This window comes from Centropristis striata, chromosome 3, assembly GCF_030273125.1.
Source record: "Centropristis striata isolate RG_2023a ecotype Rhode Island chromosome 3, C.striata_1.0, whole genome shotgun sequence".
NCBI classification, from domain to species: Eukaryota; Metazoa; Chordata; class Actinopteri; order Perciformes; family Serranidae; genus Centropristis; species Centropristis striata.
The window spans coordinates 39,238,803-39,472,574 of NC_081519.1; the positions used below are offsets into that span (position 1 = coordinate 39,238,803).

The 233,772-nt window shown below is 38.2% G+C and overlaps 7 protein-coding genes across 13 annotated transcripts; 4 read left to right on the plus strand and 3 right to left on the minus strand.

The window, feature by feature from the left end:
• Positions 1-1,214: 1,214 nt before the first annotated feature.
• dctn2 (dynactin 2 (p50)) lies at positions 1,215-16,124 on the minus strand. Its single transcript, XM_059329858.1, has 14 exons — positions 15,881-16,124; positions 15,487-15,555; positions 11,956-12,052; positions 10,870-10,931; positions 10,594-10,692; positions 9,121-9,281; positions 8,313-8,466; positions 7,996-8,061; positions 7,700-7,738; positions 7,383-7,460; positions 6,417-6,488; positions 5,157-5,259; positions 3,971-4,062; positions 1,215-2,078 (listed from the first exon to the last, which is right to left on the minus strand). Exons 1-14 carry the CDS (start codon positions 15,914-15,916, stop codon positions 1,992-1,994), a joined length of 1,215 nt encoding a protein of 404 aa, XP_059185841.1. The 5' UTR covers positions 15,917-16,124; the 3' UTR covers positions 1,215-1,991.
• A 1,935-nt stretch (positions 16,125-18,059) lies between these two features.
• On the plus strand, positions 18,060-111,414 carry kif5ab (kinesin family member 5A, b). Of its 2 annotated transcripts, none has more exons than XM_059329365.1 (29): positions 18,060-18,604; positions 43,775-43,862; positions 46,492-46,565; positions 46,910-47,014; positions 47,417-47,465; positions 50,382-50,437; positions 52,674-52,761; positions 52,995-53,119; positions 55,065-55,169; positions 57,851-57,999; positions 60,378-60,526; positions 65,110-65,312; positions 67,384-67,452; positions 68,682-68,888; positions 74,114-74,260; positions 77,523-77,711; positions 78,261-78,378; positions 81,094-81,155; positions 84,117-84,226; positions 86,683-86,784; positions 87,324-87,384; positions 87,498-87,569; positions 88,526-88,630; positions 92,331-92,547; positions 96,786-97,101; positions 99,247-99,311; positions 103,518-103,545; positions 104,460-104,572; positions 106,941-111,414. In XM_059329365.1, exons 1-28 carry the CDS (start codon positions 18,476-18,478, stop codon positions 104,557-104,559), a joined length of 3,288 nt encoding a protein of 1,095 aa, XP_059185348.1. In that variant the 5' UTR covers positions 18,060-18,475; the 3' UTR covers positions 104,560-104,572; positions 106,941-111,414. The 2 variants fall into 2 exon arrangements, with proteins under 2 accessions (XP_059185348.1, XP_059185349.1); XM_059329366.1 differs by having other exon boundaries at positions 104,490-104,572.
• A 3,961-nt stretch (positions 111,415-115,375) lies between these two features.
• soat2 (sterol O-acyltransferase 2) lies at positions 115,376-134,603 on the plus strand. 2 transcript variants are annotated; one of them, XM_059327970.1, is made up of 16 exons: positions 115,376-115,531; positions 118,262-118,381; positions 119,584-119,642; positions 119,781-119,920; positions 120,042-120,095; positions 121,125-121,232; positions 121,932-122,214; positions 124,708-124,783; positions 125,634-125,718; positions 126,347-126,392; positions 126,669-126,798; positions 128,237-128,334; positions 130,909-131,007; positions 131,253-131,388; positions 131,977-132,122; positions 133,539-134,603. In XM_059327970.1, the coding sequence occupies exons 2-16, from the start codon at positions 118,303-118,305 to the stop codon at positions 133,593-133,595; spliced, it is 1,596 nt and encodes a 531-aa protein (XP_059183953.1). In that variant the 5' UTR covers positions 115,376-115,531; positions 118,262-118,302; the 3' UTR covers positions 133,596-134,603. The 2 variants fall into 2 exon arrangements, with proteins under 2 accessions (XP_059183953.1, XP_059183961.1); XM_059327978.1 differs by having other exon boundaries at positions 119,590-119,642.
• A 2,022-nt stretch (positions 134,604-136,625) lies between these two features.
• igsf8 (immunoglobulin superfamily, member 8) lies at positions 136,626-160,007 on the minus strand. 2 transcript variants are annotated; one of them, XM_059329758.1, is made up of 8 exons: positions 159,866-160,007; positions 159,548-159,684; positions 154,658-155,038; positions 151,540-152,001; positions 148,343-148,521; positions 144,773-145,025; positions 142,689-143,144; positions 136,626-139,318 (listed from the first exon to the last, which is right to left on the minus strand). In XM_059329758.1, the coding sequence occupies exons 2-8, from the start codon at positions 159,600-159,602 to the stop codon at positions 139,191-139,193; spliced, it is 1,914 nt and encodes a 637-aa protein (XP_059185741.1). In that variant the 5' UTR covers positions 159,603-159,684; positions 159,866-160,007; the 3' UTR covers positions 136,626-139,190. The 2 variants fall into 2 exon arrangements, with proteins under 2 accessions (XP_059185741.1, XP_059185740.1); XM_059329757.1 differs by having other exon boundaries at positions 159,548-159,680; positions 159,866-159,954.
• Positions 160,008-191,421: 31,414 nt separating this feature from the next.
• sp7 (Sp7 transcription factor) lies at positions 191,422-194,307 on the plus strand. Of its 2 annotated transcripts, none has more exons than XM_059328473.1 (2): positions 191,422-191,457; positions 192,955-194,307. In XM_059328473.1, the coding sequence occupies exons 1-2, from the start codon at positions 191,422-191,424 to the stop codon at positions 194,305-194,307; spliced, it is 1,389 nt and encodes a 462-aa protein (XP_059184456.1). The 2 variants fall into 2 exon arrangements, with proteins under 2 accessions (XP_059184456.1, XP_059184457.1); XM_059328474.1 differs by having other exon boundaries at positions 191,422-191,442.
• Positions 194,308-204,809: 10,502 nt separating this feature from the next.
• tarbp2 (TAR (HIV) RNA binding protein 2) lies at positions 204,810-213,296 on the plus strand. Of its 3 annotated transcripts, none has more exons than XM_059328478.1 (7): positions 204,810-205,044; positions 207,429-207,743; positions 207,927-207,996; positions 208,105-208,246; positions 208,614-208,741; positions 209,317-209,512; positions 211,287-213,296. In XM_059328478.1, exons 2-7 carry the CDS (start codon positions 207,439-207,441, stop codon positions 211,442-211,444), a joined length of 999 nt encoding a protein of 332 aa, XP_059184461.1. In that variant the 5' UTR covers positions 204,810-205,044; positions 207,429-207,438; the 3' UTR covers positions 211,445-213,296. The 3 variants fall into 3 exon arrangements, with proteins under 3 accessions (XP_059184461.1, XP_059184459.1, XP_059184460.1); XM_059328476.1 differs by lacking the exon at positions 204,810-205,044 and adding an exon at positions 205,644-205,851; XM_059328477.1 differs by lacking the exon at positions 204,810-205,044 and adding an exon at positions 205,644-205,851 and having other exon boundaries at positions 208,129-208,246.
• On the minus strand, positions 213,296-226,263 carry tespa1 (thymocyte expressed, positive selection associated 1). The gene is made up of 11 exons (XM_059328861.1): positions 226,082-226,263; positions 224,920-224,962; positions 223,277-223,317; positions 222,724-222,777; positions 220,145-220,184; positions 219,774-219,821; positions 218,963-219,058; positions 218,394-218,602; positions 216,609-217,717; positions 215,868-215,955; positions 213,296-214,153 (listed from the first exon to the last, which is right to left on the minus strand). The coding sequence occupies exons 1-11, from the start codon at positions 226,224-226,226 to the stop codon at positions 214,065-214,067; spliced, it is 1,962 nt and encodes a 653-aa protein (XP_059184844.1). The 5' UTR covers positions 226,227-226,263; the 3' UTR covers positions 213,296-214,064.
• Between the last annotated feature and the right edge of the window lie 7,509 nt (positions 226,264-233,772).

Sequence of the window (233,772 nt, forward strand, 5' to 3'; positions counted from 1 at the left end):
ACAGACACTAAAGGTCTACAGCTGGAAATGAGCCGGAGATTTTACGGTTCAGTTGGCCCCTTAAAGCTCTTGGCCATCTCAAGATTTCAAATATTTCTGAATGTAAATTTTCCACTCTAGAGTGTGAAAATGAGTCAGAGTAACTGACTTGTAATAAAAGTCCCCAGTTAGTCAAGTATGTCGAGTTACTCATGCATTGTTAGTAGTTTAAGGGCAAATAGGTTTTACTTCAGATTTGATGGGGTGGAAATATGTTAAACTATGGAGGTATGACTTACAATAATACATAAATAAATAAATAAATAAATATGCAAATGAAAGGACACAATTAACAAAAAATAGGATAAATAAGATTAGGAATCGGGCTAAACCATTTGTGAGATAGAAGAGGATATCAAAGAAATATCTGACAAAAACAAAAGCCTATATGTTTTAAGTATTCCCTGAACCAAACATACTTTTATTATACATTTTTATTTTTATTATCATTATTGTCTAGAGTTTGGGATAGGATGGGCTATCAGGGATATATAGTATAGTAGCTTTTATGAAGTTGTTTGGTATTTCTTTTTTTCTGAGGAGCAACTATCATAAAATTTCCAAGCAGTATATTAAAAATAAAGCATGGCAGAATAAATTGTACTTACGGAGTCTGTTTGGTAGTTGAATAACAGCTACAATGCCAGTTTGACCTTCTTTTTTTTTAAACATGCTATGCTGCCACCTAGTGTTCATAAATGAGCATAACAACTCCTTATAATAAACAAACCACAAAGGATATTTTTCTTTTAAGGTTTTGAATACAAAATGAATAGAATTATATCAAGGGAAAAGTGATTTTCAACATGTGTAACCCTTTATGAAATGTGTTTTACATGGTCAAGTATCATAGCTTTGTTTTGAAATACCAGCAGCTTATGACTCATTACTAGCAGAAACCCGTATTTGTGCCCTATGTAACCTTGCATCATCCACTATATCTATGACAAGCTTTTGTTCAGGCAACTGGTGAGGCTTGTCCACATGCTCTGTAAATTGGGTGAAAATGACTTTAACTTGTTCCAATGAGTTTAGTAATATGGTGTCATTAATACATAGTTTTTTTATTTTTTTTATTTTCCATTCAATTAAAACAAGTATGAAGTGGGCAGCTATGTGTGAGATTAGGTTATTATTAAAAAGTGATTTTTATCTACTGAAATAAAGACTCAAGCTTATCGCACTTTGTTTTATTGATCTGGTTCCATGACCACAGATGAACAATACAGTTGACTTGTAGGCAATGACAAAGCAGATTAAACGTTTGTCTGTGGTGTCTGGTCTCAGTCATAATAATATAGTTACAAGCGACCGAGCGTGAAGAAACAATAAGGTACACAGGCATATTTACAAGCTTTCCTTCCGTGACTTGGCCCTGACACTTGCACAAACGTGCTCCCGCTACAACACTAGAAGACAACAGATCTTGATTTTTTTTTTTTTCTACACCATTGACAACATCATTAATGTGTCATCCATCAACCCGACATTACTGAGATCCATTTCATTTGACCGAAGTAAACCGTACAAATCTATAATAGAGCAAGGGTTTGAAAGGAATGGAGAAATGTCTTATCTTTAATACTAATAATTATAAAAACAATCGAGTCTAAAAGTCATTAAGCTTAACAGGGGACTGCAATCAGTGGCTTGTATAGAATAGACAAATGTGTTTCTGTTGATATCAGTTTGATGCAAGAGAAAGGAAGAGGAAAGGAGGGTGGACAAGAACATTTGGTCTCCTCTTTTGTGTTTTTTTTTTGTTATTCCATCCTTACCAACTTTCTAACATTCCACTTAGTGAAAAAAGGCAGAGGCGAAGTAGAGAGCAAGAGAGGGATGGCCAGAAAGGACAGAGTTACACCCCATTCCCCCCTCTGTGCTCTCTAAACAGCTCATATTTGTCCATGTTCGACACTCTTCTCCTGGACCGCTCCAAAGTCTGCCACCGTTTATTTGGAGAGCTTCTTCATCCTCTGATCTAGCGCAGAAAAGTTCTCTTCTACAGCCACCAGATTTTCCTTCATTGTCTGTTGGACCTGAGAGAGGAAGAAGAGGGGAAACGGCAAGTTAAATAAGGGTGAAAGAGAAGAGATAAAGATGCAGGGAGGGAAAGAGTGAATTGGAATAGGCAACATTCACAAAGGCAGTAAGAGACAAAGAGCTTCATGGAAATCAAAAGGTGCTCACAGGAAGGAACAGTTAATTTGAACATGGTACTTTGTACTTAAATCCCTGAGATTGGTACTTATATGCTGACCGAATGCATCTTGTTTGGAGCATTAACTATGTGATTAATGTTCTCAAACCCATTTTATCTGTATTTCTGTATTCACCTTATAACTGTATTAAAGCAATTTGATAATTCCATCTTGGGCTCTCAGAAACAGTGACATCATAAACATTTCATGGACTAAGCAACAGAAAAAATTAAACACGTTGACTGCTAATAACTATTCCAAGTTGACACCAGACTTAATATATTTACGTAACCCTGTCACGGATGTGTGATTTCACACAGAATTAAAACTCACTTAACTCAAAGAGCTCTTGGAGTTTTGGAGTAGCAAACCCCAACAAGAACATTTTTTGCCATATAAATTAAAGTGAAAAATGATTTGTGTCTGCCCCGTGACAGGGATCCACTCATAAATGTAATGGGTTCTTCCTTGGCCCAAGCTCAACCCTTCCACCAAGTTTCATGAAAATCAGGCCAGTAGTTTTCACAAAATCCTGCTGAAAAATAAACAAACCAAACCAAAAGCGTAACCTCCTTGGTGAAGGTCACTACTGAAAATGCTACCGACAGCCATCATTATCTGGCCATGTTGTTCCAGGAGGCTACAAATGAAATTATGTTTTCTGAGAAACTTTTCACTTTCTGTGAAAGTATGTCAACATCAGATTAAATAACCCTATAAAAGCCAAAGGACACTTCATTTCAGAACACAACACAAAAGTATGACAGCAACTTTAAAACAACCTTTCCTGACTTTAGAAAAAATAGATAAATCAAAGCTTTACTTAACAAGACACTGTTTTGTCCATCTAACCTGATTTGAACTGTGAGAGCACAGGTTGAGTATTAACTGAGGCTCTAGATAGACTCTGTCGTCATAATGTGTAGCTGCGTTTGCTTACATTCTTTCTTTTGGCTTGTCTATTCACATACAAAGAGGTTATTGTCAAGTGGTTGTGCAAGTTATCTTATAATAAATCCAACAATTTCAATCTGTATAAAAGCTTCTGTAGACAAGAAAGTTCACAAAGTTTTTAAGTTAAATATGCACGGTTGTTTGACTATAGAAAGTGATTTGCTCCTGTGATATGATAGCAATTGTTTCATTGTTACCTCTGGCAAGGAGATATATTGTAATATTTTCAGCTTGCTGTGTCTGCTGGTCAGCAGGATTACAGAAAAACTACGGCCCAGATTTTGATGAACCCTAATGGAAGGGGATATCATTGGCTGTAATGGTGGATACAGACATGGATTTTGTACCCGTATGATTTTATCAGCTAAGACGACTCGTGCAGTCACAGTACGAGTCGAGCAGTACGGTAGAGAGGAGAGATGGACAGACGTGTAGTGAGAGCGCACTGGGAGTAAGAATATTAATCAATTAATTACTTAATTAATTAATATGTTTTACTGTAGACATCTTCATATGCCAATTCAGTAGACATCGCCCAAAGCTCAGACTAATGTTAACTGGGAAAATGTACTTGAACCGCCCCTTGAGTCAGAATGTTAACATTATGAGATGAGCATGCCTCGTCTCAGGTTCCCTTCCAGTTTTTTGTGTGGAGCCACATGTGTGACAAGCATTTCTACTGGCCTCAATAACTCCAATTCTCCTATTGTTGTAGGAGCTCACACACATTGTGAACATTGAACACAGTTCAGTGTTAAATTGATTCATGTTCCTACCTGTGTTAGCAGAGTGTTATTGTCCTTCAGCGAGTTGTTGATCATCTGCTGAGTGGTGTCCAGGTGGGTCAGCAGCTGGCCAAACTGCATGGCTGCAAGACATTGGGGTTGGATGGAATTTAATCAGAAGGAAAGAGTGAAGAGAGAGGAAGAAAAAAGCATTAAGTATCAGTTCTCTAATTTCCAAATTTGGGATAAAAAAAAAAAAAAGACAATGGTGTCTTTGCTCTCAGCCACAGTGAACGGAAGTAAAGACAAATTAAACTGATGAATGACTTGAAAGAGTAAAAATAGTTTTATTCTAATTGTTTGCCTTCATCAGGAAATAAAGATCAGGAGAGAAAAATAAAATCAGTGCAGCTAAACCCCCATTGAGCTGCAGACTGTGACAGATCGCTGCAAAGAGAGTCTGGATGATAAATGACCTCTTTCGGCTCTCAGAAATGAATTATCAATATAATCTATTAATGCCAAGGTTCTGCTTTCATGTGCTAAATAATAAAAAGATGATAATGTGATATATAATATCATGCATCTCTTTCTCCCTGAGGGGGTGTTTAACAGTATTGCTAGATTTAGTCTAATTCTATTACCATTTTGAATCTTCCTTTCAGTGATTTTTTGCCCTTTGTTATAATAGAATGGCATGGTTTAGGCTAATTCCATTATCCGTTTGAATCCCATTTTCGCTTAGTTTTCATCTTTTGTCTCGCACCCAGACATCCCCATTGCACATGCAAATCTTTCAGGCCGAGCATTACTTCCCGGCACAGATGCCGTCTGAAACGTGATCCGGGTTCACACCCTGTTATGTTCTGTACCTACACATTTTGAATCTTTAATGCCACTCCCCACCCCCCACTAACCTACATACGTCTCTCCTTGAACTCTCATGGGTGTCATTTCAAGGTTCTTCTCCCCTCACATAAAAGAATAGAACATAAATTATCAAAGTTTTCATTGTTATGATCATTACTGGGGTGAAATGTGCCCCTAGAGCAATACCATTACAGTATTTTCAATATGAACCAATTACTCAACACCACTACATTCACATAATGTTATCGGCTAAAGTGGCAATCTCAACAAATAATATAATGTCTTATGGCTTAGAGAGCTATGTGAGGACACATTGCAAATCTTGGTTTGCCACCTTGTAAACCCAGTATCAGTTTGTGTGTTTTACCTTGCTCATGCAACTCCTTGACAGCAACAAGCCTCTGCACCACCTGAGGCACAGAAGTGGACATGGCATCCCACTTCTGCACCACGTCATAAAGCTGCGACACCTGACAGGTAAACACATACACGCACATTTAATACCAAGATAAAAACCCGCAGCTAAAATTACATTACATGACATATAGTCATTCAGCAGATGCTTTTATCCAAAGCGAATTACAGACAAAAGGTGTAAATAAACATGTAGTTTACCTTGATTGTTTCCCAAGGTCACACATTTGATCTTAGTTTTCTGATGCAATAATTACTGTACTGTAAAGGCACCTGCATTTATTATTCTAATAAACAGTATAACACCATGCTGTGGTACCAAATGCTTGAACTACTGCTCACACTGCTTGAGATTTGACCTTTCCAATTCCAGAGCTACCCCTACATCTTTGGTCTTGGAGAGGTCATAAGGATAAACAGGGAAATAAACCTTGAATAAATAAATATATATATATATATATATTCAAGGTTTAAATGGATCAGTTATTATCAGGGTTTTTCTTTTTTCCTGCAAGCCAAATCAAAGAATAAAGTTACTTCCCTCACAATTTACTGGGATTTCTAAATGTATAGAAGGGACACAGGTAGATGTATACACACAGATATATATGTGTGAAACAGATATTTTGTACTTCCTGTGAATATAATCCAATTAATCTAATTTGTAAACATGTTTCTAAGAAAAGCAGATATAGTTACATTTGCAATAACCTTAAATCAAAAGTATCAAAAATAAAAATAAACCACCTTGCATGACTTTCATTCACCATAATTAACAGACACTGCCCTCTGCTGGCTCTTTAAGTGTACAGCACTTTAAATGACACAAAAGACTGAGCCTGGAAATTAGGCAGATCTCAAAGCTGAATCCAACAAGAAAACAAGAACAAAACGTTTATTTTATTACTGACTCAACATTAACAGACGATCAGAAAGCCTGGTGATAAAACTTTTGTTTGGCTATGGCAGCTGTTTAAATTACTCCATTCAAATTAAACTTTAATGTACTCTTAAGTCTGGCTGGCTGCCAGGCACTGTATTGTACTTGTGAATATTTTCCTAATTAATATCTTATCAGAACATAAGACTGAACTGTTATGATTGTAGGAATCTTCCAGCGGAGTTTTGCATCTTTTAAATGCTTTGTAGCTTTGTGTGAAACTGAGTTAACTACTGCACTGTTTGCATTGATGGATGTGCAGGAATTACAAACCTTGTTTTGTGTCTCAGCGTCCTCAATCGCTGCCTTGTGTTTAGCGATCTCATTCATCTTCCCGAGGACACTCTAAACAGGAGAGACACACAGTAATTTATTCATTTTGTGTGAGAGGTACCGTTTTAGAGGCATTTCGATGCATTACAGAAAGAAAAGACAAGCATTGATTAGATTCATGTCAATATTGCAGTAAATTGACAGTTTCTCATGGTGGGTAACACAACCATGAGCAGATCTGGCACATTTTGAAAGTTAAGAAAATACATTTTCAAAAGTATTCATCAATATTTCACCACAAAGCAAATGGAGTGCAAACTCTCTTCTCGAGTTTCAATAACTAAACGTGTGCAGGCAGATTGAAATGGAATTACAATATGGTCATAACTGAGGTCCAAAGTGGAAAAGAAATAAACATTTAAAAAACCTTTATATATAACGCATTACATCAGAGGGGTCAAACTGATCCACGAAAGCAGGTTTTCATTCCAACCAAGCAGGAGCACATCTGACGAAACTCATTAAATCTCCTGAACTTTTGTTCATGTGGGGTGCTGCTTGGGTGAAACAAAATTTAATCTGCATCAGTGTTCTTGAAGTGTTGATGTAATAAAAGTTTATTTAATAAAAAGGTATGAAAAATCAAGGTTTATACCGAACCATGGATTGGAGAATCAATGCAGCAATAGTATCTCATTTTTTAAATAAACTTTTGATTTGCTCGGCTAGCTGTTGCACCTGATTGGTCCATTTCAACCAATTTCTGTACTAAACATCAGTAGAGGGACCATCAAGCTTTTCACTGAGCTCTCAGTAAAACAGAAACATATTTATTTTAGAAATCAAAGTTTCAAGAGGAAACATGATGTATCAATAACAATGACATCAAAGTGCAAGTGTCATTCCTATCAAACGCCTCCATTTCCCCCTGAGCTCTGTGCTGTATGCCGTGCATGGATTAGTCACCTGCAGTCTGGCCTCCACTTGATCCAGAGTAGCTGAGTCCAGAGCGCTGACCCTCGCCTGCAGGAGCTCAATGGTGTCCTTAAATAAATAAATAAATACATAAATAAAGAGCACACACATACACACAAGTTGAGCACAAAACTTTGTGTTCTTGCTCTTACTGCTGGCGCAGCAACAATAAACAAACTTGGAGGAACTGATGTCATTCATCTTTGAAGTATGACCCAGTTCTCTGGCTGCACATCAGTTACACAGAGTTATGAATACAGACACAAACTTCATGCAGTGTGTTCCAAAAGAAGTCGCTGACTTCTTACCATCAAACTGCCTCCTTGTACACCAGCACTCAGAGGTCCCTGCAACATAAACACAAAGAGAGAAAAAATAAATTACACCAAGAAACAAAGAAGCCACCCCCATAATTTACATAAATCAAGTCTAAGTGTATTTCAGCTTTAATTGGTGGATGTTACACAGCAACAGGAGCATGAAAATTCAACTGGTGTGAGAGTGAAAGAGAGAAGGAGATAAGCAGAATTACTGTGAATGAAAGAGAAAAGCATTAGAGAGAATATGTGTGCGTGAAAAGACTGTTTTGTGAGTCTGTGTGTACCTGCTTGTCTGATCCTGTGCCAACTGCCATCTCCAGCTCAGCAAGACGCTTCTCCAGTTCCGCCATCTACGGGGACAAAACAAGACAACACATGGCTGGCAGTGACAATTGCATCCCACAAGACGCGCACACACAAACGCCCACACACGCACCTTCCTGCCTTTTGTCCCGTTTATTTGCCATCAAATATTCTGACATTGCTCTCACGAGAATGAAAAAACAAAAACAAGTCTAGCAGATCAACACTTGCTCATTTCACGAGTGCATTCATCCCAGACACTTGACTCCTCTTCCCTCCGCCTCCCTTTCCACTTTACCTTGGCAGACTCGTTGAATTTTTCCTGCTCTGGTCGGCTGTGCAGCTCGTAGAGTACAACTCCATCTGGGCCCTTAGCTGATGCCGTCGGCTTGCTGTCTCCTGCAGAGCTGCCACGGCTGCCCTTGGCCGCTTCCAGCTGGGTGAGCAGACGCCTGCGGAAGGGAAAGAAAAAGGAGACACAAAAGGATTATGTGTTCAATATTGTTATCAGCTCCAAGTGTTGGCCTTGTTACCAATCTTGCTATCAAGCTCTGTTGTAAACTACAAGGTCGAGGTAAACTTGGATCTTTCCAGAGCAGTTTACATCACTTTTTATTCCCCTCCTCTCACTTGTGTTACCATCTTTTTTCCCTCTTTATTTCACTTCAAAGTTGTGACCTGACAATTTGCAACAGTATGTTTTAATTCTCTCTGTGGCTTCTGTCAGGAAATCTCTCACCTCCTCTGGTTTTTATTTCCCTTCCTTAATCATGTGTCCACAGGTTCTTGTGCTCCCCGGGCAGTGCTACAGGGTTTATGTGGACAATTGATGGCAGCTCTACTGCCTTCCCATTGTTGCTCTCAAGCTCCTTGTGTTTGGGTTATTGTAGGCTCATTGAAACTAATTTCCCTGCTCTTTCCTCCAGCCAGCTATTGTTACTCCCTGTACATCTCTAAACTACCGTTTTTCCTCTCCCTCTTTCCATCCATTCCCTCCCCGCTACCTCATCACTCTGTCAGGGTCTGATAGGTTGTAGCGTCAGGTTTCAGATTCCAGATGCTTGTCCTCCTGTTTTATTGTCTCGTCACCCTCCCCCTCAGCTCACCTGGCCAACGCTCCATCTGGGTCAGCCAAGTTGATGTGCGCCTGTGGTCCCAGCAGCGAGTCGAGATGGGCAGAAACCAGCTGCTGTTTGAGCTGGGCTGCCTGCTGGGCCAGTACCACCGGGGTCAGGCGCTCCTCTGCATTGCTTTCCTTTGTGGCAGACTGGAAGCACAGAGACGCAGAGATCACTGAGTAACTGAGTTCTACGCAGCAGTGACAGTTGTTTCTTCGAATAACAACAGCAGAGGATGATGAAATCGAGGACTAGAAGTCTGTCTGGGCCAACCAGGTTTGTTGTTCAGAGAGAACATGTGTCCCATGCCAAAAAGAAAAGTTATGTTTATATAAACAAAAACTATGCACTAAGCATATAAATTAGATTTGTTCTAACAGATTCAGATTTCAGATAAAACTGAATTGAAGGGATCTAAAGGGAGTTTACTGCTGTACCTAACTCCATGATATAGAGATGCACATTTTGGATTTTTTTTTTACTTATATTGCAATTAAGATAAGATTCACAATATTGGACGTAATGATTATTTTTGCATTATTAATTTCATTTAGAGTTGTATTAAAATGATAAAGGGATGCTTTTTTCAAGAATCTCCACCAAAATACTGAGATTTTCATCATAACTTAAATGTCTGTGCTTCCTGAATCTCTACAACAGAGGGTGGCAGGTTCAAAAGTATTTAGTCAAAACAGCCACAATAATGATAATAAGATCTAAAAAAAAAAAGCCAGAATCTTCCTTTCAAATTGATAATAGCAAAGCCCAGTCCATGATATGATGATCTATAGTTCAGGCATTTCATTATTCCAATTACAATATTTTCTTCTCATTCATGCATGGAGCAGTTCAGTTTTTCTTTCACTACATTCACTCTGGTGAATGGCCGCACTGCTTAAAACAAATCACTTGTTCCAAGGAGGTCTTTCACAACTGTAATTTACAGACTAATTTACAGACTAGCAAAGGAGCAGCTTGTTCCACAAAACCAGGCTGCATATTCTGCACTCATGACCTGTGTGAGTGAAAACCCACAGATTGTGTCACAAAAACTGCCAATTTGTTGGACTCATAGAGCAGCAGGCCTTACCCTGTGTGTATCCAAGTTAATGACACCGGAGGTTTAATTATTTTCTGGGTTGCAGGGCCTTTCTAAGCCTGAAAAGCAATTTCTTGCACTAGCTTTAATAAAATCCTTTTCAGGGTGAATTTAAGGGTTCGGTGCCCACACCATACAAAGCCCAGGTCTCTAGTGCAACAGTAAGACCCAGAAATACATATTGCACCTCTGAAATTGAATAAATACATGATGACGTGGTCGAGGGCCAGAGAGGAGGGAAGTCCCTCTGTGAAAGGTGGTTTAATTTGTGTGCAGACAGCAAGATAAAGGTGGATAATCAGCATGTACCATCTCTTGCCAAATGTGCTTGAGCGCATGTGTGTGTGTCGCTCTCAGTTCACCTGGATGGCATCCACCTCCTGAGTGAGTTCCTGGATCTCGTTCACGAGGCGCTGGTACTTCTGCTGGGGCGTCTCCTTCACTCCACAGCCCTCTCCAAGCTAAACAAAGATGAGAGTGGAGAGAAATGGTATGATTTTTACACAACAGCAAAGTGGATGTCGTACAGAGCAAGCAGACGATGTAGCAAGTGTAATAAAAATCCTAAATGGTGTAAAACACAACCACTTCTGAAAGAATAAAAAGTAATGAATTTCTGCTGAGCAGAATGTACTCACGATTTCAAATTCTCCTGACTCATAGCCTACTCGTCTGCTTCGACTGATTCTGTCGGAGAAGTCTGTGAAAAGGAGACAAATGTGTTGTCAGAGAAATGGAAAAAAACAGACAGAAAGCAGACTGGTTGTCAGTGTGAAGCCCAGTCTGAGCCAGAACAAGATTTGGGGTTTGAAATCAACAAAAGGATGGACATGTTCTATTCCCCCCCGACAGAGGAGCTACATTTTGACAACACCACTGGTCAACTCCGTATGCCAATCTTGTATTTTGAAAGGTTGTTTTTAATGTAAAAGAGGTGTTTCTATTATTTTGTCCCCCTATTTACATCAGTGAGGACAGGCTAAATAACATAGACACCTCTCTGTACAAAGCAATACAATTATTACAGTTAGATAATACATATATATATAATATAATAGATATAATTTGTTGTGACTCTTTTATTTAATTTCATTTTTTATTATTATTAATTTTTCTTTTCGAACCAAAAAAAATAAACAACATAAACTACAACAGCGTAGGCTAGATGGATATACATATTCATACACATACTCACATAGGCACCATTAAACAGATGTACATAAACATATAAACATTTACACACATACAGCATATAAAGCCCTATACATATACATGCATCTGCCCCGTCTAAGTAATAAGATAGAAATAAGAACCAGTTAACTTAATATTCAATATGCATTTCCTTATATCATTTTGGTTCGAAAAAAAAAAGGGAGTAGGCTGAAGTATAAAATACTTATCTAGGCCTCTCGCCTGATACTTAACACTTCAAAATAAGAAATTGTATCTATATATAGCCACTTAATGTCAAATAAATATGCATTATTATTATTATTTATTTACTTATTTTCTTATTAGTCAACCATAGTATATCAAACAACTTAGATTTGTGAATTTCTATTACTCCTGCAAAGAAAACAAACGAACAAACAAACAACTCTCAATTCATATCCTCAAGAAAGGTAATATGTTGCTCTTCTGTTTTAGCCTAATGAGTACCTTCAGATAATAACTTAACTAACAAAGTCAGGGTAAAAGTGATATATAATAGACTGTCAACTGACCAAGCCCCTTGGTGCTGATGTGCTTGTCTTTGAACTTGTCATAGGCGGCGTTGGGGTTGACCACAATCCTCTCCACGCTGTCACTGCACAGCTCCTCCTGTTATTGAAATACCAGAAATTAAAGTCACATAAACATAAACAAATCCTAACGGGGAATGTTAGACTACACAGACAGCAAAGACTTAAAAATGAGCCTTGGCTTTCTGAGCCAGTGAGACAAAAATCTAGAAGCCCAAGGTAGACTTGAAATATGTTGACAGGCCGGTAAGATTCGAGAGGAAATTCTACGCTTGATCACTGCCCCGAAATATGATTTAAAAGATGACAAATTAAGCGGTTAAGTCAATGTGTATTATTGCTTACAAAAGGTTCAATACCATCTGAGATTAAAAGCGATTATAGCCATAAATCATAAAAATCTGCAAGAGCTTCACAGCCATAATTTAGGGCTGCCCAGAACCAGACGATTCAAAATAATTTTGAGATAAATATGCAAAATGATGTATGTCACAGCCGTAGTTTTACCTGGGCCTGATTGCAGACTCTTAAGATCATCTTTAAAAGGTTAAACTTGTCATCATGTAGTAGAAGTCTACTATGGTAAATTCAATGTTACATGAATAAAAAGCTGGAAGCCACTAACTTTCTTTCTAAAATGATGGTTGTGTGATTAGTGATTCCGGGGAGCACAAAAAAGTGCATCATTTGATCAAAACTTCCTAGTGATCAATCATGATGAACTAGGAGCTATGGGAGATTAAAACACCATTGACACATAAAGATAGATGACATGAGTCTGGGCTCACACACAGATTTGGATTAAATAAAAAGACAGACCAACAAAACACACACACACAACACCAGACAGATACACAGATGTAGGGAGGAGGAGGAGGAGCAGGAAGAGTGAGGAGGAGAGTTAGTCAGGCTCTTACCAGCTCCTTGGGTTTCCAAAGAGAGTTAGAGAAAGTAACGGAAGAGCAGAGGGAGAGAAAAAAGTTGGGGAGAGAGAGAGAGACAACACAGATTAATGTGGTTATCACATGCCATGCACACAACAGGAGCAGTTGGCCAGGGTCGGGGAAAGATAAGAAAGAAAGCAGTGTTCTGAGAGTTACTGCTAAAAACCCTGGAGACACACTGTTCAGACAGCTTGTGATGTCTCCAGTCCTTTCTCTCTTCCCCCATTCAGGGTTGTAAGATGGTCCATTCACACCAACAGATTACTTTCTCACTTTAACATAGTGCACTTTATAATGCAGTGAGTCCATATGCTCTCAAGGAGGGCATTGTATATCTCACAACATCATGCTAAGGATGCAGGGGTTTGGTGTTTTAAAAAACAATTCATGAGTCAGAATGAAGGGCAACGGGTACTCCAAGGGTGCTTAAACAAACTCAGGAAACCCTAAAATGCATTTTATTATAGAAATAATCCAGTAATCTATCATAACTCATTCACCTGGGTGAGTTATTTTTTCATGCTCTAAATTATTTTGCCAGTCTAAACCGGAGCAGTTAATGAAGTATATCCAAGTTCGGGCCCCTATATGCAGTGTGATTTTGGGCTGTTCCAGACAGACAAGATACATTTCCCCTGATGGGCAATTAAGAGCATTGGTGACCAAAGAAAGTCAGTTTCAAAGGTCTGACAGTGTCTGAAATTTGGACCCAAATTCTCAGTTTGACTTCTGCTGTGATCAACATGCACAAAATCTAGCATGAAACTAGGGATAGGCCAATTCATTTCCTGTCCTTGTAAAGTAACACAAGACCAAGGATAGCTGTGGCACTTGAAAGTACACCTGCTGTCTGTGTCTGCTGAAACTCAATGAATGTAACTGACAGTGAGAGAGAATTTTATACCAACGCTGACAAAGAAACTGCCATGTCAATGTGGGTCGGTTACGTCTGTCCAGATCTCTTTAGTACGGTCAGTATACATTCCAATCCAATGCATCTCTTTATGAAATTACATAGAAAACACCAAGATACTATATTTGGCATAAACATATAGGCTGGTTAAATTAGTATGTGGAAGAAAATCTTGTTCGATGCTTGCTTTCATTTTCAAAACAAGAGCAGTGCAGATGCATTGCGCAAATTGATGCACGATTTTGATTGTGTTTTTCAATTCATTTTAGGATTCACCAGGGATTAATCAAAAAGTCAGATATGTCTCAAATTTGATAACACACAGTGTAGCACAGATTACATTAGTTCCATACTATGCAAGTGTGACATGCACTGAATATACACTAATATCACACAGTTCATAGGGGCCTTTAAAATGTCCAGTTAGTCAAACTATTGTGGTTAGGCAGGAAGCAACTGTTAGAAAATGACAGGTTAAAAAGGAAAATGTCTAAAACAGACAAACTCTTTTCTAATTAAAGTGCTGCTGAAAACCCATCAACAACATCAATACCTTGAAATAGTTTAATAGAGCAACACAAACAGGAGGAAAAGAATCAATTCCTTGCACTTCAAAACAATCAGAAATTGATGAACAGCACAAAAAGGGGTCACTCCATCGATCCAGTTCTCATTTTATCCCAATCAATAAAAAGGCAGAAAAATGGATATGAGATTTAAAAAAAAAAACATGCATAAAAAAGCTTGGCATTAAGCTCACTGAGAGTAAAATGGAGCCAATCTTACTTGTACAAACTATGGTCCCAGGAGGGGTGGGGAAGAGTCAAAACAAGGGCAAGGGTATGGGAGGAACGAATGTGGAAACATGGAAGGGAAAATGCCAATTAGGATTCACTTAGCTGGTCATTCAACCATCCAGTTTTAAAGCAATGTCAGACCAGCAACCCTAAACTATTCACAAAGTGCTTAGCAATAGCACAGTTAAAATAACCTCTAGCCTAGCTGCTTAATGCTAGAGTGGGCTGGCAGTGAGAATATACACTTCGGAGAGTCACAAGACTGTCATGATAAGATTTTGTTCCCTAACATTTTATTAGATAATGGTGCTTGAATCTATTTTATACCCATCTCCCCTTACTTATTTCTCTGTGTACAAGTAAACAGATATACTGATATGTTTGAAACACACACGTTAAACAGTAACCATCCTTTTGGTTTAGTAACATACAACTGAAATTGTAATGAATATATATATACAACCAAGGAGTAGTCATAAGTGCAATCTAGTTTTGGTGGATAATAACACATTTTTTACAGAGTTAGTATGGAAAGAACAAATGCAGAGACACAATTTAATTTAAAAATTCACAATTATTGGTGTTAGTTCGCTAGCATATATATTAAAATTCACAATTATTATAGGACTGCAAAGCAACAATCAGTGTTTTGCCATGTAAGTGGTAAGAGTAAGCAAAGTATTTGCGTGGTTAGGAGTTTAATCATGGTAGGAATAATGCACAGTAATCGCAATGTGAGTATTTCCTCCGTTATAAAAAGTGTAAACACTTGTTGGCTAGTTAGGTTAGCTGAATATGCAGCGTGTCAGCTAACAGTCTGCAAAATGACAAATCCAGTGAATAGAAAACGTCCACCTACCGACTCAAACTGAGCCTGGTCATCTTCTGGAAGGTCACCGGTTTCGTACACGTCCGGCTCGTTAAAAGCCTAATAAAAATAAACAGATAAACAATACATCATAGGTTTATTGTCATTAGCTTGGCCAACGCCCCGGCCCATTCAACAACACGTATCTGCTAGCTCTTGCTCTCTGCTTGCTTGTATCACAAGACACACCATTAACTGAACATTTTTTGCAACAAAGAATCTACTATTTTTAACGCTAGCTGTGCAGAAATCGCAAATAATAAGTAGACGACAGAATAAACAGCCGGGATGTTAGCTAATTTAACTGTCAGCTTGGAACTACAGCTAGCATTGCCAAGTGACGTTAGCAATCAGGCTAATCTGTATGCTAGCGTTAGCCACTTACAATTCCTGGCAAGTTTGCGTATTTAGGATCAGCCATTGTCAGTGGGAAGCAAAGACGAGAGCAACAAATCCAAACAGAATATAATAACGGTTCTTTTTACGCGTAAATTTTCGATTCACCGAATTAAATTGTAATAAAAGCTAACGATAGATGAGCCAGCAGTCTCTCAGCCGGCTGATGTGGTCACTAGCTTGCTTTGACAGCGTGAACGTTAGGTTTCAGTCAAACGCAGGCGAACGGGCGGTGCTGCGTTTGCTACACCGATAGACACTAGTTCAACGGCCCGTCCAAACCAACAAAACAAACACTCCCGACAAATTGGAGCGTCTTTACGCATGCGCACAGTTTGACCAATACGTTTTAACGGCCGTGTTCTGTTTTTTAGCATCGTTTTATTTTATTTTCACATCAAACACAGAATTTGTTGCCGAACGTAAAAAATGTTAAAACGCTAATCTGCTTCAGCAACAAAATTAGTGTCCTTATTTTCCAAAAATTATATTATTTAATTGCCATAAAGTTGCCACAAGGTGGCGCTAAACGTACGGGCAAACGACTCAATCAACGGCTCAAAGATTGAAGATTAAGAAGGTGTTTTACTCTGTCGAAATAAAAAATAACCATGATTATTTAAGGTGATTGTTAAGTTGGGTTTTAATTCGAAAATTTAAAAAATATTTATTTTAATAATATTTAAATAACAATATATAAATAATAAATTAATAATAATAAATTATAATATATAAATAACAATATTTATTGGGCAACGTTTTACCTTCTTTTTATCAACCGCATTAACTGCACATTTAGTGGGCATGTTTAAGACCATGTTAAGACCACACTAATATATTTTAAAAAGTCAAGAAAAAATCCTGTCAAAACAATCAAACAAAAAAAAAAATCACACAATAAAAAAATGTTTTACTGTTCCCTTTTTCACATTTGTTACATACAATGAAAACATATTTTATGGTCAATATTAATTATATTTCTGAGATTCATAGAAATGCATGTTTGTTTTTCAATTATCACCTACTATATGACAGAGATATATAGGCTATCGGCAATATATAACTTTTTATAATATAATAATTTATTACATTTATCATACAAGACACTTATTGTGTAAACCAATAACATGACTGAACTAGATGACTAACATCTGTGAGCACAAGACTGTCTATTGCTTGGTCATCCAGTGCGCTATTCTGGACAATGTAGACTATTTAATACATGCATAGCTCGCCTTTAATTAGTTCACAATTCTCTTTAAAATGCAAATGCATTCATGTTTAAATATAAGCGTAGGCACACTGTGAGTGTAGTTGTATTAAATTGCACTGTGCTTCTTGTTTTGTACATTTTAAGCCAAGAAGAACCACTGGCAGGACCCATATAAGCTATTTTTAACAGAGGCACTCCGCCAATTTTACACACAAAGGTCTTTTTGTTCTCACCATGAGGGGTAATTAGCCCATGAAACTGTTGTATAATATATCCTGTGGCTCTTAAGGAGCTTTCTAAAGACTGAAAAAATAACATTTACCATACAGGGAGGGTATCATGAAAGGTATAATTGAAAATCATTTTGGGAAATGTAGTATCAAGCGTTTTTGGAGCTTTGAATCCATAGGGATAAAAAATCTAGATATCTTCACTTTTGACCACTGTTTCTTGTCATCTGTCTCTCTCAAGTCTTCTTACTTGATGTGCAGTGCTACATCAGTGGAGTACCTCTAGGCTATAAATCTCTGGGCAAAAAAATGATGGAGCCTCTGGTTCCCACATGACTATCCAGCTTGTCATACAAAACAGCATTGCCATGACGACCAGTCTGGTGCAGCCCTGCAAAAAAAAAAGAAAAAAAAAAAAAAAGAGAGAGAGAGAGAGAGAGAGAGAGAGAGAGAGAGAGAGAGAGAGAGAGACTCAAAAACTACTAGCCACAGAGAATATATCAAAAAATGCAACAAGCAAGGTTTTTGTGCAAGTTGCTTCACCTGCAACTAAAAGGTTTAATGGTTAAACTTTTCTGTCAGTATTGTTGTGGTCACAGGAATAAGAAGCAGAGTTGGAGCTCCTCTCCTGCTCCTCGGTCCCTTTGCTCAGTGGTGCTGATGAGAGACGATTTGAGTCGCTACTTTAGCAGGCCCCGCCCCCAGTGAGAGAGCAGGGATGACAGCGATGCGAGGCATGCTTCTGAGCAGCCTGCAGCCTATCCAGACACTGCCGACCGGACCAGTTTGGAATATACTCCACATTTACAACTCTCCATCTGTTCCCCACCGCTTAACTGCACCTGAGTTTGCTTTGAGCGCATTTGAGACCAGAAACTCTTTCAAACGGGTTCTTTTTTTGTTTTTTATCTAAAATTCTTGAATGAATTCGGCTTTAGTCTCTCCCAAAAACTCGTAGTTGTCCATTCTTCCAAATGCTTCGCCTGCCAGTCTCGCTTTGCATGTGGGTCTAGCCGGTGGTTTCCTCCAGGTGGTTCACGGGAAAAGATTGCACAAGGAATATTTTATTTTTTTAAATTCTAGATAAAGACATTTCCTCTTTATCTTTTGGAAGCGCGTCCACTATTTTTTTTTTCTCACGATGGCTGATGCTAACGCAGAATGCAATATCAAGGTGTTGTGTCGATTTCGTCCTCTGAACAAGTCCGAAATCCACCGTGGAGATAAGTTCATCCCTCTATTTGAAGGAGAAGACACTGTCATCTTCGGGGTAAGTTATCAATGATCTGCTTCCCTTTTGTCACCTTTCCATGCAGTCTGTGCACGCTAACGCTAGGGGTTACACTTCTCATCTCGCACACACATCAGATCCTGGCCAGACAAGACTGGAGGCTTAAAGGCTCCTGACAGGGATCAAACTAAGTATAGCCCTTATCAATATTCTCATCAGCATGCTGCATCATTCAGGTGTGTGCTCCTGCCATTAAAGCGCAACAAGGTAGGCTAAGCCTTGCAGAAAACAGGCTAGATCAAAATGATGAATAGCCTCTCATGTCATGTCCTCAGATTATTTGCCAAAATCACCCCTTTCTTGTTGAAATTAAGCCATAGATCAATAAACTCCACAAGCTTTAGCTCTGCCAGCATTATGAGGAACTCAAAAACTCATAATTTTCGACCCCACCTCTGTGATCCCACTCTGCCTCATTATTTGCTTCTTTTTTTGGTATTGATCTGCTGGATTTGGGTGTGTTGGCTATTTCCGAAGACCATGCAGGGCTGACAGATTGCTATGAATGTGTCTTGCACCCAGCATTTAACACATTGAAAGGTTTCTGGGTGCTGCTAATGAGAAGAATCTAATGAGAGTCAAAATTATGATCTGTGATTTGTTTCTGTCCAGTGAGTGTATTTGAATAGCAGCTGATGATTGCTGTATCTGCTGTGGAGCAGCAAATGAAAATGAACCAGGCTACAAAACATTTGTCAATCTGATGGATACGTACCTGAGGCTGGGGCTGAGGTTAACAGTGGGGGATTAAGAATGCTCTAAATGCAAATGTTCTCGTTGTTTAGATGTGAAGCAGCACATTTGGGCCAAGGCTAACACATATCCATAATGCACACACACACACACACACACACACAGAAAGAGAGAGAGAGATAGAGAGAGAGAGGGAGAGAGAGAGATCCACACACTTCTGGCCTGAGGGCAGACTTCAAATGATTATGAAGACAGCAGAAAATCCCTATCGGCTCACTTTATTGTCACACACATGCATAGGCTACACACACACACAAACACACACACACATACACACCCATATTGAAATGCAAGGCAGCATTGTCGAGGTAGATATCCCTGTGGACTGTCTTGTACATCATGGTTGTAGCAGCAGGATGTCTTCTTCAAGCAGATTGAATGCTCATGATTGCATTATTCTGATGCCATTTGGGATTGGCAAATTGGCGTTACAACAGCTCAAAATGACTCCTTCCTGCATCAGTCTTTGTAACTGTATTTAAATATATATCCTGGGTGTGTTTGAAGGAAGGCAGCAGGAGAATGAAAAATTCATTCAGATGTTCATTCTCGTAGATTAGGAGGTTATTTTAAACTATCTCAGTTTTAAAGAGTATCTTGAATCGCTGTCTTTAAATGATTTATTAGATGGCAGTGCTTCTGTTCAATTCAGAAAGAAGTGTGGAGGAAATGCATGCTTAATACCAGGCTGCGGATGATGACAGTTGGAAACAGTATGCAGAAATGAAGTGAAACCATGTTGTCTAATTAAGGGAACTGTAATCTGTCACCCTGAGAAAAAACCATACACACTGCACTGCTGTCGATCCCCACCAAGACTTCTGTACGGCAGCAGGAGCCTTCAAAACTGATAACGTCTGGCAACAGAAGCGTGCCGTTCTCTTCTTATATATCCAGTCACTTCATGTACGTACCTCCCAACAATTTCCTTCTGCTCAGATGACTATAATCACTAAAGCATGCACACAGGTTTCATCTTTCTGAATGTAATTGCTTCAGAGGCGTGCAGAATGTGAAGGGTTTTTAAGGTGTGTAAATGTATTCAGAGTGTATGTTTTCCCTCTGTAGCATCTCTCTTGTAGCTCTGGAATACTCTTGGAGGAAGTTGTGAAAAAAAATATGCCTCCTGAGAGTTGAAATGCTTCGGCCCGTCAGATTGGATCAGGATTTAAGATATCGGGCCGGCAGGCAGGCAGACGCACTGCAGGGACCCTGTAGCGACAACTAAGCGCTCACATTCTGACGGTTGATAAAAACAATTCGCATCTGGGCAGCGCTGATGGCCCCGCATTTGTCTGCTCCAGGAAGGCTCCTACCAGAACTTGTTAACTGACAGAGGCAATGATTTGAGCTGCTGAGTGATGGTTCGGCGGCACCTGGGTGGCAGGCAGGAGGAGACTTGGAGAGATTAAAGATCAGGGAAGATGGCGTGTTGGTGTGCTCTGAATAGATAAAGGGACGTCTCCGGGGGCCTCAAGACATTTGGGGACGGTTGAAGTCTGTCTGACTGGTAAGATGTGCAGCGTTTTCATGCCAGAGTTAAAAAAAAAACAAAGATTCTGGAAAAAACTTGGATGTGATTTTGACGTTTTGAACTCGGATTTGCAATTCACACATCAACTTAACATTAGCTCAATAATGACTTAAAGCAAGGCTACACAACTTGAATAATGGCACAGTAAGTCCCCTTTATTTCCCCAAAGCCTCAGTTGGTTACAAAGACATTTTCATTAGTTTATCAGTGACAGGCTAAAAGACAGTGTAACAGTAGCACAAGCAGATAAGAGACATAAAGGCAGTAGTGTTGTCTAATATCGATTTTTTGATACATATCGTTACAGTACTCTGGAACCAGCTGCACTTTCTGCTCACACACACGCTGCTGCAGCCCAGCCCCATATCTGGTTGACTACAGAAATTTGTGGATTAGCTCATTAACCCATTGAAGCCTGGAAAGCGGATACGTCGTTTTGTAGTATTTGTATAAGCTCTCAAATACTTTTTGAATTTCATTTCTATCTGCTACAGAGGCTGAAAAATCTATTATTTAGTAGGAAGCGTTGACATTTCTGTTGAATTTCCAGAAAAACTTCAGGTTTTAGGGGCTTATTTTAAAATCGCCCAGAGGTTTTACACGCGTTTTAGGCGTCAATGGGTTAAAGATGAAGACATGTTCAATAACTTGCAGACTGCAGCTTCAATTCACGTGTAACTATACTGTGCGCTGCAAATTACAACTTTAACACACCTCCTGACTTTTTCACAGCAACCTTATACACAACAGACTGCCGTAAAACTGCATCAAAGACACACACATCGGGTTTAAAACTTGAAGCTACTGCTCGTACCAGACAAAGCCGGCTTCTAGCAGCAAAACCAGAACATTTAAAAAATGGACCAAAAGTGCAATTCAAAGCTTGTAAATTCCACTATTCATTTGTAAGAGGAAGATTGTGTTATTCCTCCTTTGAAAAATTACACAACCCCGCTTAAAAGCAAGAATTGATTTTTTACTGCCAAGTCCAATATGTTTTGGTCTCCACCAACTCCCGAGGGAAATATCTCGCTCTTTAGCTGCTAAATGCTTCACTATGTTTACCAGCTACTTTTGTCTGTCTGCTGTTTTCTGCTGGCTCGGCAGGTAGAGAACAGTAAGTGCATCACTGAAAACAGCTGCTGTAATCAAGGCTGATGAGAGCAGCAACATTGAATCAAAACAAAAAAAAATTGCAGACTGTAAAAAATAAAATACTGGGCTCAAAGATGCCAAAAAATCCATAAGAGAACACCTGAGTGCAGTGAAAGTTGTCCATGAGCAAAAACTTTTAATTACACATTCATTTGATCCATTTCTTGTATAGAAATGTGATGACTGTAGCTTTAAACTAAAGTTCAAGTTACTAGTACTTGCTGCAAATGGCTCAGGCCCCATCCTGCATCCAGAGCAGTCAACCCATAAACCCCAGCTCGTTCATTACACTCTGCTAATGCCTCACTATTAGGAGTCAAGCTACTGCCAAAAAAAAACTATCAGTTCCCCACTGACATCAGGAAAACAGAAACCTTATGGCAACTTCCGTCGCAGACTGAAAAACTCACCTGTTGAGACTGCATCTTGCCTCATGATTAGAAAAATGCATGACTCTTGCATTTTTGGGTTTTTACCTTCACAGTTGAAATGTAAATGTATTTGGATAAAATCATCACCTAAATAAATGCAATGTAAAAGTTGGGTACTGGAACTGGAACAGTGTCCAGTGAGTGTATTTGAATAGCAGCTGATGATTGCTGTATCTGCTGTGGAGCAGCAAATGAAAATGAACCAGGCTACAAAACATTTGTCAATCTGATGGATACGTACCTGAGGCTGGGGCTGAGGTTAACAGTGGGAGATTAAGAATGCTCTAAATGCAAATGTTCTCATTGTTTAGATGTGAAGCAGCACATTTGGGCCAAGGCTAACACATATCCATAATGCACACACACACACACACACACACACACATGCATGTGTGGGTACTGGAACTGGAACCTGAACTTGTCTCGACTCAAATCAGCCGTCACCTCAGTTCGTCTTGGGTTTGCATTTCAACCTTGAGCGCTTGAGACTTGACCTGAACTTCAGTTTGAGCTTCACTGCCTTCAATCAAGATGTACTATTTTGTATCCACTTGATATCAGTAGTGTAGTATCAGTGCTGTCTCTGAAGTGCAGCACAGCGGTGCAACAGTAGTGCAAAAGTAGTGCAACAAGCACAAACAAACACAAGAGTACTGAGCAGAACCACCCATTCAGGCCTGAAACTGGTAATACAGTGAATCTTGGAAACATTTACAGAGTAGGTAAACCCTTTGCTGCATGTCCTGAAGTCAGACACTCAGGTTTCTTTGCAGTTCCTTAAAGCACCTTCTGACATTGCAGCCCCATTTTAATGACAGTAGCAATATGTCACATCTCCTAACATGTTTATTATAAGTCATTTGCTTCTTTTGTCTATTTCGTGTCCCATGCCACCTGTGGAGCCCCGCAGCGCTCCATGGCTGTGTGACAGTAATAACCATACTCAGCCTGTACTGCCCCAAGGCTCGGCCTTTGTGTTTGCTCCACAGTGGAGTGACACAGCTGTCTCTAGTATTTCACTGTCTGGAATAATGTGGCGTCACAGGGGCCAGATTGTCCCTCCTAATCTTCTGGCAGGCGAAAAAGACAGCCACGATGAATCACGCTTTGGATTCGGTTCTATGAATATATAAATAATCATGATCGCCTCCGAGGCAGCAAGATATGGAATTCTTTCTCCAATGCTTGCAGGCAGTGACATATAGATATCACATGCTAGTGCCACATGAGCTATATACAGGCCGGGCTTATTAAAGATGCATTGTGTGCATGTATAAATCACACCAGAGGCAGCGTATGATGATAAGATATGAGTTAGGAGTCCATAAGAAATAACTGTTATTTCAGACCTGTGCTATTCGCTCCATGATTGTTTGTTGTCATATCTCCTAAAGCTGCGAGAGCTTTAAGAGCCTCACTAGTACTGAAGAGCCTAAACAGCATCATTTCCATTCCCTTTGTCCACAATGAAATCATTTTATGGTTCATTTGGCTGCAGTTGTTGTAAACCCTTGTGAATATTTTTAGCTGCATGCTTGGGCTGAGCTCAACCCAAGGGGGTAATGTCGTATGACATAACTTGTTAACACAGATTATTAGACCCCTCTCCATTTCTAACTATTCAAAATGAGCAAGAAGAAACGCTCAACAGAGGATTTTACACTGCAGTGCCTGTTCAACTATAGGTCGTTCAGGCCTCTGAAAAATGTTCCTTTTATGATGGGCCATTACCTTCCAAGATTAGAGGTACAATTTTAATGAGCCTGCATCGTGGAGCATTGCCAAACTGGTTTAGTCTCAGACCAAAATATGAAACAACAACAAGAAAAGTCTCCTTCATGTTTGTTACTCAGACTGTCAGCCATCATCCTGTCAGACTCGACCTTGGGGTATGACCGCTTCCTGTGCATGTGTGTGCATGCTTAGTTAGAGCTGTAATCTAAATGTGGAATGTATAAGATTTTAGTTCACAGCATTAAAAAATGAACTCAAATGATCAACATGTGAAGAAGTGACAGTTTTGACGTTATGTCAAAGATGTCTATGTATGGTGATGCAGAGATATCTACTGAATGCTAATCAGCCAGCTCCAGCTCGTCCTGTCTTGTAATATCACTTGTATTGTGTGTAAAAAGGCGATATTGAGTCACTAGTGTCCAGTCTGCCCTCTGTGAAAACGGAGAAGTAGACACAGCTACACTGTTACATTTAGAAGACTTAATGGAAACGTTCCAACTATAATTAAGACTAAAATTCAGTTTTACACCCAATCTGAGATCCTGCGTTTAAGAGGCTGTTGCAATGGACATGTGTCTTCAGAAATCTCGCTCCATCAAGTCAGAGATTACTTACTCAGTGGAGGTGATAATAGAGGAAGCTGAAGCAAGGAAGGTTAGTCAGCATCCAGGCTAAGAGCAGCCCAGCATAAAACAAGGTCTTTCTCGTCATTGCCCGCTGTCGTGTCAGCAAACTGGGCAACATGAGACTGTTGGCTCTCGACCGTCACATGGACAGCTGTCTTTTGGTGATAACGTGGACCTGGCTGCATGAAGAAGACTTAGCTTAGCCGTCTACGTGCAGACTGCACACCCTGCTCTACTTCTCATCCAACTGTGCCTCCTCTCTGCTGGGCTGTTGCTCTCTTTGCACTCCACTGAGCAAGTAATCTTCAACGGGATGCAGCTAGACTCATGAATTTCCGTTTGGGTGAAGGTCTTAATTTTACTTTTGAGAATTTATTATGCATTTTTGAGGACATTGCAAGCTTTTTTGTGTGTTTTACTTGTACACAATCCTGAACCGTGTCACCTATGTAAGTAGTCAATCATGCAATTGTCGCACAAGGTGAAGTACTGCCCCTTTTTCCAGAGCATGTGACCAGTAATTGCACACCGCCCCATTATCACACTCATTATATCAAGTCCCTGACCTCTAGACTGACCTCCCTGTCATTGTCATATGGAACTGTTTGATTTTTCATGATTATCTTTTCTTTGTTGATGACCATGATGGATATCAATGAGGGTGAATTGCAATGAAATGAGTCCCTCCACACGTGTTAGGGAGTCTAATTGAAATGTGCACATTAAAGAAGTATTGATTCTCTATTTTCTGCACACCATTTATAATTCTATGGATTACCTCTCCCTGGCTGCTGTTCCCTCATGTGCTTACAAGTGTACTATGGAGACTCCGGGTTGTCAAAGGCTGCCGTATTAACAGCTGCAAAATACACTTTGTTTACATTTATAGGAAGAAGAGGATTATAACAGTCTTGTCAAAAGGTTCACACAGATGGATTAAATTCCGCACTGAGGCTAACCGTTTTCCACAAGAAGGCTCTTTTTTTTCTCCTGAAAGCTTTTTCTGAGATTTATGAAATGAATTAGGATCATATGGTGTGCTGCTGTGGCAGAAAATAGGCATGTAATATCGTTAAAAATTAACCGATTATTCATGAGAAGCCATTCTCAGATGTCTGTGTGATTTCTGATGGAGCACTCTCTCTTTTCCTGTCATGCTCGGCTGAGAGCTGGTTCTCCTTTCTTCTCCTATCCCTTTCTTGATTAGGCGGCGAGAGGGGAAAGCAGCTGCTGTTGAAACAAACTGTTGACAGTGCATGTCGGGCACACAGTAAAGTCATCTACCTGCCTCGTACCACTGTTATTTATAGTTCCATTGGAGCTGTTTTCTCCTCGAGGATATATCTTTGCAATGGCTTTTACTGTCCACAAACCAAACAGAGTCAGAAATGGAGGTCCAAAGGACTCCCTTCATCCCTACACTGTGCGCTTTAGTGCTCTAATTCTATCACTGCAGTGCACACACCCTATCCAATTAGGCGGTGTAATGGGATTGTTGTGTAGGGTCAAGATCTGGACTCATTTCTCCCCATTGGATGCCGCCATCAGAGCAGCCACCACTTGGGACCAGACCTCATCTTTCCCTCTCTCTCTTCCCCAATACACTGTATTCCCGTCGAGCTGTGTTTCATGGTGTAATGATTCTGCAGTTTATTTCCTCATGACTCAGCAGCAGTTTTGGGAAGATGTGAGAGAAGAAGCTCAGCCTCGTCTGTCATCTCATTAAGTTAGGTAGAGGCTTCCAGCGGGTTTTAATGGCATCAAGGGGAAAGCTCCTGTCAGTCAAATGTCTGGATGTTAACGGATCTTTGCGACTCTTGGTGGGGTTATTTCACTCCAGTCAGCCCAGAGATTTGAGAATCCCCAAAATGAGAAGTGAACTGCCTGAGATTAATTCTCCTGCATTTAAAGAGAAAAAACAATATTCTAATCACCACTAATTTATGGCTACATTGTGCTTTTTTAAAAAATGTAGAGTGCCCAATTTTTTTTCTCACAACCAGTGTACCAGAATCAGAACCAGCTTTATTGGTCAAGTATGTGTGTAACATACAAGGAGTTTGAAACAGTTAAACACAGAATAAACTGAGAAAAAAGAAAAAGTGCACCAATAAACAAAGATGTACATACAGTGTGGTCTTCTGCTGCTGTAGCTCATTTGCTTCAAGGTTGGACATGTTGTGCGTTCAGAGATGCTCTTCTTTGGTTGTATAGACTGGTTATTTGAGTTACTGTTGACTTTCTATCATCTCAAACTAGTATGGTCATTCTCCTCTGACCTCTAGTATCACAAAGGCACCAGAGAACCGCAGCTCACTGGATATTTTCTCTTTTTTGGACCATTCTCTGTAAACCCTAGAGATGGTTGTGTGAAAATCCCAGTAAATCAGCAGTTTGTGAAATACTCAGACCAGCCTGTCTGGCACCAACAACCATACCCTGTTCAAAGTCACTTAAATCACCTTTCTTCCCCATTCTGATGCTCAGTTTGAACTTCAGCAGCTCGTCTTCACCACCTACATACGTCTACATGCCTAAATGCATTGTGTTGCTGCCATGTACTGATTAGATATTTGTGTTAATGAGCAGTTGAACAGGTGTACCTAACAAAGTGGCTGGCAAGTTTATATACAGTACAGGCCAAAAGTTTGGACACACACCTTCTCATTCAATGCGTTTTTCTTTATTTTCATGACTATTTACATTGTAGATTCTCACTGAAGGCATCAAAACTATGAATAAACACATATGGAATTATGTACTTGACAAAAAAAATGTGAAATAACTGAAAACATGTCTTGTATTTTAGATTCCTCTAACCACCCTTTGCTTACTAGAATATAAGAAATGTTTTCAGTTATTTCACACTTTTTTGTTAAGTACATAATTCCACATGTGTTCATTAATAGTTTTGATGAATTTACAATGTCAATAGTCATGAAAATAAAGGAAACGCATTGAATGAGAAGGTGTGTCCAAACTTTTGGCCTGTACTGTACTAATAGTGAAGAATTAAGCAATATATAAGGAAGTGGATGACTGGTCTGGTGTATTTATGGTGAGATTATTTATTTAGGTCGCTGTTTATCAGGGTGACAAATGTGTTTCAGAATCAAAAAAACTTCATTAAATCGTGACCTTAAAATCTAAATTCATATTGAATCGTGAATTTGGAAAACTGTGACACCCCTAGTTACTCCCCGTCCCTGCTCACCGCTCACACCAACAAGGGCTGCCAGCTCTCCCTCTCATCTTTTTTTTAGTATTAACATTATACTGACACCAATTTAGTCAGCAGCCACACTCAACAGCATATTAGCTGCCAGTTCCTTCAAATCATCTGTATTTTTACTCAGCGTGCACACATGCCAGGGTTAGATAAGCTTGTGCCAGTTCATCAACACTTTTTCTCCCTTCATGACAGAAGTGGGCCGTGACTTCCAGGCTTTTAGCTCCTGGGAACATTAATGGAGCATCCACTCTTCATTAGCCACGGCCCGGCCCAGGATGCTGCCCGGTCTCCGTGTCTGCCCCTCAGCGTCTGTGGGCAGTACATCGTAACTGGCTGCACATGCTCGCACACGTGTGTCTGCATGCCAAGATCCCCAAGCAGTTAGTGCTACATTGGCCTGCTGGTAGGACAGGAAACCCCAAGGTTGACGAGAGGAGCATCCCTGCCCTCTGCATGCACAGGAATTCTGTTTCTTTCAATTAATCACAGTTCGGTTTATCGATCTGACACTTGAGAACATTAACATCTACCCTGGGTCACTGTTTTTTCCCCAGAGAAGCTGACTTTCAGCCCCTTTTTTCCTTTACTGTTCCTGGGTTAATTTGACTTAGGATTCAATTTAAACTACATTGCATAAGAGAGACTTAGAAAATCCTGGCAAAATTTGGGCTTATTTTAATCTGTGCATGGCTCTGGATTAGACCAAGCCTAAACACTCCTCCAGGCTACAGCACCATGAAGCTGTTTCTTAGTGGCTCCCAGTAGGAACATTGATAATCGCTACACGCTGATTTTTTTCTCTTTTACTTTTCTACCACCCTGAGTTTCTAATGATTTCAATTTTATGCAAACTCTTTGTTCCATTCACTTTTTTCCTGGGGGCCTTTTATTATCCAAATTACCTTGCTGCACAGCTCTGTCATTGGTTGCAGCTGAAATACAAGAAGAATCCCTTTAACCGTGTTGTTGATTTTTGCTCACTTTGCTCACTACTACTTCTCAGCTTGCTTCCTTTTTCAAGCCATTGCCAGAGCTTGCTCACTTGCTTTAATAATCACCCCCAGCATACACAAGTTGATAGAAATGAGTGCTTATGTTGCCACATTGCCACGACCTCTCCCATCCTATCCTAATTTATAATTCATTCGCCACATGTGGTCATTAACAGGGCTCACACTAATGGTGCGACGCAGCTCGATGCCATAGTTGGTGGATTAGTGCGTGTGTCTTCCTTTGGCACTAGTGCTTTTGAGGATCAGTCACAGTGCTGAGGCTCTGGATTTAGACTTAATAGGAACTGAGGACCAGGACCACACAAAACCTCTATTTCAATTTGGCACAGAGCTAGAGATGTCTACATTATAGGTTGCTTGCATTATCATTTCATCGGGGCATCACTTCTCGCCTAAATTCAGTCAATAGAGTTGGCTCATGAGTTTAGGTACTAATTGAATTGCTGGTCTACAGTAATCGATGTCTCTGTTAAAAGCTTTCTTTCTGAACATGGCTTCACTCTGAAGAAGAGAGGAGCATTTGTGCAAGATATTGTCGGTTATTATACAACAGGAGCTGTTTTCATTCAGATAAAATTAAACTTGTGATAAAATTATACATTGTCTATTCTTGCAAAGTAAGTAAGTGTTAATTAGGTTATTTTACACATTCAGAGCTTTTTAGCACGTAGGCATGATGATTTTTTTAAAGGTAAGCTTGTCTCCTGAAAACAAGATTTTCTCCTTTTTTTCCCTCTTAAATGTAAATGTGTTTGGCTTTGTTCCTTGTCGTGCTGAAGCAGCGCAGACGGAGACAAAGCTGCTGTCAGGATTAATCCTGTACCTTATATGAATTAATTTTGACTGGATTTACTTATACACATGTTGAGCTGAATGCAGGTAGCTGTTGGCTGAAATAGAGCTAATGTCTCTGAGTCTAAAAGACTTCAGATATTTCCTTTGACATCAAATATTCCCTTTGAGAGCACAGCTAATAGCTGCTGCCGCCGCAGGTTGTGATCGAAGCTCTTTGCTCCGGGCTGAGGTCGCTGGTCCCAATTCATGGTGAACAAATCATTTCTCCTCAAGGTTCATTTCTATTTTCTTTAGGACTTCTATAAATCTATAACATAAATAACTGTTGGGCATGTGAAGGCAAGTGGCCCAATCAAATGTGACATTGCAGGCGAGCACAGGAACAGTCAACGTGTCACTTCGATGACGGGGCGTCTTCGTCATCTCTGACATGTTTTCCTCTCTCCTTGCTCTTTCCCTCACTCGCCCTCTCTTTCAATCTATCCTCTCAGTCTCTGCAGTATATCTGCATAGCCAGTCTATTTGAACTGGGTATCATATTCAGTTTGCTTTGCTCAAAAGGTTTTCTGGGCTCTCTTATGTGTGCTTTCACTCAATTCCACACAATAAAGCTGTAAGGCTGTATCACTTTAAACCTTAGGATACCAGTGGGGCATAACATCGATATAAAACCAGATTTTAATGCTGATTCCAAGAAAAAAAATCTTTATTCAACACCTCACTTTGACAAGTATAATCATGTCCTTCTGATAAACCCTCATTCTTCATAAATATTAGCTTGTTCTAGTGAAGTAAAAGTAAAAATTTAGCTGAAAAATAATCTTTAGTAGATGCTTTTGCTCATATTTTTATAATTTTCCATCACAAATGGAATTTGTTGCAGTTTGAAGGATAACTTGGGGTCCTTCAATCTGAAAACAGCGTGCCTGTTTTGCTACGGTTTCCAGGTTGAACGACATGTTTGCTCAAAGCGGTGTGAAAGAGTTTATCGGGTTTATCAGAAGTTTATCGGCAGTGTTACCCAATCAGCAGCAATATATATATATATATATACACAGTACAGCCAAAAGTTTGGACACACCTTCTCATTCAATGCGTTTCCTTTATTTTCATGACTATTGACATTGTAAATTCATCAAAACAATTAATGAACACATGTGGAATTATGTACTTAACAAAAAAGTGTGAAATAACTGAAAACATGTCTTATATTCTAGTAAGCAAAGGGTGGTTACTTGGAGGAATCTAAAATACAAGACATGTTTTCAGTTATTTCACACTTTTTTTGTTAAGTACATAATTCCATATGTGTTCATTCATAGTTTTGATGCCTTCAGTGAGAATCTACAATGTAAATAGTCATGAAAATAAAGAAAAACGCATTGAATGAGAAGGTGTGTCCAAACTTTTGGCCTGTACTGTATATGTATAAATACTGTCATATTAGAAATGACAGTATACACTTGCTTACACAACAGGCAGGGTGATCAACACAGTATTATTTTCATTTAAATAAATGGTTTGTTATGGTCTGAACCTGTACCACCTTCTGCCTGTCTGTCCTCCCTTAGGCCTCATCCTGCCATTCTCTACCTGTCCACCAGATGCCCTGTTGACTTTTTCTCCTTCCCACATCCAGCCACTCCCTCCTGCACTACATTAACCCCTTTTCCTCCAGTCCCAGTCACCTGAACACCCCTCCCACCTACTCACCTGTTCCCACTTCCTCAATCAGCCCTTCATCTATTTTCCTAGCCATTTTCTACTAACTCCTCCCAGCTCCTAGAGTTGCTTCTTACCGTTACCTTGAACCTTCCTGTTTTGAGCCTCTGCCTGATCTGTTGGACTTTTGATTTCCAGCCTAGCCCTTTGGATTTGTATTTCTGTTTGGACTGCCTCATGATTCCGTAAGCTGTTGTACTCTCAGCCCTACAGCTGTGTCATTTTGACATTCAGGAACATATTTTTATTCACCCTTAGAGTCAGATGAGAAGACTGATACCACTCTAGAGATGGGCAAATGATGGCGAAGCTTCAAAGCTTATTTCACTTCTTTTGAAGTGCACTATTTTATTAAATTGTGTCAAATCAGTGGTATAAGGAGGGAATGCGTTAGAAAAGAAAATCATTGAGGAATATAGCAATGTACACTATGAAGACATAATCATAAGTACAGTATTAGTACGTATGTTACTGTAACATGTTGCACAAAACATGTATGTAGCGCTTCTGATTAAAACTATTGCAGCTTTAATGAAAGTACGAAGTATGAAGGTTGCTGAACTTTTGCTGCATACATATGAGACTAAAAAAAAAAAAAATCAGCAAGAGCAGGTAGTGATTAAACGGCAGCCTTGAAGAGCTGCTGTATGTTCTCGATGTGTGTTTGCTGCATTAGTGAAGCTGTGAAGCTTCAAATTTTTTCCTGCACAAATCAAAAGTTCCAAAACTTCATAAAGCTTCAAAAATCTATTTACCAACACCTCTGAAGATCTAGTTGGCACGTTCTACTTGCTGATTGTCTGGTAATCTCACGGTGATGACGTGTCTTTGCTCACAACCTATTTTTATCATAACAATGTATCTATTGACAATGTGAAAACATTGTGAAAATGTGAAAATATATTCGCTCGAAGTGATGAACTGACAGAGAATTATCACCTGAATCTGCAGCTCCCTTGGGTTTCAGCATGTTGTTAAGCTGCCTGCAACTTTATTATTCTGGTTCACTCTTATTACTTTTTCATGGTTTTGTTTTTTAGCTGCAGCTCCAGCACACACCTGTTTTCAGCAAAAAAAAAGTCCTATTCTAAAGCCCTATTGTCAATTTATTTTCCATCATACCAAAGCTTCCAAAAAATCTGTTATTGGGGATAAAAACACTTGATGGACAGCAACTAGATGGATGGTTTCACCCTCTGCTGTTTCAAAGCTTGAGAATCAACTTTGAAACTCAATAGTCAATTGACTACTGGTATCATGATAAATCATGGTAAAATCACTGATAATTAGTATTGCCATTTTTAATAGTAGTTGTGATTAAAACAGCTTTGAAGAGCTGATGGTAAAGTTTCTTTTCTGTTCACATTTCATTTCCTGACTGGAGGTTATGTTCATTTAAACCTGCAGCAGGTAAACTGAAAAAATAGCTTCTTTGGCAAGCTCAATCCCAGAATTGGGCAGAACAACAGAAAAGCGTCCCAGTGGCCCTGCATGAAACTGTGAACCTGCCTTTATGAGCTCTTCTGGTTCAGCACGACCAGTGCTGCAAAATCTGAAAAAAGACTCAACCTTTTCACTCAAGTATAGAATGTGAAGAAATCTTTTTGGTTGCTGTTTTCTTATCGGCAGTGTGCACAAAGGGCAGTTTGACACTTTCATCTCTTGTCAAAATCAGGATTTAATTTGGATCCAAAGTAAACAAGATTATGAACATGCCAGCTTTCAGTACTTGACAGTTTCTGATACTCTGTTGTGGACACATTTAGGTGTGTATGTCCAAGGAAGCACTGAGCTTTAATATTCAGCTGACAGACAAGAAGGTTGAGCTGCGGCGACACTTCTGGAGTGGATGTCAGTTTCCAGACTCACTCAGAATGGAATATAAGGATATTCATCTGCATGTTTATTGCGTTCTTCTTCCCATCTGTGTCTGTCTTCTCTGTAACTTTCTGGCCGTCATCTCAGTCAATCTATAGTGGTATAAACTCTTTCCCTTTCTCCCTGTCTAACGCTCAGCTGGATGCTGAAGTGGCTCCAAATGTCTCTGTTTCTCACTCCGTTAATGTCCACAGGGAGGTGGATGTTGCTCCTATTTTCTGGACTGAAACTCTGTGAACAAAGCCCAGTCTTCCCTCCCCTCTTTTCCCCACTCCTCTAGCTCCTGTTTCCCTCACTCATCCTGATAAATTATGCAGTATTTCACTTTGATGGGAGACTAATTGCTCCACTTCAATATGTGGATCTTTAATGAACAACTTGATGCAGGGAACTAAGTGAAAATTATTAGTAGATTGTTAACAATGTAATGTTTGGTGGTAAAATGTGGTTCCCTAAGCTAGTGATTAAGTAAAAGGTCTACAAAAATGACTGTGATTAGTACAGGATAGCTGAAAGACAACTGAAAAATACTACTACCACCGCCTCTACATTCAGTCGGCGCCGCTGAAAGTGGCTTTGCCCTCAAGCCACTGTGCCAGTCGACTCTGCAGACTTGTCAGCCGAGTGAATTAGAAAACACGGATATGTTTGGTAATATTGTGTGACTGGAGCTTTTGCAGTTGTGAGGTTTTCTGTTGTCGAGAGCATCGCTAATGATGCTGTTATCTGCGGCTCGAAGCCTGATTAGCTTGACGGATGGAGCAGACATTGGCAGCATGAACTCCTCTTTCGTCAGTCTCACTGTGTGCTCGTATGTGCATTGGTGTGTGTGTGAGGAGAGAGACGAGGAGTTGATGAGTTCGTGAGGTGGGGAGGAGACTGAGACACAGTCTGATAAGAGAAAATAGGACCCCCCTATTGCTTTTTCCCCTCCTCTGCCCTTTGTCGAGCTCACCCACCCAACACCAACCCACCGCAGAGGAGCCACGGAGCAAAAAGTGAGCAGCCACCCGCCCGCCTGCCTGACTGTCAGCCCACCAATGTGTAGGAGGAGGAGGAGCACATCCAATCTTCTTATCATCTCATCCAGCTCTGCCTTTAAAATATTAAGCCATATGTATCCCTGTTAGTAGGAGGGAGGCTTCGGTGTGAAACTAGATGAGGAGGAAGAATGTGACATGAATTAAACCTTCATGAATGGTATCAAAATAAGCCAGAGTTGAGAAGTATTGTTCCCTCGCAGCAAATGTTGGCAGTCACCAAATATTTGCAATATGCAAGGGGAGTTGTGTGGTGATTCAGGTTTTTCTTGTGAATATTATTACTGTCCTTTAACAGAGAAGGGGAGGCATTGGTCAACTATTTTAACACTTCGAATGAGGTGTTTGACATTTACCAGACAAGCAATCTTTTGTGGCTGTGTGCTTGTCAGAGGCGGAGGTGCATGTAGCGTGATGTAATTATAGTGCCACAAAGCTTCTTATGGCACCTACACACTATACAACTGTCATAGTTTTCAGATTGCTGCACTAATCACATTAGATTCTTTCTTAAAACAGGTTATCTTGTAGTTGTTGTGGTTTGCACTGGCAACGCTAATTTGGATTTTTTTCCCCTGACCAATAGCTGATCAGTACTAACCGATAAGTTAGTAGGATGTCAGATATTAACTCAGTATTTCCCTCTGATTTCTGTCGTGAGAGCCATCCAGCAGCCATTTGTGATACTTGGCACAAACTGCTTAAAATGCACAAAGTAGCTAACACTGTGTAATGTTATGCTAGGCACACACAGCTGACTACTGCTACTACTCACTATTGCAGTTACTAGCAAGTTGCATTTCAGGCTCCCCAATAAAAGGCACGTTATTGAACAATAGGTTTTTAACCATCTAACTAATAGCAAGTATTAATCGTTCACAATTCTTATTATTTAATGCTCATTACAGTGTGATGGTAAATGGTGAATGGGCAGCACTTGTATAGCGCTTTTCTAGTTTTTGCGAGAACTCGAAGGATAGTTGAGTTGGTTGTGTTGAGTTCTACTCATGTCATATCCTGCCTCAACCTTATCCAATCAGCATCCACTAGTTAGTAGGGGCTACCCGAGGCAGGTACTTTCTGAGCCGCTACCTGAGCCCCTAACCGGTAAAGTTGGGCAGATCCTCTCTCCAAAACCACAGCCATAGCGGCTCACCGGAGGGAAAAGTACCTAATCTTGCCTAAGGACACTTCGACATGAAGGCTGACAGGGGTCAGCCCATGACTTTCTGATCAGTGGGTAACCACTCTACCAAACTGAGACACACATTTCACGAGGAGGAATCCCCAGCTTCTCTCAAACTAAAGAAGTGATACGGAAAAAGATGCAAGATGACCAGACAGGAGGTCTTTACCCCAAAAATGGTTGTCGGCAAGAAGTTTCTTGTGCTCTGATCTGCAGTGGAAAAACCAAAGAACAACCAGGGAATATTATGGAAGAGAGAACGGCTGGTTGGATGAGATGAGGTGCATCCAGCAAGTGCTGTCTCTTCTGTTTGCTGATGTTCTGTTGCAGGTGTTACACCCCTCCCTCTGATATTTCCCTCACCCTGTATTTTGCGTCCACAATTTTTCGCACCACAGGATTTGAACTCGCAGACCAGTCCAGATCTTTAAGCTGCTAGATTACTCTCTGGTCTCTCCTTGCTCCAGGAGCGCCGATTTGTGATCTGGAGTTAACAATGTGTGTGCTGCAAGAGTGTGTGTCAGATGTGTATCCATGCCAAGCCCTCTGGTTAGAGGGGCCTCTTTTATCCCAAGGGACTTAAACCCAGAAGACCTCCATCTAAATTCAACAGCTGCTGCTGCTGCTGAAACCCTTTATCCTTTTTTTTTTCTTTCACTGTGTCTTGTTAGCTCATTTTCTCCAGTTCAGTCGCTTTCCTCTCTTTCATTTTAAGTTCACACCTCCCCATGCTGTCATGTTTTTGATTCTTGATTGCATTTCCCTCTCTGTCTCTCGTTTTGTTGTTGTAAATGCTGATAATATGTCGTTTTTTCTGCTCTCAACCCGTTCTCTTCACTGGTTTTTTCTCCCTAAATCAGTTGTGTTCAGCTCAGTCCTGTTTTGCTACTATTCTTTGCCCACTGATTCTCACAGTTTCTGTTGATTATTGCAGTTTTTAATTCTCTCTCTCTCTCTCTCTCTCTCTCTCTCTCTCTCTGTCTGCGTGAAACCCACTGCCTCTTTGTCTCCTGGCAGACAGCAGCAGATTGCAGGCTGGACAGAGCATGTGGGTGTTTGACATCACACACAAAGCGGAGGGCCATTTACAATGTCTACATATGCAACCATAATTTAATATATTATTTCCACACACACACATGCACAAACACTTTGCTTCCCATTCCAGCTCTAGACATCAGCGTGCATGTACATAATTGAAAAGACATCCGTTAAATTATACAAACAGACCAACAAATAAGTGTTGCTATACCTGGCTGGACTGGCAGGCTGAGAGATGGACGCTCAGATATAAAGCTTACCGAACGTCTAATACACTTATGCTATTATCACACTTATGCAGCACAGGAGCAGATTAGTGTTTTAACGGTGGAGTCAGTGGAACAAATGATTGGCAAAGGGTTGTTTTTCATCCAGCTTATATAACTGACTCATTGTATTCACCCCAGTGAAGACCACATCATGATTTCTCTTCAGGATTTCCCCCCCTCCCTGTCTGTTATTTTGGTGTGGTTTGCATGCGGGTTCTGTGTAGCTGTAGCATTACAAACGGCTCATTGGGAGCTCTAATCAGTTGTGATGGGAATCTTGTTTGTACCTGCAGCTGTGATTAGGGCACTTGAATACAACACTAAGCAGCGCAGCTTATTAGGAAATCGGAGAGACATAATACATAAAATTGAAGCTTGGATTGTGCCAAACTGTCTCCACCCTCTGTCACAAACAAATGATTTTATGCAAAGCTAGCACTGTAGAGTGGTAGGTCATTGTGGAAATGTCCGCACTCTACGTCTTACACTGCAGTAATGCTGCCTGATTTTCTGCTACAGCTTTAGGGAGTGGCACAAATTGCATTTTTCTTTTCCTTTTATTTAATAAAATAGTTTGAACAGAAGAACTGAGTGGCAAGAGAAAAACATCTTGATTCTCTTGGCAGACTGAAATAGCAATGGCATCTACTCTTATATTGACTCAATGTGTTAAACATATTTACTTAAGAAAGCGTTGAGAAAATATGACAGGGATGAACTGTTTGAATACAGTTTGCCTTCTAAGTTATATTACTATTTTAGTCAGTCTGAACTGATGGAGCAGTGGCATACCAGGCTGCAGAACCATGGCAACATAATAAGGGACTATGACCAGGCAGAAACCACTCAGAGGTGAAGCTAATATGGAAGTGCTTTTATTCTGCACCACCTGTTGCAAAAATAAATCCATTAGTATGTAAGTCATAATGAGTGTATGGTCTCAATCATTGTAAAACAAATTTACTACAAATTACAGTAAAACACTGTCAAATTGCATCAGAAATAAGCCGTAAAAATAAAAAATTGAATATCACCACAGTAGATGCTTGTAATTATTGTAAATCAAGGAATAGTACAAAACTTTTAAACTGTAAAAAACACATGTAAAATTAAAGGAGAAGGACACAATTATCCTAAAAATACAGACTACTCAGTCTAAATTAAAGATAATATTAAATATATTTACATTTAAATGTACAGGAGAAAACCCACTCACTGCATTTTTATGGTGAAGTTCTCCCAACCACAGTTGCCAGTATTTTACCATAAATTCAACATTTTTTTTACAGTGTTGTTTCAAGTCTTCTTTAATACAGCAGGATGATCATTTTGTTAACAAATTATGGTCCTATTTATAGTGAAATAGATGATAAAACAGGGTGTTTCCACTTCATCTAGGTTAACTGGAACATTTTGGTTGCTTAAAAATGTCTTGTTCAGTGTTCAGTGGACTATGAGACACTCTCAGCAATCAGCTGTTCATGTACCAACCATTAATAGCTAGAGCTATGTGTGGATTTGACTTTGGGAACCAGGGTCTGTTTTGATTGACACTCCTGTAGAAGATGTAAGCCCAATCATGATCACAAGCAGGTTATTTTCCCTTTGCAATTCCTCAAATGGTATAATATTAAACTTGAGACTTGAATTAGTACAACCAGTCATATAGCACTTTGCCATGTTGATGTCACAAAGAAATTTATGTTGTTAAGCTACATTTAAATCACACAAAAAAAATCTCTATCTCTATTTTAATTTATTAAACTCGTGGCTGGCACAATACATTTTGTTTTTATATCTGTAAATTAAAGTTTTACAACTTTTATTTCATTATTTATGTTTTAAAAACTGACTAAATAACTTGAAATTCTTTTTCTTCCCTGGTCATGTTACTCTGTGTAAAATATTGACTTTATAAAAGGTTGTTCATTATTTATCATCACTTCATTATTGATAAAAAGACAATACATTCTTTAATATGAAAAATTTAGACTCTACAATGTGACAATTTGAATGTGACTAGAAAACCAACATAATAAATGTGCTTGTGAGCTGAAAAGGGAACATGATACATTGTGAGTTAATCTACAAAAGAACCATCCTTCAAAGCCTGGAAGGGAACTTATTATTCAAGCCACAGATATATTTGTGTGCACTGGGATTTTTTGTCAAGCTTGTTGTTGAATGTGTCATTTAAAAGGCTGAGAAGCAGCGGGGCCCATATGTAATACTTGGAGGTGGCGGGGATTATTGGTGTATTTTATCCCAAACCACTGGTGCTGACATAATCACAGTTTAGAGCATCCTCCCGAGTTGTATGGCTTTTATGTAAAGGGCAGAAAAATGTCATTTTCTTTATTGTGGATTATGTAACTGTAAAAGCATTTGTATGGAAATTGAAGCGCATTAAGACCAATGGAACATGATAACCTGCAGGATGTTTCAACATGTGCGGTAGCATGTTGCAGCAGCTCTTTTCTCCATCGCTAAATAGATTAAATGCCTAACCTGTTTTTCGTAATATGTGGGATCACAATAGTTAATTTATTCTAAACAATAACAGCAATAATATTGTGATTCCCCATAGGAGCATTATATTTCCTCTCTTAGTATATTGGCATGAATAGAACAAGACTCATGGAGCTTGTATGGATTTAATGGCTTGCTTATGTAACGTGGCGCTCCCACTTCCTACTCACTATACAACCCTCTCGGCAATAAGGATAGACTATAATACTGTTGGTTTGTGGCTGGTATAAATCCTGACCATTATATAGTACATCAACAAAACAACAGACCTTTATTGTCAGCCATAAGATGAAGGACCATTTGAGAAGTCTGCAGTCACTTTTCCATGGTTTAATATGTGTCATAACCAAAGATGAGTCCCATGTCTGGTTGGGTTACACCAATGATACAATTTACATTCAGACAATTAAACAAATACATTTGGGTGTCTGGTCAGTTGAAGATCCTCAACTGTCTTTATGTGTCTCTCTTTACTGTCACATTAACAAATAACAACAAAATGTCCTTAACCCTGGGAGACCCAAAGAAACACTGGCAATCTTGGCCGACATAACTGTCCTTAAGAGGCTGCAGCAGGTTTAGTTTTAAAGCTAATAAAGATATTGGCATCATATGAAACTTAATAACTTAATACATCCATTGGTACCAACCGTGTCATGATGTCTTGTTGGTGTGGGGGCTAAATATCACTCTAAAGATGTCTAAAAGCTCATTTAACTGCTGTTTTAAAATTCTAATTCACACACAAATACACTTTTTTAACATGTTCATTTTTGTTTTTAATTGTTTTTGTTATTGTGATTCTAACTTGTTGATGTTATACATTTGGTTTTTCTATTATCAGTTTATTACTTTCTAATATGAAATTTTAGGTGGAGGCTTTAAATAACCCCATCTGGGTTTTCTGCCTCTCCCTGCACTTTACATTATATGTTATCTTTGTCATTTTATGTAACTCTAACTGTGCAAATAAAAATAAAACCAAAAAACCTAAAACCTAAAGTTAGGCTCTATTTTGGTGAATGGGAAAACTGCCCAAGGGCATTTTCAAAGGGGTGTCTTGACCTCTGACCTCAAGATATCTGAATGGACTCCATGGGTACCCTCAAGTTCCACTTTTGCAGACATGTCCACTTTATGCTAATCCCATGCAGTTTATGGCAAAAAAAAAAACCCACGTACAAATATGTGTGTGAAAAATTGTGTATTTTAATATTTTTGCTTCTAAACAGTCTTGGAATTTCAGCAATTGGGTATAACTGAAAAGCTAAGAGACTGGTGAGCCCAGTTGTATTTATTTGTGATGATGTTAGTCGCCACAGTAGCCATTTCACTGTAGTGTAACTTTACAGCCACAAACTAGAGAACCTCGGACATTCAGAGGATGTATGGATTTCCTTTGTGTATTTACAATTAAGTGGTTTCTCAGCAGTTTCTAGATGGAAGTGTTTGCTGAAAATTACAGTTTTTGATACCAAATCGCTGCATGAATTGATTTATGACAGTTTTTGATCAATTCTCCAGCGGTCACAAACAGCCCGTTGTTGCTCCAAATCTGTGTAACAAATCAAACCAAAAATTGCTGCAACAGCTTACAAGACATAACAGAGCATGGGAATGGTCACCATAAACTTCCACCATAATGTTCTTAGCCCTTTAACATTTGATAACTTACCACACAGCTGCATCTTAAATTAATCTTTAGGTTCCCAGCTTCCAGATGATGTACACCACGTCTATGTAGCATCTACCTTTGACCTGCTATCTCTCCTTCAATATGCCCCATAGAAATATGTGTATTGTGGGTCCCTCTGGTTTTAAAAAGAAAGTAAATCATTAACTTAAGGTCACGAACTTGCCTGGAAATATTTCAGAAATAATCTTTATAGTCAGCATACCATACACAAGGTTCAGTATATACCCCAATGCTCAGGGTCAGTCATAGAACCAACACGCCACAGAGAGCAGAGCAGAAAAGTGAAGTTAGAGAGTTAGTGTTTCTGTATCTCAGTGTGGATGTCTGCAGGGTTGGTGGGTGGTCCAGACTGTCTTCTTCTGCTGCACACACTGTGATTTGTATACACACACATATATGCATCCCTATACCCACCTACACATACATATAGAAGCACTGCACATTAGCAGACAGTCATGTTTTATTTAGGAGACTCGACTGCTCTGAGGACCTGCAGTCTTTATCACCATGAACCTGGCTGCTCTCTGACTGAATGTGTTGGATCGAGTGGTTGACTGAATATCTGGGTGAACTGGCTTTTCAGCTGAATGATGCTCACTGGTTAATTAATTGGTTGAGTGATGACAATCCAAGCCTGTGTGTGTGTTGAATTAGCATATCTCCGGTTGGCTGTGCGACTTGTTTAATGGCTGGTAGTCAGCTGGTTGGCAGACTTTGTTTGATTCCTCACCGACTAACAGGCGGCTTTGCCTTCTGACAGCATGTTTAACTGACACGATGCTTCACTCAGAAGAAACAGACTTTTTGTTTTTCTTTTGTTTGTTTTTCTCTTGTGCTGTCTTTCTCACATGCCCCCTGGTGCTGGCTTCAGGTCATCTACTTTCTGATGCCCTCTCTGCATTTCCACTCCTCTGCTTTACTCCTCCACTCCATTGCTTCTCTCCACTGCAACACTTTGCTCTTGAAGTCCTTGAATGCTGCCTCTAATGGCTTCACCTCAGATGTGATCTCTTTCTGTGTCTCTCTTGGGATTTGCAGAGACTTTTGCGAATGGCTTCACGCTGCACTGCGCTCATTTTAAACACCCACTGCCTTTCGATGGTCCAAAATACACACAAAATCACAGAATGCATATTACACAAAAGTTATAGGCGGGACCCTTGATGGGATATATGTGCTGTTAACACCTCTTCCTAACTCGACGTGATGCAAACATCAAAATATTTGTATTTTTCACAGTGAAGCTGTCCTAACCTGCTCCATGCATCAGCGAACAGACAGCTAGCTTGTTTGAAAAAGCTCACTGTGGATCTATTTTTGCAAAGTTGCATGTACTCCATTTTTTGCCTAAGTCATTTCATGTTTTAGATTTTAATCTGTGTATTCAAGCCTGATTAAGCTTGGTGCTGGCTAGATTATAAAATAACTTATTGGTATTTATTAACTGTAAGATACTGTCAGAAAAAAAACTTTCATTCATTTATTATCCTTAACTGCTTATCCAATCCCAGCTGACATTGGGCGAGAGGTGGGGTACACCCTGGACAGGTCGCCAGGGCTGACACATAGAGGCAAACAATCACAGTCACGCTCTCATTCACTCCTACAGGCAATTTAGAGTCACCACTTAAACCTAAGTGCATGTCCAGCTGGTGAACCCTCCTATTGTGAGGCAAGAGTGCTAACCACTACACCACCGTGTAAAATCCTAAATCACATATCTCAGTGTACAAATCACAATGAATCACCAATATAGCTGAGGAAGAGATTAAATTAAATACAAAATATCATATAGTACATACTATCATATAGTAAAACCTGCATATGTTTCCAAGTAATAAAGTACTGTAAAAATGTGTTTGTTCCATATATACCTACATGCAAAGAGGCTGCATTGCTGAGAGTTTGTGTGAACATTTGTTTTGGTCAGCCATGTTGTTTTGTTTCTATTTGGCATCATGCACCTGAAATTCTTTGAAGAGGAAATTAGAAATTTCAACTGCATAATGCTGACACACAACTTTACTGGAACAGCTTTGCTCATTTGCAGAGAGAGCAATCACAATGGCTCTGCGACATTGCTTGTAGTTTATCTAGACATTTTTCACGCTCTATCTGCCAGAATTAGCTCGCTAAAAAGTTAGGAAGGGGTGTAATACACACAGATGGACACAGAGTCCATAAAGTATGTTCACTGTGTATAAAGGAAATATTGATATGGCCTTTTTTATAGTGGCAATATGGCTTTACATACTGTTTTGGTGATAAACTTGATGTCTCTCTCTCTCTCCCCCTCTCTCTATCTATCTATCTCTCTCTCTCTCTCTCTCTCTCTCTGTCTCTCTCTCTCTCTCTCTCTCACAAAACTCTCTTGCTCTGCTTCACAAACTTCTCAGGGCAGATTTTAACAGGGAGTCACAGGGGAGGGAGAGGTGTTGACAATAATCAAAAGCAACTCTCTAAACTGTCTCTGTCATCATGCAGCTGACTGTGTTTGTGTTCTCGTTCACAGGGCAAGTCCTACGTGTTTGACCAGGTGTTTCCCACAAACACCACCCAGATACAGGTCTACGACTCATGCGCCAAGCAGATCGTCAAAGGTGAGTCACATAAACGGTTTGCATGAGTTGCACTCAAAAGCTAAGAGAGAAGACAGAAACACCTTGAATCACCAGGTTCCCCATTATAGTCTATGCCAGTTTACGCTCTACTTGCTAAATGCATGAATAAGCAGCTCCTTTCAAACAGCAAGAAAACCAATTTCCATGACAAGATGCGATCTCATGACTTACAGGTATGAACAGCAACATGCACAGATGAACAAGATGCATGTTATCACAGCACAGCGGGCACCGGCGTCCCAAGATCAAACGAAACCAGACGAGAGTTAAATTTGCTTTCCTTTCCTCCTTCCTTCATCTGCCTCTTTTCTCCCTCCCTGTTAGGGTCTCGCTTTTTTCTGTGCTACCTTCAAAGCAAGTGCGGAACTCCATTGAACTAGTTCTAGATGGAGCATGAAAAAGAGATTGATTTGGTGGGCGAGATTACTTACAGAGTGTGAGATTACCAAGAAGGCCGAGGAAAGATGAAATAAAAGGCGAGAAGAATCGCAGTGCATGGTTGGTAAGACTCAAGGATAGGGGTTTAACAGTATTAAGGGAATTCGTCCAGGGAAAAGAGTAAGGGAGAGGACACAGATTCATGTTTACACTTTATTTTATTTTTGTCATTCGGGCTGTCAGTTTCTCTCTGTTTGGCTGCCTCTTTCTATGCCCTTTGCAGTTGTCTTTTGACTCACACTCATGCTGTCTTTCCTTCCCCTTGTGGTAGTCTCTGATGATTTATGACCTTATCTGCAGCCATCTTGATTTACATTCACAGAATCTTTATTCTTTGTTATGCATAATTCTCTGTTTTTCGGTCTCACTATGACCAGTGCAGAGGTAAAGGAAGGCATGTTGCTTAGCTGCAAGAATAAAGGCAGTACAGGAGAGGAGGAGAGGAGGAGAGGAGGAGAGGAGGAGGAAGGGAGCCTCTGTGTTTGAGCTGAGAGCCTTTGTGATTAGTCCGTGGTCAGCTAACCTGTGGCAGCAGCCTTTCAGGGTGACGTGTTTTTCTTCATCCATGTTTGACTTTTACCACAAGGTTTTATTAGACTCTGTCAGCAACATGACATTCAGCAGTATGCTGCTTTATAACCTCAACATATGAAGATGTGTTGTTTTCACTGTGGCCCCTACCACACGAACGGAGAGAGAATAGTATATTTATACTCGGTACTTCACCGAATGCCTCCTGGTGACTTTTACGCTGCAGGTATATTGTTTATTGTGCGCAGCCACAGAGGTCGTTCAGCATCTAACCAAGCTTAAATACCATCCACCTCTCAGTGCACTCAGGCTTTATGTGGCACAGTGTGATCTGTCTTTGAAGCAAAGGTCAAAAACATTTGTCTTTGTCTCTTTTCCTGTCTTATTGTTTGTATACCTGGCAGGCTGAGATCTGTGATCCTGTCAGATTTTCTTTTTGTTTGGCACTCTCACATGCCGTTCTTCATTTTCGTACTGTATTCTTTTTTAAACCCTCTGAGACCAGTGATCCTGTCTGACATCACTGAGTTTAGATGTCTGTAGCTAGCAGGCATGGTAGCTTGTCAGGAAGGAGGTTAAATAAATTTTGGCGAGGGAGAAACTTGCATAGCTATTTTCAAATGGGTCCTTTGACCTCTGACCTCAAGATATCTGAATGAAATCTGGGTTATATGGGTACTCATGAGTCTTGTGCCCACTTTATGTGAATCTCATGCAGTTTGGGGCAAAACCATAAATGCTTTTGCATACAATACACATTTTGCCTATTATAAAAAGGGTGTATTTAAATATATCTGCATACTGGGGCCCCTAAACAGTCTTGGAATCGCATCAATTGGGTATGACTGGAAAGCTGAGACGCTTGCTGATTCAGCTGTATTCATATGTGGTGATCCATAGTAGCCATGTCATTGCAATGACAGCATTTAAAAAAAATTAACCTCACTGTGTATAATGACCTGCTGGGACCTCTAGGATAATCACAGGCTCATCAAAGTTTACAACCACAACCTAGAGACCGAGAGCATTCACAAGATGTATGGCTTCCCTATCTTTATTGACGATAGAGGGGTTTCTCAGAGTTACAAGGACAGAAGTGCTTGCAATCCAATTACTGAAAGATGCAACTCTTGCAGAAATCTGCTCTCTGTTGAACTTTTGTAAACCAAATCACAGCATAGTCTTGGTGTCTTGTTTTTTTTTTTTTTTTTGCCATTTTTTCAGTTCTTAAGTGGTCAAAATCGTCAAATTTAGCACTAAATCTGTGTTACAAATGGTACAAACCCCCACAATTCCTGCAACAATTTATGAGACATAATTGAGCATGTAAATGGACTTCATAAACTTTAATTATAATGATCTAAACCCCTAAACACACTAAACTTTCAACATTTTAATAGACCTGTAATGACACACAATGTTTGTATGACCATAACAACTGGGCTGCATCTCAGATTAATCTTCAGGTTCCCAGCTTTCAGATGATGTCCACCACTTCTGTGTGTCATCTACTGCTGACCTGCTATCTTCCCGTAAAGATCCCCTGCCCCCCTTAAAAAAAAAAAGAAAAAGAAAATGAGCCTGTATTGCTCTCTAGGGGTTAAAAATGCTTTTTGTGTCTCTTCTTTTCTCATTATAGATGTACTGGGAGGATACAATGGGACTATCTTTGCCTATGGGCAGACTTCCTCTGGAAAAACACACACCATGGAGGTATGGTATCGCTTAATAATTCAGGAGGTAGACCTCTTACTGCGGTGCACACACATGCCCAGAGACACACGTTTTTTTATTATAAAGATTATTCTCCTCTTCTCTGCTCTGACAGTATATCTTCCTCCATCACTGTCATCGCTCACTATCTCTCTCCCTCAGTCTTCTGTGGGAACTAACCTCCTTTACAACTCTCTCTGGGAAACAACCCTGCTCCTTTTCAAGTCAAAAGCCTCTCTGCTCTCCTTTCTTTTACCATTCTCTCCACTTAATTCATCCCAAGGTCTGCATTTATCCTGCTCTTCACTCACATGTTCTTATCTCTCGTCTCTTTCTTCTCGTAGGGGAACCTTCATGATCCCCAGGGAATGGGAATCATCCCCCGGATTGCAGAGGACATTTTCGAACATATATTTGCTATGGATGAGAACCTTGAATTCCACATAAAGGTTGGTGTGAGTTCCTGTGTGTGTCTGTTCATGTGTGCATTTGTTCTCACACACTTGTGCAGATGCTCAAAATTACTCTGGGATACTTTCAGTGGGAATTCAGCTTGGGCCTGTGATGTAATCCTCACATGGATGGGCTGAGTGAAAGCAGCCAAGCATCAATAAATCATGATATATAAACCTTGATAATCCTACAACATTTGTTATGCTTTTTTCCCTTTTGCACGGCGGTATTCTAATAGAGGATAATACCTCACCAGACCCACAGGAGGAAAGATTACTGCAACATCAGTTTGCAGATTCGCACAATAATCATGCTTTACAGCCTTTCTCTATCTATCTGTATCACTACATTTTTCCCTTAAAGACTACAAACCATGTGTGTTTTTTATCTTGCTGCAGGTTTCCTACTTTGAAATCTACATGGATAAAATCCGGGACCTGCTGGATGGTGGGTTAATACACTGAGCACATGGCTATGAAACAGTAAAAGCATAACTCACATCCATTAATACAGTTTTCTTGCAGTGCACATTGAAATTGAAGCCTTTATAGCCACGCCTAGGTGTATAAGGATAAATTGCTGCGTTGTCTTTAAGGGTGTTATTTCCTCTGGGGATTGGGGGACATTTCAATTTTCAAAATCCTATTTTCTTCTTACTGTCATGCTGCCAAAATCCCCGTGAGAGAAGAGAAGAGCTGAGAAAAAGTGTTACTGTGCAGTCACAAGAGGTGGACTTGTCTTTATTCTCCTAAGATTTTTTTTTTTGCTTTTTGTTTTTACACACCTGTGTTTTTTCAGTCTGGTTTGTTTTTCTCCTTGGTGCAGTTCAGTTTGGCAGGTGTGAATTAGAGGTCAACTGTGTAATCGCTCTGGTGGATTAAATGATAAAATTGTTATCAGCAGAACTGGACTCTGAAAGTGGCCTTTGGCTGTGCAGCCTCCAGCGGGCAGGCAGGGACTGAGATTACTGTTTTGCATGGATGCTCCGTACACAAAGTCAAAGTATTCTGTGCCAGACAGCTCTATTTGTAAATTATGAGCACGGTCAGGTTGTTGTTTTTACAGTGTAGTATGTCATTACTAATGCATTAGGCTGAAGATAACGGCTGCTCTGCTGAAAGCATGCTCTCTCTGTTTAGACAGCAAGCATGGTCTTTAGCCAACCATAAGTTCAAGCCTAGCACAACTTTGGGACATACCTGATCACTTAAGGGCCACTTTTGATGAAAAATGTCGGTGTAAATGTGAGTTAACTCCTGATAATAGCATAAACAACTGTTAAAGACCCCATCAAATGGCCCTCATGACCAGGATGAGGGATGCTGACTATCCAGCCATACATTTATTTTCTGAAGTTTAAGCAGTTCGCTACTTCATGAAAAACCTTCTAAGCAGGTAGCCGAAGCTTTAAAGCAATTTTTCTCTCACAGAAACCTTCACTAGTCCAGAACACAGGAGCATCTTCCTGTATTTACTTTCCTCTGCTCCTCTTGCCACAGACACATCTGACCATTAAGCAGAGTCAATGTTTTCATGTGGTTTGATGCATATTTGCACGTGGAAGGGGAAGAACACTGCAATATCACAAACTCATCAACTGATTCAGACCAGAGCAAGCCAACTACAGAGACAGAGCGCATTTAAGATCCACCCCCAGCAGAGGGGAAAACAACCCATCGATCTCCGTTGACTTTGTATTGAATGAAGGAGCCTCATTGACAATTCTGTCTGTTAGCAAACAACAGAAAAATGGTCAAAAGCTGCTGTGTGATGAAATGCTCTACCAACATTGTAAAGAACCACAAATAAGTTTTGATAAACTGACAAACTAAAAAAAAAAGTGGATACAGACATGAGACATCTGCAGTTACAATGTGAAAACTGTGTGACCCTGAAACTATATTTACCGTTAGCTTACAGTGTTATTTGTCACTAGGTCACATATCAAAGTCAGTTTTAGGCTAAATACAATTCTGTAAGTTATACAAAACCATTTGTACAGTATGTAATTTGTGTTGTAGTAGAATGTGGATAATTCAGAAAACTTTGCAGTATTAAGTGCCTTAGTTGCTAACATATAGCTAACATTAGCTTGCTAACAGACAGTTTGTACTTTCTGGTAGACACAAAGTGTTAAAATAATCATATGATATGTTTAAATCGAATAGTTTTAGCTAGAACAGACATTTTGTTGTTGTTTTAGCCCATGGTTGTGTATTGCAGCATCTATAGCTTTCCGCTCCGATGGGCGTGATTTTTCAGAGTATGACTTGTGGCGCTCTGTCTCTATAGGTGAGAGAGCACCCCGAGGCTCCATACAGTCTCACCTGCCTTAATAATGGATGGTGTTGGGGCTGTATGCAGCCTGAGAGGAAAACTGCAGATAAAAAAGAACATACTATACCCAACTAAACCTTGCTTTTATTTGGGTAAAATCGTTTTTTTTTTTTACAGCTAAGGATATTGTCCTTATCGTAAGGTAGCAAGTTGGTGGAGTGCATCAACAAGACTGAGTTTAGTATCCTATGGGGTTTATTATGGGAAGCACACAGTACTTATTATTTAGTGTCTCCTTCTTCTGCTGTACTTTTCTGCTTCAGACAATAAATCGCTCTGGTTTTGCACGCTAATCACACAGAAGCACCACAATATTGCAGTTCCTCGTCTTATCACTGAGAGATACAACCAGTGTAAAATGATGGGGGGAGGCCTGGATATGGAGCTATAGGCAGCATCCTCGTGATTACATCTGTAATAGAGCCAGGGACAGTGGAGAAAGACCCATTTGTATGCAGGGGAGTTGGCAGCAGCTGAGGAACATTTAAAGCTATGAACAAAAGAAAAAAGTCGACAACAAGTGAGATGAATCGAGGCAGCACGGAGAACAACACCCTGTGGAGGTATTTGCAAAGAAAAAAAAGTGGCTGTAGGGTGATAAAACACAAACACGGACACTCACACACACACACACACACACGCACATAGTCTGCATGGAAAAACAGCCTCCACATTTGGGTGAAATTTAATCATCATCGACAAGATAGGACTTTCAAATGTGAAATGACTAATTCAGGAATTTGGGCCAATAAATGGCTTGGCCAAAAATTAGTGTTTTGTTCACTGACATTAGCGGAGGCATCTGCTTAACCTCTCAGTGACTTTGGCAAAAAATAGTCCAGTCCCATTAAAAGCATTGATCGCGAGACACTCACATGTTTTTTTCACCCCGCATTAGCATTAGACTGACTCACAAAGGGAGCATCGTCAGGTCAGATTATAGTTTGCTGAGGGTAAGAACACACTCACATGCACACAGATAATGCTTTGGGTAACACGATGACCTCTTTCTCCCTTACATCCTAGTGACAAAAACCAACCTGTCAGTGCATGAAGACAAATACAGAGTTCCCTATGTGAAGGTGAGTTATCAGCAGTTTGACATGATTCAGTTTGAGTTCTCTTCTTTATTGTGGAGATGTGTTATGAGTGTATGCTACAAGAATAACACCTTGACATTTTCAGAAATACTTTTGTTCACTTTCTGTTGGGGAATTTGTCATTATTGTGGGGGTTTTATGTTCAGAGCTATTTCTTGGCACGACTAGCCGAGATGTGAACTCCAGTCTGACACATGATTCAGACTCCATACAAAAATTTATTGACTTTAGACTCAACTTTTTGCATTTGACTTTAACACCAATGACTCGTGACTTTGCTTTTGTTTGACCTGAAAATACTTGGTACCTTCCCGCAAGTCCAAAGGAAGTAATTTAAAAGTGTGCCACAAATCAGTAAATTTCCATCATCCATCATCATCAGCCAACGTCAACAAGTCACCACATATTTATCCAGCTCCAATTTGTTTGAATCAATCCGACAGCATCAGATCAAGTTGCAGAAGTTCTTTTTAAAAAGCATTCATGTTTTTTGTAAATTTGATAAATGATTACTCTGTTGTTAATTGGCACTAAATTTCGTGGGGAGCTCTGTGTGACTTGTTTAGACTCGAAACTCAAGGTTTAGGACAGGGGTGTCAAACTCTGGCCCGCAGGCCAAATAAAATTACACTGCGGGCCGAATTTGGCCTGCGGGCCAGAGTTTGACACCCCTGTCGTAAACCTTGAGTTTCGAGTCTAAACAAGTGAGGCAATACCAAATTATTATATTATTATTGTACTATAAAAGCTGAACCGCCGGTATTATACTGCGCATTTACCGCTAATACTAGATTTATTATTGTTATTTTATTTTCAAATGTATTTACCTGTTGAAAAACTTTATTTTGATATTTAAATCAGAAGGATGCAAATAGAAAAGAGGCATAAGATTTTTATTTAATTTTTATTTAATAAATGAATGACATTGATCTTGATTTTTGATTTTGCATGTCTGCACTATTTAGTTATATATTGTATCTTTATAAGCGTTGCTGGTTGCATATTTAATGTTAAAGCAAAACATGTTTGGTATATATTAAAAGGTTTATTTGTTCAATGTTGGCCCGCAATTTTATTCAAGTTTTACATTTTGGCCCATTGTGTATTTGAGTTTGACACCCCTGGTTTAGGACTTGGGACTTGAGTGCAAAGACCTGTGACTTACAAAGCAATGACCTGTTCCCACCTGGTGGTGACTAGTTACCTGCTGGAGTTTCTGCTGATTGCAGCTGTTAGTCAGAGAGACCCAAACCTCCATAAAGCAGCCATTTTCTGCTATCACTTTCCCTATGGCCTTTAAATCTATTTCATTACATTTTCATCATTTTTATAGTCTTGCATGCATTAGTCTCTAATTGCTAAATTGCTTTTGTCTTTTTTTCAATGGTTTTAATGGCCTTCTGTCTTATTATCGGCTTATCACTCATCTGTGAAGCACTCTGTGAATGCCCTAACCTATACAAATACAGTTTGATTAAATAATTGATTGACGGAAGCCCCTCGGGGACTCTAATCCTGACACTTCAGTTTTTTTTATGGATTAAACAAACAAAAATAATAATGCTGTTGGTGGGTTTGGTTGCTGTTTCAGGCTGACTTCACTTGTTTTCAGTCTTCATGCTGAGCTAAGCTCACCAGCTGCTGCCTGTATCAACTGTGCACCAGAAAGTGAATAAGTGTGTTTCTGAAATTGTGGAACTTTTGCTTTAGAGTTGTTGAGGACACTGATTTGAGTTGTTGTTTCTTTTCCTTTCATATGTATGTGTGCGTGTGTTTGGGTATGTATCCAAATGTGGGCGCGTGTATGTATGTATGGATGTATAATTTCGCTGTATAGGTAAATTATATTTATGTTTTTGTAATACAAGACATGTTTAGACAAGGATGTTAACTTGTCATATTTAAGGAGAGGGGGTGGGAGTTTATAAGTTTTACTTCTTCTCACTCCTTTTCGAATATGTATTCTGTCATGTTAAATGTTTTGTCTGACTCTTTTTTTATTTATTATTATTTGTTTTCATATTCGAAATAAACTTAAATCAAATCAAAGCAAATGTCAAACTTTGCATGATTGCATAGTGTATTTGTACAGATATAAACATTTGTTGGTGTATCTGTGTGCAAATGGGATGCAGAGTGTTTGTGCGTTATGTACAAATTGTTTTATCTTTTCTTCACACCACGAATGAACGTTTGCATGTGTCTTTCTTTCACTAAGGGCTGCACAGAGCGATTCGTCACCAGTCCAGAGGAGGTGATGGATGTGATAGATGAAGGGAAGGCCAGCCGTCACGTTGCTGTCACCAGTGAGTCACACTGTTGATCTTCGTTATGTTCTGACGCTCTGTCAGATGCTGCATGTCAGAATCTTTCCTTTTTTTTAATCACAGTTTTAAGTATAGCAACTTCAAGGCGCAAAGGTGATAAAACTCATGACAACGTGCAAAGAGAACATTTTGCTTCACAATGAATTTAATTACTGTTTTATACACAGTTTGAATCGGAGTCTCTCCTTTCATCTCCTCACTTTATATCTTAGACATGAATGAGCACAGTTCCCGCAGTCACAGCATCTTCTTGATAAACATCAAACAAGAGAACGTGGAGACCGAGCAGAAGCTGTGTGGGAAGCTGTACCTGGTCGACCTAGCTGGGAGTGAGAAGGTAGGCAAAAGGAGAATTTCCTATAAAAAATTATTAAAAGTAGGGCTTCACACCGCTTTAAACTCTCAACATTCACTGTCAGCAGGATTTTGCAACACAGGGACCAGACGCCTTTATTCTCACAAAAGGTGTTTTCAGACATCAAAGAAGCTGATAAACAATGCATTCAAGCTCTGAACTTCCCTTTAATCAGCACGCACTTATGCCACTGCACCAAGTTTTCATTAAATTCTTACGTTATATCTCTCTTAGAGGGCTCAGCTTAGTCTGTTGCTGATGCAATATCAGGGTTAGTGTTTGCTCATTTTGAGGAATCCAATCGGTTCTGCTGATGGAGACAGAAAGTCATTCTCTGAGAAATAACAAACTTCATTTTTACACTTCAGATAAGCTCTGGAATGGGTTTCAGTCGCCACAGAGGTCACATTGAGGGGAGCGACTAATTGCCCCCTTGTTTTAGGCCTTTTGGGTGAAAACTGAGTCATCTTGCGTCATTCCACCATCTTTAAAACAATTTATCTCCAGGACATAGGTCATTCTCTAAAAAGCAGTCAGAAAATAGATTTAAAGCCCGGTGCCGGACACGACCCTTGGCTCCGTCTGTAGTCTGGTGTTGATATTATTGATGTAAAGTATAGAGTAGTAGAGGGCCATACAGTCGGGATTGATGCTGATGTCAGCATTTTGCAGCTAATAAGTGCTGATGCTGCATCTGTAAGTTGTGTTGGTCATCCCTGGGGGTGAAGAAGGAAACAGTTCTGCTCCAACAACTTCTTCTTCTTTTTCTGAGAGGAAATATTATTAACTGGAAGCTGGCGCATGCTCCACAGACGGCTTTGATAGGACAACGTGCTCTCCTCGATAATTAAGCTCCTCATTATCTCGCTGTAAATAATTGCATCCCATGACAATTATGACACAATATGGTGTGACTTCCCAATTAAAATATATCTTCTCAAACCTTCTCATCTGTTTTAAACAATTTGCACTAAAATGCATGAATGCTTTATTTCACAGGTCTTTCATTGCTTTCCTTTCTTCTATTTTTCCAAAAAGTAATGTGTAAAAGTTGCTAAACATTCCTGGGAAAATATGAAAAAATATTTTAAAAAATATAAAGGTGATTTGAGTTTATTTGGTTGTGTTGGGTTTATATGACGTTGTTGAGGATTCTACCTCACCAGATTTACTGAATTGTATGCTTGCCTGTATAGAAGTTAACATTTTTGCAGGCTCAACTCTACAACGGTGTATTTGGGCCCAAAAAAAAAAACTGTGCCGGGGGAGAGAGGTAAAGGAAAAAAACACAGAATGTCCAATATTAAAGTTGTAAATTACAAGAAAAAAACCTTGATATTAAAGTGGTAAATCTATAAGAAAACACATGAATAAGTTATCATCATACCCAAATCAGTATGTTGTTTTCTTTTGAATTGGCCTAATTCAATATCCAAGTTTTTCTTCTAAATTTACAACTTTAATCACAGAGAATCGTCAATTTACGACTTTAATCTTTGAAATTCTGAAAGTCTTCCACAGAATATTACCTTCCTCCTCTGGCTCCATATTTATTTTTCTTTTTTAACCTACAATGGCCCCAATAGGCCGTAGACAAAACGACCTGCACAACAATGAACAAAAGACTCTCTTGGTTAGGCTGGCAATTATTCATAATTGATTAATTGCACGTGTACTAACAGAACACCGCCTGCATTTTCCCTATGGTTAGTGCCAAATTACATAGTTATTTCCAAGAACGTGTCATGAATTTCCAAGTCATAAATCATTGAGTTAGTAGGAAATTAAACAAAACTATATGAGCTGTAAAATAAAGCATTATCACAATACAAACACAGTCTCCCAACTGACATTTTTATGCTGATCATGTACAAATGTACTGCTCTAATTCCTGCGCTGTGTGTGTGTGTGTGTGTATCTGTGTCAGGTCAGTAAGACAGGCGCAGAGGGATCAGTGCTGGATGAGGCCAAGAACATCAACAAGTCGCTGTCGGCCCTGGGGAACGTCATCTCAGCTTTGGCTGAGGGAACGGTACGCTGGAGAGATTCTTATCTGTCAGGCCTCCAGTGTGTCGGAGCTGCCTCAGGCTAATTGTTTGTATTTTGACATTTACCTAATGCTTGCTTCCAAAACAATGAGTTTTCCCAAAATTGAGTCTAGGCTGCAGTAAATTAGTTGAGCATATTAGATTTGCCTAAATCTCTTCAACTTCTTCAGTTCATTTAGTATCAAATTACATCAGCAGTCAATCAGAATTAGCCAAATTACAAAGTACAATGAATTAGCCCAGCATCCTCAGTAAATACCCTCATACCCCATACATAAAAGGAATACTTTGACATTTTTGGAAATGTGCTTATTTGCTCTCTCCAAGAGCTGAATGTTGCTGTTTGAGAGTGGTATCAATGTTCTCATCGAACTCTTAGCAAGAAAGCAAATGTCCCAAAATGTTGAACTGTCCCTTTAATCAGTGTTGAGCATTAACATATTAAAGGAGTGCATTAACAGAAAGCTTTATTGATGCCAGTGTGTCTCAGCTTGTTTGTTCGTTGATAGTGTTTCCCTTCCATACACTCACTGGCCACTTTATTAGGTACACCGCAGATAAGATAAAATAAGATAAGATAGAACTTTATTAAACCCGAAAGGATATTCTGGTTCCAGATTGCTCCAAAGCCTCCAAAACAATTACAAAAACAATCACAATATAGGATAATATAATAAAAAATGAACAAAATAGGTAACAATAACAATATATAAGATAAATATGGATCTAACGTGTATTGTATATAAGTGTCTAAGAAGTAAAGTGAGTAAAGTGCAGATGACCTGGCAGGATGTGATATACAGATATATTGCACATGATTGACACCTGTGCAACTTACGCGCAAATATCTAATCAGCCAATCACATGGCAGCGACTCAATGTATATAGGCATGTAGACATGGTGAAGACGACCTGCTTAAGTTCATACTGACCATCAGAATGAAGAAGAAAGGAGATTTAAGTTACTTTGAATGTGGCATTGTTGTTGGTGCCAGGTAGGCTGGTCTGAGTATTGCACATTTGCTGATCTACTGGGATTTTCACACACAACTATCTCGAGGGTTTACAGAGGAAAAGGAGGAAATATCCAGTGAGTTGCAGTTTTCTTGTTTTCAGAGGTTAACAGACTGGTTCTACATTTTTGTGTACATTTTGTCTAAAAAAACAACAACAAATCTGCCACATTAAAAAATAATTTGAAAGAACCCTTTGAGTTGAAGCATTTTAAAAAGGCAAAAAGTAATTTACATGACTAATTACATTTTGGGGACTATGAACTTTAAAATGCAAAACTCTGAACAATGAACATGAATCAGTTCATTTTTATCTGTACTAACTGATTTTTGAGCAAGCTCTCATATTTTTATCTGCCATAACCACATTATTTTCCTAATGTTTACACTGCAGTACCATAGCTGCCCTGCACAAATATTGTATAAAGAATAAAAATAAAAATTTGCAAACAAAGTTAATTCAAGGTTTTTCCAGAGTCCTCCCACATTGACATTCTTGTCTTGGATTGGATGAAAGCTGCAGTGACATTTTAGCTCATAGTCTGTTCACCCTCATCCATAATCCATAACGCTGCTGCGACAGCTGGCACCTCGTTACCATATTTCACCAAATTCAACGAACAAATTCACCCACTCAGTGCGTTCTGCCCACTCTACAGTATTTCCAATCTCCATCTTCGTAATATAAATACTCACAATCTCTTATTATGTAACTGTGGAGGCTTAGGGAACTCCTCATAACCCTAATGGAAAGCCTCACAGACTGTAAATGCCTCACAAATCTTTCATGCATCTACCAGCATTCATTCTTTATTCATTGAGCAAGGACACAGTCTTTTTTGAAGGCGTTCCAGAGGTTAAAAAGGTAAAACTATGAATGATGCGGCAGACAAAGAGAAACCTTTTCTGTCTTTGTTCTGTGCAGATGCTCATATTTCGAGTAATCCAGAAAAAAGAAGAAAAGTATGTGCATGGTGGCACGTAAACTCAGAATGTCTTTCACAGCTTTAATGCTTTTTTAATTCCATTTCTGTTTAACTACAACAAGGACCACAATGGAGAGAACTCCAGTAACTCAGTAACCAGTAACACTCTCTTGTGTTGTCATTGATGGTCTTTTAATTCTGCATATCCATTGGTGTTACAACTATAAAAGTATTGGTAACACTTTACAATAACCAACTAAGTAATGTTTATAGATGGTTTATAAACAAATTATTAACCATTTACAAAGTGCTATACATATTTAATCTTGTGTTCATGTTTTCAACCATTTTCATATATGAAAGATATTTGAATCATTTAAAAATCATTAACATACTTAATATGGTGTTAAAAATGTTATAATATAATATAATTAGTTAAACATGATCAATGTTTTTTTGTTTTTTTTCTGGTTTGTTTTGATGACATGTATTGACCGAAATAAACAGATACGAAACGAAACAAAACATTAATAAATTATGCATTTACCATTCTAAATGGGCTAAATACGGTTTATGAATGATTATTAAACATTAATAAACTATCTGTTTACCATTTATAAACGATGGTTATTGTAAAGTGTTACCAAAGTATTCTTAAATAAATTTTTAAAAAGTCTGTCAATCAATCTGTCCTTTTTATGCCTTTCTGTCTTTATGTTTTTGTAGAAATCTCACGTGCCGTACCGTGACAGCAAGATGACCCGCATCTTACAGGACTCGCTGGGCGGGAACTGCCGCACCACCATGTTCATCTGTTGCTCTCCCTCCAGCTACAATGATGTCGAGACCAAATCCACCTTGATGTTTGGCCAACGGTAAGACGCCTCTATGCTAAGTAGCCATGGGCTGCTGCGCTGTGCATCCCTGTCTCGCTCTGCTGGGATGTTTTTTCTCTGCTGAAATCTGTTTAATGCAGATATGCAGTTCACATAGTGCCTCCCAACTGTGCTTTTGACGACCTGCGCCCCGCTTTGGAGGCAAGGGGTTTGTTTGCTGTTTGTGATCGTGCTGGGGTTGCTTAAAGAGCTTTTTTTATTTGTAATCTTAAGGGGTAAGCTGCACTCATAGAAGCAGAGATTCGGTTTGCTTGCCAGTTCTGCGCTCATGGTCAACTCAAAGAAACTCACAAATAGGAAGATTCTAAAAGGCCTCCTTATTCATCTCCAGCTTTTTTCCTCTCCCAATAAATTCCTTGTATAGTGACAGACACATGAGTTGAAATAAATAATGCATGACAGAGCAAAGGGAGTGACAGAACCCAAAGCAGATATTTAAATTTGACTGAACAGAGGATTTCATCTCTTATCTCGCTCTGTCAGCCCCTGAAGCTGTTTAACAACCTATGTAATCTCTTTCTTAAAATCAATATGACATCAAATATACAAATATTTGTCACTCTTTATTTGGATATTTCAGTGTTATCAAAGTGTTTAGAGTATATTTTCAGGAAAAGATCCACAAAGGTACAGGTTTGTGAGCATTGTGTAGGTCTGTGGCTGAACTGTGGATTCGGGTTAGGGATGCTAATATTTCAGTATTAATAAATCATCACCAGACAATAGGAAATTTACATTATTATGTATTATTCCAGTGTAGTGGTGTAGCAGCTAGCACTGTCACCTCAAAGCAAGAGGGTCACAGGTTAGAAAAATGCTCAACATAACATAAAATATATTGTCTTTGTACAGTTTGTAATTGAATATTACATATAATATAAAATAAATATACATAAAAAGAAAAAAGCTAATTGTTCTATTTATTCTACACGATCGCCCATAAAGATAAGATAAGATAAGATAAGATAAGATAAGATAAGATAAGATAAGATAAGATAAGATAAGATAAGATAAGATAAGATAAGATAAGATAAGATAAGATAAGATGAGATGAGATGAGATGAGATGAGATGAGATAATATAAGATAATATAAGATAAGAAGATAAGATAAGATAAAAATTCTGGTTCCAGATTGCTCCAAAGTTACAAAAACAATAATAAAAACATTGACAATAAAGGATAAAGGTGGACTTATTTTGTTTTCAGCCACAAAGACACAATCCTCTGTTAATTGTGGTTTCATTTTCATTTCAAGTTTGGAGAAGATTGATTAATAAAGTTTTGAGAAGATATACACTTTATCTGTCAAGAATAAGGCACATTGTCATTTCACGAAAGAGGTAAAAAAAAATCTATTCCAACTTTATCGGCGACCGTGTTTTATTCTTTGTTATTTCTGTTTAAGCCAATTTCCCAAGTATTATATTGAAAAATAATTCAACATTGTAAAAATCAGAACTGTTAATTGATTTTGTTGTGCTAACAATAGTGATGTCAGTTAGATTTGGTTCAGTCAGAGCTAGAGGAATATTAAATCATCCAACTTAGCCTTTCTTACCCTCAAGAGTGCATAAACTACAGGTTATGAACTTCTTTATAAAGGTACAAAAATGGGAAATTATCAGTTATCGTATCTGTATCAGCCATCATAAGGAGGTAATTTTCTGTATCTTGTGAAAAATTGCAGTGCAGTGCATAAATGAGCCATTATCACTTTGTTCAATATTTACTTCAGCGTCATCTGATGTTTGATCATCAGCATTCCCCTCTCCAAATAAAAGTGTTTACTAAATTCAGATGTGATGAGGCAACTTTCGATAAGCCTGTTTGTCGCTTTAATATCAGGGAATAAATGAATAGGGACAAGAGTGTTTTCTCACTGGAGTGTGAAATTAAGCGATGGCCACTGATGTGAAATTCACAGCCGGAGCTGAATGCTGCTGCTGCTCGAGCATCATCAATGTTTCAACTCTGTGACGCCACTCATATGCGTCATAATTGAGCAGTAGTTTAATGTCACACACTGTACAGTACTCCATCCACTTATGAAATGCATGATTGCTGTATGTTGTTGTGAATTTATTTTAAGAGGCCTGAAGGGTTTCTACATTTTGAATACTTACCTCTCTCTCTTGCACCATCAAACACAGTTGGCAGGAACCCAATTTGCATACCAATTAATGAGATGCAAGCCCATTTTCATTGAGCAGCCAGGGCTGAAATACCCTTGTTGACAGTTCCTCTGTTCTCTGCTGTTCTCTCACACTCCTCTCTGTATCTTTCCCTCTCTGTCTCTCACCCTCCTACCGTCACGCTGTTTCCTTCCCTTCCTCTGTCTCGATTTCTCTCCAATTAGAGCCAAGACCATTAGAAATACTGTATCAGTGAACCTGGAGCTCACAGCGGAGCAGTGGAAGAAGAAGTACGAAAAGGAAAAGGAGAAGAACAGGTCATTGAAGGAGACTGTTCAAAGACTGGAGGCTGAGCTGAACCGCTGGAGGAACGGTAATACTCGCACTGATATCACGCCGGCAGCTCACAAAAACGTGGAATATCTAAGTCTGCTCCCAGGGAAGAACTGTAAAAACTGTTGCCCATGCATTTCAACACTATCACTCCTTTTATTGTCAGAAAAATATTAAGTTCATATTTTTAGCCGCACAAGCATGAGTTGTGGTTAGTCACCACTTTGGTCCAGGTTGAAATATCTGAACCACTATTGGATAGATTCCCATAAAATTCAATACACACATTCATATCACCCTCAGGGTGTGCTGTAATGAACTCATTTCATCTCACTCCATGGGGGAATTATTTAAAAAAAAACCTAATACTTTAATATATCATCTGCAAAACTAATAATATTACAAGCCATTCATGTCATCCTCTGCTGTCGTTTGCTTATTGCTCATTAGCAAATATTAGCATAGCAATGGTCACATTACAGTAACAAAGAATCAGCATGTTGGCATGGTCACTGTGATCATGCTGAGTTAGCATTTAGCTCAAAGCGAAGCCTCACAGAGCAGAGGTGTGCCAGCGGACTCTCAAGGTGTGTGCACACCAGATGCTCGTGTTACTCATATGAGTTTTAACTGCTGGACCATATCGATAACATTTGTATTTCAACAACACCAGTGACATTTATTTTCGTCATCAACCAAAATAACCACTTTTGCTCCTTTGCACCTGTTGTTGAAGTCCCAGATTGGGAAAACTAAATGCTGTCATGCTTCGGTTCAAAACATCATCTGGTGGTGCACACAGCCTGGTGAATTTACAGGAACTGCATCCAGGGTTATGGGCCTTAAATACATAGATTTTGCTCTGATTTAATGGCATTAAACAGATCAAAAGGATACAGAAATGACAAATTCATGAAGCTGGTTTGCATATTGTCTGAAGTCATGCTGTGTCAGGTACATCCATTAGACAGACAACTAAACAACTTTGAAAATGTTTGTTTTCTGAAAGGAGTTTGGATTGATCAGGACTCTGCTATGCAGGAAAATCTCAACGCTGATTGGATTTTACGATTCAAATTTTAGTTAAAATGTATCAACTTTATAGCATGATATTTGTGTGATGCTGCACAAATGTCATGCTATAAAGTTGATACATTTTAACTAAAATTTGAATACATGAATAAGTGCACATCACAGGACTTGTGTCATTGTCATTTACTTCAACTCTCATGTGACCACTGGTCTTGTAGAACTACTATAATAAATGACACAATATATTAAATTAGATGCCAGTTTTAAGAGCCAGGATTGTAAGTCATTTTTTAAAATGTTGTACACTGTAAAAAGAAAAAAATCAGTTTAATTTACGGTTAAAAATACCAGCAGCAGTGGTCGCCAGAATGTCAGTGTAAAAAAATACAGTGAGTGGGTTTTCTACTGTAAATTTAAATGTAAATATCAGCAAAACCTGTAATTTAGACTGAATAATACTTATTATTTTTTAGGGTAATTATGTCCTTGTGAAATTATGGTTTTTCTCCATTCATTTTACATGAAAACCTAATATTTTTTACAGTAAAACAGTAGTGTGTTTTCTACAGTTTGTTATGGTAAAAATGAAAAGTTTTGTACTAATCCTTGATTTTATGGTAATTAAAAGTGTCTACTGCATGATTCACAATTTTTAATTTTATGCCCTATTTCTGATGCAATTTGGCTGTTTTTACTGTGATTTCTACATTTTGTATTTTTATTTCACAGTGTAGTAAAATATTTGTTGTAGTAAAAGATTAGTAGTGTTTTGTCTGCATGTAAGAAACATATTAAACTGTAGAGCGCTGATAGTCAGGTCCAGAGAATAGAGCATCTCAACACCACATCTTCTTTTGCCAGTCCCTTTTCATGCATGGCAGAGCACTTACTAAACAGGAATGAAAATGTTACCAGCTTGCTCGCCTGCAGACATTATTTCTCAGTCCACGTAGGACTGTAAGTGCAGATTTAACCTCATTTGATATCATCTGAATACATGCCAGTGGAGATATGGGAGGAGAGCAGCCAAACACACTTGCTGGACTTGTGCCCAAAACACTTAAAAATACCCTTCCTGGCTGCTTGTATTTCAGATTATTTAAACTTTTACACTTTGTATAATTGGATTTCCTCTTTCTGAAGGCATGAAACACTGGGGGGTTTATGTTTTATGAATCCTTATGTATTAGTAATCCCAATGGCAGCGAGGGATCACTCATACAGAGAAGTCCTAACTCATGCTGATCTTCTGCCATGTCAGCACACACACCTGTGTCACAAGCACATGAGGCTAACACACACACACACACAGACTTCAAGGCTTCCTCTGCTGCTGGGCTGTAGGTCAATTCAAATGTCAGTGCACTCAATGGTAGTGATCGGTTGACATTCAAGCCGTGTAATGAATCCTGTCCGATGTTTTTCACAAAGATCATTCCCTCTGTGCTTGACCTGAATTTCAAAAAACGCTGTAACGCATCTTTATTGAATGCATATCAGCGAAAATTATTCCTTTCATTGCTTCATCACTCCCACCCTCCACTCCCTCCCCGTGTATTCCTTCTCACAATTTAGTACTTTTAATTTCCTAATGGATCATTTTGACAACATCATTGCTCCCACCCCCCTCCTCACTGCTCCCAGTATTGTTCCCCACCTCCGGCCAGGAACTCCCTCAGACGAATGCAGTTGACCTCCATCTTGTACCACATTATCCGACTCTTTAGTCAAGGATGGCCCAAAGACGGGAACATCTGTCTCATACATTAAATTCCACCCCATCTGCTCCCTCGCGACATCTCCTATAAGTGTGCAACCATGTGTTTTAGGGTTCTTGTTGCACTGAACCAGGCAGCTGTTTGCTATATTGATTAACACACCTTCAACTAGACAAGAAGACTGAAACGGTAAAAGGTGTCAGCTGGGTGTATTGTCCTGACTATGGATTACTTTAACCTTGTCTTAAAGGGGCAAATCACTCAATTTCCCAATTGATCCTTCTCTTTTCAGCTACATGATATCAGTCAAACGAGCTGCTGGAGTGTCACACTAAAAAACAGTGGCAAAACAGCTCTGCACAAACCTCTCGATGCTGCCTGAGGAGATCATTTCAATTTCAATGCATTACAATCCAGACTAGCTGTCAGTCCAAGGCTTTTTTCCGTGTTCTCCACAGTATTGAGTGCTTGTACTTGTGCACAATTAGCATACTGAATTTTCTAACTTCTCTCCATTCAATGACTCCACTCCTTTTTCCTTTTGTGATCTACTGGAGAAGTCTGAGCCACTAGACAACTGACAATGTAATGTTATAAAGGTCTGCTGTATTGTTCTGCTGGAGAATCTGTAGAAAAATAAGCTTATTTTTGGCAAAGATGTATCTCAAACCTGACATTTAAATCTATTCAAGGGGAAGGAAAGGGCATGCTGCAGATTAACCCACCATATTTATGCATTCAAGGGAGAGTTCAGATTTTTTAATGTGGGGTTTTATGAGGTAATTATCCATACTCCGTGTATTATCTTCAGTAAAGTTATTGCATGCTATATTTAGAATAGTTTTACCACTTTACCTTGCTGGCAGACAGCCCTGTTTAAGTTTATGCAGAGGGAACTGAAGCCTTTATACCTTGTCCCTTTCAAATCCACCAGACTCCATTGACAAAAACAGCAATTTTTCCTCGCAGAACACAGAAGCTGCTGGTCTACTGCTGCATTGATGGTTAGCTTGCTTGGTGTTTAAAGAGTTATTTCAGATTCACCAAAGTCACACAATATACCAAAATAAAGAAACCACACTGTAAAAAGAAATCTGTTTAATTTACGGTAAAATACCGGCAGCTGTGGTTGCCAGAACATCACCGTAAAAAATACAGTGAGCGTATGTAAATGTAAATATCAGCAAAAACTGTAATTTATACAGAATAATCCCATTAATTTTAGGATAATAGTGTCATCATGGTATTTCTCCATTAACTTTACATGAAAATTTTATATTTTTACAACAAAACTGTGTGTTTTCTACAATTTATGGCAGTAGAATTTAAGGTTTTATACTATTCTTTGATTAACAGTAATTAAAAGTATCTACTACGGTGATGTACAATGTTTAATTGTATGACCTATTTCTGATGCAATTTGACAGTGTTTTACTGTAATTTCTACAAACATTTTTTACAGTGCAATCAAGGCAGCCGTAGACCATTCTCTCCTTTATTTTGCAAGGTAAAATTACTGTTTTTGTCAATGTAGTCTGGTGGCTTTGAAGAGAGCACATATACCTGCTTCAGTTCCCCCAGCATGGACCTAAACAGGGCTGAGTCATGGCAAAAATAAGTTTTGCTGCTGCTCCCATTCACAGCGTATTGTTCAGCAGTACAGTGTTTAGCTCCTGTGCTGGTACTCCTGTCTTCTTCTTCAAACTGGGGCCATGCAATCCATAATCTATTGTTGGTAATACACTCATATAACCTCACTTAACAAAAAAATCTCCTCTTATAATCCATACTGGAGGATATGCCAGCATTAAAAGCATCACATTTACCCAAAAATATCCTAAAATGAATCCAATATTTTGCCCCTTGTTTTTAGGGGAGGATGTGTTGGAGAATGTGGATTCAGAATTAGAGGAAGTCCCACTGGTGCCTCCCGAATCTGAGGAGCCGCCTCTCGACATCTGCAGCCCCTGCAGCCCTTGTTCCATCGCCTCCTCCATTGTGGTTCACATCTCTGAGGAGGAGCGCCAGAAGTACGAGGAGGAGATCCGCAAGCTTTACAAACAGCTGGATGATAAGGTGATAAATAAATCCTGCATTTGTGTGCATGGATGTCGAGCTGTTTGCACAGAATGGATGAACGTTTTGTAATCGTATGCACACATGAACACAGAGAGCATATCATACATACATTATTCATATTAATGAATTCAGTATCAGACACATAGTGGTGACTAATGTAGCGTCGCTTAGGAGTAGATGTCATTGGGGCAATAGTAATGTTTTACAATGAAAGGTAATAAAGCTTTAATTTATTTAACACCCTCTGCTCATGTATGCTGTGCTACTGTGCTATAGTGTGCAATCGTATTGCTTTTATTGACAGATATAACATTATGCACAACCAACTGTGTTTTCAATGCAGTGACACAGTTTGTATTTACTTTACAATGCATGAAAAAAGAATGTATTTTCGAGCATTTTCACACATGCAGTCATGTGTGTGAATAATGTGCTGCACAAATACTGAAGAGAGCAATCAGTGGGTATGCATAGATTTTTTTCTAATTATGTGGGGCACCAGCTGGAGACCTCGTGCAGGATATTTTATGTTGCATATTAAGTTTATTCACAGGGAAAATATGTCACATTAATTATATAGAACACAGTTTTTTTTCTGGTTTAAGATAATTTAGTTTAGCATTGAGAGAGTTTGTTCTTTTGTGGGATGTGCAGTTGACAACACATGATCAAATAAATGCCTTTTGGACTGTGATTTGGCATATCCTTATTAATATACTGTGATTTCAATTATAGATATAATATATTAATGAGATACATACTGTATCTCTATAAACCGTAAAGTGCAAGCTCAAAACTTGCAGTCTTGAGTTTTGGGTGAATTATTCAGATGCTTTGCTTCAATAAAAGTTCTGATATCACACTCATTATGCAGGGAAATAGTCCCTGTCAGTGCTTTACTGTTATATTATGATGATTTATTTTTACTGCTGCAATAATATGTTTGTTGCATTTTACTGCAGTAGATGTTTAAGGTTCTGCTAGTTTTATAGAATTTATATACTGTTGGGTAATTTAAGCTGCAGCGATGGATCATATTGTCATTGTCATATTTTTGTGTGTATGTAGTGTTGCTGTCCTGTGAGAAGAACATATTTCTAAAAAAAATCAACTTTTCATGAGCTTTTCAGATTGTAGGGAAGTGTACAGATATTTCCCATTCAGTAGAGGAATGTGAAACATCTCTTTATTGGACAAACGTCACAGGTGCACAGATCGTTATAGTCAAGGGCAAAGATTTAAGGGGACACAAATTTATATATACATATATATATATATATATATATATATATATATATATATACAGTACAGGCCAAAAGTTTGGACACACCCATCTCATTCAATGCGTTTTTCTTTATTTTCATGACTATTTACATTGTAGATTCTCACTGAAGGCATCAAAACTATTAATGAACACATATGGAATTATGTACTTAACAAAAAAGTGTGAAATAACTGAAAACATGTCTTGTATTTTAGATTCCTCAAAGTAACCACCCTTTGCTTACTAGAATATAAGACATCTTTTCAGTTATTTCACACTTTTTTGTTAAGTACATAATTCCACATGTGTTCATTAATAGTTTTGATGAATTTACAATGTCAATAGTCATGAAAATAAAGGAAAAACATTGAATGAGAAGGTGTGTCCAAACTTTTGGCCTGTACTGTATATATACATTTTTTGAGTGGAGGGGGACTTAAGTAGGATAATTTATATAACTGTCTTAACCCATAAAGGAAAAAGTTCAACCTTCAGTCAATGACCAAATTTGGAGATTGATGGTTTCACTGGCAGGAACGGTATGGAAGTTTTCTAATTATCATATTTGCCTCTAAGATATAGCTGACTAGACGTATAAAGTTGCATAAAATAGAACCACTCAAGTAAAGTGCAAGTACTTTGCATTTCTACTTGATTACAGTACTTAAGCGAAGGTAGTTTTAGTTGCGTTTAGACATGGAACCTGAAGTGCACAAGATGGCAGTGTACAAAGTATTTGCACGGTACTAGTGTGTGTCATATATAACACTGTAAATGAACTGTTTCTACGCCACATGTCTGCAGGATGATGAGATCAACCACCAGAGCCAGATGGTGGAGAAACTGAAGGAGCAGATGCTCGACCAGGAGGAGGTAAAAGACTCGATTTTAAACCCTTTCATCAGTTTGGTTAAGCGACACGCAGTAGGCTGCATGTGGCAATCAATACAGTCTTTGAATAGAACTCAGCCGTGAGAGCTTTATTATCTCGCCCTTGAGACAGAAGAGAGAAAAAAATTCAGGTTCCAGAAAGCACTTGAAGAACATAAGGCATTATTGTCTAATCACCGGTGTATTTGCATGTTAACAGAGTTTAGAATAGACTAGGTTTCAGTGGCTGCTCAAACACAAATTATTGGAGAAAAGGATCAATACAGAGATTGATGAAGGATTGAAGCATGTTGTGTGAGAAGGGAAAGACCATTTTTGCCCATTTTATTAAGCCTGGCTAACATTTTTGCTGATAAGCAAACAAACAAATTCTCTCTAATTATCTGATATTGGACTTAAAATGCTGTGAATGAGCTTTTGCCACCATTGTTTTGTGTTGAGAGACCTTTTTATATAGTAGAAAATGGTTTACAGCCTTTTCTCACACAAATCTACAGTAAACAGGTTTGCCTGCCTGTATATGCCACTTGTGGGAACAGCAGCAATTAAAAGATCCCATTAAAATGCAATTACAATCGGTATTTACAGCATGTAGTCATAGCAATGGCTAAACCGGAGGGCCAAACAGCCTGAACCAATAGCATGTAGAAAAAAAACTGTGAAGAAAAAGATTCTACATTTGCGAAATTAGTTCATTCATATCACTAAATGGGCCTGCTGTGGGCTGAGCTGACATGATGGTAACTACCCAACCACAGCCTTGTGTACAGTAACATGATTTCACATCCATTTGGCCAAACAAAAGCTGTATGCTACAGGGCAAACATGCAGGCACCCTGGGTAGAGCAGCATCTACATTAAATGGCATCCATTCAGTAAAATGGCCCTCAGTGGGCTACAGCAGTGCACATTCAAGCGAAACAACACAGCTGCAAAATCATGATAGTCTAAGATGAATATTTAAAATGTTTCATCTGTTAAAACGAGCCTGTATTATGTCACAATTTTTGTGCACATGCTTATTTCTTATTACCAAGAGAACAAGATCAACTCCACAATTATGTTTTATTAAAACCCAGCAGCTCTGCCTTGTGAATAATAAAAACGCTGCTTGTTGTTCCTATACAGCCGGCTTTCTCTGTTCCCTTTTACAAGAAATATTTCTTTATTTACAGTTTATATTAAGTTTGTTAAACCTCTGTGTCCTTCAGCTTTTGGCATCATCCAGGGGTGACAGCGAGAAAGTGCAGTCGGAGCTCGGCCGGCTGCAGACGGAGAATGAATCTGCGAAGACGGAGGTGAAGGAGGTCCTCCAGGCCCTTGAGGAGCTGGCGGTTAACTACGACCAGAAGAGCCTGGAGGTCGAGGAGAAGAGCGCGCAGAACAAGCTGTTGGCTGAGGAGCTCTCAAAGAAAATGGTGGGTTCTTTTGCTTCCTGGAGGCTCAGTTGCATGCCATGAAAGGCAAGGCAAGTTTATTTATAAAGCACAGTTGGGCAGCAAGACAATTCAAAGTGCTTTACAGGAAACAATAAAGAGAAAATGCTAAGGCAACACTTCATGAAAAGGCATTAAAATGCAATTAGAAATCATTAAAGAGCAAAGAGAATCCAAAAAGAACAAGGTAAATGGAATAAAACAGGAATAATAACAAGAATAAAAGTTACAGTGCAGTGTAAGAAAGGAATAATTGATTACAGGCAGCAGCAAAAAGAAGAAAATATAAGAAAAGACGTTATGGCTCAAAATGATTGATTGGGGAAAAAGAGAAAGAATGATGAAAAGAAAAAACCGAGGCAGCGACAGAGATGGATTAGCTGATAGATGGAAATATACTATGCTGTGGTATATATCATCTGAAAGCACATTTAGAGAAGAGAAAAGGAGCATTTTGGTTCAAAATAATCTATCCTTCTATCCGTTTAAGTCCCTGTCTTCCAAGAAAATGTAGAACTACTTGTTCAAAATGCAATTAGAGAGATAATGAGTAAAATTAGAGAGGTGCATGAAAGGAAAGATAAGAGAGTTCTGATAAACTGTGCTGCCAGCAGGCATGAACAGATGCATGGAAGAAAACCAAAAAGTATTAGAAAGAAATATAGAATAGTTGGAATAAGGGAAAGAAAAGCTCCAAACCCTATTTTGTTTTTAATAATTACTCCAAACATTAATCAAAACTTGACATTCGGCCCCAAGTATTGTTCGAATTACAACCAGACGGATGTTTCTTTGGCTCGACCCTGAACTCACTTTCAGACTCTCTGACAGCAACAGCTATGAATTAATAATTTTATGAGACGTGGCTGGTTGATTCGCACCATGACCACAAATAATCCTTTAAAAAACGCAGCCACGAGAGCTGCAAGCCACAAGTCTGACTTTTCTTGATTAAGGTCAGTTTTCAAAGTTATCTCATAAATTCACTTCAGAGGCTGTGATATTTCCACTGAAAAGCTTGTTCACATGAAAACAGCATTCAGTGTTGACAAAGATTATATTGCAGTTAATTAAGTCTGCCATAATTTGCCAAAGCCTGAGAAATTAAGTTATTTATTATATTCTGCTTTTATCGAAACAATCTTTTCAAGGACTGTGTATAGCACCAGACTTATTCATGTGAGTCTGTCAGGCTTTGAAAAAATACATTTTCAGTTAGTGATGTCTGAAGTTATTTTTTAAAATTAGAGCTTAAAGTCAGTTTCTTCTAGTGGAGTGTCAAGGTCCCACATGGACATAGTATTTTCAACCCAAATTTGAACCGTTTGGGGTATTTTTGCAAGAGTTTTCTGTATTTATTTATTTTCTTTCTCACAAAACTTTAATTTGAGATGCAGCTCAGCACTTGGTGCCAATTTATTTTGGTTATAAATCAGAAATAAAAATGTTATGGACACAACTTATTTACTTATTTATAAAAAATAAATAAACTGTGAAACTGTATACAAGGTCAGAACATTATGATATGACGATATGAAGGCCATCCCCCTGCAAAATTATGTCTTATAAGTTGCAGCAATTTTAGGGTTGATACCGTTTGTTACACAGATTTAATGTTATTTTTTTTTACCACTAAAATGGTCAAAAATTCCTCCAAAATACCAAATTGAGACACCAAGACCTTAAGGATTTGAGCAATTGGATGGTGAGCGCTTCTGTCCTGGAAACAGTTGAGAAACCCCCTTATTGTTTATATACCTAGATCTAGATACCTGGATATACCTAGATCTTCTGGATGCTCTAGGTCTCTAGTTTGTGGTTGTAAAGTTTCACGAGGCTGTGATTATCCTAAAGGTCACAACAGGTCATTTTATATAGGAAGATCAAGTAAAAAAAAAACCCTGCAATGAAATGACGACTGTGGAGAATTACATCATCACACGTCTCAGCTTTTCAGTCATACGTCATGCAATTTCAAGACTGTTTAGTGACCCCAGTAAGCATGGTGTTAGCATAAAGTGGACCTGTGTGTAAAGGGGAGACTCTTGGTTACCCCCATAGAACCCATTTTCATTAAGATAAATTGAGATCAAACGTAAAGGGACCCCTTTGAAAATGTCCATGTCAGTTTTACATTTGACAAAATTTAGCCTAACTTCTGAGGCGCCTCCCCAACAAGATATCATGACTTTGTTGGTACCAGTAGATTCAAATATTCAGATATAGTACCAGTATTTTTTTTTTAAATCTAAAACTGAGCCCACTACAGCCTCTGAAAAACAATATGTCACCCGTTGTAAAGAGATTTAAAGCTGCAGTTTCCCGAGGCAGTAAAATGTTGGATGGATTCATTAGTGAAGCAACGTTTTGGAAAAGTACAGCCCTACTTACAGTGCGTATTGATGGTTTTAAAGTTTTTAATGCGACTGCAGCTATCTCTAAGAACTTCAGAGATAACAGTAAAAGGAAGGCCGTTGGCAGCGCTGGTCATTCCTTAATAAAGTTATTGTGACTGGCTCAGCGGACAGAGTGGACCATTATTCACCTTCTTAAAAACCTCTTCAATATTTCAGCACCGTTTTACAATCTGCCACGGTGTCCTCTCCTCCCTCTCTGTCTCTCTCAGAAGCCGGTCCAGGAATTGATGAAAGGGGCTGACAATGTAACTACTCACTGCGCAGTTTAGGCCGCTAAAGCTGAGCCGAAACCTCTTTTCTTTCCTCAATCATAACACTCGGTACGCCTCCTCTGTGGACGTTTCATCCTGTTCTGCCCTGACCTCTCACCTGATACGAAATCCTCTCAGGGGTGCTGCCTGGCAGGCTGACAAGATGTTGAAACTGAATACAAGAAATCATACAGTTATTTTAAAACAAAGCCTGTTATTCCAGCCTTTCTGGGTCTTTTCCAGCTCCACCCCCCCACCCCCCCAACCCCGACTCTTTATTACTAATTCTCCATTTTCCGCATCCCAGCTGTCATACTAATGTGCAGCGTTGCGGATTTCTATGTTTTTTTCCATATCTACAGTAGAAATGAAGCAGCATTGACCTAGAAAAAATACTGCAATGGAGAACATTTATCACTGTCTTCACCCCACAGTCTCCTCAGCCGTCTCTCAATGGAAGCTCCTGTCTTCTTCTGCAGGAGGCTAGGCCATCGCTCACTGTCGCTGCCATTCATCTGCTCCTTTAAGCACCTCCTTTTATCCGTCCGTCCACTTAAGCCCCTTTCTATCATCATGATTAACTGCATTCATCATCTCTTCCATACCTGCACTATAAATCTCTCTTCAACTAAAATGAGCATTTTTCATTAACCTCTCATCTACTTTCCCTTTACTTACTCGTAAATGGATCGATTTCATTTCATTATTTATTAGCCTTTGTGCTAAGTTAATGTTTTGACATGGGAAGTGACCTGGAAAATGATCACAAGAGCTCAGAGTTAATGAGAGAGATGAAGATGGAGAGACTGATGAAAGAGTTAATGTACTGTATTTTAGAAGGTGGTTAATGGTGCTTTTAACTGACTGGTGATCCATGGCAGCGATAACCTAAACTGGGCCATTAAAGAGCATTATAGATGAGTATTTTCTGACGATCGATGATCCACTTCTTCAGTGAAATGGGACAAAAGACACCTGACATCTTTGGGGTTTGTCAGTTTTGTGTTTTTTTTTAGGAGTCCATGGTTTTATATTTTATGATGTACAATCTAGTTTTTATATATTTAAAACCCAAACAAAAAAAGATTATTATTTGGGGATTTGGCCGTTCAGATAACTGTAATTAAGCACAAATTAAACATGGTGGCTTTTGAAGACAAATCAAATCTCTTATTTTTTTGGGCTAATACGAGGACAAATAAAACTATTAAATAAAAAAGAAAGCTGGGATTTACTATTTAATTTTATATCCTAGCACTGAAGAGAAGTCATAAAGGTTAAAAAAAATATATATATAAAAAGAAAAAACCCACCAACTCACTACTGAATGATGTCAAGAGACATGTATTTTACTCAATGTATCAGCCTTTTATAGATCACTTTTATAAGACAAACCCATGAAAAAAAGTAGAAGCATGATGTGAAACATAGGACATCCTTTTCTATTAATTTATGGTTTTGTTTGTCATTTACTTATTTTATTTTTTTTATTTATTTCATTTATTTATTTATTTTTCCCATGGCAGATATGTGCAGAATGTATATGAGCAATAATATTTGCATTTGAACATTAAAAAAAATAAAAATAATACATATTATATATTAAAATAGCTTTTAGACAGTTAAAGTCAAAATTAGTGGGACTTTCCTTAAAACAATCTATAAACTCGTATAAAAAAAGTGTAAAATATGCAACTATATGGAGGCGAAATGAAAAAGCCAAGTGGACGAAGCTTGTTCCAAAATGAGTAAATATTGGGTTGGCGCTGGAGTCGTTAAGTCAGAAAAGGAGAAGCTAATGTGAATGTTCGGTTTCGAAACCACAACAGACAAGAATTCCTCATTCTGCCTTTAAATCAATGAAAACAATTGACAAAAGGAGAGGAAAAAGTAGTAATTGGAAATGTACACAGGTTTGATTGATAGCGAGTGAACCGATGGGTTGGGGGGATTTGGGCTCATGACCTTTAAAATCCTGGTTAGCTCTGACTAACAACGCTTTTCTACAGTCGGTATCACTCATGTTCATGTTGAAAAATTGAAAAGCGCAGTTTTCCAGGATCAAAGAATTTTCTTCCGAGGTAGACAAACCGCACCACCCCTTCTTTCCCGTTATTTCGTCAGCTCTGTAGAGTATCGATTGAAGCCAAATCGCTTCATTGTGTTGGAGTCATCGGGGCTGCATCATTGTTTCGCAGCAGCCGGCTGTACAAACTGGAGAAGGATACAGTAAGCTCCATCATTCATTCTCCCAGATCCTTTCATCCAGCGCCCATACCATCAAGTCGTCTCTCAGTCGGATATTGATTTGTAATTTAACGGCCATTACGTTTTTGCTACTTGGATTTCTTAGATGAGATTGAGGTCAGGGGTTAAAGGGAGTTTCACAGCTGTGTGTGCAAGCAGGTTAAAGGACTCTAAATTTCCTCAAACTAAATCTATTCCAATACAATTTTGTCCTCTTTTTCCCCTTTTCTCCATTTTCCCCCCACACTCCTCCTTGTTCACTGACTTCTTTCACTCCTCTTTCCTTCCACAGGCTCACCTCATGGCTTTAGAGGCGGAGCTGTCCCGGATTCAGGAAGTGAGCAGCCACCAAAGGAAACGCATCACTGAGATCCTAAACGGCCTGATGAGAGACCTGAGTGAGTTCAGCACCATCGTTGGAAACAGGGACATCAAGCTGGTGAGTGGAACACAAAGTGCAAGCTTGGAGAAATTGTATTCACTTACCAAATATGTTTGAAATATTCTCAGTGTCTTAAAGTCTCTACCTAAACATTTGAATTCCCATAAACCCCAAATTTGGCACAATCAGTGAAATTTGCATGAACAATTGCACCCTTATCTTACAGTAAATATCCAGAGTGCACAGACCAGTGGCAGGAAAAAAGTGTACCTACCAGCTACATGCAGAAAGTTTTCTAGTATGTAGGACATCCTAGACGGCACTGCATCATGTTTTTTTCCATTTTGACGGCGCTTCATTGCCTTTTCTCCATTTAAGTGGATCTATTAGTCCACTGCAACCTGTTTGTTTTACTAAATAGGCACCCTAAAATGCATTTTTTCAGTGAAAGGGCACACTAGAGGACACTTTATTAGATTTTATTCACTGGAAAAGGGCATTAGATAATGACTTCTCCACTATAAATGCATGTTAGAGGGCACTTGAAATTTTTTCTTCACTGAAAGAGCATCCTAGCGGGCAATTTTGCTCCACTTTGTCCTAACATGGGGGCATCAAGGACTGGCAGTCACCCTATCCTTCACCCCCACCTGTGTCACAGATGTCACCTGTAGGGTATCTGCTCATTTTTACCATGAGGGGCGGACTGGTTTATTTTGTTCACCCAAAAATTGCAAGCCTTCCCTTGAACAACACCAAGTCCCAATTTCAAATAGACGGTGCCATGAATTTATCAGTAAACAACACAGTTAGGCTGCTGATATTTCAGAGCCACAAACTTGCACAAATCTCAGTCAGATAAAGGATCAATGAGTCAGCAAAGACGAGTGAATTGAATAAAGATCCTTTTTAATTACAGAGATGATAGTGTTAGGTCTTGTAAGAAAGCCTTCGGCGTTTAGACTCTACAGAGAGATGGGTATTCAAAGGATGCCAGCCCTGAGCAGCAGCGAGATAAATCCCCCCATGGAGCCCAGTCAAGGTGGTGATGGCTGATGATCCTATTGAGACTGATTTACAAAGGCTGGGTGGTGATGGGCAGGTGGAGGGGCACACAAACTGCTAGGCTAGGCTAACAATGTAGGTGTACTGCTCTGCTATTGGATAGATGTGACGTGCTGATAAGAACTACACTGTAAACAATTGTCTTGTAAATTAACAGTAAAATACTGGCAGCAGGGTTGCCAGCATTCTACTGTTAATTTTTACAGTTCATCTACTGTTATTTACTTTACAGTATGATAAAACCACATACTGAATTACAGTAAAATCCTGCATTTCATTGATTTTTACAGTAGACTAAAACACAGTATAGTACTGAAGCTAGTTGCAATATTGTTGCAGTATACAATGCAGTCATTTTTTGTAAATAGATGCTCTATTTATTACTGTCTGAAAGCCAATTACTATGAATTAAGCGCTGTCTTCACTGTCACCTCAGTAAATTTAATATACCATATACTGAATGAGTTAGTTAAGTAAAATGCAGCCATTAAAACATGTGGACAAGAAGAGACTTAGAAAATATCATATATATATATATATATATATATATATATATATATATATATCATATATTTAATGGGAAACGGCAAGCTACCTACAAATATTGCCCAAAATTCATTATTTTCTACAGTAAATTACCTTTTTAATGGAAAACAGTATGTTACTGTAACAATTTGGCTGTTTTCTTATAGCAATTTATTACAGTGTACTGACATTGCCATGAACATCCTCAGACAATGACGGCAACTAAATTATGAGTAAGCGGAGTAAATAGCTGGTTTAAGCATAAAAATGATTAGTCTTCCTGATCGAACATTGGCCAGAGCTTCATTTAACTAAACAACCCCTCAGTGCTGCACTCACTCTGCTAACAGGGGATGGAGAGAGTGATGGCAGGTGAACAAGTCAGGGAGATATTTTGGTCATATTGCTATCAGAGTGGGATGACATCCCTCCTCAAATCACCGACTACAAATACCTCTGGAATCAACACATTGTACTATTTCCAGTGCTATGATGTCGAAAAATTGTCCATGTCCATATGTCCAATTTAAAATCATATTAAAAGGGCTTAACTTATGAACTCAGATCATATCAAATGTACTTGCAAATATCTTTCCATGGTGCAGATTGTGGTTTAAATTATTAGGTTTAAAAAATAGGGTAACCCATGGTTATATAACTTTATGCTTACATCATCTCAGAATATAGGGATCTGATGAAAGCCTTCAGTGACTGGATATGTGTGTGTGTGTATATATATATATATATATATATGTTGAAAAACCCATGAACATAGACAGGAACCCAAACAATTTAAAACTGTGTAAAACCTTTCTTTTCCTTTTTTTTTTTTGACCTCCATTAAATCTTTCCCTCAACAGGGATCTCCAGTCAAGGTTAGTTGTACCCATGAGTGTACTTGGACAAATTGAGCTCATCGGGGGTGTCTTCAATAGAAAAAAAAGGATTAGAGATCCTTGTCTTTCAAGTTTGGTACCACTCAAATGGCCAAATTGTGACCAAACTGAACATCCTAACTGATTCTGGAAAAATAAACCTACATACAGAGCTCCTGGGTCAGATATGGAACCTGGAAATGAAGGGCAAGAAAGTTGTGAAACAACAGAGGGTTCAAACGTTCTAACACTAATGTTATTATTTATACATTCTGTGTCTGATTGTTTCAATGCTTCACTTAAGTTTTACCACACGCACAAATCCAAGACAGAGCAGAAAATGTAAAACGACTTGTGCATCATTTCATCATGTTTTTCTCTAACTCAACATGACGTGTTTGGCATCTTCAGAAATGTATGAATCTTGATGAGCATTTAAAACAAAGATGTGTGTGTTTTTGACTGTGTGTGCCACTGCTGCAGGGCCATGAATTAAACATTTTAGTCTGTATATAATTTCCCTTGACTGTCAAGTTTTCAATATAACACCTGGTAGGGTAGGAGGATATTTAAGAGGCATATCCACTGATAAATCTTAGCTGTGGTATTAAGATTGATTTTGATCTGTGGTTGTATAGTCTATCCTCCACAGTTCATTTCAGCACCACGGCATCTGTTAAATGATGCTCTTAACCTAATGGATGTGCATAGAAAATGGCAGAAAGAGTCTCTAAGATGCCTCCCTGCCTCTTTAACTTCCCAGCTGTCTTTAAATCGTCCCCACTCAATCTTAACCCAACGTCTCCACTACTCTTGTAACGGTCTCTCCTTCACTCTACCTCATTTATCTTCAGCCCATGGAGATCACCGGCGCGATCGAGGAGGAGTTCACAGTGGCCCGCCTCTACATCAGTAAGATAAAGTCAGAGGTGAAGTCCATGGTGAAACGCTGCCGCCACCTGGAAAGCCTTCAGATGGAGTGTCACCGCAAGATGGAGGAGACGGGCAGAGAGCTGTCCTCGTGTCACCTCCTCATTTCACAGGTGAGAGACTGATGCAGGAAAGTAAGTTTGTTAATCTGTCAATCCAGCGGAAAGTTTTGGTGTTCATGCTGAAGAAATCAGGACGATCTTAACTGAAACCTCCCCGAGCAAAATATTAATTATCGCCACAAATGAGTGATTGACGTTTCAAGCACACTTGTCTTCATAATAACTAATTAACATCACAAATACTTACGTGGGCCTTTGTTTGATATTAATTACTCTGTTGAAGAGCAGTGTGCTCGAAACGTCACTCAGCTGTTGGTGGAAACAAAACAACACAAGCTTTTAGTGTGCAAACTGCCTGTTTTATGTTTTTGTTTGCTGATGTGGTTGATTGAAGCTGTCATGTTGTAAGTTTTACTATTATTGGTATTTAAATTCCTTAATTGATTATGTACATCATAAATATTCAGCGTGCATCATATCTTTTTCACAGCGAGTAAAAACCACATTTTATCCTTGATGTAAAGTTTTGTCTCGAGTCGAGGTCCTTTTGCTCATCAGTATACTTTCTGCATCTGAGACGCTGCGTTCTGCATCTTTCAGCACGAGGCAAAGATCCGCTCTCTAACTGAGTACATGCAGAATGTGGAGCTGAAGAAGAGGAAACTGGAGGACAGCTATGACTCCCTGAGCGAAGAGCTGGCCAAACTCCAAGCTAAAGGTAGACTAATGTAGCGCATATAATCATAGTAAAAAAAAAAATCAATCATAATGGAAGTACAGCAGTTTCTTAATATCTTAATGCAGTCAACAAACAAGACTTGAAGTATACAGCCTTTCCAGACTTCACTTTAGCACAGCCGTGCTTTGAGCTAAACGCTAATATGCTTGTCACCACCCAAATCCCCTCAGGAAATCTGATTTGTTCAGCACATTTGCAATTATGGTTGAGGTTAGGCAAGGGTGTCACTTTGTGTTAAAAAGTGGAGGGGACATAAGGGCTCAGAAAAAGAGTTCATGTGTACAATGTAATGTTATGTGCTGCTATGCATTTTCTTGATCATTATCCTCGTCAAAAAAGCATAACAGCACATCAAAAGGGCACAGGCTACTACAGAGTTGAAAACAGAAAAAGACTCACACAAGGAACAGTCATCCACTGGCATCACATCCACAATTACAAATGATTGGTGCATGCACATTTTTGGGTCATTTTAGAATCAGAAGGCTTCTTTTGTTACTTTTTTTGACAATGCATATTCATTTTTTCTGTATTCGCCGTGCAGTGGATGTTCTCTTAATGTGCAAACAAACCTTTCTCCAAGCGTCCTCATTCGTGAGTTACCTTGGTACAATGTTTAAATTACACCTATAAGGTTAAGGAATGACCTCTCGTAAGGTCAGGATAGCCTATTGATCAGGGGATAGGACCTGAACTAACCAGGTTTCTAGTATGGATCAGATCGTGACAGTGCCCACAATAACAATGTTAACATGCTGATGTTTAGCAGGTAAACCATGTTCACCATCTTTGTTTATTGCTCTACATTGTTAACATTTGATAATTAGCTCTAATCACAAAGTAAATGACAACTAAGTCAGCTTGCTTATGTGCTAATGTTAAGCAGAAATAATGTTTTCCATCTTCACTGTCTTTGTTTAGCCTGTTAGCATTTGCTAATCAGCACTATCAGGGCCTGGGTTGATCCATCAGTCCTCAGTTTTGCAGGTATTTGGTCATAGACTAAAGATCTGGAAATATTTAACTGATGGTGGTGGCAGAGGAAAAGTCCAGCAAACACCAAAAACAGGAAGATTCATTGTATCATGAGTATCTGTGCAAAATCTCATGGTAATCCATTCAAAAGTTGTTGAGATATTTTTCTGTCTATAAGTGGTGTTGCCATCCATAGAGCCATTACTGAAGTGGCAACAGTCTCAGTAGTGTAGTCTTGGTGTACTACTCAGAAGTAGTTATAAATATTGAAATACACAGTCAGGTCGAGGAAGCAGCACATTTTCAGCAGTACATGAATCGAGCTTTGAGGTGAAATCTAACAGTCTTGGCAAACCTGAAGTTCAAAGATCAATATCGAATAAACAAGGTCAGAGCAGCAGATATAAGACCTACACATACTGTATTTGTAATAAAAATGTCTTTGCCCCTGGCTCAGGTTGAGATATTTTACCTACGTGATGGAAATCACAAACCGGGAAGAAAATATTTAACATTTATTCAGACTCTAAGGTGAACCAGGAAAATATCAATATGGTCAGGCAAGCAAAACAACTGATTTATGGTTGATAAATCATGTAAAATACTAGGCGCCAGAAGCAAATCCAATCAAACAGTCAGCAAAACAGATCCTTACTCAATAAGTCCAGAAATACTGCAGGGTTCAAGTAGACTATTTATGCAGTGGAAGCACAACTTTATAAGATGACATTGTGGGAAAAGGGATCGAAGTGATAAATAATAATAATCTCCTAAGTGTTGTATGATATTCATACTCACTGCACAGTGAAGGACAATATGTAGATTGTAAATCTTAAACTAAACTGCTGACTTTAGATGCCAAGTATAAGGTTAATGTTCTGACGCAGCAAAAGAAAATTATGTCTGGATAAAGTTAAGCATAAAAAAGACAGCAAATGTGTCAATCCATATCAGCTCCACTGGATTGGAACTGTGAGGAAGTGGCGGTTAAAACAATTTTATTGGCTTCAATGGAGAGTTTTAATCTGTGCCAGAGGCCTTTTTGTCCTGTCAAGAAAAAGAAAAACAAGGGTAAAAGCTGACAAACAGCTTCGGCTCCCAACATTTCACAGCAGCAGCAGGAATAGATTAATGATACATTTGAAATTCGTGCAAGGTCCATCTAACGGCAGATACTCCCGGGACACTGACACAATTCACAAATCAGGCCAAAGGCAATGTAAGTCATTCTTTCTCGAGGTGTCCCGCAGAACTGCATTAAATAACCAGTGGATTTAAGGGCAGGTAAATCAATTTTGGCCCTACTCCACACCCGAGCCTGGCGGTCCTAGAGTCATTACAGAAGTGGATAAATACAAAAGTGCTGCAGGTCGTGTTGATCACACAGCCCGTTGTCAGGCAGAGAGCTCGGTAATTTCATTATCAGACACCAGGAACAGCAGTGAGTTAGAAATCAGATCGGATCAGCCTGACACAAAGCTGTCATTTTCAATAATAGATATTATTATACCCCAGGCATGACTAGGTTCACGCTGACCTCGCTGTCAACATGAAATCAGTCGGTACTGCTGCACTGTCAAAGTCAGGTCATTGTCACCTCGTTCATCTACCTCTTTTCTCTTGCTGCTTTTCTTTTACTTTTCTTTCCTTTTCTAAGTTTCTCAATATGTGGTTTTGTGTGTGTGTGTGTGTGTGTGTGTGTGTGTGTGTGTGTTTCAGAGAGCATGTCGCAGGTGACCAGCGGGGAGAACTTGTCTGTCCAGGATTCCTGTGATATAAAGGTAACCATGACTACAGTGAGAACGACTTAGTGTAATGACCTTTTCTCACACCGCCTCAGCACTCAGCTAACTGCAGGTGTGTGTGTGTGTGTGTGTGGTGTGTGTATGTGTGTGTGTTTGTGTGTGTGTGTGTCTGCCTGCTTCCATGAGTGTGTATTCATGTGTGTCTGTGTTTATTCATCAGAGTGTGACTGTAAATGTTAATCAAGGCTGCCATAACAGACTGTTTTAAACTGTTTAAACACCTTCACACACAATCTACAGAGATAATAATGAAGGCACTAATCCTAGCACTAATTGAGTCCTAATGGACTCAAAACTTAACCCGTGGCACTAACTCATGTGTTGTCTTTCGACTTCATCTTTGCTTGTGTTGTATTAACTCTCAAAAGTATCACTTTGGATAAAAGCGTATGCTAAATGACATTTTAGAATTGTAGAATTGTAAATAACGGACAACTTCCTCCCACTGTACAAAAGTGAAGCCGACAGGCACTGGTGACATCATCTGTACATTGGTTGAGCCATAATAATGAAGAGAAAATGAGAGAAACCATCTTCTCTGATGGGTTTCTTTGGATCTTTTGTTTATGTCTCATCCACTCCATAGTGGGTGGGGTTATGGCCTGTACTGCATCCAGCCACCAGGGGGTGATTAAGATGTTTTGGCTTCAGTTTTGGGTGCTGTCAGGCCATCCATGCTTATTTATTATTTCTGGAATTAACTATAATTTGCATGATACCCTCACCGGCCACTTTATTGGGTGAAGTGTGTACCTAATAAAGTGGCAGTATGATCTTCTGCTGCTGTACATCTGCTTAAGGTTGGATGTGTTGTGCGTTCAGAGATAAACTTTGGTTGAAACGATTGGTTATTTGAGTTACTGTTCTCTTGCTATCATCTCGAACCAGTCCCCAACAAGGCATCATCAAGGCCGTTTGGCCCAGAGAACAGTGGCTGGTGATGGTAGATGAATCTGTCACCTAAAGTTTAAGAATTAGTTTAACATTTCAGGAAATGTGCTTATTTGCTTTGTTTCTTTGTTTCTCCTTCACATCTGTATGATAAATCTGAAGCTGAAGTCTGCAGCCAGTTAGCTTAGCTTAAAGACTGGAAAGAGCTAGTTTTTTTCAGTCCAAAGTTTCACAGGGAGGGTTGACTGTGATTCTGGGTTTTTTACTTGTAATTTTATAGTTGGTGTGCTTGTAGATTTGTCAGTATAATTGTGAGTGTAGCAGAGACGTTATTGTGTGGCATGTAAATTAATGTTTTTTTATGTCTGATTGTTGTGTGTGAACCTACTCAGAGCCTGCAGCTGGGATATTCTGGCCTAAATCATCTCTTCTCATTTTGATAGTAACGTTTTAAGACTTATGATAATAATAATAATAATAATAATAATAATAATAATAATAATAATAATAATAATAATAATAATAATAATAATAATAATATATTGGTCAGGATCAGACACTTCATGGAGTCATTGCTGGTTGCCTAGCAACTGTACCCAGCCAAGAAATTAACAGATGCATAACTACCTGTAAAATGGAAATCTGTGACTTTGATCAAGCATGATGATAGGTACTAATGATTGAACTTCTGAGGTGCTGGTAAGTACATTTTATCAGGTCTTTATGCTGCTGGCTGCTACATATTTATTGTACAGAAATTAAGAAAAGAAAGGGGCAAATTATCTTATTTTAGATGCTGAAAAGTAATAGTAAATGCTTGGTATTTTTTATTTCATTAGCTACTTAATAGTTAATCAAGTGCTTCTGATTGATTTGTCAAGTTATCCACAAATCTTTTTAGCACTAACCTGTCGGGATTAAGCTGTTTAAGATCTCCAGGTCAAACATTTGCCGCAGGGCCTCTGATACCTCCCAGCTCCCATTGCACACAGAGCACTAAAGCCGACAGCTTCATTATGTTTGAACAGAAATGCTGGAACAATACTGGAACACTACCAGGCTGCTGGTTTACTGCATGGCAGTTGGCTTGTTGCCAATGAAATGCCGCTTCATTTTGGAAAGTGTGAGCAAAGTATAAAATGAAGTCGTAAATATTTAAACTCACTCAGCTAACAAAGTGTACCTAATAAAGTGGTGGTGTGGTCTTCTGCTGCTGGAGCCTTCTGCTTCAAGTTTGTCGGGTGTTCAGAGAATCCAGAGAATTGCCGCCCACTGGATATTTTCTCTTTTCCCGGTAGATCAGCAGTTAAAATACTCAGTCTGGCACCAACAACCATGTAACATTCAAAGTCACTTAAATAACCTTGTTTTCCCAATTCCGATGCTCACTTTAAACTTCAGAGATATATGCTTTAATAAGCAGTTGCACAGGTGTACCTAATAAAGTGGCAGGTGAGTGTATTTTCATATTAGACAAGTTCCCTTTAAAGATAAGTTGGTGCAGGATCCAGGTGATATTGTACTTTATTGGTGGAAATCCCCCCCAAAATTTGCAAGTAATCAAATTACCCAAAGCAGCTGAGGTTTTTAAGGCCCCTGGAGGTCTGGGCCCAGGGGCAGTTACCTTCTTTGTCCAGCTGGTAATTCAGCCTGAAAATAAACATGTGACACATTAAGTTTTCAGCTGCTAACACGCCTGTACGTGTGTTGATATTAATCATCCGCCTGTTCTGTATTTGTGCACCTTTATGAGTTTTGCTCTTGTGTGTCGGTGTGTATGTTGTGTGTGTGTGTGTGTGTGTGTGTGTGTGTGTGACACATACCAGTTTCATTAGCGCTGTCTCACTTAATCGTCAGTGGCAGTGTGTGACGCAGCCCGCTGTGTGTGCATGTGTTCAATGCCCATGTGTTCCTCAATGTGCACATGTGCACTGATGTGTGTAATTCTATCCTCTCTTGGCACTTAGTTTACTTTTGTGTCTGCCTCTTGGTACTCTCTCATTGTGTATGTGTGCCTCTCACCCCCTCTTGTTGCCCGTACCTCAGAGGGCTCTGGAGCAGCAGATGGAGTCGCACCGTGAGTCGCACAGCAAACAGCTTGGCCGCCTGCGAGACGAGATCAATGAGAAGCAGAGGATCATCGACGACTTAACTGAGTCAGTGCTTCACTGTTATTCTTCACCTTCTCCAATATACGAAGTCAGGCTTTCTCAATTAAGGGCCCACTGTAAAAAAATTGTACAAGAGTATCACTTTGGCTTTTTTTTTTTATGCACATGGCATACTTTTATGTATATCTATCTATATATATAATATATATATATATATATATAGATATAGATATATATGTGAAGTACAACCTCAGCTCCTACAATAAGTTTATAACAAACTGTGTGGGCAAAATAAAGAAACTCAAATACTTAAGGACAAAAACATTCCTCAATGAAACCACAAATTTTGATCCCACACATAAAAACATTTTGCATTTTATTATACCAGGCTTTCAGTCTAGAGCCCTGGCTCCAAAAGGAGTTTTTACTATTTTCTACCAGATGAAGCCACTCATGTTATAGCTGCTGTATTATGGGACAAAAACAAAACTTCATCAAAGTCAACATAGCCATATCCCAGTCTGTCATGAAGAAAACTCCATCTTGCTATTAGTATACAGAAAATGATTCAATATTATTTTTTTATATTGGCCATAACAGTGGCATTATGTAAACAAACTGGCATTCAAAGGGTTGATATTGGGGAAATGATTGGATTGGATTGGATTGGATTACAATCATGACTGAAGTTGTTTTAAAGATTTAACACAATGAAAGTGAATAATATTAATATATATAATATTTATATAGACATTTTTGTTAAGTTGAGAGAGTTTTTTGTCCTTTTTTTGTTTTCTTAGGGCACCAGAGGACGCTTTTAAGTTGTTTTTTTAAGTGCGAGCAATAAATATAATTTTATATACATTTTTCAAACATGCTTCCAGAGTTTGACCCACTCAGTCAGCTCAAATCTGAAATTCAATTCTACCCTCATCAGCAGTGTGGAAATGCCAAAATTGGAGAAACATGGTCTCACTAGTTGAGTTCACAAAGAGGTCTAAGCCCTGCTGAGCTGCAAGAGGGAGTGAAATCAATATGTGCGAGTGGGTGACATAGTGAGGAAACTGCAGCGTGGGGGGACTTTAGAGTCAAGCTGCTGCTGATCCACAATGCGGGGAGCCACCGGGCTTGTTCAGCCTCCTTGAAAACATGCCCCCTTCAGGTGCCTCGTTTTGAAGATGTTCTGTAGCAGGCATGACCGTCTGGGAGCAGACTGCAGGGGAGAGACCCTCTAGAGGGACTAAAGCACATTTTACAGCTGGCTTGGGGAGTTTCCGGTAAAACCGGAGGAGCAGCTGCAGAGAATTTCTGAATGAGAAGACATTTGGGGCTGCTCTGCTTGTCCTGCTGGCATGAACTGATTTGGATAAGCAGCTTGAAAATGGATGGATGGAGGGATGTCAGTGGGGTAGAAATCCTCTGTAATAGGAGCAGTGCGGCCTCTCAAACCCTTGAAGCGGAGCAGGAAAAGCAAGCATACAATAAATGTTCTTCCACGATTCTAGGATCAGAAAAGATGGTTGAAATTGATAGCGTGCACCTTTTGCCAACTTGCTTGCCCTATTTAGAAAAAAAAAACAGCAAGTATCTGTACCCTGATGATAGATTTGGGCCATTCACGTACCCCCGTGGTCAGCCAAAATGGCATTCTTGCACGTACAGTTCAGATGTGACTTGAAGGGAAAAAATACACCCTAACCCTGCATACAAAACAGGTGCTTCTTCATCATTTTTTTTTCACTTTGAGGAGAAAAGCTTCAGCTCAGTGGTGTGCAGAGACTTTCAGACTCAGAAAAGACAATTTATTTTTCTTATGTGACAGCGAGGTGGTTGCCAAGCTAAGACCAAAACAAAAAGCATCAGGCTACTGGGCTGAAACAGTGTGCAATTTTCACAATATGATAACCAACTCAGGAATCATCTTGGTTCTACTGTATACGGTATTAACCCATTTTATTGTTAGTTTATTATAAATCAGTTCTATGACCTTTAAAGGAATGAAAACATTTTTGGGGGTTTAACAAACACTTTATTACAATTGAAACTTGAAAACAATTATACACATGTGTAAAAAAACAAATAAAGTCAACACCATAGATAAGCAAATGTACCATGTTTTCATACCATGAAACCATACAAAGTAAAATAAAATCATCCTATGAAATAGCTTTTTTTTTGCCCGTTTAAAAACCCTTTCATTAAACTCTCTGACGTCCTGTAATATTTCTTGTAAAAATGCTGAGGCCATCGCAGTAAAATTTACGATGGACATTGAAGTAAAATTGTATAGAGAACATTTTCAGAACGGGAGTTCATAAAGTCACAGTCTAAATGTGATTTTGTGGAGCTGATCGTCATTTCCAGATTGCATCCACGGTGTTAAAGATTCTATTTCACACACCCAATTATATTTCATGCACTAAATTCTTCCTTTAAGACAAAAGAACAAGGTAAAAGTTCCATAAAAATATTCTGAACCTATCCATTGTTCACTTTCTCAGTTGTAACCAGAAGCAGCAGCTGGAGTTGGAGCAACTGCACGGTGACTTTGAACATCTCAGAAACCAAGAGCATCACAAGAGCCGGCAGCTGGAGGAGCTGACGTGAGTCTGCTTTACTGTCCTGGCCGGCTTTCAAACACTTCACCATATGGAGGCCCGGGGGCGAGCTGCCTCTTTTGATTCACGTCTTCCATTTCTCACTGTCATTTGTCTTTCCTTTGTCTATTTATTTTGCTCTCGCTCTGCCACTCTGTCATCCTATTTACAGTATCTGTCTCTCCCCGTGGAGTAAAATACAGTTATAGTGGCTAAAATTAGCTCGAGGGTAACCCTGTTAACCCTTTCTTTGCCTCTCCCTCTCCTGGTTTCTTTCTTTCTTTATAAATCTCTTTGGAAGTCCATTATGGAGTTTGCGATAAGGTAGCAGCTGGCTGCTAATAGGCCTCTTTCTGCTCTGACCTTTGCTGCGTGTTGCATCAGATGGCAGATGGGGAACAGCCCAGGAGTGGGGCAGCCGCTCTATGCTTGCGTTTGTTCTTTGTTCATGAATTATTCTGGCAAGATCGTGGTCCTCATTTGGGGTAAAGTGAAGTTCATTTTTAATTTTCTGTCTATCTGTCTGGCCATCTGTCTGTCTATAGATTTCTCCATGAGCGACATGAGCAGTCAAAGCGGGACCTCAAAGGGCTGGAGGAGACTGTTGTAAGTCATTATTTACTGTCACGAATCACTTGGCTCCCTCAGAGGCCACTGATCCACTAAATACTCTCTAACTGCTTTAACTACACTATTTCCTCTCTCCTTTCATGCTGAAGGCTCGGGAGCTCTACACCCTGCACAACCTCCGCAAGCTTTTCGTTCAAGACCTCACGACTCGAGTTAGAAAAGTAAGCCAGACACAACATAAAGGGATGGTTTGGATTTTTTGAAGTGGCCTTGCATGAGGCACTTATCTATAGTTTGTGTATTACCTGCAGTAGATTGTGGACAACACGCCCCCAGTTTGGAGAAACAGGCAAGATGGAAGCTAAGCTAAGAACAAGAGCAGCTGCAAAATGTAGTCACCTAAAAAAGACACAATATCAGTTTAAGTGTTTGCTATATTTTGAATATTTTCACTGCTTTACCTTGCAGTCAGACAGCTCTGTTCAGGTTTACGCGGATGCAACTGAAGGAACTATGCTTTTGTCAAAGCCACCAGACTCCTTTGACAAAAACAGTAATTTTACCTTGCAGAACACAGAAATTTGCTACTCTACCACTGCCTCGATGTCGTAGTTTGTTTGTGTTGTGGTGTGACTTTGATATTTTAAAGGGTTAGTTCAAATTCACCAAAGTCAGACAATATCACAAACAAATTGATGGAAGACGGCAGTTGAAGACCAGCGACTCTCAACTCCTGTGTTACTGTTAAATCCTCCTAAATTACTATTAAAATACTGTTTTGGTACATGGTGGCTTTTACGAGAGTATAGAACCATTTTAGTTTCCCGTCAGAAAGGGCTGTTGGACAGTAAGGTGGGCCGTTTTTTCTGTGGCTTAAATACATTTTGCTGTTGCTCCCGTCCACAGCAGTACATTGCTTAGCTTCCACGCTGGTACTCCTGCCTGCTTCTCGATCTCCATCTACTGTCGATAATACATTGATTAAGGATAAGTGCTTCATACACACCAATAAATCAAAACAATTCCATAAACTACAACAAAACACACTAAACAACACATTAAAAAACTGCATTTCCCTGCATATTACCATTGTAGCTAGAGCACATGTGACTTTACCTTGACTGTATGGAAACTGCAGTATTTTTCAACTAAAAGATATCCACTATTTCTGTCACAGAGTGCACAGATGGAGCAGGATGAAAGTGGAGGATATATCACCCAGAAACAGAAGATTTCCTTTCTTGAAAACAACCTGGATCAGCTTACAAAAGTTCACAAACAGGTAAAAAAAAAATACTACAACAACTATAAATTATAGTGAGGTAGACGAAAATAACATTTTTCCCATACACCATTTCCTAAAAACATTAAGGACAAATCATACGGCTCCCTTGGCCTGGAAGTGTGATTATCACAGCAGTGGGGCAGGAACGTCTTAGCTGGATAGAATATGAGAGGAGGAGAAAAAGAGAAAGCCAAATTAAAATACAGAGCACTGAGCGCTGTTTGTCATTGTTCTCCTATGGGCAAAAGTAACGCTAGAACCATCAATCATTATACTACTGCAACTTCACATTAAAGTCTCCTTGAAAACAGAGCAGCAGGAGGTGTTAAAGCAGACTGCCTTCAGGGAGGGAAGCCACACAGTTACTCCGATTTTATAAACACGGATGAATTCATCATGCAGGTGCACACTGTCTTTCTCCTCTCTCTAGCAGACACACACACACACACACACACACACACACACACACTGATCCTTGTACTTCTACCCTTTGATTGCCCTCATTGGAATAGTGAATTCCCTAGCCCCTTACCCTAACCCTTAACCTATCACCATCACAACTAAATGCCCATGCCTAACCCTAACATAAACCAAATTGTAACCTTAACCAAAAACAAAGTCTGAATTCTCAAACAGGCTTTTAAAAAGTGAGGACGGTTGAAATGTCCTCACGTCACAAAAATGTCCTCACTCTGTTGGTTAAAACCGCGTCGCTGTCCTCACTATGTAGGAAGTACAAGAACACACACATACACACACACACACACACACATCACATCTTTCTTTAATATTCCTAAATGGACTACAGCAGTGGACAGAGTGTTGATGTGCTAAACGTTGTGCGGACTGGCACATATACTCATGCTGGCAGATTGGTGAGAGCTGCACTGCAGCAGTGTCAGGCAGAAAAACCAATCCTAAAGTGGCTGCTGGGAGACTCCATCCCATCCACCACCTGCTGATACTGTGGGAATGGAAGATGAAAGTCGTGGCCATAAATCAGCAAACTCCCAGTGGAAAGTGATAAGACTCCCCAAAGACGGGCAGCGGACAGTGCACTGGGGCTATGTATGAGTTCCTCTGCCCTTGTACACATATACAGTAGTAATGTCCTCCTGTCTGCACATTCTCACCACTGTCATGAATTCGCTTATAGCCTCCTGTGGAAGTCCACCATCCATTTTATATATATATATAAAATGACTCACCACCAATAACAATAAACTAGTACAGCTGAACCTCAGGTGGTTCTATTAAATTCCTGAACCCTTTCCCAGCTTTGCCTGTTGGATAACTTCGCTTGTTTGCTAAACCGTCTGTTCTTGAACTCTGCAGGATAGTGATCAGAATCAGAATCAGAATCACTTTATTAGTCCCTTGAAGGGAGATTTGTTTTGCAGCAGGACACACAAGACAAGGTACACAACAACGATAACATAATAAGACCCAATAAATATTTAATAAAACACAGTCAAAGAAACAACTTGTGCTTTTTATTATTTTATCTCTTTTTTTTTATCCTGCTGTATCTTATTTTATCCTATTTATATTTTTATTTCTATTTCCCTGTTTTAATTGACTGTTTTTACTGTTTTCAATTGTGTCTTGCTGTTTTTAATGTGTATGTAAAGCACTTTGGATTACCTTGTGTTGAATTGTGCTATACAAATAAACTTGCCTTGCCTTGCCTTGCCATACGCATATATAAAATCACTGATACATGTTCATTACAGAGCTAATACCCCTAAATGGAGAGTTAATACCTAGTATAGGCAAAAAGTGCAATGTGCAGATGTGCAAGAAGCAGACTTGTGAAGATGAGCAATTTGAGGGCTACTTTCTATTAGTTAAATAAATGTCAGTTGGTATAAATGAGACCTGGAGTCTTTTAGTCCTCCACCTGGGGGCCCTAAGACGACGGCCTGAGGGCAAGAGCTCAAATTCGTTCCGAAGAGGGTGATCAGGACAATCCATAATGGCGTTAGCCTTCCTCAGGACCTGTCTGTTATGATTAGTGTGCATGAGCACGTAGCAGCAGACTCTCTGTGTTTAAGGTGCTTAGTCATTGGTTTGTCACGTTTACCTTCTCCAGCTTGTAAGTAGGAATGTGCACGGTTAGTGGATTTCTCATTATAATACAAGTCGGTTAAACTAATTACTAAAATAATAATAGTTTCATTAATGTATGCATTGAAATTAAGTATTGGTATGATTTGAACTGAAATATCATGTCGTCAAATGTTGCTTTATAAAATATGAGCATCTGTCAGCTACCAATGTCAATATTAAGGCGCTAAAGCTTTAATTTCCTTTAGAATATGATTATTTGCTGTATTTTAATCAAAATGTAACATGCAATGTTTATAATACAGTTCCAAACATTTCAACTGCATTGAAAATTGCATTAAATGTGAAAATTAACAATTTAAAATGTCTCTAATAAGTTAAACAATATTTTTTTAAACAATTTGAATAAAAAAATACACATTTTTCTCTTACCTGTAGTGCTATTTATCATTCTAGATGTTTTCTCTCAAATATAATGGAAGTTGATGGCATTTGGCTTGTGGCATTCAAAGCATTATTGAAAAAGATAAAATTGGTCTGTTATGCTGGGTCTACTGGAGTAGCTGTGTAAGCAGCTAGCTGACAGTTTGGTGTTGTGTGTGAATTTTTCAGGTGAGCTCCCTTCGATTTGAGGCAGCTGTTAAACACATTTCCTCAACATAAAAGGCAGCATAGGCTGTCTTTTTACAGACAATTTTCCCATCAGGTCACACTTGAAATACTCTGTTCCACCTCGATGCACCTATTTGGTTCTAACTGTCAAAAACGTTCCCGTTGGAACAGAAAGGGGTTATGTGGTCACTTTGCTGCTCCATATGTTTTAGTCTTCCTGGCACAAAAGGTGGGATCCTTACACACAAAACAGGAGGATTCTTTCCTAGTGAAAGTGGTCAAACAAATAAAATTAGAAAAAAAGAAAAATCACTTTATTATTCTTCCTCTTCAGAACAACAAGAGTGAAAAAGTCTAGAAACGGTACATTGAATAGAATGAATGCTTTATTTCGGTTACAAAAAACAACAACAAAAACAAAAACAAACAAAACAAAGACAACAAAATAAAATCATGTTTTTTACAAAAGAATCCATCAGACAGCAACCGAAAAAGGAATAGGCTGAAGCCCCAAGGCTTACTTTTGCCTCTCCTGTACCATCTACATGCATATACATTACATTATATACATTACATTAACTGAGTAATTCACATTGTTACAAAACACATGATACCTTAAACTGAAAAATCAAATTCAATCAAATTTCATTGTAACCCTTGATAATTTTAGATTTTAAAGTCTTCTTGAAAAATAACATAGAATTACACATCTTTATTTCATCATTTAGTCCGTTCCATAATTTTACACCCAAAACTGACACACATCTGTATTTGAGGTTAGTTCTGACTTTCTGAGTTTCAAACATTAGCAAACCCCTTAAGTTATAAAGGCACAAGTTATTTCTAGTGAAAGCCTTACCAACTGTATTTCCAACCTTTTCTTTAAATATTGTATCTCACTGATATCTTTTTTTATTCTAGAAGAAATGTTACATGGTCTCTGACTTGTACAGTTAATCCCGGGGCTTACTGTCTCTGTTCTTGTCTGTGTGTGTGTGTGTGTGTGTGTGTGTGACAGCTGGTACGTGACAATGCAGATCTTCGCTGTGAGCTTCCAAAACTGGAGAAACGTCTTCGTTCCACAGCTGAGCGAGTTAAGGCGCTGGAGGGTGCACTAAAGGAGGCGAAGGAAGGAGCCATGAAGGACCGCCATCGCTACCAGCAGGAGGTGGAGCGTATCAAAGACGTGATGAGGGCTCGAAATCCCTTCCGCCGGCCCCACGCTGCACAGATAGGTAACACCTCGCTCACAGATTCAACTGTTTCAGATCAACTGAACTACACACATGTGGCTGCATGTTTTATTCAGTAAAAGCTATGTAATCGGATAAAATGATCTTTTAATCTGTAGGTGGTCCATTAGAATCTGCTCTGTGGGTACTAACATGATAACATTCCAGTGTTACTGTTACATTCCTGTTGAGAACAGTAATTGCTTTCTTATAATTCTCGCAAATGCATTTCGTTGTTTCAGTACTCGCAGTCACTGTGCAATGACAATTAAGCTGGATCTAATCTAGTTCAGTCCACAATCAAATCACACAACAGTTTTCATGTCGACAAGCCCTTCCATTTAAGTTTATAGAGTTATTTTACAAGTTTTCTCTATTGCTTAGGTAATTTTTTTTTGGTAAATCCTGCAAATAGCCGCAGTTCATTAGCCAAATCATGTCAATTTCCCTCCCTCATTTGGCAATAATATCCAAGGAATGTGTGAATATGACAGAATCCACTGAAATTACATTACCACTCACTTAGAAGTGTCCTTATTTTTGAAAGGAAAGCACAATTTTTTTTATTTTATTTTAAAAACAGACCTACAGTCTAGACATTATATATCATCAGCAACTCATCACTACACACTACACACACAACCATCACTCCTGTGATCACATTGTGTTAATCCACGTTTATTGTGTTGAAAGGCTGATTGATCAATAAAACAACTGAGCATTATTTTAGCACAGCTGAAAACTGTTTTGTGCTGATTTAAGAAGCTATAAAATGATCCTTTCTCAGGCTGGTTGAGTATCTGGAGGTAAAGTTGGAGATTTGTACAGGTTAAAATTATTATTTGTACCCTTGTCAAGGTCTTTACTATATTTTCGATTCATTTTTTAACTCATTTCATGAATAAAACAGTTTGTTTTTATGGAAAACAACACATTTCTAAGTGACCCCAAACTTTTGAGCGGTGGTGTATGTTACTACATTTATTTTCATTTAAATTTGACTTCATGTATTTATTTGTTTTGTCTAATTTCCTCTGCAGCCATCTGAATGATACCAATATTAAACAAAGCCGTATACCACCAGTTTTTCTTCACGGTATGAATCTCATTGCAAAAGTAATGTTAAACACAAAAAAGTATAACAAAGACAAATGTCTCAATATATTGTTAGGATTTATGTAAATTAATTCATGAACTACTGTAGAAATCATTCATTCATTCATTCATTCATTCATTCATTATCCTTAACCGTTTATCCGCACTCGGGTCGCAGGGGGCTGGAGCCGATCCCAGCTGACATTTGGTGAGAGGCGGGGCTCTCATTCACACCTACGGGCAATTTAGAGTCACTAATTAAAGTGCATATTTTTGGACTGTGGGAGGAAGCCGGAGTACCCGGTGAGAACATGCAAACTCCACACAGAAGAGCTGCAGGTGGGAGTCGAACCGGCAGAGTGCTAACCAGCTGGTAGCCCCCTTGTAGAATTCAAACGTAAAATGTAAAACCTCCCCACATCTCTTCCCTAAGAAACTTCACATTTATGATTTAGCAGAAGTGTTGTTACACTGTGTTTTTTGTTCTTCAAGCATGACGACTGGCTGGTTTGTTGAATGTACATCTGGTTAACTGCCTCGACTCTGTTCAGGAGCAACACACAGCTGTATGGGATTCTAATCCCATACAGCTGCTTCCCTGAGAAAATCAGTCGGCTGTAATGCTAATTAACTAATTAACGTTCACTTCCAAGTTCGTGAAAATGCATTATTTGTATCATCGCTGTAATGAAAGTTCCTCAGTGGCACATGAAGCAACAACATTTCGACTTCTGTGTATGAAATTACTGAGATCTTCTGCATCTGAAGGCCCAAAAAGCAAGAACACAAGTGTTTCCCAGCTGCTCCATCACAGACTCTCCGTGTAAACACTCTTGTCTATCTGGCAGCACCATTTCATCTGCTTCTTTTCTGATATTTGCCTTTGCAATGCACCATGAGAGACATTTTTTGGCGTGGTGCAACCATCCCTTTCATGTCTCCGCTGTGTGATTTCCTCACAGCCAACATCCATTGTTGGATCTGTCATCTGCTTCCTTTCCCTCGCCAGAACGTCACGCGGTCACACACACCCGTCCTCACGCATGAACGAGATGCGAGACGAGTTTTTCAGCACCAATCTTGTTGAATATCTCCATATTCATGTACTGAAAACACCTGCAACTGAAATTCACCACTGTCAGAAACCAAAATCAACAACATGTGTTAGTCACCGTAAATTATGACAATGTTTATGATCATAATAAAATGCTGAAATACTTAAATAGGAATATTTTCCATCTGAAGTTCAAAAACAATGAGCTCTTCAAAAAAGAATGCAATTTATTAGAAAAGCAGCATAATCCATTTTAATCACCAAGACTTACTTCATCACTGTGTCAATTGAAGATAATTGCACTTTGAATTCTGTGTGAATGAAGCGAGAGACGCTTGTGTTGCTGTGAGAAAATGAGCTATTGATTTGAGAGAGTTTTCAGAGTAATGATTTTCATTTGAGGATTGTACTAAAGCAACTGAGAATAACTGTGATACCGTGGGTAAAGTCCGACTGAAATCTCCTTTTGTAGTCAAAAATATCCCTAATGTGTTTTTTTATTAAATGGAAGAAAACAGATCTTTGGGGAACTAGAAGTGCTCTGTTTCCTCTCAGCTGGCTGCGGGGATGCGTCACGTCTGTGTTTGATTGACAGCAGCTGGCAGGCTGCCAGAGTGTCGGTGTTACACTGTAGCGGACGAGAGACAAAGCACACAAACTGGCGCTGTAGCCAGCATGTCAGGGGCAGACAGCGTGCTGTTAGTGGTGCAGGACAAGACGTGTGTTCATGTTTGTAAGTTAGATCAGAGGGAGACTTTGGCAGGAGAGCTGATGTGTGGCTCCTGTGTTGTGTAGGAGGCTGATAGAACAGTGATGGTGCTGCTTTATGCAATATTTGATTGGCTGTATGAAAACAAGGTCTACATTTACATAATCTTTATAAAAAGGTATCTGCATATGCATAATCTGTAGGTTAGAGGGCAAGATTTTGACAGTAGGAGGGTTATGGTTCTGTTTGTGGTTTGAGCAGTATTGACATTTTCAGTGGGTTTTAGTTGACTCAATTCCGGCAAATGTGTTGCACCTCTTTTGCTGCAATCACAGAACCCATCAGCTATCATCTATCATCTGATATCTCTTTCAACAATACCTCAGTTAAGTCATGGTCAACTAACATATATATTTAAAAAAAAAAAAAAAAAAAAAAAAAAGCTCTTCTTCTTTAACATATAGCACTCCTTTAGCAATGACAGTTAGCTCTTGAAGTTATGTACTTACTTGATTCCTATGGTCTATGTCTAGTACCATCAGGTTGAATGCACTTATTGTAAGTCGCTTTGGACAAAAGCGTCTGCTAAATGACATGTAATGTAATGTAATGTAATGTTTTTTATGAGCTTGTTTTCAAATGAACCTGCATTCATTCGCAAAAAAATCTCACATTAAGATTAGGATTCAGTTTTGCATGCACACACTGAAACAGCAAGCAGTAAATTTGTCCTCAGCATTTAACCCATCTCTTACACACCAGTGAACACACCATGCTTAGGAGCAGTGAGCAGCAGTGAGGGGGGTTAGATGCATTGCTCAAGGGCACTTCTGTCCTTGACATTATCACTGGGATTCAAACATGTGACCCTCCGGTTACAAGCCCGATTCCTAACCTCGAGGCCACAGACTGCACAATCTCACATCTGAAGTTGCTTATCAAACTGTAAACGGTGATATGCCCACAAAAAAGAGGACGTCGTGGCCTTGATGTGTGTTATCCGGATACCTGCTGGCTACACCAGAATGCACCGGAAATATTGGTCATTGTCCCCAGAGGCTAAATCATCGTCAGACGATTCAAAGATTACAATCTATGTTGCCAGATACCGGAGAGCTATTCTGTCAAATTCATAGAAAACTGTCCTGAAAAATTCCCCCTTTTGGTTTCTGGTTTGATCTCAAAGGTGAACAAGGACAAGTGATTCACTGAGCAGTTAATAATTTAATATATTCTCAGTATTCCAGTCATATTAAAATGTATAACTTTGTGTTATAGAAAACAGCGCTTCACTGCCCCACCAAGGAAGTATAAATACAATGTTTTTGTCTTTTCTGGATGAATGGATCAATAAATGGATCAATTCTGTTTTATTTCCAACAGCCAAGCCTGTGCGTGCTGGCCACTATCCACCCTGCTCTCCCACCAACCCCTTCTTCATCCGAGGCTACAGCGATCACCCCATTGCCTTCTGCAAAACCGATTTCCACAACATCAACAACCGACCAGCAGCTGCTCCTGCCACTCCTGCTGCTCCTGCTGCTCCCGCTGCTCCTGCTGCTCCTGTTGCTCCTGTTGCTCCTGCAACCCCAGAGGAGGAGCCCAGGTTACCGGAGGCCAACTCCAACCAGAACAGCCCCACCAAACACCTCGACTCCCAAAACAACGACTCACAAGACAGCGACGCTCAGGACAACACGTGAGTTTAGTTTAGTTTAGTTTAGTTTATTATGAAGATCCCCATTAGCTGCAGCAAAGCCACAGCTATTCTTCCTGGGGTCCAACAGTATCAAATATACAGTTAAAAACACAAAACATAATAAAAATAAAAAATAAAACAAAACAAAAATTATTCACATATTAATCCATATTACACACATTTTTTACATATATGTATACATCATTACAAAATCTACTAACACATAATACATATGTTGTATATACACCTTCGTTCTACAGCATATACATTATAATAACACATATCATATATCTATAGAAATATACTACATACATATAAATATACCATGTTTTCTTATTTTGATAAATACTGTTTTATTAATATTTTGAATTGCTTTATGTTAGTGGTGAGTTTGATATTTTTAGGCAGTGAATTCCATTCTTTCATACCTGAGTAAAGCCAATTGCATGTGGTAGAGTTTAATATACCGCCGGTGCTGATGATTACAAATTCTGTGCAGAAGAGTTTGGACTAATAAACTCAAGGTCCACATATTAGCTTTTTTCTTTGCTTTAATCTCACATTCCTGAGCTTGGAAAGCTTTTCTCAGTAATTTGGCAAAAATGTCCTTTACTCCAGGGCCACACCTCAAGGTTTTAGGTTTTTTTCTGATGCTTTGATGCTCATCTCATTTCTTGACTTTAGAAGATATAACTCTGACAATATAAACCTAAATCGAGGTCCACTAACTAACTTTTTCCAGAGCTCTCAATCCACAATCCACTACAGCATGAGTTACATTTTGTCAAAATGCTTTAGCTTAATTTACAGAAATGTATCATTTCATATATCCAAAGTCAGTTTTAGCCTAAAACTGATTTGGATATATGAATATTACTGACAAAATGCACTGCATAGCACAGTTGTGCTCATTGTAGGTGCTGATGTTTCACATCTGTATACGTCTGTATCCACTTTAGTCCTTTTAGAAGTTCAGTTTTCAGGTTTCTCAGATTAGTTATAAGTTAAAAAAAACAACAACTTAGTTATGGGTTCTTTACCCTGTTGTTAGTATATTTCACCACACAGGAGCTTTTAGACATTTTTCTGCTGTTTGCTAACAGAAGAAATTGTCAAGCAGGCTCCTTCATTCAATACAAACTCAATAGAGAGAGATGATTGTTTTCCCCTCTCGTGGGGGCGGGGCTTAAATGCACTCTGTCTCTATTGGTTTGTAGACTACTGTGTTGAAGCCTTGAGTTTGGCATTTTGGAGTCAGAAGTGACCACATTTGGACAACAGGCTGGGTGTAGGGAGGAGTGAGGGGTGCTACATTAGCTTGGTTAGCAAGGTTCATCATTAATTCACATCAACTGTGATGCTATTTTTGGGTAGCGAAACACAGGCTAACAACAAATTGCCAGACAAAAATAAACAGCCATCTCCTTAGAGTGTCTTGTAGTACAACTGAGCAATGAACAAGACAATTTTAGGTGACTAAAATGTTCCAATTAACTTCCATGAACTGAAAACACATTGTGAAAGGGACTTCACAATGTGTTTTCATATTCTAAGATAAAAACAAGTTCACAGCTATTTAAGTGCACACGTTGCCATGGATGTTGTGGTTGTTATGCCTCTATCCTGATAACCTCCTCTAAAGCAAACCCTGCTTTATCATATATTTTACTCTAAATTGGACTGTAACTAACAAAGTGAACATCATGCTGTATGGAGGAAGACCTGAAACTAGTGATAAACTTTTAATGTTTACTGAGGTACTATATCCTCCTCCTTTATATTGTCAATGTTTCAGCCGCGGTGCAGTTGTCAGTACAAAGTTAGTTTATGTGTTTTACTGCAACTGTGTAGTAGCTAGTAAATCTAGTAAAGTAGTGAATGATGCAAATTATTGCACACTCTGTCGACAGTCTGTTAAAGTTTAGTGTGCTTTTATATGTGTGTGAACAACTCCAGTTAGTTCAAATTGGTTTTGACACTTGGATATTTATTATTTAGTGGCTCAGTGAGCACTTGGGTACACATATTTTTGGTAAGCATTTCATTTTATTTGACTCAAAGACCATATCGATCCAGAGATCAACATTTTGCAACTCAAATCCCACTGTAACATTTACAGAAACCTCTCTGTATCTCTGTTTGCAGGCTTCCAGCCGAACCACTGAGCCACGCAGACAAGAGCACGGCAGAGATGCTCGATTCAGAAAACGGTGAGCCTCGTTCAGATGACGCCTGTTAAAATAATGAGAAATATTATGATCCAGATCAGCGGGGGTAAATTCCACTTATTTTTTTAGTGGCTTCCATTATGCTATCGTACCGGCCATTATGTTTGAATGTGGTTTTATATCCTCTTACCGAGCGGTGGCTGTTAAACCAGTTTACAGTGATTGTCCTGCTGTTGTGATAACAGTTCAGCTTGCTGTTTGTTTTTCCTCTTCTTGCTTTCGTCTTCTTATAATGGGCTCGAAGTCAGCGGTCTTAACTGTAATTGTCAGAGCCACTGATGTGTGAGGAGAAGCGTCTAGGTGCAGATTAAAAATTTTCTTTGGATAAAACTTCCACCAGGCTTTTATTTAATTGTTATTTTAATATTTTAAATGTTTATTTGTGTAACTTTAAAGGGGTTATACATGACATTCATTCAAATCAGTATAGCAGTAAACTATTATACTAGATAGAGCGGCAGCTTGACTAGAGATTCAAGTCACGCTGCCTCTGTGTGTGTTTTTATCAGAGCGTCTCTGTTCTCTGTTGACAATAAACAACAGTTGCTTGCGGGAAGCTCAACGGTTCGATTATTTAAAAGCTCCATCAGACGCTGAGCCATGCTCAAGAGCATTATTTGAAATATTTAATTCAAATTTAATTCAAACGTCAATAGCAATTTGAAAAATAAATAAATAGGGAATACATTTTTTAATTAAAAAAATAATAAATATACTACTATTGGTATAATGCCTTTTTGTTGTGGTTTGATGAAATAGGAGAGTTGTCATTCTGTGCATTTTACTGTTATAGATGATTTTAGATATAGATCTAAATGGTACAGAGTTAAATGTTATCGCTCCAGATTCATCTCACATGCACCAGAATGAATGAGTAGGTTTATTATCCGTGCATTTTATATAGACAAGCTCAAGTGCTTATACATGGTCGCCCATAAAGTTGGAATAAAATATTTTTTACCTCTTTCCATGAGATGATTGTGACAATGTGACTTATTCTTTGCAGATAAAGATAAAATATCTGCTCAAAACTCAATTAATCAGTCTCTTCCAAACATATCACAATGAAAATGAAGCCAAAATGAACAGAGGATTGTGTCTGAAAATGAAATGATTCCAACTTTATGCAACTTTATACAATTACAACTAGAATAGGCCTGACATTTAAACTTGAGTCTGCTAGAATTTGCTTTCCTAACATATGCACTTTCCTAATCAGGCAATATCTATTTCTGGTGAAGGGCACAGGCTGTAAACCTGTATGAGCAGAGCAGAAGCTTTATAAGAAAAACATGCTTGCATTTATTTCACTGGCGTGTTGTGACATAACTAACCCCTCTCCTTCTCCTGCTGCCCCCAGGCAGTCAGATTGCCTAAAGGCGATCTTGAGAAATCACACTTGGACAGTATGAAAATAGAAATGATCAACCATGTATTTTCCATATATTTATATGGAATACAGCCTCATATTTTTTTTTATCATGAAGGAAAATCCTCAGTTTATTAAAGAATGCAGCAGCTGCTACTTGAGACTTTTCTGCACCTTTTTGTGTGTGTGCCTGTGTGTGTGTGTGTGTGTGTGTGTGTGTGTGTGTGTGTGTGTGTCTGTGTGTGCTCTCATCAGCAGCAGACTCTGGAGGAGATAGATTAGGCTTGCAGTGTCATTACTCAGCCAGACAGATAGCCGGCCAGACAGGCTGAGTGCCCACCTCAGCCTCTGACCCAGTGATGACAGTTGTAGAGTTGTGTAACAACGCCACACCTCTTCTATTCTCTGGGAATATCAATAAAAGTCACGAGCTGGGTCAGAGATAATATATCAATCTGCTGCGACACTACCTGCCTTTTATTAAATATCAGTGATATTGTCCAGTGAAATCATTTCGTTTGGTTGTTTGCTTCCCATGATGCCGTTTCTGAGGGTTTTCAGCTCTGCCAACAAGAACATACTGAGAAAAACGCTGATATTTGTCTCGTTCAATAGCAGCAGCTGTTCGGACGCTCTGACTCATCTCAGGAGATTTGTAAATATTTGTACTGTTAGGCATCTGATTTGCGTGCAACATATGTTTTTATTCAGTTTATCCCATTTTAAATATTTTATGTAGTATTTTCCTCACCAAAATGGACGTGTGGCAGTTCTGGAATGAAAGTGCCTGTCGCTATAATGTATTCTGGAGTCAAACTCTGAGGGAAATTTTCTTCTTCTTGTAATTTTCACTCTGGGATATAATTCTACTAAGTGTCATGAATTTCAATAAGAGCTTATGGGGAAAGTGTAAAAATCAAAACCGAACAGTTCTGCAAGGCCTCTACCCAAAATGTCTTACTTTTTTTCTTTTTCTTTTTTTTTTTTTTGCTATTTTGTTGAGGTGTAGCGTTGACAGCTCCTGTTAGGACAAGATTTTTTATTAACTTCCAAACCTTTTTTCAAGGAGATTAAACCGAGCAGCCTTATAATCCAGTCAAGCATGAGGCTCCTTGATAATAGCCAACTCATCAAATTGAAGCCCACAAATTAGAGTAAACTTTCCTCCATGAATAATAATGAATAAATGCACATGGACTCCTCGATTTCTGGAGACTGAGAAACGGCTGAAGCGGCTCGATATGTCCGGGTGTCGATATGTTGTGGGACATCAAAAGTGAATATTTTGTGAGAGTAATCCCTGTCAGAGTTGTTACAGACAGCACATCCCTCTGGGGATTGTAGGAGCAAGAGTTGCCATTTAAACACCTGGATATTGGTACAGATAATCCGCAGAGTGTAACCATGATCCTATGAACTATAAATAGACAGTATGAAGGTCCAATTTTCCATGTATGTCTACCTTTAAAGAAAGTTGGGTTTGTGCTTTTATGCAGCAAAACTCTCTTGGTGGGAGGATTGTTTTTTGTGTAAATTTTATTTATGCAAAGTTTTGGCACATATATATATACATACACATACAGTACAAGAAACATAGAAAAAACCCAACAGAGAAAAAAATAAATAAATAAAAGTAAACAAACAGATAAAACAAAACAGAAGCAACAGACAGCCAGCCACCAATTAATCATTAACGTAAAAAGAAAATGTGCACAAAAACATGTCAGTCCAACAAAATGTCCCCAATTGTCCACTCATATGAAATGCAAAGGGCCAGAGATTCCAGGAGAGTCCAGGAGGCCCGAGCCAGAGGGGAACAGCAAAGTCTCATAACCCGGATACATATCAAGAAAAAATATATAATAAATATAACATACATTTATATACAATATAATATAATAAAAAATAATAATAATTACTTAATAAAATAAAAATAAAGCAGTGCGTTCAGGTCCCAGTTTGAAGTCTATCTTTTCTAATGTATTCAATAAAAGGTCCCCAGATCTTTTTAAACCTATCATGAGAATTAGACAAAGAAAATCGAACCTCCTCGAGGTATAAACAAAAAACCATATCATTCAGCCACCTTTTGAAGCAGGGGGGGGAAGCGGACTTCCACTCCCTTAGGATGACTCGTTTTGCAATGGCCATACCAAACATGAGGGCTTGTTGTAAAGCAGAGGGAAGAGTCAATGAACTGTTGGAGCAGCCCAGTATCACCAAGAGACAGTCAGGGACCAGTCGTTTGTGGTGGGAGGATTTTTTAAAAGTTGTTGTGTTATTGTTATTATAAGCTGTGCCCGTAGTACCATAACAACGTAAGACTGTCCTCATCAGAAGAATGACAGAATTGGTTGTTTGTTCAAACAGTGTAAAATGACTCATGTTTACATTTTCCTGACAAGCGAGCTCCAGCAGCCCTGCAAATAAAAACCTCTCCAGAATAACAACAGCATCGGTCATTTGCTCAAACAGCGTGAAATGAATGTTTAGTAGCACATGTTCTCATACCAGTGTGCTACTGTTGTGTATTCTCCTCACTGATTGGGTGGGAGGATCAGCTAAATGCACATATGGGTCGTTTTTAAGATGACTGATAAACACTCTATTCAGTCATTTGTGTATGAGGACTTATTGTTTGGGAGCCGACACGTTATGCAGCTGCTTGTTCCAAAGCCGACTATCTTCTTTGGCTTTGGGCTGTGTCAATTAAAACCCATATGTGTCTGTGACAAACCCACTTCTTCCCTAATTTACACACCACCAACCCTCTCACTGTGCACCTGCCTGCCTCCTTATGCACCTCTTTCTCTCCGCAGGAAACACCACAGATATCAATGACAACAGGTAAGACCTTCTGCACCCTCTTTGATTACTGCAAAACACCCGCTGCTGTTTTTTTTTTTGTTATCTTACTGCAGGCTTCAGTGTTGTCAGTGTCAGACAGAAACCTCTTAGATGTAGGAAGTTTTTGTAGAAATCCATTAATTCAAGGGTTCATTTTGAGCCTTCTGTGCCTTCAGCTCTTACTAAAAGTGCTGAAATATTTATTTTTAATAGGAGATCATAAGCTGTTAATTTCAGGTTTAATGGCAGAGGTAGGAGTGACATAAATAAAGAATAAATCTTTACAAGAATATTTAAAAAAAGGGAAAATATTAAGAGGAAGAATTAAAAGAATAAAAATAATATAAAAAAATATTGAAAATGATAAAAGAATATTTTTAAATATGGAAATAAAAAGATAAATAACAAAATATAAAATAATGATCAGCATTTTTCTTTCTTTATTTTTAATTCCAATCAGTATTTATTTCTATAATTTTTGCATATGAATTACTCAATTTTTTCTGTATAATTGTATTTATTTATTTAATTTTATATAATGTAATTTATTTATTTTTATCCCTTTATTTTTCCTTATTCTTTCCCTGTTGCTTGTGCTTTTCCATCTATTTCTACACTTATTTTCTTATTCTTTTACAGATTTATACTTTTTTATGGCACTCCTTTACCTCCATGTAATAATAGTCAGTCATGAGCAAAGAACATGTTGAAGTACAGCATTGCCACATCCACCTTGCATGCACAAACCCCCTGTGTTTTCGGACCAATTGCTCTAACATCACTGATTTACTTCCCTCACTGCTGTGTCTCTTTGCTCCATCGCTGCCCCCTTGTTGCCGCTGCTGCTGCTGCTTCCGCTGAATCTGGTGATGGTGCTGCGTCCTCCTGTGATTCTGCTGTGTTGGATTGGATAGCATGTGTCTGAATGTGAATTCTGTGTCCAGAACTGACGTCTGTGACAATCAGGACTCAGCCAAACTCTACAGCCTGCAGCCAGAGGCCTCCGCCAGCTAATAGTCCTGAGCAGGTAAGAACACAGAAAAACAACAGAACCAAACAACCGCTGAACAACCAAAGCTTTGCTCCACTGAAACGGTGCATAATAGTTTAGACATAACCTCTGAAAAATCAGATTCTATAAGTGTTATACACTATAGAAATCATAGCCTAAAGAATAGAAGTCGGTAACGCTTTATAATAAGGTCCTTAATAACCATTAATTAACAAGTAATAAGGCATTGTTCTCGCTTTAGATCCGGTAGTTGCAAAAAGCATAGTTAACTTATAGTTAACGTATAATAGATGAGCAATAAAGTATATTTTAATATCAATAAGCAAACAAAATAAGATTAATAAAGGCATGGCAAAGACATAATGGGTGGGTCATGGGTGTTTGTAATGCCATTATTAACACGTATATAAGCTTATAAACACACAATAATGTTAATAAGCATCTTGTAAGGACTTACAGGGCCTTACTACTTGTTTATTAATGGTTATTACAAGGGCCTTAATATAAAGCGTTACCTAGAAGTCTACCAGGAACCTTGAAGCTCCACGAGCAGCTTTCCTCCATGAACTGTTGCATTCACATCCATGTGTTACATAATTTAAAATGAATGTGAATATGAAAGGTATTGTTCACATTCATTGAAATGGATTTGTACTAGATACTTATGCATCATCAGTGTTATCTAACAAAAAACAAACTATGAACTGTTTGCAGTCACTGCTTACTTGAAGATTGCAAATGATGGAAATGTCAATTCTCAAACATAACGATGAGCTGCAAATTGCAGATAAAGATGTGAAGCATACAAGGTTCTCATATGAAAATGCATGTGTCACAAGTATGAAATTGTTTCTATTATATAAACATGTCAGAATAAACAGGAAAGTTAATAATCATAGTGTTTCAAGTTGCAGAAGTTGCATGATTAAACAGGCCCCTGGGCAGTAAATAGAACATTCCTGCTGTTCATCAAATAATATGTAAATAAATGCAGAATGAAACATGAGTTATACACAATAACAGAGATTGAATCACTATTAGAATGAATATAGGGTTTTTGGTTGGGATCAGACCCTGTTTTATGTAACAGGCATCACTGTCAGTTTTGAGGTTATTGGGTCTCTGGCCTCAGGTGCTGTGCAGAGTTTACTGCAGAAACTCTGCTAGCTGCCAACGCGAAGGGCTTTTTATTTTTTTTATTTTCTGTGGGGCTACAAACACTAAAAATATTTATGCTCACTGAATACACGGTGAGATATTTTGCACACAAATACCCAACAAACAGCATCTGTCTCGGATCAGCATTTTTTTTCTATTTGAGGGAATTACTTCATAAATCCCAGCCGAGGGTTAAAGATTATATAATATTATAATAAATATTTTGCTAGGAAAGACATATATGAGAAAGGGGAATTATGTTATGATTATTCTGGGTTTTTACATCTTCTTACTACTTTTGCTGTCACAGGCTTAATTTGTTTACCTTTTTCATATATTCAACACCACCTGTGACTGGGACACTGAATTTATTTGGAAACTTCAGACTTAGTTTGCAGAACTGGTGCTGTGATGTAAATCAAACTGTGGTCATATTTTTGTTTGGATAAATCTAGTAATTTGTTATGTGCTGACACTGCATAACACTCCTGGGGCTGCTCAATTATGGCAAAAAAAAAAATCACATTTATTTGGTTAATACTTCCACAGCCTGCTGAGAGCTACTTAATATATATTCCATATAGAAAATAATAAGTAAAAATAAATTACATCAAAATGCATTAGATAAAACATGTTTGGGTGCACTTTCGCAACCTAATTAAACGTATATATATTCAACATTTTAGTAAATTATTCAGCATATTCCAATAAGTGATTCAGAGAAATTTTCTGAAAGTGCTCCGCTGTAGAGAAAAGAGTGTTACAAGAGTATTATTGTTAAATGGTGTGTGACACAATAATGGTTTTACCTCAATTATTTAGTTTTCATAATCACTGGGAGCAAAAAATCATAATAGAAAATTGAAATTCGATAACCGGCCCGGTCCTTACTGGACCTGCAGACTGAGGGCTGTTTTTATTAGAGCAATATGGCAAAATAAAAACTCTACAGCTGACATGAAGTTTCCAGCTGAGCAAGTTTTGCACAGTGCTGGTGGATTTTTACATCGTATGAAGTCTAAATATGGCCCCGGAGTGTTCCATGCAGTTCCCAAACACAACTAGCGCTCAGTGAAGACACCAGAAATAAAATGATTCGAGACGTGTTCCTTCTGGCAATGTTAGCATGACTCACTGGCTGCTGTCTGGCTCTCCCTGTTTCTCTCAAACATATCTGACTGTTGCTCTTACTTTCTCCCTCTCTCTCTCTCTCTTCTTTCTCCAGGCAGACGTTTTTTTCTGAGGCCTCCTCTGTAAATCTGCATGCAGCTGATCACTGTCCTCCCAGCCTCCTTCCTCTCTCATGCTCACCTGCTGTAAACAGACCTCTATCTCTCCCGTGTCCCCTTTGCCTTCCCCTGCTTGCTCCTCTTCAGTCTCCTTATCCTTCCTGTACAATGATGTGGGGTGTTTGTGGTTATCAGTGACATCCGTGGCAAGCACTGCATCACCGACTCGGCAGCTTACACCCATACTGCTGCACAGACTCCCCCCCCCAAGAACACAAAGGGACCACAAATGGAAAGGTGGGGACGAGAAGGTGCAGTGCTGTAGGTGACCACTAGGGGGTGCTGTTTGTCTCAGTGAGGATTTCACAAATCCAGTGAGCTGAGGATAGTCTTTATCATTATTACTGTCATTAAACATGCAAATAGTTCTGAAAAGTCCAAGTTAAACAACATGAAAACAGGGTGAACCTCAAGCTAACTTTAATAATATTTACACTTTTGACTGTGCATGTTGATTTTTGATGTTGGTCTTCAGCTTTTCGTGGAAAATATGTGAAATGGGAAGAAAGCGCGTGAGGCAACATGACCATGAAATGTCTCAGTCTAAAGTCTAAAACACTCAATGTTAATGTGGAATCCAGTCTTAAAAAATAATTATGTTTAAAGAATGAAGCTGGTATTATTCAGTGTTTTAGTTGTTGTCAAGAAATCTCTAAAAAAGGCCAAAACCAACAATGTGTCTCAGTATTTTCTGAATTGCCAAGCATGCCTGTGGCTCTCAGTTCTTAGCCAACTAAAGATGTACATGAAAAAAAAAAAAAAAAAAAAACAGGCCTTGAATACTTTGTTTCATTCGTTTTTAGCAAGCACTACTGAAACTGGAGTAAATAGCACATTTGTTGGGGACTATTTTCAGCTGTGTATTAATACACATTTAGGGTTCTAGCTTAGACTGTAAAAAAAAACAAGTGGAGGTAGGTGGGAGATTAGTCTGACTTAGTTTGTTACCTCAGTAAACATTTTCCTAATGAGTTTTTATTTTCAATCGCTAGTTTCAAGTCATCTTCAATGCAGCATGATGGTAATTTCGTTAATGATGGTCCCTCTCAATGTGACCTGTCAAGAGCAATGCATATTCATAGCACTATGTTCATTTAAAAAGGCCTGAACTTATTTTTGCTTTACGTGAAATGACCTTTGTTCACAGACACTCTGCACAACACCAGATGCAGTTTCACCCTCTTGTCCAAATAAGGTCAATTCTGGCTCCAAACTCTGAGATGGCAATGGCCAAATGCCAATTCACTAATAACCATATTTATTGTCATAAAGAAATATGGCATCCAATGCAGCAGTATGGCTCATTGGAAATAAGGAGGTTGTTGGCACTGAGGAGTCACTATAAATCAGCCGTTAGATAGTTTCATTGTTGGTTTTTGTCTTTTTATGGCAATAAAAAAATAACTACAATATCACCAGACTTATTCTCCTAAGTGAATTATTTGGGATTTTCGGTCCAAACTGAAAGCATTTTGCTAATTTGTGAATGTTTTCCTTCCAAAACATTAGGCTAAATAAAAATATACTGTATGAATTTTTAGAAACAGTAGTCAGTAGTCATCGTAATAATATAATAAAGTCCCTAATGTTTCTCACAGTAGACTACTGTTGCCATGTAGGTGGACCAACACACTAAACTAAAACACACATACACACACCTACAGATGGTCAAGCCTTAATTTAGACAATAGGCGATTTCTCATATTTGACCTTTTTTTACTTAAACAAAGGAAAATTAAGTTTATGTACATACAATACAGACTTTATCTCCTTAAGACACAACAGTTTTATATTTTGGTACCCTCGAAGGATATATTTCAGATACTTGAATTCCATGTTACAAACTTTTTTCTCTTATTAGACTAAGATAAATCAACCAAATATCCCCATATATATCTACGTATCTCTAGAAAGTTTTAGATCACACATTTCGTAAAAAAACCCTTTCAACCTGAAGCTTCAGATGGCTCTGGCTGAGTGCTGAATGAGGAAGTTGGTGAGAACGTTGTTTAAAATAAAACACATGAAATATTCAGTGGTTTACATCAGTCGCCACAGCTGTCTGACTTTTTGCCCACTACGCTGGTTTGAACTATTCTGAAAACCAACTCTGTCTGACCCACGAGTGAAGTATAAATCATGTGATTCCTGATTGTTTATAAAAGACTGACTGTGTCGTAGTAGAGAGACTTTTAAGCTGTAAATCATCCCGACAAACACTGCCTGTCAGGGATCGTCAGTGAGATATTCAGTCGTTGTCATGTCAACCAAAAGCATGGCAGAGTGGAAAAAAAAGAATTGTGTAGCAACTATTTTTATACTGCTAGTTCTAGTTTAAAAGAAATATATATTACTTTTCATTTGCTGTATTTTAAATGTTATTTATTTGCTGTTCATTTTTAATTTATAGCAGTTGTTGAATGCGTATCTTGATGTATGCTTTGATTGTTTCGGATTTCTGTCATTGAATGAAAATGCGTGCAGCTGTCGTTCAAACATGAATTATCAGGAGATGACTTATCCTAGGGTTCTTTATGAGCCACCTCAGATTGAAACCAAAGCCCCGATTGTAGTGAGTCACTTAAAGAGGATCTTGCTCCACAACCGTCTACACTGAGGGAGACATAAATAAGGGTTACTGTAGGTTATCAGCTGATACAGCCCGGTCTTATCCCTCTCTCTTACACACACACGCACGCCTCATCAGCTATTGAAGTGTGACCTTTGACCCCCAAAATGCAGATATGTAACACATCCTGTGTTACTTGGGTGCAGTCTGAGTTGATTGACTGTATACACACACATACACACACACATAAGCCTCTCAAAGACCTCCTGATCAGCCAGTCAGGATGGTTGTCAAGGGTGACAGTAGACAGACTGTGTGTGTGTGTGTGCGTGTGTGTGTGTACTTTGAGAGAGAACAGGGGCTGTATCTTCTTAGCAGTCTCTCACTCTTTGACTTTCTGTGACCCTTTTAACAGAACAGACGGTAACGCTTTAGATTACAGCCTGCAGATAGAGCAGACATTATGTAATGCCTAGTACACAACAGGGTTACACATTTGTGTTTGTGGGGGACTTCACACTTAAAGTACTTTTTAATTAACTGATACAAACGGGACCAGCAGATTTAGTGCATATGTTGTTTTACACTATACGTAGCTAAAGGAGCTAAACTTTGGCAATTTAAAGCAGCAACAAGGAAAGTTCATTTTGATTTTGGCGCCCCCTGTGGACAAAAGCAGAAGTGCCTTAATGAGCACCGACGCACTTCTTCGTAAAGATCACTACTTATTTTTAATACTCGAACATCAGCTTTGATTGTCAAGTGGATCCCAAAACTATAAATTACTGTTCTTCAGTATTTTATCTTGATTTTATCATTTCATAATTTTTTATAGCTGCTCCTGCTTTAAAGTTTGTGAAACCTAATGTTTTGTTGCTCAGTGACATATGATGCAGACAATATAAATAATAATAAATTACTTCAGTTTGATTATTCTTACAATTACATTTACTAGATTGTTTTAGTAAAAACATATAATTTTAAAATATTACATACATAATGGCATTGCAGCATTGCCCTGTTCTCCTTCTTTAACATGAAGTTGTCCCCCAGATTTTTCCCGTTTAGTTATCCAGTCAGTATTTATGATGCCCTATATACTATATAATTACTTTACATAAACTGTGGGCTGTAGTCTCCAGTGTTACTGAAAGACCCTCCCTCTTAATATATTGAGTCTTATCAGAAATGCATGAAGCACTTTATCCCATGATTTACTTTATGCTTTCTCTCGTTGTTCCTCTTCACAAGACTTGTCGAGTATCTGATGCTGCTCAGTATCTCTAATGAGTTAAAAAAAAAAAAAAAAAAAAAAAGGTTGGTGAACTTGAAAAACTTGAGTGTGTTTGCATAACCTATAGAAACCGTGCGTTGAATGTTAACAGCCTTTTTTTGTTGTCAGTTTGCTGTTCGAATCAATGAAAACCACAAAGAAAACATCTATTCTGCTGACATGCACTATGGTTGTACTGAGCTGTAAATGTCTGGATGATTGAGTGAAGGATTTATTTTCAGTCTTTATTGTTCTGTTTTGTCTGGCAGTAATTGTAACCAAACTGAAAAAAATATTCTGGCAAGGTAAATAATATGTGATACTGTAGCCTAATTATGCAGAAATATGAATTAACTAACTAAGACAAGAACGATGCGGTGGTTTAAAAAAATAGAAAAAACGATGCAAGATGTCTGTGTTTGTTTGTACATGTGTGCGTTGGTCGGTTTGGTTATAGCGTGTGATTTAATGCATGCAGTACTTTCTTCTGTAGCTGCTGAGAAACAAGAGCATAATGTTATCTCATAAAAGACCTTTCAATAAAGAGGATCCTGTGTACATATCATTACTATGCTGTCTTGTTATTAATCTGCTGTTGTTTTTAACCTTACACAATTTAAAACGGCACATTGAGCAGAAATGGTGCCATGATACTGAAATTAAAATGTATGTAAGAGAAATTAAGAGTGTGTGTTTGTCAATATAACAATATTTGTGCCTCACTTTCAAAAAGATGCTCTGATGCCCTTACGGGACAAAAAGTTTTTAAAAAAACTGCCATAAAAGGTTAAAGTTTTTATTTTATTTTATTTTATTTACTGTATTTATACTATTTTCCACTTTCAGGGGTTCAATATTTTAACAAACATAAGTTGTACATATATTCATTCAGTTAACCCCTTATGCCAGTTGTTTGCATAATGCACTGGTTATTTATATGTAAAAAGACACAAAAATGTAGATATTTTTTGTACACTGGGGAAAGGGGAACTTTTTTTTATTATTTTTTCACAGTCTGGGATATGTCAATAATTAGCAACAGCATTGATCTTGCTGCATCGCATCAAACACTGCAATGCTCCATAATACAGCAGCAGTGCCCTCAGTGGAAACCAGTAAAATTGTGTATTTTAATGGATAAATCTGGTCTAAGATAATAAAAACTACTATTTTTAATCCAAAAGCCTGATACAATAGAGTGCAATTCTGGTTTTATTTGTGTTTTTATGGGGACATTTTTGTACTACGAGTCTGAGTATTTGTATTTTGGCTACCCAGTTTATTATCAACTTATTATAGGAGCTGAGGCTGGAACAAAAACACCTCACATACTTGCCATAATGTATGCCATGCAGTAATACAGCCAAAATGATCAAACAATAAAAAGCCAAAAAATGTCCTGCAAAATTATGCAAAAGGATTTATATAATCTGTAATAAAATCCCGTACAACAGATGTAACGGTATGTTGTGAATAAATCCAGATATAGTCACAGGTTGATAGAGAACCAGGAGAGTTAAAGCAGCTGTAAAAACAGTTACATCTGTCAATAAAACAAGGATGATCATATGAAAAAGTAAATATTAATGTGCTGGATTCTATCATGAGAACAATTTGTGGGCTTTGAACTAGTGTTTACCAACAGTGAGACAGTGGCTTTCAACCCAAAACAAATCGATAAGTAGAGCACCACAGGACCCAGAGGGGGAGAGGGCCCTGTCAGCGCTCTTACGTAAGCCACCAAAGAGGTGGATTTGTTTATCTATGTTACTTTGCTTTCTGCTGTGGCTTTGATTTTATAAATCAGTCGTATCATAATCGGTTTAAGCAAATACAGTTTTGTGCACATGACAAAGACTTAGGTTGATGCTGATGTATTTTGAGTTTAAGCCCACTCTCTCTCTCTAAACTGTTCATGTTCTTGTGTCCCTGTAAAGTAAATAAATTATATTTTCATTTAGAAATGTTTGTTAAAGCACTGTGTAAACTGTGACTTCTGAAACAATAGTTTTAGTTCATGTTGTTCATTGCCAGCCAAGTAAAAGAAACTAGGACATCAAAACAGTTTGCGCAACCTGTGTGGTCAGAACACTGTGTATCTAAATGTGTCCAACACTGCATCCTACCACAGAGAGAAGGACCTTTGCCTTAATTTTGCTCATCTGGTTTCATTACGTCACTCATGACTGTTCTTCTTGTATTTGTCGAAGCTGTGGCTTTATGAGCTTCATATACTGCTGTTACATTCACGAGGTTACACATACACACTGCAAAAAAAGAAAAGTTGGGTGAACTCAAAATTTCAAGGCAACAAACTTCGATAAAATTTTAAGTTGGACAATTAAACTAAATATTTTAAGTTTTGTTTTTGAGTTTGCTCAACTCTGTTGTAACGCCGCTATGAATGTCTGCTAATGTTGCGACCACAATTTTGAGTTAGCATTGATACGCTAATGGCTACTCTTGCAGCTGTAACAAGCAGCGCCGCTAGCATCAGTTAGCCGCTAGCATCAGTTAGCCGCTAGCATCAGTTAGCCACTAGCATCAGTTAGCCGCTAGCATTAGTTAGCCGCTAGCTTTTGCTAATAACCTAATTTCACAACAAAGAAATAAGAGTTAGCAGAACTATTGTCCCTTGTTGTGAACCCCAACTTAAAGATATAAGTAACAACAACTCACTAACTTGTTTTTGAGCAGACAACTGGCTTCCTTTGTTGTGCTAACTTACATTATTGCCCTAAATGTCAGTAATTTATATTTCCAAGTTTTACCAAATTAAATCACTGTTTTAGGCCAAAAAATACAAGTTGGCTTTTTTGCAGTGTTGTATTTGTCGAAGCTGTGGCTTTATGAGCTTCATATACTGCTGTTACATTCACCAGGTTATACATACAGGTGAATGGGTAAAATATTTTAACTAATAGATGTCACCATGAAAACTTCCCCAGTTGATTACTTACATTAAAACAATTATTTGTTTTTATTACGAGTTTTCTGAAACTTTATGTTTAAATATACAAATTAGACATCTTCTCAGGAACAGAAAAGTGGTAAAGCCAGGTTCAACATTCTTGTTTATTTTGTCTACAGATTATACTCAAAGGTTTTTACAGTTGGGCCTTGCTTTTTGGAATACGATTTCATATAAATTAAGCTATGAATGAATTGAACAAACCCCTTTGTAAAAAAAAAAAAAAAACCCTTGTGGTCTTCTGCTGCTGTAGCCCATCTGCTTCAAGGTTGGACTTGTTGTGCGTTCAGAGATGCTCTTCTTCTACCTTGGCTGTAACAAGTGGTTATTTGAGTTACTGTTACCTTTCTATCATCTTGAACCAGTCGTGTCATTCTCCTCTGACCTCTGCCATCAACAAGACCTTTTGGCCCAGAGAACTGCCGCTCCTCCTTTCCTCTTTTTTGGACCATTCTCTGTAAACCCTAGAGATGGTTGTGTATGAAAATCCCAGTAGATCAGCAGCTTTTGAAATAATACGGTTCTGATGCTCAGTTTGAACTTCAGCAGGTCAATTTCACCATGTCTACATGCTAAAATGCATTGCGTTGCTGCCATGTGATTGGCTGATTAGATATTTGCATTTACGAGCAATTGCACAGGTGTACCTAATAAAGTGGCGAGTGAGTGTAGATAACAATCAAACTGGAAAGTTTGGTGTATCTAAGTGCAACTGAAGTGGAGATTTATGACTCATTGAGTATGAGAAAAAATATATTTCTAAGAAAACAGCCTTTAGACATATGTGTTCTGTGCAAGACAGTACAGGTGCATATAGTCAATTTTTAACTAACAGATATCACAGTGAAACTCCCCCAGTTAATAACTTGCATTAAGATCTTGAGAAATTTTCTAAAAGTCTATATATAAGTTTGCAAATGAGTTATTATCTAATGCCAACTTTTGCTGAATGTAGGAGAAATCTACAGACAAATTGTAGTAATAAAAATGTGGATTTTGGATGTTTTCTTTCCACTAGTCTGACAAGAGACATGTTATAAAAAGCAAAATAGCATAAAATCTTTAAACTGTACAGTGCATGGACAACATGAGTTCACAAAGAGAAAACTGTACGAATATGTTTAATTCAACTGGAAGAATTGAAAAATCCTGAATCTTTGAATGTCTCGCCCCGGGTCATGTGCACTCATTGTAAATTGAGATTCAAGGTGAGCATAGAAACCCTTGTCCCTCAGCAGATGAATGTGAAAACAGTCTTCTACTATCAAACTCTGCACATGCATTGACATGAAGGCCAAACTTCCAACTGAAGTAACTTTTGAATTTTATAAATTAAAAGCAGCTATTTTATGTGTTTGCCTTTGACTCAGTACTTGAAGTAGAACTCATTTGACCTTTCTAAGAACCTTTACAGATATCCTATGATTACAGTTTGCAATGCCAATCCATCTGTGTGAATGTGAGATGAGACTAAAGGACAAACTCTAACACTGTCCTGCCGCATGACCTCACACATCCAGTGGAGGAGGTGGAGAGGAGCCAAGAGGGCAAAGTGCAAAATAGCAGTTGTGAAAAGGTGAGGACACAGATCGTAAGAACTGTGACACAGACTTACTTATAAATACTCCAGCGACTCTCTTTTAGCAGGAATCATCGATTGAAACGGTTCTTCTCAGCCGGTGGACCGCTGACTGAGCCCGAGGCTGAACACTGAGTGAGTATGAATCTGACAAAATGACAAATGTTTCTGATGGATGTCTGCCTGACATGTATCTGACATCTGTCATTATTTTAAACCCACAGTTTATGCTGTCGGAAATTTGGTTCAAGCTGAAGTTGAAAATGCAGAATAAAAGTCGCAGATTTAAGAGATTTAAAGTGGCAAATCTTTGCGAAAAAAGTCGCAGATTTACGGGGAAAAAGTGGGAAAAAAGCTGCTTTTTTCTCCCAGATTCACCACTTTAAATCTCAAAAATCTGCAATTTTTTTCTCGTAGATTTGCCACTTTAATCTCGTAAACTTTTTTCTCAAAATATTATTTTCATATGTGTTTTTTTTACACATTCTGGCTGTAATATCCTCCAATATTCTCTAGGGTTGAACTTTGGAAAGTATTTCAATGAGTGCCCTATTAAGGGTTATGGCTTTTATGGTAAGTTATGGCTTTATCAATTGACCCATTATTGACCTTACACTATACTCCTTATAGATTATAAACCACTCAACTAAAAACTAAACACCAGAGATCAATTCCAAAGCTTCATTGTTAAAATGTGACCTCAGACATTTGTTTTATTTCCCAGTCAATCCTCAGTTGAGCTTGAGGTGACTGATAATGCTCATCGACAGCATTAATTGAAACTATTTAATTATTAGTTCAGTACTCTGTGACATCTGATTAGCATAATATGATTAAAATGTCCTTTATTTGATCATCTCACTGACTAAATTAATTTGTGTCAGGGTAGCTTTTATTTCTGTGATAATCCCTCTGAAATAGAGACATTAGTCATCATCATGGTTGCTTCAGAAGCTGTGGTTAAAAAGACACTTATTTAGAAAATAATACTATCTGGCAGGATTTACTGGTCTATTCTCAGTATTCTTAGTTTGATTTAACCCATTCATTCCCACAACACGTTTTAATTACCTTTGTAAGTGTTCTCTGGACTTACCTCAGCACTAACATGAAGAAATTGGTCCAAAGGGTTAGGTTATCATAACCTAACCTTAACCCTAAATATAATATCAAAAAAACTGGCTCTGCAACAAGTATTAAATGCATAACATGCTGAATATCAAAGACATGAAGACATCTGCAGTGTAAAAACAACAACATATGGAATACATTTGATAAATACAATGTTAGTGTTTTTTCGAAATTTCTGATTGGCTGTTAATAAAGTTGTGATTTTCTATGTAATCTACAAACTTGTATGGTTGAATAGTTGCCAAAAGTATGCCCATATCAGATCTCAAGACAGTTTTTCAACAGTTTGAGTCATTTATCATGGAAAAATACCAACATTTACTTGTTCTAGCTGCTTTTGTCTGTTGTACAGCAATGAAAAGTGAATATATTTTGGTTTTGGACCACTGAATGGACAAAATAAGCATTTTTGAACACCTTTAGAATTGAAAAAGGATGAAATGGAACATTAATTAAACAGATTAGAGGGTATTGACAGTTCTGCCATAATGGGTGTACTGTAAATCAGAAATCATTGGTTAAAAATGTAAAATTCAAGACGTATGTGCTTTTATTTTTACCCCACTGATATTTTTTTTTACCATGCCAGTATATCTGATTGTGGAAACTTCTTTGTAAGTCTAAAAGCCCTGAACTGCCTTTAATCTTAGAGGTAAACATTGCAATATACATAATAATATTCCTTCATTATAGCAAAATAAGTAAGACAAGAGGAGAAGCCATTAAGTTTGATTCCTTCAGCAGGATCCCTCTGAAAGTCTGATCTGCTCATGTTTCTCTTCATCTCTTTCTCTGCCGTCTCATCATCTGCAGCCACATAATATATAATCTGTGTATCGGCATGAAGCTTATCTGCTGTGTTGACATTTCTCCTGAGGAATGATCAAACGGCATGGATTAGAAAATGAGGTCACTCTGTGTCTTTCACCTCTCCGTCAGTCTTCTGTGTACGTTATCTTTAGTGTCTGAACTTCCACTGGGGACAGGTAGAGCGGCTTTATCATTTGTTTACGTTCTTTAGCTTGAGCTCAAATGACTCCTGATAACATTCCTGTGATAGAAAAGCACTGTAGGTAACTAGCGTTCAAAACCTCTGACCCGCTATATGTTCCTGCAGTCAGATCAGAAGTTTGTGCACTTTACAAAGTTGGAGATTCACACAAGAAGGCTCACCTCCTCGCTAAGACTCATCAGGAATATTAATGCCTCTTGGCATGAGGCAACCTGCCAGCAACGCGCCAGTGACCTCATTTAATCTCTCAATTTATAGTTTAAGATTCTCTGCTTGACATCGTCATGCCTCAGCAAAGGGTAAATTCTCACTAAATCACGTAGAGTGAAAAGTTTTGCTGCCCCGCCCTCCATAGCTTGAAAGTTTCAAGCATATTGCCTCTGTTCTGTGATGTCACAGGTCTTAAAGGGGTGAAATCTCTTGATTTAGCATAATTTATTGTGGCACATGGAGAGCAATACACCAGTGTGTTTCTATAAGTGATCCAGAAGGGATTTACTTTAGATTATAACCGGGAAATGAGCCATGTGTGCGTCCAAACGGCGGTGAGTGAGGTCAGCGGGTGCACCAATGTTCTCCCAGCCTTATTGGACCAACAAACAACAAGTTAGATTGGGCAAATACTGAACCTGGCAGCATAAGTCACATATCAAACATCAGGAAGGGAGAACGTGCAAGAGAATGTGTGTGTGATACTAAGTGTGTGTGTGTGATATGCACAGGATTGTCCACCTGAGTGTTGTGGTGTGCTCCAGTGGTAACCATGACGACTGTGGAGCCATCTAACGGATTAACCCACCGAAACATCAAGACCCACCAGTCAGAAGAGATCTCAGGTCATGGTATGGTCAATAATATGTTTACATGTTCTTCTATTTACGTTAAAGGTTTTAACTTGTGATATTCTATTGTGTTCTACTGTGTTTTTTTGCCGGAAGTCATTATATTTTTAGTTGTCCTTTTTTTTCCATAATTGTTCAATTTATTAAATCATGTTTGTGGATTTGCAGTTCTTACAAAAAGGATTAGACCCAGATTTTAGAAACAATAATCACAATAATTGTGCTTTTCTTGAGTAGATATACAGTGCTTAACAAATTTATTGGACCACATGTCACAAAAACGTGAAAACGTAAATATTTTAGAAACCTTTGAAAAGCTTGTTTAAAACTAAAATGCAAATGACAAACTGAATTCATCTTTTTCTAACAAAATTTTAACGACTCACTGGGTCAAAAATTAATCAAGCATAACATTATGCAATGCATGAATGGAACTAAATAACTATAATTTGGCATCTTAATCAACTATTTTAACTTTAAAATTCATGGATAACAATAATCATTTTGTTTCAGCCTTAAAAATATCATTTTGGTTAAGGAGCTTCTACATCAGGGATGGGCAACTGGAGGCCCGGGGACCGCATAAGGCCCGCAACCTCACTTGAAGTGGCCCTCAGTACAACTATCTTATGAGTGCAGTGTAAAAATGCACAACATTACTTCTTGCAATTAATGTTGGTCTGCTGTTCTTGCACTGAAAAAAAAAAAGAAATCACAGTTTTTTATTTGCTTCAAACCTCTAGTATTCCTATTTATACTGTTAAACATGCATTTGAGCATGAAATATGTTAAGTCACTGCACTGTAAACATATTTAAATTGCAGTTTCATCATATCTGGTGAAGTGCACGGTCCTACATGTGGCCCTGTGGTAGTGTCAAGGAAAAATTGTGGCCCCTGCAGCATTTAAGTTGCCCATCCCTGTTCCACATACTGATGTATTAACAATTACACAAACATAAAAACAAATTAATGGCAACAACTAACTAATGCTGTTGATTTAGGACACGGGGCATACACCGCTGGTCTAATCAATTTGTTAAGCACTATATGTATGTAGGATTGCTGCACAAATATGTTCAGTGTCACATTTCTCTCTTAACTTCCCCTTTAGTTCTACACTGAATATTAATTCAGGTGCAATATGTACAATATCTTGTACCGAGTGATAATTACATGCAACTGATGTTCTTCTCTCTGCAGTTGGAGGTCGTAGTCTTGTAGAAGAAGAAGAGCTAAGACGGTGGCAGAAACATGCACAGGTGATCTTTATTCCAGACAGTATCTTAAGTTGTCCACATATTCTGTCTCACACATCTGGAAGGAGAAAATACAGAAGGCTTTGCAGAGAGTTTCCAGGATCCAGCTAACAGAATTTTCTCCTTTGTGTCATCCTGCAGAAGGTGAAGGTGAAAGTCTTGGAGCAGGTCCAGGATCAGCTCAGTGATTTACTCGACAAAGCTTTGACTGAGTCCGTCCAGCCTTTTACCCAGATGCTGCCAACAGTTAATGGAAAGGCGGCTAAAAACCCCTCATCCAGGTAAGAAGAAAGAAGGAGGAGGAGACGGCAGCTTTTATTAGCACACATATTGATTTGGGAGATATATTAATCAGCTCATTAACTGCAGTAAAACGTGCCCGTGCATTTTTCTGTGTTTTAGATCTCAGAGAATGGATGACGGCAAAGTGTTCATGGCCAGACCATCAATGTTGGAGTAAGTGTGAAAGGTTAAACACTCAATTCAAGTGTACCATGCCCAAATAGTGTTTTATTTATCTTGACTTCATTATTTTTTTCAAATGCAATAATTAAAGGTATTGAGAGGATTTTTTTTGAAAATGAAGGGAACTACAGTCAGCATCCATTTGCTTGCACATGTTCTCACATTTTGTAGGCGTGAGTGTATATCCTGCATCAGCAAAACAGTGATGTCCATCTATAAACCATAATACTAACTAGCTTCCTGTTGCAAATTACTTTATCAGATAGTGATACAATTGAACCAATGCCAGATCCATACCACGCTGCTGAGTCACTGTTAGCTGGCTAACCTTAGCTTAGATTAGGTTGCAATCAGCTGGTAGGCTGCCCACGCCTTGCATCGCTCTTGGTTAGTAGAAGGCACTCGTGCACACTGCACATGTAAATTGCTTCACATAATACCTTTGACTTAGGTACCTTTATTATTATTGATATTATTATTAATAATTAGGTAGCTTTATTAGGTACAACTTGCTAGCTATTAAAGTGGCTAAACACACTGCAAATAACCTGCAATAAACAGTACATAATAAGTGCAAGATAATAAATACAAAAATACTGTTGCTCATAAAGTTGGAATGCTATATTTTTTACCTCTTTCCATGAAATGACAGTGGCAATGTGATTTATTCTTGACAGATAAAGTGTCGTCTCAAAACTATATTAATCAGCCTCTTCCGAAGTGATGACTGATGCATTTAAATGGTAATAAACAGATGATTGTTATTCCAACTTTATGGACAACAGTGTGCGTGCATGATATGCTGGAGAGGAGTTGTGCTGTTAAAACAGACTATCTGGATTATCTGGTTATGTTGGCCACATGTTTACCAAGTACACCAAGTTACACTAGTATAGATCATTCAGATATTCCTATGTTTGTGTGTATTTTAGATGAATAAACCTCTAATATGTATACAGCACAAAATAATTACACATGAATACAACTTAGGTGATTTAATGATGTTCTCCTTTTCATCAGTGAACTGTTTGAGATCAACCACATCAGAACCATCTACCACATGTTCATCGCCGTACTCCTCATCTTCTGTATGAGCACGCTGGCTGTCGACTACATCGACCAGGGCAGGTCAGTGTGACATGTGACTGTGTGTGTGTGTGTGTGTGTGTGTGTGTGTGTTTACGACAACGACACGATTCAAACTCCATGACCCTGAACTAAATCTAATAGAAACTCAATTACCCCAAAGCCTTTAAAAACTTCTTATCTTCCTTATTGTGTCCCTCCCTCCTTCTCTCCCTGCCCCTCTGCTCATCTGGCAGCAGAAAGATAGAGCAATCAATCCCTCTGAGTATTTCTGCTGTTGCTTTAGGCGGCTCAGTAATGATTCAGTTGCCGTTTACGGACGCAGGATTGAGAGTTTAATTCTTATGTTTCCCCAGCAGAAAACTCGACTGTGTGCAAATTGCTCGATACATCCACCCACAGTTAGCATTGATTTCAATATGGAGAAAATTGATGAAAAAAATAAAGGAACCCTTTGATATGCTGCAATGAGTGGATATTTTAAATCTCGTCTTATTGTTATTACCAGAGGGTTCTTTTCAGAGAGAGTAATGGAAAAATCAGTGCATTTAACTATGTCTGCTATTTATTAAAGCCACTCATGCTTTAATGTAATTAAAGTGGTTATGCAAACCCTGTTAGAAGTGAAAACCCAAATGGAGCTTATCACCTAAATGTCCTTAATGCCAACATAATTTTAATCTTCCAATCAATGTTCCCTTTGTGTAATGATTATAATTTGTTTTATTTTTGCAAACACAGGTTGGTGTTGGAGTTTGACCTGTTCTTCTACGCCTTCGGGAAGCTGGGGACGGTCACCTGGGCCTGGACTGTGATGTTTGCCTACACCCTGCTGGTCCCCTACCTCACCCTGGTGTTTTGGGGCTCTTTGTACCACAGCTCCTCCTCTAAGTTGGGGCTGTCTCTCGGCACGGGCCTGGTCCTGTCTGCAGTGCAAACCTACGTACTGGGACTTTTCCCCATCTTTGTGGTCGTAGACTACCAGCTGCCACCAGCCTCGAGGTTTATTGTGATAATGGAGCAGGTGAGTGTTTGAGCAATAAATGCTGTGACATTGATTGAGAACAGGGTGCAAACGTGAAGACAGGATGGGGCATCATTTATTATACTTGACGCAGTGACACCTGTGAGCTAGTTCAGGCATCCCGACTTAATGTCGGTGCTACATTCACATGGCAAACTCTTCTCACAGCAACATATGTCCAATGCACGCTTTAATCCCAACCACAGCAGTGTACTTATTTTACTTCTGCTCATTTCAAAAGCCCAACTTCCACCTGCAGCATCCAGCTTAAGGCTCTGAGTCTTACTTCCCCTTAGGGCAGGTGTAGGCAACCTGCGGCTCCACAGCCACAAGTTGAACATTTTGGTCAACTAAAATGTGCATCATATCTTAGAAAAGTCTACGGTCTGGTCCTTAAATTCTAAATTTTGCCAGCTTCAGGTCTAGTTTTGAGTTTGCACTTTAGTCCTCGCTGCATTCTGAGAAAATTATATTAATAGATGCTCATTTAGACCTATTAGTTATGTTGGTAGGCTAATTTAGACCTACTAGGCTGTTTTATCTTCTTCGTAATGCTCAAAATGATGTTTGCGCCTCCACTCGGACATTTTTTCTCTCTTTTGTTGCGGCCCTCTGCTCTAGGGGGAGGTTAGTATCATATAAAGAAGAGGTCAAAGCCTTGATATTAAATTGACAATGTAATATTTCTATATTTACATTTGGGCTCTGCACTCTCTAAGAATCCATGAAGCATCGAGGATTCTGCAAGATTATCTAATCCCCCTATGACACATGCATTCATGGTACAGATTTGTGAACACACTTGATGATTAAAGCTTAGCAAGAACGAATGCCGAGCTTAAATCTCATGAGGAGGTTTGGGTGTTGCAAGCAGAGAAAATAAAAATGAGTTAAAAGTTTATAAAAAAAAACAAAACAGCAAAAGAAGTGAGAAATGCAAATAGAGCCAGAGTGTGCAACACTTTATTCCCATTTAGCAGCCAACAGAGTTAACAGGAGGAATCAACAGAGTAAAAGTGAGAACCGGCAGATTGGAAAGGCCACCGAATATGAATTTTAATGAATGTTACAGTTCAGTTTGTAGCCAAACAATAACGCATTAATATTTCAATGATAGTAACTTTTAATAGTTGTTGCCAGGCAAGCAATGAGGCATCGGCTCATGGTTACTGAAGCTGAAAATGTTTTTGCTATTTTTAGTCACCTTAGGCTACTGTGCAGTTACATGTCAGCTCTGTAGCATTAAAGAATAAAAGCATTGTTACAGTAACTCATTTTTATTGAGATCAGACTTTTACAGAATTTGAATCTTGAGTTTAATAATGAAAATAACCAGTAAATCAGCTGTTGTCATGTTCTTTCCAGATCCTTTAGTAATATATAAATACAACTAATGCAACAAATATTTAAAAAAATATTTATTTGGGGGTGCATGTTTTCCTGTTTGCTGTCTCAATTGTTATATGTCAAAAAGGCCAAGAATTTGTTGCCAAATTCTGGCAGCTGTTACTGTCTAGCCTTGTACATATATACATAAGCAGCAGGTCAGTGTTTACAGTAGCAGCTTTCTCCTAAAAAATTGTTTGTCTTAAAGGTTTAAATTTTGTTTATAGCCCATAAAAAAATAACTGCAGTGTGTTTATTGCAATGTAAACTGCAGCTCAGCAGAATAAATCTAATGGAATAAATCCAGTAAAGATGTTTTTTATTATTAGGAACAACCTGTGCTTGCAACAACCTGGAATGCAGCAAAAAAAAAAATTCTTTGGTAATCCAAAATTATAAATGCAGCCCTTCAGTGCCATCAGCAGGAACATTGTGATAAGAAAAGCTTGCTGGCCAGAAATGTGAGACTTCCAGCTGGACAGGGGCCAAAAGCAACAGCGGATCTCAGTGTAGCCAGCTTTTGAACATCACAGACCCATACTGTAATACCTCCTCATCCTCTTTATCACACCGGCCCCGGTCTCCCAAAACCCGTCTTAGTACTAAGATCATTTTAGCTCCAGTGGTGAATTAATCCCACTGGTTAGATGCTTTTGGGAAACCTGGTCCTGATCCTCAACTGACCCGCATCCAATCAGACTATTTGTAATTCTGACGCTGTCTGTCTCATACATAAAGCATTATATTGATTTAAGACTTTAAACTGACTGTGTTTACTTCACTAAATTGCCCTAAAAGAGTAAGTGGTTCTGTGCTGTATGCAGATTGATGATGCATCATGTCTGGACTAAGGGCTAAAATGATAAACCACTTCTCCAATTGTGTTCCCCTGTTATTATACTTCCCGATTAATTACAGAAGCGTGCTTAATCATGCATCATTGGGTCAATATATAAACAGAGAAACATGAGATTGAGGCCACAAAGATGTAAGTTGTTTGCTTCCGGCATCTTGTCAATTCATGCAATAAAAACGGGCAATATGAAGCTGTTGGTATTGATACATTTCCCTCTCACTTCACATAATAACTGTATCAATTTCCGTCAGATTCGATTCCTGATGAAGAGCTACTCCTTCATAAGAGAAACCACTCCTGTTGTTATGAAGAATACGCCAAAGGAAGGTACTGCGCTGCATTGTATTGATGTCAGGTGTATTTACTCCTCAGGCAGTGTCATTACTCACTGTGACACTCCCAGACACCGGAGAAAAATGAGTAAAACAGATCTCAGCAGGTTACCAACCTAATGATTCATGCTGAAGTTAAAACTAACAATGAATACACCCCCATGCAGTAAATATCCTCCAGTATGTTCAACCCCATGAGATCCCATTGTACAAAGTCTTTTAGTGGTGAAGGTTGTGTCTCTTAAACTGCAGAAGTCAAAGTTGTTAACATGAATACTTCCTGCAGTGAAGTCAAAAAAAATATTGGTTTCAGTTTGGTTTTGATATGAGCTGAAAATAGCTCCTTTTTTGTCAAGATTTTTTACAGTTCCTGTTGAATTATATATCCACAAAACAGCAGTTTTTCCATTTCTTAATGCCATTATAAGAAGTTGGAGCTTGACTGAAGTACAGCTAATAATTCAGCAAGAGAGATAAGAGGCCTTTAGACAGACAATTTGACATAATGGCTTAACGATTTCACGATAAACGGACTGTTGTTTGATCTAAAAAGCAGCCGTTTGTTAGCAGGTCCCTACATTACAGCACTGTAAAGCTTTAGTGTTCACAAATGGAGCTGTTAATGGCTGGCATTATGCCACATGAGGAAACAAGAAAAATGAAATGAGAAGCTTATGTCTGAGCCACAGACATTAAATCAGCTATTTTTAACCAAATCCCCTTTTTAAAAAAATCATTAAAGGCAACTTGTGTGCTGAAAGATATTTTAATGCCACATTTTAGGACTCAAAACTCGACCACTCCTCTTTCATGGTTGAACTCACTGAATTTTGTTTGCTTTTCAGGAGAATCTCCCAGTTTTCCAACATTTTCCAGTTATCTGTACTTCCTCTTCTGTCCCACACTCATCTACAGGGAATCATATCCACGGTGAGACATATTTTCCCATTTCCATTGCCTTATCCTTCATTGTTTTGATTTAATTAGTCGCATAGGGATGTGAGTGCAACTGACACAAACTCAAAAAATTATGAAGCAAAGTGGTAGCAATTTAAATTCCTTGTAGGCCTTTTTCAAACAAGACACTTTGCGTATTTTGCAGTTGCAAAGCACAAGTTCATAAAACATTCACATTAGCTCTAAATGGGACCTTAGTAATACAAGAGAACATCATGCTGCATTGTAGAAAACTCAAATTCGAAAAATGTTTACTGAGGTTTTCTTGTAGACTTCTATACAATTGGACTCGTTTTTGCAACCAGTGGTGTTGCCCCCTGCTGGTCATTAGAAAGAATGCATGTTTAAGGCTCTGTTGCATTGATTTCAGGCCCAGAGGTCTCCGCTTATATCGATTTTACAGTCATTTTATAGTTTACCGGGACACTTCACTAAAACATAGACATTCCTAAAAGTTATTAGTAACACTGAACATTTTCCTACTTTCATGAGACAAAATGTTTGCTGTGAAAAAGCTTATTTGTGCCTAAAAACTGCAGTCACAGCTGATTTAACTGATTTAACACACTGTAAATAGTAATATCCTGTCTGTTCTTTGCAGGAATAGCCACATAAGATGGAAGTACGTTGGCATCACACTTGGCATGGTAAGATTAAACTTAATTTGGGGCCTATAAGGATTAATTTTCATGTCCACACTGAACACCTCACAGTTAGATTATGTAACACTGTGTAAGAAAATGAACAAGGCCTATGTGAGGTGAATGACCTAGATAACAAATATTTGACCTAGAAGTTGCTGATATATATGTGATAACGTGACTCATAAACTACATGTGCTTAATAGCTTTAATCTCTGTTATCTTAGATTCTCAAATGTGCTCTGTGTTTCACTTACATTTCCTTTGAACGGCAATTTGCAGATCTTAGGATGTGTGTTTTACGGCTACTTCATCCTGGTCCGCCTTTGTGTGCCGGTCTTCAGACCCCAGACCAACCAGCCTCTGAGTAAACGAAGCATGGTGCTGGCTGTGTTCCACTCAATATTACCAGGTACCAAACCTTCTGCTCTCCAACTACATGAAGCTTGTTATGGGAGATTTTTTCCAATAATGTTGAAAGGAGGTCAAGTGTTGAATAAACATAAGGTCAAGGGATAGCTTGGATTCTTTGAAGTAGAGTTGTATAAAGTATTTATCTATGTATTCAGTGTATTACCTTCAGCGGAGGTCAGTCGGCACACACATACTGCTGTGGATGGAGGCAGCAGCAAAATGTACATAAGCCACCCAGAAACATCTATATGAATTGAAGTGTACACTGTATATAGAATATTTTCACCACTTGACCTTGCCATCAGATAGCCCTTTCTGACAGAAAACTGAAGCTTTTAAATCCATCCATGCTCTCTTCAAAGACTCCAGACTCCATTGGAAAAAAACTGTAATTTAACCCTGCAGAGCACAGGCGTTGCTGATCTACCGCTACCTCAGTTGTTAAGGTTAATTGTGTTATTTTATGACTGGTGTTTTAAAAGTTTATGTGTGTTATATTGTCAGTAACCATCACTCCCGTGTTCCAGTGGCACATTGTGTTAATCCACGTTTATAGTGTTGAAAAGCTGATTGATCATTGAAACACATGAGCGTTATTTTAGCACAGCTGAAAACTGTTTTGTGCAGATTTAAGAAGCAATAAAATGATCTTTTCTCAGGCTAGTTGAGTATCTAGAGGTAAAGTTGGAGATTTGTACAGGTTACAATTATTATTTTTACCCTTATCAATGTCTTTACTATGTTTTTGATTCATTTTGTAACTCATTTCATGAGTAAAACGGTTTGTTTTCATGGAAAATATCAATTTTTCATCAAGATTTTCTGGGTTAATCCAAACTTTTGAACGCTAGTGTATATGATTTTTTTAAGTTGGTCTTCTTTTTTTCTTGATGACTAAAAATTTTTAAGCAGTTTCCCCTGTCCAAAGCAGTAAATTGCTCAGATTGTCTTTCGGGAGTCTTCTCTGCTTCTCCAAACTTTGGGAGTGCAAACTGCCATCTACTGTAGATCATACACTGACTATCAATTAAATATCTCATGCAACCCCACTTCATAAATTCTGCACTATCCCTTTAAAGTTCCTCTTCAATTGTAACATCACTTCTGCTTACACCCTCTATTATCTCTAATCTATATGAGTCATCGCTGGCTAATGTATCACTTAATATGGAAATAGTGGAAAACAGTCTCCAGTGTTTTGAAGTAGGTGATAAGATTAAAGATGCTATTATGCAGACAGATACAGGTATTAAAGGTTGGCATGTTTATTATTCTATTTAAGTGAATAGCTGTTTGAGTAAGTGCTGATATAAGAGCATCAGTGTCAAGTTACAATTCTTGTGAGAAAGCTGGGAGCAATGCCCAGAATTAAAGTGTTCCTCCTAAACTCTCTCACTCTCTGTCTGTCTGTCTGTCTGTCTGTCTGTCTGTCTCAGGTATAATGCTCCTTCTGCTGTGTTTCTTTGCCTTCCTGCACTGCTGGCTCAACCTCTTCGGGGAGCTGCTGCGTTTTGCTGACAGGATGTTTTACAAGGTGTGTGGCGTGGCTCATTTTGTGTGGCATCATCTCTCCTGTGAACGCATTATTTTCCAATTCTCCAGATGGGAACATTTTTGATTAATGACAAGTGAGATTACAGCGGGGTGGCCTGATGGTCTCAAAACAGTTTAACCTCTCCATCATTATGTTGTGTAGATACAGTTTATATTGTGTAACAGCTCCTGAGCCAGCTGTGACATAGCACTGTGCTCATGTGCTCTGAATGATGTGTTCCTGCAAGTCCAAAGTTGTGATTTCATTTAAACTTGCAGATTGATTTATACTCCATAATAGTGAGGCAGAGACAAAGATTTGTAATTTTTGTTTATGCCATATAACAACCAGTGGTGGAAGAAGTATTCAGATCTCTTACTTAAGTAAAAGCACTAATACCACACTGTGAAATTACTCCACTACAAGTAAAATATCTGCATTCAAAACTTACTGAAGTAAAAGTACAAAAGTATCAGCATCAAAACGTACTTAAAGTATCAAAAGTAAAAGTACTTGTTATGCAGAATGGACCCACTCAGATTGTTTTATATATTCTAAATATATTGTTAGATTATTACAAGTATTGATGCATTTATGTAGCAGCATTTTAATTTCCTCACGGTAGGGCTCATTTTAACAACCTCATATACTGTTATGATGTTTGTTTGTTTTTTAAACAACTAATCACTTTAAATTGATCATGATTTTCATGTCAAAAGTATCTAAAGCTGTCAGCTAAAGGTAGTGGAGTAAAAAGTACAATATTGACCTTAAAATGTAGTGAAATAGAAGTATAAAGTTACATAAAATGGAAATACTCAAGTAAAGTACAAGGACCTCAAAATTGTACTTAAGTACAGTACTAGTAAGAGTAAGAGTAAATTTTCTCTGAAATATTTTGCTCATAATCTCCTGAATATCACAAAGTGCTAAAAGCTATCGTGATTCATTTAATTTAAATATTTCTATTTCTCTCTGCCGTGCTACACTCATATCCCACCCACTATGTTTGTGTCAATGTGTCAAAAAAATACAAAAATACCATTAGGTCTACTATCTTATTCATCACAGAGGCTGAGCAAATGCATGAAAGAGGAATTCAGCTAAGTTGATTGCATAATGATGCAGTAACTGAACTAACTTTCCATAACTAATGATCTATGAAATGTACATTAAAGCATCATAAGTTGTGCATTAGTTAAGTATTTCTTAAGTATATGATTTGTCCCTTAATTATAAAATGTTACAGAGGAAAAGTACAGCATGTATGGTTTTATGCTACGCTCAGCTAATCGTCTCCTGCCTGCAGATTCATACTTTACTGACAGATATTGGAGTGGTATCTGAAGCTCGTAAAGAAAGAAATGAGTGTACCTTCAAAAATGTTGAACTACTCCTTTAAAGCAGCAATGACAGCAATGCACACAATGAGATAATCTTGTTTGCAGTCAAAGTTAAAAGTAGTGTTTTAAAGCTCTCATTTACTGCATATTTATTTGTTTGTTATGATAATGTGGTCACATAGTTTCATTGAAATCAGTTCTAAGTTCCTTTTATGCAGTAAAAACTGAAGTTTTATTGTCTGAAAGAGGTTGGACTGTCACAATCAGCGAGTCTTCACACTGAGGAAGGCATTAGCTGAAATATGTGTGTTTCTCTTCTTTACGAGCAAATACAGAAAATAAAAAAATCTTCAAAAGTCTCCCTGTGACACCAGAGTCGTAGCGTCCAAGCCTTCATACTTGTTAGAAATACAGTGTGTGCTACAAACTCTAAAACTCCAGCTTAGCTCTAAGGTCATATTTAATTTAAGATTCATAAAGTTTTGGCTCTTTCCACTATAACTTTTAGAAAACAGTATGAATTATTTGGCAGAAACCTTGTAAGTGTTTTTTAGGTATTAAAATTTAAGTATCCTTTTCTTTTCTGTTTTAATTTTGATCCATACACACTGCAAAAAAAGAAAAGTTGGGTGAACTCAAAATTTCAAGGCAACAAACTTCGATAAAATTTTAAGTTGAACAATTAAACTAAATATTTTAAGTTTTGTTTTTGAGTTTGCTCAACTCTGAATTCAGATTTTTGTCAACTCAACTGTAAATTGAACTTACAATTTTACATTGTAATAACTTTAAATCCTTACTTCTAACTTCTGCAATGTGCTGAATTGGCCCGATTGTAACGCCGCTATGAAATGTCAGCTTATGTTGCGACCACAATTTTGAGTTAGCATTGATACGCTAATAGCTACTCTTGTAGCTGTAACAAGTTGCGCCGCTAGCATCAGTTAGCCGCTAGCTTTCGCTAATGACAGAATTTCACAACAAAGAAATAAGAGTTAGCAGAACTATTGTCCCTTGTTGTGAACCCCAACTTAAAGATATAAGTAACAAAAACTCACCAACTTGTTTTTGAGCAGACAACTTGCTTCCTTTGTTGTGCTAACTTACATTATTGCCCTAAATGTCAATAATTTATATTTCCAAGTTTTACCAACTTAAATCACTGTTTTAGGCCAAAAAATACAAGTTGGCTTTTTTGCAGTGCACTCACCATACGTTGTTTTTTTTCCAGGACTGGTGGAACTCGACGTCTTTCGCCAACTATTATCGTACCTGGAACGTCGTGGTTCATGACTGGCTTTACTACTACGGATACAGAGACTTCCTCTGGGTATCTAAAGAGCCCACACAGCAAACAACAATGACACATAGATAGATAATGTTAAACACAACAATAATATAATGTCCCAGTGGGTTTTATCTGTAATCCAAAGCAGCATGTCACATGATGTAGTGTGTTATAGTAGTTTAACACTTGTTCTGTAATTCTAGTGACACAGATTTCCTGCTGAACCCACCTGACCCCTGACCTTTGATCCATCGCCCCTCTCCCTGTTCTTCCTCTAATCCCTGCAGCTGTCGAAAAGGAAATTCCGAACAGCTGCCATGCTCTCCGTGTTCATCGTCTCTGCTGTCGTCCATGAGTACGTCTTGACCATGGGCTTCGGCTTCTTCTACCCCGTCATGTTCTGTCTCTTCGCCGTCTTAGGAGGTGACGGTTATACTCATTATACATTTTCACAGTGATGTAAACATAAAAGTCTGACCTGGCTGCTGGAGGACAGCATTTAATAACGTGTGCCTTTCATTTTTATAGAAAATTAGACAAAAAGGAGGATGGAGAAAGAAAAATATTTTAATGCAAGCCTCATAAAGATTAAAAAGTTGTCTCTGAATTGAATGGCTTGTTAAAAATATGTTAATGTCTCCGTCTACATTCTGGACGGTGCCTTCAAGCCTTCAAAGTTTAAATCAGTAATTATTCACTCTAACACCCATTTAGCAGCTGTTTTCAGAGGACAACTCTCATTATATTTAATGAGAGTACACTGGTGCATTGAGTCCTTTTCCCCTGGGACTCGATAAGTAGTTATCCAACAGAATATTTTCTTTTCTCACTTTTCATGCTCCTGTTGTTTGTCCTTGTCCTTAGTAGCGGCCTCACATCTCAGCAGGAGCACAAATGAACTGTTACTGTTTAACTACAGATAGCCTTCACACACACACACGCACACACACACGCACGCACACACACACACACCAGTAATGAAGAGCTTTCCCGCATGTCGTCCTCTCTTAGTGGTGCTCAACTTCACCATGAACGACAATCGCCAGAACCTGGTGTTTAACGTCATCATGTGGGCGTGTCTCTTCCTGGGACAGGGCGTCCAGGTGTGTCTGTACTGCCAGGAGTGGTACGCTCAGATACACTGTCCTCGGACAGGGGTAAGTACTTCACCTACATCTGTCTGACTTATTCCTTCATATGTGGATGAAGGTAATTCTACTCTTTTGGGATAGTTTTAGTGTTTAGGATGGCTGCTTCTATGTCGGCTTACTGTCCACTGGGTCAAAAAGTCTTCAAAAAGCTTGACCAGACAGACAGTGTATATATATATATTTTACAGTGACATAAACTTACATCACAGACTATGCTTTCTCACAGGTTTTATTACATATATATATATATATTACAAGAAAAACAGGCTTGGAATATTTCTCTCTATGCGTAATGAATCTATTTAATGTATGAATTTCACTTTCTAAAATGATTGAAAAATATTTAACTTTTTTTAACTCATTTTTGATATTCAAAATGTTTTGGGATATATATATATATATATAGATATAGATATAGATATATGTATATATATATATATATCTATATATATATATATATATAGATATATATATACATACATATATATTTGGATAGGCAGGGATAGACTACGGAAGAGGATTAGGGCGAGGTAAGAGAAAAAAAAAATCATTATTATGTTTTTTTCTCGAAATCGTATTTCAACTTTATTTGCAACATCTTGACTTTATTCTCATTATTTCTATTTTTTTCTCGAACTGCATGGGGAAAAAGAAATAAATCCTCCTCTCATTATTTTTTTCTCCCACCTGGCCCCAATCCTCTTCCGTAAAAGACCCGCATTTTCAAGAAGCAGCTAGGAGTATCAAGGGGCAGCTGCTATTTATTACAGCCACCTAAAAAAAAAAGTCAATATCAGTTTAACTTTACACTATATTTGGATTTTTCTTCTCTTGGCTTCTGACTGGTGCTTGAGTTCTTTAATGTCATACGTCATACAGATGATAATAACCAGATGAATCTGACGATAACTTCTTTCACTGTTTCATCATCCTGGCTTTGTTGTCCGTTCTTATCTCCAGTCATTCATGAACATCTGTGACGCATACACTTGTTCTTAAAGAGACGACACACCCAATTTACACACTTAAGCCCGTGTAGGAAAGTCACATGTGTTGAGTAATGGTACATTTGTAAAAAAAAAAATCTGACATGTATTTAACCCTTCAAAAGCTCCCCTTTCAAACCCCAAACGTTTGATGAAGTTGTCACAGATGTGAAGGATTTTCCCGACAGATGGACACAGATGTACTTAACATACTTATTCCACTATGAACTACCAGCTAAGGCCTCCTCTAAAGCCAGTGGCGTCATTCACACACACAATGGCTTAACACAGATAACCGCTGTCTAAAAATAGAAGTGGCAGCAGTTAAATGAGATTATTAAAATGATAAATGGAAGTTAAATCATACTGATAAAATGTATAAAGGGATTACAGATAATGTTACCATATTTAGACTATTTCTTCTTTGGCCAAACAGAATAGCTTCTGGGAGTTGGTGACGCCTCGATCCTGGTCCTGCAGCTACCAGAGATGATGATGTCTGTCTCGTGGGCTGGAGGGAGAAATTATGAAAAAATGGAGGTCTGACAGTTATGATGGACTGAACACAGGGGAGAGCAGGGACGTGACAGATGTGTAAATATAAACAGGTGCATCTCAACAAATTAGAATATCATAGAAAAGTTTATTTATGTCAGTAATTCAATTTAAAAAGTGGAAATAACAGATAATATAGATCCATTACAGACAGAATGAAACATTTCATGTCTTAATTTATTTAATTTATGCTAATTATAACGATGATGGCTTGAAATGATGTGTCTCAAAAAAGACCAATTTTAAAAAGTATGTTTAATATGGAAATGTTGGCCTCTGAAAAGTATGTCCATCTATATGACTCAATACTTGGTTGGGGCTATTTGACTTGAACTACTGGAAATGGACTTCTCCATCATATTATAATTTATTGAGATGCACCTGTAAAGTTTAGTGTTTTTAGTGTGCAAAGATTTCTTTGGATCACTTTTATCTTGATGTTGTTTTTCAGGTGATATGACCTGTAATTCTATGAATTATTCCAAGTTTTTATTTGTACTAAAAGTATTGAATACTGCTTAATAATTTTGTGATAAATTATAGTAAATGACAGATTTTTTTTTATATAAAGTGCTGATAGAATATCTTACTGTAAGCAAAAGCAAAATGTTTGAAAGGTGCTTGAATTTGACCCAGTATCCTTCGTTTTTTAACCTCCCTGAGTTATTAAATGTATTTAAATGTTGTAATAATAAGCCCTCAGGGACTCTCTGTAAATAAAATGTGTCATTGCATTTTCATTTCTGCTACATTAATAACAACACCTGATAAATCATTTTCCACCCTCTGTCTTCTTATCTCTTTCCTATCCACTGTATTGTTGTTTTTGAATATTTGTATGTGTTTGTATGTATGTATGTATGTACTGTATGTATTGTCCATTTGTATTCTCTTTCACTTTGTGTTTTTTTTTTTGTAAAGCGTCTTTGTGTATTTTGAAAAGCGCTATATAAAACTGATGCATTATTATTATTATTATTATTATTAATAGAAAAGCTAGATATGGGGGCGCACCGGTGGCACACCTGGTAGAGCGCATACAATAGAGGCACTGTCCTCGTGAGCGGGCGGCCCGGGTTCGAATCCGACTCGGAGCCCTTTCCCGCATGTCTTCCCCTTTCACTCTGTTTCTCACTATCAATAAAGCCTTGAAAATGGCCAAAAAAATATCTTAAAAAAAAAAAAAGAAAAGCTAGATATGGTTAGAGAAAGTTTCACAGGTGCCACCTTCAGACAGGCTTTGCCACAGTGAGGTCACCTGACCTTCAGTGTGTGTTGCATGTATTAATCCTGCCTCTGTTGGCGTTCGGCTGGCAGCGATTGGTCGGGAGAGCAGGTACGCTAACCAACCAGCCACAGGCAGCGCTGCGTCTTATCAGTCAGTCCCCAAAGCCTCTGTTTGTCTGCCTGCCACATCCCTCTGAAGTCATACAGGAAGAAGAGGATTAACATTCATACAGTGTTTGCATTAGTGATGTAATGCTCTGTAAACTGATATACTGTAATACCACGGCAGCTCACACAGCCACAGCAGCATAGGTGCAGCAGCAGCAGCAGAATTTAATATATTCCTGTCTATGTTTCACATCATGTCTTGTGCTCGAAATGGAAGTCATCCATTTCTTGTATTTTCTTTTTCAATCAGACATTTTGTTTGACATCTTTTTTTTTTTTTTCGCTACGTTTTCTTCACTCATACATGAAAAGAGCTGCCTCTTGTTTTACTTCTTTGATGGATTCAGTTGTCTGTGTCAGCCACTAATGAGCCAACATCTCCATCCTCCTCTCCTGCAATTTAAAGTGACAGTTTTTGTCAGATGGAAACAAAATGTGCATCACTTAATGTCACCTCATGAAAGCAGAATCTGGCAACTAGCGGGAAGAGGAACAAGCTGAAAGGTCAATGACCTAAATCACCATTTTAACAAAAAGGAGTGTTTCCCTTTTAAACTCTCAGTTCAAATGGAGCAATGGAGTGATCTGGTTTTCACCAACTTCTGAGACAAATATTCAGCTTTTTAACTGCTTAATGCTCCACTGTGTTCACCAGCTAATGGAACACTTGTTTGTCAGCGGTTTGGTTCTGAAGTAAATATTGCATTTACAACAAATAAAATGTCTTTAAAGTATTGCAACAATGGCTGAAATATAAAACTACTTTAATTTACAACTACTATAGTTCCTAATATGCACCAGGCTACATACATACATACATAATATCCTAAACCTCCTGTTTTCTTACAGCGTAGACACTTGTTGCTGCTTGTTTATTATTTTGCTGATTCCCTTGATTTTCTGCTACAAGTTATGGACAGTGGATCCTGCGTACTTTTTTTTAAACACTTGTATTATTCCTTAAGTCTTATGGTGGCCTAAATACTGCACAGCCATTGTGACTGTAATAAGCCTAACCCTGGGAAGGTAGCACACAGTGCAGGGTTTCCTTTTGAATAACAAAATCAATGAATCTGAATGAAATTGCAGTTTAAACCAGTGTTTTTGTCCTGGAGGAGATCAGGTCAATTTCTTTTTGTGTATTAATCCATTTGCGATTGTGCAAAACATGTTAAATATATTCATTAAGTTATTGTGCTATTATTTGGATTGCGTGAGTGCATCTTATTCTGTAAGAACACAAGACAAATGTTCTGCCTGTTTACCTCTAAAACTGCAACTTTGAGTTAACTTGAGCTGAAATACAAACCCCTGCTTGGCTGGTCCTTACTTGGAAACTGCAGCAACCACAAGAAAAAAATGTTGTATTTTTTTCATACTATATAGATGGAAAATATGCTCAACAAGCACATGAACATTTTTTTTAGACAGATTGGATTATTTCCCTCCACGCAGAATGTCCTGCAGTAGCTCAGCTGTCTCCAGTGGCCTCTGATATAAACAATTCCAGGGTCTCTGCTGAAAACTTTTCATTTTTCTCATAAAAATTGGAAATAAATAAAAACCAAAGTGACACAATAAATCCAGAGTGGTTTATTGGTTTATCAAGTGGCAGGTTCGCCAAAGCACCATAAGAAACAAACTGAGCAATAACCCGCCTTTATATATTTTGATGGCAGCAAGATGCATTGAGGAACAGTGGTATTAAAGCATGAGTAAACAGTCCGAACGAAACATGACACCATTGTGAAAAAAAAAAGGTTTTATATATCCACAAACAAAAGCACAACCTAGGCAGCAGCTTTCACACTTTGCACGCTATGTGCCACAATTTTACAGCTGGCTGTTTTTCTTCGGGAACAGAGATTGAAATGAATTGAGCCACACTGATAGAGAGAGGGGGAAGGGCAGCAGGACACAAACTGCAGCCATAAACAGGGATTAGAGATGAACACGCAGATACTCACTTACTTTCATCTGAAATACCAGCCTTCCACCACTGTGCTGCTGCTGCTGCTGCTGTGCTGTGTGTGCATGTGTATGTGTGTGTGCATGTGTATGTGTGATCATGTGGTGTGTACGTATGTGGGGGAACAAATCAGCTTTGAGTAGTTGATCTGGAACAAAGTGGCTCAGGAAGCAAGCAGAGCTGTGATTTTATTCCCTAATGTTCGTGAACGACATTTATAATCGGAGGGTTTAGAGCGCGCAGGTTTGGGAGGACAGGCAGATTTGGAGGGACTCTCACATGGAGAACCCACCCGGAGAGAGACAGACAGTAAAGACAGGCTGAGACAGTAAAGTATAGCTCAGTGCAAACAAATTTAGAAAAGCAGGAAAAATGAATAATTTCAGGAGAGAGCCACAGGCTGGGGAACAACAAATCTTTACTTTCTTCCTCCTTTCTAAGAACATGTATCTAACTTTAAGTGATCACAAGATGCAGGCGAGCTAGCATGACCAAACTTTTCTTAAGTGTTACTTTGGACAGGAAGAGGAGGATGGATTTCACTCGTTATAAGTGCGCAGACACAGTAAATCTGTCCAACAGATTTCTGTGGGCTAGCAGCGGGGGCTGGAGTCATAATAAGTCTTGGCTGCAGAAATGTGTGGCCTGAACCACATGATGACTGTGATAGTGAGACTATCAGGTCATATGACTGCGCTGCGAGGAGGTTTTCACCTCGGGGACAAGCAACCTAAACAGTGTGAAACAACACAACAGTTCTTCTCTTACTCGGCATCACAAACAGGGGATTCTTTTTCACAGTTAGGTATTTTTTATGTCTCAGTCACAAGAGCAAAGGAAACCATAAATCGCACAAAAGAAGAAGAAAAACACTCAAAAAGTATTAGCTCGAGTACAGCAAAGAAGTGACTTTTCAGCTGGAAGAAAATCAAGTAAAAGAAGGATACCGAGGGGCTTTGGTCCCAGTCCCGTTTGTGTCCAAGTGCTTGAAAAGAGCAGAATAGACGGCTGCAGAATGTTAAACACAGGTGCTTTGCCAAAGACAGCAAACTCTTACTTACATTAAGAAAAATAAAACAGCTAAACTCCGTACAATATTTACATATTTTAGCTCAGTGCATTATGGATATCTCTTCCATTTCTCTTTGTCAAATCTATACAAGTCCGTATAGAAAACTCACTTAAGCGTGAAGCGTCACAGGCAAGGAATGCTTGTGTTTAGAATTGGTACTCAATTGGTCTTGGCATCAGAAAGCCACCAGCCAGCATCTTCCTTATTAAGTAACAGACAAGAGACTGTTTACATGCAGAGTGGTGCTGGGCTGCAGGCAGTGGAAGGTCCCTGCTCATATTAAGTTTCTGGAGACTGAACTGCTCCCATCAGCATTCATGTGACTGTCAGTGGCAGTGCTTAGAGGCTTAACCATGCACAGACATTTAGACATTTTTTTTTTTTGGAATTAAAGAAAAACATGCAGCTTGAGGGGAAGGAACAACTGGAACGACGATTTGTGAAAACACAGAATAATCTTTGTGTGAAAATAGAACCATTAGACGACATATCCAGCATCATATAAAACATTTGAGAGGCTCGCAGCCACTTTATACCTTTTATAATGTAACAAACTATGACTTCTGACAGGGAAGTTTGCTCAACTCAACTGCAGAAACAATACTTTTACAGAATTTACGAGACTCTTCACATCTGAGAGACTCAAAACAAACCTGCAGTTCCTTCTTTACTTTTGACCTTGTCACAAAAAACGTCTATATTTTGTATTTTAAACCCTTTTCTTTTTGAAAGAGAATGATAAGCTGGGACAAAGGGATCATTAAAAAGCGTCTAACGCGGAGTTTGTTCCGAAGAATCTTAGGCTCGTTAATTGGATGGGTCTAGATTATTACGCCTTCTGGTGCGTGATGTAGCGATCACTAAAATATGTTGTTTTCAGAAGTTTGGATATAAAAATACATGAGAATATAAAACAGAATCTTTTGGCATTGATTGTTAAACAGGTTGGTCAAAACACAGAAAATCATCTAACAGGGCGACAGACATTTTTCACTTCAAGTTAATTCTCGGCCATTTCATCCGTTCTGTTCTGTGCATCACCTCTTCGTGCCTCTCTGCGAACAGTCTCACTTCACACAGTCAGCGACAGCAGACAGCTATTTTTGAGCGCGCTGCCTCTGCAGACGCTTCATGAAGCAACAGGTTACTGTTGCGATGATGACGATGCCCACGAACAAGGCGGAGGAGACGCCGACAACCAAAGGGATGAGCAGGAGGTCTTCAGCTGGGGGGAGAAAACAGAAACAGACATTTTTGTAAACAAAAATATGATATAAATGATTTTAATTGTGTTGTAATGCATTGTCAGAGGAGGAAATGCCAAAAGCACACTATGTAGAGAAATTAGATTTTATTTGTTTAAAGCAATACATATTTAGAGCCCTATTCAGCTGATCTATAAAGCCAGTCACGAAAGCGCTAAAAGAATATCACGATATTGCAGGCTATTTTTGCGACAACGATATTATTGACGATATTAGGAAATACTTAAAAAGACATAGAAAATATGATTTATTTTTAGTCTGTATAAATAAATAAAAATCTAAAATGTAGTTTGAAGTGCAAATCTCAACAGTTGCCAAATACAAAAAAATGACTTTTGAGTATGAGAAAATAATAAAAATAACCATTTATGGGTTCCGGTGGATTCTCTTAACACACTGTGCTCTTATTTTGAAAGCTGCATGTGTTTAGCGACAGGGAGTAAGTAGCTTTTTGTGATTAAAACAACTTTAACTCTTTAATATCATGATATGCATTTTTTTTAACCATAAAAAAAATATACCGATATTATTGTGAACGATACGATATGGCACACCCCTAAAAGCCAGCACCACAAGTTGTTGTCCAACTCCACTTTTGCTAGTTAAACAGTGCATAGTGTTTGTGAAAGGTAAGGTGCAGGGGCAAAAGGGTTGCATTAAGCTTTCTCATTAGTCATACGGTGTTTTGGGTGTAACATGATTTAAACCAATCAGAGTGTCTACTCTTATTCCCTTTTAAAGCCACATGCTCCTGCAGCAATCACATGCTATTTACACTGCAGGCAGTCTTTCTGCCTCTGTCCCATCAACATTTGCATATGAGCCAATGCACCAATAACCTCTTTAACTGAGGAGGAGGAGGAGCACTGCTGTGCTTCGCCGTGTGTGTAACAAGCAGATTGCATGAAGTGAAAAACGCATAATTTAACTCATTGTGTCTGTATGAATATTGCTGTTCTCACCATCAAATGCTCAGTTTTAGCACCTGTCTCATTAAGCTCTCCTGAAAAAGCCCAGTCTGCTCTAATTGGTCAGCATGGGAGATGTTCTGCCTTTAGAGCTGTCTGCCAGAAGGCCCACTGTGGCAAATATCTTTCTGCTAGAAAACCTATAATCTATGATCCTTTTCTGAGCTTTACCAAGTAGTTTTGGTGCCTAAACCTATAAATAAACTGAGGCCTGGCTGCAGTTTGGTATACTCTAATGAGCCAACATGTGACAAAGGAAGGGGAAACAAACCTGAATGGCTAATTTAATCACTTGTGTTCTAACTTGGCAGCTCACAAAAAACTGTCTGAGTTGCTTTATTTTGCCTTTTGTGGGTTGGTAGCAACACCAGATAACCAAATGTGTGTGCACAAGCTGTAGAAAAAGTGACTTTCTCACGACACTTCCCCTTTAAGGCCAACATGTGGTACTTACTCTGCAGGAGCACTAGGGCTGAAAATGACAACTGCACAGTCTGAAACTGGCAATGACAGTTGCGCCGGGTGTATAATAGGAGTTATAGATTTTTTTTATATAGTACTTTTAAATATTCAGCCTGCACACATTGATGAAAAGCAAGTTAATGGACTATCCAGCAGGACAGAACTAATCTAGGAGCAAAACCCATGTAAACAACCAGCGGTGCCAACTCATGATTAGTGTAACAGAGATCACTGTGCTGATAAATACCCTGCACATTATTTTATTCAAATATATTCTCTATATTTTAACTACAAATGGATGGATGAACAAGCATAAAAATATAAATCTACAAAAGATGCGCTGAAGACGATTTCACCCAAACCACCTCCAGATGTAGCTGATACACATTTGACAAGATTTATGTTTATTCTTCTCTAGCAGACTCTGACTTGAGTCCATTCCAGCTCGATTTAAGATATTTTTCAACCACACATCTTTCCCTCTGAATGCTGATATACACTGACACTTAAAATAATCAATTTAACTTTGTCTTATGGGATGGAAGATTGAATATCTCTGGGTGTTAGTTGGATCAAATTAAACATTGCAATGGAAAACTTTCACCAGTTCTTGACATTTAATAGATGAATCTATCCATCAATTAAGAATATCAGCATATCAATCCATCATGTAAAAAAAGTTAATTGCAGGCTTATTTGCGAGCAATGCTTGAGAAATCTGAAAATAAGATCCTCACAGTCCCGCAGTAATAAATTACTGCTACATGAGCCAAGTGACATAAAGTAGATATGTACATATTTAAGATGTAGAGAGAAGAGCCAGGCTCTGGTTTCTGCTACAGAGAGTGGAGAGAATAAATCAATCTACTTTAGATGTACAGGCATTTCTCAAGGTCATGAGTAAATGTTTTAAAATCAACACTTGACGTTTACACAGGCTACCCTTCAGCTTGTGGCAGAAGGTCAGTGGTGGAAGAAGTATAATACAAATCATTGACTTTAGAAAAATAAGTAATATCACAGTTGAAATATACTCCATTACAAGTTAAAATCCGGCATCCAAATTTTAAGTAAAACTACATGAGTATTAGTATAAAAGTATCAAAATAAAAGTTATCATAATGCAGAATGTTATAACATTACATTATGGAAAAATTCATACAAAAGCAGTACTTTACTTTACTTTAGTTGGTCAAGATGGAGCTAAGTTTAACTACTTCACAGACTGTTGGTTATCAAATTTTGTAACAATGGATCATATTTCAGAAAATCATGCATCATGTTTTGTCCTCAAATGTTAATTAATTTGAAAAGTACCAAGTTACTCGGTAACACTTAATAACCATCATTTATAGATGGTAAATAGACCATTTATAAATGGTAAACAGATAGTTTATTAATGTTTAATCATCATTTATCAACCATATATAGGCCATTTAGAATGGTGAATAGAAAACGTAATAATGTTGAACTATAATTTATAAATGCCAAATAGATTACTTTACCATAAACAAACATAATTATTAGTTTATTAATAGCTTTACACACATTATAACATTTTTAACACCATATTGAGTATGTAAATGATTTCAAAATTATTCTTATACCTTTAAGAAATAGCTTGAAACCATTTAAAGATTAAATATGTATAGAATTTTGTAAATAGTTAATAATAATTGGTTTATAAACCAACTATAAACATCACTTAGATGGTTATTGTAAAGTGTTACCAGTTACTCTAGCTTTTAAATACAAGTAGTGAAGGGAAAAGTGCAGGTAGAGGTGTAAAATAGCATAAAAGTAAAGTACCACATAATTCTACTGGGTCTGTTTGAAATCTCTTCCATTTATCTAAGATCACTGTGATTATTACTAAGCCCTGACTCTGGGAGCCTCTTACCTCTGGCGTACAGGTACACAGTCACTGCATTCGACTCTGCTTTAGCCCCCGTGTTGTACCAGCCTCCATGCGGGTCCTGGCCCCACGCCTGGGCATGACAGGCGTACATGCCCTGATCCTCCATCGTAGCTGCGTGGACCCTCAGTCTGTAGCTGCCGGACGACAGGCGGTCGATGCTAACCTCGCTGCCGTTGGTGTAGATCTCCGCAACACCGTCGTACATGAGAGCGGCGACTACTTTGGGCGTCTCCTTCACAGAGGGGTCCGCTGGAGTCACGTCAGATGGGCCCGGCCTCGTCTTGGCAAGTCGTTCGGGGATTGGCCACCGCAGCCACTGCACCTGCGCCTGGGCGGGGCCTGTGGTGGTCACGGTGGCGTTGCAGATCAGGGTGATGGTGCTGCCTCTTTTTAACAGCGGGCCTCGAGGGAGGTGAGCTGCAGCTGCAACCAGCACATCTGTGGAGGGGAGGGGCACATTCAACCAGACCTGTGAGTCTAATCCATGGAAAGACTTTCCAGGGTGAATTATTGTGGAATTAGTTTTGATTGAACAAGACAAGTGTGTGAATTTGTGTTGGTCGGGACAGTTAGACTCTTTAGTTAGTGGCTTCAGAGCAAAAATAAAAAAAAGCTTTTTATTATCTGTATTTGTTAACTTCCATTTTCAGAAATGTATTGCTTTTAATATGTACATTTATATGTCCGTTTAATGTGAAGCACTTGGTGCCTGTAATTTCTTTGTTGAAAAGCACTTTGTATGTGTGTGTATTAAAGGTGTATGAAAGGTGCTACACAAATAAAGTTTTATTATTATTATTATTATATTATTATTATTATTCAAAGACCATTTATAGAGGGTAAAATGAACAATAGGAATGTCAGTTTAAGGCCAAAACTATTTTTCTTCAATCCTTATTTCATTCAGGGGATTTAAGTTAACTTAAGTTTAGCTAACATGCATTTCTGAAAAATAAATATAACCAAAATAAAGTGAACCACCAAACATTTTTGATTTTTTATCTTTTATGGCGCGATATAAATGACAAAATCTGTACTTGATCTAAAATATTCCTTATTACCGATTAATCTTCTTACACACAATAATAAAAGCCTTTGACGTTATATGTATCAATGGATGGATTTTGGAGTGCATATTGTCCTTATGTACAATCACACTGAATGTACTCCTGACAAAATATATGGCAAATCAAATAATAGACAACTAATGTAATATATACTATAATAGAGATCAAGTTTAGTTTATATTACATCTTAACAGGTGCTGTGACCTTTTATTTCTCTGATTTTATGCAATTTTACATTACTTGTTATTATACTTTGTGCATATGTGTGCATGTATATGTGTGTTGAGTTTTGTATGTACTCTACAATGTCACTACCGTACACTACAAAAGAAGAAAAGTTGGGTGAACTCAAAATTTCAAGGCAACAAACTTCGATAAAATTTTAAGTTGGACAATTAAACTAAATATTTTAAGTTTTGTTTTTGAGTTTGCTCAACTCTGAATTTCTCTGGCACGATTGTAACGCCGCTATGAATGTCAGCTAATGTTGTGACCACAATTTTAAGTTAGCATTGATACGCTAATGGCTACTCTTGTAGCTGTAACAAGCAGCGCCGCTAGCATCAGTTAGCCGCTAGCATCAGTTAGCCACTAGCATCAGTTAGCCGCTAGCATCAGTTAGCTGCCTGCATCAGTTAGCCGCTAGCTTTCGCTAATGACCGAATTTCACAACAAAGAAATAAGAGTCAGCAGAACTATTGTCCCTTGTTGTGAACCCCAACTTAAAGATATAAGTAACAACAACTCACCAACTTGTTTTTGAGCAGACAACTGGCTTCCTTTGTTGTGCTAACTTACATTATTGCCCTAAATGTCAATAATTTATATTTCCAAGTTTTACCAAATTAAATCACTGTTTTAGGCCAAAAAATACAAGTCGGCTTTTTTGCAGTGTAAAAGACAATAAATACAATTAAGAAAGATCAGATCAATACAGGATTCACTGAACGGAAAATGTCATCATGCCTGTGTGTCTCTGAAATGAGCAGTGGCTCTCACCTTTGCTCTTGAGGTTCACGGTGACTCCCTCAGACCTCTGGGTGAGTGTTGCAGCAGCAGAGGGACCCGGGTTTCTTCTTCCAGCGTACACACTCACCACACACCGATACACGCCCGAGTCCAAGGGCTGAGCCGAGAACAACTTGAGAGAGAACTTCCTCTCCGCCACTTTCTCCATGGAGCCCCCGCTGGATCTGCTGACGTCGTCGCCCCAGCTCACAACACCGTCTGGGCTCATCTGGGCCACCTCCACCTTAAAGCAAAGTATAATGTGTCAGGATGTGTTGGATTGCAAACTAATATGTTTTTTTTTTTTTACTCAATTGACTAGGATCTGTGAATACTTAAAATGTGCCGTGTTTATGGCATCAATCAAACATTAAAATCATGAAAATCATAACAAAAGTTTGGACTTCTGCTTTTTGGTACTCATGTGTAATTTATCAAACCTTTGCCCCCAGCAAATGTTTCAAATCTATCTGTATTTTCAGCTGAATAATCATGCAATAGTGCAACTCTGACAGATAATGAATTAGACTTAACGGTGACAGTGAAAGATTACTCATCCATGCCTGCAATTAAAAGAATTGACAATTAATCTATCATTATTTAATGACTATTTCAGTCTGTGAGAGCAGGCAAGTTTCAATTCCCTGCAAGCTGAATTTCATACACTGCACTGATTAAAAAATGTAAAAAAAAGGATGAAAATAAAATAAAAAATCATATTATATGAAAAACTGACGATGCTGTGCTAATTGCTGCATGCTAATTTAAACACGGACTCTAATGTGGCATGAAATTACAAATCTAATGTGAATTGTCTCATCAGATTCCTCTTTCTCTTATGTGTTTATACAGCAACCAATGCTTTCTCTTACATATGTGAAAGATTAGGCTGGGGTTTTTTTTGGTCAGATGAACTCGCGTCTCCTTCTTTGATTCATAAGGAACAGTGTGTACCTCAGATGTTGTATGGATTGTATAGTTCGTCTGGAAACTCCACGCTCATTATTTATTTCAAAGGGGCATCATCAATAGGTGCAGGCCAAAATGCCTCTGAACAGACCAACAACCAACCAGGAAAACAAAGGAAACATGTCAATGCACTGAGTGACTCGTGCAGAAGAAACATGGTGGTCGGGTAACAAACAACCTGAAAATAGACAGAATCTTGATCCATCCAGCATAATAATGTGACTTTAACCCAACGATTTCAATAATTTATCCAATAACGTTTCTTTTAGCCAAGCTGTTTATCTGTTCATTCAAACTAACTATTCAAACCATTCAGCCTATATACCTTTAGCTAACTATTTTAACTCTTTATCCAGTACTTTAAGAAACTACATAAACCGTTTATCCATAACTTTCAGCTCATCATTTGAACTGTTTAGTCATTACTTTTAGCTATTTATTTCTATCAGAATCAGAATCAGAATTACTTTAATAATCCCCAGGGGGACATTGCTTTTGTTACAGAGGCTCCAGTGCTAAAATATTAAGAATTATGAGATACAATAAATAAAATACAATAAAATAAAATACAATAAAATAAAATTAAATAAAATTAAATTAAATTAAATAAGGAACTAAAACAAATAAACAATTTGTATACAAAGTATATACAACATACACACACAATATAATATACACATATATACAGTTATCAGAGTCCAGGTAAATCTACTGACTGACGGTGTCAGTATCACTATTATGCATTATTTTAAGCTACCAGTTTAAACCTCTGTGCTCACTTGCTAACTTGTTTCCACACCTACCACCTGCAAGTGCCGCTCAGTTGACTTAATATGTGCATTTATTGTTTTAATCAAACCATAATTCCTATGGTTGGGAATCAGTGGATTTTTAATACTGCGCACTGGGTTTTTTTAAACAATGCATTCAAGAACCATCAACTGGCATGCACAATTTATGGTGTCATGAGTCCATAATTTAATTCCCCTTCATGTACCAACATGTTCCAGTAATCAACTCAACTCAAACTTTATTCATAAAGCACATATAAAACAACCAGGGTTGACCAGAGTGCTGTACAGATATCGCAGTTCCAGGAAAAAAGGTAAAAACTAAAATACTAATGATAGAATAAAAATAAAATAGAATAAAATACATTTTAATTTATTTATTTTTTTGCCAGATGTGCACTTAAACTTGATTAAAAGCCAGGGAGAAAAAGTGTGTTTTCAGGGAGGATTTAAAAACCTCAAAACATCCTGCAGATCAGATGTTCCAGGGCAGGTTATTCCAGAGCCACAAAGGCACAATCACCTTTTTTGAGTCTAGTTTTAGTGGTGGCAAGTAGCGGCTGAGTGGAGGATCTCAGTGTTCTGGCAGGGGAAGGAGCTCGGTCAAATACTGGGGGGCTAGGCCCTTAAGAGCTTTAAAAACAAACAATAACATTTTAAAATCTATTCTAAAAGCAACCGGGAGCGAAGCGAAGCTAGGACGGTGATATGTGGTCACGTTTGCGTGTGCCACTAAGGAGACGGGCAGCTGCATTTTGTATCAGCTGCAGGTGGTCCAGGCCAACATATAGTGAATTACAGTAATCCTATGGCATATTAATAAAAGCATGGATTATAGACTCCAGATCTCTGCGTGGCAGGTACCCTTTTACTTTTGATAAAATCCTTAACTGGTAAACGCTGTTTTTTTTTACGACCGAGCTAACCTGACGATCAAATTTCAACTTGTCATCAAGTATTACACCAAGATTTTTTACTGATGACCGAATGTTAGTTGTAAAGGGGCCCAGAGAGCCAGCAGCACCACAACCAAACCAAATGATTTCAGTCTTGATTTTAGTTGAGGTTCGGAAAGTTTGAGGTCATCCAGGATTTAACATCATAATGACCAGAAACTTCCTTGAATCCTTGAATCGTTGAAGATAAACTTCGGTTACACAGTGCAGGTGCAAAACGAACACACCAACACCTCAATGTCCTTTTAGCAGTGAAATATGCAACATGATCTCACATAAATCCGTGAAATAGCCACGGATTTCGCTTAACTCAAAATCCGTGAAATAGCCACGGATTTCGCTTAACTCAATATCCGTGGAATAGCCACGGAATCGCTCAAATTTCCGTGAAACTGACACGGATTTCGCTACAATGCAAGTTAATGACAGTCATATCCCGTGGCTATTCCAACATACAAAGTGATTATGTACATTCACTGAGTGAATATTTAGAAAATAAAACATATATTTCTCGCTACAAATGTGATCAAAATCCATTTTTATGCAGAAACTAAGTCAAAATATAGATTTTTCACTAAAAATGAGAGAACTGTCCGCCATGTTTTTTGTTCTGACCGCTGGGACCTTGAAAGTGACGTGACTTGGAACAAACCAATAGCCACGGGATATGACATGTCATTAACTTGCATTGTAGCGAAATCCGTGTCAGTTTCACGGAAATTTGAGCGATTCCGTGGCTATTCCACGGATTTTGAGTTACGCGAAATCCGTGGCTATTTCACGGATTTCTGTGAGACCAGGATGGAAATATGATCTAAATAAGTCAGCAGAATGTGAATCAGTACCTCGACTCCTCCGCTCCCGGCGACGTCGCTGCTTACTGATCCTCTCTTCATCCACTGAACCAGCAGGCCTGAGTTCACATCAGACGGCAGCCCCAACACCTCACAGGTCAGGATGAGAGGGGAACCCACCTGCAGGGTCACCTCCCCTTTGGGCGAGGATGTTATACTCAGAGACTCCGCTGGTGGATTGAAGAGGCAGAGAGACACGGCTTAGGAAAAGTACAGCAAAGCCTCCGAGGTGGAGGGCTTCAAAAAAGCACTTAGACTGTGACAGGAAGCAATATAATGCGGGTACCATTTCTGTGGCCTCTCCAGTACATTACATATTTAATGTTCTGGATAAAATGGATTACCACCCCAACCAGAAAGCAGAAATTAGACAAAGGCTATTACAGCATGAAGGGAAAATGGAACACAGCAAGAAAAAATAATGAGGATGATTATATTTTCTGTAAATACTGTATTGAATTTTCCAGATCAGTGAGGCCAAAAAAGAGATGTAAAATGAATCTGAGGGCCTCTGTGATGATTAAAAGGATAGAAAAGAAGGAAAAATATATTTCTGATTCACTCAATTAAGTCTTATCTTTGTTTTTTGTCAAGTTAATCACGGGAAATTCAGGCCCGTATGTCCAAATACAGCATACAGTAATAAAGTAATCTATCTATAACAGAATTATTAAAGTTGGAATTCCTATAATGCTCTTGAACTTGTACTGTAGTTTTCTATTATTAATTAATGGGAAATACTGTGTTGCATTCACAACAGCAACATTGTTTAATAAACTGAAAAAGTTCCATATTGTGAATACTAATGCTCTGGTATAATTGGAAGATATTAATACTGGTCCTTTGTTTGAGCTAAACCTCATTTCACTATTCTCTAAACGCAGATCTGCTCAATAATAGACACATTATTTATGTAAACAAAAGGAGACATGTCAGACTATTGTATCAGGCAGACAACAGGAGCCAGAAAAAAAAAAAAAAACAGAACTAAATAGTGGCTGTCAGAGAAAACAATGCATGCATTGATGAGATTTAGTGCTTCAACTTCAGCTTCGATTTTACTGCTGAAGAGAAACTGTGACCTGATTAACCTTTAGCTCCAATATGTAGTTACTTATTACTAAGAGAAGTTTGTAGTCCTCATCAGGGACATAAAACAACAAAAACATTTATAAAAATGTGTTAAAAGCTATATTTCCCTATGAACAAACATCAACAATATAAATTGGCTTGATCTCCCTCCTTAAGATGTTATCCAATGTTTGAAAAAGACAGAGCTACTTCTGACAGAAATGGACACATCAATCTGACAGGTAGTCATCCTCTTTGTGGGCTACAAGAGACCAAGGTGGGAGGAAAGATTACTTAATCCTTTAGATCTACACAAGCTCTTTAGAATTTAAATTGAGCCAAACGGCGAGGCAGCAGGCAGTTATTCAGCTGCCCAGCCAGCCAGCTATCGACCCATCAAATCCAGCTGGATAATCAGCAAGAGGGCCGAGCATCAGGCCTGTCAGTCACATCCCAACACACAGAGGAGAGCAGAATCTGCTGCTTCTCTGAGTCTTACATTACAGAAAATAGTCTAGTACAGTAAAACAATGTAATGGATAAATTCAGGATGGCTCTAAGATATGGTGATGGGCAGCTTTTAGTGTTTTATAATCTACCAATCACCACCTAAAACATCAGAAAACATTGAAAAAGGTCCAGCCCAGGTTCTCAAGGTTTAAGATCTTTAAATGGTTTCAAAACCTAAAAATATTCAGGTGGTGAACCCAACACCGGGGTAGGCAACCTGCGGCCATGGAGCCATATGTGTATACGAAATGAAACAGTTATTTCTCTCATTTTCATTTATCATTGGTGTAGGCCCAAAGCAATTTGCATTCTTAAGTTCCATCCATCCATCCATTTTCTTCCGTTTATCCGGGGCCGGGTCGCGCGATTCTTAAGTTGTAAAATTAAAAAGCTTATATTCAGAATTAACTTTTTTTTTTTTTTTACATCTTAGTCAACTAAAATGTGGATTATAGCTTACGAAAGGCTCCGGTCTGGCACCTTAACCTCTACATTTTGCCAACTTTAAGTCTAATTTTGAGTTTCTCTAGCGAAGCTAGCTTTCAGTATTTCTTTAGCCTCTTATTTGCACTTGGGTCCTTGTTGCATTCTGATAAAAACATTAATAAAAACTCCTTAAGACCTATCAGTAAGGTTGGTAGGCTCATGTAGACTTGTGGCTGCGTTCTTCTTTATCATAAGGCTCAAAATAATGTTTGTGGCTCCTTCCCAACATTTTTTCCCTTTTTTTGGCCAACAATGGCTCTTCTGTTAGTAAAGGTTGCTGACCCCTGACCCCTGACCTAACATTAGCTATTTAAGTCTGCCAATTGCAGCTACATAAAAGTGGTGCATGTAAAGATTATTTTGCTGATAAAAATCATGGGATCCAGGCGATGCTAACTTCTGGGTTGGCGTGAATAAAAAGCATTATGCCTCCAGAGCTACAAAGTAAGAAGTCCATCCATCCACCATCAACCCAGCCATGCAGGCAGCTGATGAGAAAGCCCAATTCTTTACTCAGCCAACAAACAAGCAACAAGCTGACTGCAGATGTGAATCCAGTTATGTGTTTAATCAGCCCCCCGCATCTATCCAGTCAGTAAACTGCTCATTCAGCCAGCCAGCAAGATAGACATTCAGCTAAGCTGTAAGTAACACAAACAGTCAGGGCTTCAGCCAGAAATCTGGAAAGAGTCCAATGTACTCAACAGCATTACAAGCCCAGGCCAGCTGACGCCACTGAGAGAGAATAAAGAGTCTGAACTGACAAGTAGAAACCAAACTTTTGCTTTTATTGTCTCTTGTTGTACTTTAACCACAGCCAACTGCATTTTATATCTTCTCTGTGTGTGCTGGAAGATTTTATGACTAACTTAATCATTCTTCAAATGTATGTTGTTTGAACAGTGATCACTGAACAGAATAATTGCGCAATATGCTTGTTGCAATGAAAATGTCAGCACAAACACTGGCACGTGAGAATCTCACACGCACAGTTCAGCTCACCCGAAAAAGAAACAAAATGACCAAAAACAGGAAACAAAATGACCAAAAAAGACACAAAATGACCAAAAAAGACACAAAATGACCAAAAAAGACACAAAATTACCCTAAGTAATACTGACCTAGTTGCTGAACGGTTAAGTTGCCGATATCCAGCATCCTTTGTGCAATCTTCTGCCACGTTCGATCAGGATCCAGAATCCACTGCGAGGCCTCACAGAAATATGAGCCAGTGTCATCCGGCTGCACGGCTCTCATCTTCATCACGTACACATCCTGTCCCGCCTCCCCGTTCCTCTTCTCCAGCGTGATCTCTCCGTCATCATACCGCTTCTTGTACAAATGTCCAGGGACGACCCCCAGCAGCTTGTCGATGGAGATAATCTCTCTAACGGTGCTGACCTCCCCTTCTGCTGCGCTCGGCGAACCCTCTTTGCCGCTGCGCTTCCCGAACGTGATGGACAGATGGGTGAGCTGCTCCGATTGGATGCCGGCGGAGCATGTCAGCGTTAATTCGGCCCCCTCTGGCACGGGCTGGCCGGTGAGTACGCGGGAATAGCTGATCTGGAGTGTGTCAGGGATCACTGCGGGTGTACAAAGAGACACAGACAGACAATTACATTACAACAGGAGGCTACAGGAGCCAGATGGGAGGAAAAAATATGCCAAATTCAATTTCTATTGCCTGTGCGCTGCTTGGGCGTTTCTATGTTTAGAACACTAAAGCAAATAAATGAAATGAGGTTGCTGAGAGTCACTGCAGGCCGTTTACCACCCTTAGCTTTGGGCTACAGCTTTGCCAAAAGAAACAGGGAATAGCTGGCTTTTATGGAGATAACACACTTGAGATGCATAATTAACACTCAGCATCCTACAAACATAAACATAGCTAATAAAACAAAGACTAGAGACAAAATTGGGAAGCATGTGGACGGGCTAAAATCGCCAATAGCCTGAGCAGATGGACCTTCACAGAAAGTAAGAGAAATAGAAAGAAAACTCCAGATGGCAAGTATAAATAACAACTTAGACACAAGGAATGTCATCATACACCAAGATAAACACATAATATTATTAATAAATGTCACCCATCTGGCTGATGCAGTGCAGAGTTGCTGATAAAATCTCACACAGTAACATGTGACCAAACTGGAATAGGCTGACTAGACGTCACAACTAAAATATGATTGCCATAGTTAGAACTCGGCCTGGGTATCCTGTGAAATGTTGCATCGTAGTTGACGAATTGAAACCTTTGTTTAAAATAAAGTTCAGGGTTGCCCTCTATACAGTGATGCTGACTGACTAAGTCTAAAGCAGCAATGCAAGTTAAAATAATACAAATAAGCTGAAGCAGTTACACATTCATATACAGTGGTTTGCGATTATGGTTTTGAACTTTGCACAGGTTGGAACAGCGGCACTATCAGGAGCAGTAAAGGATCATGTAGAATTTCCATGATCAGAATAGCTAGGGGGACCTGAAGCATAAGTCTGTTATATTAGAGTTATAATAGACAATATAATTAAAAGGTTTTGGTACCAATACCAAAATGCTTCTTTTTCAATTCTTACTTTAAGAAATGTGTATTTTCTCTACAAAACTTTTTTTATGAATAAAAGAAGCCCATGCCCATGTTGAATGATGTTTGAACACAAACTTAAATAGCGTTTTAGAGTCACAGACCACTATGTGTTGTAATATCATCTGTGTGTCTTGTGTATGTTTTGTTTTGACTTGTTTGTTTGTTTGTGCTGCTGTTCTGTCTTGGCCAGGATTCCCTTGAAAAAGAGATTTTAAATCTCAATGGGACCTTTCCTGAAATAAAGGTTTAATTATAAAATAATAATAATTAAATAATGCACAAAATTAGCAACATTTTGATTTAACTCAGAAACTATCTGATCAAAGTATGAATATATTCTCAAAAACGCTTTATCGATTATTAATTTATATATTACAAGCTTCTGCAGCAGACAGATTACACAAAAAACAGTTCCAACATGTTGGATGTTACTGTGATTAATGCAAATGTCACAACCTACTGTTCTGATTGCATAATAAAGTACACTTTTCTTGACTCAGATTTTATACATGTATGTACATGTATACATATATCACCCTGCTTACAGTATCACTATATACTGAATCATAACCACTGTATCATGATAAGTGTTATTTGCCAGATTCTTGCCCATACAAGCCCTCACTGGAGAAAAAGTAAACAAGATTAAAAAATCTGACAAGGCTTGTGAAAGTTTTAAGCACTAGCTGCTAAAAGAAATACACAGGAAGAAGCTGGAGGCTGATCTTGATGAGTTTTAGATAATCTTATTCAGTCAGGACTTCTAGAATATATTGCAATCAACAAGGTTATGTTTGTAACCCCAAGTATTATTTATACGGATCTGAGCTGATGTTTTTGTTTGTTTTTTGTTTACTTGTTTATTTGTTTTGCTTTTTATTTCTGCGAACCATATTATGTAACCATCCTTTACTTGTGAAAGTGAAAAATTAATAAAAATATTGTTAAAAAAAAAAACAAGGTTATGTTTTATTCATCAAGTTTACTAATTTATTTCACAAATTTAAATGCATCTCTGCCTTCATATATTTCTAATGGTACTTTGACTGTTAATCAATTTTACCATGTACTTTTTTATCTTGTTTGTACTATTGATGCATGATTAGTTTCTTCATCTATTTTATGTTCGAGTCATATCTCTGTATGGTCTAACACAACTCAAAAACACAATGGGCCAAAATTTAAAACTTGAATAAAATCGCGGGCCAACATTGAACAAATAAACCTTTTAACATATACCAAACATGTTTTGCTTTAACATTAAATATGGAACCAGCAACGCTTATAAACATACAATATATAACTAAATAGTGCAGACATGCAAAATCAAATTTCAAATAAAAAACACATCAATGTCATTAATTTATTAAATAAAAATTAAATAAAAATCGTATGCCTCTTTTCTATTTGCATCCTTCTGATTTAAATATCAAAATAAAGTTTTTCAACAGGTTAATACATTTAAAAATAAAATAACAATAATAAATCTAGTATTAGCTGTAAATGCGCCGTATTATACCGGCGGGTCAGCTTTTATAGTACAATAATATAATAATTTGGTATTGCCTCGCGGGCCAAATAAAATTACACTGCGGGCCAAATTTGGCCCGCGGGCCAGAGTTTGACACTCCTGGTCTAACAGCAGAACTCTTACCTTTGACAGGCACTGTGGCGCTGTAGCTCCCCTGGTAGACGTTGTCTGTGCTGGGTGTGTAGCACTCGTACTTCCCCTGGTCTTCGGCCCGGAGCCTCTGGATCACCAGCCGGACTTTGTCCCCCGAGTCCCTCTCCACCCTCACCTCTCCGTTCCTCACTCTGCCCTGGAAGGGGGCGTAAGGGAAGCCCTTGTCCCTGGTGGAGATCACTCCCATCTGCCTCCCAGCGGAGTCATCCCTGTACAGGAACCACTCAAAGTCCTGCGTACGCGGCCCGTCGTACCCTGACACAGCACAGGGCAGGGAGAGGGGGAACCCTGCCACACGGTAGAGAGTTCCAATGGGAAGACTTACGTCGCGACACAAAGCGCACTGGAGCACTGAAAAAGAAAAATGGAGACACAGCAAGAGTGAGAAAGGGGGCAGGAAAGAGTGGAAACAGTAACAATGTCAATTTCTGTGGGTCACAGCCTCGCCTCGCAGCATGTTTGGTACATGGACTAACAGATCGATATCCTGAGCTGATGACTGGCTAACAGGGAATCAATACATTAAATAGCTTAGGAGGAAATAACACTCGAGTTGGGGCTGGGCCAGCTTCCTCTGAATGCAGTGACACATTTAGTAAATGAAATACAATCATCTTAGTGAGCTTCCCAGGTCATAGTATGAGCATTTTAGGTTCATTTAAAAGGAACAGTTCACTAAAAACAAAATAAAATTACAACAAATTTGTTCTCTGATAGTGCTACAGTCAATAGTTTCAGTAAGATTTTCAGAAATTGGTTTTATCTCACTCTGATACAGTTGGAGTGGCATTCAAAAGAAATGGTATTTGTCCTATTACCGATTTAAATGGCAATTTTAACCTCAAACAATCCATTAATCTGCCTTATTAAATCTGGAAAAGTACTTTTAACAAAATCTTTTTAAAACTCAAGTCCTTGTTATCATTGTGCTATTATATATATAAATATATAATTTATTATTTTATTTAATTCACAATTTTTTTGCATCATTTTATCTTTTTATATATATAATTAATTGTTTTTAATGTATCTTATTATTTTATGTACAGTATATATATAAATTGTTTTTATTTTATCTTAATATATATATAAATAATTTATTTTATTTTGCTCTTTTTAATTGAATTGTTTTAACTTTTAATAGTACCGTTTATCTCCGCATTGTCTTGTTTTAATTTCTCCGTACAGCACCCCGAACCTACATCTGCGTCTGAAACATGCTTATTAAATGTCAGAAAATATTTATATCTGCTGATATTAATAAAAGTTGTATTCTGAGCAGCTGTGTTATCATATTTAGAAAAACAATGTCACTCTCAAGTTACGAAAATGTAATTTTTCAGTGCTCAGAGCAGGAGAAAAAACCTGAAGGTCACTGGGTGCATTGTTTTGGAATGAGCTAAACTTTATATCTCCAAACTGTAAATCACGCTGAAACTGAGTGAAGGGGCTTAAGTCAGGCCAAAAGGGAGAAATGAAATGTTCTCCATTCACGTCCCCTAACTGTTTAATAAAAACCTGGAAACATGGGAGATTCTCAGTGTTCTGGTTCTGAGTAAATATATTCAGCGTGAGTGCCTCTGGGGTTTGGAGCTTCCAGGTTCAAGCGTTATTGTATTTCAGAGTCTCATTGTCTGACTGCATACCCCACTTCCCCTGGAACCCCTCTGAAAGAGTTATAGGCTCTCACCAAGCTCTGATGTTTAAATACTGAAACCCTCGTTCAGCCACAGGCACCGAAACTCTGCATGACAGTACTATTCTGTCACGATAAGAGTATTTATGTCAGTAATATTTCCTCTTTTAAAAGACGGAAGGTGACAATCAGCAACATCTTTGGGCATGTTTTTCTACTGGCTCTAAAGACTTGATTTCTTTTTTATGTTTATGTTTTTATGTTTTTATGTTTTTATTAAAGGATCCCCATTAGCTTGTGCCGTGGCAGTTCGCTAGTCTTCCTGGGGTCTACATTCCAACAAGTAATACTCAACAGTCCTACAACAACTTTAACAGTAAAAATACATTCCAAAATACATTAGAAAAGTGCAGCACAAAAGTTCATTACAAAATGCAGCACAAATTTAAAAGACAGTTTGTAGAATCAAACCATTGAATTATAGCCATTTGGATTAAATGTTTAGGAATAATTGGTCAAATGCATTTGATCAGAAAACAAATAAAATACAAAAAAAACAAAAAAACAAAACAAAAAAAAACAGCTTTAACCAGTATCATTGATTGTAATCCTGGACATCATGAATCCAGGCAAACATCGCTTCTATAAAGAGTAGCGTCCTTTTTATTGTCTTTTAAAACACAAATTTGTTTCAATTTACACATTTTTTTTCTTTTATTTAGGTAATTTCAACAAATTGATAAACAAGCCAAATGGATAAGATGTAGTACAACAAGAATGGACATTTTAATAAAAAAGGCTCAACAAAAATAATGTGAAATTCAACCAAAGAAATGAATTCAAGAGTAGTCAAAAACTTCAAAGTTATGTAAAGTAAAAACTAGGGATGCAACAACCTTTATCTCTTACAATACTGATTCAGATGTCTAAACTCCAAACCAAAGTAAACCAAGTAATAGTGCTGCCTTTCCCCCAAAAATTAGAATTAGAAAGCAGAAATACTGATTATCTTACAAGGACATTTACAAAGAAACTGTATTTACTATGGATTACTCATACCAATAGTCAATATCAAAAGTGTACCCCATTTAAAAACTTGATGTGAGACAACCCAAATAGCTCACACAGGTTGAGAATGACTGGAATTACTGGCATTTAGTTAGTCAGTTAGTTACAACCTAAGGCATGCATTGATACCAACCCGGTCATAAGATAAGATAAGATAAGATTTCCTATATTCGTCCATCAACGAGGAAATTTCATGTGTTACAGCAGCAAAGTGATATGATAGTTGGTCAGGTAGAGGACTAAATAACGCTTTAAATTTAAGAAAATTTTTAGCGCAGGGGAAAAGTGACATGGCCTTGCTGACGCCCAGCCAGAGGACAGAAATTATAATATGTTCCATATTGTGGGAAGATATATATATACACACACACACATATATATAAATATATATTTATATATATATTGATGAAATGGGTACACTGGGTACTCATGTAATGTCACTCACCTACCATGTGAGAGCTCAGAAACTAATGAGCTCAAGATGCAAATAATATGTAATCCTCCTACCATAACAGTCAACAAACATACACCCATAAACTGACACTGAACAAAGGATCAGCACCACCTAACACACACACACACACACACACACACACATACATATACACACACCCTTTTACCCCTCACCTGAAGCTGATAAAACTACCTGATCAACTAGTAATACTAGCCGGGTGTGTTTTTTGGCACTCCCCACCTGTCTGTCTGTGTGTGTCAGGCCTGAAAACAACTGCAGCTTTCTCACAGGACGAGCCACGGCCCGATAACAACACGCCCATAGATAATGACATGGGAGACTAGTGGGAGGCTTAAGCGGATCAAGTCCTAATTAACATTGGGCTCGGACTGATAGGGCTGGGGGACACCACAGCTCGTGACAATGCTCAATACTGTCTGGATTAGACACTGTGCAACACGGGGGAGTCCCAATTTTCTTATCAAGGACCCACAAAGAGATGCATGTTGGAGCACAGCACTAATACAAGGAACCCTGTCTGTTTGGATATTAGACAAGATTCATATAATTATATTTACCGTGAGCAGACAGATACAAACGGGTGTCATTTAATCCCATATGGTCTCTGTATAGCTAAACTTTTCAAACAATGAAATATATCAAATGTGAGGTCCAAGGTAGAGCTGCGATGATTTGATGAATAATCGATTCGATATTCAACCAATTATTTTGATAGCTTATCTAACATTTATCAATTTTTAAAGCAAAAAATGGCAGAAAATACTGTTTTCAGCCACTCAAATTAACATTAAACTCAATATATTTAAGTTTTGGACAAAACAAGACATTTAACTGGGATAGACATTGGACATGGACATTTCTCTCTATGTTCGGACAATTTATTAACTAGAAAATTAATCGACAGAATTAAATGAATGAAAATAATCATCATTTGCAGGCCAAGTGCAGGCATATTTATGTATTCTAGTTTTATGTTTTTCTGCCTGTCTGTGTCGGTTCTGTGTCCTATTTTCTACCCTAAAGTAAAATCTTCTTAAGCACCTTGGATTTATTTGGTTTTCTCTCTGCAAAGATCATGTTCAAAAGCAAAAATTCCACTGGATTAATTAGCAAAGCTGAACTTTTAAGCATCTTGTCCACTCATTCATTTCCCAAGGACATAACATGACCAAAATGAGGAGATAAAACAAAGGATTAATTCAATCATACATTCATAAAAGGGTATAATAAACCAATAGGTAAAACCAATTGCTATCAGTACCATAAAACAACTACCATTGTAAATTGTAAATGCCTTTGCAGAGTCTTGGGACTTCCTGGATGGCAACAGAATCCATAACAGATTTTATTTCCCCTAAACACCTGTTCCTCTGACTCAACCAGCACCATGCACATCCATTGAAGTGATTTTGCCTGATAGTGAACTGACTGACCTATCTGTCACGTCTGCATACTGTAGGTAATAAAGTTACACACCACAGGAATGTGATAAAGCGTCCCATAGAAGCAGCGTTTACAGGCCAAACCATGAGAATAAAGCGTGAATTATATGCATATTAATAGTCTGATTGCTCTGCATAAATAATCAATCAAGCAAATGCATCTCAGAGTGACAGATGGCGAGAGAGGCGGTTTCTATTGTGCAATAAAAAAAAACAGGTAGGGCTGCAGCGTTACTCACCCCAGTGTAGAAACACGAATAATGCCGTTTTGATCGGAGCCATCATGGTCCTCATCTTCCCCCCCGGTGTCCAGATGGATTATGTCGACTCAGATTTCTCTCTATCGCCGATCATTCTTCACCATCCCGCCAACTGTCTTCAAACAATGAAACAACACGCATGATCGGATTATTATTCGGCGAAGGAAAATAAATGATCATGTGTAGCGACACACTGATGGCACTATACAGAGAGAGTTAGCGCCATCAGCTAACTGCAAAGACGGCTGAATATATTAGTGGAGATATAAACGTGCATAGCTGCAAAAATGTAATCACCTTTTTCATGCACCGTCGCATCTCCGTCAACACATCGTCTGCCCCATAATAACCCGGTTTGGTTTTAGATTATACCGCTTCAACAGACATGCCGTCCAGTCATGGAGGGGCTGGCATCACAGGGAGTGTGTGTGTGTGTGTGTGTGTGTGTGTGGAGGAGGAGGAGGAGGAGGAGTGGTTGGTCACACAAAAGGGAGGAGCATGCATGCAAAGAAGGCCCCAGAGAGAAGGAGTCAAGGTGGTGCCATTGGTCAAGAAAGCGACGGTGACATTTAGAGCCAATGATAATAGAGGGCTGACAAAAGGGTGAAATTGCAGCATTATACCGCAAGGGGGCGCCACAGCAAAACACATAGACTGTCTATACCAGAGGTCTCAAACTCAAATTACCTGGGGGCCGTTGGAGGCAGTATCAAAATGACCAAAAAAAGACACAAAATTACTAAAAAAGACACAAAATGACCAAAAACGACACAAAATTTTAAAAAAAGGGCACAATATGACTGAAAAAAACACTACTTTGATATATATATATATTCATATAAAATATATATATTCATATAAAACATTTAATATCAAGGTGAGGGCCACAAAATATCGTCACGAGGGCCGCAATTGGCCCGCGGGCCGCAAGTTTGAGACCCCTGGTCTATACAGGAGTCTGGACTGTGTATATGGCCCTGACAGATGGGTTCATGTTTAACCTCCTGAGACCCAAGCTTTAGTTTGGTAAGTATTGTTAGTTTCTCCTAGATATTTAGGATTAGTAGGACATGATAAGTACAAAAACAAAGCATTATTAAAAACTAAGCGTTATTTTACTGTAGAACACAATTAATTCATCAGTGTGTAAATCTGTTTATTTCCATACATTTACAGCCTCTCTTTGAAAGAACGAGAGCAAAATCTATTCGTTGTCAAATGAGAACTTCCTGATTGGCAGTCGTAGCTTGTTGCTATTGCTAAAAATAGTCAAATTTGTACAGAATCTCAAACTACAAACATTATTAAGCACAAATAAACAAGTTTTAACCATAAAATCTGATCAGGTTTTGTACCTGGTCCACTTTTTTTCTGGGGAAAAGCTGTTGATTGTCTTTACCAAGATGCTGCCATCTGATTTTACACTCCTTGATGTATTTTCTAGAGTGTTTACTACTGAGGACAACATGTCATAGTTAAGCAGAATGAAGTATAAAGGTCCAGCAAACCTAAAATGTAATGTCCACATATGAGGACGCAGGTTCTCAGGAGGTTAATGATTAGTTTGTTGTTGACAGTAATGGGAGACGTATTGAGTACTTTAACTTCAGTTAAAGTAGCAACACTACAGTTTGGAATTACTTCACTACAAGTAAAAGTATGCCAATACTCTTCTTCTTCTTCCCTTTTCAGTGTGAACACAGGCTCCACAGTACTTATTATTATAGATAACAATTCTTCACCATATAAGAGTCACCATATTTTATATAGTTATTTCAGTTTTTTATATTTTATACGTTTGCATTATGTCACTGGAAACCTTTTCAGAACTTTTCTGCATTTTTACATTTACTATATTCTATTTTCAATCTTTGACTCTTGCTACTAGATACCTGAGTTAGTGTCTGTCTATCTATCTATCTATCTATCTATCTATCTATCTATCTATCTATCTATCTATCTATCTATCTATCTATCTATCCATCCATCCATCCATCCATCCATCCATCCATCCATCCATCCATCCATCCATCCATCTACTGTTATATGATATTGGATATTAATCTAATAACAATATTTATATTATTGCTGCACAGTGGTGGATATCTTACTTAAATTAAATGAATAATACTACTACTTAAAAATATATTTTTCATTTGTACGTCACTTTGGATAAAAGCGTGGGCTAAATGACATTGTAGAATTGTAGATAAGATAAGATTTACCTAGAATAGCAATGTACATGTAATACAAAACGTTCCCTTTTCATGCAGATTTTTCCTTGATGAGTAATTGCGTAGGATAATTACACCTGAAATTGTAATACACGTACGTCCCACAGAGATGGAGTGGAGTAGAAGTAAAAAAGTAGCATAAAATGATCATTTTAAGGTAGAAATGGCAAAATGTATCCAAAGTATCAAAAGTAAAAGTTCCAAAAAAGACAGAAGCATTGTTGCTGTTTCAAGCTTTTAGACCTGCGACATCATCAGCTTAATTAATTCAACTTTAGAATCAGTGGCATAGCTGGTATTAATTAGCTGTTGTTTGCTCCTGATGATTAAAATTAAAAGCTTGAAGCTGCAATAATGTTTTTTCCAAGTCTGCAAAGATAATAAAAATGTCACAGTTGAATCGGGATCCATTTGCCACTTGCTGTTTAAAAAGGCATTATGAGTGCCGTAACTGAATTTAAATAGAGACTCTGTTGAGAACTCACTGTGTATTCATTCCACAATTATAATAAAATACAAAAATTTGCATTGTCATTATCAAATCAATGGCAAGTAACCTTCCTAAAACTTCACAATTCTTCTGTCTGGATTCATAATCAAGGTTACACCCTGTTAATGGATGGATGGGGATTTCTGGGAGCTGTGTTTAAAAAAAAAGGTCAGTGGAAGGTCCAAATGTCAGCAGATCTCTATAATCCATCCTGTTGCTGAATCAATAACATCAGATTTTTGGGTCGAGGGATTTATTCCAACTACCCAGTATACCCTTAATGTTATTAACAGCTACAATACATGTTATTCACTATGTACATCTGCTTATTTAAACCCCATCCCGTTATGTGATACATGCATGTGACACCAGTACAGGCGGTTATTAGTAGAATCCTTATAGGAAAGAAATTTCAAACCCTATAGCACAAGCTTGGCTTTTATTGTGTGCATGTGCATACTCATACATCTGTAAGCAACATGGTCTCACAGGAATCCGTGAAATAGCCACAGAATCACTCAAATTTCCGTGAAACTGACACGGATTTCGCTACAATGCAAGTTAATGACGTGGCTATTCCAACATACAAAGTTGGAAACAGTGAATATTTAGAAAATAAAACATATATTTCTCGCTAGAAATGTGATCAAAATCCATTTTTATGCAGAAACTACGTTAAAATATTATTTTTTTCACTAAAAATGAGAGAACTGTCCGCCATGTTTTTTGTTCTGACCACCGGGACCTTGAAAGTCACGTGACTTGGAACACGAATAGCCACGGGTCATTAACTTGCATTGTAGCGAAATCCGTGTCAGTTTCACGGAAATTTGAGTGAGTCCGTGGCTATTCCACGGATTTTGAGTTAAGCGAATCCGTGGCTATTTCACGGATTCCTGTGAGACCAGGTTCCTGTAAGTGTGTGTGTGTGTGTGTGTGTGTGTGTGTGTGTGTGCGTGCGTGCGTGCGTGTGTGTGTGTGTGTATTCATGTGTTTGTTTGTTTGCTCTGATGCTTGCACATTGGTCATTAGCAGGAAAGCACAGGTGTTAATAATAAAATTACTGATGGCTGGATTCCATTCATGCTTTACTTTCTGTTATTTACAGGAAAGGGAATTGTTGGAGCAGTTGTCCTCTCTGTGTTGGACTAGTGATGTTATTAATAGGCAGGCGGCCAGTCCTTTCTCAAACCTGGTGCAGAACATCACTCCGCCTTAAGATTCATCCATGGAGATCAGACACTCCATCGCCTATTTTACCAAAAACTGGCCTACTTGCTCTCTCAGTGAGGAGGGATCATTTGTTCTTCTTTATTTATAGAGATACATTCATACAGAGTTAAGAAGATCAGTGTCCCACATACTTGGAATAAGCTTCAACAGAAATTCAAATTGACCTCATTAATAACACTGAGACAATTACAAGCTTTAATTGCTAATCCCTTTGATTCTGTCATTGCTTTTTAATTATACATATTTGGTTTGCTTTGATTGATATAGTCATGTATTCTTCTTTTATTGATATTAAGCTTTAGTTCTGTGTGCATTTATTGTACAGCCCTGATTCTGACATAACTAAAACAAAAATAATTTGCTGCATACCGTACCATTTTGCCATATATTCAACTGAAAACTGTACAAAACATGTTTGTATCTCAAGTTCAAACTGATAAATTTTAGTTTTTTTGTGAATATACACTCTCAATTCTGAATTTGATACGTTCCGTTTTTATTTACGTTTTCCACAGCATCTTTGGAAACTGGATCGTACTTTGGCACAATTTGATTTGATATGATTTGATTTAAGTTTATTTCGAATATGAAAACAAATAATAATAAATAAAAAAAGAGTCAGACAAAACATTTAACATGACAGAATACATATTCGAAAAGGAGTGAGAAGAAGTAAAACTTGTAAACTCCCACCCCCTCTCCTTAAATATGACGAGTTAACATCCTTGTCTAAACATGTCTTGTATTACAAAAACATAAATATAATTTACCTATACAGCGAAATTATACATACATCCATACATACATACACGCGCCCACATTTGGATACATACCCAAACACACGCACACATACATATGAAAGGAGAAGAAACAACAACACAAGGAAAAGAAACAACAACACAAGGAAAAGAAACAACAACACAAGGAAAAGAACAAGAACACAAAATGACAACCAGTGTAAAAAGATCGAAATAAATAAACACAATTGAAAATGAGGGTTTTCCCTGACCTACATAAAGAAATGAAAATGCATGTGTGTCTTTACAGACGTGCATGTATTATTTTATTTAATTGTTTTAATTGTGAGTATTTAGTTTTTGTGTGAAAATGTGCAAAGCCACTCAAGTGTGGATGTGTGTATGTTTCTTATATTTGTGTGTGTTTTAATGCACATTACTCGTGTATGTGTGTGTAACAGTTGTTTTTGTGTTTGTGAGCCTGCTCATATTTGTGTCTCATGCATGAATCATGTCCAAGACGAACAGAGTTTGAGAACGTTTCATTCAACCACAAGATGGCGACAATCAATTGCCGGACTGAGCGCTCCAACCATCTACATCATTGTCACAGCCCGTATGTGTAACTTCAAAAATAATGAAAATAAAAACATAAGAGTAACTTATCTGTTGTCTGTTAGTGTTACCATGATGATTATAACATCTACATATACAGCTTTTTGTGAACGCATACTGCGTTTACATATTAATATCCATCTTCCACTATTTTAAGTTGTCCTTAAACCCTGAATCATCCAAACAGTATGTGAGGTTTCTGCAGCAACAATGTTCACGAGCTGACAGTGATGTAAAACAGTGATAAAACCCAACTAGCATTTCTGTGGCCTGCAAAGGCAGCGCTGCTACATTCCCGCCTTCTCTGTCTCCTTTTTAGTATTTCTCTCAAAGGAAAGGCAATAAATGAGTCTAATAAGTTATTTAACTATTTTTCCACACTTGAAGTGGAGTCAGGAGAAATATTAAAACTTAAGAGTAGTAAAATGAGGAAACATTACAGGCGAGTGGGTCATGATGTGCTCCCATGCGTGGTTATGAGTATGATGTACGACCACGGAGCCACTCAGATGCTGCTTACTCTAAAGAGGATTTATGCCATCAGAGTGCACCTCATTAGTGGTACCAGTTGTCCTCCATCCTCTGTAGTTTCCTTCCCTCTCCTCCTCACTCCTCTCCTCACTTTAGGCTACATGGAAACATGGATGACTTCAGAGTGTGGCTCGGCAGCGAGAGAGGGGAAGTCATTAGGGTATTCTGGGTTAACAAGGCGGCGAGCAGGATATGCAGACTTCAGCAGGAGCCTCCACCAGCACTGAGGGATGGCACTCATGCAGAGTAAACTTCCTCAGTCTCATGGCTTCCAATGTATCGCATTTTTTTAACCGAGTTGGACAGTTAGAGCATGATGTAGTCTGATCCACTTTCACGGAAAGAAATCTCTCAAAGCTGCACTCTGTTTGTTGTTCACATGTCCGTGTATTAGTTATGACAGGGAATCTTAAAACCCAGGACTCTTTGCCATTTAAGTATGTATCCTCTAGTCGTTAAAGTCTACCATTAACTTCTTCTAATGATTATCAAATGTCAAGTAAGAGACTGTCCTCCCCCCCCAACAAATGACTCCATGTACTTAGCAGCACCTTGTCTCCGTTGCTAGTTGTCTGACTGCATGTAGTGTTTATTTAGTTCATACATTTTTTGCGTGTGCTGAAATCAGGGTTGGGGAACTGTAGAGTTGGGGGTTATTCTAGTAATGCTAGTTTTGGCCTGTTTCTACAAGTGACACCTTAACATTAGTCATTTCAATAATTGTTTCTTGAAATAAATCAATTAGAGAAGCTTTAAACTAGCTAACAGGAGTTTTTCATTTGTTATGTAACAGCTTCATAAGCACAAGCAAACAAGACTATCAAGAGTCATTTGAAGAGTCAGCAAGAAGATTTGCTATGTCTGATTCCCTGCAAAATTAGACAAAACAATTCATGGCACGCACATCTGAAGAGCCTATGTTTACATTTCAGTCAGGTCATTCAACAGATGGAGAGAATTGTGGGATTTGAAATGAATCAAAAATGATCCTGGATTGGCCCTCTTCCTCCAGACAGGTATAAATTATGTCTATATATATATATATATATCTATATATATAAATAGTTAGTCTTACATAGCCACAAATACATACATTACCTCATCGCTATCAATTGAATCATGTAGACAGCTGCTTTTTTTAAAAAAGAAAATAGTATAAAAATAAGTTGTGTCTTTATTTCAAGTTCTTTACAATATGAGGCTGCGTTGCTCATAAATAGATGGATAAACAGACAGACAGACAGACAGACACATATTTGAAATATAGAAATAAACTTGAAGTAAATAGAGATATGAAATAGATATAATATTCCTCGTATTGGTGTCTTGCAACAAGAGCTGGAAGTGTTTAAGGGAGTTAAGGGAGTCTTGAAGCCTGTTCCATCTTTGAGGAGCATAGAATCTGAAAGCAGTTTTTATAATGAGTTCCTGAGAACAAGTACTGTATCCAACATCTCTGTAATTTAAAGGGGATGATAAATAAAATGGCAGCTTATTTAAGACTGCGTTGTTAATAAAAAGTAGACAGTGATGTTCCCTTCGAGTGGAAAATGATGGCCACCCCACTTTTTTATAAAGTACACAATGATGACTTCTTTAACGGTTCCCTTTAAACACCTAATCATGGCAACAATTTGTCCACAGGGGGCGCCAAACTCAACACTACATCAAAGTTTCTTATAGTTGCTTTAAATAAAAGATACAAATCTATGATCCATCGTCGCATCAAGAACAAAACTCAGCACTGCAATGAAGGATCTTTACTACATCTTCCCTCCAGTTTTCCTTCTTGTTCTTCTTCTCACCTTCTTCTTTGTGCACTCACTCCCACTCTGTCTCTTTTAAGGCCTCTACAGACTAAACTGTGACCTACTGGAGACTGTCTCTAATTACTTTGTACTACTACAGTCAGGCAAACAGCCCTGTCATCGGAGGGACCTCACCATGACTGTCAAGAAGATTCTTTCACTGTGTGTGGCATCGGTTCACACTGTCGGCACAGACACAGAGCGCCACCTTTTCTTCATTCATCTTGCTCTGAAATTATTTTCATTGGCAAAGAAAGACAGAGCTCCTGTCTCTTAGTGTCTCATGTCAGTCACGGTTTGTGAGTGCGACTTGGTCTAAATGCTTCCTTGGTTTATTTCCCTCACCTATAGATAGTGTACATACACACACACACATCCTGGTACCGACCATAGCTCATCCCTCTACACGTCAAACACGTTCTATATATGGCCTCCATTTGTTCTCCAGTTCTGTCTGCAGTTTTATCACCATGCTGTCTCAGTCTCACCGCTACAGGGGGACACACACTCAGCCAGCGGTGGTGATGGAAGGACGACTGCTAGACAAAACAAAGAGAAGGAGCGGGGACATGTACAGCTAATTTACTGCTGACAGGATATTAATAACTTTCTCTCAGAGGGCCTTTGGTTTTGTAGGTTTCCTCTCTTTATTACAGAATGCAACAACAATGTTTAGCTAAGCATTTGACCACATCGTTTGACTTCTTTTGGTCACTGTCTGGGACGGGAAATGTGTGAGGTTGATCAGTCAGTTTTTCTTGGAACAGACAACTTTTCACTTTTTCAGAAGTCTCATAGAAAAAAGAAGCAGTGAGAACATATTTAGAACATATATGTGAGACTCCATGAGGGTAAAACCAGATGTAATGTCATACCCTTATGAGCCATGTTTTTGCAGTTTTATATTCAGTTACATGATGACTGTTTAATCTGAAAGCAGGACACAGGAGGAGCTTCATTGTCCACATTGTAAAATGTCTTTGTACAAATCAGCTAAAGCTATTTAAGACACAAAAAGGAAGCATCTATTTACTAGACCAACACTAGGGTTTTTTATGTCAGTGGGAATGAATTTTGTGGATGCTACAAGAATGCAATGAAGCATATGCATGTTGCATTATACCAATAAATAGTTTCTTTTTAGCATGTGTGTGTCTGTGAGTGTGTGTGTAGGAAGTTGGCTTCTAGCAGCCATGTAGTATAAAACGTTAGAAGTGGTCTCCCATGGTGTAATTGGCATGGACTGGAGGATAGTTTTAGCTGGCTGCCATGCCACAGACAGGCAGGCCAGCAGATAGAAGACAAATAGAAAGTCTGATGGGCAATTTGGTGGACAGAAGAGAGGAGAGGAGAGGAGAGGAGAGGAGAGGAGAGGAGAGGAGAGGAGAGGAGAGGAGAGGAGAGGAGAGGAGAGGAGAGGAGAGGAGAAGAGAAGAGAGATGGGAGGGCACCAGGAGGCCAAGAGAGGAGAGGGAAGGTCTGCGAGGGGGGAATTGGAAACATCTGCAGTGGTCTGGCTGCTGGTCGCCCCCCTCTGCCTCATCCAGACAACCACACACAACAAAGACGGGAGATGGGCCAGAAATGGTGTGAGGCTGAGTGCGAAGGTGATGATACATGGGCAGTGTTCTGAAACAGACTGGCAGAATTTTATGGATGAAAGATGGCAATGAGCAAACGCTAAACAAATGCAGATGACGGAGTGGACCATAAGTATTGTATGGAAGTAATTGGGGTTTTGCATTGTGTATACTTTTTCAAGTGTGGTATGTATATATTGCTTAATGACAGAATAAAACCAAACAAAATCGAACAACTATTGTATTGAGGAGAATAATGGTGGTTGGCAATTGAATAAAAAAAAAAGAGTCTGGTATCAATCTGAAAGTTAGCTTACATGTCGTAACAATACCTCTACAGTATATTGTGCATTTCTCATAGAGCTGGACAGTATAACCAGATATATCATCAAAATTATATAAGACTGTCTATTCTATATCTTTCTATGTAGTTTATATTGTGATGTAGAGAGAAAAAAAAAAACAGCTGAACTGTGTTACGGCAAGATTTACATAATTTGGATGACGCTTTATGTTCTGATTGGAGCACATAGGAGCAAAGCTACAGCGATCAATAGAGGAGCAGTTTGCTAGCAGGGAGTTTTGCATATACAGAAACAGGCTCAACCATGTGGTTATTCAACATATTCTCACTCTGTTTTGATTTATGTTTCACACAATGTCCCAACTGCTTTGGGTTGTTGTACTTAAGTCAGATGGCATACTTGAAGATAATAAAATAGCAGTGTTATTTCGACTGTCTCTCTGTGATTCAGCAGTTTTTTTTGCATATGGTTAGTTGTTGAATTTTAAAAATAGCTGATGACAATAAATTTAAATTGACGGACCCAGTAGAAGTGGGAGTGAATAAAATGTTGATAGTGTAACCACTTGGCATTACTGTTAAGAGATGAGACAGAGTTGGAAGTTTAGAAAGTTCACATTATATTATTATATACATTTTTAGGACGTTGCAAGGATTACTATGTATGTCTAACTCAACTTAATTTGGGTGAAATGTTGCCCCCACTTTGTCTGTAGTGAGTAACCAGGCATTACACGTCTTCAGAAGATAAAATTCAAAATAATATATTTAGTCAGTTTTCTTTTCACTGCTTTCCTGTAAAGTTGAGCAGAGTCATTTCTGAATTTTAATGACCAAAAACCCAGTTACCATCTGGAAAAGAATCAAAAGGGGTTCCTTTGTACCACTGACTTGCTGCATGCATGTAAATTATTGTGGCATTTTTCTCGCTTCACTACAGTAAAACAGAAGGCGGAAATGATAAATTATTCATGCATGCTTAAACAAAATTATGCCAACGTGTGTTGACAAGCATGTGTGCATAAATGTAGCAGCTTTCAAGTCGCCCACCTGTGTGCAGCTTTTTGCTTATGCGTGTGCACAAAGTGTTTGCACTTGCACAAGTGTGCGGCCGGAGTGCGTGCAGTGATTAAAGTCAGGGTCCGCAGCAAGAGAGTGAGAGAGTGTATGTATCATCAGTGCGGTGATGGTGCTGGTGGTTAGAGGAGGAGGAGGAGGGCGAGGAGGAGGAGAAGGAGGATGGGGTCGGACACGGAGAGACAGACGCCAGCCTCGGTTTGGAGCTGAGCCTGAGGAGGGACTGTGGCTGATGGAGCAGAGGGACTGGAGAACGAGGGAGAGAGGGAGAAAATCATTGAAATGCTGAAATATAGATGAATGATAGAGGAAGCTGTATTAGCAATGAATGAGCTGAAAGAGCAGAGAGAGGAAGCAGGAAAGAAGAGAGATATATGAGCAGTGGAGTGTAGACAGGCTGGGGGAAGGAGGAAGGAAGGAGAAGAAAAAGGAAAAAGAGAAGGAAGGGGGGAGGTTGTGTCGTATGAGTTTGCCGCTGGAGGGATGCCGGGACCGACGGGGGGGTTGAGGAAGAAGAGGAGGAGGAGGAAGGGGGGAGAGGGGGCTCATTAACCAGTGCGAGATTGGAGCCTCAGTGGCTTGCTCGCATTCAACCACACTCGGCCTTTGATGAGGGCTGGATCCTCAAGCTCAATCAGTCCCACATGAGTCCAACTGAGAGGGAGAGGGAGACAGAGAGGCCAGGAGACTGGGGGAGAGAGACAGAGGGGGTGGTGGCGATGGAGAGACTGAAGGAGGGATGGAAGACAGAAAAGGAGTAAAGAGACAGGAAATGGTAGATGGTATAGAACAGGAGGAGCTGAGGGGGAGTGACAGCCCAGAGGGAAGAAAGGAGCAATAAAGGAAGCAAACGTCAGGATACGGCTAAACGAGTGCTCACAAAGAGCCACAGAGAACTGGCTGTGGGACTTTTCCTTTTGGAAAACAAACTACTGTCCGGAATTAAATTGTTTTCATAATACAAAAAATATTTTAGTGCATACATGAGTCATTGTGAGGGGAGGATTCATGAAAAGAAAACACAGAGAGGTTTGTGACTGGGCATATATTTGAACAGCATCACAGTGGACTGAGTGTTTACACATCTGTGTGTTTTCTTCCTCTGAGTTAATGCAATAAAAGTCTCTTTTTTTATTTTATTGAGCCTATAGAAAAACTTCTCCTGGGTCTGGTCTCTGCATGTGTGTTCATGTGTAAATGTGTATGTGCATGCTGTCTCATGATGTGTTTAATATTGCAGCATGTGTGTACTCAGGCTTACAAATACATGTGTGTGTGTGACAGCTCCGCACACCGCAACTTGAGGAAACATAATGGGGAAAACAAAAGAAAATGAAGGAAACATTTTCACTTCACTCACTGCACAAAAGAAAAAAAAATACTGCAAATAAATAAAACACACATTGCAAAACACAATCACCAATTTAACACAAGCTGTATGTGGTATATAGAAAAATGCAGCAAAAGCAGGAACACTGCAGATATGTACAAAAATGAAAATTACCAAAGAACTGATGAACATGCTAGTTATTAGTGAAAGGGTAATGCTAGGTGAAATGCCAATATTTCCACTTAATTAAATGACAAAATACACCATTTGTCCATGCCCTCTAGTCTCGAATAACACACCGGGCACGCTGAAATGTGCTGCCCACTGATCCTAAGCATGGTGTGTTCACCAGTGTGTTCAAAAGGATGGGTAAAATGCAGAGTTTGATTGTGGGACTTATAAGGGAATCTTAATCTTAAACTATTCTGACCTGGAGGACGTCATCAGAAGGACAACATCATTTGTCTGTGCCTTACATTACAAGCATAGACTGAATGGTTACAAGTTATTTAAAGTTAAAGTCAGCTTTATTGTCAATTCTTCACATGTAGCAGACATACAAAGGAATCAAAATTATGTTTCTAACTATCCCACGGTGAAGAAAAGACATTTCTAACACTTATAGTAAACAGTAAAGTGCACAAGCACAACAGAGACAAACTTATCCTAACACTAAAGTAGACAATAAATAAAGTGCACAGCAGATGAAGACATTTAAAAATAGATTAAAATAAATATAATTTATTTAATATAATTTTAGACATATCTAGTTTTTCACCAACATTTTATAATGAGTCTATGGAAAATGTTAATATTCCTAACAGTCTTATCTTTTTTCCCATCACACCTTTAAAACATTATTAAAAACCTATTTATTCTCCTTGGCGTTCAGTCCCAGCTAGGCAAGAATCCTTGGCTTTCTTTTTTTACTTTTTTACCCTTTTATTTGTCTTTTTTTTTATCTCAAATTCTGTTTTGGATTGAGCTTTTATTACTATTTTATTCTATTTTATTTTATTGTTTTACTGTTTTTAGTATTTTATCCTATTTGTGTATGATTTGTTCTGTTTTAATAACTGTACAGCACTTTGGTCAACTGAGGTTGTTTTTAAATGTGCTCTATAAATAAACTTTGACTTGACTTGACTTGACACGTCTTTATACCTGGATTTCTCTGGGTTTGAACATGACTGGAAACATTTGGGGTGATGTAAGTACATGACTTAACCAAATACATGACATAGGTTTTTGAGACATTTTAAAGTCTAAAATGTTGCATATTATATCTTTACATGTGTCAATGCCTTACACAATCAAAGTTTCATTTGTATCTGTCAAAATGTTGAAAATATTTTAATAAAAAATTAAATTTTAATATTTTCTTATATGCACTAATTTAGCTCTCTTTGCCACCATTCATGTGGGTGTTCGTAGGCTACTGTACCTGAAGTGAGTGTGACTTTAAGGAGAAAGAGAGAGATACTCTGTATGAGTGTGTGTGTACGTGTGTGTGTGTGTGTGTGTGTGTGTGTGTGTGTGTGTGTGTGTGTGTGAGTGTGTGGCAGATCGTGTGACTGGCGTGTGGCATGGCGTCACTGCCGTGGATGAATGTGGCAGCATTTAGTGGTTCTCCTGAAGCTCAGGTCTCTCTCTCTTTTCCTTTCTCCTTTGCTCTCTCAACACCACATCAGCACCAGAGGGCCGCACGATCATTACCCAATTACCGCGTCTCTACCAGAGGCAGGATTAAACTCACCGCCCCATCTGCCTCCTTCCATCTCCGTTTCTTATGTACGGCGTTTCTGCAGGAACCAATTAATCGCAGCAGCCATGAGGGTCACAATTAGTAAGTGTTTAAATCAAAGCGTGGCCCTCTCAGTGATCTGCCGTTAGTTAGCTTGTGGATGTAAACATTGACTTACCCAATAAAAGGCTATTAAACTTGCTGAATTATGTTGTCTTGTCGGGAGAAACTGTGAGATAATAAAAAGGAGAGGAACAAGCTGATCCCAAGAGTGATATGAAATCTGTTTTTCATGATGTCCTGCTTCAGTAAAGGCATAGAGGAGAGTTGTAATTGCATCCGTGGTATAAAACTGGATGATGTTATCTGGATGATAACCTAAAGGCTGGATGTAACTCTATACTCTCCAGTTGAATCCCCTCTACCACTTGGCAGACATATAGAACTGAGGTTACTTTATTGGTTTCCCTAATTGGTGCCAGTTTCCATTTTCATTTCCAAAAATTACAGTGGCGTAGCGTTCTGTTCATTCTGCATTCTATGTGTTAGAGAGAGAGAGAAATACAGGAGGGGGAGGGTGAAAAAGAAAAACAGATATAGAGGAGGCTTAGAGACACTCTGCCGTGCTTCATGTGTAAACGTATGCAGTAACTCTGTGATGACTGTTTGTGCTTTGTTCTGTTTATGTGTGTATAATGAGTCATCAGTGATTGGCCAAGTTGATGTGGTCAACAATGGAGGCAGAGGGAACACTTTACAGTAAGTGCATCAATGGAAAAGAACCTCTCTGGGAGGGGGGAGGGGAGTTGGGGGGAGGGGGGGTAGAGCACAAGAGCACATCATTCGTCCAATTGTAGGAGTAAATTACACAAAAATACACAAAACTCACCACAGTTGAGCACAAAAAGCCACCGTGACGGAGGAGCAGGAAAAAAAAAAGAATACTTTAGATTTGGATAAACACACGTGCAGGGGCTGCAGGAAAAGTAAACAAGGCAAAGAAATTTTTGGCTGGGACGAAGGCATCAGTGGAGAAGTTGAGAAGGAGGTAACATGACTTTAAACTGCCCTGCATGATCCACAAGGTCACCATATCACAATGTGATATGGAACAGAGGAAAGTATACTTGCTATTCAAACATTAGCACATCGTGTGGTATAATATCTTATTCCTGACTGTTAATCAAATGTCTTCAGGTTTCTCTCTCTCTCTCTGTGTCTCTCTCTCTCTCACACATACACACACACACACACACACACTGGGAGGGGCCGATCAGGGAGGATACACTGCCCTACTGCTACACCCACTATGACCCATTATTCAGCAGCTCTTCCCCGTAAATGTGATAATTATATGCTTGCCCATTCACAGAACAGCACAAATATACAAACCATGCTGCTTCTGTTTATTCTCTCCGTAATTCCTCTTTTATTTCCTCCAACACTTGGTTAATCCATTATAAACCAACACTGTTAGAACATTAAGCTGTTTCCTTTGTGCACTATTATATGGTGGCTTGTGAGCGTTAACATCTTATTTTTATTTAAAAAGCAAAAGACAGCAAATTGAAGAAAATGAAGCGAGTAGGAAATGTGAACTTTAGGAGAGAAATTGATTTTATTGCGATATGCATCTGGTCTTGCGTGCTAATCAATGTCACAAAAATGTGAGTGTGTAGGTGCATCCATGTGTGTCTCTCAATGTGTGTGTGTTTGTGCATGTGTGTGTGTGTGCTGGCAGGCCGAAGCGCCATTGTGCAGCGGCGACCACAGGGCCTCCTTCTCCCCCAACCCGCCACAACAAAGAGCAATTAAACGCCGCTGCCTTGCCAGCTGAGGAGCCAACCGCCAGCCACACTTCCACAAACAGGCAGATCTGTTTAAAACCAAAGGGGAGAAGCAATAAAAGCCAACCTACCGAGAGCAACCCCCTCCGATCCCCGTCTGCTGATTCAAACCAGAAGGTGACTGGCTGGCTTCACCCTATCACTCACTATCACCGTTCAGGCAGCATTACCATCACATGTGCAGTTTTACATGCAAACTCAAACCGTGGAATGATATATTACACATGGTTGGTGCGTATCGACTGTACAGGCCGTAGCGTTAAAAATCAACACAACCAGAGGCGAGATATACTGCAGTTCCAGAGTGTACCTCAGTGACGCTGACTGGTGGTTATTTTTTATTATTTCACCCTTTGCTCATTTGATTTCCCAATTCAAATCGGTAGCACTCACATTCATCATGAAGACAATCGGCATGGACCGGAGGATTCTCATGATGATTCTAGAAGTTAGTTCTAAGAATCCCCCTTTTATCCTCTCCACACCACAACAACAAGGAAGAACTGTACTTCTAAGAACGCCATTTCAAGGGACTTTTTTCCTCCTATTTCAGAGTAGGTACTCTCCCAGCACAGGAGTAGCCATGAGTGATATAACAGTGGACAGTGATTGGTCGAGCACGGGCCACCGCCATTTCTAAAGAAACCTGTTAGCTTTGTAATCAACAGACAAAACAAAAACTACAGCTAGCTATGAAAAAAATGGAAGAAAACACAAAGAAATTTATAGACACTGAAGTCCAGGCTCTAGTGAGCATAAATGCGACGGGGGGAAATGCATGAAATGATTTTGATATGTCAGCCAGCTTACGTCCCAATTAGTGGTGACAAAAATAATGCCCTTAAAAGTTTGTAGTTTTTGGGAGAGCTTCCCCAGTGGGCAGTTCCTCTCAGAGAATCCCCAAAACTGCTCGGTCCAAAAAACGCAGAATATTTCAAGTTGTCTTTTGGCTTGTTTTTGTCTTGTCATGTTTTTTCAATGAGTTAAATGTTTAAAAAACCACATTAAAGCTATTTGAGAAACCATTATTGTTTACTCCAGAGAACATGAAAAATGCACTTATATATATACAGTCTTGGAAAAAAATATTAGACCACCCTTGTTTTCTTCAATTTCTTGTTCATTTTAATGCCTGGTACAACTAAAGGTACATTTGTTTGGACAAATATAATGATAACAATAATCAATAATTTAAGAGCTGATATCTAGCCTTTTTCCATGGTTTTCTTGTTAATGATTTTATGTTATTATCAAAAAAACCATGGAAAATGGTTAGATATCAGCTCTGAAATTAGCACCAGCAACTTTGATAAAGTTGTGCTGAAACATAATACAACATGCCAAAGCTTCATTCAGTTTTCTCTGTATTACAGGGCTTTCAGATGTGAAAAACGATCTCAGACGAACAGTGTTCCTCCGGGTTTGTTGCTGTAAGTTTCTTTCAATGATAGGCTACTCCTCTACAGGATGCGTACATGGAATTGTACTGTGTTTGTTTGACCTGCCAGAGATCCTTTTAGGGATTAAAGCCTTTTCTTCACCACATTAAAACAGTGGAAATGGTAGCACATAGCGTACCAGCTCATTTCATTCTCTCATTTTTTGGCGTCAGTCTTTGCCAGACACCTACTGCTGACTGCACATACTGTCTGTGTTTGTTTTTACTTCAAATGTTGTATTGGTAGAAGTATTATTGTGATATTGTTGCTAAAAGTAACAATACACAGGGTCAAAAATACTCAGTGCAGTATGAATCATAAAGTGTTATATTACTATATATAAGATTGTCATTATCAATATATGTCAGTAAAGATTTTTTTTTATGTTGGCAGTGTTTGGGTTAATTTATTTTTTTACTGTTGGGTAATATACATACATATTTATAGACTTAATAAAGGTTTTGTCTGTGAAGTCTTAATCTTCAAAGTAACTGGTGACTTTAGTTGTCAAAAGTAAAGTACAAGTATCTCAAAATCATGTTTACTGTACAGCACATGAGTAACTGTAGCACTGAGCCAAACCTTTGAAAAAGCTTCATTATCAAAATGCTTTTTTTTTTTTGTCCTTAATTCTTTTTTTTGTTTAAGAGATACTTAGAAAAAGATAAATAATAAAAACTCACAGCACCTGTTCGTGTCTTTCAGATTGTCATTTCAAAAACCAACAACTGTAGTCTTGCTGGTCTATTCTCTTTTGTTTTCGCACATTTTTTTTGTTGTTTTATTTCTCTGTGACCCCAGCAGAGGGCAGGAGCACAGGAACCTGCAGCAGCTGTGTAGCCGGTCCTGGCCCTGGCCTAGCCCAGCCCACCCTAGCCCAGCTCGGCCTGGGTTCAGCGTGGGCCGCATCGCGGTGTCTCTGGTCAGGCAGCCTGGAGCCCTTGGGCGCTGGCAAGGGGTGCGGGCGTCCGGGAGGGGCCCCCTCAAAAGCCATCTACGAGGGGCCACACCCACACGGCCATTACGGTGGAGGCTGTTCTGGGCTTCTCCCGAGGCCGCCCGCCTGCCATTTTTAGAGCAGCAACAGAGTAGACCACATGCTGTGGCTTCAGGCAAGTGGGGGGAAGGAAGGTTTCTTCTTTATTTTCAGTCAAAGCGCCATGGGCTTTGGGAGAATTTCTACATTTGCACTCCAGTAGACTCAGTCAGGGTGGAGGAATTGTTCATCTCTTAGATTGAATTTCCCATCTTTCCTCCTGATTAAAGTTTTGTCCACAGTTCTGTTCAGCAAGAGGAGACTTTTCATCCAAGAGAAGTAAACTTGCACAACCCGGTATCTTTAATCCGTCTGTTTTAGTCGTGTGGTTTGGTCTTCCAATCATAAAAGAATAGATGAACTGCATGTATTAAACTTAGTTCCAAGATCTTGTGAAATATGTGAAGTTTGGTTGATTCAGTCCTGCACAGTCTCAGTGTTTTTCAGGAGAGTGTGTGGGTGAAGCGTTGGGTGGTCTAAAGGAGAGAAGACTCAAGCTTCCTCTTGCACACATATGGTGCGGCTTGGCCTTTTTGTTTTGATTTTAGGGGTTTTAGGTTATAAGTAATAAAGTCCCCTTTAGGTACAGCCTGCTTATTTTACCTACCTATAATGCCACTCTATTTCTGTATCGTATGCCCTGCCCACCTCGCTCACCGTTTCTATGAGTTCTTACAGACTTTTTCCAGCTCCAGCTTGCTGAACATTCAAACTCTGGACCTTTTACATCTATCAAGCACCAGTTTTGACAGTTTTGAACCCTGCGTTAATCCACCACTTCTTTATTTCTAACCCCCTCTTGATCCCCCTCTCTCTTCTTGATCAGTATCACCAGGAAGTCCCCACATCAGTCTCCTCTCCAGAAGAGGAAACACAAGTCAAGAACACTTCACTTCTGTTCCACACAATCACTCAATAGACGAGGACATCTGATACTCTTGGTCACCCATAGAGACTAACACACTCTTTTGACCCACTTGAAGATATTATCCCTCTCCTGCAGCTCAATATGTCTCTCATAAATAAACAGTCGTCCAGACCACATCGTTATGGCACTAAGACATCAAATGTAAAGCTCAGAACGATCCTCTGTTAGAACTAAAGCAGATCGAGAGATGGAGGCTTTGTTTTGTGAGTGGCGGATCACAGAAAGTGGATTTCACGAGGGAGGAAAAGAAACTTTATACAGACAGATACACTCAGTTATAGTCATGCTACAGACCCTGAAAGGGTTTGTATTTTATAGGATTCATGAAAACTTGTAAATGAAAAAAGCAGTGGTGGACAAAGGATTCAGATATTTGACTTAAATAAAAGCATAGATATAACAATCTAAAAAACTCCACTAGAAGTAAAAGTCCTGATTAAGGAAGAAAAGAAGAAAACAACAGTCTACTAGAGAATTTTATGCGACTATTCTTAAATCTTACACCTTAATTCTTCAACCATCTGACAAGTTTAGAGGGGAAATGCACTATACCAGGGATTCCCAAAGTGTGGTTCGGGCTGCCACTAGGGCAGACCTGGGCATTGGGCGGCCCGTGGGCCACATCTGGCCCGTTGGCTGTCCTTGTCCGGCCGCATGAGGTGACCAAGAAATTAGAAACGAGTACTACCGCAGTGCTTTTATTTTGAAGGCGGTTTACATATATCTGCCTGCAAAGAAACACGTTCCACAAAATCCACTGAGTTACCTCGGTACCTTCTCAAAAGCATGCATAAAGTTAATAAATTAATGGTTTACTGCATGACATATATGCTCTATATTGTTTTGGTTGTTTGAATGTATGTTTAGTAGCTGAATGATGGTCGACTCTTTAACTGATAGTTCACTAGATTTATTTAAAATCTAGCTGAACTATAGCTATAACTGTAGCTCCATGAAAATAAAAATAAGACATTCCTTGATCACCTTTTGAATCCACCGTAAGAGAAATAACAAACATTAGCATTAACACTTGAGCAAACAAGCACTTTTACTATAGTTAAAACAACAAATATAGCCACTAATATGACAGAAGAAAATAAACTTTAACAAACCTTGTTTCCTGTCAGCCGCCACTATAGAAGCCTTTTAGATACTTTATATCAACTTTATATGAATTATGACTCGTTATTATTTACCGTTCGTTTTTCATTTTATCGTTCAACCTGTTATTTCCTGTCACTGCCTTTCAAAATAAAAGCACCCGTTTCACACTGGACGGCACCTTTTCAAAATAAAAGCATCACAACATTGTAAAACACCTAGAAAATATACAAACATGAAAAACAAGCTATGAAATACAAAAACACCAATAGAAACCTTGCTAAAGGTCATTTACCGTTGTGTTTAAAATAAATGTTAAAGTGATATAGTGATTGGATAATTTACTACTTGATTTACTCCACAATAACAGTCTTATCATAACATGTATTCTTATCAACAGCAGCTCAAAACCAGATCATTTACTGTATTTTATAAAGAGATTGAATTAATATTGAGCAGAATTTAGTTCAGAGTTTTGGTCCGGCCCTCTGCAACCGACGTAGTATCGGTCATGTGTTTTTTCCCCACACACAATAAAGATGTGTAAATAAACATTTCCTTTGTAAAATGTAAAATCAAAAACTGTAATATTAATTAATTAATAAATGCAGGCTATTCAAAATGCACTTCATCTTAAAATTAAGCGTAGAAGTTATCTTCTTCCATTTTTTTTGTAACCTGCACAGTCATTTAAACTTGCTGCAATTTTTGTTCAACACGGCTCAAAATATTATAATATTTTCCCCAGCTTATCTGCTCTCTGCCTCTGATCCTGTCATCCATCCTCTTTGCTCTTAAAAGTGGATGGTTGTTGCATTATATTGAAACTGTAGATGAATTCAAATGCGAGAGTGCATTGTTGTGATTGTGATTATTTTATTATGTGTGTTCTGGTCATTTGAGCATGATTAAACATGGCGCCTTTAATATGGCTATAAAAAAGCTTATTGCACTTTGTTTTTTTTTAGGTGTTGGGGATTGGGGGTGAATCAACCCGGTTGGGACATAGATGGAGGTGTGCGGTTAAAAAAGTTTGGGAACCGCTGCACTACAAATATATGCCAATAGGAAGTACTTGTGTACTTAAATACAGCACCTGAGCAAATGAGTATAAATGAGTATTCTATTTATGTATTTAATTTGTGTCAAAGTTTTTATAAGGCTGTAGGCTTACAAAATTATTTTATAGTAGGGCTAAGTGATAATTCAGTATAAAAATGAATCGTCTTTCAATGGATTCATATGGTGATTAAATCATATATTGAGATATTGATTGTCTTGATACACAGTTACGTAACCTAAATTGATAATAATTTATACAGTCTATGATAATAACATGCACATACTGAATTAACTTGCTAAGAAAATTAGATGTATGTATATATTTCACTATAATTTCATTCAAAACTGTTAATTTTTTGGCTTTGCCATGTAATTATTTCATATTGGCTATATGATATAAAAGACCTACATCAGAAGAGAAGATCAGGCTATCGGCCAGCCCTATATTAAACCATAATCTATTTCTAAATAAAACTTAGGAAACTATCAGAGAATTTTAAGATGAAAAAAGAAATCAAAAGACAGTGAAACACTCTACAAAAGTGAAGAAATACGCTGTAAAATTCTGGTTATTTCAGGGAAATACACATCCAAGAGATGAGTTCATTAAGTTGAGGAAGTTAGACGGAAGTTATTTCCAGGGCGAGGAGACCAGAGATGACTGCTGGTGGCACACACGCGACACATGGAACAGATCACACGACGCATGGAGTCGGATTTGCCCGTACGAAATAAAGTAACCCAAAAAAGAAAACCTCAATTTACTCCCTTTAAAAACCCTCCCCTCCTTTTGGCAGGGCTCCACCAAGGAGTAATGAGCTCCCACCCAAACCTCAGCACCAGCTGCTGTCAGGGTCTGGGGGCACTGACTAAATATGTAAAAACCAGTGGGGGGAGAGGGGAAGGTGGTGGGTCGCGTTGTGGGGTGCAGCTTCTGACGGGACGGCATTCAAAGAAATCAAAAAGAGATCAGACATGATGGCAAAAAGCAGCTGATTGATCTGAAGGACCACGGAAAAGCTTAAGTTATAAGTCAGATGAAACGTGGAAGCATTCAAACACACATATACTGGAGTTTTAACTAACAAGTTATCTCTGCCCCCTGTACTCAACCAAACCACACATGGCTTAATGAACTAAAATGAGTATTTATGTGGTGGTGTTTTCTTATGTGACTTGAATTGCAGATGTAGCCCACCATGTAGAATAATCTCTACAGGGGTTGTGATGATTTCTTATTCTTAATTGTTCTACAGCGGTTACGAAGTTTGGTTACATTTGAACTTTTATAACACAGTGAGATAATGTTGCTTTTAGATGTGTTTGGGTAAAGATCAAGTCTCAAGTCATGTGTGGCAAGTTTTTACGAACAAAAACCTCCAGAAAGAAAGAGTCCGATTTTTGTTTGCAATTTGAGGTGTCCTTCTAACAGTTTTACAGATGTCTCTTTTACAATGGTGATCTTTTTGAGCCACAGGGGGACATTTCTGTTGCAATACAGCAGGTCACCACTGCAAAAAAACTGTCCGAAAGGCTGAGCGGAGGCTCCATATTCCTTTCTATATTTCATCCATGATCCGTAGTCCATGCTAACAGAACAGTGCCTCATGGTTCACTCTAGCTTTGCACCCACATGCAAGGTTACGAATATTTGTCCAAATTATGTAAATATTGCTGTGTCACTATTCAGCCACTGATTATTTTGGCATTGCGATCGAAAAAATTAAGAAGAGAATATACAAAATACATTTTTTTTATTGTTTTGATGATGTACAGTACAGGCCAAAAGTTTGGACACACCTTCTTTTTCTTTATTTTCATGACTATTTACATTGTAGATTCTCACTGAAGGCATCAAAACTATGAATGAACACATATGGAATTATGTACTTAACAAAAAAAGTGTGAAATAACTGAAAACATGTCTTGTATTTTAGATTCCTCAAAGTAGCCACCCTTTGCTTACTAGAATATAAGACATGTTTTCAGTTATTTCACACTTTTTTGTTAAGTACATAATTCCACATGTGTTCATTAATAGTTTTGATGAATTTACAATGTCAATAGTCATGAAAATAAAGGAAACGCATTGAATGAGAAGGTGTGTCCAAACTTTTGGCCTGTACTGTATATCATCATATAGCCCATCCCTATTTGAACATTGTCCTTTCAAAGCTGTTTGACCATAATAATGACTTTTATGCGAGTCAAACCAATGATGCACAGGTCTAATTGATACATATTTAAAGTCTTTAAAGTCTTAATAGTCCTAATTCAAAGAATTAAACATTAACTATCAACTGATCTTATAGACGGTCGCCCATAAAGTTAGAATAAAATGTCTTTTTTTTACCTAAATGATTGTGAGAATGTGATTTATTTTTGACAGATAAAACTGAGAACCGTATTAATCAGTCTCTTCCAAACATATCTCAATGAAAATGAAACCACAATTAACAGAGGCTTGTGTCTGATAACAGATTTTTTCCAAAGTTGTAAGGTTTTTTTGAACATGTAAAAAGAAAACAAAATATTCATACTGATAATAATATTACACAAAATAGAAAGAAAGAATAAATAGAAAAAAACTTGTTGATTACATATCTGAAAAGGAGAGGGAAGAAGTACACACTTAGATGTCCTCAGTGTTTCACATATAGAAATGTTTTTCTAATACAGAGAATAAAATGGATCAACGACATGTCCGACCGTGACTGTGTTGATTTCCAGACAACTTGCAGTGTCCAGTGGAGAGCGTAGTACTCCTGAAATGTCCCTCTCATTTCACAAAGTATGTATAAAGACATATTGAAAGAGACTGTCATTGCACCATCCTGAGCAATTGCATGCATGACGCCTGTTGGGATCATTAGGTGGCCGCAGGTCTCCCCGACAGACAGGGAGATTACAGGCCAGATGTCGGCTTGTATACAACAAGAAGGCGGTGGACTGGGATTTGTTTGGGAGTAGATGGACTTCTGTGTTTCTAGAGCTGATATGTGCATGTAATACTCTGTGCAGCAACATTTGTGATTCCAAAGTGGGATAATAACTCTGTCATAAAAAAATTCTTCATGGAGGAAAACAATTAATGTCTCCCCAGTGCCATGTGGGATTATTTCTGACATGTGTGGTCACTGAGACAACGCAGCGAGACAGAAATGAACTCTGCTGGGGGGGGGGGCAGACTGGAATTATGTTGTGTTTTACTAACGAACAATATTCAAAGTGAGAAACAGCAGGAAACATTTAGCTGCTTTTCTATTTGCATTTATATAAGGAAAGGATTACTTTCTCTCGTTGTTGCTACATGTGATTACCGCCGTGTCTGGTGACTGAATATGTTCTGTCCACTGGCTGAAATGCAGCCTGTTGGTGGTTGAATTAGTCAAAACCACCAACATGCCCCAAAGTAGAGACAGGCCGCTCGAGCCGGGCAGGTCATTTTATTAAAAGCATGTTGTCGCTTTTCATGTCTGAAAAAAGGCCTAAGTGACTAACATGTGATGCCACAATCAGCGGCACCAACTGCAGTGCAAATGAACATGATCTCCACTGGTGCGTTGTATAACCCACCACTCTCTCTCTCTCTCTCTCTCCCAGTCTTTCTGTCTATACATCTCCCTCTTTCTCTCTTCTCCCCCACTTCTCTCGCTCTCTCATTTTCCGTTGACAAGCTCTCTGAATCTTTGACCACACAGCCTGGAAAAATAGCACGGAGTCATGCTGCAAGGCAAGTCTATCCCTGACCCTGATTCCCTCTCACCACATTTCCATCAGCAGTGAAGTAAAACACATCTAATCATTTCAATTTTCCCCCTCCGTCGCAGTATTATTAACATTGTTAATTTTCTGAGGGTTGCAGCCCAGAGGGGAATGTCAAGGGAAATGCATTATGGGGAGATATTCCATTGATCCACCATTATACACACTTACTTGGTTGCTGTAATGGCCTAATGATACCAAGAGGCCAATTTAATACCAATGTAAAAAACAGAAGGCCATTCACCCCCCAAAAGAAGAATGCATTAAAAACTGAGCATGTGATCCTGATGTATAGACAGAAAGAGTCCCGCTGCTTTGGTTCATGTTCATACTGCTGCTGTTCTTTCGTGTTACCACCAAGACGAACTATCTGGCAAACTTTCGACTACTATTTCAAGAAAGATGCCTGTTGGATGAACTTGCTCGTACTAGAGTGTACATAGCAAAGCTTCTGGGAGTGCTGCGTGCCTGCACTGTTTGCTTCTGTAATTTCCTTCTTCGGTTAGTACTCTGATATTAAACTTAAGAAGTAAAAAAAATAGTACTGAGTCAGTCTTGTGTTCAATACTGCCTCAACACAAAGCAGCCATCCAAGAACTTAATTTAACGAAGTCTAAAAATGAGCAAAAATGTAATTATATAAGGAAATGTCTGATCAAACAGCTAAATAAGATCAGGCACCAGGGTTGGTTCCAGATGGTTTTCAATACAAGTTTCTGCAGACACATTTGGTTCAGTAGTTAGTCATCTTCATCATCTTCACCACCGTATTAGTTCCTTTCACACAATTTAGAGTCCTTGGCACACAAGAACTTACTTCACTGACCCTTCATGTGTTTCTGTTCTGTAGAAACAACAGCAAAAGGTGAACTATAGTATCTTACGACATGAAGTAGATTCTATCCCCTCTGTAGGCAAACAAACTGCACTCACTGCCATCACTTCAATCAAACTTGTTACTGGGAGTGGTTTCATTTTCTATAGAGCTTAGCAACCAGAGGAAGAATCTCTGCCAGCGTGAAGCGGCTCGACCAGAAAGGTTTGCACGGAAAAGTTGACCACTGGTGAACATGATGGAGACAGTCTCAGTTGGAGACAGTCTTATTGCTTCCTGCTTTTTTACCAAAGTCAAGGCTTAAACATTCTGCCAGTGACAAAATGCACGAGAAGTTGATGACAAGGCTTTGGAATACGTTGTAATTTCTATTTGAAAAACAAAATAAAATACAGCCAACTATATCTGTTCTTGATGGTTGTGAAAAACAGTCTATCTACGGTATATGGCAGGTAGCCCAAGTCTTTGTGAAATCAATAAAATGTAATTATGTCATACTTGCACACCTATAGTATATGCCTGTATCAGGGTTCCTATAGCATAAGGCAAGTTAGATATTTAGATATAAGACTTTTTAAGACTTATTTAATGCCACTCAAGTTGAAATTTAAGAGCAATTTTACAATATCCAGAATTGAAGAAAAAATATGAACAAACATCAATTAGTTAGGATTGGGGACAATTAGCCCAAATGCTTATTGTAACATAAAACATGACTTGGCAATTTTGTGTTTCTTATTCTTTCTTGATTCCAGTAATGCAGAGTGGGAAAATCTTTTTGCATAAAATTAACCGAGCCTGCCTTGTATCGGTAAAAGTCATGCCGCAAAATCTGGGTTGAATAATTTTCACTGAGTCTGGACTCCCTCATGTAGTTTGAGTAAACAGTGACAGCCAGATAGCAGACAGTGGCTCCTCTGCTTTGCCACAATCTAAATATGAGTGTTGTTTGTTCGACTATCCTGCATGACAATAATGTGAGAGGTATCCGGTAAATTGTTTTTAAAAAATGGATGTTAAAAATTATTTTGAGATTTTACAATGCAAGATCAGACAAAAAAAATAATGAAATCCTTCCTCCTATATCTAAAAATGTCAATACTTGTTTTGAAAAGATTGATTCAAGACATATAAATACCAATTCTACAGTGTCATTTAGCAGGCGCTTTCATCCAAAGCAACGTACATTTGAGAGTTAATACAATACAAGAGGAAGTCAAGAAACAACACAAGAGTAAGTGCTTTTAGGTCAGTACTAATACCAATTGATGGTTTGTTTTTTTCAATGCCTTTAAAGACTTTTTAGAGATCCATGGGAACCCAAGGTAATTTTTCGCAATCAAGTATTTATTATCTTAATAATAGCTTCTTTATATTGGCAAAAGTGTCTAAAATTTTGTGCTTTTGAATCCAGGTTTTTGAAGAAGTGGTGTCAGGTGTAGCCAAGGTTCAACCAGAAAGAGTCAAGTCAAAGTTTATTTATAGAGCACATTTAAAAACAACCTCAGTTGACCAAAGTGCTGTACAGTACATAGAATAAATCATACACAAATAGGTATAAATAAAAACAATAAAAAACAATAAAATACTAAAAACAGTAAAACAATAGAATAAAATAGAATAAAATAGTAATAAAAGCTCAATCCAGAACAGAGTTAGAGATAAAATAAATAAATAAATAAAACAAATAAAAGGGTAAAAAAAAGTAAAAAAGAAAGCCAAGGATCCTTGCCTAGCTGGGACTGAACGCCAAGGAGAATAAATAGGTTTTTAAGAATGTTTTAAAGTGCTCAACAGACTGTGCAGCTCTGACCTGGAGAGGTAGGCTGTTCCACAGAAAGAGAAATCAGGCTCAGTGATTAAGTCAAAAATAAAGTACTACTATGTATGATAATATGTGGTTAGTCAAGCTCCCAGCACTGAGACACAGTTCATCTAAGAAGTTTGTACTAAAGTCTTTAAGATAAAGGTGAAGCATGTTTTATTGAGTTAGACTGTATGTCATCAATCGCCTTGGACCAGAAAAATCTAGAAAGCATAAAACACGAAAACAAGAAAATTGAAAAAATTGACTATTTTTTGTTAATTCGGGAATAACATGCCACTTGTTACATTCAAACAAACTCAGGCTAATGAGCTAGAAACACTACAAAAACCTGGAACTACTAATACAGCTGATAGCTGTCACATGGACAATAAGTGTCCATACGAAACATATAATCAGCCCTGAGGGAACATAATCGTGCCCACCCAACGCCCCGAGCTTCATCAAGCCTGCAGTGTCTACTGTACCTACCCAAAAATCTAAACCACACAGAGCAGAAAATAGTAAATAGAGCAGAGAAAGCTTTTTGAAGAGGCTGTTAAGAGCCTAACGCATTCTCTAATTATAGATCTCACTTGCTCCCTTTTGAAGAGAACTGTAAATGGGAACACGCCAAAGTTTTAGATTACTACAAGTCTTATAAAAATGAGGAAAAGCGGTTCATTGCGGACCACTTTTGCGGCAGTGAGGAGCTTTATACCTCCCCTCTCATTTCACTTAAATGTAAAACATAAAGGATTAATGAACGCTAAGAAGAAAAGGAACACTTCACTTAAAGATTTACACCAGTAACACACCATGTGTCAAATGAGAGAGGAGGGAAAGGCCTAAGAAAGTGTGAAAAGATTGCCACGTAAAGCACATGTACAGACAGACAGACAGAGACAGACAGACAGACAGAGACAGACAGATAGGCAGTGGTGAAATGTAACTAAGTACATTTACCCATGTTCTGTACTTTAGTACAATTTTGAGGTACTTGTTTATACTTCTACTAACTTGAGTATTTCCACATATGTAATTTTATATTTCTACGTCACTACATTTTTGTAGGCATATATTCTACTTTTACTCCATTCTATTTAGCTGACAGCTTCATTTACTTTCTAGGTCAATATTTAACATAAAAACATGATCAATTTAAAATTATTATGCATGTTGATAAATGTTGATAAACCACATAAAAGTATGCTAAGTAGTTCAAATTAACCCTACCTGGACAACAGCAAAACGCTGCTTATATAAATGAAATAATAATACAATAAAATGTTTGGAATATATATAACAATCTGATTGGGTCCATTCTGCATAACGAGTACTTTTACTTTCAATACTTTAAGTACATTTTGATGCTGATACTTTTGCAGTGGTGGAAAAAGTATTCATACCCCTTACTTAGGTAAAAGTACTAATACAACACTGTGAAATTACTCCAATACAAGTAAAAGTCCTGCATTCAAAAGTTACTGAAGTAAAAAGTACAAAAGTATCAGCATCAAAATGTACTTAAAGTATCGAAAGTAAAAGTACTTATTATGCAGAATGAACCCACTCAGAGTGTTGGAAAAAATATATTTGACCACCCTTGTTTTCTTCAATTTCTTGTTCATTTTAATGCCTGGCACACCTAAAGGTACATTTGTTTGGACAAATATAATGATAACAACAAAAATAGCTCATAAGAGTTTAATATAAGAGCTGATATCTAGCCATTTTCCATTGTTTTCTTAATAATAACCAAAATCATTATCAAGAAAAAACATGAAAACTGGCTAGATATCAGCTCTTAAAATTAGACTCTTATGAGCTATTTTTGTTGTTATCATTATATTTGTCCAAACAAATGGACTTTTAGTTATGTTATGTTATGTAAATGTAGTGGAGTAAAAAGTAGAACATTTGCCTAAAAATGTAGTGGAGTAGAAGTAAAAAGTTAGATAACATGGAAATACTCAAGTAAAGTACCTCAAAAATGTACTTAAGTACAGTACCTGAGTAAATATACTTGAAAATGTTACTTTAGAAGACATTTTTATTTGTTCAGGCTTCTGATTAATTGTTTCGGGACTGCTATGGTTGTTTAAATTGCTGTTGTTTTGGTCTTTTAAAACTTGTATGTACATTTTTATGTTATGTGTATGATTTCTATGTGAAGCACTTTGTGACTTCTGTCTGTGAAAGGTGCTATATAAATAAAGTTTATTTACTTACTTACTTTATACCGCTGTACTTTTGTAATTTTGAAAAGAGGATTTTTACGATAGATTTTGTCCTCGGTGTGAAATGAGGTTTATAGGTTTATATGAGTGCGAGCAAGTCCTGTAGGAGTGTGTGACAGTGTAAACTGCTTCATGTAGCGGCCTTTGTTCTTCCACTCACACCCCTCCTGGAATAAGAAAATAAAGGGATGAAGGTCAGTTGGAGAGCAGACTGCCAAATATAGCCGCTGTGTTCATGTGAGGGCCAGACTCTCCAGAACGACAAGCCCAGCTCTGACCATGCCCTGTAATTGAGGAGAAAATAAGGATAGAAATTATATGTTTATTTTTGACAACAATTTTAATCTTCTGTGCTCTCCTTCAGAAAACGAGACGCCCACAAAAAGGCGCTGAGAATCTGTCTCACCCGAGACTGAAAGTTGAGTTTTTGACTTTTTCAACAGATACATGAAATTTTAAAATGAAAATAAACAAGAAAAATATAAAAATGAACCAGACAGACAACATATATTCTATCAATGAAAACATATCGTCAGTTTTAAACTTCACATTAGTAAAATACAAGATTCCTTTAAATTTATAAAATAAAAGCATATTTTTTCTCACAGAATATAGATTTATTATCAGATAAGTTTTGTGTAGATTATACTTTTGTGTCAAAAGATTTTGCTTTTTCTCTCCTTGATGTTAATGTGTATGGGAATGAAGATTTATATATTTTATTTCATGGCCACATTTTTATGTAACATACATATACTTGTTTGTTTCTACCATCATGTAATGAGCATATGATATATTTAAATATTAGCTAAATATAAGGTAGACAATAAGAGAACAAAAGTGTCAAACTTTGGTTGGTTTTCATAATTATTTTGTATCTAAAATCAATAAGTATCAAAACGATAAATAACTCTCTGGAGTAGTTTTTAAAAACTTAAAGATTTGCAAAGAATAATGGAGTTATGATTCTTAATTTTTCAATGGTTTCCATTTAGTTTAAAGAGACCACTGCCATCAGTTTACATGGAGTTTGGGAACAAAATACATTTTAAATTAGTAAATCGCTACAAAGGCCAAAGCAAATTTTTCACATTTTTCTCTGAAAGATTTTTAACCGGACTCAGAAAATTAATGATGACAAAAAGTTGTTTGGATGATTTTGAAATACCATTGCAACCATCTTTGGCAAGACATGATTAATGTTTTATTTTGTATTTATTTATTTTTTCAAACTTCCTGTCAGCTTTCCTGTTTTGCTTCTTCTTCCTTTAATCAAACGTCTGACTTGAGGAAACAATCCTTGAAAGTCTTCCCCCCTCATTTTATTTGATGTGATAATCCTTTCTTTATTTTATTTAATGACTTGAGTTTTTCCTGCTTCAGTTGCCTCTGTACTTCAGTCTCTTTAACCATCACAGTTAATGTCGAAAAAGGCAGTTAACTGCATTTAAGAATATTGGAAACAGAGAGAGGGCTGAAACCAGAATAATAAAATCTCAGATGGAAACCACAGACTATGTCGGCTTTTTTTTTTTATTTATGTGGCGTGGGCCGAAGCTACATGTTCTTTTGTTATTCTTCCTCTGTCAAGAAGACAACGGGGACAAGCTTTAGTCTTTAGCCTTTCACTTCTTATTTCTCCTATAGTTATGTGTCTTACAGCATTAATTCAATTTACAGCATGTCTAAATGTGTTATTCTGCATGATAATTCTCTGTGAGATGATGTTAAACTGTAGTCTTTCCCCTCAGACTCCACTGGACTAATCCCAGTGGAAAAAATAATGCCAGTGAAACTGAAATAATGTCCACATGGTGATTGATGAGTAACCCATTCATGCATTTATCTTGAAAAATGATTCGACACTCTCCGTTTGGGGAGGTGGGATGTCCTCCTTCTATCCACCAATCTCCATCCAGTTTCCTCCATCTCTGGGTTTTTATTGCCTCTTAGCGAGTCTTCAAAGAGCCCATAGCCTGTAATTAGGGGGCGGGCTCCCCATGCCTCAAAACACTTCCCCGCGTGAGTGCCCAACTTCTTCCAAACTGTCCCGGGACTCCGAGCTGCGCTTTTCCCACTCCCCTCAGCTTCCTTAGGATTTTGTTTCTCAGGGATGGCTGCATCTATTCTGGAGGTAGGGAATGTAATTGTAAGTAGATTTTTCTTCTTTTTTTCTCTCTAGTACTAACTTTTATGATGTGTATGTTGTTGAAATTCCAGCTAGAGTTTATGTTAAAGTCATGCAGTTGTAAGTTTACATAAGGAAATGTATAGCTCAGTTTGGTTTCAAGGTATTTGACTTCTGTGGAATAATATATGACTGAATATAAACCTGTGACATAGCAGGATAATGAAAATTATAATGTGCATTAATGAAGGAATATCTCAGGTCTTAATGTTGGGTGATTTAAACCAACTTAAAGGGTTAGCTACTGACAGAATCTGGCTCATCATCATGAATTTACAACTATTTCTGTTCATCTTTGCATAATCCTATGATTTACATTTCCTTTAGGCATAAGGCATTAATCCTATATCCAAGAGCAAAAACAAAAATGTAAAGATAATTTAATAACAAGTTATCCCACATGGCAACAACAAGCTTTCAGTGGATGGAGCAAGAAATGAAGAGCACAGCAGGGATTGTAGGAGCAGTAAAACACATTAAAAGTCTGTGATGAAACGCAATTAACCTGAAAACTGGGCTGACCCCGGGGCTGGTGGGAAGAGAGGGAGATAACGGACACTAATCACCTCTGAATGGAGAGTCGGTCTAAATGAAAAGCCCCATGATTCATGTGTTAAAGATTAGATAATACTCTGTTCACACCTGTGGAAAGTTGTAGGCTAGGATTAAAAAGAGAAATAGTGCGCCTGGAGAGAAAAAGACAACTTTTAAATGTATTTGTTCCCCATAGGATTATTGCAAAAGTTTTATATTCATACCACAGCAGGTAACGTGCAATTTAAAGTATAATAACATCAGTAAAGTCATTACATATTGAGGAAACAGTGAAGTTCTAAGGAATAAAATAGGAACAGGCTCTATATCCACGTGTACAGTGAGAGGAGGCAAAGACAGACATAACGCTTCTGATGTGTTGTGCTATGGTGTTTAGTTACCTGCCACATGGAAAAGGGAAATACAAATACATCAGAAAATTAAACAGAACAATAGTGAAACCATATGACAAAATGTACTATTAGTCAATGCCATAGTGACAACTAGAGATCAAAAACTATATGTCTGTGATGAATGAGATACAGTTACAGTTAATAGCACAGCGCCTACATGATTACACAATGTATGTTTATGTATGTTGGAGACCGTGAAGACAGGTGGAAAAAGTTTAGAGCAAGCATGAATGCAAAATTAAGAATAGCTTGTCGAACGTGGTTTAAGTGAAACAAAAGAGTAAGGGAATTCCTCCTTTGCTGAGCAGAGCAGAACCTACACAAGCATAAACATTCGCTGCTTGAAATTGGCCTGACCACTTTGAAAACGGAGAGAGCAAGAAAAGCCAGCGGTGGCAGTCTGACATAAGTTTTTTATTAGAGTTGACACTGACAGAAGCAGCGGCAGCAGCAAGCAGCCATTTCCTGCAGACAGACAGTCTCATTTTCTCGCTTGTCTCCTCCTCGACAGGAAGACGCACGCTATGGCTCCAGTCCTCTGGCTATGTTAACTGCTACCTGTAACAAGTTTGGCAGCACAAGCCCCGTCAGGGATTCGGCTACACCCGGTAAGATCGGCAGCGCAACTCCAGTAAAGAAGCCCTACAACATGACCTCTGACCTTCAGACAGCTAAGAACGGGCGGACCGCAGACGGCAGCGGCCTGGCGGACTCCTACACTGGCTCCTTCACCACAGCTGGAGGAGGAGGAGGAGGCGGCGGGCTGCTTACCCCCACTGGAAGCCCCCCTCCTTCAGCCGGAGGCTACACTACAGAATATAACCCTTTCTCCCACTCTTTCCAAACCTCCATCTCCCAGGACCCGTCTCTTTTAGTGTCCAAGGCCCACGCCACGGCCGACTGCCTCACCAGTGTCTATACCTCGCTGGATATGACGCACCCCTACGGCTCCTGGTATAAAGCCGGTATCCACCCTGGTATTACTGCTGCTCCGGCAAATGCCACGTCCTCCTGGTGGGACGTCCACCCCAACTCCAACTGGCTGTCATCAACCCAGCCCCAGACGGACGGAGGTCTCCAGGCATCCCTGCAGCCTGTGGCTCCCCAGGCCTCCCTCAGCCCCCAGCTGCCCAGTTACAGCACCGACTTTACACCACTCAACCCAGCTCCTTACCCCTCTGTGGGGCTGGGCTCCTCCTCACACCTCCTCCAGCCCTCTCAGCACATGCTGCCCCAGGACATGTACAAGCCCAAGCCTGTACAAAGTGCAGGGCTGATTGAGAGTCCCATGGGCCTTAAGCCTGCTCGGGGATCAGGGGGCTACAGCGGAGGAGGTGCCCCCACCAGGTCCTCATGTGACTGCCCCAACTGCCAGGAGCTGGAGAGGCTGGGCGCCTCGGCCGCATCCCTGAGGAAGAAGCCGGTCCACAGCTGCCACATCCCAGGCTGTGGGAAAGTCTACGGCAAGGCCTCCCACCTCAAAGCCCACCTGCGCTGGCACACTGGCGAGCGGCCCTTTGTTTGCAACTGGCTCTTCTGCGGGAAGCGTTTCACCCGCTCGGATGAACTGGAGAGGCACGTGCGCACCCACACACGGGAGAAGAAGTTCACCTGTCTACTGTGCAACAAGCGTTTCACACGCAGCGACCACCTCTCCAAGCACCAGAAGACCCACGCGGATTCTGCAATGCAGGGCAAGGCTGTGGCTGTGGAGGGAGAGACAGATCCTCGCAGTGAGGACACCACAGAGCTCAACACCAGCGCTGGACCCAACAATCCTGTCGCTGACCAAATCACCAACGGAGATGAGAAGACTGGCACACCTAATGGAGTGGAGAACAGCAGTGGACTGTTGGAGATCTGACTTCATTGAGTCTTCTATCCCGTACTATCTGGGACATGGTGGGTTTGTTTGTTTCCTTAAGATGGAAAATTCACCTTTTAAATAAAAAAAAAGACTGTTTTTGTTCCAAGACATACAAAGGACATCAGACCATGTTTGAAAAGACTTGATATGATAAATGACTGAGCACGTTGCAGGTAGCAATCACATCATTTTCTCTGGACTACACACACATTTATGAGCAAGCCTGCAAACATACACCAATGCACAAATGTATGCAGACGCACACTAATACACACAAACATAAAAAAACTCAGCCATGATGTTCATGGAAACAACTATAACACAGAAGCACAGAAATAACTAGGAGCAAATGTGCAAGCATATATAATGCATATATACGTGCACGCACATGCACACACACATACAAGTTAACACACTCATGCACACATTTTCTGCCTTTCAAATGAGACAAACCACTGGGGAAATTTAATCTGCGAAAGCAGAAGGAAAAGAGCTCTGAAGCCGCAAAAGGAAAGTAGTTTTAGAAGGAGACTTATGGTTAGGATGATGGAGTTGATGGAGCATTGCATGCCTAAAGAAAAATCTGATTTACAGCTGTACTTTGATACTTATTCATTATTCTTGAAACAATCAATGGATGGTTTTACATAGTGCTTCATGTTGTCAAAGACATTTTGATGTAAAATGTTTTGCATTTCACTTTTGTTTGCTTCTTACTATGTTTAATTTAATTTCATATTTACATAAATAATCTAATTTATGTTTTAAATTATACACACGGAAGATTATCTTGCAACCTGCAGGAAATATAATGCCTAAATAAACGCAAGATGGTTATAGGTGGCCAAAAAAGAAATAAAATGCATTAAATTAAGACTTTTTTTTTCTTATTTATTAGTTATAACATGGAGTTTGGGGTTATGTTTTTAAAGATTTATTTATAGATCTTGAAGTTAGATGTGCGTGTAAACTATTTCTATATAATCTTTTAATTGTGAAATCTTCCACACCTAGCAAAGTAATGATTAATAAGGGCTTCTCCTTGTTTGTACATACTATATATTTACAACAATATATAGATATTGTTAGGTGTGTTATTTTTCTACTTTTTTTTATGTATTTTCTATATTTTGTGTAACTTTCCACAATGAAAAAGATCTCTATGTTGCATCAAAAAGAAAACATAAACCTAAGAAATGAATTTGTTGTTCATAATTTTGCTCATTGTAGAATTGAACTACCACTGTTTGCTGACTTTTTGTGAAATAACTTTATAAGATACTGTAAACAGTCATGAAGCATTAAACCTCATAAAGGTCAACATGTTGTAAAAGTTGTGATGTGAAATCATGACAATTTTGGTGCTTTCAAAAGTAAAGACATTTCAAAATTATGATTTTTTTTGGCTGGTGTTATTCATATGTAAAGGTATTTTAAAATGCATAAAGTAAAAATCTTTTGTTCCTTGAGCACGGAGCTCTCTCCTCCACGCCTCGTCCCCTCCTCTCCTCAATCACTGTCGTTCTTTTCATATCTTACTATATTTCCACCTCACCGTGGCCAACCAAATACTTTCATTATCTTTTGCAGCACAAACAAAGCCGTCCACTGAAGTGAAGTCTTAACTCCACACAATGACCCCCTTTCAGAGAGCCACTGTAGTTACACTCAAGACAATTACTCCACTCTCCAGCTTGAGAGGGGTAATTACTGAGAGCGATGCTCCAGCAGAGTCAGGAGAGAGGAGAAGAGGGGATTAGGACAGGGGAGCTGTGGTTGTATTGTTTATTGAGGGAGACGGTCAAACAAAGGACCCCAATTAAGGAAGGATGCTGGACGAAAGACGTGATGTGCAGATACGAAAGCTGAGGAGAAGCTGAGCTGATGTCAAATGTATTTTTGTCTGTCAAAAATGTCTAATTTGCGGCCGTGCTGCCACAGCAGATTAAATTAAATTTAAAGAGTTAAAGTCACGACAAGTGGAAGTTTCACACGAGTGTCTGCCTGTCTTTTCTGATTTTCTGTTAGGTTATTCAGGTTATATTGCAGACTAATAAAAATACTTGAGGTGGGTGGACTTCCCACTCTGCATTAAAGAGCGATAGCCTCAGGATAAATGAAGCCTGCAACAGATGTGTTTTGAACTATAACAGCACCAGACAGAATTATTCAAAGATTGAATCTTTTAATATGTTAGGGCTGCACGGAAATGTTATCAAAATTGCAAAATAAATGAGTGCAACTTCCAATTGCAAGGCAAAATGTGTGTCAAAATACCATTCCGAATTAAGTATTGATGCTGCTGAGATGTCCTGGCCAAGAAATAGTATTATAGACTTCAGAAAAAAATCTTTGGTTTGGTATAAATCCTTGCAAAAAAAAATAAATCACAGCATAATAATTTAGTATATGTTTCAATGGAAATGCCAACAATCATCATTTCCTCAAATAGCATGCATCATTTCCCAATTGCAATATCAGTCAAAATAATAAATAAATTGAGCAGCCCTAGTCATAACCAAAGTGGTTAACAGGTGATGGTTTAAATAGACGATAAGCATGTAAAATTATTTCAGAAATATGTTGAAACCCTTGTCCCCAACATCCTTCTGAACGGCACAATTTTTCCAGTGCTAAAAAATAAAAAAAACACATTTCTTTTATGTATAAAAGAAGAGTTTCATCACAAAAGTGAAGACCTGTACAGCTGGAACCCCCCTGAAGCTGCCGACTCCTGTTGTAACATTTACACTTCCCAGGCTGCATGGTTCCAATTTAGGGCTTCTAATGAGCTGTAGTTGAGGTCAATTTATATAAAACGTCCCGGGGCCGACTCTGTCATCAGGGACCAACATGTTTATGGTGGTCTGAAGTGGGCGCACGGTCGAGTCCACAACATAAAAGGCAAACAGGGGGAATGGGGTCTGGGTAGGGTGTGTCAGGCCAGAGAGTGAGGGTGGGGGGGTTGAGAAGACGGTCAGTGGCTTCTTCTGCTACTACTGGTATTTTCTGCCTTTTTATATACACTCCCTCAGCAGTGGTGGTGGCATACTGTAGACTGAACTTTATTTTTACTTCTTTTATTTAGAAAGCCAGGAAACATTAAGTGTTGCTTCAAATAAGGTCATAAAAAAGAAAAATATACATGCAGTGACACGTAGGGGCAAAAGAAGAAGCTGGACAATCTGTTCCATATGGTTTGCCCACTCGTGCCCCTGTACTCCATTTACAGAAACTAATCACTGCAATACACACACTTGTTAGGACTAAAAAGGCTATTCCAGACACACAAGTTATAGCCATCACACAGCCCATTTCCTACCTAACTGACACGAAAAGGCAATTTTAAAACACTCAAGCAGTGTTTAGTTTCGCAATAAGACTTGATGAGTTACATAAACTTAATGAATTACTCCAGGGAGTTTGTCAGATTCCAGCTGTGTTAAATAAGGGAAGAACTCATCATGATGTGTTGAAGCAAATGCTAATGAATCTCCTTTTCCTGTTATTATCTGGTCCTAACTGAATAGTCATGTAAAACAATGGGACGTAGCCACAGGCACAGGGGGTTGCAGGGCGCGGGGGGTTTGTAGGAGGCAGGACAAAAGCACAGGTGTCTGCAGGTGTGACTGGGTCTCTGTGGCAGGAGGAGCGGGGTGGAAGAATGTCAGCATGCCCCGAGGCTCAGAAGTCAGGCCATAAGTAAAAACAAGATAAGGCTTTTCTGCAAAGGGGAAAGGTAAACTGACCTGAGTGAACCATAACGTGACCTGAAGAGAAGGAGAGGTCAGGCTGAATAAAACGCTTTAAAGAGGAAAGCACGACAGATAAGAGAGGGCAAGAGGTAAAAAGGTCAGGTTATCATGCAGATGTACTTCATGTCTTCTTTGCTTGACATTGTTAGCATCATTTACATTTGTCAGGAGAAGAAGCAGCACCGTGTTATGAAAAAGTACAACAAAGCTTCATAAAGTATTAAGTGGCATATTTAACACTAACCTACCCATGCAGTTTTCTATATTATTTTTAGGAAATTTAGATTTACAGGTCAGGCAAGCTGATGAATATTTATTTGGTATTTTGATAACTGCTGGTAAAAAAGCACTCACAAGGCGTTGGTTGCTCCCTGAGCCACCTACGGTGCAGGAGTGGATCGGTATAGTAAATGACATTTATCTTATGGAGAGGATTACCTTCTCCCTTCGCCTTCAGAAAGATAAATGTGTTAAATTGTGGTCCAAGTGGGTTGAATATGTTAATGTGGAACAGACAGAAGTACTGTAAGGATGACCCTGTAATGCTGTTTTGTACTGTAACATTGTACTATGTTTTATTGGGTCTAATGATTAGTTTATATTACTTATATTTCATTTTGAAACTCCATGGTGGATAATTTCTTTTTCTTTTTTCTATTTGCTCTTTTACTTATGTCTACCTTTCCCAGTTTGTTCAAAGTTCTCAAATGTAATCCGTTCAACTTTCTGTATCTTGCTTCTTGTTTTTTAAACGAAAAACCTTGAATGTGAGTGGCAGAAATACTATTGTATATTGTCTGAAAGTAAGCACTGTATGATAATGTTCTCACAAAATAAAAATAAAAAAGTAAAAAAAATAAAAATAAAAAGTACAACAGATGTGCCTCGTGATAAAATGCACTCACAGTATGTCATTTCTGCCTGCTAGGAGGTCTCTCAATCAAATAATAAACAAAAGATGAATTTTAATGATGTCACAAGGTAGTGTGGAATCATGGGAGCTGTTGTCTTGATTGTAAAACAACCCCTATTACAGATTAAAATCTATGTGAAGTGACTCAGGCAGAAATAATGCTCACGGACGATTAGATGTATTAAAGTTTGGTTTACGTAACATTTAGTCCTTTTTATGAACGTTATGTCATTTTATTCTAACAAACAACCACAAGTAATGTTAGCTAATGTCCCATTAACTTGGTAACTTACCATTAGATGAGTCGACGACCCGTCCAGCTACTGTAGCTAACATTATGTGGCGAATTTAATCGCGGGGTGGCCCAGTGCTGCTATCTGTGGTCAAACCAAACAAACTAAAAATAACTTTACGAGCCGGTTGAATGTTGTTGTAACGTTATAACTTTACCGTACACGTTTGCTTGGTGGCTGGCAGGATCCACTTGTCACAGTAGCACATCTTGGTAAACTGGATTGAAATTAAAATATGATCTCAATAAATTAGGGCCACTGTATTACTGTTACCGAGTATAATACAAATACACATATGGTATATAATTACTCTAATGTAGCATTGGGGGTTTTCTGAGTTTCCCTTTAAGTTTTGAGTAACTACAGGGGGTAAAGGCAATATGACGGTATTGACAGGTGACAAAATAAAATACATTGTTCCCCCAAAAAAATGTTTTTCAAAAAATGATTGGACAAATTTGGGATAATGTCAGTACACAACTCAAGAAAAAAGATAAAGTAGGTAAGTGTTTTAGACAATTTATTGTGGGAATGTTACATAATTTACCTTTAAATGCTACATTTCACTTTTTCAGTGAACTCAGCACGCATGAATGTGAGTCCAGCTGATGCAACACTGTTGTATCTTGCAGCACTGCTTCCTATCTCTCCTCACTGACTCATTATTACTTTGGTGACAGAGGTTAGACCACCCTCTCTCGATTTTGACTGAACAAACAGCAGCTTGTGTGGCTTGCATCATCAAACTTGGAGTGCTTTTCATATTTCCAACTCTAATCACACATTTGTCACAGCCCTTTCTAGCCCAGAAATGCCTTTAAAGTTTAAAGGGGAGTCCTTCCCTTTACTGCCCCATGCTCCAAATGCGGCACTAAATGAGGCCATTTTGTTTATAGGAACTGTGGGAGGGTTGTGGGTGACTCTGTGCCCCTTTAAAAAGATAATATGCTTCCCATTTAATGGCCTCCGGATGACAAATTGCTTCCAGGGGAAAATTAAGTTAAGAAAATTGCATGTGTGACACGTAAAGACACATCCACTCTACTTAAGATGTTTGACATCCATAATTCAATCATACACAGCAGTAGGTGCAGTTAGGATTTTTTTAAATGACCACATTTGCCCATAAGGCATAAATAAAGTACATGCTTTGGCACTTTATCAGTGATCACAAATAATTCTCATCATATAACATTAATGTGCATTTACTACTTGTGTCAAATGATTAAATTTACATACAGATTTCTGATTTATGGTACTTTTAGGGGATCTATAGGTAGAGCACATGCTGTAAAGTTGGCATGGTTCACTTGAAAAACTTTTGTTTTACATTGACAAGAAGAATAGTTCTATATCTGTTTGAGATTGTTGGAAAAACTTGATGGCCGGTTATAACCTAATACGCTTACAAATATTTAGTACACCCAGAAACTGTTCTTTCCTTTTGAAAAATGCTTTCTATCTTGATGGTATGATGGCATTCGGTCCGAGGAACGGCCCAAACCATTCTTGTTTTTGTTTTTTAAGCCACTAAAAAAACTTCTTCGGGAACATTTTAAGTGAAGGGATTGAAGAGACACACAAATTGCTCAGGAGAAAGGTGGGGAAAACACAATCAGATAGAGATGGCCACTAAAAGTACAGCGGTTTAGCGAGCAAAGGAAAGGCGGCCAAATAGCAAATGAATCTGGATTTGGATCAACTGAATGAGGAAACTGAAGAAGGAAAAAGAGTCAGGGAGGAAGGAGGGAGAAGAGAGAGAGACAGTAAGACAGAGAGAGAGAGAGAGAGAGAGAGAGAGAGTCAAAATGCAGAAAGAAACTGAGTGATTTGGGTTGGAAGCGGGAGCAGGGAGCCAGGGTTGGCAGGGTTTTGGTGGAGGAGTGTGGTGGTTCAGAAGTCCTCCAGCGCGAGGCGCCAGTGTGTCCGGCGGGGGCCCTGACCATGAGCTGCCTCACCCCCCCAGAGCCACGGCCACAAACCCCCTCTCCCCCTTCACCACCAGCACCGCCACCCATCCAACCCAAAACCCACTGGCAGGCAGCGCTTCACTGAAGCTGCTGCTGCTGCTGCATGTTTATTTAATATTCTGAAGAAATTGAAATATCTTTGTGGGTTAACACACATACATACACAATTACATATCACTCACCCGCACACACACACACACACACACACACATGCACGCACGCATACGTTCACACACATTACCACCACAATATATAAATAAATAAAGTCGAGTAATAACGTTCTCTTGATCTGTGGCCAAGAATAGAGTTGGAGAAAATCTTTTTCAAATGGTGTTTTCAGAAGCGTAGAGGGAGGAGCGTGAATGTCTGACACTGCATGTTGCCTGAGCGTGTCTCAGACTGACTCCCACAGAGGAGAGAGAGCATTACTAAAGTGGTTGACAAACAAGAAATAGTTCCCATGTGACAGGAACAGAATCACTGTGAAAAATAAAAAAGGGCCCAACACTTAAATTTGCTTGTAGGTTTAAATGTCGGCGTTGATTCTATAAAAACCTAAGCAGTTCACATGTTAAGCAATCTAGCAACTGTGAGTGTGTGGTCTGTGAATGAGAACATGTATATGAGGTGTTTGTGAAGTGCTAAATGAACGAATGTGCATGCCAGTCTCTTTCTGTGCGTGTATTCATGCATGGGTGCACACACACAAATCCGTAATGAGTCTCTGATCATTACAAAGCAATTCCTTCAGACAGAAATCCTTTAAACAGCCTCGGTTTTTGGGCTTCATGCTATCCCCCTTCTGTCTCCTCTCTCCTCAACAGCCACCAACCACTGCTGCTGCCAAAAATAACACAGGAGCGCCACTCGAACCCGCGCCTCACCACAGCACAGCTTGGCCGCAAGAGAGGGATCAAAACACACACAAAAAAGGAAACACATCATATTGTGGAAGGAGGGAAAAAGAGCATTCATACAGCGCCATGCTTGAAGATATCTACTGATGATTTTGGCAACCGAAGAACCACACGTACTAATGCGCCAGGCCAAGGCAGGGAAAAGGAAAGTGTGTTTGTGGATATGTGTGTGTCAATGCGTGCATACATTTTGGATGTACTGTAACTGCTAAGATGGAATTCATTGCTGATCTCATTCAGTCAGTGATTCAACCACAAGCCCAATAAAAACACTTACATTATCACGTTATAGGTCAATAAATTTGGACTTCCAAGAGACAAATGAAGGCCAGCGAACAAGGCAAATTAACGCTGAAAGTATGAATAATGAGCAGGAGGGGTATACTCTGCTAACAGATAAATCATGGTGCTTTGATTGTAGGTTTGGGAGTTCAAATAGGAGACAACTTCACTCATTGTCATGGCCGGTTCACTTTGTGTTGCACTTGGCAAAATGTGCTTATCCACACTGACACGCTGATGCCAGTGAATGAAGCCATCAGAATACGAGCTCTACCTCAACGGTGGCCAGCAGGGGTTTACGAGCAAACCATCATGGGATTAATTGTCGAGCCACAGAAATAAAGGAAGTGATGGAAAGGTGGAAAATGTACCGAAATATTTTATGGAAGTGCTGCTGCTATATTAGTTGGGTAGGAGGTTCTGAACTTGTGGGTCCAAAAGGATTTTAAAGGGTCTGCATGACTCCTGTGGGAGTAAAGCGATCCAAGCTAAGCAAAGAAACTCCACCAAAATTAGAGTTGTCAGTGCTTAATCTTTTGCTATTTATACTATAAATAAATGCAACATTCCTACCCGCCACACACAACACACACCCATACACACACACACACACACTAAAGGGTAAGATTTAATAATGCCTTGTAGGCCGTTATACTTACTCTTACGTAGTATCCATCAAACTGTATAACTCCTCCCCTTTCTGCAGGGAGGACAGCTGAAAATCGGAAACTGAGAACAATAATATAATTGCTTTCATAAATTATTATTGATTCATTTGTTTTGCTTTTGCCTAGCTGTTTTTAGAACCTTGTGACATTTTTAAATATATATATATATATATATATATACATATATATATATATATATATATATATATATATATACATACACTACTGGTCAAAAGTTTTAGAACACACCAACTTTTCCAGAATTGAATTGAAAATTATGCAGTTTAATGTCTCAGTGTACTCTGAAATTAATGCACATTTGCAACATTTAAATAATTATATAATAAATATATAAAAAATAATTCTTTATTGAGCATGATAGTGTTTGAAAGTAAAAAAAAGATTCAAAATCACATTTTATGTTGGACTAAAGGACTAAAAAAAGACAAAATGACAAAAAAAGACACCAAAAGACACAAAATGACTAAAAAAAAGACACAAAATGACCAAAAAAAGACACAAAATGACTTACAAAGACATGAAAAGAATTAAAAATGGACAAAATAGCCCAAGACTCCATAAGTTAAGTTGTTAACCCATTTCTTGTTCCCTGAAAAAGGCCTATTTGTATAATTCTGAAATGTACATTATTTTTCAGTTTTGGTTAAGCTTACCTTTTTTTATTTACCTCTGGCAGTTCACCACTTACCTTTGTACCCTTTCAAGCTGTTCATTTGACTTGAACTGCTTGAATTTCAGTAAAAAACTGGAAAAATTGGGGTGTTCTAAAACTTTGACCGGTAGTGTATATATAACAACTTTGTCTGTATGTTTTTGTATGTGGCTGCAGCATGAGTGAAAAACAAATTCAACAAATTTCCCCTGTTGTGGGATAACAAAGTTAAACTTGATCTTGAATACCATGTGCTACATTTCTTTCTCAACACTATGTGCGGTATCATGCTTTTAATACTTTGTCAAGACCACTGCCCATATTAATTTTTGACACCATACCCAATATTACTTTTCTACTCATTTTACTAACTTTATCTTACTTTTATTGTTATTCTTTTAGGCACTGAAGTCAGTGTTACGCTTTCAACACTTTAAGTGTATTATTCTATTGTTTTGTTTTAATCTTATGCATGTATGTATATCCTATTTTTAACCACCTCTGGTACAGGAATTCCCTTCAGGATCAACAAAGTCCTTCCAAAAAACAAAAAAAACATTGTTTTTACACTGTGTTGTACCACTCTGACTTGCTGACTTGACTTTGTTTTATTTAATTTTAGTATCTTGTTTTTTTTTTTAATCAATAAGAAATTTAGTTTTCCTGTTAGTTTCCATGTAATTATTATTATATATCTTTTTAGGGTTTTTTTAAGTAGACATACCACAGTTAAGGTACAAATCCTCATTTTTAGATAGATAGATAGATAGATAGATAGATAGATAGATAGATAGATAGATAGATAGATAGATAGATAGATAGATATACTTTATTTATCCCAAGCTGGGAAATTACAGTTTTAATTTTAATTTTTTAGTTTTAGAATGCTCAGTCTATTAAACTACTGAGATTCCTGTGTTACAGTGTTGGCCCATAGTGGTGATAACAGGTGTCAGACAACCCAAGGCCCCCAAAGAACTAACAAAGCCCCGACAGAGAGGCTTGTCAGATGGGCTGATCAGTGACTGACTGTCGCCCTCTTCTGGTTCCTTTCAGTCATGACACATTGTGACACAGAGGTCCAGAAAGCAATGAAAGTTGTCGAGGCAAACAAATGCTCTTTCATTGCTGCAGCCTATCATTAAGAGAAGCGTCCAGTTCAACCAGCTCCTTTTGCGCAGGCAGAAAACAGTATAAATTGTAGGACAATGAATTTCTCACACGCAGAACAAAACGAGGCAGAAACAACTAACATGAACTCAGGTAGAGTTGCTACTAGCACTTACTTCCATTTTCTGGCACTTTTTCATTCAATGCGGTTGTCTTGACAGTTGCTGCTTGAAGATTTCAACTAGCTTGGTGGCTAACTAGCTGCAAAAAACAACGTGAAGTTACACTCATGAAGTTCGTTTGTTTTGGTTGTGTTTCTCCCTGCACTGACGTTAATCATTTATTTTTATAAAAGTTGACATTTGGTACTGTCTGAACGGTGAAAACACGCTGTTTTTGATGTTAACTGCTGAACTAGCGAGGTCATGGAGATAACGTCAGGAACTTTATTTAGTTCAACTTTATGACACATTTTTAAATGGACAAGTTCTACTTAAGACTTTAATATTCTTACTTATTTTACTGCAAACTAAGTTCTCAGTGATGTGAGTGACTATTCACCTGTTACTGCTGTGACAGCGCGTGGATGTTGGATATTAGCCTCGCACGCTGTCCAATTCAAAACTACAACCACTTCGGTATTTTCCGAACTAACCCGAACTAACCCGAAGCGTCCACGGACCAATGAGGTTTCGGGTTTTTACCGGTACTCCATCCTACGTCATCTTTGTGCTGCAACAGGACCCCGCTGGCTGCATTCTGTCGGAGCGGAGGGGTCTGTCTGCTCTTCACATGTCGTTGCCTCGTTATCTGTCTGGGAAAATACCGTCTAATGAAAGCAAGTGTCTGTTTTGGTGGGGGGATAAACCATCCGATACCGATCGGCTCTGTCTGCGTGAAATAGGGAATGAACGACGAGACAGCATCGGACAGCTGGAAGAGAAACTCCGGGTGCTCCAGGTGTGAAGCTAACCTAGCATAGCACACTGGCTAGCGGGGGGGCAGTCTGATAAATAGATCCTTTTTATTAAAAGATTTTCTGAGTGTTTGCATCAACAAAGCTGCTGGTTTTAATTCTGGCTAACACACAAGCATGTCGTTAATATAAACTTTACTCAGCTAGCTTCATAAAGTGTCCGATGTGTGATTGGAAGAGGTACAGCTGTCTACCTGAGTTTACTGTCACTAACCCAACTCTATATATTTGCATCACCGTCATTATTTCAATCACTTTTTATAGCTGTGTAGTTATAGTTTTGCTGGTAAGATCTAAGCATCACTTTATTTGTGCATATAGCCCAAGTTACAGCAACAAGAATAAACCTTAATGATCTGGCACTTTATAACACAGTTATTACTGTATACCCAGTGCCCTATAAAGAATAAGCACAACCTTTATCAGTAAGCTGTTCTAATTAGTATTGGCTATTACTTTTACTAGTTTTTCAGGTACTTTTTTAAAGTATTTAGTCTATCACCATTGATAAAAGTAATAGAAATATACTAATCAAAATTAAAATTAAAAAATCGTTATTGTCATTATACTGAAGTGCAATGAAATTGTGCATGGCTTCTCTCCATGTATTTAGAAAAAAAAGTGTGTGTGTGTGTATATATATATATATATATATATACACACACACACATTTATAAAAGACAATATATAAAATAAAACAAATAGAAAATTAAAAGAAATATGTAATACATAAATATATATATAATATATAGTTGGTGAAAGTTTAATAAACCGCTATTATTTAGAGTTTAGCAGTCTCTAAGGGTGTGCGTGTGTTAGTCACAGTTCCTTTGGTGTATGTGTGTGCATGCTCGCAGTTCTTGTTCTTGGCAGGGTGTGATGGAGGCTCTGGGAAATAAGCTGTTCTTCAGTTATAACACATCAGAGTTGTGGACTCAAGTCACAAGACTTGGACTTAAGTCACAATCTTAATGACATTAGACTAGACATAATCAAAACAGACTTGCAACTTTAACCCCAATGACTTGTGACCTCACTTGGGCTTCAGTCTTATGATTTGAGAATACATGATACCCAACCCAGCCCATGCTATATGCCATGACAGTGCAATGTCAGCATTATGTTTTTATTATAAGTTCAGTTGTTCTTGCTTTAACAAGTAAATACAATTTTGAAAAAGCATTAATTATTTTTGTAAGTGTATATTATTACTCTGGTTACCTTCAAAGTAACTTATAGATAGATAGATAGATAGATAGATAGATAGATAGATAGATATACTTTATTTATCCCAAGCTGGGAAATTACAGAACTGGGAAATTACAGCATATATTTATATATATATATATTTATATTTGGGTGAACTAGTTGTCTGTATAGAATACACCATAAATGCATTTGAAAAGGAATAGTTTTATATATTGGTGGATATATAATGAATCATTGATTGATTAAAATGTTTCTTGAAAAGATATTAATGATGCAATTTTCTAAAACCCTTTGTAAAGTAATCAACATCTGCTCATCACTCCTTCTCATACTGCGTCTTTGTTTCATTTAGTATTGAGCAAATGCTGGCTGTGAATCCCGGAAAGACGCCCATCAGTCTGCTGCAGGAGTATGGAACGCGGATAGGCAAGACCCCAGTGTATGACCTGCTGAAGGCCGAGGGACAGGCCCACCAGCCCAACTTCACGTTCCGCGTCTCCGTCGGAGAGATCAGCTGCACCGGCCAAGGGCCCAGCAAGAAGGCAGCCAAGCACAAAGCAGCCGAGGCTGCTCTGAAGATGCTCAAAGGAGGTCTTGGAGGTCCCGCCGGAGTTGGTGTTGGAGTAGACGGGTTTATTGGGGTTGACGTGTCTACTGATGGAGACAGGTCAGTTTCGTTTTTCATCTCTTTACAAGCTTCAATGATACATAGAAGTAGCCACATGTGAAAGAAACATTGTGGTAACATCAGTTGATGTAACATGATGTCTTCTGAGCATTCAGCAAGCTAGAGGTCTGTGTGGTTTCATTACTTCCTCTTCTGTGTTTGTTTATTTCATCTTCTGTACAGCTCCCAGTCAGAGATGAAGACCTCAGGCAGTTCTCAGCAGTCTGAATGTAACCCTGTAGGAGCTCTGCAGGTGAATACGCAAAGATAAGATTATTTTTTTTGTTTTGCTGTTTGACTGACTTTCCAGTTTGAACAATACATGCATACTTTATAGCTGCATGCTTTTTGTTTTTCTAAGTATTTGTCTGTACGTCTCTGTCAGGAATTGGTGGTGCAGAAAGGATGGCGTTTGCCAGAGTACACAGTCACTCAGGAGTCTGGTCCAGCACACCGCAAGGAGTTCACCATGACCTGCAGAGTCGAGAGATTTGTGGAAATCGGTAAAATGCACAATGCTTTCTTTTTGGAGATATTTCTGTCTGTATTTAAGGATTTTGTCTCATGGAACAAATCCACTGTCTTGAATATTTAGATTTTTGCTACTTGACCTTCATTGATCTGTACTCGCAACACTCTATTTACTGGAGCACTGACCAGTCTTTGGCGCAGCATACAGCTGCCTATTATAAATTACAATATTAACAGCAAGACACAGATTAGGCTCGCTAAATTAGAGCAGATACCAAGTAAACTCTTTGGTTACTTTGCTTATCAAAGTCTGACTGAGTGAATCAATCTCATCATCAATCAGTGGTCTTTACTTTTGCAAGATTACTCAGCATTACTCAATATCCTGTTCATCTCCAGGAAGTGGAACCTCGAAGAAGCTAGCCAAGAGAAATGCAGCAGCTAAGATGTTATCCCGTATACACGACGTCCCCGTTGACCTGAGAACCAGCAATGACGCTGACCCAGAAGAAGACACGTTTAACATGGTGAGAAACAAATGGAAATACATTTCCACCCTGCATGTTAACTTATTATTATTATTACAGGAAAGGATGCACAACACTGCATAACATGCCAATATTGTATTTGCATTGCAAAGTAGTGAATAATGTCTGTGGTTTCCAGTTGTTTGTCAATTAGGTTTTAGGTTTTATTCATTTGCACAGTTAGAATTACATAAAATGACAAAGATAACATATAATGTAAAGTGCAGGGAGAGGCAGAAAACCCAGATGGGCTTATTTAAAGCCTCCACCTAAAATGTCATAGTTATTAGAAAGAAATAAACTGATAATAGAAAAAACACATGTATAACATCAACAAGTTATAATGACAATAACAAAAACAAAAACGAACATGTTAAAAAAGTGTATTTGTGTGTGAATTAGAATTTTAAAACAGCAGTTAAATGAGCTTTTAGACATCTTTTGAAGCATTTTACAGAGATGGAGTCCTTTGCCAGATGGGAAAAGGTATTACTTTAAATGTAATGCAGACTACCATAGGCTTTTCGGTCATAAATCTTGGCATATAATAGAGTTTATTGACTTCTCTCACACAGCACATGGGGAGCAGAGCTGAGACGGGTAAAAGTAAAGGCTTCAGCTGTACATGGGACTCTCTGCGAAACTCTGCCGGAGAGAAGATCCTCCAGCTCCGCAGCCACCCGCTGGGCATGCCTACTGACTCCAACTTCTGCTCTTTGCTGAGCGATCTGTCTGCGGAGCAGCGTTTTGACGTCAGTTACCTGGATCTAGGTGAGTTTGGCTGTGTTCTGCTGTCTGCGCGGGTGTGCATGAGTGATGTCGAAGGGTGCCGGTTAAATATGCAAGCAAGTGAGAAAGCTAGGTTCTTGAATTTGAGGGAATTTTTCCTGGGAAGTTCTTTAAAACTGTGTGAACCCTGTTTCGAATACATTAGAATTATATTACCTTCTGCAGAGCACAACAGTGTGACTACAAGGGGAGTTTAACACTGAGAGAAAATGTGAAGTCACTGGTTATGTGTCAACATGCAAAAAGAGCTGCACTTTAGTTTAGAAGTGTGTAAATATGATGGAATAGTTGAGCTTACATTTTGCATATGATAAACCTCATTAGGGGGCATATTTTTGGTTGGTGTGGAAGCGTCTTACTACTTTCATCAGGTTTACACCATTTGCACACACTAACTTCCACAGCATTATGGGTACATATATTAATGGCAGCATACCACGAAACAAACGGCCTGCTGTGTGGTTATTATTACTGTCGGATGCAGATAGAGAGGAAGTGGCCTGCAGCTGCTTGTTATGCTGGCCAACACTCTTATCGGTGGACAGTGCTTCACAGAAGGACAGAATTTTAAGCTTGTATAACTAATGTTTATTTGTTAAGTGTGCTGGATTTTGTTGAAGAACCAGCAGCCAGTAAATTTTAGATCAATACACTTGTGTTATAATTAGGGTTGTCACGATACTAAAATTTTCAACTCGATACCGATACTCAGGAAAATATTCGATACTCGATACCATTTTCGATACCACAAGGATAAAAAAACAAAGACCCCAAAATTTAACAGAAATATTTTTATTAACAAGAAAAATGCAACATGTAAAAATTAACAGAACCACAGGTTAAATGTTTATAATAAAAAACAGTTGTGCAAAAAGAAACTGCAGCTATGATAACAAGCTTCAGATACTCGATACTTTTGAAAATGAGTATTGTATCCGGATACAACGTTTTAGTATCGATACTTTTTTGAGTATCGATACTTTTGACAACCCTAGTTATAATATATCCAATAAACATGGATCAGTAAATTCTAATTTTATTAGATTGATATTTGCTTGTTTCTCTCTGTTTGATAGCATTAAAACGTGTGATGGGTAACTCATTATTACCATATCTTCTATGGAGAATATGATGTATCCAAATATATGAAGTTTTAAATGTTTAAGCATTAACGGAATAACGCTGTAATTGAATGAGAAAATGGGTTTAAATTTATGGGTTACTTTTTTATTATGTTATAAATGTAGTCTGTGACACATTAATGGTTAGTGACAGTATGTAAAAGGGTCATAACTGTCATCCCTAATCAGATTTATAATGACGATAATATTTGTCAGTGAAATGCCACTGAAATATACTGCAGTGCTGAAATGGATGCAGAGTGTGAGACACATCATCATCTAAATTGAGAATTGTGTCTTAACCCATTGACGCCTAAACGCCTGTAAAACCTCTGGGCGATTTTAAAATAAGCCCCTAAAACCGGAAGTTTTTCTGGAAATTCAACAGAAGTGTCAACGCTTCTACTAAATAATAGATTTTTCAGCCTCTGTAGCAGATAGAAATGAAATTAAGTAAGTATTTGAGAGCTTATACAAATACTACAAAACGACGTATCCGCTTTTCAGGCTTCAATGGGTTAATGTAGAGAGACCTTTCCAAAGCAGCATTGGTAGCAGAAAAATATCAGTTATAGTATAAACACAGCTGAATAAAACAAGTGTAAAAGCAATAGTTCTTGTTCTTTGTTTTCCAGAAGAGCGCAGTCTGAGCGGCCTGTGCCAGTGTCTGGTGGAGCTGTCCACACAGCCAATCACGGTGTGCCACGGCTTTGCTCCGAGCATAGATGCCGCTCGAGCCAACGCGGCCCACAATGCACTGCAGTACCTCAAAATCATGGCTGGTGGGAAGTGATGCCATCTCCCCCCTCACAGACTCGAACTCGCCACCACAGGATTCCAGGATCAATTTCCTCTTCGGACGACGGAGGCACTTTGGTGACAAGTTTAAATAACGCGAATTACCTCAGATGTGGAAATGGAGACTTTTTTGTCATTAAATTAATCCCCGGAGCTTTTTTTTTTTTTTTTTTTGGTCCCATGGATTTCTTATCGTTGCCAATGAAGATTTAGTTGCCCAAAAACTCTTTGCACCCCTCTCCTTGACATTTTGCATATTTGTCACAAATTATTTTTAAAAATGCATTTGCTCGCCATCCATACACAGTACTGTATTTTCCTAAAATCTTTAAAAGTTTAAAAAGTATTTATCTGAAATCACAAATGGTGCTCTTGCAGTGAGTTCCCGAAATAACTGTATACAAATTCTAATACAGCAAAAATTGCAAAAGGTCAAAAAGAGTTTGTAGAAATTGGGCTATGGAGTCGGCGATTACTGGTGCTTCGTTTATTCCCAGATCATCGATGGATCAATGGAACAAAAATTCCCAGCCGTGTGCCGAAACATGGAGAGAAAAGGACTCTGCCGAATAATTTTAAAGACTGCCGTGTTTTCAGATGACCTTAAATGAGAAAATGTGGCTTTTGTTGTGTAGTAATTTGAACCCTAAAAACTCAAAGTGTTCTTCTCTGTGATTCTGTTAATGTTGGGCCTTTAAATATATGAATTTAGAAAACGCATCAGGTTATCTTTGTTTACCATTATGAACTCGTAAGGTTAAAGATTTTGGAAATTTAACCTTTCTAATCGTGTCACTCTTTGGCATTCCCAAAGTAAAAAATGTTAAGAAGGACTGGGACTCTAATGACTGAAAATGACTGACGATTGATGGATTATCCTTCTAGTGTAAGCAGTTTTGATGGGCTCATGTTGTAGCAAGTGAAAAAGTACTTATGCTGTCCTTTTAATTGTGATGAAAATTAAAAAAAAAATACTCATACTGGTCCCAATTACTCCTGAATGTGCAAACAGCAATATAAAATTACGTTATAACGGCTTTAAAAAATGTAGCTAAAAGATTTAGCACACAGTCTTAACATGACAAGTAAATCCATTTCAATGTAGCATAAAGACAAGTCAACTATTTGGGTGAAAAGAATTACAGAAGAAAGTACTGTGAGTCCTCTGATAAAGCATTGGTCCTGTTAGTTTAGACTTTCAATATCATAGACCAGACAAACAGACCCACCACATGTTCTCATGTGATGCTTCACAGTTTTTTTGGTGCTCATTATTCCCGTATGGTTTCATTTCTAATTAAAAAAAACCCTGTGATTGCTTTTTCCTATCAATGTGACTGTCTCCTATAATGATATTTGAAAATTGATGGTGATTCTTTTCTCCACATACTTGCTCTGTCTTAGTGTAACGGTTCATTACAACCCCCTTATATATCTTATGTACTACCTTACATGTTTGCATACCGGTTAATACACTGCCTTGCACTCAGCTGGAAGTATTGAAAATAGTGTTGAAAACAGTTTGCACTACTTGAAAGGATAATGCCCTTTGCACAATGCAGGCTGACCAAGTTTCTGTACATCTCCTCCCACTGGTGTGATTGATGTTGACCTCATTCGCTGAAAAAGCAGATCTTGTTTTCTGATAATTCAAATAAGGAACTCTTTTTTTTTTTGTGAGCTCTTGTTGCTGACACCATTGACGTCTATGCTGACATGAATGAATATGATATGATAGACTTCTTTGTTGTGGTAGTAGAAAATGTTGCCCAGTTTTAGAGAAACTATGAATTAAAATGTGAGCTCCGTGTGAAATTGACTTTGTTTCCAATAAAACATTTTCTACATTCTGCTGCCAACTGTTGTAATAACTTGTGAACATGTGCAAATTCCCAATGTAATTGCTATTAAAAGGTATAATATATACATTTACTACATTGAAATTTCTAAAAAAATCAATAGATTTGTCATATTTTAAGTTTTGTACTTCCCAAATGTGTTTTCAAATTCAGGAAAAATCCATAATTTTAATCAAGTTCAAGGTCATTTGGTCGCCTGTCGATGGCGTCATATCCCCTTTCCACATGCATTAGCATAATAGACATTTTGTCCAGCTATAAGCCACATTTTTACACTACTTTTTAGATTTTGACTGGTTTTGATCACTATGTGCAGTAAACACTCAAGGAATGAAGAATGAAGAAAACATCTCCCATGAACACGCTACTTTACGTCACCAAACTCTGATTTTGACTGAGAAACCTATAGCTAAAACGATAATTCCTCATTGTGCATTTAAATAAAATATGGTCCACACAGTATTTCATCAAGACCTTAGACCATGAACGGTTTTACTGAATGACGACTTATATATAATATTCAGTATGAAAACTGAGGAGAAATGTAATGCTCTGCATGCCTCCAACTCTTCTTATTGCAAAAAAACTAACTTCTTCAGTCGTGACAAAGTCTCTAACAGAACCATGCCATCTTAATCTGTTGGGCCTGTTTGATTGGAGGTCCTTTGCTTGGAAACTTAAATCTTCAGTGCATGAAAAAAAGTCCACAGGAGAGAAATCGTTTTGACAATGTCTGTATGGAGTTCTGGGTTTCTGTCATCTGCTGTGTATGTTTGAGGGGCTGACTTCTTCTTCTGCGTAGCCGCTGCTGTCTGACTGCATGCTGTCGCCCCGGATCACCTCACCTGCACAGGGACAATAACACAGTCAGGCAACAACTCCACACACTGTACTCCACTGCACTAACACAGCTGCAGTCTGACCTGAATAGACGCACAAAGGCACATAGAGTCTGTTCCTTGTACACCTGCACAATAGCATGCTCACACATGATTCCTTTTCTGTTAACATTTGTCTAAACTATTCATTTTTCATTTCATTTCACCTTTATTTATTCAGGGAGGGCCAATTGAGAGCAAGCTCTCATTTCCAGTGGCGCCCTAATTACAGTACAAATACAATTTTAACACATTACACTACATATCCATAATAATATATAATCAACAGAAGCACAATAAATTCAATGAGTACATACACATTCAGAAATCATAAGATTAATAAGAATGTCTTTAAAATTATTAAAAGGAATCAGTGTATCCAACTGAAGCTGTGACAGTAAATTATTCAATTTAAAGCAAAATAAACAAAAGCGAATTTCCCAACCTCCGTTTTAATAGCAGGGATATTTAGAGCCAGTGGGTTATATGAACGAGTTGGAAAGTTAAAAGATCTGAAGCTCACTAGGCTCGATAAGTAGAATGGTAGTTTTTTTTAGTTGTGCCTTATAAACAAACAATATACAGTGTTGCTCCCTTCTTAGAGCCAGGGAAGTCCAACCAACATTGTGATAGAGGTGGCAGTGATGGGTCATGAACCCATCGCCAGTAATAAATCTAATAACAGAATGATAAATTGTATCAAGTGGTTTTAGGACTGAGGGACAAGCATGCATATAAATAATGTCACCGTAATCTAAAACGGATAGAAATGTGGCATGCACTATCTGCCTTCTACAGTGCTGAGGAAGACAGGATTTATTTCTATAAAAGAATGCCAATATAGGCTATTTTGTTCCTGACATTATTTTGAGACCTACAGTAAGCGCAAAGTAAAATATTCAAGCTTAGCAAAGAATTCTTTACATACATGTTAGAGGTGTGAATCAGCACATAAAAATAGCCTAATTTTGCAGCGTTATTTCAACAACTTCCTGATACGATATCCTGCACATGGTGCCTGAAGATTATTTAGATCTTCTTGTTTCATATACCATCACCGGCCATGAATCAATATAATACTGCCAGGCAAAATATCATGATTCTATACTGTATCGATTTCCCCCCACCTATAACACATGTAAAGTGACGGTCTAAGGCAGTCTGAGGAGCGGGTTTAAATAAAATAAAAAGGCCGATCATGAGTCCCTATTGCGGACTGGAGACAAACTAGAACTGTATTTTTTTTTATTTATATAAATGATTATGTCACTATTATTGTATATAGTTGTATATATTGTATTGGGGGGGGAAGTGTGTTTTAAAAAAATAATATAAAATAATGATAATATAAAAAAATAATATAAAATAATATAAAATATAAAATAATAATTTTATAATAATATAAAATATAAAAAATAATATAAAATATAAAGGACACCAGCCGGTCGGGAACCAGTGTGCAGAAAGTTTTCTAGCATGTAGGACAACCTGTATGGAACTGCTTTGTGTTTTATTAATTTTAATGACTCCCAACAGGTCACTTTCTCTACTGGAAAGGCAACTAAGTCATGTATTATTTACAATGAGGGCATTCAATACGGGTCATGTTCCTGTAAAATATAACTACTTTACCTGTGTTCATATAAAAAAAATGTCATTCACGCATAAAATATAAATATACCTTTGTTGTGTTTTTTCTTGGACAACAGGGGGGTTGTTGCTCTTGTAGTTACTGATTGTCCAAAATCTTCCTCTCCTGCACTATGCACCTACAGAGACAACAGACCGGGAAAAAACAATCAATTACAAAGAGACACAAAACAACTGCAAAGAGAGTCTAAGCCAGTAGTTCTCAACCTTTTTGAGTTGCGACCCCCAATTTAATATGCAGGTTGTCCGCGACCCCCGCTCACTGAACAGAATCTCACACGGACAGTTCAGATCACCCAAAAAAGAAACAAAATGACCAAAAGAGACACAAAATGACAAGAAAAGACACAAAATGACCAAAAAAAGACACAAAATGACCAAAAAAGACACAAAATTACAAAAAAAAGACACAAAATGACTAAAGAAAACACAAAATTACCAAAAAAAGACATTAAGTGACCAAAAAGACTAAAACACATGAACACTTTAACACAGTGGAGACAGAGCTGACTTCCAAAATGATTTGGCGACCCCCAGAAATCACCTTGCGACCCCAATTGGGTTTGGGACCCCAAGGTTGAGAATAGCTGGTCTCAGCAACTAAAATATTTGTGTCCTGCTCCTATGAAAGCAAGGTGGTGGGGTCTTTTGTCCCCAGGGGCTCATAATCTGTCTATGACTACAAATACTTTATCTGAAGACTTCTTCTTTTTAAGATCACATTTTATACAGTTAAATAAAATACTTTTGTAACTATTGTACATACTACTACCTCTTCGAGCTCAAAGGAGTTAACCTGTTGCAGGTTATTGGAGTCTTGCCCCGGGCCCTGATGTGTCAGTGGATTCAGGTAGTGTCTTTTCCCCTCTTTGGTTGACTCCTCGCATGTCTGGACAGGTGGGACAGTAGAGGTATGGCCGGAATCTGGCAGTGAGGCGCCATCCTCCTCCCAGCCAGTCACAGTGATGCAGCACTGGGCTAAGCTCCCGCTCGCCGTGAGGACAGGAAGTGATGTGGATGCACTCGGCTCAGAGATAGCCGTTTGTGTATCAGTTTTATGTGATCCAGGACAGGATGTATCTCGTTCTGTCTCAGAGCAGTTTGTGTTTGGACTATGTGTGTGTTGACAGCAGAAAGGCGCCTGGTGTACACTCTCTACTATCTGAGGACAGATTAGATCATATGTAACCTTGGCAACTGGTTTCATGTTAGCAGTCCTTGTCTCAGTTTTAGGGGAAATAAATTGATGCTCTATTTCTATCACAGTTTCTCCTGATACTGATGACGCCAGAGACGTTCTTACACTGTGAGTCCTGCTGTTTGCTGGTGTGACGGCTGTTTTATCACCGTCGACCTTATCTGTTTGTTTTGTGCTCTGCATCTCATTATGACACATCTTATTTCCATTTTGAACAATGTCTGAGTCTGCCGTCGTCTGCTGTGTTTGCTCCTCTTTCCCACTGTCACAGGGTTCATCACCATCTGTGACAAACCCCACATCCACAGCTGAAATGCTCTTATTATATTCCCCCATATCCAGTTTTTTGTTCAACCCAATCTTGGCTTTCTCCAGGACTATATCCACCACGTCAGGGAGGCTGGACCTTTTTCTGGGTGAAGGCTGCGGAGAGGTGGAGTCTGAGCCACGAGGAGAGCCGGTGTAGAGACACATCTTGGAGACGGTGTCCTTCAGTCTCTCCACAGGAGAGCGTGGCTCGCTGCGGACGCTGCTCCTGAAGCGTTCGATCCTCTCCACAGGGGAGGAGGAGAAGTTAAACTCTGGTGTTGCCAGTTTCTGTAGAGGAGTGCGAGACACGTGGGAGTAGAGGGAGTAGAAAGCGTTGGCCATCTCTGTGAGCACTTGCACTTGTCTGAAACGACCTGTGGGAGGAATTAATTGTCAATTAAAACAAGTAATATTGACCTCATTTGCTGCAGATAGATAGATAGATAGATAGATAGATAGATAGATAGATAGATAGATAGATAGATAGATAGATAGATAGATAGATAGATAGATAGATAGATAGATAGATAGATAGATAGATAGATAGATAGATAGATAGATAGATTACTTTATTCATCCCCGAAGGGAAATTCGGTTGTCACAGCAGTCCGGTATTCAAGTACAATAAAATACAATAGAATAATATACTGAGGTAGCATAAATGAAAACACAGAATAGAACAAGGACACAAGTTAAAAAAAAGCAGATCAGTTGGTAGGATGGTTGGCAAGATGATGGTAATGATACTGATGATATGATGGCAACAATGCTATAGTGACTAGACGGTATATAATTGTAATAATAGTACAGTATATAGTATATAATATGTAATAATAAATAAATAGTAACAATATAAAATAAAATAAAATAATTATAAATATTTATAAATAAAATAATATGATATATAATATATAAATAAATATATAATAATAATAGTAATAATAATAAATAATTAAGGCCGGTATAATAATAATAGTAGTATATCACAATGCATCCCAGATTTATTCCACCTTATAGCACACATTTCATGTGACCTATTCATAGTCTTACTAGCAAGAGAGAGGCTGGGGTCTTCCTCCCGTATCCTCCGGAGCTGTGAATCCAGGAAGAGGCGGAAGTTTATGCCCTGGGTCTGAGAGGGGAAGGTGAAGAAGCGAGGAGGGATGCGGACAGTGACCTGCGGCTCATCGCTGCCAAAACCCAGCTCGTACAGCGTCTCCTCCGCATCCTCCGAAAGAATCTGCAGGACCTCTGATATACTAGTGTGCATGTGACAAAAGACAGGAAATTGATTTGTTTAAGGGTTTTTGTAAAGCACTTTGAGATACATTGGGATTTAGGCTTAAGTAGATTTTAGATAAGTACAATTTCAGCATGTTTAATGCTTATAAGGAGAGTTACAAAGGGCTTGACAAAATACTGAAACATGGGACAAATAAATACAAATATAAAACAACAAATAAATAAATAAAAAGGTTAAAATACCATCAAATACAATAAACTTATAAGCATATATTATTCAGAATAAAGATAAATGTTGGGAGAAATCGATTTGGAAACTTGCAACTTGTCAAGCAGATTATTAAAGAGCAAAACTTTAACAAGTATTAAAGCTTCACCTTGATGTAGTTTTAATGGTGGAGGAGGAGATGCAGCTGGAGGCCATGCTGTGGCCCAAGTTCAGCGTTGGCTGACATAGTGCCTGACGAGGGGTACTGTGGACAAGACGTGAAAAGTTATAATGCTTGATCTACATATTAGATGTGGAGGAAAGATACGGCAATCTTAAATATTCATCTAAATTATAATGGAAAACCTATGGTTTACTTAGTTTATTTCCAAAAGAAAAAGTGAACTTGTCTTCTACAGAATTACTGTCTCATGGTTGTATGCCTGCTAAATTATAGTTTACATCCATGTCTGTCCTGCAAAGAAGCTAATATGAACCAAATTTGAAATATGATCATAATACTATGTCCTTCTATATTGGAGATATGACATTGAATAATATTCAGAATTTTTTTTTTTTTTTTCAAAGTTCAGATTATGATGTCACAGTGAAGTTGACCTTTAACCTTTGGGTATAAAATGGCATCACGTCATTATTTTATCCATATAGTGAGACAGTGAAATACATTTTTGTCATAATAAGTCTATGAATTCTTCAGTTATGGACAGAAATGTATGTATTTTGTGACGTCACAGTGACCTTCACCTTTGACATCCAAAATCAAATGCATTCATCCTTCAGTTAAAATGAATTTCTTCCAATTTCTTCAAAGATATTCCTGAGATATTGCATATACAAGAATGGTGACAAACCATTGAATAGCCACGGTGGTCGCTAGCGTGGAGCCCTACAAAGATAAGTTGTACTACTTTTTGAAATGTTCTGATCTGTTTATTTTGGAGCAGAAGTCAAACACTGACCTGGTGAGTCTGATTGGAGCTTGTTTGGAGGAAGGATGCTTTGTGAGGCTTCATGGTCAGAAGAAAGAAGAAAGATAACAAGTGCCTTTAGTGTTGATTTAGAGTATTCAGAAAGTCACAAATGAAAGAAAGTCCTCAAATTGTCTTTCATCACTAAAAATGTGACTCTAAAGTAGAAAAAAAACACATCAAAGACAGTTCATTTTAATTGTGTTGTTGTGCAGAAAGCAGGAAATTGAGTTAAAAATACAGTCAGTATAATGATTAAAGCAACATGGATACACATTAACTAATATTCACTAATCCAATAGCACGACATTCCTTCTGTCTTGATTCATTGCTACAATTAAAAGTTTAAAGATGCTACTCACCCAGCTCCAGATTGAATCTCCCCACCGCTTAACAAAGAAGCTGAAACAACAAGGAGAAATAATAATTTCAGAATAAAAAAGGAATATGTTGATATGCATCTAAATGAGAGTTTGTTTTGTTGTTTTGCAATTGGTCGGGTTTCTTTAGTGAAATGTAGATTTACATCACAGTAAACCACTCATTATCACTTTGTGTGTAATCATGTCGACAGAAGCCGACATACAGCCGCTGAAGTCATGAAACACTTCTCATAAGTCATGTTTAGTACATAACGTGTCATCCATCTATTAATAATCTGTAACTGCTGATCCTTGACAGGGCTGCAAGGAGACTGGAGCACTGGGACAACCACTCACCATACACACCTATGCAGAATTTCGATATTTGGATATTTGTTCCAACCAAGTTCACCTGATACAACAAATCAACTGATTGAAGTCAGTGCAGGTGATTCAGTGAGCTTCATCAGGCTTGCTCCTGCTTTTCTGGAACAAAAACCTCGGTAACACTTTACAATAACCATCATTTATAGATGGTAAATAGACCATTTATAAATGGTAAACAGGTAGTTTATTAATGTTTAATCATCATTTATAAACCATATATAGGCCATTTAGAATGGTGAATAGAAAATGTAATAATGTTGAACTATAATTTATAAATGCCAAATAGATTACTTTACCATAAACAAGCATAATTATTAGTTTATTAATAGCTTTACACTCATTATAACATTTTTAACACCATATTAAGTATGCCAATGATTTCAAAATGATTTAAGAAATTGCTTGAAAACAATGGTAAATGGTTAATAATAATTGGTTTATAAACCATCTATAAACATCACTTAGATGGTTATTGTAAAGAGTTACCAAAACCTGCAGCTACACCGGCCATTTCATGGATCAGTTTGGGCGCTTTCACAACCAAAGTCTGTTTGTTTAATCCGAAACAGGGTGAAATTGATACTTTTAGTTTATTTTGTATTAAGTCTGGTTTGCTTTCACAGTGCATGAATGAATGCAGAACAAATAAAGACAAAGATTTGCGGAAGGGTGTGTACAAAGGCTGGAAATATACTAATCCTCTACATCTTATTGGTTGGAAATATTGCGGTCAAAGTTTTTTTTTTACCTACATTCTGCTTTGATCTGTCATGTGCACAATTCTCCTCAGATTGATTTCGAATGATTTTTTATAAATGTCATTGTTTTTATGGACTTTTTTTCAGCATCTCCTGTATGTGTTCTTCAGCCCAGATGTCAAGCATCAGATTTCAGCAGAAATAAGGGTAATTTGGTCGGATTACGTTCACAGGGTAATCAAGCTGCAGGTGTTCTCGGACCGGTTGTTTTGGTCCGCACAAGGGTACAATTACAGCGTTCACATGTAACCAAATGAACCATAAAAAGGACTTAACCGCAACAGAGTTCGATTGAAACAGACTAAACTTCGGGTTGTGACAGCACCCTTTGACCTCCGCTTAACCCATTGAAGCCTGGAATACGTCGTTTTGTAGTAATTGTATAAGCTCTCAAATACCTTTTTGAATTTCATTTCTATCTGCTACAGAGGCTGAAAAATATATTATTTAGTAGAAGAGTTGACACTTTTTTTCCCAGAATTTTCCAGAATTTCCAGAAAATTAGAGGCTTATTTTAAAATCGCCCAGCGATTTTTCAGGCCTCAATGGGTTAAGAGTCACAGTATGCAGTATCTTTCTCCAGATTGCCATACAGCACCTTTAACATAACCTGCATGTGTTTGGGCTGTGGGAGGAAGCTGGAGGAAAATAGAAAACCCACACTGACACAGGAAAAACATGCAAACCCACGGGGCCAGAGCTGGCCAGCCGCTTCAAACCCAGATCACTCTTGCTGTGAGTTGACAGTGCTAACCACTGCAGAGTGTCACAAAACCACAGGACATATCACACATTTTAAAGCATCAAGGGACAAGATTAAAGGCATAAAGCCATTTTTGTATTGTTTTTTCGATATATATTTTTTTGCCAATCTTTGATATTGAGAGAAAGAGACAGGAAAGGCAGGGGAGAGGAAGGGCTGACTCAAACTGCTGCAGTAAGGACTCTAACCCCCAATTCAATTCTCTTCTCTGCTGTTATACCCAAAGATATTAGTTAAACTGTAAAATTTGACATTTAACCTTGAAACAATTGTTTTTATTTTGTAATGCAAGTACTGTATGTGTAAAATATCGGTGTGATTACATTTCATATAAAACACTTAAATCTTTTATGAATCATCAGCCTTTAAGAGGAAAAGTTCCACCCGAAAACTCCCCTTCTAAAAAACAGCATCCTCCTTGGCAGATGGACAATAATACTGCGTAACACTGGACATTTTTCTGAATTCTTAAAATGGATTAGTTAGTCTTTGTCTCCACTATTTATAACAGCAGAGAATAAAAAAACACACTACATTTTCCTATCAGGACACTTCCTGCTTTGTTAGTTTCCTTTGTGTGTGCATGGGCCTGTGCATGCGTGTGTGTGTTTGTGTTTGTGTTTGTGTGTGTGTGCGTGTGTGTGTGTGTGTGTGTGTGTGGGTGTACTCACCATCAGCACCAAGACTCAGTTCATCGTCCAAGGTGTTGCCTTTGGCTACAGACTCTGTAGATAAGAACACAGTTAGTGTCTGCAGTAAACTCACACGTAGTTGCACATTATATCTGAACTTTCTGAGACTATATATATGGTAATTTCCATTGGTGGAAAAGTAAGTATATTTACTAAACTTTTAGTGATTCTACTTTGCTACAACATAATATGTTATTATATTGCAGTAATTCTACTCTTACTGATATAAAAGTAAACTTCCTCCACCAATGCTGGTGTTTATGGACAGGGTTTGAAACAAAAGAAAAGAGTGTTTGACTTGATTTGCATTTACCACATCCAGCAGTAAATTTGCAAAGTGCATGACAGCTTTGGTAAATGGCACATTGTTATTGCAGGACGGAGAGATACAAAAGATCCTTCGCTCCTACAGCCATCAGACTGTCTCATTCTAACAGAGATTCTACCAGACTAACTGAATTTCCCCTCGGGGATGAATAAAGTAATTTAGATTTTTTGATAGATTTGATGACATATTTTAGTTCATACTCACCAAAACTCAGCTGACCGGACTTCTCTGAGCTGGCCTCTGACCTGTAACATTTATCCAAATATTTAATGCACGAATCCATACCTACACAGAGTCATTTGCATGCTTTTTCTATCAAATTAGTCAGTGCGTTTGCATAGATAGCCTCATGTGGACAGCAGCCGGTGCAGTAGCGATGCTTGTGTGATTGACTCCCTAATCAGCTCTCTACAGGCTGCTGACATCTTCCTCTTGTTGAATTCTTCACACGCTAAGCAGCGTTAGGGTCAACACCTCTAACACCTCCTCAAGCTGCTCATTTTAATGTTGAATTCCCTGAAAGCATAAACCATCACGCCGCCCCTTATGTAGTAACATCGCTGACTTCCAGTTTCCTTCTCAGAAATAAGCGACGTGAAATGAATGAATGATGTCTGCAACTGTTGACCTCCTTCCTCCAATGACTTTCAAAGCAGGAAGAAGGAACTTTTATTTCCTTGTAGTTATATAATAATCTTACCCTAAAACCACAAGGACATTTGGGAAAAGGACAAAGGGGAGGCTCAGCCTTGTGAGGAGGCTCAAGGTTTCTTTTATTACCATGTGCACGACAATTAAAAGAAGCAGTCGTTGCCAAAGAAAATCTTGGATTTCAGGCTCCGTCCAACAATGTTCATTAGAAATGCATCAAAAAAAAAAGTCATGCAAGACAATGGATCCTATATCTGTTAAAAAGGACTGGAATAATATCGTATGTGGCAAAGAAATGCATCTTGTTGAACTGGAATCACCAAAGGCCTCCAACACTCCTACACACTTTCAACATAATTCTGAATTAAACTTCATGTCTTGAACAACATACGTATAGTCTAAGAAATTATTTGGACATATTTCTGAGAACAAGGGAACCTTTTATGGACTCTGACTGTAACCTAACCCCTTGTACTAAATGCGATCCGATCGGATGAAAAGGAGATATATGCATTGTGACCATAGCTGAGTTATTATTATTTTTATTTCTATTATTTTTACCTTTTTTCCTATTTTATTCTAATTTATTTTACTATTGTGTTGTCTATGTATGTATAGGTATGTGTGTTACTGTGTGTATGTTACATGCTAAAATCAATAAAGAAATATAACTGGGGAAAAAGACAGTCATATAATAGTGCTGGCTGAATTATAAGGCTAAAAATATAATCATAAATTAATATATATATATATATATATATATAATAAAGTAATAAAAATGTGCATTGACCATATTTGCAAATAGTATATATTTTTCTTTTTTTTTTCATAGTCAGCGTTGCAGTAAAATGTTGTCTGCATCATGTCATCATCCAGAACGACATCTTACGTATGTGTTATTCATAACCTTTAACATCATGGTTATAAATAGCTCAAATAAACATTTTTTTTCCAAATGGAACTGTAAAAATACATCATCTCAGCCGGCTATAGTGGTGAAAACAACAATGTGGCTACCTCACCACCGTCACCGTCTTCCTGGAACACCTGACCTCAGAGAGTTTCCACTTTCTACTCAACTGTTTGCTAAACCAGTTTCCAGCGACTGACACATGTCCTTCAGAGCCGGCACTAACAAAAATATCATCTTACAAAAGAACAAGAAAGAAAAAAAGCAGTAAAGAGAGCTGACTCACCCACAACCCAGGAGCCAGCTTTCAATCTTTCCTGTGAAGCATCCTGTGGAAATTACACAAGATAAAAGCTTTATGAGAAACTCTTGTGAAATAAACAACTCTTTATGTTCTTTTATTCATAACAAACGTGCACACTGTAAAAAGTATCTTTGGAATTATCCTGTTATGAAAGTGGATTCTTGAATTGCATTGAAGTGATACCAAGTCCTGTGCTATTATACTGTATATATCACTATACATATACATCACAGTTGGGACTTTTTATTTTATTTTATGTATATTTAATGACGGTATTAGCACTGATGCTAAAGTATAAACAGTCATGGAAAAATGATTAGACTGCTCTTGTTTTTTTCAATATTTTGTTCATTTTAATGCCTTTTACAACTAAAGGTACATTTGTTTGGACAAATATATTGATAACAACAGCCATTTTTCATGGTTTTCTTGATAATGATTATGGTTATTATCAAGAAAACCATGGAAAATGGCTAAATATAAGCTCTTAAATTAAACTCTTTGGTAACACTTTACAATAACCATCTAAGTGATGTTTATAGATGGTTTATAAACCAATTATTAACATTTACAAAGTGCTATATACATATTTAATCTTTCAATGTTTTCAATCAATTTCTTAAAGGTCTATGAATCATTTAAAAATCATTAACATACTTAATATGGTGTTAAAAATGTTATAATGAGTGCAACTAACACTATTAATAAACTATTAATTATAATTTAATTGTTTGTTAATGGTGAAGTAACTAGAAACTTACGTTAATATACCATCTATTTGTCATTTTTTAAAAGATTTAGATAGTTTAACATTAATAAATTATCTATTTACCGTTCTAAATGGTCTATATATAGTTTATAAATGATGATGATCTGTTTATCATTTATAAATGATGGTTATTGTAAAGTGTTACCAACTCTTTTGAGCAATTTTTGTTGTTATCATTATAGTTGTCCAAACAAATACACCTTTAGTTGTACCAGGCAGTGAAATTAACAAGAAATTGAATAAAAAGGGTGGTCAAATAGTTTTTTCCATGACTGTAATGGATCATTTGCATCCTCCAGCTCAGTTTATCTGCTGTTACATAATGTGTAGATGCTGGAGAGATCTTTCACACTCTCCTGAGTTTGCAGGACTCACCCTCAGAAAAGACATCATCGTCTGCTATAGATGCAGAGGGGAGGCTGCACAGCGGCTCCTCAGAGTCCTGCTCCTCCAGAGTGGGCCACTGGCGGCTGCTGTTGATCCAGGCTCGCCGCCTCACTGTGGACGACGGGCTCTCCATCGCCTCAGTTCACACACGGCTGGGCAACATGGTGGGGTCGAAGCTACACAGGCACAGAGACAAAAAAATATGGTAAGGCTTTATAATAAGGTCCTTAATAACCATTAATTAACAAGTAATAAGGCATTGTTCTCGCTTTAGATCCGGTAGTTGCAAAAAGCATAGTTAACTTATAGTTAACTTATAATAGATGAGCAATAAAGTATATTTTAATATCAATAAGCAAACAAAATAAGATTAATAAAGGCATGGCAAAGACATAATGGGTGGGTCATGGGTGTTTGTAATGCCATTATTAACACTTTTATAAGCTTATAAACACACAATAATGTTAATAAGCATCTTGTAAGGACTTACAAGGGCCTTATTACTTGTTAATTAATGGTTATTACAAGGACCTTAATATAAAGCGTTACCGGACTAACTTATAACACAACCTGTAGACAACTTTTCAACGCTGGTTATGGAGAAAATCTGTATGACAATATAGGCTTCAAAATACTCTTATCATCACCAAAAACTTTGAACAATCCCCTATTTTAAAAAGGGGAAATCTCTTTAGAGTCACAACCAGTAGGCTATATATTCTATGATGCATGTTTATTATAAAAAACTTTAGTTGTTTATATCTCTAACTAACTAACTAACTAACTAACAGATTGTTGATGGGACTTATTAATATTTCTTTATAAGTATTTAACTATAAATAAATGTAATCTTTATTTATAGTAAACCTATAATAGATGAGCAATAAAGTATATCTTAATATCAATAAGCAAACAAAATAAGATTAGTAAATGCATGGCAAAGACATAATGGGTGGGTCATGGGTGTTTGTAATGCCATTATTAACACTTATAAGCTTATAAACACACAATAATGTTAATAAGCATCTTGTAAGGACTTACAAGGGCCTTATTACTTGTTAATTAATGGTTATTACAAGGACCTTAATATAAAGCGTTACCAAATTACCATTTTGACTGATGTTTGGAGGCTGAGACTGACAGTTCTGGGAACCTTATCAGTGAAGCTGAACTTATCAACAGGATGCTTCCTCATAAAGTGTGATACTTGGCACGCTGTTGAAGCCTTTGACACACTAGACTGTGATGTAACACTAAATTCTGACGGATTAATTCTTAATATTTCACATCACGTACTGTATACTGTATATTGTATACAGTTCAGCCACTGTGTGCATGTTGTTGCACAGCTCAATCATAATTTTGCAACACTCTATATTGTAAATAGTGTCCTTCTTTATTTATTTTTCTTATATTCATACATGGTCGCTCATTAAGTTGGAATAAAATATTTTTAACCTCTTTCCATGACATGATTGTGACAATGTGATTTATTCTTGACCGATAAAGTGGATATCTTCTCAAAACTTTATTAATCAATCTCTCTCTCTCTCTTCCAAATATATCAAAATGAAAATGAAACAAAAACTAACAGAGGATTGTGTCTGAAAACTAAATTATTCTAACTTTATGGGCAACCGTGTAGTTTTTGTCTCGAATATTTTTGAAAATGGCATTCAAAGTGAAAGGCAAAGGAGGAATTTCATTGTAGAGGGAAACTTGTTTCAACTGTTGATATGACATGTAACGCTTTGACTTGATTAGCAGCCACCACCACTACGGTCGATGAATTACTCTATTACTGCTTTAAAATTAATATTTTTAATATTGAAAAACATTCCCAAGTCTATTTATAAAGCGTAAACACCTTTTCATACAAATGTATTTTTGTGTATGACATTTACTGATACAGTAGAGCTTAATAAAAACTCAAATCAGCCACATGATGTAATATAAATCAAACTGTAACATAGAGCACAGCTGACTGAAAAAAAGGTAAAAATAAATAATATTTCTCCAGGACAAAAGCATTAAATGTGTGTATAGGTGCATGAAAACCTAAGTGTGATGAAATATCACTCAGTTTTTTTAAATGAAGTGCATATAAAAGAAGATTAAAGACATAGTTAGTAGCTATAGAAAATTATGTAAGATGACATACAGTAAAGAAGAGCTGAAATAAACAGTGATAGATAGATCCATCGAAATTGATTAAAAGTTACATTTACAAAATATATAACTTCTGGCTAACTCATGCCCATGTGAAAGATAATTTCTAAGAATTCTAAGAAATTAAATCTAAGAAATTATAAGAAATATCAATAAGTCCCATCAACAATCTGTTAGTTAGTTAGTTAGTTAGAGATATAAACAACTAAAGTTTTTATAATAAACATGCATCATAGAATATATAGCCTACTGGTTGTGTTTCTAAAGAGATTTCCCCTTTTTAAAATAGGGGATTGTTCAGTTTTTGGAGATGATAAGAGTATTTTGAAGCCTATATTGTCATACAGATTTTCTCCATAACCAGCGTTGAAAAGTCTACAGGTTGTGTTATAAGTTAGTCCGGTAACGCTTTATATTAAGGTCCTTGTAATAACCATTAATTAACAAGTAATAAGGCCCTTGTAAGTCCTTACAAGATGCTTTTTAACAGTATTGTGTGTTTATAAGCTTATATAAGTGTTAATAATGGCATTACAAACACCCATGACCCACCCATTATGTCTTTGCCATGCCTTTATTAATCTTATTTTGTTTGCTTATTGATATTAAAATATACTTTATTGCTCATCTATTATAAGTTAACTATAAGTTAACTTTGCTTTTTGCAACTACCGGATCTAAAGCGAGAACAATGCCTTATTACTTGATAATTAATAGTTATTAAGGACCTTATTATAAAGCGTTACCGTGCTCCTGAGAGTTTTCCTAACTCCTGTCTAAAGCAAAAACAGCGAGCAGAGTTAAGAGCAGAAATAGTTTTTACCTCCATGGACGGAGGTTTCAGTTCTGTGCGCGGCTCTCTGCCTCTCGCTTCCTGTTGTCGCAGGCTCACTGAGATACCTGAAACTGATCTGCAACCTTTAGCAACCTCTCAAACTGCATCCAGCCTGCTCCGGTTCTCTAACAAAACTTCACGGTGACGAGATTCTGGTAGCTTCTCCCCGGCTGCTGTCAGCCGGCCTGCATGTGTGCGTAAATTGGCGCGGATCATCGCAGGGATGGAGCCAGAGCCGCCTGGAGGAAGTGACTTTGCATCTGAAGTACAACAGTTTTATCAGCGTGGGGACGCAGCTGTCACACATCCTGCAGAAACAACAGCACACACGCTCAGAACAGGGTTTTTTTTTTTTTTTTTTTTAGAAATGTCAAAGGTGACATTTGACTATAAAACAGATAAACCACAGGGTAAACTCGTAGATCTCTTATTGAAGTGCAAGTACTAATATCAAATGAAATTGAAATGATAAACTTGAAACCGACTTTTTAACCTACCTCTATTGAGTTGTTTTTAAAATTATTTTACTTGTTAAGCACTTTGAGATCTGCTGATAAAAAGTGCATTAGAAATAAAATGTATTATTATTATTATTATTATCACACTGAAATTACTCCACTACCTGCATTCAAAACTTAATTAAGTTAAAGTACAAAAGCATCAACATCAAAATGTACTTAAAGTATCAAAAAGCAGAATGGACCCACTCAGATTATTTTATATATTCTAAATATATTATTAGATTATTTGTATTGATGCAAGCTGTGTTTTAATTTTGTTAAGACTAATTTTAAGGTCGCCCATAAATTTGGAATAATTTTGTTTTCAGACACAATTCTCATTAATTGTGGTTTAATTTTCATTGTGATATGTTTGAGATTGATTAATAACGTTTTGAGAAGATATAAACCTAATATGTAAATAGAAAATCACATTGTCACAATCATTTCATTGAAGGAGGTAAAAAAAATGTTTATTCAAACTTCATGGAGGACAGTGTACTCAATATAGCCTACTGGTATGAGGGGGAAATAGCCAAATCGCCTTGATAGATTACATTTTTATGTTTAATCTTCACCTAAAAAAGTAATTTAAGCTGGCAGCTAAATGTAGTTGAGTAAAAAGTACAATATTTGCCTCTAAAATGTAGTGAAGTAGACATAAAGTTACATAAAACGGAAATACTCAAGTAAACTACACGTAGCTCAAAATTGTACTTCAGTACAGTACTTGAGTAAGTGTACTAAGTTACATTCAACCACTGCTCATAGACTGTAGAGGTCCCATGTGAAAAAAGATTGTTATTGTAAAAAAAAAAAGAGATGGTCCATTTATGCCATATCCTCAACAGTCTTTTAATTTGAGATGGTCTGTATAAAAATAACCTCAAATTATAAATTCATGAAATGCTGCAGCTGATGTTTTGTGATGCACTCCTTCACCATCATAGAGTAATATCAGTAATAATGTGTGCATTCATATATAAAATCAGAGTAAGCATTTTTGCTGATTTGCTCATTAACCACACTTTTACTTCTTATTCTTCTTCTAGGCCTAACTATTATGACTAAAGTTTTTACTTCCCTATTTAACTGTACTTATTTCTGTCTTTGTGCAACACCTAAATTTCCCCTCTGGGGATCATTGAAGGCTTATTGTTCTGCTGCGTGATAAGTAACCTACATTACTTATAGGCTTCTTTTGATACTTTTAGTGCAATATGCTGATTACACTGTACTTTGACTTAAGTTTGATATTCGGGAATTGACATTGTAATGTGATACAGGTACTTCTATTTAAGTAAAGAATCTAAATACTTCTTCCACTGCTTTTTTTTTTTCTGTGAATGTATTTTGAACTTAAATAAAGAGAGATATGATAAAGAGATAAGAGACAGGATAAGATTTTTTTAAAGAGAGAAAAAAAGGGAAATTATTATACAAACAAGTAATATTTATTAAAAAAAATAAAAGCCTGAAGCAAAATAAATTGTCAGCCACTTGATGCATTGGTTTGTATGTTCGAAAAGGAGTGACAATTAATTACCACATCTTCTCTATAAGTTTGTTTTTTTATTGTTGACCAGCTTCCTGATTGATCTGAGCCTAAACACTAATTAGTTCTCCTAAATTAATAGTTATCTTTTATTTACCATACAAAAAATATGAATTCAATACTGCTGAAGGGAGTTAATGGAAGTTACACTGGAACTTTACAGTGTTAGAACATAAATAAAGAGAGATAAGATAAAGAGATAAGAGACAGGATAAGATTTTTTAAGAGAGAAAAAAAGAGAAATTATTATACAAACAAGTATTTTTTTTTTTTTTAAAGCCTGAAGCAAAATAAATTATCAGCCACTTGATGCATTGGTTTGTATGTTCGAAAAGGAGTGAGGAGAATTAATTACCACATCTTCTCTATAAGTTTTTTTAATTTTTTTTTTATTGTTGACCAGCTTCCTGATTGATCTGAGCCTAAACACTAATTAGTTCTCCTAAATTAATAGCTATCTTTAATTTATCATACAAAAAATATGAATTCAATACTGCTGAAGGGAATTAATGGAAGTTATACTGGAACTTTACAGTGTTAGAACTTAAATAAAGAGAGATAAGATAAAGAGATAAGAGACAGGATAAGACTTTTTTTTAAAGAGAGTAAAAAGAGAAATTATTATACAAACAAGTAATATTTATTTAAAAAATAAAAGCCTTAAGACAAAATAAATTGTCAGCCACTTGATGCATTGGTTTATATGTCCGAAAAGGAGTGAGGAGAATTAATTACCACATCTTCTCTATAAGTTTTTTTATTTTTTCATTGTTGACCAGCTTCCTGATTGATCTGAGCCTAAACACTAATTAGTTCTCCTAAATTAATAGTTATCTTTTATTTATCATACAAAAAAAATATGAGGGAGTTAATGGAAGTTACACTGGAACTTTACAGTGTTAGACCTGATTGGGTGTGTGTTTGTGTGGAGGCGTGGTTGTAAACAAACAAAATATAAAAAGTCATATCGGTGAGTCGCATCATATTTGGGTGGATGCAGCTCGGCCTGAGGATGGACTCATTCAGTGTATGGATGGACTCCACCCTCCACCCTCCGTCCTGTTTACATGGGCACATGTGCTGCTCCACTGACAGCCCCTTCGCACATCCCAATAATAAAAGCCCTCCCACAAGCGAGCCATTTTCTCCTCCCAGCGCGGTTACAGCCAGTGTTTGATTGTGATGGGGTCTCTTCTCCTCCACCCGGCCCGACTCCTCCCGCCTCCTCGCTGTTTCCCAGCCCACAGGGCGCCACCAGGGAGTGGCCAGCGGCCACGGAGGCAAGACTCAAACACCCAGTCCGCCTTCCTCCTTGCCCACCTCCGTGTCCAAAACAACCGATGAGCCGCAGCATCCTCACACTGTTGAATTATCATTCAACATCACAGAAAGAGTGACAGGAAATGTCAATATTAAAGGGAACATATTTACTCATGGCGCCATTTGAGCGGAAAACAGATAACCCAACGTCAATCATACTCAGGCGTACAACCTACCGTGCTTGGTCCCGCCCTATTCTCCGCCTTTGGGCCAATTACATTGGCTAGTTGAAGCTCGTTGGCAGAAAAGAGCTTTTTCATTGGAGGAGAGCAGCAATCCTTTGCAAGTAGCTCCCAAATGGGTGCGCTTCTTTTGTCTACCGGGACACTGGCACAGAGTACAGTAAAAAAAAAAAAAAAAAAGGTGCAAAAGGACGTTAAAATTGAGCTGAAGTTCAAACACGACGCCCCGTCTTTTTATATTATTAATAAATCTAGTAATGGTAAGGTTTGGGCATGTGGTTTGCGATTCTAAGAAGTGTTTTAAAGCTTTTGGCGTGTCTTAATAGTCCGTTAGCTACTGAAAAACTGTCCAAAAGTGTTACAGCACAGTTGCAGTTGAATGGTGAGGACATTTTTACATTTCGTTTCATTTTAAAAAAGGAGAAATTACTTTTTTTATTTTGGGTCCCTTACCTACTGTCTTTGCTTGTATTTACTCCAACCGCACATCAAGTTTAGTCGTGCTAAAGTGTGTGCTAAATGGAACAGAAGTGGTCTTAATTATCTAATTAGCCTCAGCATTATGATGACCACACCTAGTGATGAAGGTTATAAGATGTTGTCGGAAGCTAAGGGAAAATCTAATAAGTGTGCCTTGAGTCAATAATATTTCTCAAAATAAACAAAATGAAAAAAAAAAAATGAACGTGTGATACAAAAAATATCGTCACGCTGTGAAAATAATTGCCTACGTCATTTTTTTTGGGCCTAAATCATCTCCTTATGAAGCTATGGTAAAATCACATATATCCTCAGTTGATCAGATCATGTGATTTTACCCCTTTAAGATAATGGCCTATGTCAAGTGTGTGACTTAGGCGGATTTATTATGCCTAAGTCAAAATAAAATGTGACTTAGGCAATTTTTTGAACATGCCTTTGTGACACTTTATTTTGAAGGTGTCTACATAAGAGTGACACAAGCCTGTCAGAAACATGACATGACAAGTATCATGAGCATTAATGTTACTTCAAAGTGTCATTAATGTTCATGACACATCCCATGTCATGTTTATGACACGCTCATGTCACTCTTATAGACACCTTCAAAATAAAGTGTTACCATATCTTGCTTAAGT

Coding starts and splice junctions, on each gene's coding strand:
- dctn2 (XM_059329858.1), bottom strand. CDS start 15,916: ATGGCTGATCCTAAATACGCAAACTTGCCAGGAATT. Junction 8,062..8,312: donor AATTCAACGAGTCTGCCAAG/GTAAAGTGGAAA, acceptor TTGTCCCCGTAG/ATGGCGGAACTGGAGAAGCG. Junction 4,063..5,156: donor CAAGGAGTTGCATGAGCAAG/GTAAAACACACA, acceptor AATGTCTTGCAG/CCATGCAGTTTGGCCAGCTG.
- kif5ab (XM_059329365.1), top strand. CDS start 18,476: ATGGCTGATGCTAACGCAGAATGCAATATCAAGGTGTTGTGTCGATTT. Junction 55,170..57,850: donor CAGCTTTGGCTGAGGGAACG/GTACGCTGGAGA, acceptor ATGTTTTTGTAG/AAATCTCACGTGCCGTACCG. Junction 84,227..86,682: donor ATCATCGACGACTTAACTGA/GTCAGTGCTTCA, acceptor TCACTTTCTCAG/TTGTAACCAGAAGCAGCAGC.
- soat2 (XM_059327970.1), top strand. CDS start 118,303: ATGACGACTGTGGAGCCATCTAACGGATTAACCCACCGAAACATCAAG. Junction 119,643..119,780: donor GGTGGCAGAAACATGCACAG/GTGATCTTTATT, acceptor GTCATCCTGCAG/AAGGTGAAGGTGAAAGTCTT. Junction 126,799..128,236: donor GTTCCACTCAATATTACCAG/GTACCAAACCTT, acceptor TGTCTGTCTCAG/GTATAATGCTCCTTCTGCTG.
- igsf8 (XM_059329758.1), bottom strand. CDS start 159,602: ATGAGGACCATGATGGCTCCGATCAAAACGGCATTATTCGTGTTTCTA. Junction 152,002..154,657: donor CGCCACAGTGCCTGTCAAAG/GTAAGAGTTCTG, acceptor GTACACCCGCAG/TGATCCCTGACACACTCCAG. Junction 145,026..148,342: donor CCGGGAGCGGAGGAGTCGAG/GTACTGATTCAC, acceptor CTTTGCTTTAAG/GTGGAGGTGGCCCAGATGAG.
- sp7 (XM_059328473.1), top strand. CDS start 191,422: ATGGCTGCATCTATTCTGGAGGTAGGGAATGTAATT. Junction 191,458..192,954: donor TGGAGGTAGGGAATGTAATT/GTAAGTAGATTT, acceptor CCTCCTCGACAG/GAAGACGCACGCTATGGCTC.
- tarbp2 (XM_059328476.1), top strand. CDS start 205,799: ATGAACGACGAGACAGCATCGGACAGCTGGAAGAGAAACTCCGGGTGC. Junction 208,247..208,613: donor CGAGAGATTTGTGGAAATCG/GTAAAATGCACA, acceptor GTTCATCTCCAG/GAAGTGGAACCTCGAAGAAG. Junction 208,742..209,316: donor AAGAAGACACGTTTAACATG/GTGAGAAACAAA, acceptor TCTCTCACACAG/CACATGGGGAGCAGAGCTGA.
- tespa1 (XM_059328861.1), bottom strand. CDS start 226,226: ATGGAGAGCCCGTCGTCCACAGTGAGGCGGCGAGCCTGGATCAACAGC. Junction 220,185..222,723: donor ACTGAGTCTTGGTGCTGATG/GTGAGTACACCC, acceptor TTGTTGTTTCAG/CTTCTTTGTTAAGCGGTGGG. Junction 217,718..218,393: donor CCCCAGCCTCTCTCTTGCTA/GTAAGACTATGA, acceptor TTCCTCCCACAG/GTCGTTTCAGACAAGTGCAA.